Source organism: Magnolia sinica, chromosome 13 (assembly GCF_029962835.1).
Source record: "Magnolia sinica isolate HGM2019 chromosome 13, MsV1, whole genome shotgun sequence".
Classification (NCBI taxonomy): Eukaryota; Viridiplantae; Streptophyta; class Magnoliopsida; order Magnoliales; family Magnoliaceae; genus Magnolia; species Magnolia sinica.
In genome coordinates this window covers 19193877-19482234 of record NC_080585.1, presented here as the reverse complement: position 1 = coordinate 19482234, position 288358 = coordinate 19193877, and the positions used below count along the sequence as shown (strand labels likewise).

Here is a 288358-nt window from a genome sequence, read left to right as displayed (position 1 = left end):
CACTATTCTAATTAATATAGTACTTTGGATTTTGCCTATTATTGTTATTAAAATATCATGGACGGTTTAGATTGTTTTGATTAGTTGTTATTTTTTATTACTTCGTCTCCAATTAATAGGTTGCGCACATTACGCGAGTTTTGGGTATTGAGTTTTATTATAAATAGGCACCCCTTGTAATCTTTTTTATTCATTGAAGATTAATAAAATTTCTGTGTTTTTCTACTCCTTGAATGGCTGATTACCGTGGTGCGAAGTTACACCTATCCCGATTTGCCTCCACCTTCTACCATTTATATTTCTCTTCTCCTACAATCATCTACGCTTTAAATTCATCCTCTATTGCAGTCGTTTTTCTCTTTACAGCAAATTTTCAGAATCTAGCCCTATGGGAGGGTGAAACTTCGGCGGAGCACCATGCACAGACCGTGCATCGGATCAGGTAGAAATTTGGAGGTTTTGTGGTCCACCCCTGACTGAACAGGGCCAAGCTGGCCGTTTTCTGATTCGTGGGCCCTACGCATGTGCGAGACACCTCTAGCGCACGTGTGGCTGGGCCTTCGCCGCTGTCCACACGTGTGACGCTTTTCTAATTCGTCTCTCTCCTCTCTTTCATTTCTTTTTCACCCCAAATCCCTAACCTTAACCCTAAATTACTCGAATCCTCAACTTTATATCCTTTTTTCAACCTTAGGGTTCCTCGAATTGAAATCTGTAAATCTCTTAAATTGGGAAACTATTTCTATCCATGTGTAGATAAATTTACCTTTCTTTAATTATTGTTTGGTTTCTAATTTTGATTGATCCAACCCTATCTTATGTAAACCTGAGCCCGCCTAGATTTCCCTTGATTGAATGCTTAAACTTTTGTATAGGATATAAAATTTCGTGTAATTGTTTCTGAACTAACGTGATCCAAAGCTTGAATATCTTATACATCATATTTGAATTTTATGTCCTGCATTACCCAAGGTCCAGTCGAGGTTCAAATTATAACTTGAACCTATGGCTCAATCAAACTGAGAAGGTTCCTTCAACAAATGACTCTACATTGATTGACCGTTATATGACATGGCACCGGCATTTATGTGTAGAGTCAATGGTAGTTTGAAAAGGTAATGTAAAAGGGTATTCACCAATCATATCCATAATTCAAATCATAAGATATACAAGTGGCACACCCTCAGGGCCACTCCCAGCAACTATTCAAATTCTATATATAAGATATTTGATAGGACCACAAAGAACAAGAAAATATCTCTCAATACTCTCATAATGTCTCCCTCAACCCTCTCCTTCATTTTTTTTAGATTATTTCTTAAAGGTATTTGGGCTGTAAGATACTAGTACATCTATTGTATAATTACAATCTTAAGACTTGGATTGAATTATGCTCAAGGCCAGTGCATTATGTGATTCAAGCTGAGCATTCTAAGGGCTCTCCAACCCATGGCTCATTGTAGACAGATTGCGTTTCAATTGAGGCGATGAGTTTGAGTGGCCATGTGGGGTGTGCGTGTGTTTTAAAATAATAACAATAATAATAATATAACGCACTTATGATCTAGACCATACATAGATGTTCAATATTTGTTTGATCGTTAACCTTCTTTTTTTTTTTCTAACCATCCATTTTTTTTTCCTTCATGCATGCCACCCATCCAAATGTGCCTAATGGTTTGATTTAATAACTTCCATGCCAGGTTATATTCATCATGGCCCCCACCTGAAGAATGGCTTGGATCTCTCACACAATTGCTGCAAACTGCCACTTCAATCTCCCTGCATGAATACTGCCTCATCACCTGCTAATGCTGCCATGTTTGAGGGGAACACCAAATCAGCAGCCAGTAAGTTTGCATGTTAAAAGCTGAAACGAATCCCAGACAAAAACACAGGATAAAAGGAATCAACATTGAACTTTATTTCCTTGAGTTTCCAAGCTTGCAATATGAACCATCAATACCAAAAAGTGTCAAGTTTTGCATTATAGCAATCTGGATTTCTGGAATCCAAAAAAGTTTTTCTGGGGCCACTGATGTGAAAATGGCATCCAATCCATTTATAATGTGTGCCATCTCATGTTCCCCTGCTTCCAATGAGGCTGATTAAAAACTCAGGTGGGCCACACCAGAGGGAACAGTTGGGATGCCCACCACTAAAACCTTCCAGATTATATCTGGGACCCATCTTTTTATACACCATCTAATCCATTCAGAAGATGCATCTGACCAGATGCATGGACACCCAAAAATCAGGTGGGCCACACTAGAGGGAATAGTTTGAAATATTTAACCGTTGGGTTGGATTTGGAATCCTTGGATTTTGTAACCTAGATTTTTGAAAGGAAACAAAAGTGTCTTGAAATCTGGATCTGAAATCCAGCAGAGTTTTAAATCCAAGCAAAAAAGAAGATGCCAAACGTGAGAATTGGGACCTTTTGGATTTGGAATCCAAATCCAGGTTACCAAACGACTCCTTTTATACAAGTCCTTCAGTGTTAGGCCGAGAACAATGGGACAGAAAGGATTGGGATGCCATTTTCACATCAGTGAAAGGAAAAGGTTTGGATGGATTAGATGTCATTTTCACATCAGTGAACAGGTTGGATACCATGGCGGGGTTAGACGGCCCAGTGAATGGGAACAATGGGAAGTGTCAGGCATGGGACAGCCATGGCATCCAACGATGGGACGGATTGGATGCCATGGACGTGCCATCATTCTCGGCCTAACTCTTGTAACAACCTCCATTCCATGGCCATAATGTGTTAGGCCGAGAACAATGGAACCTCGACACTGCTTTTCTGTAGAAAATACAATTGTTAAATGTTAAGAATTGAAAGGAAATGCCAAACACAAAATGCTGCACTTATTTTAAAGAAAGAATCAAGAGAAAGAAGCAGAATCAAAATCACCAAAGCTGTGGAATCCATTGTTTAAAAACTTAAAAATCTCCACTCAACTCGATGTAGAATCCATAGTTTAAAAACTCAAAGGCTGTGGAATCCATAGTTTAAAAACTCAACTCAACAAAGCTGTGGAATCCATAGTTTAAAAACTAAAAAACTCGACTCAACTCGATGTCTAGTCAGGTTGGGTTGACTCGAACACTCGAACAAGTCTTTACTCGACTCCACTCGATATTTCAAAATAGTTATGTACAGATTAAAAATATAAAAACTAACGGATGCAAACACATGGTGCTTGGCTTCTTGGTTAGAGATGCTTGTTCTTGATGCTACAGATCTTGGGTTTGGAACCTCTAACCCGTTTTGAGTTGGGTCGACCAAGTCAGAGAGCTCACTCAACAAGTCAGGCTGAGTCGAGGCCTATGATATGGATCCTTCAGAAAACTGGAGTATCTGAAGTGGATGCTTGGGTAAATGAATAGGGAACGGATTCAACACTAAAGTTTCTTTTCATTAACAATGACGGAAGACCTCCAAGTTTCTTGTCGTTTTTCTGATGCCCAGCTAGAGCATCGCGACAGTCTCCTTCACTGCAATGGGACCCATGAAAAGGAGTCCTCAGAATCTTCAACCCAACAGGTGGCTACTAAAACAATAATAAGCAACAAAAATGGTTAAGAATTAGAAGAAAAATAGATGGATAGGATTGTTAGATAGGCTTGATTTTCAAAACATAAGACATATTTATCAGGGCCCAATAGATGGACAGAGTGGATTGCTAATTCATCCTGCTGTCATGTCCACTGCACATCATGCGGTTCCCTACTAGTTCAACTGAAACAAACTATGCGGATCTGAGGCGTTGATCTCATTGACAATGAAGGAAGACCTCCAAGGTTCTTCTCATTTTCCTGATGCCCAGACTAGTGCATTTTGACAGTCACTGAATGGGAGTCCCCAGAAGATTCAACCCGACCAAAATAGCCCACATTTCCACCTCGTCAATGTGTATTGAAATGTTATGAAGAACCTACTTTCCTGTGTTGATGTAACCTAACATTCATGTATGCAATGTATCTGTAAGGATTGAAGTTTGATGCAGAATTGGGTTTGTTCAAATGAAAATTTGCTCTATAGAAGAATGCATGTCAGTGTTTTAACACTAAAAATACCTCAAAAGTATGCGGCAGATAGATTCCTAAATCATAGAGAAGAGTATAGTGGTTTAGGCCTACATAACAAATTACAGTTATGAGCATAAAATCATTATCATCTAAGCCTTATCCCAACTAATTGGGGTTGGCTACATCTACATGAATCATTTTCCGCCATTCCATTCTATCAAGGCCATAACTTCAGTTAGACCAATCATTAAGGGAAATTTTGGGGTTACCCCCTCTCTTCTTATTTATAGAAATTAAATTAATACAATAGTCCTAGAGACTACAATACAAATCTACCTACACTAACACACCCTTAAGCCGGAGCATAGATATCGACCATGCCTAACTTGCAAACAATTTTATACAATCAAGTTCTAGAAATTGCTTTAATAAAGTCATCAGCAACAGATATTTGGAGGAGAGATGTGGGGTGCAAATAACGCCTGAAGTGAGCTTTCCCCAACAAAGTGACAATCTACTTCCATGTGCTTTGTTCGCTCATGAAAAACTGTATTGGAAGCAATATGGATGGTAGCCTGATTGTCGCAAAACCACGGAACTGGGGCCGATATGCCAAATCCAAGGTCAAAGAGAAGAGAATGCGACCAAATAATCCCGCTAGTTCCATGTCCCACTGACTAGTACTCAGCTTCAATGGAGGAATGGGCGACCATGGACTACTTGCTTTTCCAGGAGATAAGATTGCCGCCAGCAAATGTACAGAAACCCAACGTTGAGTGTCAACCATCAGATGAACTGGCCCAATCAGCATGATCACAATAGGCACGGATGTCAAGATGACCATAAATAGCATAAAGGATACCCTTTCTCGATCCAGACTTAACGTACGAGAGAATGTGAAACACGGCATCAAGGTGGTGGGAGCATGAATTCTTGATGAACTGATTGACCACACTGTCAGTACAAACAATGACAGGTTGAGTCATAGAGAGATATAGTAATTTGCCCACCAAATGTCGACATTGCTCAGGGTCAAAAAGGTACTTAGAATGCTTTGTGAAAAAATTATGATTAACTTCAATAGGAGATTGCAGATCGAGAGTCAATTAAACCAGTGAGTTGCAAGAGGTCAAGCGCACATTGAAGTTGAGAAATGAAAATGCCTTTCGACGAGCAGGCAACCTCAATGCTAAGGAAATAAGAAAGAGAGGTCATACATCTTTGATTTCAAAATTCCATGCTAAAAATGACTTTACCCAAAAAAATGTCACCCTCATCATTTCCTGTGAGAAGTATATCATCCACATATGCTGTAAGGATGGTAGTAGAGGCACCTGGCTGTTTAACAAAACAGAATGATCAAAGGAACACCACAGGAAGCCAATCTGGAGCACAGCATTGTTGAACTACTTGAACCAAGCATGAGCCAACTGCTTGAGGCCATAGAAGGTTTTCTTTATATGGCACACCTTCCCAGGAGAATCCTGGTCTCAAAAAGCAAAAAGACAAACATAGATTTCTTCATGAAGAATTCCATGAAGAAATGCATTTTTGACATCCAACTGATAAAGTAGCAAGTGATGATTAGGCGATTAGCCGCAATAAACAGAAGAACTTGCACCAAATTAAGCTTCACAACTGGAGAAAATGTGTCATGATAATCAACATGAAACTGTTATGTGAATCCCTTAACAACCAAGCATACTTTATAGCGAGCAACAAAACCATCTGGGTTATACTTGATAGTGTAAACCCACTAGCACCCGACAACGTGATGACCATCATGAAGATCGGCCAACTACTAGGTGTTTTGCTTTTCCAGGGCTGCCATCTCCTCAACCATAGTAACTTTCCACTGGGGGTCCTTTAGCACATCTAACCAACACTTGGATAGGCCACTAACCAAAATCCAGATTGATTGGTTGTCCCTTGGACAGCCAAAAGGAGCCATCCAAACGAAGGTGTAAACAAACTGAATCTGAGGAAGTGTCTTGGAGAACCGGTAGGGCTGGATTTGGAGAACTAATGAGAGACCGTATAGGATGGGCTGTAAAGGTGTAGTATCAAGGAAGCGAATTCTGATAAAGCTGAAGCCACTGCTCCTGGAATCCACACTTTTGAATTCTTTCCTTCTGGCATTTTGACTATCAAACTTAACTCTGCACATATTATTTGATGGGTGTTGAAAAAGGAACGCCGACAATTATTAGCGAATATAATGGAGGATATTTCTGAACTTCGCTCGTAAGAAATCTCCACCCAAAATGTGCATCGGAAAGCATCGGAAATCAAAGGCAGAGGCTGATGCTTTTGCAAGCAAGGAATTCTTAGAAAAAGACAAAATGACTCTTGGTCATTCAATTCCCCTAGAGTTGAGAGATTCTTCCTTGTTCTGTTTCCACTTTTCATTTCTCAGGGTTTTTCAAAAGACTTAACCTTTTAAATCAACTTGCAGTTTCACCTACATCCATGAGAATATGACAAAACACATTAAATCCAAATGCCATTGATGTCAGGCATGGTAATATGCATGAGCATGATTAAGAAACTGTGTAGACATTGAAATGGTAGAGACTCCAAGGAGTTTCAGAATTACAGAACTGCTGTGACTGGGTTGATCAGAATCCATGTATCCACTGATAGAAAGAAGTGGATTTTGATATATTCAACTCAACCTGGTTAAGATCAGAGGCCATGTGTGTCATTTTTAGATAAGGAATTTGTTTGAAACTGGGTAATAATAATGAGCATGATTAAGAAGCTATGTAGGCATGGTCCAAAAACAATGGACATGTTAGCCAACACACAAAGGACAAATGCAAGATATGAAAAAAAAATTGGCATGTTAGCCAAAATGGATTTAGCTAAGGTGATCGCCTAGAGACATATACCTGCTTCTCAAGGCCAACAATTTTCTTTCAACCATCTCCACCACAATGTCCTACAAATGTTTAGCTGGCTTACCAACAAGAAGACCAAGGAAAGTAGGTGGAAGTTTACCTGCCTTACATCCAAACAAGAGGCTGGATCATTCATCATATCCCATCTGCCACACTCCTACCAGTTTACATTTATGCAAATTGTGCTTTTGACATGATGATGCTTCATAACATGACATCACGACATCTTTCATACAGAGTTAATTTGGGACTGATCCACATCGTGAAACAAGACAATATCATTGACAAGTCAAAGGTGAGAAACATGAAACTTTGCACTTTTCACCTTGAAGTCTCTCATTAACCCCTCTCCTACTTCAACAAGCATCCTACTTGCTACAATCACCGCAGTGAAATGGGCATAAAGGATCCCCCGGATGAAAACCCCCCAATACTTAAAAAATAATAATAATAATAATAATAATAATAATAAATAATAAATCTAGGTGAACTAACACATTCCATCATCCACTTCATCCAACTCTCTTCAACATGTAGTCTAAAAATTTCCAGTCAACAGGGTCATAGGCTTTTTCGATGTCCAACTTGCAAACAATTCCAAGCCTTCCCTCTCCATACCTTGATTGGATGCATTCATAAACTATTAGAGCTCCATCAAGGATTTGCCTCCCACAAATGGAAGCCCTAAGACTCCAAAATTACACTTGTTGACCTTTCTACGCCTTGTAGGAAGAATCCTGGCCAGAATTTCATAGGGACTCTCAATGAGACCAATAACCACCTTCAGCACCCACACAATAAATGATGCTCCAAAATCTTTACAAAGCTTCTCTCTTTCATAGAATGCAAAATAAAGTCCAGTAAAGATCCACCTCCGCCCAGAAACTTAAAAGAAAGTAACTAGAAACCCATTTGGACCAACCGCTTTATCACTTCCTAATTTTGAAATTGTTTACTTCACCTCTTCCTCCCCAATCAGTCTCTCCAGATCATCCACCACTTCCCAGCAATCTGATCAAACTGCAAATTGTCGAGATTAGACATGCCCCCATTATCACCTTAAGCAAGTTCATATATAAATTAACAATGAAGGCACAGATATCAGAATGGTCTTCATCCTTTCACCCTCCACCAAGTTATGGATCCAGTTACAACTTCTAAGAGCATCAGCAATTCTATGGATGAACTTGGACCCAACTCAAATACCGAGAGTTGAATTTGAGGCCAAAATACAAACTCGTGTAAACCGAGAGGAGCTGAAAGCTTTTGTATATTTGAGACAACCCAAAGGGGTTGAATATATAGAGATTACAGCATCTATACAAAGAAAGAAATAAAATCAGAATCATCTACCTATAAAAACCAACTATATAAGGTATGCTAGCTAGACAAGGCATATTTCAGTCTGTCTAACATCCCCCCTCAAATTAATGCGGGTCATCGACAAGTAATAGTTTGCCAACGAGAAATGAGTGACATGCAGAAGTTAGGGACTTGGTGAGAATGTCTGCAATCTGATCATGGGATACAACATGTGGTAGAGAAATGAGCCCAGACTGAAATTTCTCGCAGATAAAGTGACAGTCAACTTCAATATGCTTCGTCCGTTCATGAAAAACTGGGTTAGAGGTAATCTGAATGGCACTGAGATTATCAACATGGAGTGGAGTAGGATTCTGCACAGGAATGCACAAGTCGGAAAGAAGTCCACGTAACCAAACAAGCTCACTACACGCAGTAGACATCGCCCGATACTCGGCTTCTGTGCTTGATTTGGAAACAGTGGCCCTGCTTCTTACACTTCCAAGAGATGAGAGAAGTGCCGAGAAAAACACAGTAGCCAGTGATAGATCTTCGTGTGAAAGCGCAACCAGCCCAATCAGCATCCGAATAAGCACGAAGGTCCAGAGTCGCCGTGGAGGAGAAGAACAGTGATCGATCTAGAGTTCCACGTAGGTACCGTATGATGCGTAACACCGCAGTCATATGAAGAGTCTAAATAGCAGAAACAAACTGACTGACGACTTGGACAGCGTAGGCAATATCAGGGCGAGTCATAATTAAGTAAACCAGACTCTCAACCAAACGGCGGTATAAGTCGGGCTGTGCTAGTAGATCACCATCGTCGCGGCCATAATGAATGTTAAGTTCTAAGGGAGTCTGAACTGTTTTCTGATCTGTCAATGATGCCAAAGCGAGAAGATCCTTGGCATATTTACGCTGGCTGACCAGGATCCCACGTTTAGAACGTGAAATTTCAAGCCGAAGAAAGTATGTGAGATGACCGAGGTCTTTCATCTTGAAGGAGGATTGCAGAACTTCCTTTAAAGCCGAGATGTCAGTAGCATTGCTACCAGTCAGGAGGAGGTCGTCAACATAGACCAGAACAATGATAATTCCGTGTGCAATAATGTGCAAAAATAAGGATGGGTCATGACCACTTTGAGTAAAGTCAGCACACGTAACAACATTGTGAAAGCGTTGGAACCATGCCCGAGGTGCCTGTTTGAGGCCGTACGGGGCTTTCTTTAGGCGACATACCTTATTGTCAGGGATTAAAGAGCCAGGAGGAGGTTTCAAATACACGGTTTCTTGGAGATCTTCATGAAGAAAGGCATTTTTCACATCCATCTGAGCGAGTGGCCATGAGCGAATAGAAGATATAGCCAAAAGAGTATGAACAGTTTTCATCTTGGCCACGGGAGCGAAAGTCTCATCATAATCAATTCTGTATTCCTGTTTGTATCCCTGAGCGACAAGTCGAGCCTTGTATCGATCCAATGATCCATCAGACTTGAGTTTGACCGAATAAATCCATTTGCTACCAATTAGTTGTTGGTCAGCAGGTCGAGTGACAATGTCCCATGTATGATTATCTTCCAATGCTGCAAGTTCTTCTGCCATAGCCTTCTTCCAACAATCATGAGTGGCTGCCTGAGAGTATGAAGTAGGAATAGAAACGGTATCCAGAGTAGCATTCATGGTAGACATAGAGTATATCAACCGATCAGGCGCTCGATGTTCACGAGCGGAACGACGGATCGAGGTAAGTTCGGGATCGGCAACGGGTACAGTAAGTTCGGGTTGAGTAATAGGTGGTGGATCTGTACGTGGTCGACGTGAGTAAACCTGCAACGGACGAGGGAGAGTACTTGAGGCAAACGAAATTTCTGAAAAGGCAGTTAGACCAGGAGAGTTTGGAGTGTGCGGAGGAGAAAGAGATGAATGAAAAACAATGTGTTCAAGAAAACAACATGTCGTGAAACCCGAACATGACGAGAAACCGGATCATAACATCGAAAACCCTTCTGAGTTTCCCCAAATCCCAAGTACATACATTTGACTGATTTTGGAGATAGTTTGTTACGTTCATGTGAAGCCAGGTAAACATAACAGATACAACCAAAAACACGAAATGTAGAATATGCAGGAGGTAAGCCGGTGAGAACAGAGTAAGGAGATTTACTGTTCAAAACTTTGGTTGGCATCCGGTTAATCAAGTAGACGAAATGTAACATTGCTTCCGCCCAAAAAGAACAAGGAACACTCATAGCTGTCATCAGGGTGTTGGCAGTTTCAACAATATGACGATTTTTTCTTTCAGCCACCCCGTTCTGTTGTGGAGTATCAGAACAGGTGGTCTGATGAATAATCTCATGCCCTTGAAGAAATGTATGAAAATCGGTTGAGAGATATTCCCCCCCTGAGTCAGAGCGGAGAGTTTGAACTGAAACCCGAAATTGAGTCTCCACCATAGAGTGAAATAACTTGAATTTTTCAAAAACCTATGACTTCGATTACAGAAAGTAAATCCAAATGTAACGTGTGAAATCATTAATGAATATAACATAGTATCATAACCCAGAGAGAGACATAATTGGTGATGGACCCCAAACATCCGTATGCACAGGTTCAAATATAGAAGATGATTTTATAGTACTTAGAGAAAAGAGAATACACTTAGTTTTTGAAAGACAACAGGAAGAACAATAATAATCCAAATCATTTTTATTAAGAGAAATATTCCCTAACATGCCAGAAGAAATAAACTGAAGTAACCAATCGGAATGTGGATGACCCAGGCGAAAGTGTCACAGTTTCCACAATTTATTTGCTGAAGAAATTTAAACGAGAAGAAGGAGAAAAAAAACGAGCCAGAGTGACAGATGGATCAAAATCCAGCACGTACAGACGACCATGCCGCCTACCCCTCCCAAGTACCTTCCCCGTCACCAGATCCTGCACAAAACAACAGTTGGGAAGAAATATGACTAAGCAGTTATTTGATGTAAGTTGACCAACTGAAATTAGATTGGAGGAGAGGTTAGGGACATAAAACACATCACGAAGGGTGAACTGGCGATGAGCAGAAGGAGAGAAAGTCAATGATCCAACAGACTGAATAGGTAGTCTAGTGCCATCCGCAGTAGAAATAGCTTGATTGCCGGTGTAGGAACGAATGTCACGAAGATGGGATACAGCACCGGTCATATGATTGGAAGCACCCGAATCGAAAAACCATGTAGAAGATGGGGATATACCTGACATACCGGCGGCAAAAAGGGCCTGAACGATTTGTTGGAGCATTGCAGGAGTCAACGGAGATGAAAGACCTTCAGCAGAAACAGTAGATGTAGAATCACTAACAGTCGGCTCGGAAGAAATAGTGGCAGCAGTAGCAAAAAGAGCACGACTACGGCCACGACCACGACCACCACGTCCACGGCCGGAAGAAGATGCATATGCACGTATACGGCAGTCTTAAATACCATGACCAGTTCGTCGACAATAAGCACACCATTCTTTGCATTGAGCGACAACATGACCCACCTTGTTGCAGCTGCGACAAGTTAAAGGAGAGGAGCCACGTGTTGGTGTAGTGGTAGACACAGCAAGCACCATATCAGATGATCGCGGAGTCGAGGAAGGAAGTGATAGAACTTTCAGTCGTTGTTCCTCAGCCAATAGATCATTAATAACCGAATTCAATAAAGGAGTAGGGCTACGGTTCAAGAGAGCAGTTCGACAATGCTCGAATTCCGGACGCAGTTTCATAAGAAATTGGTGAACTTGCGCACTCTCGCGCATAGTTTGGAAAATCCTAAAGTCATTAGGAAATATTGGATCCATCAAGGCTATCTCAGTCCAAATTGTGACAATTTTAGAATAAAATGATTGAATACTGTCGTCACCCTGAGTAAGGTTAACGAGATCCTGTTCCAGACGATATGACCGGGCCGCATTACTTTGTTGATAAATTTTCTGAAGATGCTCCCACATTGCCTTAGCCATGCAATGAGGTGTGAGGCCAACAGCAATGGACCGATCGACCGAATCGAGAATCCAGGTAATAATCCGTCCATTGTTCATTTCCCAATCAGCCAATTTATTGGCAACCATGGAAGTGGGAATAGTAACAGATCCATCAATTAGTCTCCACAAACCACGACCCTTGAGGAAGTTCTGAAAATGGATGGCCCATAGCGAATAGTTGGTACCATCAAAACTACACCTTGGGGCCTCTGTACGTGATGAGTTCTTGTCCATTAATCGGAATTAATATAAAGCATACAAAGAGTTGCAGCAGAAGAATGTTTTAGGTGTACCGTACAGCAGGAGATGCCCAAGGGGTAGCAGTATCTGGATCTGGTGGAATAGGAACAACAACAGGAGCTCTGGATCTGAAAAATGTAGATCTGAATCTAGCAGAATCGCAACAGCAATAGTGGATCTGGATCTGGATAAGCGAGATCCGGCGACGCAGCAGCAACAGCAACAGATCTGGATGGGAGCAACAGCAACAGATTTTCAACAGATCTGGATAGGAGCAATAGATCTGGATGGGATTGCTGGAACTCGAAGAGAACGAGCAATAGAGGTGACCAGGTGACGCTGGACGAGCAGAGGGGCGATCGGACGAGAAGCAGTGGTCAGACGGGCAGGGGGTGGTCGGATCTTCAACAGGGACGGTCGGACGCGCAGGGGGTGGTCGGATCTACAACAGGGGGCAGTCGGACGAGCAAGGAGTGGCCGGATCTGTAACAGGGGGAGGGTCGGAAGAGCAAGGGGTAGTTGGATCTGCAACAGGGGGCGCGAGACGAGCAACAGAGGGCGCTGGACGAGCAGAGGGATGGTCGGACGACGCAGCAGGGGTGGCCGGACGACGCAGAGGTGGTCGGATCTGACAAGTGGTGCCGGATTTGGATCAATGAAGCTCTTATACCATGTAAACCGAGAGGAGCTGAAAGCTTTTATATATTTGAGACAACCCAAAGGGGTTGAATATATAGAGATTACAGCATCTATACAAGGAAAGAAATAAAATCAGAATCATCTACCTATGGAAACCAACTATAAAAGGTATGCTAGCTATACAAGGCATATTTCAGTCTGTCTAACAACTCGATTATTCAATGGATTTTGTCCAAATTGGCACACGCAAAGCTTGTAGGGGTAGCAAACCACTATAATTATAGTAGACCCATATTAGTACAGAATATCGGGAATATATATATATATATAGGAAAAAAAAAACAGATAATCAATCCATCATCGCCATAGCCTCCCAACTATTTGAGGTTTGCGTGACAGATGGGGCACAACAATTCTAAAAAATGGCATGCCCTTGGTAAATATAAAGTAAGCCACAAGTCACATTTGAACAAGACAATCAAGATCCATTGTGTCGAAACCAACACAATAAGCAGAGAAGATCAAACTAGAAAGAAATATTCTCTTCTTGAAAAAAAAATAATTTTACTTCAATGATCCATGACTTCAACAGATTTCAGACATATAATGCATTTCCCACTGTTAAGAAAGAATCAATGAACTAAAAAGAGAAACTTCCATTGCCAGTTTGTAATTCATTAGAATTTCCGATTGCTGAAGGCAGATGTCTGTCAGTTCTTGTTCTTTAATTCAAAGGTTATATAGTCGATGCAGGTTTATCATTCATTCAGAAATCTCTGGTCATTGAAAACAACTCTGGCAGTAAGAACTCAAAAATAAAAACATGTTTCCTCATACTTTGGAGGACAGGAATAGAAGTGAAGTTGCATTGATAATGCTATCATGATAATATCGCAGAAACATTGCCGCAACACTCATGCAATTAGAGGTGTTTCAATGATTATTTCATGGTTAATGAAACTCTTTTTTTTCATAAACAAATTACCATAAGTAAATAATAATAACCAAATGATCGTTGAGAGCTCCCAGAACCATAAATTAAAATAGCTAACAGAAACAACTATCTTTAGTAATCAATTGAACATGGTAAACCAACAAAGGTATGGTTGATCGTTGATGACTTACAGCATCTGGCCTTCTGGTGACTTCCAACAACTGACCATCATTTTGATGTCCTTCTCTAGTGCAACGGAAGAAGTTTTATGCAGTGATCCATTTGACAGTTTGGCTCTCTCTCCTCATCCAGCTTTGCTTCCTTGGAAGCTCCCTCGTCTCTTCCAACAAAATTGTTAACTGACCCAACTTTTGATTTATCTTCAGAAGTACTGGCAGGAGCCTCAGAAACCTTGTTGTAATCATCATCAGATTCAACTCTTAGCTTCCGCTTGCTATCACCATTCTCCTTGTCAGTTGCTGATGGAGCATAGACATTACACTGCAAGTTTGCAACTCCTAAGAAGCTTTAGCTGAATTATCAGTGACCTTCACTCTCTTGGAAGACCTAATGTCCAGCACATCTGAATCTTTAACAGGTTTCAGTTTCTCTTTTATCTTCAAATTGGCTGACACCTGACAGGAACTTTACTAACCTTACTAATGCAGGAGCATTTTCACACCGGGCTCGAGTGGGGAAGCCTGTGGGATGGAGGGACACACTCGGGGTGGGCAGCCCATGTGAGGCAGGTGGCTCGTGTGAAGCGGTACCCATGTGATTTGGGGCCCACGAGGGAGGTTTGGCCGAGGTCCTAACCCATGAGATGTGGGGCCTAAGCTATGAGGTAAAGGGATTGATTCGCCATGCTCTAACAGTTCGAGCTTTTAGAGCAAGTGATTAATTGTCCTGCATCACTTACCCTTGTCCTTATCAAAATTATCTTTTATTTCTTGTTATGTTTTTGTCATCTGAAAATGGCTCCTTGGAAGTGCCTTCTAGAATTCACGAAAAATTAGGCAATTCCATTACTCAAGCAAGCTGCACCACACATTTTTGTGGTTTTATGCGTGATTTTACATTGTTCCTGATGGTGTGGCACACCTGAGTTCTGGATGCGGCTGATTTTGGGGGCATCCCATTTTCTGGAGGGGGCACTTCTAGTGCACAGTTAGGATGTCAGGTACACATCATAGTGGGCCCCACCCAACTCAAATAGCACAGTCAATACTCCTGGATAAAAACTCTGAAACTAAAATCCACTGACCAAGTTCAAGAGAAAGGAAGGCACAAACAGAAAACCCAGCAATTTTCAGTCATTAAATCAGCAATGTGCAATTTTCCCAACAGGAATCATCTGACCATTTTACAATCCTGTCACACATGAGATTTGCCATGGGGGGTTGGGGGGGTTCCAGGTTTCAAAAAAGGAGCATGGGGATTGGCAGTGCAGAAAGAGATTAGTAAAGCGGGAAAATGTTATGATGGGGGCAGTAGGAACATAGCGCATAGAATTGGGGAGAAGTTTGGAGAGATTATCCAATTCCGAGTAGGAAAGGGAAATAGAATACAGTTTTGGAAAGATGAATCGCTTGATAAGTCATCCCTCAAATCATCGTGGTGGGCATTATTTGAACTAGCCAGTGATAAGGAGGCAAAGATCCAGGATTGCTTTGAGAGGGTTGGGGGAGTAGTAGTATGGAATATCAGGATGAGGAAAATCCTAGATAATGTGGAATCAGAGTTGCTCTCTAATCTCCTTAGGAAGCTAAATGATGTACATGTTGACCTTTCGAATGATGGTAAGAAGGCATGGAAGTGGACAACAAATGGTAAATTCTGCATGAAGCCATTCTTCTTGGTGCTAACTGCAAGGAAAGAGCATCACCGCCATGTGCAAAAGTCTGGAAAGCACCGATCCCACCATTGTAAGTAGTTTGGATTGAATGTCCTCATTGTGAGGTTCCTCTGTTTATATAGAAACTCTAGTCTAATTACAAGGCTGAATTGCAGCCATTAACATCAATCTAGGCTAACAAACAAGGAAATAATAACTGTACAATCAGTAACTGTACTAGATTGACACAATCATGCCATAATTAGAGGACCTAATTATGGCTAAATATATATCCTAATGTTGTCCTAATTATGCTGTCCCTGCTAAATATATGTTGTCCCTACTGTCCCTGCTAAATATATGCTGTCCCCGCTGTCCCTGCTAAATATATGCTGTTGTCCAGATTATGGCTAAATATATGTTGTCCCTGCTAAATATATGTTGTCCTGATTATGTTATCCCTGTTGTCCCTGCTAAATATATGTTGTCCTGATTGACATCCCCCCTCAAATTGATGTTGGTCGATCAAGAAGCATCAATTTGCCTACAAGGAACTGATGGCGTGGTCGTGTCATGGCCTTGGTAAACACGTCAGCTATCTGAAGGTCAGTGGAAACATGAGGAAGAGAAATTATACGAGTGTCTAATGCTTCCCGAATAGAGTGACAATCCACCTCAATGTGCTTTGTTCTTTCATGGAAAACGGGATTAGCAACAATTTGAATGGCACTAGTATTATCAGCATGGAGAGGTGTAGGATCAGACTGGGAAAAACTAAGCTCAGCCAGAAGCCCACGAAGCCAAACAATCTCAGAACAAGCAACAGACATGGCACGGTATTAGGATTCAGTAGAAGATTTAGAAACACGAGGTTGTTTCTTACTCTTCCAAGAGATCAAGGAATCACTAAGAAACATGCACCAACATGTGACAAACCGTCAAGTATCAGGACATCCGGCCCAATCCGCATCACTATATGCAACAAGGCGAAGAGGAGAGCCGGTTGGGAAGAACAACCCATGGCTAGAGGACCCTCGAAGGGGTATCGGATGATACGACGAACAGCGGCCAAATGTAGATGGCGTGGAGTTTGCATGAACTAGCTAACCTGCTGGACAGCGAAGGAAATAGCAGGCCGAGTAATAGTCAAATAGTTCAAACTGCCTTCCAACTGTCGAAACAGAGTAGGATCAGGCAGGAAATCACCCTCCTCACGACGATACTTCGTGTTTACTTCTAGAGGAGTATCCACAGAAGAAGTATCTTGAGACCAGCTAAAGCAATCAAATCCTGTGTGTACTTATGTTGATTCAGAATGATACCAGAAGGATTCGTGTAAACTTCCAACCCCAAGAAGTATGTAAGAGGACTAAGATCCTTCATATGAAACGAGGCCCAAAGATGCTGCTGTAGACAAGTGATCAAGTCTGAATCCGTCCCGGTAATAACAATATCTTCAACATAAACAAGAAGAAGAACAATACCAGCAGAGGTCTTAAAAAGAAACAAAGAGGAGTCATATTGACTCTGCTCAAAGGAAAACTGAAGTAAGGTTGACCGGACCTTATCAAACCATGCCCGGGGAGCTTGTTTCAACTCATACAGAAATCGCTTCAATTTACATACATCAGAAGAAGAGGAGGTCAAGCCAGACGGCAAGGCCATGTAAATTTCCGCTTTGAGATCACCATGAAGAAATGCGTTTTTAACGTCCATTTGATGGAGTGGCCAGCCTTGGGACGCTGCAATAGAAATAATCATCCGCACCGTAGTCATTTTGGCGACTGAAGCAAAGGTCTCCTCATAGTCCACCCCATATTCCTGTTCGTTACCAAGTGCAACCAACCAGGCCTTATAGCGATCCAGAGTACCATCAAAATGCAGCTTAATCGAGTAAACCCATTTACAACCAATGGCTTTAACATTCGCTGAACAAGGAATAACATACCATGTGTGATTGTCCTGAAGAGCCCGAAGTTCTTCGGCCATCGCCTCACACCAACATTCATGCTTAACAGCCTCGGAATAACATGATGGAATTGAAATAGAGGACAAAATAGCATAAAGAGATGTACGAGAAAAGCCATACCGATCAGGAGGACGAGAGACTCTAGTAGACCGGCGAGGAATAATGTCAAAACCCGGATTAGCCGCAGAAGGAACAGGCTGAACAGGCTCAAATGTCGGGTCAGGCTCAGGAAGGGGCAAAGTCGATCGTCGGCGTTCATACATAAATCAAGGTTTGAATCACTCAGGAATAGGAGGCAAGTCATCAAAATGAGGAAGAACATTGATCTCAAGTAAGGATGCAACATGAGTAGAAAAGAAAGACTGATTTTCAAAGAAAACAACATGATGAGAAATATGAAATCTGTTAGAGCATGGATCATAGCAAACATAACCTTTGTATGAATTGATATAACCCATAAAAGCGCATTTAACAGATTAGGCAGAAAGTTTGTGTCGTTCATGTGATGGCAAATGAACAAAACAAACACAACCAAAGGTATGCATATCAAGATAGTTGGGATGCTGATGATGAAGACGATAATAGGGAGTTTCAAAATGCAAGACACTTGAAGGCAATCTATTAATTAAATAAACTGCCGTGGATAAGGCTTCCACCCAAAATTTAGAAGGAACTGAAGATTCAAGCAATAACGTTCGAACAACCTCCAACAGGTGGCGATTCTTACGTTCAGCAACACCATTCTGCTGAGGTGTATAAGGACAAGAACGCTCAGAAACAATTCCTTTCAGCTTGAGAAAGGCATGAAATTCATGAGACATATATTCACCACCCGAATCGGACCTTAACACTTTAATGCCTGAAGAGAATTGAGTTTCAATATAAGCCACAAATTGTTGAAACACAGAAAATACCTCAGATTTAGAACGAAGAAAATAAATCCAGGTATACCTACTATAATCATCAATGAACGTGACAAAATATTTATAATTTGCATGAGATATAACAGGAGTAATACCCCACACATCACTATGGATCAAATCAAAACAGCTTTCAGCACGACTACCATGAGCAGGAAAGGAAAGAGATTTACTCTTACCTAATTTACATGTTGAGCAATCAAAAGAGAGATGAGAGGAAAATTGATCTTTATTACCCAACAAACCAGAGTTTACTAAATGAGATAGAACAATAGAGTTAGGATGACCCAAACGTTTGTGTCATACTTCACCCTTATTGTTTACAGTAGTACAAGCCAAAGAAATGCAAGAAGGAATGGAAAAATGTAGAGGAAACAATCGTCCAACTTTAGGCCCCTTCGCAAGTATCTTCCCCAATACCTGATCCTGCACAATACAACCATCACGAGAAAACCCAACATTACAGTTGTTATCAACCAATTGTCCGACGGAAATGAGACTAGTAGAAAGCTCAGGAGATACAAAAACTTCTTTAACTAATGAATTAATATCCCCAACAGCATGAATAGGTAACTGACTACCATCAGCAATTTGAATGTACAATGAGCCATGATAATGCCGAACATTGGTAATAGTGGTGGAGGAACTAGTCATATGATTAGACGCAGCAGAATCAACAAGCCAAGGTAAAGATGGTAGTGTACTGCTACCATGAAGCCCTAAGGCTGAAAAGGCTAAAATAATCATCTGCTGAACTGTTTCAGGAGTAAGAAGAAAGGTATCACCAGCTATATAGGAATTAGCGGAAGCAGAAGTACCCACCGCAGCTTGATAGGCATTAGTTTGGCAATTCTGGGGGCGAGTCGGACAATCTTTGATAATGTCCCGGCTTCTTGCAATAATTGCAAGATTTCTTGGCACAGTGAGCAGCAATATACTCATATTCCTTGCAGCTGAAGCATTGGACCTTCCGCATATCCCGACCCTTGCCTTTCCCGTGAGCTGCATAAGCGACGTCATTAGAGGTCATGCGGTTCTGCTGAAAAGTAGCCTTTGTTGCAAGACGCTGCTCTTCACAAAGTAATTCCACAAAGCACACATCCAAAGAGGGAGGAGGATCACGATTCATCAAATTGGAGCGAGTTGCCTCAAATTTCACCCGTAACTTCATTAGAAACTGATCTCTCTTGCTCTGTTCATGAACCTCCTGAACAGCAGCGAGAGATGTAGCTGGTATCTTAGCATAAATAATGTCAGCAAATTCACCCCACAAGTTCTGAAACCGAGAAAAATAACCTTGTATGGAGAGATCGCCCTGAGTGTAATTGGCGATCTCATATTCCAACTGAAAGCATCTGGCTGTGTGATCCTGATTGTAAACCTTCTTTAAATACTCCCACATATCTTGTGTCGTCTTATACAGCCTCAGATTTAGGACAATTAGGGGATCAACAGATCCTAAAATCCATGTCATGACTCTAGCATCTTTCACTTTCCACTGACCCAATTTAGACAGTTCAGTAGGAGCTGGATCACTTCCATCTATGTGACCCCATAACTCTTTCCCCAAGACAAATAGGTGAAATTAAAATTCCCAAGCAGAATAATTCTTGCCCGTGAAGCGCACACCAAAAGAATCCGAGTTGCTAGTAGACATGGTGCCCGGAACACAGTAATAAAGACTGATAATACTAAATCCACCTCACCCCTAGTCCAAAAACAAGCCTACAACCAACAAGTCCAAAATAAAAGGAGACCAAAATGAGAGTTTCCAGCAAGAACTGGACACACCTACAGCCACTAATTACCACAAAATGAAAATTTCCAGCAAGAAAGAAACTTCCTACCCTCAACAGAAACTGCGAACAGCAGTTTATAACCCACCAGAATTATCTACACCTTCCTTTGAAGGTATCGACAGCCAAGGAGACCAACAAATTAGTCCCAACCCAACCCAGAAATCTCAGAAAAGGTAATAAAAAGCTCTGATACCATGTAAGTAGTTTGGATTGAATGTCCTCATTGTGAGGTTCCTCTGTTTATATAGAAACTCTAGTCTAATTACAAGGCTGAATTGCAGCCATTAACATCAATCTAGGCTAACAAACAAGGAAATAATAATTGTACAATATATATACAATCAGTAACTGTACAAGATTGACACAATCATGCCATAATTAGAGGACCTAATTATGGCTAAATATATATGCTAATGCTGTCCTGATTATGCTGTCCCTGCTAAATATATGTTGTCCCTGCTGTCCCTGCTAAATATATGTTGTCCCTGCTGTCCCTGCTAAATATATGCTGCTGTCCTGATTATGCTGTCCCTGCTGTTTATGTTGTCCCTGCTAAATATATGCTGTCCCGATTGACCACCATGGGTGAAAGTTTTGGCTCAGGTTGCATTATCCAACAAGATACTCAAACTAGATAATCTGAAGTGGAAGATGGACTTTCCGAAAATTTGCATCATGTGGAGTGAAGTTGAATCCATAAATCATCTCTTCTTCCATTGTGTAACAGCTAGAGGTGTGTGGGCTTTCATTCTATCCTGTTTGGGTGTCACATGGTCTCTCGATAATTGAATTGACGATGCATTGGTGTAATGGTCTGGAGGACTGTTCAAGGACCGGAAGGAATCTATTTGTTTTTTTTTTTTAATTGGGATTCCATGGGGCCTGTGGTTGGAGAGGAATGGAAGAATCTTTGAAGAAAAAATTTCAACGTCAGAAGCTATAAAGAGAGGGATTATCCACATCATTGTCGGGTGGGTCCTTGCAAAACCGGAGTTTCCTGGAATGTCAAAGGCAGATTTATGGGGGGATTGGAGCAAATCTGCAGCCTATATGAGGACATACTTTTCTGATATCTAAGCTTTTTGCTTCTCTATTGATAGGTTCTGGGTCTGAAGTCTTTGCTATTTTTTTCAGCTCATTAGAGATATATGTAAAGGTGGGCCTGCTATCTGAGTGACAAGAGGGTCACTATGTTTTAGGTCCACGCCTATTATATTTTTCGTAAGTACCATATAAAGCTCTTTAGTTCAATGAATATAATTGTCAATTCTCAGAGAGAGAGAGAAAGAAAATCTTTGGCGCATTTATAAAGCTGCTATATTTGCATTGAGTGGAATTGCTATTGGCTCGATATGTCCATCATCCCCATTTCTTCTGTTTGAAGAAAGGAGCTCACTAGTTTGGAGCTGGTTTTGCCAAACTCCAGATCTCTGCTCCACTCAATCCATAATCAAGCTTCTGCACTTTCAAAGGGACCGCTGATTGCAATTTAAAGCCGATGCCATTTGAATAGGCCAATTACAGCTACCCATTGTGCCCTTTCCAAAACAGTGTGTTATTATGTTATTCCATAATCCAAGTCAATTGTTCAAGTTTCAGTTGCCTGATCTGCAACTATTTGAACTTGAACCTCGCAGTTGAAATGAAGAAACAATTGGTAGAGTTTGCACCATGTTAGATATTTTAGTTGCTAATAGTTCAGACGTCAAATCTAACAAGGGAAACAGAAGTTACAGAATGCTCCCAAAGGAAGCAGCATTTTGCAATTCTATCCACATGTACCACAAGTATCTAGTCTTATCACCAGAAGAGGCCTGGGTGAAATGAGGGAGTCAGATACACAATGAATATTTCAGTTGCATGCTTTAGCTTTCCACTTTCCCACCAAACGCTTTCGTCCGAGAGACAATCTCAACCTTGCAGGTCTTTTGCCTTCTTCCTCGCTTTCTTCACTGTCAGACACAATCACAGTTGCAGGGACATCTGGGACTTGTTCCTGTTGCTTGAAGGCAGCATTCGCAAGTTTTCCAGCACAGTCTTGAAGAGAATGTGGTTGTTCAACACAGTTACTGGCCAGCAACAACGGCAGGGACTTCAATGAATCTGCAAAATGATTTGCAGGGACATCTGAAACCTGTTCCTGCAGCTTGATGACAGCATTCACAGGTTTTCCGTTGGAGTCTTGAAGAGAATGTGGTTGTTCATCACAGTTACCAGCCTGTGAAAATGGCAGGGACATCAATGAATCTCCAAAATGCCTTGCAGGGACGTCTGAAACTTGTTCTTGTTGATTGATAATGGCATTCACAGGTTTTCCAGGACAGTGAAGAGAATGTGGTTGTTCAACACAGCTACCAGCCTGCAACAATGGTAGGGACTTCACTGAATCTGCAAAATGTCTTTGGGAGTGTGAGAGTGACAAACGCCGAACTGGCCCCACGTTCTCCTTGTTATCATTTTGGATGGCATCCTCTTTGTTATCACTGTTCTTCCTCTTTAGTGGTACTGATGTTTCCAGTGACAACTTTCCACTGATACCACACAGTTTCTTTCGACGACTCTCGCACTTGTCGATGGCACTTTTGAACCCAGGTTCCACTCCCTCAACTTCCATCTGAGGTTGCAGAAGAAAGAGAGCTAAAACATTAAGCATATACTTTTTGGAAAGAGAAGGAAAGACGAGCATCGCTGCTCAACAAATGTTAAGGTGATTCATGTGGAGGCAGACCAAAGAGGAGATTCTTGGCACACAGTTTGCAAGATCTGGGCAATCATGGGGTGCCACACCCTGTGAACATGCGATGGTAAAAGTTCATGTTGACCGATGTATTGAGTGAGCCACACTGTATGCTGAATATAGATAGCTGGTTTTTTTTTCTAACTGTCCATTTTTTTCTCACATACATGTAGCTCACCTGGTGACTGGATCAGCTTGATTTTTATGCCAGTGCCTTTTTGTGGTTGACCACAAAATATGAATGACATGGATCTCACACACATTTGCCACATTGATGCATGAGCTAACGATTACTCTTCAATCTGCCTTCAGGCAAATCAACTCAGCATTTCTCAAGATGTACATTACCGTGCTTGGGCTTACCAGAAGCCCTCTGCTGCTGCTATCCCCACCAGTCCCAGGCTTAGCATACCTCTCAGTCCAAGACCGTGCCTTCTGGTCGAAAGCTTGCCTATTGTATTTGTACTCCCTGCTCTGCATATCCATCCAAATACTTACAAATTAAGATGCCTCTTATGTACCCCTTATTGCAATGACATTGTTTACAAACATGTACTTACAGCTTCGCACATTAGGCCATCATCTGGGTTGGGCTCACTCAATAACAACCCGATGCTTGTTAGCACTGTCGAAATATTCAGAGATGGTTGCCATGCCCCCTGCAGCATTTTGTCAAATCATCATCTCACCCACAGTTTGAAACGTCAAGTTCAATTGAACTAGACCTATATAAATGAGAAATTTGCAAATTTCTTAGCGAGAGATGGAATGATCAAATGATCAATCATATCCAGCAACACATAGCATATCCCTTGAGTTTGTTCTCTTTCATGCCCTTCCTTTTCTTTCCCTGTGTCCTCCTAGAGAGGTGAACCTACACACATGGCCCCGTATGTGCTGACTGACTGTCCACGACATGATTCTTGGGCAAATCATCCTCAGAATGGTGGGGGCCTCCTAAAGCACAAAGAGATGTTCCACACTTGCCAAATCCGTATTTGTGGCACATGAAGAGGTGCAAGTTGGCTTAGCAAACCTCTAGAGCGAATATAGAAGATAAGTAGAAATGCAGTGAATTTCAATTATATTATTATTGGGGAGTGGAAAGCAAAAGGGGAGGAATCAGTTTCTTATACTAGTAGTAAAGAATGGTATGTGCATGACATACATACAGAAACATATATATACATACTGTAGTATATCCTCAACACACCATACATGCCGTATGCATGGGATAGTGGAAAGCAAAAGGGGAAGAATCTCACGCATGCACTCACACAAAGTTGCAGGCACACACATACATATATACATAATACATAAACACGTACATGCATCATACATATATACATAATACATAAACACGTACATGCATCATATATGTGTGTGTGTGAATGTATGCATGGGAAAGTGGAAAGCGAAGAATATGTTTATTATATGAGTAAAGTATTGACTGTGTGTGACACACATACATATATACATGAATGCATGCATGTATGAGACGCGCGTGCAGCGTGCGCGTGAACACAGAGAGGGAGAGGGATTATCACATACACCCCAAGGGTCCTGTGTCAGTGTCACATGTGTTGGATATCAGAGTTGTGCAAAAGGTGGGCCACAGCATGAAGATCACCTATTGCCAAATTAGGTCATTTTGCTCATTGAGCAGTAGACCACACTGTTGAAATCAATGTCAGTTGATGATTTGACTGAATGTATGAGTGTGCCCACCCACTAAGTGGAGCAATCTAATTTTCATGCCATGTGTCTTCATGACTCACGACGTGGCCCACCTTGTGCATAGTTCATATTTCCAACACATGACATGGTGGAAAGGACGGGTTGCATGTGAACGCTCATATACATCCCATGTGTGTGTGTGTGTGTGTTTGAATTGGGTGGTGACTGATGAGAAGGGATTTGAAGGCTCCTTCACATACCAAGAATAGGACCAAACAAGATTTATAAATCCAACTCCAAAAGGATGGGAAAAGGCTATAGCAATAATAATGATGATACAACAACAAAAAACAAAACAAACATATGCAGTGGACAAGGGTAGCAGAATGCGATGGAGGTCAACAATTGAAGGAGGCATTGAAGTTCAGAAATCATATCTAGGCAAAGAATAGCCCATAGACTCCAAGACAAACGGAAAGAATGAACAAAACAAAAGATAAGATTCATCAAGAAGAAGCATATAGAGCACCGACTAAGAAGAGAAAGAATTTGTACATGATTTTTATATATCTAAGAAAGCATTATGATAGTCCCAAGGGAGGTTATGTAGTGGGTGATGAGAAGGAAAGGAGTCCCCAAGGATATATCCACATCACTAAAGACATGCATGAGTATGACAGTGCCATTACAAGAGCAAGGACTTGTGGTGAGACTAATAAGTTTCCAGTAGCAGTGGGTGTTCATCCAAGTCAGTATTAGGCCCTCACCTTTTTTAATGTGTCATAAATGAATTAATCGCTAGTGGCTAGAATGGAATTTGTTGGTGTATGGTTTTTGTGGCCTGGTGTGGGGTTGATAAGACTAGAGAGGAGGCAAATCTAAATTGAAGGTTCAAGGAAGGCTCAAAAGTCCAGAGGACTAAAAATTAGCAGAACCAAGGCAAAGTATCCGGAATAAAACCTTAGTAGGAATAGTTGTAAAGATGAGTTTTAATTAAAATCGATGGTCAGGAGATTCCACTGAGTAATTCGTTTCATTACCTTGGCTCTATTATTAAAAATGATGGGGAGACCAATGAGGAAGTGTCCTATAGAATTGGCTAATTGGATTAAGTGGAGGTGGTTTTGAAGTGCTGTATGACAGTTGCATGCCAATGAAATTTAAGATAAATTTTGTAAGATAGCTATTACATCAGCAACGCTATACAGCCATAATTTAGGATGTTAGAAGGCAACAACCATAGGCAAATTGAGTGTTGCAGATATGAATACATTGAGATGGATATGTGGAAAGGCTATGAATGATGGAACTAAGTATTAGGTCATCTGAAGCAGCCTAGCGGCCTAGGACTATTCCCATAAGAGAAAATAATGAAGAGTATATTGAGATGCTTTATCTATGTGCAACAAAGACAGGAGATTGATTGGGTATGGACAGAACATTGACTAGGGTTTGATGGGCCTAGAAGGAAAATGAGAAGAAGACACACAAGGACTTGAATTGAGGTGGTCAAAAGGAATAGAACACTTGTTCACTTATCAACAATGGGGCCTTAGATAGTAATGATATGCAAAATAGGATTTGTAAGGCCAACCCTAAATAGCTAGGACACGGCTACGATGATGACGACAATGATGCAAACATGAATGTATGTACATAGCATAGTGCTCAAATAAAATTACTTGGATAACAAAGTTCCATCCAGCTGGTGCATGAGTACCAGCATGTCACATGTGAATGACATCCAACCCGTCAAAAAGGTTAGCCCTGCCATGAAGGTGATTTGGTGCAAAATCAGGCTGATCTGCTCATTATATGAGCCATGCCATTAGCAAACCCCATCTGAAAAATCAGGCTGGTTCACTTATTGGGTGAGTCATGTTTCTGCAATAGAGCTGACAGGTGGAATAAATTGACCACTGGTCTACATAATTTTTAGGCCAGGGCATGTTAATAGCAGGACCTGCTTGATGAAGAGCCCAGATTGTAGCAGGGTGTCAGACATATGAGCATCAAGATATATGCCCAGCCATCAATTTCAGGAATGTTGGAGGATGAAATTACAGGCATGAGAAGCTACCATTATAATTCATTTTAATAATGGAGAGAACTGGATTTTTAAACAACGGAAGCACAGTAGAATAAATACATCAGCACCACAAAAATTAAAGGGCTTGTTTGGAGACCTGTAAATTCTGTAAGTGTTAAATGATTTGCAGGTGTAAATCATTAAGAGTCTGTCATGTTTGGCTTTAAGCCGTAATCTGTTTACAGGTAAATAGTTGTCTGTGTTTAGATAGCCTGTAAATTGTTTTAGAGGGATTTCATTTGCAGCTAAAAGTTCAAAATTATAGCCGTCAGGCTGTAAATGATATGCAGGTAAATGAAATCACAGCTTTTCAGAGGGATTTCATTTGCAGCTAAAAGTTGTAAATGATTTAGGGGCCGTTTGGATGCCTGTAAATGGTTTAAGTGGTAAACGATTTACAAGTGTAAACTATTTACAGCCTGTCTTGTTTGGCTGTAAGCTGTAAGGGCCTGTTTGGCCAGCTGCATTATGGAGGATTACGTGGGATTGAATTAGAAAAATCAATGGTTTGAACTTCATGCATGTTTGGTTATTAGCTTTGGTGGTATTGGTTCAAGACTTTGGAAACTGAATTGGATAGAAAATTGAATTCTCCCAGTCCTGCTGGATTTACAACTACCGGAGTGAATCCTGCACGGATTCAAGAAGATGAAAAAATTGGTATGTTGCACGGTGGTGTATGGGTGTCACCAAGTTTCATAGGGCCCACTATGATATATGTATTATATCCATACCGTCCATCCATTCTGAGAGATCATATTAAGCCATAAACCCAAAAATGAGATAGATACAAAGATCAAGTGGACCACACCACATAAAGTAGCGAGGATAATGATTCCCATCGTTGAAACCTTCCTAAGGCCCATCATGATGTTTATTTGTCATCTAAGATGTTCATAAGGTCACACAGACCTGGGTGAAGGTAAAAAACAAATATAAGACTGATTCTAAACTTATGTGGCCCGCTAGAAGTTTTCAATGGTAGATGTTAAATCTTACTAGTTTATGTGGTGTGGTCATCTTAAGATTCTGATATGCTTCACTTTTGGGCCCGTGCCCGAAAATGATCTCATAAAATGGATAGATGGTGTGGATGTAATACATACATCACTATGGGCCCCATAGAATGTGGTGACGTAAACATAAATGAGGTGTGTCTTCGTCACACTCCACGGCATCTCATCCACCACAGTTGTTGGGTTTTCACCATTGCTAGCCAAACACAATAACCATCATCATCCCGGGATATTCCAACTTATCCAAATATACCGTCAAAAGTGTCCCGGGATATTGCAATACCGTGGAACTCCAACCCATCCACAGGCAACATCGTCATTACCTTAAAACTAGTTCCATCCCTTCTAATAATCCCACCTAATGCAACCGGCCAAACACACCCTAAATGATTTAGAAGTAAATGATTGTTTGTGTTTGGATAGCCTGTAAATTGACCGAGTCCTGTAAATGGAGAGCCAATATTTGAAAATATAGCCGTTAGGCTGTAAATGGAGAGCCTGTAAATGAAATCTCACCTTTTTGCCTGTAAATGAGATGGAGGCGAATGCTGTAAATCATGATTTACAGGCAAAAACGGTCATCCAAACGCAGAGTGCAAATGATTTCCCTGTAAATCATTTACAACTTGCCCCATTTACAGGCATCCAAACAACCCCTTACAGCCTGTAAATGATTTACAGGCATTTTTCATCATCCAAACGCTGCCTGTAAATCATTTACCTGTATTTCATTTACAGCTAGCTCAATTTACAGGCATCTAAACGACCCCTAAGAATGATAATGGTTTCGCATTGCACCTTTGGTGGAAGATTGAGAATATCGAGGCAGATGCGGCCACCGTTGTCGATGTTAGGGTGGTAGATGGGCGTTACGAACGTCACATTGGGAGGCTGGAAAGGATACCTGTAACCGAGGAAAACGAGCACACAACCCGTATGAGAAAATTCCCAAGAGAAACCGACCAGCAGAAATAACAAACAAAATGAGAACTGAAAAAAGCGAAAACCTGTCGGGTATTTGAATCCTGATGTTGAAGATCCCTTTGGCGTAGACGGTTCCTTCGGGCCCTTCGATCCCTGCAATCGGATGGGACGGGAAGGGATGAGGTGGGTCACGTGACGTCGGTGGCAATTCGACAAACAGATAAAGGGTGTGGGAAGAGATGCTTACGGGCGTCGATGGTGGATAGAGAAGAAGAACCGCTGCTGCTTTGGTTGGAGAGGAAGGGAAGGGAGACGCCCGGAGGTGGATCGGTGGCGAGGAGCTTCAGCTCCTTCTGCATTCGCAGATCGAGCCTTGCTGCATGCGCCATCGCGCGCGTGAGGGATTTGGAAACGGTGTCGTTGCCAAGCTGCCTCTGCTTCTGTTTTTTCTTCTTTTTCAATTCAGATAAACTTTGATACTCTAGCAGAGGGTGATGGATGATACGCATGCACTTATAAATTGCATACGTGGCATACAAGTAGTAAAATTAAACCGTCAAAGTGTGGATATACGACGAACCAAAACTTAAGCTTATTTGATTATCTGACTATCAGATTAGTGGACATTTATCGGACAGTTAAAATTTGAAAAATCCAACGGTTCTATTTCCACATACACATGCTCACGAATCATACGTTAAGATTGTGCAAAAAATCTGAATTTGGGAATGGGATCTAGAGACTGTGGGCTGCACAATCTAGTCGGTTTATTTGAGTTTATATATGCCACGTGTACAATATCTGAGTGCCTGATTATCAAGCGTCATACGCAGCCTGCGTACGCAAAACTCCTCTTTTTAATTTCAAACGGGCAGGGAGCGCGCGGAGAGATGAAATGAAATGATGCTTTTGAAAGGCTAAAAGCGGAATTATTTGATACTCCGGCTGCTGTGATGCTTGATGCGCGGCCACTTATAATTGGTACACGTAGCATTCATTAACTCAAATTGAACCAACTAAATCGTTCAAACTGCTGTCTTTGAGTAATATTCTAGATAGGTTAGACAATTCTAATCTTTGATTCTTAACACTTGTTTTTTTAATCCTGATAAGACATTGGATGCTTTTCATTCCAGACTCATTTGGTAGATTTATAGTTAAATTAGAGGGTATTATTCTCGCTTATGCGTACTCATTTGGTAGAGTTATAGGTAAATTAGAGGATCTTATTCTCGTTTATGCCTGATAGGTAAATTAGAAAATTATATCTCCATGTACATTTTGATAATTTAGTTTTAAAGTTACTTATGTTTAAGTATTATATATTTATTTCTACATTATCATTGTTATCATTAGCTATTGATATTTTAAATTGTATGCCTTTTTAAATTATCATAATAAGTATTCTCTGTGTTTTACGCATCTAATGGTCAAAGTGGATATCGCATGCACATAGTTCATTATCATCATCACACGCGTGCACGCGCACACACACACACACACACACATATATATATATAATTTGAAATCTAATTGATACTATTTATCTTTCCACTTGGATGAATAATAACATGAATGAGACACAAGTAACTTGCACGAATTCTATAAGGAAATGTATATCTTTAGTGTAAAGCTCAACTAAATAGATTTCTTACATCTTTTGTTAGTGATTGGAATCATTTCCTTTAATTAGCCCACCTCATTAACAGATTATGTTCATTATTCAGTTCGAAATTTATTAGTTGAGCCCTACACCAAAATATACATTTTCTCATGGAGCTCTTGCAGGTTGCTTGTTTCTACCTCTTCACATTCATTTAAATATGAAGAAAATAGAATCAATTACAATCCAAGTTTAATGATGATGAACTACAATGATCAAAACCTATCACGATAATAAATATATAAGCAGCTTTCTCGTTATTTACAGAGAGTTCAGTAACCAAAAAAAAAAAACTCTTATGCAATGTTTTTTCTTTACAAAATACAATAGCTGCCTGCGGCAGACAACTGCTTTTTTTTTTAATACCAGATTATTTAGCAACGAATTTCATTTTCCGCCATTATAAGTATTGGTGGCGGCGGAAATTAAATTATAATCAATCGTCATATTAATATGTGATTTTGTAAGACCAACAACTGTGGAAATATCCACCCTTATTAAGTTACGTTTATGGCGGATTGTCAAGACCGCTGCTGTATTTTAATGGTATATATTAGCAGATATTTCCACCTCAAGAATTCTACAAAAAAGTGGCAGATAGTAGGAACTCTCTGTATTTTAAATGGGTACATACCGATGAATATTTTGACCACAACGATGAATTGTCCATCTGCTGCAATCAACGACATATACTTCTTTTACCGCTGTTGATTACAACGGCAGATTTTCACATATATATATATATATATATATCCGCAGAATAATCTGCTGCTATAAGACATTGTTGTTGTAGCGATTGCAGCGAGGTTCACCCCAGCCAACAATCCATTTACTAGCATAACTGTGGCGACAGATTGCAGCGGATTGATAATTACATTGATTAAAGAGGTAGCTTTTTCAAAATCTTTTTTAAAAGGGTACCAGAATGTAAATTGCACATTAATTAGGTAGTTTTTTTTTTCTTTTCTTTTTTCTACTTCCCTTTACCAAAATGCATTTACAATGTATTTATGCGTTGGATGTTGGCCTTTGAATTTGGGTCATGCACCCGTGATCCAAACTATTTCTCTACATGGTGCAAAGACAACAAATAAAAGCTCTTAATTGGATTATATCAACCATTGGACCTATTAGGCAGATGCCTAAAATAAGCTTTTTCATTATAATTAACAGAACTATGTACTGGAGATATTGATTAGTAAATTACAGTAAATCTCCAATATATAACTATAATTAACTAAATTGAGATGAACTCACTTTTAGGCATCTACTAATCAGGACATCTGATAATTTTGTTGTTTTTGCTTTGAATATAAATGATTATCATGACCCCGGGATAATCAAAGGGTTGAAATGTTTAGACAAAGTGTTTTTTCTTCGTCTTCCTTTTTCCTTGCCATCCTGTAATCAAGAGGAACCTTGCCAAATAAACTATTTGCATCATTGAAAGGGGCCCGAATCCAGCAACTAGACTCCAACGTACTTTAATGTAATGGGTTGGAATGTATTCAAGGAAACCTCTTTTTGAGGTGTGGTCCATCAATGATCAGAATGGCTTGGACCAGCAACCCATGTGCCTACGTACCACATACAGTATACTTTGGTGCGTGGACAGAGGCCTTCAACTACGCGCATTGGTTTTCAATTATAACTACTAGTCTTATACATTGTTAATCAGACTATTTTTTAGGCTCTAAATTCCTTCCATATCGGAAGGTTGCAGCCAATGATCAGACCATTGTTTAGGCTCATATTGCAAGGTTGCAGCTACTAGTATTAAGACTTCTTTTGGGGTGAGTTTGATATGGTACATCCTCCCTAGTTCCTTCATATCAGGACTGTGGTTCAATGATCCAAACCCTTTATACGATGGGCCTCACAACTGATTGAATAACCTGAAAAGGAGAAAAAATCAGAATGTCATGACCTTTTATCATCTAGTTAATTTCCTTTGAATATAAAATGTCTCCTTCATGACCTTTATTTTGTAGGTCATTGATGAGATCTTCCAATCTTGAACACATCTTTGGGTTTAGCCTAACAAAGTGAGGCACATTCCATCCATTGGGTTGAATATGGACTGTTACTGCATTCATTTTCCTAGCAATTCATTTGCAAGACATGATCAAAAGGCTACCATTCCCCTTCAAAGGTCCTACATTTTTATTGGTGGAAATAATATTTAAGTGTCTTAGATTTCCTCAGTGTGGCCACACTAATCAGATTTGAAAATGCACATATGTTAGGCGGCAAATAGATCCATGGAACATAATTTCTCAAATCTGATAGTCCCTTACTCTGAAAGTTTTTTAACCTATGACTTGAAGAACGTAAATAGTAATGGTGTGTGGGTTATTTCAACTCTTTTCACTGTTTCTTCCATGCGAAACTTATTGAATTGTCTCTTTATATGTACATATCTAAAACTTCTAAGGGTCATTTGATAACACAGATTTGGATTCTAATTCAAGAATCCAAATAGTAGATTTTTAAACATGGAATTTTACATTCTTTTAGTTGCATTTGCTAGGTTTTTACATTAGTCATATACATACGTTCCATGCCACCCGCCACACTTCTTTGAGTCATTTCATCAAACACTTGATAAGCAACATCAATATCAAAGTAACCGAGTCACTGAACTAGTTCGATCCAAGTTGAGTCGAGCCAGGGCCAACTCGAACTTAGCTCAAGCACATTTTCGAGCTCAAGAAATCAGCTCAACTCGGCTCGAACTTAGCTTCGAACCGAGTTGAATCGAGCTTTTTCAAGTTGAGCCGAGCGAGCCAACCGAGCTACCTCGGTTCGTGTACACCCCTACAAATACTTTTTATTATTATTGATTTTTATGTTGCTTAGAAGGTGTTTGATAAAACACCCGTAAAATCATTAATGCTATTTCTACGTATAGTAAAAATTTAAGGGTACCATGTGTTTGTGAAAATGTTGCATAGGCGAAGTTTGTTCAAACTTGGCTCGAATTGGCCTGAGCTATTAATCGAATTTAGACAAGTTGGTCAATCACGCTCAAGGACCAAGCCGAGCCAAGTTCGAGCTGGGGTCAGCTAGTGGCCGAGCCGAGTTCGAGCTGAGGTCAGCTCAACTCAGTTCGACTCAATGTACACCATTAATGGCGAATAAAATATCTTGGTGCACCCTTGGAAGATCAACGGGGGGCATTCAATTCCCCTGCTTTATGTCGTGTGGTCGGATTCCATAAAACAGATGCATCATGGTGGGGCACACAGAGCTAGCCCACGTCGTGCGACAGGGATATCCGTGGGGCGCGTACCAGAAGCAATCGGTTCATATGACAGCTGAGCACGTGGGACCTGTGTGCGATGACAGACGTCGGATCCTAGGCGGCGTCGGATCCTAGGCGGCGTGTGAGGCAAAATGAACCTACCTTTGTTGTGGGAGAGCGTGACGTACGGTGGCATAAAGTAGGAAAGTTCGGTAGAGAATCCTCCACCACGCAGCGGGTAAAATACCCAGATCCGTAGAATCCACTATGTTGTGCGTGTGAAATCCAATCTGTACATCATGTGAGCTTCTCATTTCAACCGTATAGACCAAAAATCAACGAAATCCAGAGGTCAGGTATGGAATATATAAAGAACAATGTAAAATCACGATTAAAGCCACTAAGTCCAAACTCTTTGGCCCCCCTCATTTTCGGATCAAATTGATTTTTTTTTCAACTATAGATTTGTTCATCCCAGTGAGATGCATCTGATAAATGGTTTGGATGGATTGTAAAACCCTGTGGACTCCACAAACAAATCTATGGTTGGGTATCTCTTGCCCATTGTTGTGTGTGGTGTGGCCCACCTGAGTAGTCGATCTGTCTGAATTTAAGCATCGAAGAAATATGTAGAAGTGACGGATCTGATGAACAGAGTGGATTTTACACGCACAGCACAGTGGGCCCCACGTGGCTCGGTTGTTTTACTGTGGAGGACTCCTGTCTCATTATGTTCGCTCTCCTCTCCGTCAGAGAGCATCGAAGTTTGCTAGCACCTCACGTACCTTCACTCGTGGCTGTCTGCAACACGATATATGAGGGAAACGGATTGGCTACTCCCCTGATACCGGCCAATGGCTGGTGGTCGGTGCTATGTGGGCCCACCATGATATATGTGTTTCATCTATGCCGTACATCTATTTTTACAGATCATTTTAAGGTTTGAATCCAAAAATGAGATATATCAAAATCTCAAGTGGACCACATTACAGGAAACAGTGTTGAATGAGGGTCCACCATTAAAAACATTTTGGGGACCATAAAAGTTTTGGATCAAGCTCATCTTTGTTTTTTATCTCACCTAGGACTTTATGACCTAACCAACAGATTGGATGTCAAATAAACAGTATACTGGGCCTTAGGAGGATTCTAATGGTAGATATTCAATCTCTATTGTTTTCATGTGGTGTGGTCCACCTGAGATCTATATTCTTATAATTTTTTGGATGTTCACGTGCAGTCTGCCACATGTGCTTGCTACCTGATTTCTCCATCAGGTCACCTAATTAGTAGGGCCCAACTGATGCCAGCCTCAGACACGGAAGCGGATTGCGTACTGAACGCTTAGAAGGGATTAGGGCGTGTTTGGGCGGTGGGATTAGAAGGGATTAGGTGGGATGAGATTCAAAAAACATAATTATTACCCATGGCAGGGATTGTCCCTGTTGCCATCGGATAAGATTAATGTCATGCTTTGTTGGTAATACGGTGGTACATTGAATGGATATACTCACTACCATTTAAAATTACTAAGAATAATACACGTGTTATATCTAGACCGTTCATTTGTTTTGTAACCTCATTTTATGGCATGGGCCTAAAAATTAGATAGATCCAAAACTTATGTGGCCCCAAAGAAGTTTTCAACGGTAAGTATTCATTCTCCGTTGCTTTCTATGGTGGGGTCCACTTGAGCTTTAGATTTACCTGATTTTTTGGCCCATACTCTAAAATAATCTCAAAAAATGGGTGGACGGTGTGGATATAGCCCACACATTATGGTGGGACCTACACAACCTGCTAACATTGAGTAAAATTGACACAGGACCCAATGTGTTTTCATCTAATCTAATTCCAAAGCTTTTCCACTCTTTCCAAACATGGACTGGAATCGGCACAGGACCAGATGAATCCCATCCCACCCAATCCCTTCTAATCCCACTGCCCGAACACGCCCAGCGTACTGAGTAAACTCTTTCGGTTTACCATGATTTATGTATTTTATCCACTCCGTTCATCCATTTTACTAGAAAATTTTAGTGCTTTAGCTCAAAAATAAAGCATATCCAAAGATCAAATGGACCACACCACAGGAAACAGTGTGAATTGAACTTCTACCGTTGAAAAAATCTTGGGGCCACGTAAGTTTTGGATCAAGCTTATATATGAGTATGACCTTTATCCATGTCTTTATGATCTTATGAGCAGGTTAGATTACAAATAAACATCACTGTGGGGCCTACCAAGGTTACAACGGTGGAAATCATTATTCCCGCTGTTTCCTGTGGTATGACCCCCTAGAGCTTTGGATATGTCTAAATTTTGAGCTCAACCCCTTAAATGAGCTGGAAAAATGGACGGACGGCGTGGATAAACCACATACATTCACGGTGGGCCCAACTGAGTTTACTCAGTGCGATAAGAGCGTGCAGAGTATCTTAGTAGGCAATCCGATTTCGCCTCTGACGTAAAAAAAAAAGTGTGCCAGGCAGGCAGGCAGCCACTCTCCCGGGAGAACGTGCGCTTGGAGATATATTGCAAACCTTATTTGATACTCTTTAAGAGTATGACGCTTGATAAGCGGGGCACTTAGAGATTATAAATATGGCATACACCGTTGCTAAATCACATACCCAAAATCAGGAGATACCTCGTTTAAACACTTGAGGTCTTGGTATCGATCCCTAGTGGGGGTGGCTAACATAGAGTGTGTACTGACATGGGTGTGTACTAACAAGCTAACCCAGAAAAATAAAAATAAAAAAATCACAGTCCCAAAATCAAGTTAATTGGGTAACCCTAACCTCTCGGTGGACACTTGTTTGTGAAATAGGATCTTTGGATATTTCTAATCTTTCACCGTCCGATAAACGTACGCTAATCCAACGGTCAGAATAGAGCACAAGCTTAAAATTTTCTGGGTTCATGATACATCTAAACTGGTACCCATAATCTGGACAGTTTACTTTGGACTGACGTTTACCACGTATGCAATATCTAAGTAATTTCTAAGTGCCTGTGTATCATCCATCAGTCGCTGCCAGAGTATCAAAGGCTTTTGTTTGCAAAAGGTGGATGTGGGCCTGTCATTGTCAAAACCCAACCTATTTAAACACGTATTACTATCCTAAGCCACTTTCATTTGAACTTACTTGCCCCACACGTACCATCCGTGCAGTCTTCGTGGGTGGGCCCACAAAACGCCAAGCTGACAAAGAGTCACAGTCTCCCAGTTGGTGGGACCCATCCCACTGGATGAATCAAAGGAGTAAAATGCTAGGGCAGATATAATATGATACTCAGGCAGCGTATGACGGCTGATACGCCGGTATTCAGACATTGTACACGTGGAATGCATTAACTCTAATTAAACTCACTGTATAGTGGAATCCACCGTTGCGAAGTCACAATACCACGAATAGATTGGCTGAACTATCTTTATCTTTGATTGGTGGACATTAGTCTGTTAAGATAGGACCACTAATTGTTTTTAGCCGTCCAATAAATCTCTACCGCTCCGATAGTCAAGATAATCAAATAAGCTTCATTTTTAGTTTATGATACATCTAAAATGGGATAATTTCGACGGTTTAATTTCACTGACTTGTATGCGGAACATAGGAAGAAGAGGCCCAGTCCAATTCGAAGAGTGGTCCACTGGATCCCACGTGTACAATCTCTGTCAATCCCATTTACGTTGGCCAGGCCCATCTACGGCTATAAATGAGAACATTCGTAAGGCCCACCTCAATTACGTCCGTAAGCGGCGGTCACCATCCGTAGAGCTGACGTAATCGGATGCTTTTTTTGTAGGAAAAGGCAAGTAGTGCAGAAAGCATTACCAATGGGAGAGGAGCACTGAGTGGCAAGAGCCAAGAGCACAGGAGATTGCAAAGGTGTAAAGGAAAAGGAGTGACACGTGGAAGTATGTTTTGGAATGTTGGGTACGTCCGAAAACTGAAGTTGGCCGTTTCCTTGCCCGCCCTACAACACGAGCAGAAAAAGGCGGTCCCAACAGAAATATAATTGCAGCGGGTGGTAATTTGTTATGAGAAGAATCTGGTGGTATGGCCATCAGTCTCTCTTCTCACCACCCATACATCGATTGATTGAAGAAGAAGAAAATCCCGTTACTCTCCATCTCTCCTGGGTTTTGCTTGCTTTGGTTCATATTCGTGAGAGAGAGAGCTTTGCTGGTTTTGCTCTAATTTGGATTTTCCAATGAGAGAAGATCTTTGAGAGAGAGAGAGAGGGAGGGAGAGAGAGAGAGAGAGAGGGAGAGAGTTACTGGATGGTGATTTCTGTTTGAAAGAGGGTCTTGGTTTTTTTTTTTTTTTTTAAGAAAAATCGTAGCCAGAATTTTCTTATATATTTGGAAAGTTTTAGAAAGAGAGCTTTATCTTTTGGGTTAATCTGGTATTTCAGGTTTGTTTTGTTTTTTTTTTTTTGGGGAAACCCTTAAGAGAGACTTTTTTTTGGGGGGGCTCTTGGTTTCTAGATTCAAAGATTATATCTTTTCTGCGTTTTTTGTTTATATATAGTTTTAGAGAGAGAGAGAGAGAGAGAGAGAGAGAGAGAGAGAGTGTATATAGTTTTAGAGAGAGAGAGAGAGAGAGAGAGAGAGAGAGTCTAGCTTCTCACAATTGGATTTCAGAGACATTTGAAAATTTTCCATTGGTTTTACTCATGTATCTGGAATTATAAGAGAAAAACCTTTTTGGGTTCTTAGACTTTGGTTTGGGAGAGATACTAAGGTGGAATCCTTTCTGGGTTGAGAAGGGAAGAGAGCAAGGATTTTGGGATTTCATCATCATCGGGTGACAGTGTTGTGGAATGGGAGTGATTGGTGATGGAGTTCTGGCCAGAATTTCTCGCAGGCAGCTGGGGCAGAGAATTTGTAGCAGGAGGATTTGGCGGCATGGCAGGCGTAATCTCCGGTCATCCGCTCGACACCCTCAGGATCCGCCTCCAACAGCCTTCCAACAACACCTCCGCCTTCAGACTCCTTCACAGTATTGTCACGACTGAAGGCCCTTCTTCTCTCTACAGAGGCATGGGCACTCCCTTGGCTACAGTCGCTTTCCAGGTCACCCACAATGCTTTGAGTTGCTACATAACCTTAAGGCCTGTTTGGATGGATAGCCCCAAAAATCAGGATTGGTTATCCATATGCATTTGGGGTGGCTTAGAAAATAAAAACCACACTAGTGGGTTCATGTTCTCCTTTTTATTCCACCCCAAATTGCAAGCAAGACTGAATAGTTCAGTTCTTAACTTGAGATTTTGGGCAGAGCATTCCCATCGGCCAACTTTTTTTGGAAACCTCCAAATGCTAGCTTAGTCTATTAAACTTCATTCATCTTTCATCAACTATACAAATTTTTATGATTTTTCCATTCCCTGAACTATTTATTAGTTTCCTTTATATGGGTTTATTTCTTCTGTTTATGTCTGCTCCTTTTTTGCTGGTTCTACCAGGTGTTCAATTTTGCTGCTTGATTTGTGGTCTGGGACAGGGAATTGTTAGACTTTTATATGTATTTATATCGATAGTGGATGTAGATTATAGTAGATTCTGAGCAACCATCTTATGATGTTTATATACAAGTATTGTTAGAGGTTGTGTGCATAAGAACATGTGGGCATCTAGATGTTGTTAATGTAGCTTTGGTGCCCCCTCAGGGCTCATATCATATTTTGTTGTGGGTCAAGGTGATGGTGCCAGGCATGTTAAAAGTGCCAGAGCCGCAATCCTATGGGGAAGCTTGTGACATGAATGAATTTGAAAACTCTGTTCGATATGGAACAAAATTCAGTCTAGGGTTTCTTAATAAAATACTCTGTTGTTTTGACCAATTAGCACGGCGATGAAAAGGAAATGTGCAATGATTATAAATTAATTTATCTATCTCTTGACAACATCTGCATTTGACTGCCGGTTCCCGTGTTTGGTTTATCGGCGGTCAAATCGTAATGATGGCATTTTTACATTACTTTAATGTCAAATCCTCACCAAAATTCACTGATGTCGCTGTTTGCATTCGAGATTTTCATGGTAATTCCATGAAAAAGTGCAATGATTATAAATTCTTTTACTTGTCTCCTGAATACATCTACATTTGACTGACGATTCCTGTGTTTGGTTGGGCAGTGGTAAAATCATAAGGATGACACATTTCCTTTAGATTACTGGAGTAATTGGCAAATCAAATAGGCCTGGGGTTAGTATGTGGTTGATGTAATCTTGGTTCTCCCCCAGTACACAATTTCACATTTGGTTAGTCTAGGGTTTATTTAATAATAAAAGAGAGCATATTCCTCTGTAATCTCCTTTCCTTCTTCTCCCCAAAATATTCCCTTCTTCTCTGTTCACTTTTCCTACAAGTATCAAAAAAAAAGAAAATGGTTTTAGTCAAGAAGGAAGCTGCGGTCATGAACAATCAGGAAGTCTTTCAGCATCTGAACAAGACAAATCTTGAATGATGGACGAGCAAGATGCAAGAGACCTGAATATGCAATGCACAAAACCAGAATTCTTCATAGAATTTGCTTAGGGCAATCAAATCAGCCCTGAAATTGCTAACTCAGTTATATTCATCTTTAGTAAAACACCATGCATCAATTACCAGTCGTGCGAAATCCACTCATTGATTAGTGATGATACTGCATCTCCATTTCAGGCAAGAACACTGAAAAGCTTGGTATCTAGGGCTAATGAAGATCCTGTTTTAGCTTGACAAAAAGTAACTAGACGCAGATATCTATCAAAGAGCAGTCCTCAAATTGGAGGATTTGTAACTAACTTTAAAACAGTTCCATGACATGCTTACCTCAGTAGGAATTCACTAGTTGACCTCCATATGCAACTCAACCTCACATGGTATGGTATGGTAATTACATGCTTACCATCCCATCAGAGCAATTAATTATGTCAACGTAGTCTATATGATACAAAAGCAGCGCCATGAATTTACAGTTGGAAACAGTGTTTTCAGTAGCACCTGTAGCGTACGCTACGTGGCATAGCGTAGCTAAAATGCTGCGTGGCATATGCAGGTAGCATAAGTTACAGGGCATGTAGTGTGTAGTGCAGGTAGTGTAAGTTACATGGCATGTAGCGTGTAGAGCAGGTAGCGTAGGTTACAGGGCATGTAGCGTGTAGTGCAGGTAGTGTACACTTCCTGAAATCTCTCTTCTTTTTTAAAGTGCTTTTTATGTGTTAGTTCAACACCTATTTTAAAATGATGGTCACTCTTCCCTATCACACTTGGCACAACACTAGATCAATCCGGATCATCCAAATTGTGGTCTATATCGTGGATTGGGGAATTAGGTCAATCCGGACCATCCATATTGTAGTCCATATCGTGAATTTGTAATGTTTCAATTAATTAATAATAATAGTAATAATGTTCACACTTAGAGATGTTTGAAGCCAAAGAGATGGAGAGATTTTGCATGGAAATATGTGGTTGACGATTTAGATTCACAGTCAACAACTCATAGGAATTATGCATTTTGTAAAATTTTCACGTCTTTCTTTTATTTTAATTAAAAAGTACCGAGTTTTGTGTAGCTTACACTACACACTATAGAGGGCCAAATGCTACGCTATTTAAAACACCAGTTCGGACATGTTAGTGTGGGGAGGGAGGTGGTGTTTGGACAACGATGAGTCATGGAATGTTTGAAATTGGGTCAATTAGCCACAAGTTTTTTTGACAAATGACATCAATCACAGAGTGAAAACAGCTAATGAACTTTCTTAATGCATAGAGCTTTATGATATCAAAATTTAGCAGAATGAAGATGACAAAGTTAGAAGAACTTATATGAGAAGAATGATATAGAAAGAAAAGCATAAGCAGCCACTAATGCAGACATGTTAAGCCTCAACGAGTTTGGATCCCCAACAACCTGGCCCTGTTTGGTAGACACCTAAAAATAAGTTATCTCATTTTACTTAGCAGTAATTATATATTAGAGATCTTGATCTCTAATACATAAATGAGTTCATGTTAACATTAATTGTATAGATGAAGATCTCTGATACATAATTATTGTTAACTAAAATGAGATGAACTCATTTTTAGGCATCTACCAAACAGGACCTAAGGAGCCGGAAGTGCATACATGTGTAGATATGCTGAAAACTGACACATTGGCTTCCAATATTGAATCTATTAGATGATGACAAATGACAATTAATACACTACAGTTGCTATGAAACCATGCTTTAACCCTAGTGAAGGTAGTGACAGTTTACCATTGTTGCATAATTCCAAGCCCATGAAATAGAGCTGAGCCTTTTGGGTTTAGCCATTGCTTCCGGACACTAGCTTAGCAAGTCATGACCCACACACACTGAAGTGGTCCTTGAATCATCCAGTTCAGCAATTCTTGCTTGCCAGCCCTGGTCATGGTAAATTAAAAAATCACTGTTACTCTCCTAATTTGAAGTTTCACTTAAAATAGTTGTAGCCTTGACTTCGCTATAAACATCACATTCAATTCACTCTTACCCATTATTCTTTTAGCTGTCATTTTAGAATGCAAAGTTAATTATCTTGATTATAAAATTGGAATCACTGAGCATGCTAAACACCAAACAGCTTGAAAATTGGAGTTTTCAGTTGGAGAGGTTTTCTTAGTCTGCACATGTTTATAGCCATGCACATGTACATGCCTACGCACATGCTAATGAGGCAAAATGTGCAAGATCCAAGTGGTCCATCAGGTACTCATCTCCCAAAGATCAAGCCAGTTTACTCATCGGGTGGACCACTATGTACGAAGCAAATGGACAGCCAGCCAGCAAATTGTTTCATACACTGGCCCACCTGATGAGTTGACCTGCATATTTTTCGCCAGAGGATTTATGAAGTGTGTCCAAAATGATGGGCCACTTGGATATTGCACCCATTTGCCATATTGGCACATGTGTCGGGATGTTGATGAGCAGGGCTATGCACGTGCTTGGACTTGAATGTGTCGGCATGTTGATGAGCGGGGCAATGCATGTGTTTAGACTTGGTAAACACCTTGGTTGGAATAGGAAATAAACCGAGCCCTTTATCATATAAAAAGGTGGACCATTCCATTTGTGTGGGGATCGAGTAGACATTTTACTGTGAGAATACAAATTGTGATTAGGAAAAGTCAAGTCTCAGTCGACCCTAGTGTTTCTTTTGGGACTGTGCTGCGGCAGATCATGCTGTGATGTCTTCATGGACTCGTTTGTTCTTTCCTCAGCATTTCAGTGGATGTTGCTTACATAGATGCATTTCAAAATGAACCAACATTGACAGTTAGTCATGTTAAAGTATGCATCTTTAATCCAACATGGCATAACAGCTCATTAACTTAGCAAATATAAAGATTTCAACAAATTCAAATGTATGTTGTCACCATATTAGCCAGGGTTTGTATGGTGATCAGTTGTACCAGTCAGAAACCTAACCGTGCAGTAAATTTGTTATTCTATTGTATAGAGAAAACTATTCGTGGATTGTGATTAGGGTTTCATTCTGGTTTTAAGCAGCTATAGAAGTTGTGAATTTCTCAAAATAGCACTTTGCTTATACTGCTGTTTTTTACCCCCTGGTGCAGAATGCTGTGGCCTTCCAGGTGTATGCAGTTCTGTCGCGAGCTTTTGATTCAAGCAATGGCAGCAACCCACCTTCCTATAGAAGCGTTGCACTAGGAGGGGTAGGGACAGGTGCTCTACAGAGCCTTATTCTCAGCCCCGTTGAACTAGTGAAGATACGCCTCCAAATACAGCATCACCGAACTAACGTGGAAGGGCCAGTGAACGTTGTCAAGAACATTATGAGGAAAGAAGGAATCAGGGGAATGTACCGAGGCCTTGCCATCACTGTGCTACGAGATGCTCCTGCTCACGGTGTTTACTTTTGGACGTACGAGTCCACAAGGGAGTGTCTCCACCCTGGCTGCCGAAAGAGTGGCCAAGAGAGCCTTAGGACGATGCTGGTTGCAGGAGGGTTGGCAGGAGTGGCCAGTTGGGTGTGCTGCTACCCTCTGGATGTAGTGAAAACCAGACTCCAGGCCCAATCACAATCGCACAAGGACTGCCCTCCACCCAAGTACTGCGGCATCATCGATTGCTTCCAAAAGAGCGTACAAGAAGAGGGCTACACCGTGCTCTGGCGCGGATTGGGAACTGCCATTGCACGTGCTTTTGTGGTGAATGGAGCCATATTCTCTGCCTATGAGATAGCTCTACGATGCTTGGTTAATAATAACCAAAGTGAAGTGAAGGACAAGAAAGAGTAAATGGAAAATTGAGACCTCCTCGTATTGTTTCAACCTTCCTATTGAAACGATGATGGCGAAAATGGAACCATTACTACACATTTGCAGGGGAGTTTCTGTATGCATGAGAACTTCTATCCCTTGATGCAGCATCTTTCCATTACAAAGATGTGCATTTGATTGCTTCTCCAATGCATTTGTCATTTATGCAAGTTACTAGCTTCCTACCATATCTTTTTTTTTTTCTTCATTCTCTTCTGAAAAAGAAAATCAGTACTCTAGAAGTGGGTTCCCTCGGTACACATGCACAAAGAAATTGTACACAGGACATTGATGAAGCTCATTAAATAGCCTGAATCATGCGTCCTGAGATGGTCATTAACAAAAACGATTGGCCGATTGGTTGGCATATAATGGATGGTTAAAATAGAAAGTAGTCAATGGTCCACATTCCACAAACAAAATATCATTTTGTTATTGGTGAAGTCCATTAATGAGAAAGCGGAAAATGGTCAACAGTCCAAATTCCACAAACATCTATAACTTCTTTTTTTCCAAATGGCAAATGCACACTAATCTGAGGACAGGATTTGTTTAATCTATCTGATTTTGAGGCAATGCCTCTTCTTCAGCAGGCCCAACCATTTGGCAGTTCAATTTGCGGTGCATATATGCCACATGTACAATTTCTTGAGCATATGTATGGAGCTGTTGATTTGAAGATCATATTGAGGGCCACAAACCCATGTTGCTTGGAAAGGGTGTTGGCTGTTAGCGGCTGTGGTTCTTGCCATGTAGTATTGCCACCAGGACAGACATTGGCTTCTTGCTCAGACCAAGCAAACGGATTTTCATCTCAAAGAACAATGGCTTCCACCTCATTACAGTAGTCACAGGTTTCAGAACCAGCAACTAGGAGACATTAGCTTCTTGCTCAGACCAAGCAAACAGATTTTCATATCAAAGAACACTGGCTTCCACCTCATGACAGAAGCCACGGGTTTCAGAACCAGCAAGAGATTGCAGCCTCTTGGTCATGTGGCGTAAGCTATGGGCTTCCACCCTCTGCATGAGGGTACCCACTCTCATAGCTGATAGGGCATTCCAAATTGCAACAAAGCTGCAAATTTCCCATCACTATGGATAAAGAAGACTTACTGTGACAAAATAAGGGCACAATGGTGTCCATATCAGGGAGATGTTTTAACATTGAAAGGATTTCTTCCAGTGACAAAGGACACAACAGTGTCCATGTTAGGGATAATATTCCTTTTGACTATCCAAATCAAAGCCTTTTGGCATTCATCAATGTTCTTCATTTCTGTCAGGGCACCAGCAGGGGCATTCTCACAATCACACCCTTTGAACACGACAGTGTTTGAAGTTTATCAAGGCCTGTTTGGGAGCTTGGAAAGTATTTGGGTGGAAAATACTTTCCAAGAAAATCACATTTTTTTTCCTGATTAGTTCTCTTTTAGGTGGAAAACATTTTTCCAAGAATGTGTTTTCATAAAATTAAAAAAACAAAGAAATCCTAAAAATATTCCCAGCCCACCCCGTTTTTTAGTTTCTCCACAAATGATTTCTTGGAGAGTAACTTTCAAAGAAAATGGCACTTTCTTTCTTTTACCATGCCTCCATAGAACCTAATCATGTGCAAGTTGCTGCACATAATCTGTAGCACTTGAAACCTTACCAAAGGTGCCTACCCTCCACATTCATGAGTATCATCATGCTCCTAGACTGTCCAGAATCCCTTAGAGTGCACTGTCTGCACCCCTTAGTTCTGTTGGATCCTAACAGAGTGCCAACTAAAGCACTTGCTTCCGAGTACTGTGATTAAGAAGGGTCCTATAACAAGTTTTGTTTACATGGGCTAACAGGCCTCTACAAGCCATGAATTCAGGCTACATGGTTCACCACCTCGGTGAGGTTCCTCTCTCATTATTGAAAAGAGGTCAAGACGAAAAACCAGTAGGTCTAGTACTTGGTTCTGGCAATAAGGACCCCAGGCCTCCCCCCCCCCCCCCCCCCCAAAAAAAAAGATTCAACGAACTAATCAGACTGCTTAGGCTATTTCACTCTTACCTCGATCAAGGACGATTGAATTGCAAAAACATGCAATTGAACTGACCGTGTCCCAGCAATTGTGGGCCCCTTAGATTCATTGTCTAATTGTTTTTCCATTGAATTGCAAAAGCTGTAGTTAGAAGATTGAAATTGCCTTGATGGAAACCACGTCAAGATAGTTCACATTTGATGTTATTGTTTATTTCTTTGATTACAGAGATATAGAGCAAGTGTTACTGCTAGTGCAAGAGTGTTAAGATGCAATAACAATTGTAGAAGTTTTGATGTGAAGAACAACCCAAACAGCACAAATAGATTGCCATGAAACAATGACAATGTCAAGCAAAAGCAATGTATATCCTGAGATACTATATAAGGGCTCATATGTTACAACACCCAGTTGAGAAAGCAAGAAATCAGCACATGGAAGACAACAAACAACAATAACAACAACTACAACTACAAAACAGACCATTGCCTTCTTCTGACAGTAAAACAGACTTCACTTGTTAAAACAAACAAAATCCCATTGAGAGACAATCCCACAGAAACACAAAGATTAAAACGAACCTCCGCCCACAAACTGTTCGACCCCGTCCTCACTAAGATTGAGCCCTGCCATTGCATCATTCAGTCGAGTGCTAGTTTCTGCCAGTACGTGTGGATCATTGTAATGGGCCACTGCCCTAACAATTGCGCGAACTCGGCCGTAGGGATTGGCCCCATCAAAAATCTCACGGCCCACAAACACCCCGTCGCATCCCAGTTGCATCATCAGTGCAGCATCAGCCGGTGTAGCAATGCCACCAGATGCAAATAGCACCACGGGTAGCCTGCCCAGCTGCTTGGCCTGTGCCAAAAGATCATAAGGGGCTTCAATTCTCTTTGCGAAAGTAAACACCTCATCGTCGTCCATGTTACTAAGAACCCGAATCTCCCCCATCACCGACCTCAGTTGCCTGACAGCAGCCACAATGTTCCCGTCACCAGAGATATCACCCTCAGTCCTGATCATAGCCGCCCCTTCTCTTATCCTCCGCAGGGCCTCACCAAGGTTCTGGCAGCCGCAGACAAAGGGGACCCGGAAATTGTGCTTGTTGATATGGTGATCTTCATCAGCAACAGCAAGCGCCTCGCTCTCATCAATGTAGTTGATGCCGATCGATTCAAGGATCTGCGCCTCAACAAAATGGCCAACACGGGCCTTGGCAATTACAGGGACGGAGACAGCCCGCTTGATTTCCTTCACGAGCAACGGATCTGCCATACGTGCAATGCCGGCAACAGCACGTTCCGAGACGACAACAGCACACGCACCGGCTTCTTCGGCGATCTTGGCCTGCTCGGCATCAGTAACGGCCAGGATCGCCCCGCCCCGTAGCATCTGCGCGAGGCCGACCTTGATGGAGAAGGTGTTATTCTTCTTGGCGTCGGCGATGGCGGTGTTGCTGTAGACTGCAACGACAGCGTCGTCAGCCATGGTCGACAGGTGTTTGTAGTTTTGTCTAGCCGAAAACAGAGCGCCTGGTAGCTACAACACAACAACTGCGAGTATACTAGAAATGCAGCTGCTGCTGGAAGTAATGGAAGTTTTAGAAAAAGAAGAAGAAGAGCGGATTAATAGAGAGAGAGAGTAGCGCTGCGGATGTTACATACCTTTGCTCGTATGTATAACTTATGGAAGGAGGAAAAGGTAGGCGAACACTCAAAGCTTCCAGAAGTTTCTACTAAAAGCGGGTTGCGGACGGTTAGCTGCTGAGAGAGATTTTGAGAGGGATGTCAGATTCCTCCACACTGGTTTTATGGAGGCCGGACAACAGAATACATTGTGGGGCCCATCGTGGTGTCTGTGTTACATAAACTCCGTCCATCAGTTGCTCCATCTGATGTTAGGATCTGATCCCAAAATTCGATCAGATCCGATGATAGAGTGGGCCGCACCACAGAGGGGATGGGTGCCCACCATTGGATCGTTCCTGGGTTGAACCATAACGTGAGGATGAAGGGTAAATACAAATAGCAGGCTAATCCAAAACTTAGGGGGCTCATGGAAGGTTTCAATGGTAGGCATAATCGCCACCGTTGTTTTCTATGGTGTGGCCCACCAGCGTTTTGAATACTCCTAGTTTTTACGCTCGCGTCGCGTCTTGACATTATCAGTCACAACATATGGGTAGAGTAACGGTGAGCCTTTGTTAAAAGGTCTACTGGGTTTGGTAAAGCATGCGAAGTCAATTGCGTTTTGGATACGCTCCTTTCCAGGCTCGCGGCTTGCAATATCAACCACACCTAGGGGTAAGGGTGTACACGAACCAAGCTAGCTCAGCTCCAAAATACTCAATTCGACTCGGTTCAAAACTGAGTTCGGCCTGTCCCCAACTCGGATTGAATCAGTTCGGTGACTTAGTTACCTTGCTATTGATGTTGCTCACCAAGTGTTTGATGAAATGACTCAACAAAGTATGGCTAGTGGCAATGAAGGTATGTACATAAAATAAATATCTTTTTTTTTTCTTGGTTTTTATGTTGCTTGGAAGGTGTTTGATAAAAATACCTATAAAATCATTGTTTCTGTTTGTAAAACAATGAGATTTTAAAATTACAGTCTAGGTGTCCGTGAAAATGCCTCAATGGCGAACTCGGCCCGAGCTGGCCCGAGCTACTGACTAAACCAATCTAAGCGCCAGTCAGGCTTGAGGACCAAGCCGAGCCAAGTTTGAGTTGAGGTTAGCTAGTGGCCAGCCAAATCGAGCTGAGGCCAGCTTGACTCGGTTGGACTCGATGTACACCCCTAGCCACAACAAATGAGTAGACTGCTGGTGGACCTTTTTCATAGGTCTGCTGGGTGTGGTAAAGCATGTGAAGCCCAATGTCATCTTGACGTGATTAGCTGTAACAAATAGATAGAATATTAGTGGGCCTTTGTTTAGAAGTTTATCAAATATAGTAAAGCATGTGAAGTTAATTTTGGAGCCACCACTGAGTTATATTGGATAACGAGCTTGGTTAGAGATGAGCATGTACAAAGTATGTTTGAAAGTTGTTTAGTTGATTATGTACTTGATTATGCCTTATATATGATAACAGTATACCATCTAATCAAATTGCAACGTAATATTCAATTCATATTAAAATCTATATTGATTTTTCAACATCCAAAAGTATAATATCGTTGGTTGCCGGGTTTGTTTTCAATTATATGGGTGTGCCAGAATTAATATAGCAGCTCAATCCAAATTGATCAACTTTGACCAAAAGTGCTAAAATAAGCAGATATGTCTAATATCAACATATATGATTAGATTATGAGAAAATCAATCATTTACTTAGCCACTCACAGAATTTAATAACAATCGTGTGATAATTAGAATGCAGAGTTCTTCCTTCGAAAATGGGTTACTTTGTACCCTCTATAAAAAAGGACATTCATAATATTAGTACAAATTAAACGAAAAGAAAAACTCATTATCAGCCAGTAAAAGCAACGGCAAGAACATGTCACTTAAAAAAAAAAAATTTACTTAATATTCGATAAAGAACAAGTCTAGTGTTTGGGCGTGAAATTAGATTATAACTAAATATTATAGCTAAGAATTATTGCTACGCATATAATAAGATGAGATAAAAGATAAATTAATAGATTAGATTAATTGTTTTGTTGTTGGTTGGATTGGTTTTGTTGAATTTTTTCCATCACATCTCTCTACTGTTTATATATTCCTATTGTAGCTTATTTTTTCATATCTTTTTTAAATTATTATAACGATTACAATAGTTCAAAAACCTTCTTCCATTAAAGTAATAGTTACATAAGTTTAAAAGCCTTTTTAAATTCTTTTCTTTTCTAAATTGTTTTTGTAATATAGTTCTCTTTATAAAAGCATTACTTTTGAACCCCTCTCAAATCATCCACCATTGTGGAGCTAAACTTATGCAAGCCGTAAGCCTAAAAAGATATTCCGAATCTGGTGTCTTTTGATTTACTTCTTATTTCTGGTATAATATCACATGTCGTTATTTTATTAACTTTTTCAAAATTATTAAAAATACAATACAACAGTAGGATAATCTCCTTAAATTTAAGAATTTGCCTCCAACTTGTCTCTAACCGTGGGACCACAATTACGAAGTATGAAGGGACAGGCGGCTTACTCCACCCGAGAAGATAGTCTGAGCGGGATGAGAAGGTCAGTCGGGAAACATCTGGTGGAGTGTAGAAACTTCGTTTCGTTTTGTACGCCGAACAGCTTCCGCAGCACGTGAAATATCCAAGCCTTGTGGGGTCCGCCACTTGTATTTATAAAATCAACTCCTTACATCAGGTTCTATCTTCGGCTTTAATACCCAAAGAGGAATCGGCCAGATTGCCAACCGCAGGTTTGTCTGTGAGTCATCATCGACTGTATTTTCAATCAAATCCATTAATCTGGTATAAATCACCAGTGAGAAATTAGCCTGATACAACACCGCCTGAACTTAGATGTTTTCAGAGCAATTTTGCATTGTCTCGAATCCCATACTAATTTCTTTTCATGATTATATTTTTATGTACGGTTGAAATAATAACTTCCACATTATCGACGGAGTGGATTTATGTATTCAACATTTTGGCCCCACAAAGCTTGGGTGTACGTAAAACAGTGGTTGTAAACGATTCCGTTCTGATCGTTTTCAATTCCATTTGGCCCTCGGCAAACCGTCGCTTGGGTGTGGCTATTCTCGCGAACATAGATTAGATAGGTGATACCTGTAACAAGTGTCAACAGCAGAGGCATGTAAGAGATCCGGGACATTCATCAGGTGGGTCACATCGGGATATATGGCCTGGACCAAAATCAAGATGATCGTAGCATCATGTGGGCAACACAGCTTATAGTAAAATGGACGGTTAAAAAGAAGGAATGTTTGTATTCAGAAGTGCGGCCACTTGATGAGTGGACCAGAATGGCCTGCTTCTCACGGTTGCCTACGGTGTTGGCACGTGTAACACGAATCACGTCTTAAAATCTCTCATCAACAAATCGCCTGCATTGCCTCCGATTTTTCCTGCGGAAATTGGAGGGTCCTGATGAGGGAGATGCCCATGGTCCGTACAAGCATTGGTCATAGTTCAAGAATCCAGACCATTGACATTAAGGCCCTGCCCTGTATGATGTAGATTCCCCAAAAAAACATCTAAATCTTACAATCTTAGTTGTTGTATCAATAGCCATTGGCTGTGGGGCCCATCTTTAATTGCCATCTCTCTCGACTTGAAGTGGATTGCGTCCCGCCTCGGCTTCCAGGAAGGGGCTATGTGGGGCCCACTTTAATGTGTAGGTTTTATCCACGCCATTCATCCATCTCTCCGTATCTTTTTTAAGGTATGAGGCAGATACAAGGCTTCAATGGACCACACCTTAGGAACAACAGGAATAATGATGCCCACCGTTGAACCTCTGTAGGCCCATTGTGATGTTTATTAGCCATCCAACCTATTCCTAAGGTCACGTAGACTAAGGGAAAACACAATTGTCAGCTTGATCCAAAACTTTTGTAGTTCCCATGAAGTTTTTAACGGCCCACCGTATGGTTCACTTGAGCCTTGGATCTACTTTTTTTGGATTCATACCTAAAATAATATGAAGGAATGGATTAACAGCTTTGATAAAAGCTACATCAAAATGCCCCCACAAAGACTGTTCCTGGACTGATTTTGTCCACTTCCTCTTAAATGACATTATTTGAATGATCATAATCATTTAATTAGTGATTTATAAATGGGTGGTCCTTAATTAAAATGCTAAAGAGGTTTAGGTAATAATGTAGACCATTCATAAAAGGAGGCTCATCTTTAATTCTCCGTCCTTTTTCAAATCACTTTGATTGAATGATCCTAACTACTTGGTTAGGGGTTGTTGTTGGGTCCTTTCGGTATATGAATAACATAATTGCATACAAAACATTTAACTAAAGAATCTCTTTCTAAGAAACATTGGATGCAGTATATATTAGAATTTTAAAGCATATAAAAACATATGGATGGCAGCGATCATACATAGATCCGATTGATCGTGTAAACAATGTCGATGATGTACATCTATTAATGTCGATTTCCTAGGCCAATGAGGGAACCTAAGAAGAGAACATGAATACCTTTAATTAGGGTGAATAAAATGTGACAAATGTCCATTGGGTGAACCATACAACAAAGAGAAGTATAACAATGGTGATGATACAAGGTGGGAAGGGAGATAACCTCTCTCCCTCTCTCTTCTCTCTTGATGGGAAGAGGAAAATGCCTAATAACTCTCTCTCTCTTGTCAGGGTTTTAGGGGTTTTAGCATCATGATTGGCCACCTTACAAACTTTAATATATATTATCATGAAGGAAGCCCTTAAAACCAACTCTAACATGTACACACCTATGATCCAATCCCTCCATTGTTAAGGCCACCCGCTTATGATTCAAATCTCACATTGATTATGAAGTTGGCCATTAGATCCGGGCCATCAGATTTTCATCGAGTGTGATCAAGCAATTTTACCAATTAAAATAAAACTCTATCAAGTGAAAACCATTTGAAAAACGATTAAGACCTTTTAATTGTTAAGCCCAGTGAAAAAAATTTCTTAATGACTTTATGGTCTAATCATATGCAACCCCAAGCAAGTCTCGTGGTAAATTCGTGGATCCCATATTGGCTTATGTGAGAACTAATGAACCTTGATAGGTGTACCCAGCATTAGTCACTTTTAATGGCCTTTAAATAGCTTTGTAAAGTGAGCCAAGTCACCAGGTCATGATCCAAGATTCTCATATATCCTTGGGTATAAAGATTAATCAATTAATGTGCACAATTAAATCCATGATCGTATGACTATAATTCATGTTAATGGACTCCTAGACGATTGACTTGGATCACAATCCACTAATGTGAGTATCCAGGATCCATACCAAGATTCCATATCCATGGTCTGGTTAAACTCCTATATAGGGTAGGGGCAAAAGGCATGACCAACTCTGAGTTTGTTTCCTATGGTGGAAACCTTCCATCATGACCCAAGTCAATCTCCCTATAAATGATGGTTGTACACCTCTCAAATTGATGTCCACAAATGCGTCATAAGCAGATCTGACAATCATGATTCATTTGGATATTGAAATATTTAAAACACAACTCTTCCTAGTTCGCGATCACTGTGTCCAATCTCAAGTTTCCTGTAACTAAAGAATATATCACGTACTCCTCACACAACCTAGTTAATATAAATGAGAGAAAGAATAATGTAACATTAAATATGTTTAAGGTACTTAACACATGTCCATGAATGACCCATAGTTATTAAAATCTGCCTTAACGCATCCACAAGCCCAATATCTTTGGTGTACATCATTTTTTTGGGACACAAACTCTAAAGTTGGGATTGGATAGTTTATATTAAATACACTATGAGAGTCTAAGCATTAATGTGGATTATCCATCGTGTCGAGCCCCCCTTTAGTTGGGTGTTCCTCTCAAATCAATTGGGCAATACTAATCATCCAACAAGCGATTGAAGGAGATGATGATCTATATTGAGTATGTTAGAAACATTTAAGCACTAACATAGGCTATCCATCATGTGAGGTCATCCATCACGTGAGGCTCACTTGTGATTATTCAACCCTTTTAAACTAATGAGTTATATAGATCTAAATAAACGCTGTGTTTATAACCCCAAGTGTAAGGTCACGATGTAGTAATAGGCCGAGGTCAAATCCAAAGGGATTAATCTTGTACGTTTCTAAAAATAACTAGAACTAAAAGAAGAAGACGGTCTCAATTTGAATTCTTGAATAATTGAAAGTGATTGTGAATAAGGTAATTGAAACTTGTGAATTTAAAGGTGGAAACTAGGGTGCCAAGGATCTACCTGTAGCTATGAAGATGTTACCTTGCTTGATTCAAGAGATACAATTGGAATTAGAGTCCTATCTTATCCAATTGGAAGAATAGATGATCAAATCTCTGAACTTTTCATTGAAGTAGCCTCAATGGATGATGATTGTGAAGATTTGGAAGGAATTCCATCATCTTACCATGCCCAGGAGACGATGGTGAACAACAAGATTTACCAATCCCACAATCTCAAATAGGAAAAAAAGATATTCAAAGCTATCGCAGTGTTTGTTGTAATTTGAGTCACAACAACCATAGAAAACTGAAAATATTCCTTAAAATCAACTAGAAATCAATAAAGTTCAATATAAATAAGAATCAAAGCAAGATAAACATATCAATCACGCTATAAGCTTCACCTCTTGGCCCTATCTAAGAGGTTTAGTTAATCATAATTAAACATGATTAAACTAAAATCTCTTAAATAAAACATGAAAATAAACTAAGGAAGAAAAAAAAACTCTTGACCGCAGTTTTCCACCCTTTTGCTCTACTCCTTAAACCGTAAAAGATGCCTAGGAATGTCTTAGGGACTCCTATTTATAGTTGTGAAGCTCCATCTTATACACCAACTTCAAATTTTTGCAATCCAATCGCGAAACTGCCTTGACTTACACAGCCGTGTTACGCTTCAGTCGGACCGAAGTCGTTTCTGAAATTTATATGTAGAGTATTTAGGTCAGACCAAGTCCAACCGAAATCTCGAGCCGAAGTTGGCTTCAGTCGAACCGAAGTTGGTTCAGGTCGGACCAAATTAAGCCTGAAAATCCTAATTTCTTGCTGGACAGTTTTTCGCGATTTCAGTGGGACCGAAGTTGACTCAGGTCAGACCGAATTATAGTATGAAAATCACAATTTTTGTAAGACTGTTTTGTGCACTTTTGGTCGGACCAAACTGTTTGTTTTTTTTTCTGTTTAGCTTGTGCTTTTGCCAGTCTTTCTCAATCCTTTACACTTAGTTTTCTTGGATCTTGAGGTCTTGAAATTTTCAATCTTAATCTCCTAAGATCCACTCCTTGCTTTGGTAATTCTTGAGCATCAAATTCATGTTTTTAACATTCTTTTCAAACCAAGCTCTCAGATTCACCTTGTAACACAAGCATGTATAAAATATACCATTGAGCATTATCATGTTTCTAAAACTAAGATATAATTAGGAAAAAATATGCAATTTTTGACATTCAACACGCTATCCAAATTATTTATACCCATTTTCTATGCCTTGATGTGGACTAACAAAAGGCCACCATGTGTCGACACTGCAAGATTAACACTAGCAAAAATTCTACTCACACTTGGGAGTATCTTCGCTTGATCTTCCTTTGACATTACGCATTTCATTATTAATGGGAAGTCACGAACCTTTACGCATGCTTTTAGAAGATTAAATCATTGGATGACATGTGGCCACGGATTCATGTGCCAGTTAGATAAGGTAGCGTGCCCGCCACATCTATAAAAGACCCGCTAAGAGAGGCATATCTTATTACACATTTGGCTATGATACACTCAGCGAAGCCGTCTCTTACAGTCCTTTCAAAATAAGATATCTTTGCAAAGACATTCTTAAAATCAATGACATTCGAGAAGATTCCTAATATTCAAAGATGGGACCCTTATCCAAGCAAATATGGGTATGGTTTGGACCCAAATCATGAGAGAATGGTCATCGACCAGAATGGGTCCCAAGTCGTACATTAAATGAAATTAAAAGAACAAGAGAATTAAATCTGACCTATCTCCGATAATAGATTGGTATCAGGTGGATCCGGACCGTCCAACACCTAGAGCAGAAGAGACAGAGTTCAACCAGATGAGTGGCCAGGATCAATTTGAGGTTTAAGATCAGCCCCAGAGGTTCTCTTGATAAATCTCGAATTCAATAAGTGGGCCATGAAGATCTCTCATCTAAAGGATCATATACGAGAAGAAGATCCTAGAGGCCAGTAGTTTCAAATACGTCTAGGAGATTTCTTATACAGAATGCAAGTCATAATCGTGAAGGATCCAAGATCAGAAAGGAAACCCAACGAGGGTTTAGACGCCTCAACAAGCTATAAGAGGAACATGCGAAGTAGAGTTTAAGGCCATACGCCAAACACACCTATCTACTTTTTAATTTACATTTCATTTATTGTCTTTATCTTAGCATAGCCTAGCCTAGTTCTAGCACAGATCGCTACTACCTAATGTCTAACGCTATAATATTATAGGATTGGATTAAATGTCCACAACTTTAAGTTGTTGGATCCCGTTCTATTGATTCCTACTTAGGTGATCACAACTATTCGGTCACATCTTGTCAAATATTCACCTCATTTGTCTGTTCTGGTAGACAAATAGTTATTTATTTATTTATTATTTATTTCTCTAGGTTATTTTTAATACTTTGCTGATTATAATGAGTCAAAGATTCAAGTAATGAAATCAGTATTGTTCAGCCATCATTATTTATTTGTTCATTTTCATTCTTTTAAGAAGTATTTTGTAAAAGTACTAGTGAAAGAACAGGTCTTTGAGTTCATTGACACCTGGGAAAAAGAATCCATTCTGAAGGGCTAACTCATACCATTTACAAATTGCCTGACCACTAGTTACAACCATTGGTTAAGAGGATAGCAAGATCTTGCATCCAATCTCAAATCAGTATGACTCAGTGTGGGGGATACTAACAGTTCAATCAAACGTTGAGTTAAGTAGACTCCAGTATACCCATGCATCATAATCACACGCGAAATCTGAATACATACCGTTAATCACACGTGTGATCTTGTTTGATTGAATTAACATAATAAATTGTTGGCATGCCCAGTGGGACTAAAACTTACTTAGCGGCCATAAATATTTATTGTGCACCAATCGTACAAACACAAATGTAATCCAAGGATTCAGAATACAGTTAGTTCTAAATCACCTTAATTGGAAATCTAGGTATTTGAAATCCAATCTCCTAAATGGGTGCTTAGTTTCCCTGGAGCAGAGAACTCCATGAGTTGACATAGATTTTACATGACATTTTAAATGAATTAACGATATTTTAGGAATTTTAAAATATAGAAAGTTCAAATTTCAGGTGCAAAAGTGTTCTTGAGGACCTATACTCTGGGTACCATTAGCATTATGACGAAATTACCCTATGAGGGTATGAGCTTGCTTTCTCAAGGCCCTTTTTGTATTTTTAAAATCCCACCGCGATGACTCTGCTACGGCTATTTGGATTTTTTTTTGTCACCAATCATGCTAAGGGGAGCGGATTAGGTGGGATCCAAACTCACCTAAGATGGTGCGGCCCTTACCCCAGGGCTCACCTCCGGTGTATGTATTATGTAGCCATGCAGTCCATCCGTCTTCCTATATCATTTTAGGGCATTATCTCAAAAAAGAAGCAGATTCAATTACCAGGTGGGTCATACCATAGGAAGCAATAGGAAACAGTAGTAATTGGCCATTAATGGGTGACAAAAGTTTTGGATCTAGCTACTATTTGTTTTTACCCTTCATCTATATTTACCTGAACTTATCAATAGAGTGAATGACAAATAAACAATACCAAAACATTAAGGTGCACCCAAAGAAGTTTTTAATAATAGGACGTTCAATCACCACTGCATCCAATTATCAAGTACACCATGCCATATGAAACTGTGGTGATTGCCATTAATGGGCCACGAAAGTTTTGGATCAAGCTGATGTTTGTTTTTCCATTCATCTAAGTTTATGTGAACTTATCAATAGATTGGAAGGCAAATAAACACCAGGTAAACGTTAAGGTGTGGCCCGAGATGTTTTTAATGGTAGGGCGTTTAATCACCACTATTTATTATGGTGTGGTCTGTTGGTATTTGGATGTGCTTCATCTTTGGAATAATGCCCTAAAATGACCTAGAAAAATGAATGGACAACATGAATGTATAATACATACATCAAGGTGGGCCCTGATGGTAACGGCTGCACTGTCTTGGATGAGGCTTGGGTGTCACCTAACCGGCTTCCACCAACATGCCATCGTTGATGGGGGAGTCACTACAAAATTCATGCGCTCCGTAAGATCTCCTCTTTACATTTTTCTTTCATTCTTTTTATCCCTATTCCCTCTCCATTTTCAAAGGGCACCCTGTCCAACGCACTAATATGGTTTGGGAACTGCTTTTCTCCCCGAAATTGTATCTTAGACGATGATCTTAACCGTTCAAGTTCTTGATTCCAAGCTACATGGTTCATAGGAAGATTTATCTTTTGCATGGATGATTGTGACAAAGATGCATGTGGATAATTGAGTAATAACTTTTTTAAGAGCCCATATTTAAATTTAAGATTCAAAGGTCAGATCATCAACGAAGCATGATTACAACCCATGGCTTCTATGTAGTACGAATAAGAACATGAATGGTTGAGATCAATCTAAGGGTCCTTATTCTTGCCCTATTGGTAAACTCACAAGAGTTTCAACACTAGGTCCAGAGTTCTGAATACCCGTTAGTGGTGAAATCTCATAACGGTGTGTGTGGATGTGGGTGAGGTGTGTGTGCATTTGTGTATATATATATATATATATATTTCTTAGAACATTATCCAAAAAGGATCCAATTTTTAGGTGAACCATGTGTTCCACTTTATTATAGAATATTTTATATTTCTTATCCGAAGTCGGTTCCAATCTTTGATCCCTGTTTCTAGGTTCATCAATATTAAATCAATTAAATGCACTTCTAACACTTGTTTCACTTTTGGATGACCTTCATTATATTAATCAATCTCAATTTTTCATATACAAATGTAACTAATTTATCTCATTCGCTAATGATTTCTCCATGATAGTTATGGATAATTGCTCTTGTAGTGGCCAAATGAGGCTTAGCTAATATTATTACCAATGAGTCGAACTTGACTAAATTTTATGTGTGGTCCATAGTTGAATATACATACATTTTCACAAATAAACTATATAAAGCTAATTATCATGAATGCTTCCTCACAATTACCATGACGCAGAAAGCACCAATTCAAATCGAATGGATTATAAATCCTCCCGTTTTCTACCATTAAATAATATTTAAGTACTTGAAAATGAAAAGTATGCTTTAAATTGTAAGTAGCCAATATTTATTTAACAAAATTTAATTATGAGTTAGTAAATATTAAGATGAATAAAAATTCACAGTTTTAGGTATAGCGAATTCCTAATGAAAATCATGAGGTCTTTTTTAATTGATTCTTTTGTCTCTTGTGAGATTTCTAACAATTGAATGGACCAATTTGACAAAATTAGAAAAGACTGTCTTTCTAAAACTTTTGTGGCCCATTAATGGTCAGTCCCCACTCTTTCTTATAAGCATGGTCCACCTGATAATTTGATATGCATCATTGTTTTGGGATAATGCCCTAAAAGATCTGGAAAAACGGATGGACAGCGTGAACAGAGTACATGCATCAATACATCAGGGTGGGCCCCGCGATTAGGACCGCACGGTCTTGAAAAGCCTTTTTTATCTCTCGCATCTTACCTAGCCATGTAGGTAGATTCGGTGGGTAGATACGTGCGTTGCACGTGACACCTCCTCTAACGGACCCAAACAAAAATACATTTGAGAAGTGTGACCGTCCACACGCATGGGGCAGCCCTGTCACGTGGCATGCAACTATGGACAAATTCACAGTCATATAAGTTGGAAGCAGGACTTGGATTTCCTGCTAAAGCCTTCAGCAGGAAGTTCCTGCACAAGGATGCCGGGTGGGGTCCACATCAATGTCTGTGAGAAATCCACCCCGTCCATCCGTTTTTAGAGCTTAATTTAGAATGTGTGACCGAAAATTAAGTGCATCCAACACTCAAGTGGGCCACATGAGAGAAAACATTGGGATTTCAATAAGAATCATTGAAGCATTCTTATGGATGTAAAACTTTTGTATCAGGCTATATTTTTTGTGTTTTCTCTTTATCACACTATGTATGACGTTGTAAACCGTTTGGATAGCATATAAACATCAAGGTGAAGCCTACGAAGATTTCAACAGTAGGAATTTCTTTTCCCAATTTTCCCTCACGTGTGACCCACTTGAGTTTTGTATTCACCTCATTTTCGGCACGTCCTAAATTGAGCTCTCAGAAAGGATGGACGAAATGGATTTCTAACATACATTTCGGTGGGCCCCACCCAGATCATTACGCAGGACCTTCGTGCAAAAGGCTTCCATGGTAAATCCGCGCCCGTTGGAAGCTCAACTGTGGCACAGCCCAACCAATAGGCGTTAAAGATGAGATCCATAGTGACGGGGATATGAAATTCCTGCTGTAGAACTTAGGCAGGGCCATTGTGATGTTTGTGAGAAATTCACCCCATTTTCTGTTGTGTGAGCTCACTGTTGAATAAAATAAAATAAAATAAAAATGCCAGGATACAAAAAGTTTTCATTCAGGCTAATATTTGTGTTTTCAGTTATTCCCAGTAGAAATGGAGTTACAGTCGGCATGGATGTCATGTAAGCTGTCTGACTTTTAGGAAGTTTCAATGGTAAAAATTCTGCAACTTACCTTTTCTTTTATTGTAGCCTAGTTTAATTTTAGATTCTGCACCGTTTTCTTCTAAAGTTCTAAAGTGATCTTACAAAACTGATAGACAGTGAATTTCTCACAAACATCTTATTGGGCCCCACCTAATTTTCCTAGTATGTCAACAGGCTAGGACTAGGGTGGTCTCGGCCCGACCCATCGGGCCAGACCATTCAAAATATACAAAATTATATTTTTCAGGCCAGATACCGGCCCATTGATACCCCTAGGTCATCCTTATTAGTGGTTCCAATCTTTCACAAGTGTGCTTGTTCCATCCGTGAAGTACGTCGGTGCATTCAATGGAGTTGACTTGACATGTAACTAAAATCATTTATTACATGATGATTGCATGTCTGGACGTATGAGGGTGTTTTTACAATGCAATCCCATGTTTGGGAATTTCGTTTTTCTGGGTCCTTACTCTTGCTGGGTTAGTGGACTCTTTAGGGCGTGTTTGGATTGGGAGAAAGTAGAGGAAAGAAAGTGTAATGTTTGACTTGCAAGGGTTCCTGATGCGAACGGTGTGTTTGCTATTCACCTGTCATGGTTTGGGCGAACGGCTTTGGTTATTGGTTTGTACCCCATAGACACGAGTTTGATTCCCCTCTCTGTGGATAACCTGATGCACGTGGTTGGGAGTTTCAACTTCCGGTCAAGGGTTCGAGTACCCATAGGTGGTGAAATTCCACTGGCGTGGGTGTGTAGGGTGTGTGTGACTTTTAAAAAAATAAAATAAAATAAAATCCCATGTTTGGGATTAAATTATTTATTTTTTTTATTTTTATTTTTTGTAATTACACACCCACTGTCAGTAGACACGGCACTGTTAGCTTGGGATTAAATTCATTCATTGTTAAATATACCATTTCATGTGAAGCTTGCTTGTGGTGGATCATTGAATTATAATCAACTAACAATGTTTCACAGCTCAGTTTGGTCACCTGCATGCACATACAACTTAAATATCACCTATAAAAGGCATGTATGGATGAACGGCATAAATAAAACCCATGCATCAATGTAGGGCCCACAATTATAGTGGATTTTAAAATTCCCTAGAAATCTTACAGTACTCACCGTTGGCATTAAAATATGTAATACAAGATTAATTTCATCCTTCATGTTGTTATCAAACACCCAATGGTATTTATATGGCCAAATGCAGTTCCATACCACTCAATCCAATTTAATACCATGCACCCAACGGATCCCCGGTGGAGTAAGATTATAGTCCTAGGTTCCCAGCATGGGCCGACGGGACATGTTCATCCTTGGCAATGGTACGGCCGTGTAAGTGGACTAATAATCAGGGCAGACCGTTCATTAGGTGGGCCAAACATGGGAAACGGATTGGCTACTCCCCCTGCCACCCGCCAATGGATGATGGTTGGTGCTCTATAGGCCATACCATGATTTATGTGTTTAATCCATGCCGTCCATCTATTTTTATATATCATTTATGCTATGAGACCAAAAATTAGGTATATCCCAATCTCAAGTGGACCATATTACAGGAAACAATGTTGAATGAACATTGACCATTAAAAACTTTTTGGGAGCCATAAAAGTTTTGGATCAAGATGATCTTTGTTTTTTTCTTTTTTGCCTTTCATCTGGGTCTGTATGACCTAATCAACATATTTGATTTCAAATAAACAGTACAATGGGCCTTAGGATGATTTTAATGGGGGATATCCAATCACTATTATTTTCCTGTGGTATGGTCCACATGAGATTTATATCCCTCTAATTTTTGGATAAAACTCCGAAAATGATCTATAAAAATGGATGAATGGAATGGATGAAACGCATACATCATGGTGGGGCCCACAGAGCACCGACCATCAGCCACCCGACTGGTGGCAGGGGGAGTAGCCAATCCGTCCATCCCTTTTTAACTTTTCATGAGTACTACACCGTTCAGCTTTTCAGTCCTCAAAATGAGGCAGGTGCTTGGTATGTGAACCTTTTCTAGGACTGTCATTGGGCCAGGAGCAAAATCAAAATTTTGAATAGGGTCTGTTGGATTTTTTTGTTTACCGTTGTAATTCATTGTTAGAAAAGTTATGATTATATGTGTGTAATTGCAGCAGCGGTCCCCATGTCGACATTGACATGACAGAGTTTATTTGCAAAGCTACGGACTTCATGTAATACATTCCAACGATTTTTTTGCCTCTAAAAATTGTAGGGCCCACTATGATGTATCTTATTCATGCTGTCCATCTGTTCCACTAGCACATTTTAGGGCTTTAATTCAGAAAATGAGGCAAATCTAAAGTTTAAGTAGACCACACCACAAGGAGAAGTGCGAATTGAACGCCTAATGTTGGAAGACTACTTGGGAGACAAAAGTTTTGGAGGAAGCTGATGTTTATTTATTCCCTTGATACATGTATTTGTGACCTTATAAATAGGTTAGATGACAGAGGCATATCTGTGCGGACATTATCACCTAATTTCCTGTGGTCCGGTTCACTTGAGCTTACCAATTGCCTCATTTTGGAGATAGCATGGATCATATATATACATCACTAGAGTTGGGCATTGACTTGACTCGACTCGACTTGACTCGTTCGAACCTGACTCGACTTGAACTGAATGGGTGAGTCGGTCTGAACCGAGTAGGCTTCGCCCAATTCGATTTCAAACCGAGTCGAGTTCGAGTTACCCAGTAACTCAACCCAAAACTCGATTCGATGAAACTCAACTCGATCCGAAACCAACTTGACTCAGATTCAGATATATAGAATAAAATTTTTTAATTTTTAAGTATATCTAACCCTATACACTGCATCCGACCTCGATTCGATGTCAAACCTTCTCTCTCCCTCCCTCATCCTCCTTCTCTTCCAAACCTGACAACCACCCACCACCCTCCTCTCTTTCTCTCCTCTCCACTCCCTCCCTCCCTCCCTCCCTCCTCTTCCAAGCCCAGCAGCCACCCACCACCATCACCACCCTCCTCCTCCTCCTCCTCTCTCTCCTCTCCACTCCCTCCCTCATCTTCCAAGCCTGGCAACCACCCACCACCATCATCACCCTCCTCCTCCTCCTCCTCCTCCTCCTCCTCTCTCTCTCTCTCTCTCTCTCTCTCTCCTCTCCACTCCCTCCCTCCCTCATCTTCCAAGCCTAGCAGCCACCCACCACCCTCCCCCTCTCTCTCTCTCTCTCTCTCTCTCTCTCTCTCTCTCTCTCTCTCTCCTCCTCACTTCCTCCCTCCCTCCCTCATCTCTAGATCTGAATTTGTGCCAACTCAAACCGACTTTGTACTTTTGATCGGGTCGGACTCGGTTCGAATTAGTCTAGGCTAGATCTGGAATCGAATTGGTTCGGGCATACCAGACTCGGTATTGAGTCAAGTCGAGTTCGGGTTAGGCTATTTCAAAACCGGATCGAGTCAAGTCAGCCCTAACTCAGTCCGACTCGACTCGATACCTAGCTCTAACATGATAGATTTTATAGCTCCCCAACCTTATTCCATTTCATGATTTTTTACGTTGATTTTGAGCCACAATTATATAAGTATTTTTATCTCATTGAACTCCTCAAAAGTCATTATTATTTATTTACCATCATTTAAGAGTTGTTTGAATAGTCCCACTTATTTTATACTTACCATTGTTTGCCAAGTATCCTAAACTAGAAGATGGATGATTAATCACACTCTATTTCACTTGATTTGCATGAATGGACAATAACAAATTGGGTTTCTTGAAGATGAACGATTGCACAATTTTCACATCCATGCCTGTAACTCACCCAACAATTTAGTTGATTGACCCACAAGCCACAAGCCAGCTCAACTGAACACTGACTTGTCATTGACATGGGTTACGGGAATGTCAAGCTTTCCTAGAGGTCATGCTCATGTTATATCATTTTGTCCACCTACTTCGCCACCTCATTTTATGTCATGAAACCAAATATAAATGATATGTAGAACTCAAGTGGGCCACATGCATTACAAGAAAACCGTGAATTGAAAACCAGCTGTTGGAACCTTCTTACGGGCTGGGTACGAGCTCTGGATTAAACCCATGCTTGTGTTTTCCCTTGGTAGGAATCACCTTATGAGTTGGATGCCAGAGCATATGAAAACCATTTTGGCTTTAATAAAGTTCCAACAGCTGTGGTTTCGTTCTCACCATTTCTTGTGGCGTGGGTTAATTGAGTTTTGGATATCTATTAAAGTAATATAGTTAAATAAAAGAAGATAGGACAGATATAGTAAAATCATCACCGTGGATAATGCTTGTGGTTGCAAGGGATTCCTGACTACATGTAATTTCAACGGCGCACCCACCTAACTCACGGACCAAACCTACTTTGGATTCCTGAATCATAGACCTTACTGGCAGAATCGCTATCTGCAAACGCACCCAAGCAACGTGCAACACAAGCCACCGTGCACATGATAGCACACACGAATTCCCTTCGGATGTGGTTTGGCTACTCACCCCTGCACCAGCCAGCCAGCTTGCTGGTGTCAAACCTATGCGGGCTCTGTTTTTTATCCACACAATCAATTTGCCTGCTCATTTTAGGGCATGGGTCCAAAAACTAGGCAGATTTAAATCTCATGTGGACCACACTACATAAAACAGTAGGAATTGAATGGTTACCATTAAAAGCTTCCTATGGCCAACCGTAATATCGATTTACCATCCATCAGTAGACATTCAATCCCTGCTGTTTCATGTGGTGCGGTCCACCGAGATTTGGATCATTTTTACCCTCGTGCCTTAAAATGAGCTCTCAAAATGGATGAACAGGCAGATAAAACACATACCATGGTGGTGCTAATACCTGGGCACCAAGTCTGCTGGGACGTGTGTGATATCACTCATCAGCACCCTCCATCAGTTCTCCGGCTCGTGCTAGGGGTGAACTTTTGAGGAGGATCTCAAAAGCAGGTGGGGTGGGCCACATGAAATACTGGGGATGGAAACGCTCATCATTTCAAGCTTCACGGGGCCCACCACGACGTTTCTACGGCGTCAAGCTGTTCACAGGGAGATTCGTACCAGGATGAAGGGAAAATACAAATAAAAGCCTTATCCAGAACTGCTATGCGTCTCTTAAGAAGGTGTCATTGGTGGGTGCTCAATCCCCCACAGTGTCTTGTGGTGTGGCGCACTTAAGAGTTAGATCTCCATCGTTTTTGGGTTAGCATCTGAACAGGAGTTGCTAAAACTGATGGACGGACGGGATTTTACAATTCTATTGTGGTGGGTCGCACAGGATTTGGTTCGCAGCGTCCCAAATCCTATGAAAGTGGAAGACGGATTGGATTGAAGGCTGACCGTGCCAATACGGAAGTCCACCCTGGTCGCTGCTCCGTGGACCTCACCATTCTTTATCTATTTTATCCATACCGTCCATCCATTTTTAAAGCTCATTTTAAAGTACAATATGAAAAATTAAAAGATAAAAGTCTTATGTGGACCACACCACAGGAACACAGTGACGATTGAACGCCTACCATTAACAACTTCTTGGGGCCACAAAAGTTTTGGACCAAGCTGATATTTGTGTTTTCATTTCATCCACGTCTATGTATCCTTATCAACAGGTTGGATGGCAAAGAAACATTATAGTGGGCCCTGGGAAGTTTTTTATGGTGAGCGTTCAATCACTACCGTTTTCCAGTGGTGTGGTCCACCTGAGATTCAGATCCACATCATTTTTGGACCCATTTCATAAAATGAGTTGGAAAAATGGATAGACAGCGTGGATGGAACACATACATCATGACCAGGTCCACATAGCACCAACAAGTGGCTACATCGGTACCGGCAGGGTCAGTATGCAATCCGCGTCCTTGGTGGCCTTAAAGAGCAACGGACCCACCCCATGGATGTCCTCGATCCCTCACATCTGCACTGGCACGTACCACATATTCCACACATCTAAATCCTCAAATCCACGTGTAAAAATCTTCCGTTGGTCGAGGCTACTCAGTACTCACTACACTAGCCATCGTACGTCGTTCCCCAAAGCTGCCCGGTCTTCTTTTTCAAAGTTTTCAACTTTCAAACCCTTTCATTTCTCTTCTTCTTTATTCCTCTTCTTCTTCAGCTCGTCCCTAAAATATCATCTGCATTTAAAACCTCCATTACTCTTTTCTCCCAACAACAAAATAAGAACCAGGTCGTAGAAATCAGATTCTGTCTCTCTCTCTCTCTCTCTCTCTCTCTCTATCTGCATTGTTTCTTTCTCATATAAGCTGGAGATCGACTATAAATCCCTCCAAGGACTTCTATCAAACACCTAATTTCTCCATCTATTACATAAAAGAAATGAATGCCGTTGGGAGACAAATGCAGCAGCGATCTACTACTTCTTCTGCTCATCACCAGCGCCAGTACTCTGACAACTTCCTTGATTCCTCCTCCAACAGCAAATGGCTCCAATCAGCTGGCCTTCAACACCTCCAGTCCTCCAATGCGGCGGTAATCCGTCCCTCGATCTGCTCTTTTTATGCAGAAATCGATCTTCTGCTGCAGTTTCAGATGCTGATCATCGCTTTTTTTTAAAAAAATGTGTAGGATTATTCGAAAATATTCAGGAATGTTCATCGGAACGTTAATGGAGGTGCGGAGCTCTTCTCTGAGCCATCAACCCCGCCCGATTACTCACGGTCGTCGAGCCAGCGGAAGAATGGCGAGGATTCCGTCTCTCCAAATGAACTCAGCCCTGGGATCTTGGATCTGCATTCACTTGACACGGACCTTCTACCGGAAGTAAGAAAAGTCTTCATTTTCCTGTGTATACCGATGATTCTGTACTCATATCTGCTGTTTTGATTTTGAATTTGCAGTCATAGTTCAGTCAACTAGGACTTGATCCGTCATGCTTTCTCTTACCTAGAAAAGCAGTCTTTAATCTCTTTGATGGCATGGATCTCCTTTTTGTCAGGAAATATTGTAGAATTAGAGTTTGCTTCTACTGAAATTTTAGTGTTGGAGCTGTAGCCTGGCCATTGGAATTGGTATTTTTGTTCAAGTTCCGGTAGATCTACAACTGTTTTGCTGATATTTCATCCCATCTTGTCTTTAGGTGCCCGCTCCTGGGTTATATGATGGTCTTCCCTCCTATCATCCTTCTCGGGGCAGAAGCTTCGATGATTCAGAGCCATACTTTGCTACCACCAGACAGACAAACAGAACTCGAGAATTGCCAGAAAATAATCTTTCGAAGAGTTTCGCTGCAGATAGAGAGAAGACTAGTTCTGTCGCTAAGATCAAAGTAGTGGTATGTCTCTGCTGTATTCGGCAAATTCATTCCCTTTCTCTGTTTTATTGCTTGGCAAGCAATTATTTTTTTAATGAGGAACAGAAATTTCATCCCTGAAATTGTTTTGGGTGCTTCTGCTCAAGAAAAATATTAACATGCTTATCTTATATGTTGGGAATGCCTAGTTGATTTCCTTTTTAAATTTTTGTGAAAAATTATGATTTCATTAAGGGGAACAAGAGCTGTTCAAGAAAGAAGAGGTAGATTAAGAGATATGAAAATAATTTCTCAAACAGAGAAGACAGCCTGTAAATTCCCCATCCATGGAATTAGCATCTCCCCAAACATGAGCAAAGGAAATGTTTAGCTTAGATGCGAGGAGGCTAATCTCATCTGAGATAGAGGAGAGCTCCAAGGTTCTTCTCTGCCATTAAGAGCCCAGGAAATAACATTGAGGGGATCTCTTTCAGCAATAGTTGGGCCCCAAAACTTGGCTACATATAGTCATAGGCTTAGCCCTTAGCTTCAGTGCTGAACCCAGCTGCCCCAAAAAGAGAGAATCACCTAACCTTTATCATCTCTCTAACCACTCCCCTAATATCTCTCCACCCTGGATTCCCTATTGACGAAACATCGAAATTGAGCTTCCACCTACCAGTGGCGGGTGGAATATGCATATGGTCTCCAATTTATGGGGTTCATTGTCGATCACCAAAGACAATTCATAGAGAAAATCTGAGGTATGGATCTCCTAGAACTAAGGCGCCAAGGGCCCAGATATTAAGTCACATATTCTCCACCCCAAACGATAGATGGGTGGCTTTATCTTTAAAGATCCAGTTATTCTCTCTCTTGATCTCCCACTTGTGTAATTGATTTCTTGCACTATAATAGATGGTTTCCATAGTGTGTCTTCTAAGCAGTGTAAATTATTTAATTTATTGTCTGTTCAATGCAGGTGCGGAAGAGACCACTTAACAAAAAGGAAATATTGAAGAAAGAGGAAGATGTCGTAACTATAGAACCTAATATGAATTTTCTCACTGTTCATGAGACTAAACTCAAGGTGAGTGTGAGGTCCGTGTGCTTGCATGTTGTGGCTGTTTTAGATTTGCTTATGTTTTCAACCAATGGAATGTTTGCCTATTTACGATCAAGGTGCTCATGTTCCTCTTAGGCCTTTCTTCGTCATCATCAGGATGCGTTTTCAGTTGCTTAGTGGTTTTAGCTAAAAGGGGAAAAAAGAAGAAGCAAGACTGCAATTCTCATGATGACTAGATGCTTTCAACCTCTCGATTGCCCCTCGTAGAAGTTGGAATTGAATTTGGCTGTACAATTGATTGAAATCTGCAACATGGAACGTCTATTTGCTGCTTTTTATGTGTAACCTATTGCACAGTAGATGCTTCTCTTGCCAAGTTACTATTTATAGTTTCATAAGAAACTATCATTGCTGACCTCATCCTACACTCTTTCCATTTATTCTATGGTATGTGCTCAATGAAATTTATCATATATGTTAGTTTTTCCCCCCTTTGACTAACATGATATGGTGAGAAGTATAACTTCTACAAGTATGCCGGAGCATCTACCCAAGCTTATGGTCCTGTTACATCCTTCACTTTTTTAATAAAATGCGGTCTATAACAAGGTGTCATCAAGCAATTATCAATATGCAACATATGATGTTTAGTGATGCAGGACAATTAACCACTTACTCTAGAAGCTCGAATTGTTAGAGCATGACGAATTAATCCCTTTATCTCATAGCCCAGGCCTCAAATCCATGGGTTAGGTCCTCGGCCGAACCCTCCTCGTGGGCCCTAAATCTATGGGTTCCTCCCCCTTGTGGGTCCCAAATCTATGGGCTTCGCCTCACATAAGTCACCCGCCTCACACAGGCCCCAAATCCATGGGTTATGCAAGCCACCCACCCCGAGCGTGCCCCTGCATCCCACGGGCCACCCCACTCGAGCCCGGTGGGAAAATGCCCCCCTATTAATCACCGCTTTTTCAACCTTTCCATGTGAAATGTCATCTACTACTGAACCTCTCCACCGATAACCAATTAGCAGATCTAATGTTAAGATCATTTTCCCAATGCTAATGTTAAAGGCGAATTTATCCCTTTATCTTATAGCTTAGGCCCCACATCCAGTTGGGAAGGGTTGTTTTTTCTCGGGTTTAGCGTGGCCCATCAAATCAAATAAGAAAGAATCTTGCTCCCTCGTAGGCCCCAAATCCATGTGCTTCGCCTCACATGAGTCACACGCCTCACATGGGCCCCAAATCCGTGAGTTATGCGGGCCATCCACCACGAGTATGCCCCTGCATCTCACAGGCCACCCCACTTGAGCCCGGTGTGAAAATGCCCTCGCATCATTTAGTGAGGCGAGAAATTGCAACCACAAAGCCGGACATTAGTGTTTGATGCACAATAGTGCACACTCTGTGAGGATGCACATGAAATGATTCAGGGATGGGGACACTCATTACAAGTGTAGGGTGTCGTATTCGGTATTGCCCTGCCTTTTGTCACCGACGAATTGTCAATTTTGAAGAAACACTCCACTTGAATGTTTGATTATGTGGACTATTTTCGTAAAGGTTGAGGATTTGGCCTGTTGCCATGTGGGTGGATGGTGCACTCATATTCACAATGGTGGATTTGGTATGGTTTCATGCAGTTTGTGTGCCAATGCTCGAAATGCATATGCAAACAGCAGACTTGATTCTTACTTTATTATTTATTTATCAGGATTTTTTATGTGTAAATAACTGCAATACTTTATTCGAGTCTAAAACTTCATTATTTTAATTATTTTAATGGACATGTTAGCAAATTTTACTTTTGTTGTATTTGACATAGGTTGTTTGGGGTAGACAAGTTATCCGTTGTTCGTCTAACTCTATAACCTATTTATGCATGAGAACTGAGAAAAATAAGGTGAGTCTATTCCCAAAAATGGGGGTATCAATGGGGTGGTTCAAGTTAGCTCCTAGAGTTCCCAGAGCCAATCTCATTGGGATCAAGTCTACTATTGTTTGGTCCTCTCCTATCATGTTCGGCTCTTGTCTTTTGAGGATCCAACCTGGATCCAGTGTTTTAGTATTAGTAATTTGGTATCGATGCATGTATCACACCCTTGGGATATGGAAACATATCTGGTATCACATGGGAAAAATTGAATGTATTACGTAATGCGTTGTTGTTTTTAGGAAGCATTGGGAAAATTTGTCGAACTTTTTGGTGAAACTTCAGGAGATGTTAAAAAAGACATTAATACACTTAAAACTTCAAGATCACCAATAAAAAAAAAAACACAATTAGCTTGCTTTGTATAGGGTTCTAAACTATACGTTGTTTGACAAAAGTGATGCAACTATATTCAAAATCAGTTAATATAATTTGTAAATCGTAAAAGAGATGTATGGAAACATAACCTATACATTTAAAAGCCAAATCTTTCCTACAATGTACAATGCATATATTTAAAAAATATTTTTAATATTTTTTTAATATTTTAAAATAAATAAATGAGTGTGGCTAATGTTAAGATCATTGTATGCATAAATACATAAATATAAGGCATAAATAACATCCATTTAATGTATTTTTCCATTTAAAATTTTTTTAAATACTTTTAATTCTTTTTTTTTTTTAATAAATTCCAAAAAATTTCGTCAATATGTAGATTAGCCTCCAAGCATTCTCACATGATTTTCCACACTTTAATTGTAAGCTAAATAGAGGAAATTTTCAAAAATTTCCTGAAATTCCCTAAATTTCCCCAAATTCGAAAAATTGAAGGTCATAATCCATGATTGAACATGCAACACATGGAAAATCATCGATCACTAACTTCATTTCACACATTTTAAGCAATTTAAACAAGAGAAAATAATTTAAATTAGTAAAAACTCATCAATTGGGTTTCTTGTACCACATGCTCTCTGATCTTGACTTATGCACCCAAATTTCCTGTTCTCTCTAAACGAAAATGAATGGTTGAAATTTCCTTTGCAATGTAATTGATTGCTTGCCTCCAAGTGCAGAGGTTCGTAAGTAACATCCTGTGAATACAAGGTCGATCCCACCAGGAGATGATCCTGTGAATACAGGGTCGATCCCACCAGGAGATGGTCTATGAGAATGAAAAAAATCAAAATGCAAAACTAAGTAATGACAACTAAACGGATGATTTGATTTTGAAGGTTTTGAATGTATAAAATTCAATTAATTTGAAAACAACACCCAAGCTTCAAAGTTCCACACATAGGTTAATGTTCCATAAGTCATGATGACTTTGATAACACAATTAGGATCTGAGCACTATGGTTAGCTTAATCGGAAAATAAAATAGTTTAAATATTTTTAATAAATGATATAAAAGATTAGAGAATCATGGATTAACATTATTGATTTATATTCTCAAGTGCTGGTGATTTTAAGCATTCAATATCCATGAGATAATGAAGCAAGGAAATGTAGCAGGATGAGAGCATCTCCCATCTAGGAAATCTAATTGATCTAGGTTAAGCCTATCCATCAATATGGATCTCATATGATGGAAACATATGGATCTCACATGAGGATTAAAAACCTAAACATAGATAATTGATAACATGCATACACCATTCATCTCATCATTAAAAACAACCAATCATTATAATTTATAAAATCATTCAACCAATGTGCTTCCCTTCTAGCTTGGGTTAGAGGGAACTAGAAAAACATAACTAAAATAGAAATAAAAAGCAACAAGAAAGAATAAAAAACTTGTAAAGAAAATGAAATTAAAACTTTGAAACTTTCCAAAAACCCTAGATAAAATTCTCTAAAACCCTAGATCTTGCTTAGGAATGCCTTGGAATGATGCTTAGGAATGCCCTGGGAAGCCCTATTTACAAGTGGAGAACTTCCTTCTTCAAACTGGTTTGAAAAATTCGGAAACTGCCTCAAATTTTCTCACTCCACGTAGGCTCTGCGTCGATGACATCGAACAACCGTCGATGTCATCTAAGACTCATTCGATGTCATGTAAGACTCATTCGATGTCATCGAAGACTGGCTTCGATGACAGCTTCAATGTCATTTAAGCTCAAATCCTGCGAATTTTTGCACTAATTTCTGCACTTTCTTCCTTTTCCACTTGGTTTTCTTGACTCTTAGGGTCTTGAAATCTTCAATCTTGGTCTCCAAAGTCCATTATTTTACTTGGTGATTCTTGAGCATCAAATCCATGCTTTTGACATTCTTTTCAATCCAAGCTCTTAAACTCACCTTGCAATACAAACATGTATAAAATATACCATTAAACAGTATCATGTTCATAAAATCAAGATATAAATGAGGAAAAATATGCAATATTTGCCACTCAACACACTCCCAACCAACATTTTGCTAGTCCCGAGCAAAATAAGCGAAAAAAATAAAAATAAGAATAAAAATTAATTCTAGAAAAATTAAAATGGAAACAAAAATTCTAACTACACCACTTTCGCAGGTAATCTCAATTGCATTTAGCATATGTAACAAGCCTTTAAACCCCTATGTTTCCCCTAGTGGACGAGTTATAGTCTCGTAAGAGTTTCCAGAAATGTTATCCACAAATATTGAAAACATGAAAAATAGTTCAACACTCAGAAATTTATACAATTATGCCTCCATTTATCATATGAATTTCAGAATAAAATAATACTTACCTTAAGTCTGAAGTTAGAATCTTAATTTCCTAATCTATTACATTCTTGAGTTCAGAGATCTAATCAAAATTTAAAATAGTTATGATCCAATATATTTAGGTGCTCAGTGACACTAGTCTAACTTTGAGAAATATGGATGTTCCCTATCCTAATTCCTTTCAATCATCCCAAAAATATGAAATCTCTAGTTATCTCATTCCTGCATGCCCTTTCTTCTTTTATCATTATATCCTCATTATTATAGACCACCTTTAGATGAAGATTCCCACCGGGTTTGCTTCATAACCTAAGGTATCGTAATTGTAACGGTAACAGTAATGGATACTTAGGTATCCTTACTCCGGATTATTGACGATTGTTATGGTCATAAATTTTTTTTTTTTTCCTTTCTATTCTCTGTTTAAAGCATATGTTAATGGTACTAGTTCATTTAACATTGTTTGAATCAAAATTTGTTATTCTAGTTCATATATCATATTCCTCACTTAGTTAGCTAGGGTATATTGTGAATTCAGTACATCAAATTACAACTCACTCTAAAATAGTGATTAGATAATCAAAATCGAGTCTATAATTTTCAGTTATCAGAATTCTGACTACTATCAACCTAGACTAAGTATTAACTCTACCTTTGGAATTCACACAATATCATGTTCACATTCTTGTATATAAAAAAATTTATTTTGAAAATGTTGAAAAAATTTCCCATAAACCTAAAAAATAAACTTAAACCTAAAAAAAACTCACATGGATGACTATCCACACCCCTCAACCTAAAACCTACATTGTCCCCAATGTAATGATACATGTAATGTAGATAACAATAAAAGTAAAAGAAAGGGTGGATAGTACCTGCCATGAATATTATACAAATCCTAAGTGTCACAAAAAAAATGAATATTATACAAATCCAACACAAATGTTCCGTCAAACTAGGAGCATCAATCCGAATATTCTGGCTCATGAAGAGGGACGGACTCCTTTCTCAAATGAAAGTTTTCTACATAAGGCTTCAATCTCTGACCATTAACCTTGTACACATTGCCATTACATGGATTCTCAATGTCAACAGCCCTATGAATATAAACATTCTTCACAATAAAGGGGCCTGTCCATCTTGATCTTAACTTTCCTGGAAAGAATTGGAGACGAGAATTGTACAATAGGACCATTTGCTGAGTTTCAAAATTCTTCCTTAAGATGTTTTTGTCATGAAAAGCTTTGGTCTCCTTTTTGTAGATTTTAGAATTTTCATAGGAGTCTCCACAGCTCTCTAATTCATTCAACTCTAATTTCCTTTGTCTACTTGCTTGGTCCATATCAAAGTTTAACTTCTTTATTGCCCAGTATGCTCTATGTTCCAATTCCACAGGCAAGTGACAAGCCTTCCCATACACCAATCTGTATGGGGACATTCCAATTGGAGTCTTATAAGCAGTCCTATAAGCCCATAAAACGTCAGATAGTCTGAGGGACCAATCCTTCCTATCTGGCCTTATAGTTTTCTCCAAAATGTGCTTGATTTCTCGATTAGAAATCTCAGCTTGTCCACTCGTTTGTGGGTGGTATGGGGTGTTCACTTTATGTTTGATGCCATATTTCTTCATCAAAGCCTCAAATGTCTTATTACAAAAGTGAGACCCGCCATCACTAATGATGGCCTTTGGAGTTCCAAATTTAGAAAAAAATATATTTCTTGAGGAATTGTATGACCACTTTGTTGTTATTGGTCCTACTTGGAACTGCCTCATTCCATTTGGAAACAGTCCACACCAACCAATATATAAAGAAATTCAAAAGAAAATGGAATTGGGCCCATAAAATCAATACTCCAACAATAAAAAATCTCCAATGGTAAAATTGGGGATAAAGGCATTATGTTGCGCTGGGACACTCTTCCCAATCTTTGACATCTATCACAAACAACACAGAAAGCATGTGTGTCTTTAAACATGGTGGGCCAGTAAAAACCACATTACAGGATTTTTGCAGTGGTTTTCTTAGCAGAAAAATGGCCACCACATGCTTTCATGTGGTAAAAGAAAATAACACTCTGAACTTCATCCTCTGGGACATAACGTCTAAAAATTTAATCAGTCCCATATATATATCAATACGGGTTATTCCAGAAGAAGTTCTTAACCTCGTTTTCAAAGCGCTTTCTATCTTGTGACTTCCAATGATATGACATTTTTCCCGTTATAAGATAGTTCACTATATCCACATACCAAGGCAATTTGGAGATCGCAAATAATTGTTCATCAGGGAAAGTGTCCTGGATATGCATCTTCTCAGTGGAATCGTCTAATACTAATCTGGAAAGGTGGTCGGCCACTACATTCTCTACTAATTTATTATCTTTTATCTCTAAGTCAAATTCTTGGAGTAGGATCCATTTCAAAAGTCTTGGCTTTGCATCCTTCATAGATAGCAAATATTTCAAAGCCGAGTGGTCCGTGAAAATGACCACTTTGGATCCCAACAATCCCAACAAGTAGGATTTAAACTTATTCAAAGCAAAAACTATTGCGAGTAATTCCTTTTCAGTTGTTGAGTAGTTCACTTGGGCTGAGTTTAGAGTTCTACTCGCATAATTAATAACATAGGGCCGTTTATCTTTCCTTTGACCCAAAACAACCCCTAGGCATAATCACTTGCATCGCACAGTAGTTCAAAAGGAAGTGTCCAATCTGGATAGGTGCAGTGGTAAGGGATGATTTAATTTTATTAAAGGCACTTGCACACGCATCTGTCCACTTAAATGGGACATCCTTTTGAAAAAGATTTGTCAAGAGTCTAGTAATGTCACTAAAGTCCTTGATGAATCTTCTATAAAAAACCGACGTGCCCTAGAAGTGATCTAAAATCTCTAACAGTTCGGGGAATAGGTAGATTAGCAATAATGCCCAGTTTTGAGCGATCTACCTTGATTTCATTTTTGGAGATAACATGGCCCAGAACAATTTCCTTTTGAACCATGAAATGACATTTCTCCCAATTTAAGACAAGGTGTTTTTCTTCACACCTAGATAAGATGAGATAAATTGTTGAGGCATTCTTCAAAACTACTCCCAAATACAGAGAAGTCGTCCATGAAAACCTCAAAAAACTTCCCAACCATATTTGAAAAATACTTAACATACACCGTTGGAAAGTTGCTGGGGCGTTACACAATTCAAATGACATCCGTTTGAAAGCAAACGTGCCAAATGGACAAGTGAACGTGGCTTTCTCTTGGTCTTTTAGGGCTACCTTTATTTGGTTATATCTGGAATATCCATCAAGAAAACTATAGGAGTGACCTGCTACCCTCTCTAAAACTTGATCAATAAATGGTAGAGGGAAATGGTCCTTCTTTGTGACTTGGTTTAATTTTCTATTATCAATGCAAACATGCCAACCTGTTGACACGTGTTGGTTTGAGTTCATTATTAGAATTTTGCACGATAGTTATTCCGGATTTCTTTGGGACTACTTGAGTTGGACTCACCCAAACACTATCGGATATTGGGTAGATGATTCCCACATCCAACAATTTGATCACTTCATTTTTTACTACTTCCATCATGTTTGGATTAAGACGCCTTTGAGGTTGTCTAATTGGTTTGGCATCCTCATCAAGGTGGATCCGATGGGTGCATATGGAAGGGCTTATACCCTTAATATCAGAAATGGTCCAGCCTAAGGCTCCTTTGTGGCCCCTTAGAACATTCAACAATTTAATCTTTTGATCCTTGTCTAAAAATAAAGAGATCACCACAGGATAAGTTTTATTTTCACCTAAGTATACACACTTAAGCTCATTTGGTAGTGGTTTTAAATTAAGCTTTGGAATATTGGTTGGTGATGGCAGAGGTCGCGAGTCCTTGATAGATAGGATTTGAGTGCGCGGTCTCCATTGGTACATACCAATGTCCTGGGTGGTAGTGCTCTCATTATCATCATAAATTTCAGCAAACACTTTCTAAATTAGAATTTTTCAAGTCCCCAAAGGCTTTAATCAATTCCTTAGATAGGCTAGGTTCTAATTCCTCTTCCTCTATCAAGCAGTCCATAAAATTCAGCTCATGGATCTCATTATTTTCCATGGGCTGCTTACAGAGATTGAAAATATTGAGTTCTAAAGTCATGTTACCAAAAGACAACTTCATCATTCCATTCCTACAATTTATGATTGCATTTGAAGTTGCTAGGAATGGACAACCTAAAATGATGGGAACTTGAGTGCTAGCCAAGGTGTCCCATATTGGTATCGGTTGGCGTAACGGTAACCTCCAAAACCGATGCGGATACGAGGGCGTAACGGCCCGTAACGGCGCAAATTTTTTTTTTTTGCCAAAGAAATATGAAAAAATATGGATTAAATCTGGAATATTCTAAGCATTCCAAATATGCATTCATTTATAAATTGGAACATGTTTATAGTGGTGTAACGGTCCACTCTTTGGTGAGAAGTTGTATCGGACTGTCTGATGAATTTATGAACCAGATAACCTGAATTTGACTACAAAATTCATAGATTTAATTTTCTAACTATCTACTATCAATGATAGATATATTAGAATGAATGTAATATGAAAATATCTTACATTTAGGTGTTTGCAATTATTTTTGAGGGCCAAAATTCATGCGTAAATAGAAAAAAAAATATATAAAAAAAATATAAAATTGCACCCCAAATATGTAAAATGCACATTAACATGTTCTACTATGATTAACACATCATATGACATCATTAAAACAGCAAAAGAATCATTAAAAAATGATTTTTCAAATTTTCAAAAAAAGGGCCGAAATAAATGCGTAAATAGAAAAAAATATAAAAAAAATATAAAATGGCACCCCAAATATGTAAAATGCACATTAACATGTTCTACTATGATTAACACATCATATGGCATCATTAAAACAGCAAAAGAATCATTAAAAAATGATTTTTCGAATTTTCAAAAAATGGCCGAAATAAATGCGTAAATAGAAAAAATATAAAAAAATATATAATGGCACCCCAAATCTGTAAAATGCACATTAACATGTTCTACTATGATTAACACATCAAATGGCATGATTAAAACAACAAAAGAATCATTAAAAATTGATTTTTCGAATTTTAAAAAAAGGGGCCAAAATTCATGCGTAAATAGAAAAAAATATAAAAAATTATTAAATGGCACCCCAAATCTGTAAAATGCACATTAACATGTTCTACTATGATTAACACATCATATGACATGATTAAAGCAACAAAACATATTAAAAAAAGTATAAATACCTATTTATGACGAATTTCTGAAAAATGGCCCACCGAGCTTTGATTCAAAAAAATCTGTAATGTAATGTGTTTTTATCTCAAATATCTAGCCAAGGTTGGTCGAAATTAGTAGTAGGAGTGAGAAACAGTTTGGAAGCAAGAAGTTTCAAAAAAACAGCAAAAGGAGAGCTTAAAATAGGAAAAAAAAAGTTACCGTTATGGGCCCGTAACGGCCCGTTTCGGCCGTTACACCCCGTAACGGGCCCGTATCGGCCGATACGGGTACAAAATCGGGTATCGGCCAATACGACCCCGAAACGCGTAACGGTTTCCACTGTTACCGTTACATATCGGCCGTAACGGCCGATACGTAACCGTTTTGGCACACCTTACTGCTAGCATTCACACATGGTTCAGTGTCTAGTACAATAAAATCCACGGGGAAGTAGAATTGCTCCACTTGGACTAACACGTCCTTTAAGATTCCCCTCGGTACCTTAATGGAGCGGTCAGCGAGTTGGAGTGTAATCGTGGTTGGTTTAAGCTCGCCTAACCCCATTTGTTGGTAAACTGAATAAGGAACTAGTTGACACTTGCACCCAAATCTAGCAAAGCATGCTCATTTTGGAAATTCCCAATAATACATGGAATAGTGGGACTTCCTGGGTCTTTGTATTTGAGTACGACCATTTTTTGAATGATAGCGCTCACTTTCTCAGTGAGGAAGGCCTTCGTGTGCACGTTTGATTTCTACTTTACAGTGCACAAGTCCTTGAGATATTTAGCATATGATGGAATTTGTCTAATGACATCAAGCAGAGAAATATTAAAAGTAACCTTTTGGAGCACATCCAACACCTCTTGATATTTCATGGGGACGGTTGGGTTCCGAAGTCTAGATGGGAACGGAAATGGAGGCTCATGTGACTTAGTCACTTTATCCTTTTGTTGTTGTAGCTCTTGAACCTTAAACGGTTCATCATTCTCTTGAGACAGTGACTCATCCTCCGGTATTTCTACCGGTTGCATTATCTTATTATCGACCTCTTTTCCATTTCTCAAGGTAATGATGACCTTAGCTTGTTCATGATGTAGCTCACTTGGATTTGAGTCTCCAATGAAATGTGTATTTCTAGGCTTTGACACAGGTTGAGAAGGGTGCTTTTTTCCCTAACATTTAATTGAGTCTCAATCCTAGCCACGACCGTCTTTAATTCCTGATTTGATTGGATTAGAGACTGATTCATTTGAGCTTGAGAGTTCATGAATGCAGTCAATGCATCCTCCATAGATGATCGCTTTGGTGGGGCCACATATGGTGCATTGTTAGATGCCCCAAAGAAGTTGTTTTGTGGAGGGCCTTGAGGTGCATTGGGCACATTAATTTGTGGTCCATTCCTCCAACTAAGATTATGATGGTTACGCCAATTTGGATTGTAAGTGTTTCCCATTGGTTGCATAATTGACCTTTAGTAGTTATTTATAGCATTTGCTTGGCCATGCTCATGCGTGATATTTTGTACAACTGGGATTATTGGACAATCCTTTTTGTCATGGTCTGCATCACCACAAATGCTACAAAAATTACCTAAGGAAGTATTTTCTTTAACCATATCAACCTTCCTAATTTCCAAGGCTTTGACCTTTCTAGCCAATGCAGCGAATTTTGCATTAAGGTCGTCTTCCTCTCTTAGGACATACATCCCCGCTTTCTCTCTAGGAATGAGTCTAGTTTGATCTGGTTTAGCAAAGACATCCCATGTCTGAGTATTCTCTGCTAACATGTATAGAAAATCCCAAGCCTCATTATGATCTTTGTCAAGAAAGGTTCCACCGCACATCATCTCTATGAATTGATGGGTATCCATGGTGAGCCCCTTTCGGAACACATCAATCAAGTGCCGCCATGGTTCATAACCATGATGTGGGCAAGTGAGTAGAAGGTCTTTGAAGCGCTCTTAAGCTTGAAAAAAACAGTTCATTCCCCTTTTGGGAGAATGACATGATTTCTTGTTTCAGTGCTTTTGTTTTGTGCTTGGGAAAGAATTTTTTCAAAAACTCTCTACTTAAGGCTTGCCATGTAGTGATGATATGAGGTCTTAGAGAGTTGAGCCATGCTTTGGCCCGATCCTTTAGAGAAAATGAGAATAACCTAAGTTTGAGTACATCCCTGTTGCCATTGTTTACTTGTAATGTTACGATTACTTGCTCAAAGTCCTTGAGGTGCAAGTAGGGGCTTTCAGAATCCAAGTCATGAAATTTAGGAATCAATTGAATCACACCTGGTTTAAAATCAATGTTCCCTGTGTGAGTAGGGAACACTATGCAAGATGGTAAAGTTGATCTCTCAGGGTGTAAATGTTCACGTAAAGTCTGTAGTTGGTGTAACACATTCCTATGAACTTCATTCTCATCCTCAAGAGGAGGATTGCGTTGATTTTCTCTGTTTTGGATTAGAGTTGGATCTGACAAATTTGGATTTGCATTATCAACTGGGTCTGCCATGGAATCCAAGTGGTGTTGATTGCCTTTCCTAAATGAATGATCAAGGCCTGAGACTAGTCCACCTTAGGAAGAGAGTCGATTGTTTTGATCTCTACTCCAACGGGACGTAAACCATCCACACCACACAACAAAAACCACAAATTCAAATAACAAGTATGATACTTAAAATAAAAATAAAAACTTAACCAACAATCCAGGCGGCAGAGCCGACCATGAGGGTTCAATCAACAAAGCAAAATAAATCAACAACATAGGCGGCAGAGCTGACCATGAGGGTTCAATCCACAAAATAAAATAAACAAAAAGAAAGTAAAACTAATGCAAAAAATTAAACTACGCTAATTTGGAAAATAGATTCAGCGGATGATCTTTGTGATCAAACAACAACTGTAGGACAACCATAGCACTTGGGTGACCGAAATCCCAAGTAGGGCAACCTTGTGAGGGTTCAATCCACAAAATAAAATAAACAAAAAGAAAGTAAAACTAATGCAAAAAATTAAACTACGTTAATATGGAAAATATATTCAGCGGATGATCTTTGTGATCAAACAACAACTGTAGGACAACCATAACACTTGGGTGATGAAATCCCAAGCAGAGCAATGTTATGTCACAGTTAGTGCTTGAAAGACCTAATTGAATTTACTTTTAAAATAAAACAAAAAATCTACAGAATTTTTGGAGGGTTTGGAAGAGAACTTACCTTAAATATCTTGCACAGATCTAATCTATGTCCATCTCCCCTCGGCAACGACATCAAAAACTTGATTGCTTACCTCCAAGTGCAGAGGTTCGTAAGTAATATCCTGTGAATACAGGGTCGATCCCACAGGGAGATGATCTATAAGAATGAAAAAAATCAAATGCAAAACTAACTAAGTAATGGAAACTAAACGGATGATTTGATTTTTAAGGTTTTGAATATATGGAATTTAATTAATTTGAAAACAACACCCAAGCTTCAAAGTTCCACACATAGGTTAATGTTCCATAAGTCATGATAACTTTGATAACACAATTAGGATCTGAGCACTATGGTTAGCATAATCGGAAAATAAAACAGTTTAAATATTTTTAATAAATGATATAAAAGAGTAGAGAATCATGGATTAACATCATTGATTTATATTCTCAAGCGCCAGTGATTTTAAGCATTCAATATCCATGAGATAATGAATCAAATAAATGTAGTAGGTTGAGAATATCTCCCATCTAGGAAATCTAATTGATCTAGGTTAAGCCTATCCATCAATATGGATCTCATATGATGGAAACATATGGATCTCACATGAGGATAAAAAACCTAAACCTAAATAATTGATAACATGCATACACCATTCATCTCATCATTAAAAACAATGAATCATTATAATTTATAAAATCATTTAACCAATGTGCTTCCCTTCTAGCTTGGGCTAGAGGGAATTAGAAAAGCATAACTAAAATAGAAATAAAAAGCAACAAGAAAGAATAAAAAGCTTGTAAAGAAAAACAAATTAAAACTATGAAACTTTCCAAAAACCCTATATAAAATTCTCTAAAAACCCTAGATCTTGCTTTGGAATGCCTTGGAATGATGCTTAGGAATGCCTTGGGAAGCCCTATTTATAAGTGGGGAACTCCCTCCTTTAAACTGGTTTGAAAAATCTGGAAACTGCCTTAAATTTTCTCACTCCCCATAGGCTCCGCGTAAACCCTTCGATGACATTGAAGGTTTCGATCTTATCAAAGACTGGCTTCGATGACAGCGTCGATGACAACTTCGATGTCATCTAAGCTCAGATCCTGCGAATTTCTGCACTTCCTTTTCCACTAGGTTTTCTTGATTCTTGGGGTATTGAAATCTTCAATCTTGGTCTCCAAAAGTCCATTCTTTTACTTGGTGATTCTTGAGCATCGAATCCATGCTTTTAATATTCTTTTCAATCCAAGCTCTTAAACTCACCTTGCAACACAAACATGTATAAAATATACCATTAAACAGTATCATGTTTATAAAACCAAGAAATAAATGGGGCAAAATATGCAATATTTGCCACTCAACAGTAATCCTTGCAAAAATTTTAAATAAAAAATCTATTATTTTGTATAGATTTTTGGCGAAAATTTCAAATTTTCTAAAAGGGGACCAACATAAGTGTGATATTGTCAATACGTATTGGCAATATCAGGAAACTTTTATCAACGGTATTTTCATAATATCACAATGTATCGATGATATATATCATTGATACATTGTGATATATTGACTGATACTGGGTAGTTTTCCTACTACAACTCAGTTTTGTATTGGCATTGTGCGATATTGATAGTATCGGCTTATATATCGGTCAATATGATATCGAATTCACTGCATGGATTCCATTGGGTTTGGGTACCCATTGGCTCTTTGAACCTTGGTTTCGAGTCGCGACTACAAATTTACATGCTAGGCCCACTTAATGCATCAAAAGTACCAATATGCCACATGTGTGACCATCAATGTTGAAGCACCTGGCGTCAACAACATCAATCTTCAAATGCCTTACATATGCTACATGTGTCAATGTGCATGTGCATTCATAGTGCTGCATGTGCATTCATTGTGATATATCGACTGATACTGGGTAATTTTCCAATTACAGCTCAATTTTGTATTGGCATTGTGCGGTATTGAACTATTGATAGTATTGGCCTATATATTGGTCGATATGATATCGAATTCACTGCATGGATCTCATCGGGTTTGGGTACCCATTGGCTCTTTGAACGTTGTTTTCGAGTCGCAACTACAAATTTACATGCTAGGCCCATTAATGCATCAAATGTGCCAATATGCCACATGTGCGACCATCAATGTTGAAGCACCTCGTGTGCCACGTGTGTCAGCAACATCAATCTTCAAATGCCTTACATATGCCACATGTGTCAATGTGCATGTGCATTCATAAGTGCTACATGCGCCACCATTCATCTTAAGCTCCTCACATGTGCCACTGTTTATAACAACATGAGTCTTTTGTTCGTGGAGTTAACAGGGGGCATTATAGCATTTCCTATAGCCGTTGGGCATCAGGCGTCTCATATAGCTGGAGGGTGTTATGAACTTGTCCAGAGAGGCAATGGCATCAGATGGTCGTGTAGCCAACAAGGCGTTAGATAGCTAATGTTTGCAGGACCTCTGCGAAGCATGGAGCTTCTAAGCTATGTGCTCTATTGAAGTGTTTATACTCCAATTGTAAGGGTATGCAGGATATGCACTCGAAAGTATGCCATGTCGAGTGGCTTTCATTACTATCTAGGAATAGGTTACATTCCAGGCTGTGGTATGGCACTTGCCCTTAATCATATCCCTTAATTAAAAGGTAAAACCAGAGTGGACTGTTCTATTCTGGAATAACGTTATTAATAATAATCTATGTTCCTTCGTCTTTAGAGTCTCCAGATCCTTGATCAGGTTGGAGATGAGGGGGCTTGTGGTGGTCTTAGCGTATGCAAGAGCTGTTGGTTTGGCAGTGCTGTGGGCCTTATATGCCTGGGATGAGACGAAGTTTACTCTCCAGCACCTACCATCTGGTGACATGACCCTTTGCACGGGCACATATGCCGTGATAGGTTTCCACCGGGCATAGAGAGTCAGGCTTGTGAGAGAGGCTGGTCTCATGCTGATTGTGTCCACAGTCCTTTGACGAGGGCCAAGGAAGTGCTCCACACCTTGGCGCAAATGTTGTGACAAGTCTGCACCATGTGATAGAACCCTATCTTGGATGGCCCAACACATAATGCCACAGTGACACTTGGGAGGCCATGCAGACGGCACAGGACCCTCTTGGAGGGAGTGGAATAGGCAAGTGAGGCTTGCCTTGGCGAGTGTCTGGGCCTGAAGTTTCTTAAGCGTGCAGTCTATCCGAGCGTCAAAGTCTCGAAGATCTCCCCCTAAATTAGAGCCCCTGGGAGCTATCTCTAGGTCTGTGGTGCCTGATTTTCACTTTAGGCAGCGGGTTCGTCAGTTCGGAACCTCTGTGCTTGCCTTACGACCCTTTCCAGTTATGGCTCAGGGGCGTTGCTGGAGGCCTGCTCTCTAGTCACAGAATCTTTCAGCTGCCTTTTGAAGCAAGCCGAATAGTGATGAATCGGGATGACACAATGGTGCTATTGGATGCGTGGGGGCCTACTTGCCTTACTGTAATTTTCTGTGTCAACAACCATGTGTGCCACGGTCCATTTTTACACCCTGTTCTAGGATGTTTGACAAACAACAAACAGAATAGCTAGCTCAAGCTAACATAACTTATCATTAAAAACAATCAATCATTATAATTTATAAAATCATTCAACCAATGTGCTTCCCTTCTAGCTTGGGCTAGAGGGAACTAGAAAAACATAACTAAAATAGAAATAAAAAGCAACAAGAAAGAATAAAAAGCTTGTAAAGAAAAACAAATTAAAACTATGAAACTTTCTAAAAACCCTAGATAAAACTCTCTAAAAACCCTAGATCTTACTTTGGAATGCCTTGGAATGATGCTTAGGAATGCCCTGGGAAGCCCTATTTATAAGTGGGGAACTCCCTCCTTTAAATTGGTTTGAAAAATCTGGAAACTGCCTTAAATTTTCTCACTCCACATAGGCTCCGCGTAAACCCTTCGATGACATTGAAGGTTTTGATCTTATCAAAGATTGGCTTCGATGACAGCTTCGATGACAACTTCGATGTCATCTAAGCTCAGATCCTGCGAATTTCTGCACTTCCTTTTCCACTAGGTTTTCTTGACTCTTAGGGTATTGAAATCTTCAATCTTGGTCTTCAAAAGTCTATTCTTTTACTTGGTGATTCTTGAGCATCGAATCCATGCTTTTAATATTCTTTTCAATCCAAGCTCTTAAACTCACCTTGCAACACAAACATGTATAAAATATACTATTAAACAGTATCATGTTTATAAAACCAAGAAATAAATGGGGGAAAATATGCAATATTTGCCACTCAATAGTAATCCCTGCAAAAATTTTAAATAAAAAATCTATTATTTTGTATAGATTTTTGGCGAAAATTTCAAATTTTCTGAAAGGGGACCAACATAAGTGTGATATTGTCGATACGTATTAGCAATATCAGGAAACTTTTATCAACAGTATTTTCATAATATCACAATGTATCGATGATATATATCATTGATACATTGTGATATATTGACTGATACTGGGTAGTTTTCCTACTAAAACTCAGTTTTGTATTGGCATTGTGCGATATTGATAGTATCGGCCTATATATCGGTCGATATGATATCGAATTCACTGCATGGATCCCATTGGGTTTGGGTACCTTGGTTTCGAGTCGCGACTACAAATTTACATGCTAGGCCCACCTAATGCATCAAATGTACCAATATGCCACATGTGTGACCATCAATGTTGAAGCACCTGGCGTCAACAACATCAATCTTCAAATGCCTTACATATGCTACATGTGTCAATGTGCATGTGCATTCATAGCGCTGCATGTGCATTCATTGTGATATATTGACTGATATTGGGTAATTTTCCAATTACAGCTCAATTTTGTATTGGCATTATGCGGTATTGAACTATTGATAGTATTGGCCTATATATTGGTCAATATGATATCGAATTCACTGCATGGATCTCATCGGGTTTGGGTACCCATTGGCTCTTTGAACGTTGTTTTCGAGTCGCAACTACAAATTTACATGCTAGGCCCACTAATGCATCAAATGTGCCAATATGCCACATGTGCGACCATCAATGTTGAAGCACCCCGCATGCCACGTGTCAGCAACATCAATCTTCAATTGCCTTACATATGCCACATGTGTCAATGTGCATGTGCATTCATAAGTGCTACATGCCACCATTCATCTTAAGCTCCTCACATGTGCCACTGTTTATAACAACATGAGTCTTTTGTTCGTGGAGTTAACAGGGGGCATTATAGCATTTCCTATAGCCGTTGGGCATCGGGCGTCTCATATAGCTGGAGGGTGTTATGGACTTGTCCAGAGAGGCAATGGCATCAGATGGTCGTGTAGCCAACAAGGCGTTAGATAGCTAATGTTTGCAGGACCTCTGCGAAGCATGGAGCTTCTAAGCTATGTGCTCTATTGAAGTGTTTATACTCCAATTGCAAGGGTATGCAGGATATGCACTCGAAAGTATGCCATGTCGAGTGGCTTTCATTACTATCTAGAAATAGGTTACATTCCAGGCTCTGGTATGGCACTTGCCCTTAATCATATCCCTTAATTAAAAGGTAAAACCAGAGTGGACTGTTCTATTCTGGAATAACGTTATTAATAATAATCTATGTTCCTTCGTCTTTAGAATCTCCAGATCCTCGATCAGGTTGGAGATGAGGGGGCTTGTGGTGGTCTTAGTGTATGCAAGAGCTGTTGGTTTGGCAGTGCTGTGGGCCTTATATGCCTGGGATGAGACGAAGTTTACTCTCCAGCACCTACCATCTGGTGACATGATCCTTTGCATGGGCACATATGCCGTGATAGGTTTCCACCGGGCATAGAGAGTCAGGCTTGTGAGAGAGGCTGGTCTCATGCTGATTGTGTCCACAGTCCTTTGACGAGGGCCAAGGAAGTGCTCCGCACCTTGGCGCAAATGTTGTGACAAGTCTGCACCATGTGATAGAACCCTATCTTGGATGGCCCAACACATAATGCCACAGTGACACTTGGGAGGCCATGCAGACGGCACAGGACTTTCTTGGAGGGAGTGGAATAGGCAAGTGAGGCTTGCCTTGGTGAGTGTCTGGGCCTGAAGTTTCTTAAGCGTGCAGTCTATCCGAGCGTCGAAGTCTCGAAGATCTCCCCCTAAATTAGAGCCCCTGGGAGCTATCTCTAGGTCTGTGGTGCCTGATTTTCACTTTAGGCAACGGGCTCGTCAGTTCGGAACCTCTGTGCTTGCCTTACGGCCCTTTCCAGTTATGGCTCAGGGGTGTTGCTGGTGGCCTGCTCTCTAGTCACAGAATCTTTCAGCTGCCTTTTGAAGCAAGCCAAATAGTGATGAATCGGGATGACACAATGGTGCTATTGGATGCGTGGGGGCCTACTTGCCTTACTGTAATTTTCTGTGTCAACAACCATGTGTGCCGCGGTCCATTTTTACACCTTGTTCTAGGATGTTTGACAAACAACAAACAGAATAGCTAGCTCAAGCCAACATAACTTGCCCTATTCAAGGCAGCATGACCCAGACAACCTATTCAAGGCAGCATGCCAGACAGTCTGTCAATTGCATCCAAACAGCAGGCAAGTATCATGCATTGCATGGGCAAGAAGTTCAATGAATTGAGCATTGTTTCAGTGAAGCATCCACGATGCATGGGTATTCTAACCTTATTACATTCCCTAGTTCAAGTTTTTTCCCCTTTTCCAAAATTTTCTCACCTATACTAGTTGCACAATATTAAATCATAATCTTTTTCTTTTATTTCATTTTATATGGCGTACACTTTTATTAGTTATTCACCACTTTTTTTCTGTGACACTCCTGGGAAGATCTATGCCAAACAAGTATTTAAATGCAGCTTAATAATACTCATACCCATGACCCTAACTTCTTTTCCCCCTTTTCCAAAATTTTCTCACCTATACTAATTGCACAATATTAAATCATAATCTTTTTTTATTTTATTTCATTTTATATGGCATACACTTTTATTAGTTATTCACTACTTTTTTCTGTGACACTCCTGGGAAGATCTATGCCGAACAAGTATTTAAATGCAGCTTAATAATACTCATATCCATGACCCTAACTTCTTTTCCATTTTTAGAAGCCTGCAACACAACTGCATTCTTGGAAACTTTTATCAGAAGTATGGGACTTCTGTTAATATGCTTTTTTAAAATCTGTCTGGTGTGGTACTTCTTTTATTTTAGCTAACATAGTTGACGTTAATCAAGACAAAACTTTAGGACACAGACTCCAAGTTGCTTCCACAACTAACTAGGGCAAACAAGTATAGCTTCCAAAGGCATATGTAATAGCAAATGTTACTATAACTGGCCTTTTGCAGATTGTTCTGTTACTCACATCTGTTCAATTTGTCAAGCAATTCTTGCGTCATGGCTTTCAATGGGTCCTGTCTTTCCAATGAGAGTTCCAATGAGAGGAGTTTCTGAACATGCCACAATCATATACAAGATGAAAGTGTTATGTGAATTGTGAATGAGCTGACACTAATAGTAACATTTTTCCTCCAATATCTAATTTTGTTAAACATGCAGGTAGACCTAACAGAGTACGTTGAAAAACATGAATTTGTTTTTGATGCAGTGCTGGGTGAGGAAGTTTCAAATGATGAGGTGAGTCTAAGATGAAATCTTCAGTACTCATGTTTTTCTCCTCACTAGCGATCTCTTGGTTACTTGGCATTTTCTTTTGCTTCCATAGGTTTATCGTGAGACTGTGGAGCCCATTGTCCCAATAATTTTTCAACGGACCAAGGCTACCTGTTTTGCATATGGGCAAACAGGCAAGTAGTTCCTAGTAACATCTTTTATTATGCTCTATTCACCTTTCTATTTAATATATCGAGGTTAATGCATATTGCATAAAACAGAGAAAGGCCCACTCAATTCAAACCACCCGTGCTGATAGGTTTTCAGAATTTACAGTAGATATTCCTGTTTGGTATGCTAGCTGCAGAAAGTTCTGGTATTCCATTGTAGTCTAGTGTGGTATAATATGAAAACTTAAGATACAGTTACAGGCACTCATCGTAGCATGATTATAAAGTTATCTCACCATTGGCAATTTCAACGAAATTCATTAGAAGGCAGCACAGGAGTGTTAATGGGAGGATCATATTTCAAGCATTTTTAAAATCCAAAATATCTGACCATGACATTGTCTTTTTTTATTTTTATTTTTTTACATACTATTAACTGGTTCTGATCCTTTACCTTCATAAAATGAAACTTATTTTTCGTTAGCCCAATTTTACAGGATAATAAGCTCGACTATTGCAATAACATTTCCGGCCATGCTCATCTTTGAGGCATTTGGTGCCTCTCCTGTTTTATATGCATTCAATGTTTTAAGATGTTTAGGTTCCATATAACTTGATATTAATGTGATTCCTTATCTTGCTTTTCATTGATAAATAAGTGAGGAGTTTTGAATTATGCGATTTCAATTTGCATCCACCTACTCTTTTGCCTCCATATTGCCAGCGTAACCATATTTGTATGTAGAGGTGGGCATCGAGTTGAGTCGGACCGGATTGGGTCCAACTCGACTCGGTCCGAAATTTTTAATGCACTGACTTGAACTCGATCCAATCTGGGACCTAGTCCAAGTCTTCTGACTCGATCCAATCCGTTGCACAGCTGGCCTGACCCGAACCGAGTCCAACTTGGTCAGGGAAACCGAGTCGGATCGGGTTGGGTACGGTTTGGATCAATCTTCTGTTTTATTTTTTATTTTTTTGATTTTTTTAAAAATAAAAAAATATGATTTTCAACGTTAAAAAATTCTTAGGGCCCACCATAGCGTTTATTTTCCATCCAATCTGTTAATAAGGTCACAACTACATGGATGAAGAGGAAAAACAAATTTCATATTGATTCGAAACTTCTGTGACTCCTAAAAGAGTTTCAATGGTAGACGTTCAAACCCCACTGCCTTTTGCAATGTGGTCCACTTGATCTTTAGATCTGTCTTATTTTTTGGCTCAAGCCTTAAGACGAGCTCGTCAAATGGATGGACGGTTTGGATATAACACATACCTCATGATGGGACCCACAGAACTCGTGCGTGGATATAACACATACCCCATAACTTGCTGACGTCAATACACCTGCCTCTATCTGTCAGAGCTCGGTGCTTGATGCACCTTGAGCTATGAGCTCTGACTTTGAGAGGACGGATTGGCTACTCCCCTTGCCAGTGGTTGGTGCTTTGTGGACCCCACCATGATGTATTTATTTCATCCATGCCGTCCATATATTTTTCTAGATTATTTTATGGTATTAAACCAAAAATGAGGTATGTCCCAATCTCAAATGGACAACATTAAAGGAAACATTGTTGAACGAACATTGTGCGGATCGGATCGGTCCGGATTGGCCACTGATCCGAACTCGATTCGATGTACGGTCGGATCTGAGTGGGCCTACTCGATCCGACCTGATCCTGGCCTTCGGTTCGGATCGGATTCTGCCCAGCTCTATTTGTATGTGGTACACTTCAATGGCACTTGTACCACCATAGCTGATGGTGGTACGGGGCTATTGTGGGACCCGCATGCATGATGTCCAACCCATCCATCAGATGCATCCCCACAACCAAAAAATTGGGCTGATCCAAAACCCTAGTGGGGCATACAACACCGAACAATTTGAGAGGTGGGCGTGCTGTGCATACGCAATCCATCATGCATCTAAGTTATCTGCCTCAGATGATGGGATAACACAAATATCGGGCCTTTCTGAAACTCAGGTGGGCTCCAGCAGAAATCAACGGTGGGCATCTCCTTCTCAATTGCTCTGCTGTTGCGACCCACCTGAGGTTTGGATTGGCCTGATTTTTGTACCCCTGCCAAATGTAGGAGGACAAATCTGATGGATGGGTCAGATGTCATGCATACATTGCATGGCCCCCACAGCAACCCAGTACCACCATTAGCCAAGGTGGTATGCAAACCACTGCATGCGTCTTAGGACCCCTGGCCAAATGTGGGGGTATGCATCTGATGGATGGGTCGGATGTTGAGCATACATTGCATGACCCCTACAGCAGCCTGGTACCACCATTAGCCACAGTGGTACGCGAACCGCTGCAGTGCACCTTATATTTGCATCCACTTACTCCGTCTCAATATTGGCAGTATACGATCTGAAATTCCAAACACGTTTTTGTTTTCTTCTTTCACACACACGCACACACACTTATATGTTGTTTATATTTCTTTGAAACCCCGTGTTCATGTATTTAATCTTTCCCAAGTTATTGTGGAAATAAGCTTGGATACAATGTCTGTCTATTTTCCAGGAAGTGGAAAAACTTACACTATGCAACCACTGCCCCTTAAAGCGTCCCAGGATATTCTAAAGTTGATGCACCATACCTATCGGAACCAAGGTTTTCAGCTGTTTGTTAGTTTCTTTGAGATATATGGCGGGAAGCTTTTTGATCTATTAAACGATAGGAGGTTTGTCACCATCACATATTCTCTTTAGATCAGAAACGCATGCTGTCTTTACAAGTTCATTTCCTTGACACCAAATTGTCTCCTGCAGAAAGCTTTGCATGAGGGAGGACGGTAAACAGCAAGTATGCATCGTGGGTTTGCAAGAATTCAGAGTGTCAGATGTGGAGACAATCAGGGAGCTCATTGAAAAAGGAAATGCTACTAGGAGTACGGGCACAACTGGTGCCAATGAGGAATCGTCACGTTCTCATGCAATACTTCAACTTTCAATCAAGAGGTCTGTTGATGGCAGTGAATCAAAGCCTGCTCGTGTTGTTGGCAAGCTATCCTTCATAGATCTTGCAGGCAGCGAACGTGGTGCAGACACCACAGATAATGATAAACAGACAAGGTATGATTTTCTTTGATTCCTCTGTCTATGGTGGGAAGCGCCCAAACACATGTTATCTTGTCCGCTCAGTAAACTGGATCTGAATTTATGCTGCAGAATGGAAGGTGCTGAGATCAACAAAAGCTTACTTGCACTGAAGGAATGCATTAGGGCTCTTGACAATGATCAGGGTCATATTCCTTTCAGAGGGAGTAAACTGACTGAAGTTTTAAGGGATTCATTTGTTGGTGATTCACGCACTGTCATGATATCATGCATTTCACCAAATTCGGGCTCGTGTGAACATACTCTCAACACCCTAAGATATGCTGATAGGTAATGGTCCAATTCAATACCAATGCATGTAGAGAGGCAGGTCATGGTTTAAAATATCATGCATATCATGTTGACTTGGCATCGAACCTAGTTGAGACTGTTTGAGGGTTTGATGTGGAAAGGTAGTGGGGACTTGTCCGAGTGGGTGCAACTTGTTTGAGTTCCCTGCAGTATGATTTATATGTGTAGGCAATACGTGCACAGTGACCCATCCATTTCTACCAAGCTGTACACATGCTGTGACCCAAACTGGGCACCAATTCGGGCATTGAAACCACTATTTTAGTTGGGATGGTAAGATGCGCTATGCTATTATGTTGTTTTTGATAGATTTTTGTTACCAGGGTGAAGAGCCTTTCAAAGGGGAACAACTCCAAGAAGGATCTCCAGTCAGCAACCTTAGGTCTAAGAGACTCGACTACTGTTCCCTTATCTTCAGTTCTACCTACAGTCTCCACCTTTGATGGCATTATGGTTGATGTTTCTGGCGAAACCAACAGATTTGGGTGGTCAAAGCAAGTTCAATCAGAAACCTCTCTGCCTTATAATGTGAACCATGGCCTCGGTGGAAGAGATGAGAGGCATTTGGCTTCTGAATACGTAGATTATTCTAAGGAACAGAGGGGTAGGGGTTACACAACTGGAGAGGATTTTGGTTTCTCCCAGGAGTCAGATCAGCAAAACAAACCATCATGGAAGATGGGCAAGCAAGAGCCGCTCCAGATTTCAGCTGCAAATGATAAGACTAGGAAAGTCAACGCTCTGATGAAATGGAAGGACATGGAAGGTTTAGATGCGAATAGCTCTCGTCCAGATGATGATCTGAATGCCCTTTTGAAGGTAAGAGTGTGGTTCATATCAGGTGCTTCTCTTTAATTTAAGGTCGGATTTGTTCACATGTATGGTTGACCTGATTTCAGGAAGAAGAAGATCTAGTGATTGCGCATCGGAAACAAGTGGAGGAGACAATAGATATTGTTCGGGAGGTTAGTGACAAGCAATGGCTTGGGGAGTAACCCAAACCAGCATTTGGTTAGATATTTTGGTGGGGCTTTTGGGGCCATGGTTTTTAGACTCAGAGACTTGGATCAACTCGTTCAATCTTGAGTTGGGGGTTTTATTGGCTTGTGGTGTCAAACTGGATCAGGAAGTGTTGAATCTGAAGTCGTGCCCTACTCGGATGAGTCTTAAAACCATGTTTGGGGCTCCCTGAAAAATATAACCCTAATGAACAGGCTATTGTTTTTCCGCTTTTCTGCCCACATAGTAATTTTTCAGTTTAGTTCGGGAATCAACAGAAGTACTTTTGACAGGAAAGCCCTCAGCCTGCCTCATTTCCCGAGGTACTTGCAGAAGTCAGTATTATCTGTTTTTGTTTGTATGCAGGAAATGAAGCTGTTGGTTGAAGCAGATCAGCCGGGCAATCAGTTGGACGATTACATCTCTAAATTGAACACCATTCTTTCACAGAAGGCTGCAGGAATCTTAAATCTGCAAACACGTTTGTCTGATTTCCAGAGGCGTTTGAATGAACACAATGTTCTAGTATCTTCACTGAGCCATTAGTTTTTATTTTCAACGCTGATGGAAGCTACTGGCTTGCGTTACGGTGTGGTCATACATTATATCGTGCATTATCCGCACATACCATATTTGCAACTGATGATGGATTGGTGGAGCAGCTTGATGAAGGGGCGGCATTGTTCACTGTTGATATTCCGCACCTTGTAGCCGATTCTTAAAGGCAGGGGATTGTGGCTATTGTCATGCTGGTTGATGTGTTGATTCTATTGATGGGTTCTGCTTGGGTAATTGAGTAATCTCGGCTCTGTGAATGAGTTGCAGTATATCGAAGTTTCTTCCCGTTTCCAGTTTTCACTGGTGTTGTTATAGTAAAATATCCTATTCTCATTGTGGCATCATTTTATAAAGCTCACATGTTATGCGAAACTAGCTACTTGGTGAGTCTAATCTAAATTGGATTTGATTTCTGTTTGGTCCCTTTACTATTATGGCTCTGCTTTTCGCCATCAATGCATTTTTACATCTCTGTTGTTGCTCTCAATTAGTCGTTTTGGGGCAGTTTTTGTTCTATTTATTTGGTCTTTGATTTGCAGAAGGAATGGTTTTGAAGCCTGTTTAGAAGTCTGCCATGAGAAATTTTTTGATACTTTGAAGGGATCTGCACTGCAGTGCAGGACAAACCTATGGACCCTTGAGCCTTCACCTCTTTTGAGTCCAAATTCGTGTGATTTGATTCAGATTGGAGAAAGTACCTTTCATTTCGGGCTTTGTACAAGACTTTTTTTTTTGGAACATATGGCTGGTTTTCAATGGACTCTGTCATGGTTGAATATTACATTCCATCCTCCAAAATGCATGATAGCCAGCTTGGATCATCATTTGGAGATGATTCTGGAGAATGGTTGATGGGTTTAGTGACATGAATGATCTGGATTTCAGCTTCAGGTGGACACTACCCTCAAATGAAGATTGCTGACTGATTTTCCACTGCCCATTTGATTGCTGCCAACCAAACAGTTAGGATCATCCCTTTCTGCCTAATTTTTGGTTTCTGTTCCATCCACCATTGGGCCAGCTAATTAAATGGTTTCTTTGGATGGACATAAATGCATGCGACCTACATAGTGGCCACATAATGCATATGATTAATAACACTGGGTTAGATCACTCGGTTGGCAATCATGGTTTGAGGAATCATCCAGGTGGACTAAGACTCGTAAGATCCGAGTTGAGTTGACGGCATGAGTTTTGCAGGTCTATTCTGATGAGTGGCTGTAAAGTAGGCTATATGGCAGGCTGAGTTGACTCCGAGCGGTTCACCCATGTGAAAATGAAAAAGGGACTTGCTCAAAATTTCCAATTTTCACCCAAATCATGGTTATAGCTTATCAAAGGTCTATGACAAAGGTTTAAGATCTTCGAGTGTCATCAAATCAAAGAAAAACCTGACATATTTGCAAATTAGAGTAGGTTTGAAGAAATTTAAGGTTTCTTGAACACTCCTAAAACCAATATAAACCCAAATGAACCCTACATATTTGGGGATCAAAGTGAGTTGAGAAATTTAGATTTTCGAAGATTGAACCGAGTGATTGATGAGTTTCTCACTTAGATTTTATACATCAAATTATCAAGTGAGTCCACTTGCACAAGCTGGCATTCTTGCCAACAAGGATCAAGTTCATGAGATCTGATTTTTACATCAAGTGAGCTATGTTGGGAAAAAAAATATATTTAATAGTGGTTATATCCCATATCAGATGAGGAGAGGAATATAAAAGTGTTTAAATTAAATTCCTCTAATAATTTTATTGGAAACTAAGAGCCCTAGGAGTATTTCGGCACCCGAATAGACCTGGATAAAGGGAAAACACAGATATCAGCATGATCCAAAACGTTTGTAATGGTCAAAAGAGTGGTCTGTTAAAACTTCCTAGTGCTCACTGTAAACCACTTGATAAGGTCACACCGGACACACAAATATCAGCTTGGTTCAAAACTTTTGTGGCCTAAAATGTTTTTAATGGTGGGTGTTAAATTACCACCGGAAACAGTAGTGTGGTCCACCTGAGATTTGGATTTGCCTTATTTTTGGGCTGATGCCATAAAATGATTTGGCAAAATTAATGGACGGATAAAACACATACATCACGGTGGGCCCACAGAACACAATCCACATCCCTCGAATCAAATCATTAGGTGGCCCACACGAATCAAATCAATGGACAACCGTCAGTGTGACTCAACATAAAGCTCAACCCACATGATGAGGAGTCCCCAAATGATTTTTCTTCCAAACAATCTTCATTGTGGGTCCTACCGTTTTCATGGCACGGATGTCCTATAAAGTTGGCCTGTTTGATGAAAGGTCCTAGTTGGACAAAAAGCTAGCGTCCATCTGGCTGTACCTGATCAAGCATATGAAATTGGGAAACGGATTCTGCCACCAGCCAATGGCTGGTGGTCGGTGCTCTGTGGGACCCACCATGATGTATGTGTTTCATCCATGCCGTCCATCTATTTTTACAGATCATTTTATGGTATTATACCAAAAATGATATATATCCCAATCTCAAGTGGCTCACATTACAGGAAACAGTGTTGAATGAGCGTCGACCATTAAAAACCTTTTGGGGGCCATAAAAGTTTTGGATCAAGATGATTTTTATTTATTTTTCCTTAATCTAGGCCTGTATGACCTAATCAACAGATTGGATGTCAAATAAACAGTACAGTGGGCCTTAGAGGATTTTAACGGTGGATATCCAATCACTACTGTTTTCCTGTGGTGTGGTCCACCTGAGATTTATATTCTTATAATTTTTTGGGTTTAAGACCTAAAATGATATGTAAAAATGGAGGAACGGAATGGATGAAACACATACATCATGGAGGGGCCCGCATAGCACCGGCCATCAGCCACCGGGCTGGTGGCAGGGGGAGTAGCCAATCCGTTTCCATGAAATTGGGGCCCGGAGACTACGTACACGATTTCCTCGGCGCTCTTTTGCATTTCAAACGTGGGAAGCGACGGTAACAAACCCTTCAAAATCTCTGTCTGCCTCTCACGACGATGACATCGGGCTCACCTCGAAATCGCATCGATCAGGTCTCTCTCTCTGAGAAATCTTGCTAGTTTCTTACTCTCATCAGATCATGAAATACTCTTTAAAGAATATCAGATTATCAGTTCTTTCAGTTTTCTACAGCGATTTCCTCTGGTTTCCTCTACTTTTCTCTTTGATTGATCTAAATTGAGATTTCATCAGAAAAAAGAACGATCTCTGCTATCTTTATTTTTTATTTTCGTTCTAATCAATCGGAGCTGCGATGACCAACAAGGCTTGTGCTCTTCTTTTGAGGGAACTGCTACCATGACATGCGCACTAGAATCTCTGCTGCCACACATGGCGCTTGCACGGGGTGAGTGGAGCCGTTGATTTGGCGGGAGGCATTGTGGTTGTGCTGTGGTTTGACTGTGTTTACCATCTGATAGAGGTTTTTGCAATGCTCGGGCTGAGAGATTGTGAAGTACGTTCAGGGTTTCAGTTTCTCCAAGTGGGGCCCTGGTTCTGTAGTCCAAAAGGTTGATATGATGGGACTCAGTGTGGATGGTGCGTCTAAACAAATCACCCAGATCGGAAGATCTCAGCTGTAGAGCACTCGGCCTTTCATTGGTTGAATGGGAACGTTTGCTGCATTTTTTTTTTTTTTTTTACTTCACTGCTTTTTTGTTGGCCACATATCGAAAGGTTTAGCAATTTTCTATGTGAGATTTTTGGAGCATGGACGCAGAGTGTGGTCCATGATATCAATGTTTGGATCATTGAACTATGGACCCCACTTGTAAAAATGGAAATCCCAAATGGTATGTATAGTCTCTTGCCCAGAGAATTGTATAATAACTTGGTATGAAAATGCACAGCTGATTCATAACTGAGCAGGTAAATGAGCAATGGCTACATTCAGCAGGAAAACAGTGATAGATTGTATGGTTCAGCTCATCTATTCCCTTTTTTTTTTTGGGATATGGCGGCCCATTGATATAGTAGTTCCTTCAATCATCCAATCACCTTACACATTTGCTCCGTGTATGTTAAGGGCCACACTCTATGCAGCTTGTCTGAAGTGTTACTCCCAGTGGCATTTCTCTTACTATGTTTTGTTTCTGCATCCTGCTGACTTAAAATTGATGATTATTTCATTTGCTTCTTCACTTAAACAATGTGTTTGGATGTACTATTATATCGAATCGCAATTAGGCTACTTTCAAATTAGTCCCAAAAGGAATGTATCTGCAATCTGAGGGCCATTTTGTAGTTATGAGTACGGGGAATTTAATTACAGTACTGTCATTTCCTCTCTACTGAACTAATTATCACAATCCAATTCATTAGCGCACCAAAATGCATCCTAAAACTACACTGACTTCTTGCTTATTTGATTCATGTTCCTGCTATCTGCAGTTTTTCACTTCAAAGAAAAAGAAAACTCTATCACCTGGTCTCAAGGCTGAGAAAACCGATAAAGATGCGAAAATCATATTGGATGGATCTCCTAGTACCAAAAGTACTCTGGACAGCTTTCTTGTGAGTCCCCATCACGATAAAAGTCCGGTTAAACCTTCAAAGTCAGATCATGGTGCCGTGCCAAGGCAAGATCCTGTTAAACGGAATTTGACATTGGAGATTGATTTAGCTTCTGAAGTTGCACATAAACCTGTATCTTTGCTGACCAATTTTAGAAGTCCAGTTCATTGCCAAAAGGCTGATGTGCTAAGAGAACCTCAGAAAGAAGCATCATCTGAAAAATCAGATGGGGACATTGGTTCCAATGAATGGAGTGATGTTGTAAGGGGATCTCGTGGGGCAGGTGAGGTTGCAACCTGTTCGCCTGAAGAGGAGATGATTGCGATTGCATCTGGAAAGGGCAACTTGGAACTCCGACAGTTTGCAGCTGATTTTTTATCTTTATATTGCAGGTGCTGTTTTACATCATTATAGTTCCGTTCTTTTCTTTTGAAAATCAACAAACTTGCATAGTATTGCAATATTTGTACATGGTTCTGTGGTTGAGGATTGCTACTTTAAAGTGACTATCTCGCAAAAGCAAAACACAAGTGCCATTCATCAGGCAGGTCCTGTGGCGAATGTGTGTTAGCCCGAAACTCTGATCCAGTCTTCGTGTGGCAATTTGTGTATGAAGAAATGGATGGTTAGAAAAGGATCAAACAGTCAACATTCAACATATAAGGATAACCAACTGTCCACATTCAAGTAATGTATGTGCCTGATAAATTGATCTTCCTGATTTCTGGACTCGTGCAAATCACTGTGTACGTGCCTGATAAATATCCTGGATCTTGAGCATGATTATCAGATTGACACACATGGACTCTTGCCTTTGGAATTCAGATGGGCCGTTGTGAATAGCTTTCCTCTTTGTGGGTTAGTAAAGCATCGTGTTTATATTGTTTATTCACAACGTGTGTCTTTCTTGGATGTAGTTTATACACACATATTTGCCTTATTCCTAGTTTTTCTTGGTCTCAAACTATTCCCCCTTTATCTCAGTGAAGTTCCAGCAAATGAACAGAAGTTGAACAGGCAAAAGAGAAATGGTAGTCCATCTTTGCTAGCTGTAGACAGCAAAACATCCAAGAAGAAGCACTGCATTTCAGATCATAACCACTCCCAAACGTGTTCTGACAGGGATTATTCTGAACATGTGAAGTCTGGATCGAGCCATTATGAAGAAATTGAAGTAAGAGTCAATTAGCCATTTTTACACTTTCAACTTTACAAAGCCCCGCTGAGTGGTAATTCAAACTTTAAATTTAATGCAGGGAACCGGTTGTAAGCAAGGCAAGGAATATGGTAGCACAAGCGTTGAACTTTATGCTAGCTCGAGAAAATGCAATCCAGCACCTAATTCAAGCGTAATTATGGCAGAATGTGTTACACCTGGTCCATCGACCAATGTCACGTCTAATCATGAAACCCCTAATTGGGCATGTAGGAGCTCCATAATTTCTCCTGGAGATGCATTCTGGAATGAAGCCATCCAAATTGCTGATGGTTTATTTGGCCCATTTGATAAATTTTCTGTTCAAGCTTCCAAAACTAATAAGGTCATTGAGGGCCAACATGAGCGAGGAAGCACATGTGTTATAGAAAGTGGAAGGGGTATTGGAAATTCAGCCAAATTAGCGGAAACTGATACTGAACCCAGACACATGGGACTGAACACTTCCATGGAATTGTCAGAGAAGCTTGCCAAAGATAATGGCAAGTTGCCTGCAGTTGTTTTTCACAAAGTATCCCCATTGCCTGTTAGACATTTTGACTTCTCACATGAGGAGAGAAACTCTGATGAGAATGCTCAGCCTCAATGTTTAGAGGAAAACATGAAGGATGTCACTCCTATAGGGAATGGACTTTCTAATAGTTTAACTCGTTGCACGGCTTTAAGAAGTAAACAAAATAACTCAGAAGGGGAACTCATACCTTCTTTACCCATATCTTTGGACATGGACCAGAAGTTTGCAGCTTTGGCTGGCAATGGAGAAATGTGCCAGATTCTAGATGATGCTTCTGCTTCATCCATAGGAGATGGCAAAGGGGGTCTCCCAAGACAAGAGAATGTTCTGGAGAAAGAAACCAAGAATAGTTCCTTTGCTTACTGCAAATATGATGAAGCCACTACTCCATCAAGTTCAAGAGCACTGAATGTCAGTTTACTGCTTAGCAGTTGGCTTCCTTCTGAAATATGCAGCATTTATATGAAGCGAGGCATTTCAAAACTTTATCCTTGGCAGGTTATTTCTGATCTTGTAATGATTTTCACTTCCCCTTGTCACTGTAGAAGTAGTAAAAAAGAATTAAGTTCAGAAACTTTTTGGTTATAGTTATTGGATAGATGGCATGGTTATTGCCAGCAGTAATTTGACCCCAGTTAGAAGAACCATCAGCCTGCTATGGGAAAAAATATAATTTGTTATATTTCTAGCTGTTTGTCCTAAATTATCTTCACCTGTCATCTTGGGGCTTGATTTTTCCCCTTGTTTCATGTATTTCTTGCCACTAGTATCCAGCTTATATTATTTTATCAAGAAAGAAAAGATTACAGACCAAAAGCAATGCCACCTTTTTTCATTTAGTTGGCTTTAGTCCTTTATCTATGCTACTCTCAATCACCTGATTACGTATATAGTCATAAACCCCTTAGAGAAGAGCCTTTTTTCTCATTCTTGCAAATAGATTGCTAGGTTGATAGGTCCAATCTGATGTCTTTAGTATTGAGCGTGCTGCTTCTTTCTCTCTCATTCTGTTTGCGTACAATTGATGTTATGCCGGCTGAAGTTTCTTCCACATTTCTTCAGTCTGTTATTCCTTGACTTGTTATTAGGCGTATTTTAACATGTGTCACCTGCAGTCATGCATTGGGATGTTGTGTACTCTGCAGAAAGTTGTTTGGCTGGTTGACTGTGTTGTGAGTAATAGTCACCATACTTCAAAGCCATGTCTGTAGCTCCCCTGCTTTTACATCGCTGACATTAAGCCTTATATGATTGAAGTTTCATAAGTTTAGATTATTAACTGCACCTATTCTATCTTAATTCTATTGCATTTGAATATATCCCCTCTCGCTCTTTCACTCTTTCTCTCTCTTTCTGAAAGATGGATATTGTTATTTACGTCGTCCAGTTTGTAGGTTGAATGCCTTCAAGTTGATGGTGTCTTGCAGAAAAGAAATCTTGTGTACTGTGCATCTACAAGGTATTAGTTATGATTTATGAAGAACCTGAAGTTCATTTCGAATGTTGCTCATTCTTTCTTTATTTCATCATGAATTTCAGGCTTGGTAAATGTGTTGCAGTCCTATTTATTCCATCATTGTAGTAAATAACCTATACACGTTTAGAAGTGTTGAAATTTTGAGCCCTCAACAAACCCAGATCAATCCTAGGTATTAGAAATTCGGATCTAATACCACCGTTAATTTGTGCACTTTATGGAAGCACGTTTAATGAAGATAGAACGATCAAATAAAGTAGAATAACCAAACAATAAAGCAAGCAACCACAAAACACAAGATATTTTATGTGGAAAACCCTTGCAGGAAAAAACCACAGCACAAAGCGACAAAAATACACAATAATCAAAGCCTTAGAGATTACACTACTCACCTTTTTTGATTACAGACGAAACCTGGATCTCTCCTTGCGATGTGCACTTAGGAAACCCTAGCCCCTTGAGAAAATTCCTTCCCAATCCCTTACAAGCATTTAGAACCCTCTCACCCCGCAAAACCCTTGCCCTTAGAGAAAAAACACTCATATTCTCAAGCCCTAATCGTGATCGGACTTAAATACCCTGATTTGGGCCAATCTGCGTACCCTGTTCGGCCGGCCGGATGTAACCTTCGGTCAGGCCAAACCAAATTGACTGCACTTTTCGGTCGAACCAAAAACATGCAAATCTTCATAGTGTGAATACGAGAAAAATTGCAGAGCATGTTCTTGAGAATTTATATCTTTATTTGAATACATCTCCAATGGTAGTTGTGTCTTGTGTGTTATAGATAACAATATACTATTGTTGAATTTTATATAACTTGCATGAGGAAAACCTGCTCTTTGTTCGCCTTGTACACAATGTATGTGTGTGTGTTTTAATGTGGGAAGCAATGTGAGAAATGTCTCAATTTTACAGCTTCTACAACAACACTAAAAGAAAATTCATGAAATGGACTTTTAGAACCAGGAAATGAGAATGTTAGGCATTATTTTAGCAAAAAAGAGTGTTTGTTACTATTGAGTGGTGATCCTTGCAAAAATGGGCCACAATCTCAAATCATTATTACCGCACATGTGGCCTAGTTGTGTAGCAACACACCAACTTCGACGTCTAAGAACTCAACGCTCTGATCTCCATTGTGGTTGAGTGACCACTCGTTTCCAAGGTCTTGACGGGTACTTCGAGATTAATGGTTTACATCTGTGATTAGACCTCATAAGGTGGCCCAATCAAGTGTTGTTTTTTTTTTGAGAAGAGGAAGGGCATTGTTGTCATTTTAAATTACTGTAGGAGTGAAATCACTCACTGCATTCCGCGATAAGTGATAAGTTAAGAGAATGGAGCTGAAAAAAACCCCTTTTTTTAGTGGATATTGAAATTAAGCATTTAATTATGCGGATTAACAAACGCCTTGAATAAGGGAAAATCATTGAAAATACCAAAATTCAGTGATAAGTGCTGAAAATTAAGTTTGATCAAACAGGCCCTTAGATGGTTTGACCACGTGCAATGGAGATTGAGAATTGCAGTAGTTAGGACCTAGGAGTGAGTTGGTTCGAGTTTAAGGCTCTAAAAGGTCAAGGGGAAGGCTCAAAAGGACGTGGATAGAGGTAGTAAGCTTGAAGACCTGGGTCCCTACTCATGGCTAAGGTAGACCCTGTGGGTTTCAACACTAACGTCATGGGTTCGAGTATCCATGTGGCATGTGTGGGTGCGTGTGTAAAAAAAAAGGGGAAAAAAAGCTTGGGGACCTACGGTTTAACTAAGTATATGGGCCACTGAAGATTTATTGAGGTTTTACATATGCATTGGGGTACCATTGCCACTCTCGTTATATGAATTTATTGATATGTTTGTATTTTATTAAGAATTTTCTTACTTGCAAAGAAGTGCTTCATTATGTGAATTAGCCATGCTTGAATGAAAATCTTAGTATCATGATTGTCTGGCACTGCACCCCCTTCTGATCTTTCTTTAAACTTGCATCCCTGCTTTGAATCATGCTTTGGACTTGCACTCCAGCTCCATATCACTCTTGTGCTTCCTATCTGTTTTTACTTGCTAACATTTTGAAACAGAAGCTTCTCTAGTGTCACACCCAAAGCTCTTGCCACTTTCCTTAATGTTTTGCGCAATGCCTCATCTGAAAAGTCTCTAAGCAATTTGATTATGAGATTTTCCTTTGAAGTGGCTGCTTCTAATCTAATGAATACCTGGTAATTATAAACAAGGAGCACTGGTTAGAGCCTGTATCTTGATGTGTAACTAAGGCAATCTTTTATTTTTCTAAACTTTTTATGTTTTTGCTCTCTTACAAGATAATACTGTTTTCTGCTATTCTGCCATGGCATGGTTAATGTTATATTGAGATATTTCTGATGAATAATGTTATACTACTGAAATTTCTCACTTAAAAGTCATATATTTCCATTATATCATCTTCTGCACTTTTCATCTCTGTCAAGTCTCAATTGATAACCTAAGAACCCAGTGTTAGTTCTGCACCGGTTTTATCTGAAGAGCTGCTAGTGATGTCATGATAAGATTTAATTTATAATCTATCATTGCCATTCTTATCATAAATATAGCTTTCTCCAAGCAATTTGAGGCCTTATCAGGCAACTGTACTATTACTTCCAGGGAACTACCTGGCTAGAACAAGACTGAAACAAGAATTTTCATGATTGCTTGGCAAAGATTTCATGACTGATTACCCAACCAATGTCAATCCTCTTTTAACAGGGCTTGGGGCTGGCTGTTTGTTTGCTTCTAGACAGAATCATTGGAAGCTCTAAATTCATCAAAAGCTAAATCTTTACCTTCTTAGTTTTTATCTTTTTATCTAATTTGAAAACCAACTTTGTCAAAAATAAATTCCTATTTTTGTGTAAAGAAATGCCTAAGTTGTTTCTCAAGAAATGGGGGAAAAAAAACTTTCTAAAGTAGCCTCAGAGTGGATGATGCCCAGTGGTTTCGATTTTCTTTAAAAAACTCGATGTTCTTTGTTGCTCTAGCAAGATAACTTTCTGGGTGCAAGTTAGGCTGGGATGGCCATCTGCATTTCCAAAAGAGAAATGCTAATTTACAGCTCTTGTGATAGTTCTATGAATCTCCCTCCTCATGGTCAACATGGCAAACATTTGGTGATCAAGACTGTTGATCTGGGTGCCACCATGTTGACAGCCATATCCAAAAAGAAAGGGGATTTGAATGTGGTAGCTATCCGATCATTGGCCAGCAAAGGTACATAGAGCAACGGTCCATATTCAACCAGCAAAGCTCACAGCCATTCAATGATCAGAGTTGTCCAAGCATTGGAATTATTTGGCCTCTAGCACATCCAACCAGTGGCGCTCTTGCTCTATGGTCTTGATCAGCAGGGCCCTTAGCCATGTGTAATGTGAGGACAGAGCTGTGTAGAATTTCAAGCATGAGCTGCATACTAGCATCTCTCTTTTCGAAAACAACATGAGAAAAAAATTTAGTTTTCTTTGGAATGAAGCAGTGATAAGCTGTATTTTGCAGAGAGCAAAATGATTGGCATAATAATTAGCCTCAACATTTGTAGTGTATGTGATGCATATATGTATGTTAGCCTCAACATTAGTTGTGATTGGTGATGTATCATGTATGGATGCATGCATGCATGTGGGTTTGTGTGTGTGTGTGTCTATATATATATATATATATTTATCTGTATAGGGGAATTCTAACATCCCCACATTTCCCCAAATCTTTTGAGTGACAGTGGCATGTCCCATAATTGATTTGTATCATTCATTCACTCATACCATTAGTGGTAAGCCATGTTGAAAAAATCATGCCAATTTGATGATCCTAACCATCTGACCATGAAAATTGGACAGTTGATATCGAGTGGAGAAACGAAATGGTTCTGATCATCATCGAGAGACTTCTATTCAATGGGCCCGACCATGAACTGCTTATGATTCCAATGAAGCAGTTTGGTTTGATGATACTAACCATCTGATCTATGGCTTGTAAAAGATAGATGATTGTATGAAGTGGCCCACATAGAAAGGTTAGGCTCATTCAATCAGCATGATTTTTTCACACACAGATTTCCCCCAATGATATGAATGAATCAATGGTATAGATCAATGAATGGCCATGCGACATGTCACTCAAAAGCTCTAGGGATGTTTTTTTTTTTGAAAGATGAGAATTTTATTGAGCCAAAGGCAAAGAAGAGAGGAAAACAAAAAGAGAAGAAAAAAGAACCTAACAGAAGGCAGAAAAATGAAACCACCTAAGAAAACTAGAGAAAGAAAAACAAAATAACACATACAACAACACAGCCAGCTACAAAATGGGGGCTAAGCCAAAAGAAACCAGAAAATGAGAACAGTCAAGGATCCCTATCCCTAAAAAGAAGAAGAACCCTATTGAACACTCTGGCCACTGATATGCTCTGTGGATGTTGCTATTGTCCCCATGATGGTTGAAAATAATTGCAAAAATTGAATACAGATATTGACAGGAGGGTAACTCATTGTATTGGCTGTTGTGGCTTTGTTTTCTCTTGCAGTTTCGCTAGAGAATCCTGTAATGTTTCCAAAAAAGAAGAAAAAAAAGAAATTCAAAATTAGATAATGAATTAAAAGAAAAAAAACCTCCATGTGAACATATGCACATATCTAAGCTTCCTATCATACTATAGCAACATTGAAGGAACCCTAAAACAACCAGTGTTTCCTTCTTGCCTTGTGTTGAAATTGGCAATGCTCTGTTTATATTAGAGCCTATATTCTCAGGCATTCAGTAAAGCTTTGAGGTTTGTCTATCTGATTGTTTTAATTTGCCTTGCTGTCTGACAGTGCTGGTAAAAGTTTTGTTGCTGAGATACTGATGTTGCGGCGAGTCATATCAACTGGAAAAATGGCATTGCTTGTCCTGCCATATGTATCTATTTGTGCAGAAAAGGTCTTTTTATTTTCTTCTTGAGACCAATGGCTAGGTCTGTCAATGGGCCGGGTTCTGCTGTACAGAAGCCCCTTTCTATGTCAGGTCTGAGCTCCCGGGCACAGCCTGAGGGCATGAAGATAAGGCCTCAGAATGACCATGAAATCCATAAATGGGCCTGGATCTGTGCTTGGTCAGCACACAATAGAAAACACTGTCAAAGCTGGGAGAGTGCCCGCCGATTACTTTGTTGGGCAGAAAAAACAAACTGAGGCGCAGCCTGTGGTCTTAAGTATGCGATCCAAGACTTCCATGTGGGTGGGCTGGTCATACCCACCCAATCCATTGACAGCCCCATTAGCAACTTTTATATTTAGTTCTTTTTTATTTATTTAATGACTGCAGCTGACTTCCATTTGCTGCAGGCTGAACATCTGGAAGGAATTCTTGAGCCACTTGGCAAGCATGTTCGAAGTTTTTATGGCAACCAGGGTGGTGGAACACTTCCTAAAGACACTTCTGTAGCTGTCTGTACAATAGAGAAGGCAAACTCTCTTGTTAATAGATTGCTGGAAGACGGGCGTCTTTCAGAGGTTGGAATTATTGTGATAGATGAACTTCATATGGTAAGCTATGTCTCCATCTTTGTTTTTGGTAGTCCGTCTTCTCGTACTTCCAGCATTTCTTTATACTTCAGCTCTTGCTGTCCTCTCATGATCTCTTGTTGATCGAGCCTATTCTACTTTTTAAGTTGTTTATCTGGAATCATCATGCAACTTCAATTCCAATTATGTAGGCAGCTGAATCTCCCATCTGTTCTGTATTTTGATGTTTGAGAACTGTGCAAAGCCTCTTTCCATGCCTTGTTTAACATTTGCTAGTTCTTGGGATAGTTTTATTCCCTGTAATCTATGGTTTTTCAGGGTTGGTCTTGTCATTCAACTGATTTGAAGTGGTCTCTTATTGTGGTTGGTTTCCTAGTAAGTTACCAGCTTACAACTAGGTTTAGAGTTTATAATCTATATAATATTTGCTTTAGAGTCTTGTAATGGAGTCCTTTGGTAGTTCCCTTTTGAGTCGAGGGCTGGTTGTTTCTTGAGCCGTTCAGAACACTTTAAACTATTATTTGCTGTCACTCTTCACTCTTCATGAACCAATGGAAGTTCTCAGCTCAATTAATGGTCTGTGCACTTTCTCTGGCCCTTGTGCACTTGCTGGTTCACTGCTTTACTTCTATGTTTTGGTTTTTGTGCAGAATCTTATGCATTTTTCTTTTTTGAGTTTTCGCTTAGTTGTCTTGCATCTATTCACCATGCTTTGCTATTTTGCATTATAGACTAGCATAACTTTCTGGTACTTACTAATGTTGTCATTGTGTTATGAAGACAAAGTGGAGCGTAAATCAGTCCTAGTTTGTTCTGATGAGAAGGTCAAACCAAAAGTAATTAGAGTTATTAAACTCCCATGTAATTTTACACGCCTCTCGAAGAATGGAAACGATTCTCACTGTTCAGAAAATGAGATGTATACATCCTCTTGCATCTATGATGTACTTTTTTCCTCCCAATGACACCTCTTTCCTATTAGCTTTTTTTTTTGAAGATCGATTAATATCAAAAGTGCATATTTTCCGTCTGTATCATGTTTTCTTGTTTCTATATTAGCTAGTGTGTTTTTGTAGAGATGGCTGTGGTGCTCAAACATCAGCACCATCTTAGTTTTTCTCCCAGCAATTTGGGTTGGCTTTTATAGAATTTGTGGTGCTCAAACATACAATTGTCTGCTGCCTTGATAGGTTGGTGATCAGAACAGGGGCTATCTTTTGGAACTTATGCTGACAAAGCTTCGGTATGCAGCCGGTGAAGGCAATACAGAATCATCTAGTGGAGATAGCTCAGGTACAAGCAGTGGGAAAGCTGATCCTGCTCATGGTTTGCAAATTGTTGGGATGAGTGCAACCATGCCAAATGTAGCAGCTGTAGCTGATTGGCTTCAAGTGAGTGTAAAGTTAACCCTATCCTCGTTTCTTCACAAGGATGTCTCTAGATTTTGAGAAGTAAATCTCTTTATTTTACTCAAATTCTTGGTTCCATCTCTATAAACCACCAGTTGGACTTAAATGAAGCACCTTCGACACTCTTCTCTTATTTGTCAGTCATAATCCATGTTAAACTGTGCTTTGAAACTGATGCCGCAATTTGTTGACGTATGTGACCAGAATGAACAAACCTAATAAATTTTTTTCCTTCTAGAAATTTGTAGTTTATATTTTATCCAAGCTTGTGTTGTTTATGGAGTCTTATCCTAAAATGTGGAGATTATCATGCCACAAAAGCTGCATGTCCCACATCTGGCTACATGTTTCATAAATCCTGCTACTTCTAATAATGAATGCAGGCAGCATTATATCAGACGGATTTCCGACCTGTTCCATTGGAGGAATATTTTAAAGTTGGAAATGCCATTTATAACAAAAAGATGGAACTTGTTCGAACAATTCCAAAAAATGCTGATCTAGGAGGTAAAGATCCAGACAACATTGTGGAATTATGCAATGAGGTAGGAACTGATTCGGTTTTATTCATTTTTCTAGTAAATATTGCTGATTTTAACAGAAGAATCATGTTGTATATATTTTTGGGGTAAATTTGGATACCTGATGCAGGTTGTTCAAGAAGGTCATTCAGTGCTTATATTCTGTTCCAGTCGAAAAGGATGTGAATCAACTGCAAAGCATGTGGCAAAGTTCCTTAAAGAATTCTCTGTCAGCACTCGTGAAGGTGTTTGTGAATTTAGTGATTCTTCTTCAGCTATTGAAGCCTTGCGGAAATGTCCTGCTGGATTGGACCCCATATTAGAGGAAACTCTTCATTCTGGTGTTGCCTACCACCATGCTGGCCTCACGGTAAGCAGATACCTGGTCAACTGGAGTTAAAATTTCCTATCTGGTAACTGGAACTTTCTTTTTATGGTTGCAGGCATTATATCACTTTATTTAGTTTGAACATATGTGGTAATTTAGTTCATTCTGAAAATATTTGGGACTATTCAGTTTGAGTTGCTTCATTATTTTTAATTATTGGGGAGGTTGTTTTGCATTTGAAACAGGTTGAGGAAAGGGAGATTGTTGAAACTTGTTACCGTAGAGGACTTGTACGTGTCTTAACTGCTACATCAACCTTAGCTGCTGGTGTTAACCTGCCTGCTAGGAGGGTCATATTCCGACAACCCAGGATTGGCCGTGATTTCATTGATGGCACAAGATACAAACAAATGGCTGGTCGTGCTGGTCGGACTGGAATAGACACAAGAGGCGAAAGTGTATGTTCTGTTCATATTGCATGTTTTACACCTTTCATTTGATGTTCTTGGTTGCTGGTAGTCTGGTACTCACTAAAATCAAAGAAGTACAATGCTGGTCTCTTTCACTGCTAGAGTATGTTTTGGGCCTGTTGATTTAAATTTTGTTGCAATAATATGTTAATTTTCTTAGTATTTAATGTAAATTTCCTGATAGCAACACGCAGCTATGCACATCTTTCACAAAAAGATAGAGACTTCAGCTAACATCAGATTGATTTGGTTTTCTGTATTTGTTTCAACCAGATACTGATATGCAAGCCAGAAGAAGTTAAAAGAATTGCAGCTGTGCTTAACGACAATTGCCCACCATTGCAGTCTTGCTTGTCTGAAGATAAAAATGGAATGACTCATGCAATCTTAGAAGTTGTCGCTGGTGGAATTGTTCAGACTGCAAATGACATTCATCGATATGTTAGGTGTACGCTTCTCAATTCGACGAAACCATTTCAAGACGTAGTAAAATCTGCTCAGGATTCTCTTCGCTGGCTGTGCCATAGGAAGTTTCTTGAATGGAATGAAGAAACTAAGTTGTACAGCACCACACCTCTTGGGCGTGCATCTTTTGGCAGTTCTCTCTGCCCTGAAGAATCACTTGTAAAGATTCATAATTTAACTTCTTTGTTGTGTTTTGAAGCCAGAGTTTCTCTTTGAGATCATTCTTCTTCTTATTGTTATCTTTGTTGCTGCTGCTGCTATTTCTGTGGTTGTTTTTATTATTCTTCTGCTTGATTGAGCAGAAGGTTTTCTTTATTTCGTAGGTCGTTCTGGATGATCTTTCAAGGGCAAGAGAAGGATTCGTTCTCTCATCTGATCTGCATTTAGTTTACTTGGTCACGCCCATTAATGTTGATGTTGAACCAGATTGGGAATTGTATTATGAAAAGTTCATGCAGCTGTCTGTGCTTGACCAGGTAAAATTTTGCTTCTCATGTGCTCATAGCTTGGTCTGTATTTTTAAGTCAGTTGTTTATTAGTAGGGATCTTGCCAGTTTCGTCTTTTATTCATTGTTGTGAACTATGAGTCTATGACAACATCATTGTGCACCTTTTCTTTCATATGGATGTGGATTGAAATGATTTGATTTACCTTCTACAAATTGCATTCTCATAGTTACCTTAAAAAAATCATCATAGTTCAAAATGACATTTTTCGCATTTAGGTTTCTGTCTCAGCCAAGCAATACTTGAACTGGGTTCAGTGATGACATCTTGGCATACATGATGGAATTCTAATCCTATACGTACTTGAAAGTTTAGATCCCCATTCATATAATCAGAGAGTGGGGAGCATTCAGTCATGGTTCATATTTTATTAGAATTATCATTTCAATTTTGTACAGACTACCATTGCTATATGAAGATGTCACATTTGCCAAATATGTAGATTTAGTTTGTGTGCCCGATTAACTTGGTGAGCTGATATACTGGCTGAGGTTTACTGTCCACTTATCTTGCGTGTTTTGTAAACTTTGTTGAAATGTTGCTTGCCTTTCTGTGTCAACTGTCAACACAACTAGGTACATTCTTAAAAGTTTCGGTGTGTTGTGAATTATGTTCAAATCACATTTTTGACGGAAATATTTTGCACCCCCCTGCAATTGGAAAGTTGTGGAAAGTTGAATCCGCATTGATCGGAGCATCCCTTTCTCCCTTCTCCCCCCAAATCAATATTCTGCCCATTTCATAAAGGACACAGAAAGTGGGTTGTTTGTTTTGAGTAAGAATCAATGGAACCCAACTGCATTCTTATGTCACCCAAGCACAATCTTCAATCGTCCTTCGCTTCCTAGTTCCTACTGGATAGCAAAATAGGTATGGTATTCCTGAAACACTCAAATGAACTTTTCCTGGTAGGGATATTGCTTATGTTCCCAGTATCTGTCTTATGATTTTGTTTCCATTTGAAGTCACATCTAGCATTTCCTAAGCTCATTTTTGGTAATGGACTGACCGTAGTTATCTTGCACTCTTTTGTTTCTTGTTTCAAGGAATGACTCTTTTCTGTCTCAAACGTGTAAAGATTCTGGGTTATACGTTGGTGCAATAATATTGTAGATCTCTAATGAGATATATGCATTTGGCTGCCTTCTTTACCTGGTAGCATTTTTTGCAATAATATTGTAGATCTCTGATGAGATATATGCATTTGTCAGCCTCCTTTCCGTGGTAGTATTTTATTGATCATGCATGTTATTTTGCCATGTACTTTGTTGCTGTTGATCACTTATGGTTTTTCTGTTATGAGATGCAGTCTGTTGGCAACCGAATTGGGGTAGGAGAACCTTTCTTGATGCGCATGGCACATGGTGCACCTGTGCACATTCAGGATAAATCAAGAGGGAATAAGAAAGGGGAACGTGGTAGACCTCAAAGCGTAATTGTTGCTACTTACAACTCTACGCTTTCAGATGAACAAACCATTCGTGTGTGTAAAAGGTTTTACGTGGCGCTCATGTTGTCAAGACTTGTGCAGGTGACCTTTTCATTTTATAGGCATTGAGTGTCTCTCAGAAGTCTGGTTTCATATGTTTTCTGTATTCATTGTGGTATCTCAAAGAAGCCACAATGAATTTCTTTTGTGGCATAAGGGCGGATGCTCTTGTTTGACAGTCAATCCGGTCTTTTAATAGGTTATGTTGTTATGTGATCAATGCTTCAATTGGTGATATTTAATGTTCAACTTGTCAGAATGTTTAATTATTTTCTGGTCGGTGTAGTATGGAAGCTCAAAAACATTTATGATTCTTCATCAGTTGATCCTTTAAAGGCTTCTTCATTATTGGCTGGCTTATTTATACTTCAATGTTTAGTTCCCCTTTCTCTTTTGCCTTCTTTTTTTCAATATCAAGTTGCTGTTTTTCTGTGCTACACTCAACACATATCATGTACCATGGATAATGCATGAATGAGTCACTTTTTAACCTTTTGCATTTAAAGAACTTGAGGGTAATTGAACCAAGTTGTTAAAATATGTGACATTGTTTACCTGACTTTGTCTCTTCCAGTAGAAAGGGCATTCAAGTTTTGGGGATGGCGCAAGTATGGAAACTTGATTCATCCAGGCCACATGTCCATCAGAGTGTTCCCAGATGGTCCCACAAGCTGGCTGATTGAAGGCCAGGTGCTTCCAAGGTTCCTGATCAACGATCTGACAGATGCAACTGTCCAAATTTAAAATCTGGACCACATCAGTGGTCTAGATTTGCCTAATTGAGGATCTGGACCAGGCCAAGGGTCTATGGGCACAAATTAATGATCTGATTGGACTATGGGATCCACAGGTTCCATCTGGTGATGACTTTTGGCCTCAATCAGTTGTGTTATTAACACACACGTGCAACAGTACAACATAAATACTGCAATACGCTTGTAAACAAGCGTCATATGGTTCATACATGAAGATTCGAACTGGTTTGGAGTCTCTAGCTGGCATGAAATGATATCTGGTGGCATTAAATTGTATTAATAGCTGTGAACCATAGCCTCTCACATATTTTAAGTATTATATGCAACAATAGGGTGTACAGTCTATAAACAACCCCGTACGGCTGGTGCTTTGGAGACAGATTAGAGTTGGGCTCTTTAGTTGCTGTTTTTAACGTGTTCTTATTGAAGAACACTTCAAGTAGATTAGAAAAGGTCACTTTTGTCGACCAATATGGTTTTATTTATGGTTTTTCATTAATTATGTTACCATTGGGATTCTTCCCTTGGCCTTTTGGCATTAATTTAGAAAGATCACGTGATTATTACTATGAAAGAGGCCAAACTTATGGACTTGGAAGGATGGTTACTGATATTTTGAAAATGAAATAAGTTTACTTTTCCTTGGTTAAAGATATTTTGAAAATGAAACGAGTTTATTTTTCCTTAGTTTCCAACAATGGGATTCTGGTTTCTAAAGTTGAGATGCATTTAGAAGCCTTTGGTGTGATGCCTTAGGCTAGTTGGGCTGGAGCGATTCTGTGCAATTTCCAATTTATTACTGCCTAGTTTTGGATTCTATTGAAGCAATATTTTAGTTCTTCATGTGGTTGCATCAAAACCATATCCCGATCACTCAATGACGTCTTCTTTTTCCCTGGTATGACATTTCTAGAATGTGTATTTGAGCAAAATTACAGAAAATGGATAGCCATCTCTACAGAATGAGTTTTTTAGCATTCTTAGATAACAGTCTGGTGTATGAATTGGATTGCTTGCAACAGTTAACGCTTAACTAATCACTTGAGGGTAAATAAATTAGGCTGTTAAAATATTTAACTTTGTTGACCAGATCTGTTAGCTCCTCTGTTAAAATATGTAACCTTTCGTCTTTTTCTTGGGTATATGACATTCATAGAATGTGAATTTGAGAAACATTACAGAAAATGGATGTCTTCAGGATGATCCTTGTAACATTCTTTAAATTTCTATTGCCCTTCTTGTTTTTGTTTCAAACATTTCATATTTTTTTGAAAGGTGAACGATTTTATTAAGGCCGGAACGATTTTATTAAGGCCGAAGATGAAAGAATTGCAAATCAGACCTAGAATGGGGGAAAAAACTCTCACCTAAACCTTTAAGGCTAAGGCTCACCCCATTACATTCAATTTAGCTCTGCTTAAAATCTCTGTCACCTGCCAACTACGGTTCCTAAAACAATGATTGTTCATTTCCCCCCAAAAGAACCAAGTGCCAGCCAACAATGAAAGACTCCATATTGTTCATCAATTGGTCAATGGCTGAACAGAAGAAGAGCCGTCACTACTATAGATAAAGACTAGGACCCAGCAAGCAACGGTTTTGAAGCCAGCAAGCAACGGCTTCAAAGCCGTTGTGCGCATTGGCGCTCAGTAGTTTTGAAGCTGACAAACGTATGTGTGCTAGCACATTTTACCTCAGTAATAAGCTTTGAAGCCAGCTGAAAAATTTATGAGCACGCTTCTTGCATCAATGACTCAAATAGCTATAGAAACTTTGTTTGTACTTATTGCTCTTCTACCTTACCAAGCGACCTCTAATAATTGCAACCTTGGATCTTGCACACCTCGTTGTCCCTTTTAAAGACTTCTCTTCTTTTTTATTCCTAAATCGCTGATGTAAAGGTTGATTCTTTTGGTGCTTGGTGCCATTTACCCAATAAGTTCTCTCCATGTATGATGTCATTCATGCCATTACCTGTTTCATTGGTTGTTCTGCTTGTCCGTCTCAATTTACATGTTCTTGAATCTTCTTTTTTCTACCTACTGCTTGCAGTTCTCAGACTGAATGTAGAACTTGTAGGTGCAGTTTATCACTGATGTTCAATTCTGTTAATCCAATTGAATTTGTTCACATAGTTACGTTTACTGAACAAACGAGAAGTCTATTTTTTTCTGGTTTTGAAATTGTTGAAGATTCATTCTGTGCATGAGGTGTGCAGGAGGTATCTGTGGTTGACGTTTGTGAAGCCTTCAAAGTGTCCAGAGGCATGGTTCAGGCCTTACAAGAGAATGCTGGCAGGTTCGCTTTGATGGTTTCTTTGTTTTGTGAAAGACTTGGGTGGAATGATCTGGAAGGCTTGGTTGCAAAGTTCCAAAATCGGGTTTCATTTGGAGTCAGAGCGGAGATTGTAGAACTCACTAATATTCCATATGTTAAGGTAAATTTGTTTTCTGGCAAATATTCCTGTAAAGGACTGATATCCATGCATGTGTAATTGATTTACCACTTCCATTGTTCTTTTTTTGGAATGTCTGAAGCTGTCTGCATCATGCATTTCATTTTTATTGTAGGGTTCTCGTGCCCGGGCACTCTACAAAGCTGGCTTGCGCACCCCACTCGCTATTGCTGAAGCATCACTTTCGGAAATAGTCAAAGCTCTTTTTGAATCTTCTTCATGGGCTTCCCAAGGTGAGATGTAGGAAAATCATGAGAATATCAAGATATGAATTCTTCCATTTTAAGTTGTTATTAACTATTGATGCATGATATTATCATGTCAATTCCCAATTTCAATAGTGTTTAGGAATTGTGAGTAGGCATATTTGGTTCTTATAGAAAAGGTTTAAGTCGCATATAGTTTTGCTCTAGAGTAAAACTAGATATATAGAATCATGTGGTAGCTAAGCTGACAGTAATTTCTTTTTTCATTTGTGACTTATATGGTAAAAAATGAGGCCAATTGTTTTACCTGTGTCATGGTGGGCCACATTCGAGAGAGCGAGGCACATGCTATATGAGTTTTTGTATTTTTGGAAACAATATGATAAAGGGAGAATAGTATAACTAGGATAAATTGCACTGTCATAAAAAAAAGGAAATATATTATGTGGATTCCATTTGACCATTCTTTCTTGGCTTAATAATTTGAGCATAGATATCCGTTTTGGCAAGTGGCCTATACATTTGTGGTTAACATTTTGGAAAAGTGCCTTTGATTGTTCTAAGGGTCTATTTTGCATTGCTTCTAGGAAGTGCAGAATTGATTCACATAGATAATTCATTGGAATTGTTTATGGAGAATTGCTTAGGTGAAAAGACTCATGTTTGGTAGACATGCATGGAAAAAATTTCTTATAGTAATTTGCTTTTTCAAAAAGGAAAAAAAGTTTAATTACAACTTGAAATTGTCGCAAGTGCACCCCACATCAAAACTCCATGTGGGTCCTGGTTCACACTTCACATGGCACACTGCATGCATATCAGAGATCCATGTCATCAAGGCAATGCTCACTGCGAGCATGTATTTGGGTTTACTATGCCCACATGCATGTATAAAGAAGCTCATGTATGTGGCAACACATTTGCAAGCATGGGACATAGGTATGACATCCAATCCATCCATCATGTATGTGCAGCCACTATGTTGATGCATTCTCAAGATTCAGGTCAGTAAATGATGTAGCTAACGGAAGAAAATTGGCAACCACATGCAGTTGTATCAAACCCTAGGACCAAATTATGCCCCAAACACACCCAATCTAAGATAGAGTTTCTTCTACTACCAACGAAAGGAAAAAATATGTAAAACCAGCGAATAATTGAAGCTCTCACCAATTTTGATGACCTGGATCATACGCCCCACGCGTGCAAATGTTCAATTGCACAAACCCTAGCCCAAGGCTTGTAGAAAAGATAAGAAAATGTCCCAAAACATGTTGGACAAATTTTATTACTGAGTTTTATATGAAAGGGAACAAAAGAAAAGCTCTAAAACTAATCTGGGCCTTACATCAAAGCATAACCATGGGTTGGATGTTATAATCTCAACTTGACAATTTTATTTTCAAGGAAAAAGACTAAATTACCCCTATTTACTTGAGTGAGATTATAAGCAAAGCAAGACAAATTAAAATTCGTCTAAAAATAAAGAAAAAATGTGACTTAAGAAAAATGCCACCAAAAAGCATTTTTGTGGACTTGAAAGTGTACTATGGGTACCATAATGTATGGTTCATTGATTGGTCTATGGGTTTGGCCCATTATGGAAATATGTGGGCCCATTTCCACCCTCGAATCCATGCTAAAACTCATTGGCAAGTAAATCATCCTGATCCGTCAATATTAAGTCGTCCATGTCCTCATCAGTAAACTAATCAGGTGGGTAACTATTTAGGAAACAGTTTACCACTTCAAAAAACTTGTTTGAAGTTTTTTAGACATCCACTTGTTTCTGACATCATGGCCCACCTGATGAGTGCACCAGCCTTGATTATTGGGTGAGAGCATCTTGATAGACCCACATAATGGGTGGCTTTGATGTTGCATGTCGGGCACAATAGCACATGCGATGCCATGTAGACGGTATATGCCATGGACATGCTTGGCTGTAGCACAACTATAGGAGAGCTTTGCCATATCATATCTGAGATTGGATTTGGAAAGATCCTTCGAAGTTGCTTTGTATCTATAATATTCCTACAAACGGGGGCATGTGATATGTATTGTAGCTATTTGCTAGTTTATAATGTCATGGTTCACTTAGTGTACATGCCTGATTTTTGGGCGAGAACATGTTGACGGGTGGGTCAATAATTTATAACATCGGAGAGATTGAGAAGGATGCTCATAGAATTAGAGCTAGGTGGATGAAGTGGAGATGAGCTTCTACAGTTTCGTGTGATCACCCGCATACCAATTAAATTGAATGGGATATTTTATAGGACAGCTATGAGACCAACCATGCTTATGGGACAAAATGTTTTGCAGTTAACAAATATCATGTTCATAGAATGAGTGTGGCTGAAATGAGGATGTCGAGATGTATTAGCGTCAAGACGAGCAAGTATAGAATTAAAATGAACACATTCGAGGGAATCTACTAGTAGCTCGAATTAGTATTAAGATGAGAGAAAGTAAACTTAGATGGTTTGGCCATTTGTCTTAGAGATCAAGAATGTACCCGTTAATGATGAGTTGGTTCAAGTTGATGGCTATATAAGGGGAAGGCCCAAAATGATGTGGGTGGAGGTAGTAAGAAATGATTGGTGACTTGTGGTTTAATTGAGGATAGGGTCCTTGATGGAGTGGAATCGCATAACGAGATTCATTTAGCTGACCCCAATTTAGGACTTGGGATAAGGCTTAGATGACAATGATGATGATGATCATGTTGATAGGTGGGCCCACCTGATGGATGGTTCTGATAATGCATTTGTTTTCACCTTGGCATATGTGATGGTGTGTAGATGATCATGTAAATAGCAGTAATTTTGATGCCTCTTTTTAAAGAGGGAGTTTATTTGATATTTTGGTAGAGTATGATGCTTGAACATAGGGACTCATAAATGGTACATGTGGGATACATATCGCAAGTTAAACTGACCAAATTGTTGAACCCATTGTGAATAACTCACAATCCCAATAAACAATCCCAACCTTTTGACTTGTGGACGCTTGTTGAAATAGAATGTTTTGATTTTTTTTCAACTGTCCCATAGATCTCCACTGATTGGATAATCAGATCATCAAATAGGGCGCAGTTTTTGTTCAAGATGCATCATGCATAAAAAATGGAACCCATACTTTTGGTAAGTTCAATTTGAATTACTTGTATGTGACATGCAATTTCTAGGCGCCCACACATCATCCATCACACTATGCTAGAGTATCAAAGTTTTCCTCTTTTTATAGTCACGATTTAATGAGGGATGTTGTGGGGCGGAACTTGTGTCATAAATCCAGGCAGACAGCATATGCTTTCGTGACCTGGGCCATTCATCAGGTGTACACTGTAATCATGCCATGGGCCAAAATTAATAGTGGTTGCTGATCAGACAGGTCAAACTTGTATGAGAAAAAGGGCAGTGGGAAACGGAGTCCAACAATCCAGATTCAGTGTCCATGCGTGGCTCACCTGATGAGTGTGCTACCCTGACAGTGTGCTTTGCGTGATGAATGGCCCAGATCTCTAACAAATGTGCCGGACGCATAGTTCTCTGACACATGTTCCTCCTCTCGAATGACCATCTGCCTGTTTAGTGCAAAAGGCCTCTTGGAAATATGTCCTTACATTTGTCTCCTATACACAACTTACTCATTATATTAGTTTTAGATGTTGCCAAACCATTCTGGTTGCACCATGCTGCCATGCCTATACCTTGATGACGTACATACTTATCTTTTGCTTTTGTTGTGTTTCTGCGTATTTCATGCACACCTCTTGTTGAGATTGGATTCTATTTCAGTCCTTTTCATGTGGGCTATTGGGGTTTCCTACTTTCATTTTCAGTCTATTTCCTTTTCTGTTTTCATATACTCTGTGTAATCTTTTAAGGACTATTAATTTTTCATTTATCATTTTTCATCTGCTAGTTTTGATTATACCATATTTGACTACTGAATGTTTAGAAGGTTCCACAATGCGACGCGTACAATTGGGAGTTGCCAAGAAGATTAAGAATGGTGCACGCAAAATTGTTCTTGACCAAGCTGAAGAAGCAAGAGTAGCAGCTTTTTCAGCTTTCAAATCGCTTGGGGTTCTTGTTCCTCAGCTTTCCCAGCCCTTACTGCCCACTGCCATTGGGAACTCCATCATGCAAGAAGGCGTTAACTCCATCATGCAAGAGGGCGGTAACTCCATCATGCAAGAGGGCGGCATGGTTTCTTCTAGCGAAGGCACTACTAGTGGCTTTGGTAATAAACAACCTAACGAAGATGTTCAACTTGCACCTAGTATATCTGAAGCGGAAGGAAATAAGAAACTTTGCGATTTAGCTCAAGACCATAGAATTATTGAGTTAATTTGTGAATCAAATACTAGCATGGGCATTGCAGGGGAAGTAAACTCCATTGGTGCCATGCAATATAACTGTAAAGATGGTGCCAGTGGAACATCGATTGAAGTGCCTGCTCTATATCACGGTCCTGAGTTCAAAGCAATTATCAACAACACCAAAAATTCGGAGTCGTCCTTCTGTCAGAGGTTGGGAAATCATTGCAACAGTAACAGGACACCTAATGGGCATCTTGACAATGAAGAGCATGAAGGGAACAGAGAAAAAGATCTATCGAACTGTATGAACGGCAGTATTACTGAGAAAGGTCCTGTTAATGCAAATAATGTGCCTGGTGGGTTTGACTCTTTCTTGGATCTGTGGGAAACAATCAGCGAGTTCTATTTTGATGTTCACTTCACCAAGAGATCTGAGCAGAACACTTCTGTCCAGTTTGAAATTCATGGCATAGCCATCTGCTGGGAAAACTCACCTGTCTACTACGTCAGCCTTTCCAAGGATCTGATATCTTCTGACAAGCTAAATTTAACTGGCAGTTGCAATGATTCTTGTGGGACTGCAGCTGAGGATAATACAGAACTTTTAGCTCCAAGTTATTTGTGGGAAAGAGCTAAACACAGATGGAGTAGGATAGCTAAGATTATGGAATGTGTTGATGTTAGAAAAGTCACTTGGAACTTGAAAGCTCAGATTCAGGTCTTCAAGAACCCTGGTGTTTCCATTCATAAATTTGGTAGGCTAAGCCTTGAAGAAAAAGAGAGGATTGGTATCAAGCTGAGAGCCAATTCCTATTTGTGGCTACCTTCCATTTCAGTGAAAGATGCAGTCGATATGTGCGTTGTGGTGTGGATCCTATGGCCTGATGAGGAAAGCAGCTCCACTCCAAATCTTGAGAAGGTAGCTCTGAACGTCAGCCCGTGAATTGATCTTTATACCTATTTAATTTGGGAAAATCTACCCAAGAACAATCCAGAAACTTATCTGGTGCACCACACTAAAATTGGACCATGGCACCAAGGTCTGTGATCTACACTGTTGATCAGGGGTAGGGGATCACATGGTGGATGGGCCACTGTGTAAATCCCTGGGGATGATCCTACAAATCCGATTGGTGGACTTTTCCCATTCAATGCTGACCTTTATCAATATTCTTTTCGATTGCATTTGGAGGTTACTATGCAAACGAGATATTGCGCAATCAGTGAAGTTTCCTACCATGAGAAGTCCTTGGCCTGACCCACCTGATGAACTCTCTGCATCATGGACCATTGTGCTACTTTTCCAATTTTTGGTGGAGCTCAAAATAAGGAGCACCCATGCGCCGAGTAGATAACTTCGAAGTTATTTGATAGTCAATCTATACTAAGTTCTATATTTGGTGATTAATAACCAGAAAAGATTTCTCTTTCATGAAGTAGCCGGTCCTTTATTTTCTCTCGAGTATTAACAGAGATGACATTTCCAGACCCCACACTATTGAGGAATTTTGCGTAGATTTGTCATCACTCTGACTGCACGTGAATAATGAAACATGTTGCAGGAAGTTAAAAAACGGCTATCTGGTGAAGCTGCTGCTGCCGCTAATCGGGATGGTAGGTGGAGAAATCAGATGCGAAGAGCTGCGCATAATGGCTGTTGCCGTCGTGCTGCGCAAACACGGGCTTTGGGTTCTGTTTTATGGAAATTACTAATTTCTGAAAACCTTGTTGAAGCAGTCACTAGAATTGAGAGCCCACTAGTAAGTATTCCTAGGATTCTAGTAGGAATTTCTGGTGAATTATGGTAGTAATAATTCAGAGTTTTTGGATTCTGTTGTAGGTTTATAGTCAGATGCTTGAAATTCTTGGCGTGCACTAGGGTGCATTTGAAAACTGCCAAATCATGTTGGTGTGATTTCTGACTGACACTTACGCTTGTGGTTTTGGGGAAACAGATTGGCTACTCCCCCTGACACCAGCCAATGGCTGGTGGTCGGTGCTCTGTGGGGCCCACTATGATGTATGTGTTTCATCCATGCAGTCCATCTATTTTTACAGATCATTTTAAGGTATGAGACCAAAAATGAGATATATCCCAATCTCAATTGGACCACATTACAGGAAACAGTGTTTAATGAGCGTCGACCATTAAAAACATTTTGGGGGCCATAAAAGTTTTGGATCAAGCTGATTTTTGTTTTTTTCCTTCATCTGGGCCTGTATGACCTAATCAACAGATTGGATGTCAAATAAACAGTACAGTGGGCCTTAGGAGGATATTAATGGTGGATATCCAATCACTATTGTTTTCATGTGGTGTGGTCCACCTGAGGTTTATATATCTCTCATTTTTGGGATCAAGCCCTAAAATGATATTTTAAAATGGATGAAACACATACATCATGGTGGAGCCCACAGAGCACAGACCACCAGCCCTGGGGCTGGTGTCGGGGGGAGTAGCCAATCCGTTTCCTGGTTTTGGGTAGCATGGGAAACAGAATCAACATTAAATTTGTTCCTTTCTCTTCCTTTTTCCATCCCAATCACAAGTGAGATGTGCGCGGGAAGGTCCCAGACATCTTACTTTCAATTTGGCACTTGCCTCTCTTGTCAGCCTCAGGAACTGTGAACTTCGAAAAGTCGTCTAAATGTTTATGATTACATTGTAGGTTGAAGTTCTTGCAGACATGGAGCTTTGGGGCATAGGTGTGGACATGGATGCATGTTTTCGTGCAAGGCATATATTAGGGAAAAAGCTAAAGCAGCTTGAGAAAGAAGCTTACAGCCTCGCTGGGATGACTTTCTCACTGTATACATCTGCAGATATTGCAAATGTACTATTCAGGCACTTAAAATTGCCCATATCTGAGGGCCACAGTAAAGGAAAAAAGCATCCAAGCACAGATAAACATTCCCTAGATCTGCTGAGGTACTGTAATGTTCAATTTTTTCTTTTGCTCCTTGTTCCCCATGGCTCAAACTTCAACTGAAAATACTTTTTATCTTGTCATTTTTTTGGGTGAATTTCTTGAATACTGCATTAGATCTGAAGAGTCTAAACTCTATATCATGTAAAGTGAGAGAATGAGCTACCAAGGCTAGAATAACTGGAGTTGGATACCTCTACTTGTTTTTAACCATATAGAGTCCTTAGACATGACCTGTTATTTATTCTCAGTATACCGATATTGAAAGCTAGACGCCATACCGATACCTGATACTTGTAGGATACTTTTGAATATTGTATTAGATTTTTTTATTTTTATTTTTGGGATGTAACAATTTCCTCATATTTTCCGTTAAAATATTGTGAAATGAATTTTAATTGTGAATCCAATCGCAATGACCATGAATGCTAGTAGCAGCTTTAAAATTTCATACTCAAAGACTAATAGTCATAGTCCATCTAATAAAATTAGACACTAATACGACTGGTAGAACTTTTGCAAAAAGAGTCATAAGACCTACTACGAATATCCATTCCTTTATGCTCCTGTATCCACAAACTTTGTCACTTACCACGAAAAGAAGGACAGTCTTATGTTTCTAGTTCTTAACTGCTAGGATTCGGGCAGTATCTGGTGCCATGAGTTTGTACTGATCATCATTGGAATTATCTGGATAGCTTTGTCCCAGCTATTTGGGGTCAGCTCTCTTAGCCTTGAATTTGCACTGATCTGTGCCAATCCACTTTTATGTGGGTTGCTAAAATCTGGTTTTAATAATTGATTCTGTTAAGCTTTTGTTATTCTTAGATCCAGGCAGCAACCAGATCTGTGCTGATCACTTGGTGATCTTAGATCCATTTGTCATCCATGTTCGATATTTTAGCAGTAGACTTGAAAAATACCATCTTTTCAGGAGGCTTCTCACTAAATACCCGATGATGACACTGGTTCCTCAGAATTTTAACCCGAGTTAATTCCCGATTTCATGTCCAATGGTGTTTGAACATTTAGGCTATTGGAAGCTACATATTCCCGTCAAGGTATCTCAAAACGATTATGTGCCGTTGCATAACGGTAACAGTGGTAACCGTTACTCATTATGGGATCATAACAGCTGTAATCGCTGTTACATAAAAGAAGAAGAGGACCTGTAATGGCCCTGTAATGGTCCCCTAACCGAAATAAGTAAAAGAAAAAAGCAGTTACGGCCCGTATTGTAACGGTAACAGCAGTGGCCATTACGTCCACCATTACTGTTATGGAATAACTTGATTCCCATGTGCCCCTGGGCACTGCCTTTTTGATTTAATGTGGTAACTTATGTGTGAGAAAACTGTCAAACATCAAACCCTTTCTGAATTTTACTTTATGTGAGGTGCTAACTGCTAACACTTCTCTATAAATATAAAGATTGGAGGTGTTTCTGATCCACTGTTTGGTGGTGTCTGAGCAGATGTTCATTACAATGTTATGTTAGTTAGGCCTTATGGATTCATGTAAACTTTTCTCTCTTCAGGCATCAACATCCTATCATTTCCGTAATCAGAGAGCACAGGACATTGGCGAAGCTCTTAAACAGTACACTGGGATCAATGTGTTCACGGGCTAAGCTTTGTGTGCAGTCGCAAAAATATACAGTACATGGCCATTGGCTTCAAACCTCAACAGCCACTGGACGGCTTTCAATGGAGGAACCTAATCTGCAGGTTTTGATTTTTCCCCCCTTTTTAGTTGTTTTTTTGTTGTTGTTGTTGTTGTTGTTGTTGTTGTATGTGATTCAATCAGAGTATTTTACATACAATTCTTTGTGATGTTTCTAGTGTGTTGAACACATGGTTGACTTCAAAGTCCATCAAAATGATAAAAATAGCTCAAGTTCCTCAGATGCTGTTCATCATCAAATCAATCCTCGTGATTTCTTTATTCCCACCCAGGTAATTAAATGCCAGAAGCAATACATTTTTGCCTCCTTAGGTGCAATTTCATATATTTCCTGGGACTTCCATGGCAGGACGACTGGTTGCTGCTTACGGCAGATTACTCTCAGATTGAACTGCGGCTGATGGCTCATTTCTCCCAGGACTCTTCATTGATTGAACTTCTTAGCAGGCCAGATGGTGATGTTTTCACAATGATGGCTGCAAGATGGACAGGGCAGCAAGAATCTACACTAAGTTCCAGGGCGAGAGATCAGACGAAACGGTTAGTCTACGGCATCCTCTATGGCATGGGTGCCAATACCCTTGCAGAACAACTGGAATGCAGTTCAGATGAGGCTGCAGAAAAGATAAGAAGTTTCAAAAGTTCTTTCCCGGGTGTTTCTGCCTGGCTCCATTATGCTGTTATGTTTTGCCGTCAAAAAGGGTGAGTTTGATTTTCATTCATCACATCAATATTTTAAAAATGTGTATCGTGCAATGTATTGTTCACCACTGGTACGGCCCGATATCATCCCTGTACTGGGCTGTTTTGGGCTGATACAGCTGTATGGGCGATACCAGTATGTATGAGGCAGTTTCAGATGAAACTTTAAACTTTGCTTCAGACACAAACTCACAGATTCATAGAAGATCTTATTTGTCATAAATGGGCTGCAATGCAGATATATTGAGACCCTTATGGGGCGGAAACGTTTCTTGTCTAAAATAAAGTTAGGGAACAACAAAGAGAAAGCTAAAGCTCAAAGACAAGCTGTAAATTCTATTTGTCAGGTAGCAACAAAAACATTTCTAATTGGTAACACATTGAGGTTGCCTTGTTATTGATGAGTTGCACGAATTTGTTGCAGGGGTCGGCCGCTGATATAATTAAGATTGCGATGATAAATATTCACTCTATTGTTGTCAAGGGATGTGAGGCACAGAATTCAAGCACAGCATGGGGAACCAAATTTTCTGTTCTTAGAGGCCGTTGCCGAATTCTTTTGCAGGTTGCTGCCTTTTAAGGGCTATCGGCACTGCTTTTGTACTCTCTTTTACAAGAAATGCGTAGGGTACTTGTGTGAGTAGGATTTTGGATCCTGCTCTCTTCACATGTGCCAAAGCAGCACTTGGTGAAGGATCTGGGCCTTTTCATCAGGTGGCCTCCACTTTGTCATGACCCAAAAATAGGCTGGCCTGGTGTTCAGGTAGGCTGCTCATGTAATAAAAATGGGCTGCCTAAAATGCAGTGACCAATGGTCCACATTTGACATGCATTTATGACCCGCCTGACAACAAAATGGGTCTGATTATCATACAACAGAATGGGCCTGATTATCATGCTTAGGCTCGTACATGGTGGGTCCTATCTGATGAATGACCTGGATCTCACACACGCCACATTGGGATGTAGGATTCGTGATTTACTCCCATTCGGTCTAAGCAGGGCTATTTTCCCAATGAAAAGGGTTGCTGCTTTCCCAGGAAACAGGGAAGGGAAAGATAGCGATACTGGAAACTCTAAATTTTAGTGCCGAGCATCTTATTTTTTGTTTGATTTCTTATTTCTGAAAGATATGGGACCCCTTTTTAAGTTTTCAGATAAAATACATGTTATTGACCATTTAGTGATAAAATTGGCATTTGCACTTCAGGTGCACGACGAACTAGTACTGGAAGTGGATCCTTCATTAGTAAGGGAGGCTGGATTACTGCTGAAAACGGCAATGGAAAGTGCTGCTTCACTTCTGGGTATATATAAGATCAAACTAACTTTTATAGGCATGCCTCTTGTCTTAATTAAATTGATACGAGTTTATTCAATGTCTGCCTATTTTCTTGTTTTAGTTCCTTTGCGTGTTAAACTGAAGGTTGGGAGAACCTGGGGCTCTTTGGAGCCTTTTGAAGCAGACCTTACTAAAGAACAAGTCCTGGTGCAGTGTTCTTAAATTTCTAAAGGAAGTGCTTGTGATGCTTGCACATTTGCCTTCATTCTCGTGTACGTTCACACCTGTGCTACAGCTATATACAATGGTATTGAGCGATGCAATTCTAAATTTGCATTCTTGTAGTAGACTGTGTTTAGAGTCACTGTGGAATTGAATTGCAGTAATTAGTTCATAGACCAAATTGCAGTTGCCTTCCTCAGTATTCATATCGAGGGACTAATCACCAAAATTGCTGTAGGTCACTTTCAAGTATAGTGGCAATCTGAGAGATAGTTCCCTCAGGGCTGTTCGATTGCATGCCAAATTCTCCCCTGGACAGTCTGTCCGGGGCAGAAAACATGTTCCTACTGTGTCAACTAAGTTTTCACGCAAGAACTAAGAATATGGATAGCTTCCTCCCATCCATCTACTTTTCTTAAGCATAGCTTGTCCTGGCAAAAAAAGGTGTAAAACTTAGCAAAAAAGATGTAAAACTTGTTTTCCCGCTGGAATGTGAAATACCTTACACATGTGCCAGATGGGTTGCATGTGTGACTGTCCATCTCCAAATTCTCCACTTGTGCCACATGTGACCATCAATCATCAATTACCCCATATGTGCTGTTGTGCATATGCACGAAGTTCGATACATGTGCCAATGTCCATCTTCAAGCTCTCAATGTGAGCTGCATGTGCCATTTTCTATTTTGTGTTCCTTATTCCTGGTGTTTGATATACAGGTCTAGGATAACACTACCATGACAAATTGTCCAGGACATAACTATGCTTGCGACCAAAGAGGCCCTAAGGTAGTTATAATTTGGTGAGTTCCTTTTTCTATGACAGATTATTACAAGTTGATTCGTCATTGCATCCAAACACATCCTTGTATCTGGTTCTTGTTAACTTTTCTTAGTATATGATGTTTTATGGATGCTCTGCTGTTCAAAATGTCTTATAGATGCATTTGGAACCAACAACATTCAGACAAGTTACTGGAGTTTGGGATGTTATAAGAGTCCTCAGGATAGTTAACCTGTTTGGGTTATCAATGTGGCAACAACTCCAGCATAATATTCAAGCAGTTGAGGTGAGCCGAAGTGTATTTTCTGCAACCCTGTTTCGCTAAAGGGATTGGATCATGCAACCCAACTTGCATGTGGAAAAATGTAATCAGAAGATACTGACCCAGGCTCCCAGCCCTTCAAGGTATCCGCTTGCTAGATCTCAAAAGTTCACTGTATAAGATGCGGGTTTTTTGAGGCCATTCAACAGGACTTATTTGAGTGTGAAAGCAGAGCCCTATTGAGGCCGTGATGACAAGCAGACGATTGAAGACCTTAACATTATGAGCTATATGGTTAGACCAATGGCTGGATCAGCTTCTTGGATGAATCCCAAGGAATGGATGATCCCACACGAGCAGTGGAAACGTGATCCTACTTTGTGAGCCGTCAGAGAGGTAAGGTAACTGCAACTCACACATCTATTCAGTCATCATTATTGGCCACTGTAACCATATGGCGTGGTACAATCAGCAGCGCACCATGTCACTCTAAGCCTTGTAAGTCATAACCTCTCACTCCCACCTTGCCCATGCTACAGATGCCGCTGTTGGTGGCCAGTCTCATTAATTGTGTATGGTAAGATACTCAAATGATCTGCTGTACAGCAAAAGCTACAAAGTGAAGAATTTTCTCCAAGACCCTGGAAAGTTGATTGGAAGATGTAGTTGGCGCAATGAATGCTACAACTAATTGGTTCCTTGAAAGCTGATGGAAATGTATATACCTAACTTCAGTAGGAAAAATTGATTTGGCTGAAACCACCATAATATCCAATGCTTCTAGAGTTTCTCAATACGGGTTTGTGCATTATCCTTGTAAATATCTATTTGTTTAATCTTTTACTCGGTATAAACATATGAGGTCTACAGTTCCAAAAAGAAATGACTACTTTGGTTAATGTAATAACATCATTGATGGTGAGAGATATTGAATGGACAGCTTCCTGTTTCTTTGGTGTATTGTCACTTTTTAAGTACAATCCAACCATAAAATCCATCTCCATCAGGGAAACTGATGCCCTGTTCACTAGATTTTAAGCCAAGTTCCTCTATACTTTTACAGGTTGAGTCCACATCAGATAGATTATGACATATCAATGGGCCAATTGAATCAGAATCTTTAGGTTTGTTGTTACAGCTTTTATGGGAAGAATGGCTAATGAACTCGCCACATGGCATGATTGGATCCACATATCAAGTCATCTTTGTGTTGATGCTTTGTTTAAAAGCCAGGCCAATCAGATTGTTGTGTAGGCCACCCATGTAAATTGCATATGGACTGTTGATCCATTTCTCTGGACCTGATTTTGGAAAGGAAGCATCTATACAGTGGGGACCACATGATGAGTAGATCCAATCATGCAAACGTATGAATGGCCTTGTTGTCACGTATGAGGTGAGTTGGTTTCAGTATATGAACCTGTTCTCTTAACATTTTCACCTTTTATGATCGTTGTTTACTTTCATCTCTGTTCATTGAGGCCATCATGGGTTTTGTTCTAATTCACCGATGTCTTCGTTTCTATTGGATGAACCATCGCCAATAAATGGAACTTTTGATATTGATAGCAAAGAGCAAATTGCGAAAAGAAAACCTCGGAGAAGAAAATAAGAACTTGCCAATGTACGGTGTATTCATTGTGGAACTCTCATGGATAAATTTCGATATTCGTTTTCGTTATGGAACTCCCATGGACAAATTCCTGTGTTAAGGATGTCACTATTCAATCTCAGCATTGTTTGATTGATGGACGCTGATCGAGTTGAATTGAGTCAATCAATTGATCGGGTAGATCGATTGATTGAAATTTGGATTTAGATGAAAAGCTTGCGGGACAATTTTTACTCAGTTTGATTGATTGATCGATCGGCACAAATTCAAATCTAAGGGTTCTAGTTTCTGGATGTTTTGCGCCATTCCGATTGATTGATCGACGGAATGTCGAAATCTGCTCGTTTTTTAGTTTTTGTTTCTTTATTTGTTTAAATTTTTCTAATTGTGTTTTAGGGTTTGTTTAAGAGTATTTAAGCATGCAAACTTGTTTATTTGGATAGCTTTTAATAAAATTTCTCAAAATTTCTCTCATGGATTTGAGAATCTTTTCTTGCAGATTCAAAAGAGTCTTGTGTATTCAAGATTTTTATTGTTCAAGGAAGATGGTGATCATCCTCATCCCGTCCTTCTCCGCATTAGTTTGGTATTAGAGCAATGTTTTTTCTCTGATTGATGACTTCTAATGACGGATGGGGCAACAATCCCATGGACGATGGTCCATGGAATTATCCTTTAATAGCGGCGGCTTTCAAGGTAGCACAACAGGAGAATCGACAAGTCATGCAAGGGCTACAAGCTATTCTCGATCATGTGACGGATGCCTTAGGGCAACTATGTGTTCGTGGCGATGATCCACATCTAGTAAGTGTTGGAATTCACAATCGTGCTTATTGTAGGGCGATGTCGACATAATGATGTGGGATCCAATAATGAGGAGATAGATGACATGATCTTCCAACACCCCGGAGGAGGTGTTGATCGGGAAGATCGGATGGATCGGGAATTCATGATGAAAGTCGATGTTCCTAGCTTCAACTGCCAACTCTACATCAAGGACTTGCTCGATTGACTGCTTGAAGTCAAGCGCTTATTTGACTACATGGACATCCCTGAAAAGAAGAAAATTAAACTTGTGGCTTACAAGTTGAAGGACATAGCTTCGGCTTGGTAGGAACAACTTCAGCTCATGAGGACGAGATAAATGAAGGCACCATTCCACATGTGCCAATGGATGAAACAACTGATGTGCACACTATAACTATCTAACGATTACGTTCAGGTATTGTTCTAACAATATAAAAATTATCGGCATAGTAGTTGAGCGGTGAGGGATTACGCAAATGAATTCTACCGTTTGATAGCACAAAACGATTTATTTGAGATTGAATCACAACAAGTTGCCTGATTCAACGGTGGTTTGTGTATTGCGATATATGATCGAATTCAGATGCAGCCCATTTTGACAATGAATGAAACAATCAAGTTAACCACCTGAGCGGAAGCGTAGCTTAAACGGTCCAACACACAAGCCTACCCTGCCAATACGGTAGCCACTGTGGTCCTTCGTAGGGAGCACCACATGCCAATGAGAAAGAACCTATAGGGGGTGTCCTCAACCTCTTACACCTGCGAATTGAGAGTTGGAAAACAAATAAGTGAGACCCCAAATACCCGTGACCATTGTTGTCGGCCCGAGTAGGATCCAAAACTCTTATCGTCGGCCAAGGCAAGACCATTGTTACTAATGTGCCAACTAAGTCACTTATCAAACACATATCTTCAGCGACAAGTGGCTAACTTCTCTATTAATGATGAAAGTGTTGAAAATATAGAGGAAGACATGAAAATTGATGAAGCGGAACACATCGCGAATGACAAAGTGAACGAAGTAAATTGGGTTCCACAAGATCAATGTGAATCCCCAATAGTGAGATGACTATTGTATACGCGAAAGAAGGAGGTACATCCACAACAACATAACATCTTTCGAATAAGTTGCATAATGAATCAGAAAGTATGTGATGTGATTATAAACAGTGGGAGTAGCGAGAATATTGTCTCCAAATTTATGGTGGAGAAGTTGTAGCTGATGATGGAAAGACATCATTTTCCATACATAATCGGCTGGATTAAGAAAGTCAGGAAGACAAAGGTAATTGAATAATGCACTATCTCTGTCTTAATTGGTAAACATTATAAGGACCGAATAGTATGTAGCGTAGTTGACCTGGAGGCTTGTCATATATTATTCGGTCGGCTGTGACAATCAGATCATGACGCCACTCGTAGAGGACGAGGTATAATATATAAATTTTTGTCAAGGATGGCCGAAAAACCATACTCGCCCCTATACACCCGGATGAGCAGCCAGAAACTTCAAAAGTGGAGGGGCATTCTCTCCTAGTCATACACGACTTTGTGGAGGAATATAAAGAAACAAAACAAGTTTATGGATTAGTTGTGAAAGGTGAAGATGCAGAGCCTACGATTATTTTTGAAAAACTAAAATCATTGTTGCAAGAATTGAAGAAAAATCTAGCCTGATGACTTTCTCGATGGGTTGCCTCCCATGCAAGATATTCATATTCAGCACCATATCGACATTATCTAGGGGCTACCCTACCCAATCACCCTCATTATCAGATGAGTCCAAAAGAGTGTGATATTTTACAATGATAAGTAGAGGAATTGATTCGTAAGGGTTTAGTACGAGAGAGCATGATTCCATGTGCCGTGCCAGTTCTATTGACACCTAAGAAGGATGTGAGTTAATGCATGTGTATCGACAGACATAATTCACGTTCAACATTATGCAAAATCATTCCACCGGCAAGTCTCCATTTGAAGTTGTGTAGGGACGAGTACCTAAACATACTCTTGATTTGCTTCCATTGCCAAAGTTGATAGGCGTGAGCGTTGTTGCAAAACATATGGCGGACCAAATCATAAGTGTATAAGGAAAAGGGCTAAATTGTAAGCATCAAATGAAAAGTATAAGGAAAGGGTTGACACATATTGGTGGCTGAAGGTGTTCAATATGAATAACAACGTTATGGTTCTGTGGATACTGAGTTCCCGAGTCTGAATCGAATCGAGACAGCTTTTCCATGGGTTGCCTCTTTCGAGGGCTTTGCGTTGTGATTGATTGACTATATTTGACTAGAGTTACCACTAGCCAATTTCTTCGTCTTTATAGTCGGATAGACCCTATAAAAACGTTAGGGTGGGGATCCGAAAATTTCTTGCCGTAAGATGACTATTCGGTTGTGTATTTAGAGATTTTGAGTAAGAGACTATGGTTACACAGAGAAAAGGTGTTAGGCACACACTCTGCCCATACAGATGTACGATATCTACTCCACATGACCTGACTATTCTAGAGAGTTAGAAGTTAGCTCTTGTATATGAAAGTATGCAATGCTTGTGATAACATGTGAAGTAATTGACAAGTTTTCTGTTGGGCAGGATCCGTTTAAATCAGCAAGCCTTAGAGCATACTTCAGAACCAATTTAGTGAAAAGTGTGTTGAATGATAAGATGAATGTTATGCTGTGCAAATGCTATGGCAAGATGAAGGTTTGATTGAAAACAGTTGGGTGGACAGTAGTGTCAGAAAGATCGTATTGAGTGGCTTTGATTGAACTTGGGTCGGCTTAAGAGGCTAGTGTTAGGACTGGACTTAGGCTAGACTCTATTCCTCACTCTTACTCTCCTTGGTGGGGGATGACTAAGGGGGTTTAGGATGCTTATGGAGTGGTAAGGAACAATAAGGGATGATTTGAAATGTGAAGGGAATGGGGTATTTATAGCCATATAGCTTGGTTTTCTGGTAATTCTTGCGAAGCTTGAGGTTAAAAATGGCTTGGATGGTTCGGATTTGAGATTGCCATGTGAAAAACCTTATGTGTTGGTTTGGATGGCATAAAATATAATTTTGGCTCAAGGGAGAGGCATCGGAGTAATTCCAAAGTTTTGTGCATGCATGAAATAGGCAGGGAGGGCAACTGACCAAAATACGGCTAGTGCCATGTGGTGAGCGTCACTATGGGTGCTGCTTGTCTCTCACTTTTGCTCTAGGTTTGGAGGGAGGCTCCTCCTGTACACATGGATAACTTTGGTCCTCCGAAGTTGCTTTGCTGTCTCATCTTCCCTCCGATTTAGGCTTTGGGATGGGCTTGGGTAAAAATGGATTTATGGACTTGGCTTGATAATGTGAGTTGACTGGGTAGGCTAGGTGGGCTGACCAGGTGAGTTGACCGAAGGGTTAACTCTATGGGTTATGTTTTTTCTAAATTTTAGGTTCAGAACCAGTCTAAGATTTTTCTCAAGTTATTGCGACTAGGTTAATTGGGTTTGGTTGGTTAATCCTAGGGTTGGATGTGGATTTAATGTCAGGATAAGGGTTTAGGGTTTGGATTCGGGTTAAGCTTAGGGTTAAGGGTATGTATTAGGGTTTAGGGTTAAGGTTATGGATGTGATCTATTCAATTGAGCTTATCGGCCTCAGGTGAGGTGTCTATAGGTTTGCCTGCTCAAGGAGAGATTTCTGACCCAAACATACCACAAGCTAAGTTGAAGAATAAGAAGATCGAACCGGTGCCTATATTCCGTAAGATTAATGACAACACATATGTCGTTGATCTTCCTGAAGACATGGAGATCTCATGCACGTTCAATGTGGCAGACCTGTACGAGTATTGTAAACCAGAGTTAGAGGATAACTCAAGGATGATTTTTTTTTTTTCAAGTGGAGGGGATCGAATGTAGGACGTGGAGCAAGCACGTGCCTATCACAAATGGACTGGAAGAATACCAAAATGAAATCAATAAAGTTTCAACATAGTTTGATCGATCGAGGTCAATCAGGTCAATCAATCGATCGGGTCGATTGATCGATTGAAGTTCGGATTTAGATGAAAAGCTAGTTGGAAAATTTTTACTCAGTTTGATCAATCAATCGATTGGGTCGATCAATCGGTGCAAATTCAATTCTATGGGTTTTAGTCTTTGGACCTTTTGAGCCATCCGGATCGATCGATCAATTGACGAAATGCAAAAATTTGCTCATTTTTCAGTTTTTATTTTCTTATTTATTAAAATTTTTTCTAACTATGTTTGAAGATTTGTTCAAGAGTATTTAAGCAGGTAAAGTCAAATTTATTTGGATAGTTTTTAATAAAATTTCTCAAAAATTTTCTTATTTCTCTCATAGATTCGAAAAACTTCTCTTGTAAATTCAAGAAAACTTGTGAATTAATTAAAGGTGTTTATTGTTCGATGAATACGGTGATCATCCTCATCACACCATTCCATTGATAATACATATTAGCCAATCGAAGGCATATTTGTTGTATGATGACCGTTTTCTTGTGCGACACTCTTACAAAAAAATGCCAAATGATTCATGGCATACTATGAGTCAATACAACATGGATTGAACGTAGTAAAATCTCTAATTTGAAAGTGTTGGATACGGGTAAAAGAGGTACTGTAGCTGGGGCCACCGTAATGTTTTTGAGAAATTCACCCTCTCCATCCGTTTTGCCAACTCATGTTTAAGAATAAGCCAAAAATGAAGCAGATCCAAAACTCAAGTGGGCCACGTGATAGAAAACAATGGGGATTAAACACCAACCGTTGAATCACTCGTGGGGCCAAAAAAAAAAGTTTTAAATCAGGCTAATGTTTGTGTTTTCAGTTCATCCCAGTGGGAATGACATTTTATGAACTGTTTGGATGGTATATACATCACAGTTGAATTATGAACTGTTTGGATGGCATATACATCACAGTTGAATCCAAGCACGTTTCAAAAGTGGGTTTTCAATCTTCACTCTTTCTTGTCCTGTGGCCCACTTAAGTATTGTATCTACTTCTTTTTTGGTCTCATGTCCTAACATGAGCTGGCAAAGCAGATGAAGGGGTGGATTTCTCACAAACATTATGGGCCCATCTAGATTCCCACAAACTGATCTGACCAACGGGAATCCTTAGTATTAAATACAATCTAAGCCACGTGATTTGACTGATTGTAGCATTACGTGGTTTCAAACACACAAACAAACATGTCGATTACAACATATTTCATGCCATATGTAAATGAAATTACAATAATTATGCTTTTCCATTGCTTTATTATGTAATGCTCCAATCCAAAGAAGCCCTTTATTCAACTAGTTACGAGTCTCATAACGACATATTTTCTGTAATATGGATTGCTTGTATATAAGCAACATATCTCTCGCAGATTAAACACCATAAGAGAGATTTACATGCTATTATTCATCCATCACTAAAGTCTTACAAGCATACACTGAGATCTCTCTCATAAAAAAAGAAGAAAAAACTGAAAATAAACATATAAATCGGTACATAATCACCAACTACATATTCAACTATAGGTATATATATATATATATATATGTATTACTAAAGTAAAAAAAAGACAAACTTCCTACTTTTGTACCCAAACAATATGATCCTGAGGGATGAAGTGACAGATAGGAACAGACCCTGGTTTCACCTTCAGTACCTGAAATGATAAGTGTTTAGGGTTCCATGACGAAGTATCCTTATGACAAACCGCAACTGCCTTTACCTTTGAACCATCCATTCCAACCAACGGAACAACGTAAGCGGTCGTAGCGACAGTCTCATGACAGTAATACACTGGATACACGTATGTTTGAGCGTGGCACGCTACCGATTTTGGTCCACTCATCTTTTGAACTCCTGGTGCAATGGTGTACAGCTGGTTCGATGATTCCTTATCTACAGTCGTAGATAATGCTTGTACATTCGTTCCAATCTTCGATACTGTAAAGTCGATCATGGATTCTACAGAAGTAGCGCAATACCTGTCTTCACCTTCATTTGCAGGCTCAGTACATGTTTGGAGAGTTTCCTTAATTGCTTCAGCTTCTGAAGACTTGGGTTCGATGGAGAATTGGTTAAGAATCTCAGGCAGCTTCTTTCCGTCGAGCGACGGACCGGATACTGACCCATGAGGGAGTTTGGATACAGAAATAGCCTTTGAGAAGATTAAATTCATTTTAGCACCTGTATGCAAGTCCTTCTCAAGGAAGAAGAGTGTAAGCGTTGGATCGTGGAGCTGCTCGGTTGACGCAGCGTAATTGTAATTGAATGGTGATTTGCCGCCGGGTTTGACGTTAACGACTACGGGCTTTCCTTTGTGGCCTGTGTTGACATTGACTCCGCCCTTTCCTACACCTACGGTGGTGCCGTCCTTCGGTTGGCCTTTTCCGGTGTTTACATTGACACCGCCCTTTCCTACACCTACGGTGGTGCCGCCCTTGGGCTGGCCTTTTCCGGTGTTTACGTCGACACCTCCTTTTCCTACGTCGACGGTGGTGCCACCCTTCGTTTTGCCTGTGTCCACGTGGACCCCACCTTTTCCTACGTCGACGTTGGTGCCTGTCTTCTCGTCGATCAGATCTAGAGTCCATGCAATGGCAGTAAGAGTAAGTTATTGTCGTAGGATGGAAGATTTAAAACTCGAGAGTTGACTAGAGTTAGAAGATTCAAAACTCAGTGAGTTAATGAGAAGAAGTTGAGTTGGGATTCAAATTCTTGTCGTGTTATGGGAAGGAATTTTATCATGGGTCATGCGTTTCATGGAGATTCTTGGAATCGTGAGTGATCAGAACCGTTTATTTGATTGGTCATCGTATGGAAGGGTTAGACTGCGAAAATCAACCCAACAGCCATCCTACTAATGGCTGAAGATGGACAGTTTACACAAATTCGAGCAATGGTCCATCATTGAGAGAAAATACATAATAAAAGATCGAGACCGTACAATCACTTAAAATTCCAAATAAATGGTGCCCCCCCAAATAAACGTTCTGAATCATCAAACCAATATGTAGAGAGTGGGCCGCACTTGGCAACAACATCTCTGTGATAAAATAGACTGACCTCAGTTGTGAGAAAAGTCCAGAATACTGAAAAACAAGGACTGATTCCCAGACTCACCCAGGTTGAAGAATTCTCGGATAGAGTCCGGCATGTGAGTGTTTGGCAGCACCTTCTGCCAGTAATCCTCAGATGAGGACGTTGCATGGCTACCAACTGCAGCAGCTGCAAGCTGTTACATTAAAAAAAGAAGCTGATTAGCCCATACAACAACAAAACACAAACAACACTAAGTAAGAAAAAGAAGAAAATCAAAGTAGAAAATAAGGAGTTGTTATTACCAGAAAAGCTAGCCCAGCGGAGAAGAAGAAAGACAGAGATCGTTCCATGTTGTGAGAAAGAATTCAATGTGTTTGACAGAATAGAAAGATGGGTCTGATTTATAAGGCCCCCACCTAGAAATACGACTTGATTAATGCACCCAACTGCCATCTTCTCATACCATTAATTCAATGCGGTCGGTCTTGGACATCACGCACAGGTGTACGGGTCCAAAACGCCGACTGCATACGTGGATACGATTCAGGTGGCTGATAGGTGGGCCCCACTGTGAATTCACCTTCATCATATGAGGAGCAGGTGTATAAAAATGAACGGGGGCCTGGAACAGTCTTTAGGTGGATGAACATCTATGCTGGTGCCCAACATATCAACGGTCGGGATCTTGAATACATACACGTGTGGATCCAAGGTTCAACATACAGAAACTGAGGAGTTTTCAAAGGCTTTGATTGCTTGGACTTCAGATCAACTACCGAATTTAATGGCAGTTAGGAGAGTGAGAATGGCATATACTTGTTTCATTAGTGTTATGACCACGTATTTCTGATCTACTACCTACACTCCTTTTTTTAGTTGGGAAGTGTCATAGTTGAAAAGTTAGATGGTTCGCGGACTACTGGAATGAAATGGTAATACCACGGTTGGGCCATGTGAATGGTGTAGGTCCCACTTCAACTGGGAGGGCCCATGACTGACAGGCCATTGAAAGCCCTATTTTTTTTGTTTTATTTTTGTAAAAAATGAGACTAATATTCAAAAAATGGACTTGAATATAAACGGTTGAAAATTTCGTAATTTCAACTGTCTGTTTTTAATGGGGAGGGTTGTTTTTGGTAATCTACAGTTTGATCATGGTCTATCCATGGTTGGAATCACCTCTTTAACGGTTCGGATTACCTGTACGCGTGGTCCACTTGGTGGATTAGGAATTCATTTCAGTAGTCTGTGGATTACTTACACCGTCGAAAACAGAGCCGTGGGCTCATGTGTAGTGGCTTTTGTAGATAGATACACCGTCCAATTTGGTTTATCGCAATGGTTTGGCGTCGGTTGATTTCAGCCTCACCGCTTTTAGCATGGTTACTTGTTAGTGAATCCAGATCGTACATCTGGTTGCCCCCATGAAGATGATGTGTGGTAGAAAAGCCACACCACGGGCATCTTAGCCGTCCCACCGATGACCATGGACGAAAAATGAGATGGCAGTCAGTAGTTCACGCCCAAATGGGAAAATTCCATCAATCGGAAGGTTAGGATAATCCAATCTGTGAGGATCTTCTGCAGTGGACCATCCAATACTAAGTGCGTCGAGTGGACGGTTCAGATTCCCTTATCTTGCAGCTAAAAGCATGGTGGTGGATGGAAATTGCAAGCTCAGTTAAAAGGGAGGCAAAGAACAAATTAAGATGGTCCCATGGATATAACATGAAATTTCCATTCGGTGGGTCCCACTGATCAGGTATTGACCACATTGAAAAGATCTCACGGGTAGGATGATTCTCTCTTGCTCATCAACACAGTTTTGACCGTTGAATGTGGACCATCGCATGCATTGCTTCTAAATGGATCACAGGGTTTGAGTAGAAGAACTATCAGGAAAAGTACCCAATGCCAAGCACACAGTCTTTTTATTTATTTATTTTAATAAAACCTCTCACACGTATTCGAACCCATAACCTCTGCGTTGAAACCCACGGGGTCTACCAGTGAGGCATGTGTAGAGACCCATGCAAGTACACAGTCTTCCATACGTGGCTCTCATATGCACAAGATCGAGATTGAGACCTTTCATCTATTGCTCCATGGTATGGATGAACTACAGCTAGAAAACACACCATTAGGAGGATTATTTCTTTTCGGTCCTCCAATCAACGATTAGGGACAATGGATCCTTGCTTTTGCTCGGGTGGTAGACTCTCGGGAGTTTCAACACCCGGTCAAAGGTTCGAGTATCCATAGGTGGTGAAAGCCCACTACGGCGTGAGTGTGTGCGTGTGTTAAAAAAAAAAAGGAAAAAAGAAAAAACCGATTAGGGACACTGATTCAGTTCATTTAGAGAACCATTGAGGTTAGTGGATCCATGACTGTGGCCCCACCTTGATCTATCTGTTTTATATCCATGCTCTCCATCCTTTTTCCAGCTCATTTTAGGGCTTTGAGCAAATCCAAATTTTGAGTTCCCCATTCATGCTCAGTAGTAATAGACTCACAACAGTTTCAACACAAAGGTTAAGGGTATGATAGTGACCAATACAAAGTGTGAGGGTGAAAAAAGAAGAAGTAAAAAATAAAATAAAATTCAATCTCAACTTTGATTAAAAACGTCATGGGGCTCTCTAGTAATGTTTATTTGACATCCAACCTATTGATAAAGGCACACTGACCTAGATGAATGGTAAATACAAGATGATATCATTGATCCAAAAGTTTTTGTACCCCATTAGGGGGCGTTTGGTGAAGGGCATTAAATGGGATTAAGTGGGATAGAATTGCATTTAGTCCCTTGCAATTCCATGACATTTGGAAAGGAAGGGAAAGGTTGGGATTAGGTGGGATGGAATTGCATTTAGTCCCGTGGATTTGCATTTGGTCCCATGTAGTATTTCCATAGATTTTGAAATCCGCTGCACATGTGAGCCCCACATTGATGCATGCTTATCCATACCATCCATCCATATACACTGTTTACATGTGACATTATAGTTATATATGTGTACAAGTGAACGACATCCATTTTGAATTTGGTCCATTGATTACAATTCCATGCTCCACCAAACATGATTTTTCCTTAATCCTATTTTTTCTGATAGCAAAATTTTTATTCCAAACATAAGATTGGATGGCTACAATACCTTGTATTTCCAATATGCAATCATTGTACAATAATGATGTTAATCTTATCTAATACAATTCAATACCATTCAATTCCAAGGACCAAACATGCGGTGTTAAATGGTGGCTTTCAATCACTACTGTTTCCTGTAGTGTCGTCCACATGAGATTCGGATATGCTTCATTTTTGGGTTTAAGCTCTTAAATGAGCTGAAAAAATCACCACTGTTTATTGTACTGTCATTCACTTTAAATTTGGATCTGCTTCATTTTTGGTCCTATACGTACCCTTAAACAAGTTAAAAAAATCACACCGATAGGGATATAAATCGCATATATCATGGTGGGTCCTATACAATCGCTGTTTTCCCGATCAACAGAATCCGCATCCAAAGGGTGTGATTTCTAATTAGTTACCCTAGAGGGGACCAATGGATGCGTATAGCTATAGTTGCGTGAACTTCACGGAAATCACATGAAAATCGCCACCACATAAAAAAATTCCCGACGTGAGAGGAGGAGAAATGAGATTCTCGTGAAGATTGCATACCCACCGCATATATTATAATATTATAATAGGGTGCGCGCCGGTGGTACCCGTGCAACTGTAAGCTTATGGAGTGCTGGACGGAAGTAGGGCCCATGTATTCATGACATCTTACCATCCATCCTACATGTTATCTCATGTTATCCCTAGGCCCTAAAAATCAGCCCAACCAACAGCTCAGGTGCAGACAAGTCGAGAGGAGATCCCCACCCTTGATTTGCGTGGGGTTCCATCATATTGTTTACATGGAATTCAGATGATCCAGGCCTTTCATTTTCCATGGACCAAGGTTTAGTACAAAAATTAAGGTGTCCTGCAACTCAGGTGGCCCAGGTGAGAATCGACGGTGGGCATCCTCTCCCACATTTTTCCTTATGCTGTGGCACACCAGAGTATTAGATCAAGCTGATTTTGATAGCTAGTAACCTGAGGTTGGTTGTGATACATACTTACATGACACGAAAACGCAAATCAAAACAATTCCTATCATTACACAAACTTCACCGACAAGATGGTTCATCACTATCTTACTCAGCAATTATACATTACTTGATTTGAATCTCCGGTGACTCTTTACTCATCATGTCGGGTTACCCTCTAAACATACAAAGCTTCTTAATTAAGATAATCGATTCGGTTTACTCTTCTTTATTCATTCACAGAAGATAATGTCGCCTATTCACACATTTGCTCATATAAAATGATTCACGACTTCGATATGTTTCGTTCTAGCATGAAATACTGAATTCTTAAGTACTTTTATTACTAAAATGTAGCTTGGTAAGGTAATCAATGCTGAATATGGTTCATGATCATCAGTCACATTAGTCATTTGTACTCTTGCGCACTTAGATTCAGTAGTCAATAAATGCATTATTGGTATCCATCTATTCCAAAAGTAATATTATAGTCTGTAGGATCACTCAATACAGTATCCTCACTCTAAACAACTCGGCTTGATATTTAGTTGGGTTGGGTGGACTCGAAGGGTGTACCTCATAACTCGACTTGATATTTAATAATTATAAATTAAAAATAAGAGTTTAGAATAGAATTTAAAATAGTTAAAAGATGGACAAGGAATATGAAATGCAAAGCTAAGCGGGAGCATGTTGTTGGGTTTGAGTCCTTACCTCAGTGGTAGAATCTGAGGAGTTTCAACACAAGGTCTTGGGTTCGAGACCCATAGGTGGTGAAATCTCACTATGGTGTGTGTGGGTGTGTGTGTGTTAAAAAAAAGAAGATAAAAGGAAGCATATATGTTGGATAGCATGCTTGTTTTGGGCGTCTCGCCTTCAAGTGGAAGTTGCAATTCTAAATCCCTTCTTCTACCTTTGGGACAAAGTCGGTAGCCTGGTTCGTGTTACCTTGAGTTGCCTAGGGTCCACTGAGTGGTTAGGTCGACACGATGAGTTGGTGACGCAGGGAAGGATGTGATGAGGTCGATCACCATCTTCCTCAAGGATATAACTACTCTGAATCCACGGAGCTCTCTAGATTCCTCACACAGTTTCCTCAAATCCACGAGGAATAAAATAGAAATAATTTTTAATAAATTTAAAACTAAATTGATAAATGATAAAAATAAAATTACAATCCTTTAAATAATGAGTTCAAACTTAGGACAGAGTTTTAAACTCAAACTTTGGCTAACCATGTTATTCTCCTAATTTTTCTATGCCTTTTTTTTTTTAAAAAAAGAAAAATTTTAATGTTGGGCACGACTCCTAAAACTCAAGGGATTAAAAGTTATGATCGAATTAAAACTTACTATTTATAGTAATAAATAAAATAAAATGGACTTTTGACTGTGGATCTGATGAAATCTCGCAAATCTGATGTGGGAAACCCAACATAGCAGGGTTGGTTGGCTAAAGTAGCTTCTCCTATTCAAAATCATATGTGATATGTCGAAAAACTCATTCCAATTTGCGAGATACAACTGTTTTAAGGTTCCGATGGTCTTGATCAATTCCGCTTCCGATCGGGCCTTCTCTGGTCCTTCGCCATGAAAGTGTCCATGACCTGCTCTACTTTAGTTGGGATTGAGTCACAGCTGGAATTAAGTTTCATGGAGACTCGGCTCGAGATCTCACAGTGTTGGCTCGGCTGAGTTTTGAGTCCATTCAGTGGGTTTCAGAACTATGATTATTGGTTGTCTCAGCTTTAGTAGAAAATTCAACTACCTCACATACAAAATCCTTCAAAATGAGGCTTGATTGGACTTTGCTCATAGCTCCAATTGCATGTGCAATATCTGGATTTGTAAGAATCAGATAGTTAATACTCAACCAGCTATCACTATATATGGCACTATCCTCTGATGGAAGAACACTCTCTTATAACAATGGTCTACTTCATGACTTAAATGAGGGGGACCTAAGGCAGCTCTAGTTCAACTGAATTAAGATAAGTAATTCAAGTGGTGTTAAGCTGGCCCATTGTGGATGATAACCACACCCAAAGATCAGGTTGGTTCACTCACCAGAAAGGCACCCTTCTCCACAGCCAAAGATCAGGGTGGTCCACTCTCTAGAAGTGCTATACCATTTACAAGGATTATGGACAGTTACATCCCTTAGAGATTTGCATTCCCAACTCTAGCCTTTGAATCTGGGTCATCTTCCAACAATCCAAATTGTTTATCTATATACAATGTTTTTGACTATATATTGTGGATAGAAAACAAATAAAAGCTCTTAATTGGATTATGTAATCTACCTCTTTTTCTTTGAATATGAAGGGTCGCGGTAACCTTTATATGATTAAAGGGTTGAAATATTCAATCAAAGGGGTTTTTGGGAATCCGCTATGCCAGAGAAGAGCCCTATCACATAATCAATTTGGGTTATTGAAAAAATGCCCAAATTGAGAGGCTACAGTCCATGTGTATTTTATTGGAATTGTCGGGATTTTTCTAGGAAACCTCTTCATGACTATATACAAGGCAGGTAGCCATGGACAATCATACCATGCATGCAATTATTCTTTTAGGAGTCCTGAATTATGAGTTTTAAAGAACATTAAAAGGGATTTCAAACACAATGATTTTTTTTTTTATAGTTAATATGAATATCTTCGCATACTTGTTTAGTAATGTTTAGATTTTACATGCTCAATCCTCTTGACTGGTGCGGATTTTAGTGTAGAGGCACTTCTACCGTTTTAAAATTTTAATATGACTAGGCCAGGCTAAGTAGGCTGCACTCTCTCTCTTTGCTTGCATGTATGTATGTGGTCAACACTCTTTTCGTGTGTAGTCCGCATTCTTTTTCTCTCTTTCAAGTCCTATAAATCACTTCCTTTCACGCCACATGCATTGCATGCGCCATACCAACTTATATATATAAAGTGAAAAAAAAATAAAATGAAAATGAAAAGGGAAGGATGTCTTTGTTTATTTATTTATTTTGGTTAACAAGTAAATTATATTATTCATTCAGCAGATCCTCTGCTAGATGAAAGTATGTTTTCATAGTAGTATAAATAAGGTACTAATGCATCAGATCATGAATATTGCGGTGATGCTTCTTCAGGGGTAAGGAGTGGTGAGTCCGGACTGGAAATGCGCAGCCTAACACATAGCACGGACGTTATTAGTACTGAGCTACTGGAAAAACACTGTGGGCCCCACCACGATGTATGTGTTTTATTGACGCTGTCCATCCATTTTCCCACAGGCAGATCCAAATCTCAGGCGGGCCACACCACAGAAAATATTGTTGATTGAATGCCCACCATTAAAATCTTATTGAGAGTTGGATGGAAAATAAACATTACAGCGGGCCGTAGGAAGTTTTTAATGGTGAGCGTTCAATCAACATTGTTTACTGTAGTGTGGTCCACCTGAGATTTGGATCTACCTCATTTTCACCTTATTCCCTAAAATGAGATGGAAAAATGGATGGACAGAGTGGTTAAAACATATGCATCATGGTGGGTCTGTCTCATAGAGCTTTTCCAGTAGCACACAATAAGGTCGATGGATTGAATTTCACGGAGACTTGGCCCGAGATGTCGTCGAGTAGTGTCGACTCCACTGAGCTTTGAGTTGAGTCAGTGGGTTTTAGAACTGTGATTATTGGTTGTCTCAGTTTTAGTAGAAAATTCAACTACATCACATACAACTCCTTTGTCATAAATAATTCAAAAGCTAACTACATATCCTCCTAATCTACCTTAACATGCACCCATCGAACTGCTTCAAAATGAGGCTTGATTGGAGTCTGCATGAAAATGTTCATAACTCTAATTGCATGTGCAATATCTGGTCTTATAAGACTAAGATAATACTCTCAGCCACCTATCACTGCATGACATGACTGTCCATTGTTGGAAGAGGCTTTCTTCTGATTACAATGGTCTACTTCAAGACTCCTATGAGGGACTTAAGGGCGTGCATATTTGAATTGAATTAAGGTAGGTAATCCAAGTGGTGCCAAGCTGGCCCATTGTGATGATGGTCCACTCATCAGAAAGGCCACCTTTCTCCATAGCCAAAGATCAGGGTGGTCCAATCACCAGAAGTGCCACTAATTACAAGGATTGCACAAAGTTCTACATCCCTTAGATTGTGAATTTACTATACAGAACTTAGAGGTTTGCACTCCGGACTGTAGCCTTTGAATCAGGGTCATCTTATTAGGATCCTTACTCTTGCTCTGGTGGTAGACTCTCAGGAGTTTCAACACTCGGTCAAGGGTTCAAGTATCCATAGGTGGTGAAATCCCACTATGGCGTGAGTGTGTGGGGTTGTGTGCGTGTGTTAAAAAAAAAGGGTCATCTTATTAGGAGAGGAGCCCTATAACATAATCAATTTGGATCTCAAATTGAGAGGATAGAGTACCGGTGTATCTTATTAGAGAACTTCAGGATGTTTTCTAGAAAACCTCTCCATACTATATACAAGGCAAGTAGCCATGGAGGATCATACCATGCCTGCAATTACTCTTTTAAGAGACTTGAACTATATATGAGTTTTAAAAGGATTGTAAGGGACTTCAAACAAAGCGAAAAATGTTTAGGTAATTTGGATGTCTTTATTTGTTTATTAAGCAATGATTTAGATTTTACTCTCAATTTCATGAATGGTGTGGATTTTAGAATAAAGACATTTTATTATTTTAAAATTTTGATACAAGTAGCTTACAAGTAACTGGTTTTAGTTGCTCTCTCTCTCACTCTCTCTCTCTCTCCGTCCGTGTAGCCCGTGTTCTCTTTTGTTTGCTCTTGGTTGATTTTGTGGCGGGAACAATCTAAAGTCTGTCATCCTTTGGGCTGACCAAAGGACCCATTGGTTGGGCTTAAGCTCAATAAGTAATGAGACGTTGTTTGCATCTGGGTAAAGGCCCTAGCCTGGGCCAGCCCAGACCAAGCCCAATTCCTTAGTAGAATCGACCATCTATTTGATGTTCACAATGATATCAGATAAGGGCGTGTTTGGATGCCAAGAAATCAAAAGAAAAAATATATGAAAAATGCAGTTATTATGTAATGATTATCTTATAGGTCCAGTTTGGTAGCAAGAAGAATTTTATATTTATATTAGATAATAGTCACCTAGTTTCTTGCGCTAGAAAATCTCCACTCCACGTGGACTTCATGTATCCTGAGTATGACTCATCGAAGTGCTTCACACGAACATTTTTGAAGTTGACCTGGTGTTATTCCACATGTACAATTTATGAGTGGATGTGTATTAACCATCACACTCTTCAAGAGCACTGAAAGCTTTTCTCATCTCAATCATAGGTTGTTTGTGAATTTAGTGGTAATGGGCCAGTTTGAGCTGGGCTGTGGGAGCTAGATAGGTGACGAAATTGGCTAAAATCATGTTTTTAAGACTCACCAGACTCTTCGTAGTGCTTAAATCCCTTCTTCTCTTGCATCAATCCTTATGTTATTGTCACGTCCTACTCTAAGTCTTCTTACCGCCATTAAAGAGGAAAACTAAGAGATGAAATTAGTTCAGGAGCTTAGCTCAACTGTGATATCAAAATAATGAGGGAAGAAAGATAGCAAAGGAAAGTGTAAAAGACAAATGCAAAGAGAGGGAAGATGGCTGTGATATAGTATAATAAAAGGAAGTAAAATTTTCAACCAATATACAAGAATTTGCCAAATTAGAAAAAGTGATAGATAGCCCTTAGATCACTCTCTCAATACATATTTTATAATGTATTATGTTACATTAAAGTCTCTAAGCATTAATGCTTTGAAAATGACAATTAAAAACTACACATATGAATATTTTTTGAACCAGAGCAAGTAAAATGACACGGAAAATGATACATCTTAATGACAGTCCAATTAACTTTAAATGAAAAAGCAAGAGGCTTGGGCTTCTTGATTGGGCTTTCATGTACTGCATCAACAGGTGGACATGCATGATGGGGTCCAAAATGCTACTCATGACTCCACCTACGCTCAGGTTGATATGATTCAGGTGCTACACAGGGTGGGCCCCACAAAAAATTAACCTTTAACAGGTCAGCGGCACATGTGGAAAATGAAAGGGCGATCGATCGGCTTTTAACATGCATGTAATGTGTGTTCAATGTGGTGAAAGGACTTGGTTCAATCTTTGGGTGGATCAAAATCCATGGTGGTGCTGACCGGATCAACGGCCCTGATCTTGAATAAATATATGTGTGGCCCTAAAGTTCCACATAGAGGAATTGAAGGGTTTTCAAAGGCTTTGATTGCTTGGGCTTTTGATCAACTACCAAACTTAAATATTGTAGTTAAGAGAGTGAGAGTGGCATATACTTGTTTCATTAATGACATGACATGATCGCATGTGTGATCTACTACCTAGTAACTACATCTATTTTTAGTTGTTAGCGTCCAAAGTTGAAAAGTCTAGGTAGGCTGCACCTACTGAAATGAATTAGTACTAGGAAGTTGGGCCATGTGAATTTTTTCTTTTTCTTTATATTATGAAAAACGATCCTAATCATTCGAAAAATGGACTTAATGTTGATCGTGATTCCAACCGTCTGTCGGTCGAATGGCAGGGTCATTAGTGGTAACCTCACATTTAGATCATGGTCTATCTGTGGTTGGAACCACCTCTTTAAGTGTTTGGACGTGTATTACTATACTGGGCATCATTGTCCAAGACAAGGCTAGGACTCATGTGTTTGTGAACGGAGACACGGGGCACGACCCTCACTACCTCATGTTAGACTCATCGGGTTATGTGGTTATTTGTTAGGTTTATGGTTGACTTAGATGAAAAGATTTTATTATTATTATTATTTATTTTTTTGACTTAAGAGTCTCCACCAGCCAAAATGTAGTTTCGGAAAATATACATGAGCTAAAAAGGGTACAAAATTGCCCAGAGTACGGGAAATCATGAGATTTCTTAACGCGAGTAATTCCTATGATTGGTTTGCATAATAAATTCTAAGGCTTCAGCTACAAAAAAGGAAATGGTTAGATATATTTTTTTGCCTATGCGAGTATCTACTTTACGAGGTTTTACGTTTTTTAGAAGGGTTCAAGCAAACTTGAATGCTATTGCATTAAGTTTTACTGTGTTGGGTTTTAGGACCTTGGGTGGGTGAAAAAAAAGGGTTTTAGGACCTTGGGTGGGTGAAAAAAAACAGAGAAAAAAATTAAATGAGTAGAAAAGTATATTGAAGATGTGTATGAAAAAGTTGTTGGTGTTCTTTGAATGGTTGGAGTGCAATATGATTTGATTCAAAATGTGAAAAGAGAAAGGAGAGACTAGACACATTTTGTAATTAAGAGTGTGTGGGGAAAATGAGATATTTTCAATTTCAACCATATTTGTTGACTTTAGTATTTTCTTCGACTTGAGATGTTTCTTGCCTTAGTTGGACATAGTGGCATTGTATTGAAACCATGTTGGGGATGACAGATGATCAAGTAGGTTTAAGCACTTGTGGTTTTAAGTAGGTGAGGGTGCGCCGCAGTCATAACTAAGCTCGAGAATCAGCTCCTGAGGAATTCTCCAGCAAAGGTTAAACCTATCCACGGCCTTTGCTTCTCTCTCGCTGTGTCCTCTTGGCCTGTTTGCAGCTGTGGATCTTAAATATGTTGAAGAGGCCTAATTACAGCCTTCATGGGCTATTTTTGGGTCCATTCTTTTTTGCTTTACATGTGAGTTGCAAAGCCTCTTGCAAAAGGTGTTATAAAATTGAGTTACTTTCTAAAAACGACCCATGAAAGATCATTTTTTTGATAAACCCTTTTTTCTAGTAGACCTTTTGAAGTGATATAGAGTTGTGGTATTCCCTTTGGTCCCGTTGCCTGCCTTTTCCATCTCCGGTTGCCTGCCTTTTCCATCTCGGGATTCTTAGTTGGATTTTTATAAGATGTCGGTACCATTGGAGTCAGGGATATGCAATTCGGTTGGTTGATGGCTTATTGACATCTTTGGATGAGCGGCCAAGATTAAACTAAATGGGAAACGATCTCATCGATCTGTGCCGTTAACCATTTTTGGGTCGTGTTAACGGGCTTCTCGGGCTTTCCCTTTAGGCATTTTGGGATTTTATGGTCAGCCCAGAATTAGCTTTATTAGAATGTTGCATGTTTGACTATCCTGAAAATCTAGATGATTGTTCAAGAAAACAGATTGATAGGCCACCCAATCGGCTAATTTGGCGCATTGATTTCCTCTGAAACCCATCATAAGCTGTACCCTGTCCAACGTGCATGGCCGTAAGTAGAAAAGTCCATTAATCGGAATGCTAGGATCACTCAAAATGGGAGGATTTTCTGCAGTGGAGCATATCCAATGCTAGGTGAATCAAGTGGACGGTCCATATTCCCTGATCTTGCACCTAAATGCAAGGTGGTTGATGAAAATGGCAAGTTCATTTAAAAGAGAGGCAACGAACAAATTAACATGGCGACATGGATGTAACATGAATTTTCCATTCAGTGGGTCCCACTGAGCGGAAAAGATCTCACGGGTAGGATGATTCCATCTTTCTAACCAACACAATTTTGACTGTTGAATGTGGACCATCACCTGCATTGCTTCTAAATGAAAGAATGACTCGGATTACTTGATCGCTGCCTTTGTGAGTTCCATTGCTAGTAGCATCGTGTAATACGAAGAACTAAGTTATAGAAAAGGCACCCAATGCCATGTACACAGTCTTCTACACGTGGCTCATATGTGCAACATCGAGACCGTTCATCTATTGCCAAGTAGGATGGATGAGCTACGACCAGATAACACACCATTAGGATGAGTCTGGTCAGGTGGAAGATTACTTCTTTTCAGTCCTCCAATCTATGGTTAGGATTTCCTCAAAGCAGAAGTTATTTCTGAGTTACACTAATGGGCCCAATGGATTTGTAGCTTTTGTTGTGTGAATGGAAATCATTGTCAAATAAAAAATTCTCGACGTGAGAGAGGAGAAATGAGATTCTCGTGGAGACTGCACATCTCACAACATTATAATACGATAATAGGGTGCACTCCTGTGCAACCGGTACAACTGCAAGCTTGTGGTGTACTGGAAAGAAGTTGGGCCCACATCTGATCGGTTCATCCTATCATTTACCTCACACATTAGCCCTACCCATCAAAATCAGCCCAAACAGAGACTCAGGTGGGCTAAAACAAAGAGGGCAAGTTGAGAGGCGATGCCCACTCTTGATTTGCGTGGGGTCCATCATATTGTTTATATGGGATCCAGGCCATCTAGGCCCTTTATTTTCCATGGACGAAGGGTCAATACAAAAATTAAGGTGTTCCGCAACTCAGGTGGCCCAGGTGAGAATTCGCTCCACTTTGTTCCTTCTGCTGTGATCCACTAGAGTTTTAAAACGGTTGCTTTTCAGGACCTACAGTTAGAGTAACCTAAGGCCTAGGTGATGCATCCAATGTGATACATACACCACGTGCAGCGCACCACTATTATAATGGTGTGTCGGACGCAGTTTGGCGAGTGACGCTGCCACTAGCCAAGTGGTTAGTGGTCGGTGATCTGTGTGTCCTACCATGATCTATGTGGTTTATCCACACCGTCCATCCATTTTAACGCATCATTTTAATATTTCATGTAATAAATGAGGCAGATCAAAAGCTCAGTTGGATCACACCATGGGAAAACATTAGTGATTGAATGTCTACCATTAAAAATCTCCCATGGGCTACTGTAATTTTTATTTAACATCCAACCTGTATATTAGGGCGCCATACAGACCTGGATGAAGAGGTAAAAAAAAAAATTAGCTTGATCCAAAACTTTTGTAGCCTTAAGAAGTTTTTAATGGTGAGAGTTCAATCAATATTGTGTGGCCCGCTTGAGATTTTGATCTACCACAGTTTCGAGTTCATGCCACAAAATTATCTGGAAAAATGGATGGACAACATGGATGAGACATTGTTGTTTCCTGTAATGTGGTCCCCTTGAGATTGGGATAAACCTTATTTTTGGTCTCATACTATAAAATGATCTAAAAAAATAGATGGACGGCATGGATGAAACACATACATCATGGTGGGGCCCACAGAGCACCGACCATCAGCCATTGGCTGATGGCAGGGGAGTAGCCAATCCGTTTGCCAAATCACCCTAACAGTGCCTATCACTACACAAACGTCATTGAATCTTATGTAACTCTCTGCCTATTATGTCAAGTTACCCTCTCAACGTAAAAAGCTTAAGAAAGGATAACTTGTTAATTAAGATATTGACGGTTTGATCGTCTATGTTAACTTCTTAATTAAGATATTGACAGTTTGATTGTCTATGTTCAATATTTGTAGAAGATCAACATCACTGGCAGAAAGCAACCGGCCAGCATCATTCAATACAATGGTATAAACACCGTGTCATGGCAGACGTATGGAAACATATATAGTAGCTAAAAAATCTTTAAGTTAGATACAATATGGGTTCACAATCAATAACATCTTCACCATTAGAGGTAGATAGACACTAAAGTACTGATGTGCACCGTGCACCTAAATATATCTTCACCATTAGAGGTAGATATACACTAAAGTACTGATGTGCACCGTGCACCTAAATATAGATATAGTAATGTTCATCTCTTACAAAAGAATGAGTCATTCATAAATATTATCATGAGGTCTTTAATGATCCACTAAAATACTCTAATTTTCACTTTACAAAGATCAAGATTAAATAAATGTTCATTCTCTTTCTAGTCACACTTTCTCCCTGATGAGGTGATGGTGCACTTTAACATCTTTCGTTCGTCCTTAAAATGTTGAATTCTTACGCATTCAGGTTGTTAAAGTCAATAGTGTATTTGCCACTGAATATTGTTAATCAGTCACATAAGTCATTTATAGTCTTCTGAACTTGGTTTCGGTTGTCAGTGCATGCATTATTGGTATACCCATCTTTCTATTTATATTAATAAAATATTCCAAAAATAATAAGATAGTCGGTTGGATCACTCAATACAGTAGCCTCAATCCAACCGTATGATTCAAAAAACTCAACTTGGCTTGATGTTCAGTGGTGTCGGGTGGACTAAAACACACTGAACTTGATTCGACTTGATATTTTGAATAGCATGCTGGTTAAGGGCTTCTAACACTTAGGCAGAGGTTGCAATTTTGAATCCCTTCTCTCTTTTCATTTTACAAGTAATACATATGGGACAAACAGGGTAGCTCGGTTCAAGTTACTTGGAGTTGCCTCGAGTTAACCTAGTGGTTGGGTCTACTTGAATAGTTGGGATTGAGTTATTGAGTTTCATAGAGACTTGGATCAAGATCTTGCGGAGTATTATTGACAAGATCGGCTGAGTTTTGAGTAATGCCAGTGGCTTTTAGAACTATGATTATTGGTTGTCTCAGCTTTAGTAAAAATTTAACTACATCATATACAACTCCTTTATCAAAGATAGTTGATCAAAAGTTAACTATGGCCCTAATCTACCTTAATTAGATGTATTGACGCGCTTTGAAATGATGCTTGACTGGACTCTGCATCATGAAAATGCTGATGATTCCAATTGCATGTGTAATATCGGGTCTTGTAAGAATTAGATAGATAATACTCTCAACCAGCTATCACTACATGGAAGAACGCTTTTTTTTTTTTGGTTAGCTTGTTAGTCCATCCTACTGTCAGTTTACACTTCACCGTTAGCCAACCCCACCAGGGAATCGATACCAAGACCTTAGTGTTACAATGGTCTACTTCAAGACTTCAATGAGAAACTTAACGTCTCTACTACGCTCTCTCTCTCTCTCTCTCTCTCTCTCTCTCTCTCTCTCTTTTCTTCTTCTTTTTTATTTTTTATTTTTTTAAAAAATTTATTTTAAATTATAGAGGAAAACTCTCTTAATACAATGGTCTACTTCAAGACTTCAATGAGGGACCAACATAAAAAGTGCTTAGAATGATTAGGAGAATAACGTGGTTAAGCCACATAGGACACTTAGCATAAAAAGTAAATTTATTATTTATAGTAAGTTACAAATTTAGGGAGTTTTATTTATAGTTTAATCATAAAATTTCTTCCAAGGCTTGTTATCCCTATTTAAAGGGTTTGTAAATTCGTTTTTAATCATCTATTGATGTAGAGTGGGTCGCGGACAGTTACATGGTCAAGATGGATTAAAAAAGGCCTGGTCGACAACAGAAGTGATCCGGACCGTCGGACCTTAAATCGGGCGTTTCTCACAATCCGGAATGAGTTATCAGATGTAAAATATATGATTTGGGGTAGAATGAGCTACTTTAGCCAACTAACCCCTCTAGATCGACGGTTGTTTCCCCATTTTAATGCTATTTTTACTATAAATGGTAAGTTTTAGTTTGATTATAACTCTTCATCCGTTGGGCATAAGGAGTTGTGTCCAACGCGAAAAGAGCTTAGAAAAATTAGGAGAACAGCTTGGTAAAGCCAAATAGGACACTTACTATTTTTGGCCGAAAACAACTTGCACACTAGTAGACATCAAGATCGTCTATAAATAGTAAGTCTACTATTTATAGTAAGTTGCGAATTCTAAGAGTTTTAGACGTAGTTTGATTCTAATTTCTTTTCCATTGCTTGGTACCCCTATTTAAAGGGTTGTGAATTCGTTTTTATTTATTCATCAATCAATTTCAAATTTTATATATAATTTATTTTTTATTTTGCTTGCTTTCTTTCTTGTGGATTCGAGAAATCTTTGTGAGGAGTCCAAAGAAGTTCCAAGGATTCAGAACAATTATTCCCTTGAGGAAGACGGTGCTCGACCTCACGTCCTCCCTTGCGTCATCTATCAATCAATTAACGAATTTTCATGAATATTATTTCTATTTTCTTGCTTTTCCTTGTGGATTCGAGAAGTCTTTGTGGGGAGTCCAAATAAGTTCCGTAGGAAGACGATGATTGACCTTATCACTTTTCATCCCGTCACCACCTTTCTCCATGTACAAAGGTGGTCCAATCACTACAAGTGCCACAATTTACAAGGATTTGGAAAGTTAGTACGCATCCATTAGACTGTGAATTTAGTGAACCGCCCTTAGAGGTTCGCACTCCAGTCTTTAGCCTTTGAATTTAAGTCATCTTCCAATAATCTAATCCGTTTATACCATCTGTCTGACTTTGTATTGAGGATAGAAAACTATTAAATGTTCTCAATTGGATTATGGAATTTGGCTCTTTTGCTTTGAATACGAAGGGTCACCATAACCTTTGTATGATCAAAGGGTTGAAAAGTGCTTTTCAGGAATCTGCTGTATAAGAGAGGAGCTCTATCACATAATTAGTTTGGGTAATTGAAAAATACCCAAAAATATTGAGAGGCTAGAGTTCCGATGATTCTTATTGGAAAAACGTCGGCATGTTTTCCAGCAAACCTCTCCATTAGTATATACAAACAAGGCAGGTAGCCATTGACGCTTATACTATGCAATTAGTTTTTCACGAGTATTGAATTATGAGTTTTAAAAGGACATTGAAAGGTATTTTAAATAAAATGAAAAATGTTTAGATAATTTGGAAATCTTTGCATACTTGTTAAGTAATGGTTTATTTTTTACATGCTTAATTTCATGACTAGTGTAGATTTTAGTATAGATGCAGTTTTACGTTTTAAAATTTTGATATAAGTAGGCCTAGGAATGCTCACTTGCGTGCCAGTTCCCATGTGGGTTCAAAATCTGAACAGTCCATGTGATGCAGCACCCCATGAAACTCCGACAACCCTACTTTTACACTTATCCAAAACTTTTGTGGGCCGTAGCAAAAGAGAGACAAATCAAGAGAGGAAATTGTTTCGTTTTTCCATGGCCCACCAACGTTTTATATCAGAGTGAAAGTCGGCCCTGAGGTTCCATGGGGTGCTACATCACATGGATTGTTCAAATTCCAGGCTCACGTCACATGTGATGAGTTTCAAAATAGCTCTCACGAGAAGTTCTCGTGAGAACTGGGGTGCAGGCTAGGTGAGCACACGCCTAAGTAGACCATTGACAACTACATATAACCACACCCTCTTTTCCCTCAATTAGCCATCACTTTCTCTTTATTTGCATGTATGCCTGCATGGTCAACACTTTCTTATTTGGTGTGTAGTCTCCCACCCCCCCCCCCCACACACACACACACACTCACACACTCTCTCTCTCTCTCTCTCTCTCTCTCTCTCTCTCTCTCTCTCTCTCTTTTCAATCCTACGAATTGCTTCCTTCCACACCACCACTCCACATGCATTGCACATGCAATACCCACTTGATACAAAGTTAAATAATTAGAAATGAAAAGGGAAGGAAGCCTTTTTTTTTTTTTCCATAAATTATTTAGTCATTAAAGTCACTTTAAAAAATGCTTTCAAGAGAAAATTCAAAGGCCACCAATTCCACTCCATGTGCACGTCCAAAATCTCAGGGCCCACGCAATTCGTGACTTCCAAGTGCCAAAACAGTTCAGCAGATCCACCCCTGAATGAAAATATGTTTTCATATTAGAATAGATAAGGTGTTAGTGCATCCGATCATGAATATTGTTTTGATGCTGGGTCAGGGGTAAGGAGTGGCATGTCCAATGTGGCACACGTGTCAAAGATCCAGGTCATTCATAGGGTGGTTTGAAAAGTGAAGTAGGGCGGGTCGCGGACAGTTTCATGGCTAAGGTGGATTAGAAAAGGCCTAATTGGAAGTGGAGGTGATCCAGACCGTCAGAACTTAAAAACGGACATACCTCGCAAACCGGAATGAACTATCGGACGTACCATATATGATTTTGGGGTAGGACGAGCTAGTTTAGCCACCCTATGCCAGGTTACACACGTCAAATTTGCAAAATACCATCAGATCAACGGTCACAATCCTTGTTTTAATTTCATTTTTACTATTTATAGAAAGTTTTAATTTGAATATAACTCTTCATCATTGAGCTTTAGGAGTTGTGCCCAACATGAAAAGTTCTTAGAATAATTAGGAGAATATCATGGTTTGACCAAATAGGATACTTACTATTTTTGGCCGAAAACCATGGGCACTAATAGGAATCACAACTATCTATAAATAATAAGTTGCGAATTTTAGGAGTTTTAGTTGTAGTTTAATTCCAAAACTTCTTCCATGGCTTAGTATCCCTATTTAAAGGGGGTGTAAGCTCGTTTTTTCATTAATAAATCAATTTATGAATTTTATAGAATCTTTTTTCTATTTTCCTTGCTTTTTCCTTGCAGATTTGAGAAGTCTTTGTGAGGAGTCCAGAAAAGTTCCGTGGATTCGGAGTAGTTATCCTTGAGGAAGACTGCGATGGGCCTCATCAGGTTCATCCCTGCATCAGAAAAACTTAAGCTAACATTGTGGTCCACTAAGGGAGTATGATTTTTGGAGAAGGGGATCTAATATAAAACTGAAAATAAAAATGAACTAAAGAGTAAAATTGTAAAATTGAAAAGTGGAATGGGCCCGAAAGATCCTCTTTAGCTCAACTCCTGTGTTAGTTTTAAATCATTTTAAAAGGAAAAAGGTCGGAAGTCCAACCGGTTGGACTATTTGTTAGGGTCCACCCAGAAATAACATCCAATGTTTCATGTCAGTGTGACATCCAACCTGTCTGACAAGTTGGTCCCATCACGAAGATAACCTTGTGCAAAATTCAGCCACACACTCATTGAGTGGACCACATTTGTATTTTTATATACATCAATGACTAGAAATTGTTTTCTACTGTGTCCCTCACCTGATCAGTAGATCGGCTAGTTAATCCTCGTGGTGGGGCTAACCTCTAGGAAGGGTTGGATTTCACATACACATAGCAAGTTATAAAGAGGGTGGACTATGACTTGTGGTCCAAAGCAGAGATTTCCACTTTTAAATCTTCAACGGTGGACATTTGTAAGCCAATTCATTTCAGATCGTCCAAATAGGTGATGGACCATATCTCTGAAATCACAACGCTCAAGTAATCCTAACCATCTAATTAATAGTTATCAAATGAATGGTTAAGTGTGAAATGATGATTGGTCCAAACGTCAAATTAAAAATACCAAATGGTTGAGATCTCAGTGAAATGTTTGGTTATCCGGGATCCACAATTCGGTCAGTGATTTGGAGGGTCTGGATTGCTGCACAACTGCGCCGTCCATAAGGGTGAAGAGTCACCCCATTTAAAAACTAACATAGGTACCGCTTAGAAGGAATTATTTCCATCAAATGACAATAACCATCCGTCCATCCCATCCATTACATTGGCAAACCTACCGTTATAAAAAGAAAGTACAACATCGGAAGCTTAGCATCCTCCAGTCAACATGAACTTGTCACCGTAGCTAATCAAAAGTGAGTTGAACCTAATGGACGGTGCAGATCGATGATTAGACCATCAGCATGTCTAAAAAGCACCTAAGTGAACTAGTACCATTGGTGGGCTCGATGGAACCAAATACTAGTACTGAACCTTTCATGGTCTTGCCATGCTTATTCTGTGCTGATAATAACCCAGCCCATTATCCCTTATACACATTAAAAAATAATGAGCCGAATTTCAACGGCTGAACCATCTCCTAGTGGATTCGGGTCTTATTTGATGGCCCATTCCAAGTCTTTGGTTCAATGTATTAGGCCCATAAAAAACTGGGCCCTAAAAGCTAGCTCTGACGGACAGAAAGGCCTCAAAAGGCCACTAAACTCATACAACGGCAAGATTCTAATTTGATTATTACTACTATTTACAAATGGGCTGAGATGGGATGATGTCTGACCAATGATCGTGGGACCTTGGATCTAAAGCTGGATCTGGGGTTGTCAATGGGTCAGGTTCATGTCATGTCACAGTCAGCTCAGGTAACTAAATGAGCTTGGAATTCAAACATCGGCTCAACCCAAAGCCATTGAAATACAATTCAAGCCCAAAGGTTTCTATTGTTTCAATTACTAGTTATGGGCTTCTTATGAGTGGCTGGCTTTTAGAAAGGTTAGAGTCAGCCCAGGCCTGGTTCATTTATGTGGCCAAAGTAACAACCCAAAAAATAGCCCGGCCCATCTAATAAGTGGGCGGGCCCAAGTTCGGCCCATAGTCATATGAGGAAGGTCCCATATCAATGCCCCTAAACCACTGCCTTGACCCCTGAGAGGGGAGAGAAACTATGCATTTGGGCCCATGGATCAGTAATTCAAACCGCTTGTATGATGGGTCTCACTGAAGTTGGAGCTTAGGGTGAAAATCTTTCCTAAAACATTGATTAATAGATAAGGAGATAATACAGCAGTGGTCCATATTCACCGAAAAATATATCATTACTAATTTAGAAAAAAAAAAAAAAAGCAGAAAATATTCTCACAATGAAAGGGTGAGGATCTTCCTATCATGTTGGAACATATAACCATTTGGATATCACCGGATCATTACCCACAAATTTACCTAATCTGGCGCATTGGTAATCTGTACCATTACCAATAAACAGGGCCTCAAAATTGACTTTGGCCACTCAGACTGATGTAGAGCGTGCTTACACTTTCATAGCCAAGATGGAGTAGAGAAGTTCCCATCAGAGGCCGGAAGTGATCAGGACGGTTAGAACTTTAAAATAACCGTACGTATCTCGCAAACCAAACTGGAATTAGTTTTTCGACTTACTATATATGATTTTGGGTAGGAGAAGCTACTTCATCTCTTTTTATTTTCATTTTATTTGAAGGTCGGTCACCCGAATTTCTGCATCAACAGATTTCTCACAAACATCGAGGTGGTCCCACCTATATTGTAACTGCAAAACTTATATGAGCGTATGAGTCGTTAGTGTTAAATACCATCTAAGCCATGTAATTTGAATTATTTGAGGGGGTTTGAAATATAAGGTAAAGCTTGGATTACATCTAAAATCCTTTGGAGAGTTGCATGTGTGCCACTGGACTATCTATCTATTGGTCACATGGCTCACTGATAATATCCCAAAACAATTAGATTATCAATTTTATCACTATAATTACTTTAATACGATGATATGTGCCGTAACAGAAGGATTTCAAATCCAGGGGTTCCGAATCAACACTCCCAAACAGGCCCTTACGTGGTTTCAAAACACAGAAACAAACGTATGGCCATTATGGCTGATTTCATGCCACCGGTAAATGAAACTTTAATAATTATACTTTTTTAATGCGGTACCGTAGAATATACTGCAATCCAAGCAGGCCCGTAATTTGATTAGTTAGTGATAAGGATACACTGAGACCACACGTGTGGAGAGAAGTCTTCCATACATGATCAGCATACCAAACATATGGAGAGTTCTTCATCTTATCTCTCTCTAACTCTTCTTTTACTCTCCTTCTCCTACTTCAACACTTCTTCTCTTGTAAAATCACTATAAATAAACAATAGATTGAAAAGGGCTGACACGATTTTGGGTGAAAGCCTCTCTCTCTCTCTCTCTCTCTCTCTCTCTCGTGATGTTTCTGGATTTCTTCAGTTAGCTAGGAGTCTTAGATAGATGTTTCGACTGTAACATGGATTGCTTGTATACAAGAGACAGATCTCTCATAGATTAAACACCATAAGAGAGATTTACATGCTATTACAAGCGCCTTACAAGCATACTGAAATCTCTCTCATATCATATTCATGAAAAAGAAAAAAAAAAGAAAAAAAAAAAACAGCAAATGAGCACACAAAGCATGATATAAACCACAACATTCACCAACTACATATTCAACCTAAAGGTATATGTAATCCTAGATTGAAAAAGGACTTGTTATTTTTGGACCCAAACTATGTTATCCTGAGGGAGGAAATGACAGATAGGAACAGACCCTGGTTTCACCTTCAGTAGTTGGAATGACATGTGTTTGGGGTTCCATGACGAAGTGTCCTCGTGACACAATGCAACTGCCTTGACCTTTGAACCGTCCGTCCCAACCAACGGGACAACGTAAGCACTCGTGGCGAGCGTCTCATGGCAGTAATACACCGGGTACACATATATTTGGGGGTGGCAAGCTACTGACTTTGGGCTACTTATCTTCTGAACCCCTTGTGCAATGGTGTACACTTGGATCGATGTGTCCTTTTCCACGGTCGTCACCAACACCTGGACATCTGTTCCGATCTTCGATACTGTAAAGTCGATCATGGATTCTATTGACGTCGTGCAATATCTGTCTTCACCCTTGATTGCGGGCTCGGTGCATGCTTGGAGGGTTTCCTTGAGCTCTTTAGCTTCTGGCGATTTGGGTTCGATGGAGAATTTGTTTAGGATCTCAGGAAGCTTTTTTCCATCAAGCGGCGGGCCGCTTAGTGACCCACGAGGGAGTGTGGACCCAGTAATGGCCTGGGGGAAGATTAAGTTCATCTTAGCACCTGTGTGCAAGTCCTTCTTAAAGAAGTAGGGTGTGACATTTTGATCACGGAGCTGAGCAGCTGCATCTGTAAAGCCTTGAGGACGGTAGTAGTAAAAGGGTTTGGCGGCAAGGATGATCAGCGCCTTTCCCTTGTGGCTTGTGTTCACATTGACTCCACCCTTGGGTTTGACCTTCCCTACGTCAATGGTGGTGCCTGTCTTCTCGTTGATTAAATCTGCAGTCCATGTAATAAGAGCAAGAGTAAGTTGTGGTCATAACAGGATTATCATTAGAGAATTTGGCTGAGTCGACTCAGAACACATCTGCCGAGTTTATTAAACTCGAGAAGCTGATTCGTATCATAAGACTCACAACTCACTGAGTCAATGAGAACCAGTTGAGTTTCTCGGGATCCAAATGATCTTGTCCTGTGAATTGTGATGGAAAACAATTTTATCATGACCTATGTGCTTCATTGAGATCCTTGGAATTGTGCAGCAAAACATGTTGCGTGCAGCAATCAGAACCGTTTATTTCACTAGCCATCGCATGGAATGGTCAGACTGCAAAAATCCAGCCGATAAACCATCCTATTGATGGCTGCAGATGGACAACTTGGACAAATTCGAGTAATGGTCCATCACTGAGAGGAAAGACATGACAAAAGATCAAGACCGTCCAACCACTTTAAATTCCAACCATCTAGCCAACCACACGGTGCCCCACCAAATAAACGCTCCAAATCATCAAAACATAATTACAGAGTGGCCCACACTTCATTAAACTTCCATTCTGAAAACCCATGAGATTTAAAAACAAGGATTGATTCCTGACTCACCCAGGTTGAAGAAATCTCGTATAGCACTTGGCATTGGAGTGTTTGGCAGCACCTTCTGCCAATAAGCCTCGGATGGTGACGTCGCATGGCTTCCAACTGCAGCCGCTGTGAGCTGTTACATTAAAAATGCGCATTAGCCAGCCATCAACGAAATCGGATTTACTCGGTATGCTAAGCTTAGCATACCGAGTTACTCATTACGCAATCAGATTCTGCAATGAACACAATCCAAATAACACCAAGTAAGAAAGCGAAAAAATCTATAAGTTGAAAATAAGGAGCTGTTATTACCAGATAAGCTAGTCCAGCAAAGGAGAAGAAAGACAGGCATCTATCCATGTTGTGAGAGAAAGATGGACAGTTGATGTGGTTCATAGAATGGAGAGGTGGGCTTGATTTATAAGATTTGGAAGTGGATTGGCTGGTGTACCTCACACCAGCTTCATGGCTGCTGTATGTACGTGTCGTGCGAAGACGAGCACTGACGCTCCTCGAGCTCCGAGTTGTACGGACGGTTCAAAGGAGATCAAAGTTACATGGCCCCACAGTGATGTATTTTTTATATCTACACCGTTCATCTATTTTTAGAAATCATTTTAAAGTATTATTCAAAAAATGAATCATATCCAAAGATCATCTGGACCACACCACCAATAGCATCAGAGATAGTGCTTTTCACCGTTAAACAGTTCGTAGGCCCTAACGTTTTGTTTCCATCCAATCTATCCATAATGTTACAAAGACTTAAATGTGGAGGAAAAATAAATTGCATATTAATCCAAAACTTCCGCGACCTTTGAAAGGGTTTCAATGATAGATGTTCAATCTCCCGGTGCTTTTTGCAGTCTGGTCCACGTGGTAGTTATATCTGTCTTATTTTTTGTCTGAAGATTTAAGAAGAGCTATACGAATGGACGTACGGTTTGGATATAACACATACTCCTCGTTATCAAACCCGCATGACTTGCTGACGCCAATATAACAGCCATATGGCTGGTGTGAGGTACACTAGCCAATCCGCTTCCGATTTATAAAGCCCACAGGGCAGCCGCCAACTCGCCAAGTACGACATGATTAATACACCATGATGGGTCCGAAATGCCGCTGCACACATCGATACGATTTAGGTGGTGCATAGGGTATGCCCCACCGTGAATTCACCTTCATCGTGTGAGCGTCATGTGTATGAAAATGAACAGAGTGATCCGTTGATGGAGGTTTAACATGCATGTGTGGCCACGAAGTGAACTGCCTTGGATCAATCTTCAGATGGATGAACATTTGTGGTGGTGCCCAGCAGATCAATGTTCCAGATCTGCTGGACAATTGATCTGAATTTCTCTTGGTGGCCAATGCAGACGTGCATAATTGTTTATACCGTTAATATATTGGCAATAGGACGGTCGAGTGTCTAAAAGCACCATGGTGCACTTAAAGCTTTCCGGTGCCCACATGTACATGAGAGTTCTTCTATTTTGATCGCATCCAAGGGCTGTTTCATATGATCGGTATCACGAAAATTACACAAAATTACACATATTCCAATTGTAATTCTACTAGAGGCTATAGATATGAGTGTAATTGAGATTAAGGTGTATCTCAGAGTTTTCTAATTCATTTATAGAATATTCAAAAGGCTTATAAGGAAGATTTAATGATTGTTCAAATTAGATATTCTCTCGGAATCTTTACTCTTGCTCCAGTGGTAGACGCTTAGGAGTTGTAACACCCGGTCAAGGGTTAAGTATCCATAGGTGGTGAAATTCCACTACAGTGTGAGTGTGTAGGAGCATGTGTGTTAAAAAAATAATAAAAATAAAATAAAATAAAATCAAATATTCTCTATCTCTTGTGATTTCTACTTTCATGGTGCTCTACTATCACTTTGTGTCGTGATTTTTTTTCCGAAAGGGTTTCTTCAAGTTAAATTTGAAGTCATCGCAATGGAAGATAGGAGATATGTTGGGATTTTCGGTGGATTTCGAAATCTACTACATATGTGGGCCTCAAGTTGATGCACGTGTTTTGTCCATGCTGTCCATCCATATACGCCATTTGTACACCATAATCAAATTACATATGTATATAGGTGACTGGCATCAATCGTGAAATCTAGTCCGTTAATTACAATTCCAAGGTCCGCCAAATACAGATCTTACTTAATACAATGTTTATCCAAAAGGAAGAATTTAATCTCAAACAGGGGATTGGAGGGTCAAAATTCCATGGTATTTCTAGACATATAATAATGTTAATTCCACTTAAATGTACTTTCATATCATTTAATTATGCGTTCCTACCGGTTCCTCAAGGAGTCTCAGAAGAAAGCTGACGCAGGGATGAACGTGATGAGGATAATTACTCTGAATCCACGGAGCTTCTCTAGACTCCTCATAGAGACTTCTCGAATTCTAAGAAATTCGAAATTAATTAATTGATGACTAAAAACGAGTTCACAACCCTTTAAATAGGGGTACCAAGCAATGGGAAAGAAATCAGAATCAAACTACAACTAAAACTCCTAGAATCCGCGACTTACTATAAATAGTAAACTTACTATTTATAGACGGCCGTGATGTCTGCTAGTGCGCAAGGTTTTCGGCCAAAAATAGTAAGTGTCCTATTTTGCTTCACCAAACCGTTCCCCTAATTATTCTAAGCTCTTTTCACATTGGACGCATCTCCTAAAGCCCGACGGGTGAAGAGTTATAATCAAATTAAAACTTACTATTTATAGTAAAAACGAAATTAAAGCAGGAAAACGATCGTTGATCCAGGAGTTTTTTACAATTTCGGGCTACGCAACCCAGCGTAGTGGGGTTGGTTGGCTAAAGTAGCTTGTTCTACCCCCAAATCATATATTTTACGTCAGGTAACTCATTCCAGATTGCGAGATATGCCTGATCTAAGGTCCAACGGTCCGGATCACTTCTGTGGTCGACCGGGCCTTTTCTGATCCATCTTGGGCATGAAACTATCCGCGACCCGCTCTACATCATCCTCTCCACTTCAAAAGAACTCGTCCTCCAGTTCTCATCCTGCGCTGGTTCATGACACTCGGTCAAATCTATGACGTTGAAAGTCTGTGAGATCGCCATGTCATCTGGAAGATCAACAACATAAGCGTTGTCATTAATCTTTCGAATGATTGGAACGGGTCCAATCTTCTTATTTTTCAACTTGGTGTACATTCTAGTCGAAAATCTCTCTTTACGCAGATGGACCATAACGCAGTCGCTCACCTCGAACCCTTTTTTCCACCGGTGCTTGTTCGCTTATTCCTTATACTTCTTGTTTGAGGCATGTAGCTTGGTCTGCATTTCTGCATGAATGCCCATTATCTTGTCTGCCATATGTTTTGCTGCAATGCTCGTGCTTAGGTATTTGGGCAGAGGGACCAAGTCAAGCGTATGGCAAGACACTCGTCCATAGATAATCTGGAACGGTGATTTCCCTGTCGAGTAGTTCACCATGTTATTGAATGCAAACTCTGCTCGAGATAAGATCAAATCCCACTACTTTGGTTTTTCTCTTGAAATACAGTGAAGGAGATTTCTCAACATGCGATTCACAACTTCGGTCTGCCCATCAGTCTGTGGGTGGTAAGCACTGCTGAATTGAAGTCGTGTATCGAATCGAGTCCATAAAGTCCGCCAAAAGTGACTAATGAACTTCATGTTACGATAAGAAGTAATGGTCTTAGAGACCCCGTGTAGCCGTACGACCTCCCTGAAGAATAGATTCACCACGTGTGTTACATTAAGGGTCTTCTTACATGGGATAAAGTGTGCCATCTTAGAGAAACGATCTACCACCACGAACACCAAATCCATACCGCGTTGTGTTTGTGGGAGACTAAGCACGAAGTCCATTGATAAATCCTTCCAAGGACCATCAGGCACAGGTAACGGGGTGTAGAGGTCCGTATTCTGAGATTGTCCCTTGGAGGTCTAACAAACATGACAACGTTGTATGGCTTTTTCCACATCACGTACTAATTGCGGCTAGTAATACCGCTCTTCCACAAGAGCTCGAGTCTTGTCTCGCCCAAGGTGTCCACTGAGGCCACCTCCATATAGCTCCTAAATAATCTGCTCCCTCAGAGAACTTTGTGGGATGCACAATCGATTCCCTCTGAAGAGAAAATCGTCCTGTATATGAAAGTCACTGGGGTGACCTCCTAGGCACTTCACCCAAGAATCTTTAAAGTCCTCATCCTCGGCATATAGCTCTTTGAGACAGTCAAAGCCGACCACCTTGTTGCTCATCATAACAAGTAGTGATGCACGATGGCTAAGTGCATCAACCACCTTGTTCTGCTGCCCTGACTTGTGCTTCAGAACGAACATAAATTTCTGTAAAAACGCAACCCATCTAGCATGCACACGATTCACGTTAGTCTGACTATTAATAAACTTTAATGCTTGATGGTCAGTGTACATGACAAACTCTCTTTGAATCAGATAATGCCGCCAATGTCGCAGCGCCTGAACAACCACGTACAACTCAAGCTCATAAGTCGACTACTTCTTTCAGGCTTCGCTGAGCTTCTCGCTGTAGAAGGCTACCGGCCTGCCTTCCTATGATAATACTCCCCCAATTCTGATGTATGAAGCGTCACACTCAACCTCAAAAAATTTGTCGAAATTAGGAAGCACCAAGGCCGGTGTTATAGGCAAACGATGCTTGATCTCATGAAAGCTCTTGTCAGCTTTATCGGTCCACTGGAACGGTCTTTTTTTCATGCAATCTGTTATAGGCGCGACTGTGGTGCTAAAATCTCACACAAATCGATGATAGAAGGTCGCTAACCCGTGAAAACTCCTCACCTCATGAATGTTTGTCGGGATCGGCCATTCCCTAATAGCTCGCACCTTATCATCGTCTACAAGAATGCCTGTAAACATTACAACAAATCGTAAAAACAATAGGCTGTTAGTGAAAAAACTACACTTCTTCAAGTTGAGGTATAACTTGTTAATTTGTAGGACTGCAGCACTTGCCTGAGATGTTTCCTGTGCTCCGCCTCATCCTGGCCATATATCAATATGTCATCAAAATATGCTACCACAAATCGGCTAGTGAACGGTTTTAGAACTTGATTTATTAGACGCATAAAAGTACTTGGTGCATTCGATAGGTCGAATGACATGACTAGCCACTCATACAACCCTTGGTCTTGAATGCCGTTTTCCACTCATCACCGGGTCGGATACGAATCTGATGGTACCTGCTTCTTAGATTTAGTTTAGAGAACACTTTAGCCCCTTTTAGTATATTAACGTCAAACCGTGGTATTGGGAACCGATACTTGATGGTAATTTTGTTAATTGCCTGACTGTCGACACACATGCGCCAACTTCCATTTTTTTAACGTTAATAATGCTGGTACAGCACATGGGCTCATGCTCTCTTTCAAGAGACTCTTACAGATCAATTCCTCCACTTGCCCCTGAAGTATCTGACACTCCTTCGGACTCATCCGATAATAAGAGCGGTTAGGTAGGCTAGCCCCAGGGATGAGGTCTATGTGATGTTGAATGTCCCTCATGGGGAGCAATCCATCAGGTAGATCCTCAAGCCAGACTTCTTTCAGTTCGTTTAGCAATAGCCTTAAACTTGAAGGGATGTTTGAGGGTTCTTCTTCCTCGGCCTTCACCACTACGGCGTATACCTCGTCGGTTTCCTTGGATTCCTCCATGAAATCCCAATGGTCAAGAGGAAACTCCCCTCCACTTTAGAAGCTTTAGGGTGGTTCTCTGGTGCCATAGGGGTAAGGATTATTTTTCGACTATCCTTGACGAATATGTAGACATTATCTCATCCCCGATGGGTTGCATTACGGTCCGACTGCCAGGGTCGACTGAGTAGTATATGACAAGCTTCCATGTCGACCATGTCATAAAGTATTTGATCATTATAATTTTTACCAATTGAAAATGAGATATTATATTGTTTTTTGGTCTCATTCACCTTTTTTATCCAGCCAAATGAGTACGGGGAAGGATGCTTTGTCGTTGGTAGCTGCAACTTTCCACCATCACTCTTGAGATGATGTTCTCGCTACTACCACTGTCTATGATTACATCACAGACCTTTCCGTTGACAGTGCACCGAGTACGAAATATATTGTGTCGTTGTGGATGTAATTCATTTCGTGGGGCATATAGTAATCGCCTTACAATTAAAAATTCGCCACGATCCTCGCCCGTCACTTCATCGTCACCTGCTATTTCTTCAGTGGTTTGTTCATGTTCATTAAAGCTATATAGTCTTCTTCTGCGGCACCGAGTACGAAATATATAGTCTTCTTCTGCGGCTTCATCTTCAGTGCCCCCTTCGTTTAGAATCAAGTATGCTGCGGGACGTTGAGGACAAGTGTTTGATAAGTGACCTGGTTGGCCATAGCGGTAACAATTGTTCGACCTTAGCCGAGCATAAGGATTTAGAATCCTACTCGGACCCGTTGTTATGGGTGGTGCACATTGAGGTCTGAATGAGCCACTCCCTGTATCACGGTTTGCTGTTGTAGGAGGTTGATGACGTTCTTCTACTGGATCTTTTCCTTACGCAAGCACTGGATCTTACGTGGGACTCGTCATGGGGGGGTCGAGTTGAAGGATATGGACAAGCAGGAGCTCTTGCAAGTTGTGTTTCTGCCCTACCCACTAATTGAGCTGCTTCATTCACGGTCCCGACTGGGTACATCTGAATTCGGTCCTGCATTGTCGGTAGCAATCCACCTATAAATCGTGCCACCTTCTGTGACTCAGATTTTGACAGATTGTTTCGTGTAGCCAACCGTTGAAGTTCTTAAGTGTGATCTGTGACGGTTCGATTTTCTTGTCGGTAATTTTGATATTGCTGGAATAATATCTGTTCATAATCACTGGAGAGAAATCGTGATTGAAGAAAACATCTCATCATTGACCATAATGAGATGGGCGCCTTGTTCAGGCGGGCTCGTGAGAGTTTTAATTGTTTCCACCATGCAGAAGCACCAGATTTTAATTTAAACGTTACCAATTTTATCCTTTTATGATCTGGCATATCCATATAATCAAAATATCTCTCTACTTCGGCTAGCAAATCGAGAAAATCTTATATACGTAATAAGCCGTTAAAACTAGGAAGTTCAGCCTTACCTCGATAGTCTCTTTCAGCACGATCTAGATGATCACCTCCATAGATTGGTTGTCGGGCAAAATCCTCATTAAGATCATCGTCGCTAGAACTTGAATCACCTGGTGTAGCCCTGCGGTTTGCCACTAGTAATGCTTTACGAAAATCGGGGTTGCGTCGTACAACAACCATGGGTGGTGGAGCAACTAAAGGTGGTGGAGCACCGCATAGGGCTCGGGGCGGAAGTAGAGCATCCGCAAGACGGTCGAGAGTTGCTTGCAACCCTTACATGGTCAACTGACTCTCCCGGTGGAAAGCTTCCATTCTTTCTGAAAGATAACGAATCCCTGGATCACCGTCCACAGGATTTTGATTCATATTTTCGTTGCTTGCCATCGTCCTGAGGGGAATCCTCTCTTTGATACCAATTGACGCAGGGATGAACGTGATGGGGATAATTAATCCGAATCTACGGAGCTTCTCTGGACTCTTCACAGAGACTTATCAAATCCACGAGGAAAGAAAATAGAAAATAGAAATAAATTCTAAGAAATTCGAAATTGATTAATTGATGACTAAAAACGAGTTCACAACCCTTTAAATAGGGGTACCAAGCAATGGGAAAGAAATCAGAATCAAACTACAATTAAAACTCCTAGAATCCGCGACTTACTATAAATAGTAAACTTACTATTTATATACGGTCGTGATGTCTACTAGTGCGCAAGGTTTTTGGCCAAAAATGGTAAGTGTCCTATTTGGCTTCACCAAACCATTCCCCTAATTATTCTAAGCTCTTTTCACGTTGGATGCAACTCCTGAAGCCGGACGGGTGAAGAGTTATAATTAAACTAAAATTTACTATTTATAGTAAAAATGAAATTAAAGCAGGGAAACGACCGTCGATCCAGGGGTTGTTCGCAATTCCGGACTGCGCAACCTAGCGTAGCAGGGTTGGTTGGCTAAAGTAGCTCGTTCTGCCCTAAAATCATATATTTTACGTCAGGTAACTCATTCCGAATTACGAGATACACCTGATCTAAGGTCCGATGGTCCGGATCACTTTTGTCGTCGACCGGGCCTTTTCTGATCCATCTTGGCCATGAAATTGTCCGTGACCCGCTCACATCAAAAGCTCTGACGAGACTATAAAGGAATCTTGGAAGAAAATTCTGATGGGACAATGGACTCTTGGAAGAAAACTCTGAACAGGAATCTCATACGAGAGGCTTTTGAATTTTCAAAAGACCACGTACCCAGGCCTGCATGTGCATGGAGGATTGATCCAAGTACAACCTCAGGATCTTTTTCCTCAATGGCTGCAAATGGACTGGGCCAGGCCTATAGGCATTTATTGTACATGTACACATTGTTGAATTTGGTTTGTGGCGATGGACATGATGTATAGCGTTTCCTGTGTGGATGGAAATCACTAGGAAATCACCAACGATGACATCAAAAAATCTCAATGGCTGCAAATGGACTGGGCCAGGCCCATCGGCATTCATTGTACACGTACAAAAAATCACTGGGAAATCACCGTCACGTCTAGAAATCTCCCACGTCGACCATAGAATTAATGCGTGTCCCACTGAAATCACTGGGAAATCACCGTCACGTCAAAAAATCTCCCACGTAGACCAAAGAATTAATGCGTGTCCCACTGTGTTATGATATTACAATGAAGTGAGCTCTAGTGGTACCAGTGCAACCCTGAGGAGTACTGGGCTGAAGTGGGATCCACCTGATATATTCGAGACATCTGAGCCCTTCACCTCACGATACACCTTAAGGGCCTAAAAATCAGTTAAATAGAAACTCAGTTGGGCTAAAAGGGGACACTCACCCTTGATAATCTGCGTGGGGATCCATTGTATTGTTTGTATGGAATCCAGACAATCCAGGCCCCCCATTTGCTATGGACAATCACTAGGAAATCACCATCGATGACGTCAAAAAATCTCAATGGCTGCAAATGGACTGGGCCAGGCCCATCGCCATTCATTGTACGAGTACAGGCTGTTGACTTTGGCTTGTAGCGAAGGACATGATGTATAGCTTTTCCTGTGTGGATGGAAATCACTGGGAAATCACTGTCACGTCTGGTGGTACCAGTGCAACCATGAGGAGTATTGGGCTGAAGTGGGATCCACCTGGTATATTCGAGACATCTGAGCCCTTCACCTCACGATACACCTAAAGGGCCTAAAAATCAGTTAAATAGAAACTCAGTTGGGCTAAAAGGGGACACTCACCCTTGATAATCTGCCTGGGGTTCCATCGTATTGTTTGTATGGAATCCAGACAATCCAGGCCCCCCATTTGCTATGGACAATCACTAGGAAATCACCATCGATGACGTCAAAAAATCTCAATGGCTGCAAATGGACTGGGCCAGGCCCATCGACATTCATTGTACACGTACAGGCTGTTGACTTTGGCTTGTAGCGAAGGACATGATGTATAGCTTTTCCTGTGTGGATGGAAATCACTGGGAAATCACCGTCACGTCTGGTGGTACCAGTGCAACCATGAGGAGTATTGGGCTGAAGTGGGATCCACCTGATATATTCGAGACATCTGAGCCCTTCACCTCACGATACACCTTAAGGGCCTAAAAATCAGTTAAATAGAAACTCAGTTGGGCTAAAAGGGGACACTCACCCTTGATAATCTGCCTGGGGTTCCATCGTATTATTTATATGGAATCCAGACAATCCAGGCCCCCCATTTGCTATGGACGAAGAATCAGTGGTAAAATCAAGGTCCTCTGCAACTGAGGTGGCCCAAGTGAGAATCAACGGTGGGTTTCCTCTCACCTTCTTCCCTGTGCGTTGGTCCGCTAGAGTTCTAGATCGAGCTGATTTTCAGGACATGATCGCCTAAGGTGACGCATCCCTTCAACATATTTCAATCGTGCCCGAAAGACTGAAATTTTGTGCACTTTTGTTACAAAAGTATAACTCAACAGAGTAATCAGTGCTGAATATTGTTCATCAGTCATCACATCAGTGATCTATGCTCTGGACTTAGCTTGATATTCTGCTTAGGTCAGGAGGCCTCAAAAGAAAAATGGCACCAATAAATCCTGCAATCAATGGAGGAAATTTGGACTTCGATGGCATCGAAGCTTGCTTGATGGCATCGAAGTAGTAGTCATCAGCCAAACTCTTGATTTTACGTATTCAAGACATCTATAAACAACACCTAACTCAACTTGATATTCAATAATTATAAATTAAAAATAAGTGATTAGAAAAGAATTAAAAATATTTAAAAGATGAATAAGGAATATAAAATACAAAATTAAGTAGGAACTTGTTGGATAGCATCTTAGTTTAAGGATGTATGTCTAGCTCTAGATGGAGGTTACGATTCTAATCCCTTCTTCTCCATTTTCGTTTTACAAGTAATTCCTTGGTGACAAACCAGGTAGCCAGCTTGGTTCGAGTTACCTTGAGGCGCCTTGAGTAGCTTAGATTGTGAATTTACTAAACAGCCCTTAGATGTTTGCACTCCGGACTCTTGCCTTTGAATCTGAGTCATCTTTCAACAATCTAAACAGTTTATATAATGTGCCTGACTTGTATTGTGGATAGAAAACAAATAGCTCTAAATTGGGTTTTGTGATTCAGCTCTTTTACTTTGAATTTGAAGGGTTCCTATAAACTTTGTATGATCAAAGGGTTGAAATATTCAATCAAAGGGGTTCACAGAATCCACCATGCGAGAGAGGAGCACCATCACATAATCAATTTGGGTCATTGGAAAAAGCCCAAATGGAGTGGCTATAATCCTGGCATGTTTCATTAGAAAACATTGGGAGGTAAGGCAAGTATCCATGGACAATTATATTATGCAATTAGTTTTTCATGATATATAGTCTTGAATTATGAGTTTTAAAAGACATTAAAAGGAATTTCAAACGCAATATAAAATGTTGAGGAAATTTAGATATCTTTGCATGCATGTTAAGTAATGGTTTAAATTTTATATGCTCAATTCCAAGAGTGGTGTACATTTTGGTACAGAGGCACTTCTACTATTTTAAAATTTTGACATGAGTAGGCTACTACAAGCAACTATGCATGGCCATGTATCAGCCACCCTCTTTCTCCATGATTAGCCGTTGCTCTCTTTGTTTGCATGTATGCGTGTGTGGCCGACATTCTCTTCTTGTGCGGTCTCCACTCTTTCTCTGTTTCTAGTCTTTTCTCTATTTCTAATCCTACCAACTACTCCACCACATGCGACAGATCCACCACCACACGCTGGAGACGCTTGTAGGACAACATGTACCCACACTAGCTAGGTTGATGGTGCAGTGCACCAGCCAATCTGCTTCCCAATGTTATTGAGTCTCTTAATTACAATGGGAAACGGATTGGCTACTCTCCCTGCGACCAGCCAATGGCTGGCGGTGGGTGCTCCGTGGACTCTATCATGATATGTGTTTCATCAATGCCATTCATCTATTTTTCCATATCATTTATGGTATAAGACCAAAAATAAGGAATATCTCAATATCAAGTGGACCACATTACTGGAAATAGTATTGAATGAGCGTCCACCATTAAAAACTTTTTAGAGGCCATAAAAGTTTTGGATCAAGCTGATATTTGTTCTTTCCCTTCATTTGGGCCTGGAATCAACTAATTGGATGTCAAATAAAAAATATTGGATGTCCACTAAAAAGTATAATGGGCCTTAGGAGGATTTTAATGGTGGATATCCAATTACTATTATTTTCCTGTGGTGTGGTCTACCTGATATTTACATCCGGGTGGGGATTTCCTGCCAAAGCCTTTCGTAGGAAGTTAACTGCGCTGAAAACTTAGGTGGGGGTGAGGTGATGTTTTTGAGAAATTCACTCCATACATCTGTTTTTGTGAGCTCATTTTAGGATGTAAGGCCAAAAATGAGCCGTATCCAATACTCAGATGGGCAAAAACGTAAGTATTGAACATCAACAGTTGAAATATTCGTGTGGCCACCATAGCTTTGAATCGGGATAATATTTGTGTTTTCATTTCATCCCAATATGAACGACGTTATAAACGGTATAGATGTCTTATAAACATCACTGTTGATGCCAGGAACGTTTCAACAGTGGGAATTTTCCTGCACACATTTTCCTTTAGTGCGGCCTACTTGAGTTTTGGATCCTGCTCAATTTTACTTTCAACTCCTAAAATGATCTCAAAAATTGGATGAACGGTGTGAATTTCTCACAAGCATCACGGTAGGCCCTACCTAAGTTTCCAAGGGAACTTCCCGCCAAAGGCTTTATTAGCAGGAAATCCGCGTCAATTTATATCCCTCTCATTGTTGGGATGAAGCCATGAAATGATTTGTATCCGTTTCCCTTGTAATGCCCGTCTATATTTATTACGGTAGTAATGACATCATTACTAATGACGCGGGCATATACCGAAAAGCTCACGGGCTCTACTGTAGCTACGTTTGGGCTGTTTGATTTTTCATGCATCAGGGAAATCCACGTCAGTGTTTCCTTTTGATAAATCGAAAGCTATCCTTATCCTTACCTTGTGTGGATAGCTTTCGTCCACGTCCACGTCCTCGCACCATCAGAGCTTTCTTCCAAGAGTCCTTATACATAGTTTCTGATGATAGTTTCTGTTGCAGATGTTAACTGCTTAACTTTCAAGCGCGAAATAAGGATGGTGGCCAAATGAATGTAGGGTTCACTGTGATGTATGTGGCTTATCCACGTCATTCATTCTTTATGTCAGCCTCATTTAGGGCATGAATAGAAAAATGAGGTAAATCCAAATATCTAATCGACTAGGGAACAGTGGAAATTGAATGCTTACTGTATAAACATTTGTGTGGCCCTCGAAAGTTTTAGATGAAGTCGATATTTGTGTTTATCCTTTACCAATGTTTTTATGACTTCATAAACAGGTTAGATGACAAATAAACATCAATGTAGGCCCAATGAACAAAATAACTTTCAATGGTAGACATTTAAGGCTATTGTTTCGTGTGGTATGGACCACTTGAGCGTTGCATCAATCTAAAATTTGGACTTAGACTTTAAAATCTTCTGATAAAATAGATGGACGGTGTGGATATGTTATGCACATCATAGTGGGGTCCACAAATTTAAGTCAACTTTTTAGACCAATTCTCGATATGAAAATAAGCTTGAAATTTCAGAGTTAATTGTAGATCTGAAACTTCTTCCGTGTCTTACTATCCTTAAATTAATTATGAATTTTATAGAATTTATTTTCTATTTTTCATACTTTTTTCTTCATGAGTTTGAGAAGTCTTTGTGAGGAGCTTGAGGAAGCTCCATGGATTCGGAGCAGTTATCCTTGAGGAAGACGACAATTGACCTCATTATGTTCGTCCCTATGTCACGAAAAACTTAAGCTAACATTGTGGTCCAATAAAGGAGTATGATTTTTGTGGTCCAGTAAAAGAGTATGATTTTTGGAGAAGGGGAAGTAATATAAAACTGAAAATAAATATGAACTAAATAGTAAAATTGTAAAATCGAAAAGTGGAAAGGGCCTGAAAGATTCCTCTTTGGCTCAACTCCTGCGTTAGTTTTAAATCATTTTAAAAAGAAAAAGGTCCGAAGTCCAATCGGTTGGACTATTTGTTAGGGTCCACCCAGAGATTAACTTCCAATGTTTCATGTCAGTGTGACATCCAACCTGTCTAATAAGTTGATCCCATCATGAAGATAACCTTATGCAAAATTCAGCCATATCCGCTCATTGAGTGGACCACATTTGTATTTTTCTATACATCAATGTCTAGTAATTGTTTTCTATTATGTGCCCACCTGATGAATAGATGGGCTAGTTAATCCTCGTGGTGGGGCCAACCTCTATGAAGGGTTGGATTTCACATACACATAGCAAGTTATAAAGAGGGAGGGACTATAACTTGTGGTCCAAAGCAGAGATTTCCTCTTTTAAATCTGCAACGGTGGACATTTGTAAGCCAATTCATTTCAGATCGTCCAAATAAGTGAGCCAACTTCTGATGGATCATATCTCTAAAATCAGAACGCTCAAGTAATCCTAATCATCTAATTAATGGTTATCAAATGAATGGTTAAATGTGAAATAATGATTGGTCCAAACTTTAAATTAAAAATATCAAATGGCTGAGATCTCAGTGAAATGTTTGGTTATGTGGGATCCACAATTCGGTCAGTGATTTGGACGGTCTAGATTGCTGCACAACTGCGCTGTCCATACGGGTGAAGAGTCACCCCATTTAAAAACTAACATAGGCACAGCTTAGAAGGAATTATTTCCATCTAATGAAAATAACCATTCCATCCATAACCTTGGCAAACCTACCGTTATAAAAGAAAGTACAACATCAGCAGCTTAGCACCCTCCAGTCAACATGAGCTTGTGACTATAGCTAATCAAAAGTTAGTTGAACCTAATGGACGGTGCAGATCGATGATTAGACCATCAACATGTCTAAAAAGCACCCGAGTGAACTAGGACCATTGGTTGGCCGGATGGAACCGAATACTAGCACTGAACCTTTCACGGTCTTGCCATGGTTATTCTGTTCTGATAATAACCCAGCCCATTATCCCTTATATACATTAAAAAATAAGCCGAATTTCAACGGCAGAACCATCTCCTAGTGGATTCGGGCCTTATTTGATGGCCCATTTCAAGTATTTAGTTCCATGTATTAGGCCCATAAAAAACTGGGCCTTAGAAGCAAGCGTTAAAGTCCACTAAACTCAGAAAACTGCAAGATTCTAATTTAATTATTATTATTATTATTATTTATAGATGGGCTGAGATGGGATGAGGTCTGACCAATGATCTTAGGACCTCGGATCTAAAGCTAGATCTAGGGTTGTTAACGGGTCAGGTTCATGTCATGTCAGAGTCAGATCTGGTAACTAAATAAGCTTGGAATTCAAGTTCGGCCCATCTAATTAGTGGGTGGGCCCACTTAGGCCCATATGAGGAAGGTCCCAGATCAATGACGCAAAACAACTGCCTCAAGAGGGGAGAGAAACTATAGGGTCATTCCACATGCAAGGTTCCGTAGATTTGGGCCCATGGATCAGTAATCCAAACCGCTTGTATGATGGGTCTCACTGAAATTGGAGATTATGGTGAAAATCTTTCCTAAAACATTGATTAATAAATAAGGAGATAATACAGCAGTGGTCCATATTCACTGAAAATATATCATTGCTAATTTAGAAAAAAAAAAAAAAGCAGAAAATATTATCACGATCAACGGGTGAGGATCTTCCTATCATGTTGTACCATATAACCATTTGGATATCACCAGATAATTACCCTCAAATTTACCGAATCTTGCGCATTGGTAATCTGTACCATTACCAATAAACAGGGCTTCAAAATTGACTTTGGTCACTCAGACTAGATAAGTCCCGATCAGAGGCCGGAAGTAATCAGGACTGTCAGAACTTTAAAATAACATAATCTCACAATCCAAACCGGAATCAGAGTCCCTATCATGTTTATCTCTTTTTTATTTTCATTTTATTTGAAAGTCCAGGGAAGGTCACCCAATTTCTGCATCAACAGATTTCTCACAAACATCAAGGTGGGTCCCACCTAGATTGTAACTGCAAAACTCATACGAGCGTATGAGTCCTTAGTGTTAAATACCATCCAAGCCATGTACTTTGAATTATTTGAGGGGGTTAGAAATCTAAGGTAAAAGCTTGGATAATCCTTTGAAGAGTTGCATGTGTAACATGCGTGTCACTGAACTATCTATCTGTTGGGCACATGCCCCACTGATAATATCCCAAAACAATTAGATTATCAATTTTATTACTATAATTACTTTAATATGATGATCTGTGCCGTCCAAATATTGTACATATAAATCAACGGTTAAAAATCATTGGTTAGTCACTCAAATGTGATCTTGTGTTTGCGGCCCATCCGATACTTGAAATTTCATCATTTTCGAGCAAAGTATATATTTCAACCAGCTCATGACAATCATTGTGTCAAACATTACATACTTATACTAATTAGAGATATTAAAGTTAACATTACATACTTATACTAATTAGAGATATCAATGTTGATTTAGTAATTAAACTCAAACTACTTTTGAGTTACATGGAATTCTGAATCCAGGATACCAAACATAACAGAAAGATTTCTAATCAGGGGTTCCGAATCCACACTCCCAAACAGGCCCTTACGTGGTTTCAAAACACGGAAACAAACGTATGGCCATTATGGCTGATTTCATGCCACCGGTAAATGAAACTTTAATAAATATACTTTTTTAATGCGGTACCGTAGAATATACTCCAATCCAAGCAGGCCCGTAATTTGATTAGTTAGTGATAAGGATACACTGAGCCCACACGTGTGGAGAGAAGTCTTCCATACCTGATCAGGATACCAAACATATGGAGAGTTCTTCATCTTATCTATCTCTCTAACTCTTCCTTTACTCTCCTTCTCCTACTTCAACACTTCCTTCTCTTGTAAAATCACCATAAATAAACAATAGATTGAAAAGGGCTGACACGATTTTGGGTGACAGCCTCTCTCTCTCTCTCTCTCTCTCTCTCTCTCTCTCTCTCGTTATGTTTCTGGATTTCTTCAGTTAGCTGGGAGTCTTAGAATGGATTGCTTGTATACAAGAGACAGATCTCTCATAGATTAAACACTATAAGAGAGATTTACATGCTATTATTCATCAATCACAACAGCCTTACAAGCATACTGAAATCTCTCTCATATCATATTCATGAAAAAGAAAAAAGAAAAAAGAAAATAAAAGCAGCAAATGAGCACACAAAGCATGATATAAACCACAACATTCACCAACTACATATTCAACCTAAAGGTATATGTAATCCTAGATTGAAAAAGGACTTGCTAGTTTTGGACCCAAACTATGTGATCCTGAGGGAGGAAATGACAGATAGGAACAGACCCTGGTTTCACCTTCAGTAGTTGGAATGATATGTGTTTGGGGTTCCATGACGAAGTGTCCTCATGACACACCGCAAGTGCCTTGACCTTTGAACCGTCCGTCCCTATGGTCGGGACAATGTAAGCGCTCGTAGAGAGCGTCTCATGGCAGTAGTACACTGGGTACACATATGTTTTGGGGTGGCGAGTCATGGATTTTGAGCCTCTCATCTTTTGAACCCCTGGTTCAATGGTCTATAGTTGGTTCGACGTGTCCTTTTCCATGGTCGTCACCAACACCTGGACATTAGTTCCCATCTTCGATACTGTAAAGTCGATCATGGATTCTATTGATGTCGCGCAATATCTGTCTTCATCCTTAGTTGCGGGCTCAGTGCATGCTTGGAGGGTTTCCTTGATCGCTTTAGCTTCTGTCGATTTGGGTTTGATGGAGAAATTGTTTAAGACCTCAGGCAACTTTTTTCCATCAAGTGGTGGGCCGCTTAGTGGCCTGTGTTCATATTGACTTCCGGATTTCCCTTGTGGCCTGTGTTCATATTGACTCCAACCTTCGGTTTGCCTGTCTTCTCGTTGATAAAATCTTCAGTCAATGTAATAACAGCAAGAGTTAGTTGTGGTCATAGCATGATTAATATTATTAGAGAATTTTTGCTGAGTCGACTCAGAACACATCTGCCGGGTTTATTAAACTGGAGAGAGCTGATTCGTATCATAAGACTCCACAAATCACTGAGTCAAGGAGAACCTATTGAGTTTCGAGGGATCTGAGATGGAAAGTAATTTTTATCATGACCCATCTGCTTCATGGTGATCCTTGGAATCGTGCAACAAAACATGTTGCGTGCAGCAATCAGAACCGTTTATTTGACCAGCCATTGCATGGAAGGGTCAGACTGCAAAAATCCAGCCGATAAACCATCCCATTGGTCGCTGCAGATGGACAACTAAGACAAATTCGATCGAGTAATGGTCCATCACTGAGAGGAAAGACATGACAAAAGATCAAGACGGTCCAACCACTTTAAATTCCAACCATCTAACCAACCACACGGTGCCCCACCAAATAAAAGCTCCAAATCATCAAAACATAATTACAGAGTGGCCTACACTTCATTAAACTTCCATTCTGACAATAGCATCTATGTGATAAAATGGGCCGAGACCCGTTGTGGGAAAAACCCATAAGATTTAAAAACAAGGATTGATTCCTGACTCACCCAGGTTGAAGAAATCTCGTATAGCGCTTGGCATTGGAGTGTTTGGCAGCACCTTCTGCCAATAAGCCTCAAATGGTGACGTCGCATGGCTTCCAACTGCAGCCTCTGTGAGCTGTTACATTAAAAATGCTCATTAGCCCGCCAACAACGAAATCGGATTTACTCGGTATGCTAAGCTTAGCATACTGAGTTACTCATTATGCAATCAGCTTCTGCAATGAACACAATGCAAATAACACCAAGTAAGAAAACAAAAAAATCTTAGTTGAAAATAAGGAGCTGTTATTACCAGATAAGCTGGTCCAGCAAAGGAGAAGAAACAGAGGCATCTATCCATGTTGTGAGAGAAAGAGGGACAGTTGATGTGGTTCATAGAATAGAACGGTGAGCCTGATTTATAAAGCCCATGGCGCAGCGGTCAAATTCGACTTTTTTTTAAACCTCTGTGTATTCATTGAATAAACAATACAAAACAGAACAAGGCTATTCGGGCAGGACCAGCTACAAAAATAGAAGGCTGGCCTACCTATCATATCCTGTACAAGAAAACACTATCAATGCTCTCTAATAGAGGTAGCCGTAACCTTCTTATCTAAAAAATACAGGCCCTTAACAAGTCGGGGTAAGCTAGCGGCCTCCCGGAAAGTTCGGTCTGTTAGATACGGTGATATTTGCAAATCCAAAAACAGTGTGCAACAAGCTGTTAGATTAGATTCTTTTTCTTCTAAGATTAGATTGCTAGCTATGTAGATTTCTTTCTAGATTTCTTTGAATTATTTTTTCTTTATTTAGCTACCCCTAGGATGAATCTAGACAGGGATAGTTTAGTAATTTCACACAATAAGAAAGCCTATAAATAGGCAGCAGTGTAATACGATTTTCTCATTCCAAAAAAGTCAGTTGCTGTTCTCTCTTCTTCTTATTCCAAAAAGTTGCTGATTTTTTGTTTCATGGTGGCTGCAGCCACACGTCAGCAGGAAGCTGGGTTTTAGACCCAACAAAGTGGTATCAGAGCTACTAATCCTTGGGCCTCATCAGAAAAAAGCAGGTCCTGCACTACCAGTTTTTGGGTCTGCAAATACCCAACAACAAATCAGCCGTGAGGAGGCTGAACTGCATTCCTTCTTCATCTTTGTTTTTTCTGTCTAGATTGTGTTTGAAACGTTGGTTGTGGTGGGCCCATAACCCACAGGTCCCAGTTTTTTTTCTAGAAAAAGTTTCCAGCAAAAATCTGTTTTTAAAAAAATCAGATTGAAAAAAAATCAGATTGTAGCAAAAATCTGTTTTAAAAAAAAATCAGATTGAAAAAAATCTGCTTTTTCAAAAAAATCAGATTGCAGCAAAAAAAAAAAAAAAATCAGATTTTAGCCAAAAAAAATCTGTTTTTATAAAAAAAATAATCAGATTTCTATTTCATCCATCTCCTTTCATTTTTTTCAAAAAAGAAAAACAGTCATTCCTTTAAAAAATAAAAAAATGGCTAGCACAATCCAGCCGCAGGTTCCTAAGTTGTCGAAGGACAACTATGAAAAATGGTGCATCCAAATGAAGGCATTGTTCGGATCGCAAGAATTATGGGAAATCATCACGGATGGGTATGAAGAACCCACTATGGAAGAAGAAGCCGTCTTCACCAATGAAGAAAAGATCACTCTAAAAAATCAGAGGAAGAGAGACAATAAAGCTTTGTTTCTCCTCTATCAAGGGTTGGATGAATCCACCTTCGAAAAGATTGCCGAAGCAATATCAAGCAAGCAAGCATGAGATACCCTTGGCACCATCTTCAAGGGTGTAGATCGAGTGAAGCGGATTCGCCTTCAAACATTAAGAGCCGAGTTTGAAGCAACTCACATGAAGGAAGGTGAGAATTTACTGATTATTTTTCACGTTTGCTTGTAATTGTCAATAATTTGAAAAGAAATGGTGAAAAGATTGAAGATGTCCGAGTTATTGAAAAGATACTTCGATCCCTCACAACCAAGTTTGAGCATGTGGTTGTGGCGATCGAAGAATCAAAAGATATTGAGAAACTCTCCATTGAGGAGTTGATGGGATCGTTGCAAGTTCATGAGCAACGAATGCAGAAGAATGTTAGTTCCATGCCGATGGAACAAGCTTTAGAGTCAAGATTGACTCTGAATAATAACAATGGTGGACGTGGAAGTTCACAACGTGGTGGACGTTTTGCTAACAATCGCGCAAGAGGCAGAGGGCGCGGATACCAACAAAGCTATGGCCAAAACCAGCAGAAAAATACCAATTTCCGTGGAAGAGGAAATGGTAGAGGTAGATCTATGCATGGACGAGGAAGTACAAAGAACATCCAATGCTACAATTGCAACAAGCTTGGCCACTATGCATCTGATTGCTGGAGCAAGCCGGTGACTCAAGACGAGCTATCCAACTATGCCGAAGCATCAAGCCATGAACAAGAAAGCTCCACACTTCTCCTTGCACAAGAGAAAGGTAATGATCAGCATGATGTATGGTATCTCGACACGGGTGCAAGTAATCACATGTGCGGCGACAAGAAACTCTTTGTGGAACTCACAGAAGGAGTTCATGGCGATGTAACGTTTGGAGACTCATCAAAAACACCTGTGAAAGGTAAAGGTAAAATTCAAATCTTTCAGAAGAATGGTGTTCCAAACTATATCTCCAATGTGTACTATGTGCCTAACATGAAAAGTAACATACTGAGTCTCGGACAACTCCTCGAAAAAAGGTATGTCATACACATGGAGAACTCTTCTCTTTCCATTAGAGATATGCATGGACGTTTGATTGTAAAAGTCTAGATGGCGAAGAACCGTATGTTTCCTCTCCATATAAATACAATGCTTGAGAAGTGTTTTTATGGAAAAGTAAAGAATGATTCCTGGATATGGCATCTTCGCTTTGGCCATCTAAATTTCAGTGGCCTGAAACTTCTGTCCTCATCAAGCATGGTGCATGGTTTGCCTACTATTGAAGCTTCAGAACATGTGTGTGAGGCGTGCACACTTGGGAAACAACAAAGGAACTCCTTTCCGAGTGGAGTATCCCGAAGAGCAAGAGAACCGTTGCAGTTGGTTCACACTGACATCTGTGGACCATTAGATCCAATCTCTCTTGGAGGTAATAAATACTTTATTACCTTCATTGATGATTTCAGTAGAAAATTATGGGTGTATGTAATCAAAGAGAAGTCTGCTGCTTTTACTATTTTTAAAAATTTTAAGGCCCTTGTTGAAAAAGAAAGTGGTCTTAAAATCAAAACTCTTTGATCTGACAGAGGTGGGGAGTGCACCTCAAATGTTTTTCGAGAATATTGTAGGGAACATGGCATTAAGCAACAACATACTACAGCGTACACACCACAACAAAATGGAATTGCAGAACGGAAGAACCGCAATATCCTCGATATGACGAGGACCATGCTAAAGGAGAAAAGTCTGCCAAAGAATTTCTGGGCAGAGGCAGTTGCATGTACTGCCTATTTGCTCAATAGGTGTCCGACTAAGAGTGTCAGATTTCAGACACCGCAAGAAGCATGGAGTGGATACAAGCCGAGCGTGGCACACCTTAAGATCTATGGGTGTGTTGTCTACGCTCAAGTTCCAGAAGCAAGAAGGAAAAAGCTTAATGATCGTGGCAAGAAGTGCATCTTCATCGGCTACAATGAAGAGTCAAAGGCATATAAGCTCTACAACCAACTAACCAATAAGCTGGTGGTGAGTGGAGATGTGGTATTTTGTGAGGAAGAAGCATGGAAATGGAACGAGGGAAACTCAGCCAAAGAAAAGCAAGTCGAGGTCGAAGAATATGAAGAAGAGAGACATGAGAAGCAAGAGCAGACACCCACATCACCCCCTTCGGATCACAGAAGTCCAGGAGTACGCTCCATCTCTCCTGGAAGTACTTCATCAAATCAGAATTCATCCAGCACATCTTCATCCGATTCTCCTTCACCCTTGGCTCCCATTAAAATGAAAAGCCTCAACGACATCTATGCAGAAACTGAGGAAGTGAATTTACTCTGCCTGTATGCGGACCATGAGCCTCTCACATTCGAGGAGGCTGTGAATGAAGAATGTTGGAGAAAGGCTATGGAAGAAGAGATTCATGCCATCGAGAAGAATCGAACATGGGAGTTGACCTCACTCCCCAAAAGCCAGAAGACCATTGGTCTCAAATGGGTGTACAAAATCAAGCGGAATGCCGATGGTAAGATCGAACGATATAAGGCAAGGCTCGTAGCAAAAGGCTACAAACAGAAATATGGGGTAGACTATGAAGAAGTTTTCGCCCCAGTTGCTCGCCTTGACACTGTAAGAATGATTATCTCCCTTGCAGCTCATCACAGTTGGATGATCTACCAACTGGATGTGAAATCTGCATTCCTAAATGGGGTACTCGAAGAAGAAGTCTATGATGACCAGCCTGAAGGCTTTGTCATGCAAGGGGAGGAACATAAGGTGTATCGGCTAAAGAAAGCTCTATATGGGTTGAAGCAAGCTCCCCGTGCTTGGAATGCACGGATTGACGGTTATCTTCAAGAGAATGGCTTCGTCAAATGTCCGTATGAGCATGCAGTCTACACAAAGAAGAATGCCCGTGGTGATATCCTTATCGCTTGTTTATATGTTGATGATCTGCTGTTCACTGGGAACAGCCAGGTGATGTTTGAAGAATTCAAGCAGGCTATGTTCAAAGAGTTTGAGATGACTGATGGTGGATTGATGTCTTTCTTCTTGGGCATTGAAGTGAAGCAACAAGTCGACGGCATTTACATATCCCAGAAGAAGTACACAAAGGAACTTCTTGAGAAGTTTCAGATGGTCAATTGTAAAGCCGTAAATACACCTGTAACAACAGGCCTGAAGCTCACAAGAGATGGAGAAGGAAGAAACGTCGACTCAACCCTATTTAAGAGCCTAATCGGAAGCTTAAGGTACCTCACAATCACTAGGCCAGATATAGTCTACAGTGTTGGGATTCTAAGCCGGTATATGGAAGCCCCAAAAGAGTCACACTGGCTAGCTGCAAAACGAGTACTGAGGTATATCAAAGGGACTATTGAATTCGGTCTCTTTTATCCATACGATGATAAAGCGATGTTGTATGGATACTCTGATAGTGATTGGGGTGGTGACCAAGATGAAAGAAAAAGTACCACAGGCTATGCTTTCTATCTTGGGTCGACAGCATTTACATGGAATTCAAAGAAGCAGAGTGTGGTCGCCCTGTCCACATGTGAAGCTGAGTACGTAGCAGCTTCATCCATTGTATGTGAGGCGATCTGGCTAAGGAATCTGCTAAAGGAGCTGAAGCATCTACAGGAGGAATCCACTGTTATATATGTGGACAACAAGTCGGCAATCGAACTTGCCAAAAATCCAGTTCAGCATGGAAGGAGCAAGCACATCGACACAAGATATCACTTTCTTAGAGATCAAGTAAAGCAGAAATTGGTAAAGCTGGAATACTGTCACACCACTGAGCAAGTGGCAGATATCTTCACCAAAGCATTGCCAACTGACACATTCAGGAGACTTAGATCAATGCTTGGAATGAAGCCGGTTTTGGTTTGAAGGGGAGTGTTAGATACGGTGATATTTGCAAATCCAAAAACAGTGTGCAGCAAGCTGTTAGATTAGATTCTTTTTCTTCTAAGATTAGATTGCTAGCTATGTAGATTTCTTTCTAGATTTCTTTGAATTATTTTTTCTTTATTTAGCTACCCCTAGGATGAATCTAGACAGGGATAGTTTAGTAATTTCACACAATAAGAAAGCCTATAAATAGGCAGCAGTGTAATACGATTTTCTCATTCCAAAAAAGTCAGTTGCTGTTCTCTCTTCTTCTTATTCCAAAAAGTTGCTGATTTTTTGTTTCATGGTGGCTGCAGCCACACGTCAGCAGGAAGCTGGGTTTTAGACCCAACACGGTCCACCTGACTCCCACTCCCTTCTTTGGCCAACCTGTCTGCTGGGCCATTCCCTTCTCTCGAAATAAGGGAGACCTCGAAAGTGCCCTGCTCCCATGGTCTCTAATTCGGCTCTGCCAGTACTTCCATTTCCAGGAGCAGCTGGACCTCTCATGGAGTGAATCCACCACCCATCTAGAGTTGAATTCAAATACGACTGGATTAATACACCATGAATACACCAAATTGACATATTCTCATGCCATCAAATGCAATACATCACGCATGAGTGGATACACATAATAGGGTCAAAAATGCAGCCAGCACACACTTTGATATATGCGATTTAGGTGGTGCATAGGGTAGGCCCCACCGTGAATTCACCTTCATCGTGTGAGCGTCATGTGTATAAAAATGAACAAAGTGATCCGTCGATGGACGTTTAACATGCATGTGTGGCCACCAAGTGAACTGCCTTGGATCAATCTTCAGGTGGATGAACATCTGTGGTGGTGCCCAGCAGATCAATGTTCCAGATCTATTGGACCATTGATCCGAATTTCTCTTGGTGGCCCTTTCAGACGTGCAAGATTGTTTATACCTTTAATATTGGCAATAGGATGGTAGTGTGTCTAAAAACGCCATGGTGGAGTTAATGCTTCCCCGAGCCCATGTGTACATAAGCATTCTTCTATTTTGATTGCATAAAGGGCTGCTCAATGCTAGTTGGAAAACATTTTGATGTTTAGTTCAATGACACTGAAGTGGTTCGATGTCATCGATAGTCTATCGATGCCATTGAAGTATTGCACATAGTTACGTAAAATTGCACTTATTCCAATTGTGATTCTCCTAGAGGTTATAAATATGAGTGTAATTGAGATTAATGTGTATCTTAGAATTTTTTAATTTATTCGTAGAGTATTCAAGATGCTTGTTCAAGTCAGATATTCTCTATCTCCTGTGATTTCTACTTTCATAGTGCATTATTATCACTTTGTGCTATGATTTTTTCTGGAAAAGGTTTTTCCACGTTAAATTCAGAGTCATCGCAATAAAAGATAGGAGATGATTTCCAATAAATTTCGAAATCTACTTCATATGTGGACCTCAAGTTGATCATGTGTTTTGTCCATGCTGTCCATCCATATATGCCATTTGTACACTATAATCGAATTACATATGTATATAGGTGACCAACATCAATCGTGAAATCTGGTCCGTTGATTACAATTCCAAGGTCCAATTACAAATTTTACTTAATACAATGTTTATCTTAGAGGAAGAATTTAATCCCAAACATGGGATTGGAGGGTCAAAATTCTATGATATTTCCAAACATATAATAATGTTAATTCCACCTAAATGCACTTTCATACCATTTAATTATGCGTTCCTACCGGGTCGTAAAAGACTCTCGGAAGAAAGCTCTGATGAGACTATAAAGGAATCTTGGAAGAAAGCTCTGAACAGGAATCTTATGGGAGAGGCTTTTGAATTTTCAAAAGACCACATACAAGCAGTGGCTAACAAATAATGCAATTCTACACATCAGGTGGGCCATTGCACGAATCAGATTAATTAATAGCCAGAGAAACTTTGGTTAGACAAAAAGGGCTGGGTTTAGCCTAGGTCTGGCTTCAGTCCAGCCTACTTTTGACTGGGTTCAGTGACCTTAGATATGTCAAGACCCAGACCTGCATTTGCATGGAGGATTTTTTAATTTAATTATTTTATTTTATTTTTTTCAAAATAGGAAAATATCATTGTTTAGGAAAATTCTTACAAGTTTGGGGCAGGCTCCTGAAGAAAATAACGCCCGAGCCTCCCCAAATTTACAAAGCATTCACATGCAAGCTGGCCCTGACCAAAAGGGACCCACCTATCATACCTATATATAAATAAAATTTTAAGAAATTTGAACTACGCCTAAACCTGTCCTATCAGGAACTAACTCCCAACGTCAGAAATAGGGGAGGTTAGAGACGCTCAAAAATTCTAGTTCTGCTGATATGAACTACCCCAGTGGGCCAGACTGTCAGATCCAAGTACAATCTCAATGTCTTTTTTCTCAATGGTTGCAAATGGACTGGGCCGGCCTATCGACATTCATCGTACATGTACACGTTGTTGACTTTGGTTTGTAGCCATGGACATGATGATAGCTTTTCTTGAGTGGAATGGAATTCACCATCACGTGAAAAGATATTCTCCCACGACCAGAGAAAGAAACTTGAGGTTCTTGTGGTGGTTGCGTGTCCCACTGCATCCCGATGCCTTATATATATATATATATATATATATAAAAGCATGCTCACCTGTGTACCTATGCACGTGCACACCCTTGCACACATATCATGGGCATGTAATTTGAACGGGCATGTAATTTGAACGGTCCACGTGATGCAGCACCCCATGAAACTCCAAAGGATTAACTTTCACGCTGATTTAAAACTTTAGTAGGTCATAGCAAAGAGAGATGTAAATCAAGGGAGAAATTTTTTTTTGTTTTTCATGGCTCACTGAAGTTTTGGATCAAAGTAAAAGTCAGGCCTTAGGGTTTCATGGGTTCTGTATCACGTGGACCGTTCAGATATTAGACTCATATATATATATATATATATGAAATGAAATGAAAACATGTATCGCTGTCAAAATTGGCAAACAGCAAGGCTTGTATCCATCACCCTACACGAATTCATAAAAATTACGTATAATTAAAATCATACCTTAACAATAATTATTTGTAGATACCTCACCCAGGCTAGCAACTTGATCAGACATGGATGACCCTTAGGAACATAACCTAAACCTCAATTGCAACTATTCCCCAAGCCTAACCCAAACTCTAACCGAGCCTGAACCATCACATTACTATAAAACCCTAACTCGAGCCATTATCCAAGCTACAGTATGCCCAAAATCGATCCACTTCCAAGCTATTTCTAAATCAATTTCGAACCATTTTGAGCAAATTACCCAAAAACAGGCTTCAGGCCAACCCGAGGGCCCAAAATAGGCCCACTAGCCAAGCCCCGAGAGAAATCACATCCGAGTGGTACTCTGACTATCGCCGGCGGCAATCGGATTACCGCCTTCTATCGACAGGTGTCTCCTCTGAGCACATAGCTGTCTCCCTTCTAAAAGTCAACTTCTTACAGAATTACCCCAAGGTTTACTCTATTTACCATCCTACCAAACCCAAAGAGCCTATAAAAGCATGCCACATGACACTCCTCTCCCCTCAACCAATTATAAGCTACTGTGTCCGCATTTACTCTCCATAAACCCTAAAATTACCAAAATGTCATCCTAAAAGGCTATAAATAGCCTTCGCCTCTCTTCATTTCACGCACCCAAGACCCAGCAAAAAAAACAACAATCATCCACCAAATCCCGAGAGAGAGAGAGAGAGAGAGAGAGAGAGAGAGAGAGAGAGAGAGAGAGAGAGAGAAATGGAGCATTTGAGTCCCCAATCCCTATCTTTAGCCTTCCCCTAGCCTCCTCTAAGCCATCCTTAACTCTTATGATCCTACCTAAGTCGATCCTCTCTGACCATAGTGCATCCTACATCCTAGCTACTTCAAGTGCAAGCCAAAGATCATTCCAGCATCATCATTTGCATTCATCGCATCATTATCTCGTTTCTCAACCCCCTTGCTTCTCTAAGTTGCCATTGAATGTATGCTCAGTGACTTGCCAAACACCGGATCCTGTCACATCAGAAACTCATGGTAGCCTAGTCATCTTTTAATACTATTTTAGCATCATTACATTTGTTTCAAAAAGCCCTTCTAAACATTCTTGGACATATGCTCTATGGCTTGCCGGAATCCTGGATCTTGCTACATCAGGAATTTGAGTTTGCCTAGTCATATTTCAACTTCATTATCCTATCCCTTAAGATTATTTTACCACACGGAGTAGAGACTATATATCTGTACAGGCAGAGAGGGCGCATATCACCTTCACTCTTTGTAACCGAGGTCTCTCACTCAAAATCTCTAAAATCGCAGATTAAGAGTCAATTTAAAGCAAGAGAGTCTTCGGATTCTCTGGCTTTACATATTCAGAAGGTTCTAGCCGATTGTGTGATTTTGAATTAAGTAGCTAGTGGCGACTTTAAGACTATTACATCAACAATCCAAGTTAGCCTGATCACCCATGTCATTCACCAAATCACCAAAACCCAGCATGGGCGCCTATTTTCCAGCGTTCACAGAATGACGACTCCACTGGGGATTGCTAGAGCACACTAGCCAAGACCCGACTAAAAAATGTGTGGTACTCTAATCTTAAGAGATATTCTTCAAACATTTGCATCTAAAAAAAAAATCAATCTTTGTCTTACACTTGCTTGAGCATCAATCCCAGCTATGACTACCTGATCTTATGCAGCAATGGCTAGCCAAGGAGAAGAGCTAGCAGCTTTGCTAGCTCATAGATTCATCAGCTACTATGACTATGAACGAGATGTCTCAAAATCTCAAGGTAATGCAAGAACTACTACTTCACCTGGTACCAAGAATCATACCAAGCATGCAGGCACCACAACCTAATGCTCAAAATAGTTCAATCCCACAACTTCCTCTCGCTTTCTCCCTTTCTCCATCAGTAAATTCCATTTTATCTTTTCCTAATGAATCAGCACAAGATCACCAACATCCTCCCACAAACGAGAACAACCTTTCCACACATATTCCAACACATCTTCCAGTACATTTTTCAGCACATCTCGCCGGAAATGAGAATCCTATGATCAGGGTGATCACGAGTCTCGACAATTGGTGGTGGAGGATTACCATCAGGAACACGGAGTTGCCCTAGAGCCTTCGCTATGCGATCCACTAAATGATCTGCCATGCGATCGATGGAAGCCTGCAGCCCTTGCATGGCTTACTGATTCTCTCACCACGCTGTTTCGAAAGCGGTTAAAAGCTGATTCCATGGAGCACAGTCCATGGGATTCTTGCCTGACCCGTCGTTAAAAGCCATCGATTCGAGAAAAAATTTTGCTTTGATACCAAACTGACGTAGGGGAGGACGTGAGGTTGAGCATCGTCTTCCTTAAGAGGATAACTGTTCTGAATCCACGGAACCTCTCTGGACTCCTCATAGAGACTTCTCGAATCCACGAGGAAAGAAAGCAGGAAAATAGAAATAAATTCTAATAAATTTGAAATTGATTGATGAATGAAAAAAATGAGTCCACACCCCTTTAAATAAGGATACCAAGCAATGGGAAAGAAATCAGAATCAAACTATATATGATTAAAACTCCTAGAATTTGCGACTTACTATAAATGGTAGAAGGTCGTTATATCTACTAGTGCGCAAGGTTTTTGGCCAAAAATAGTAAGTGTCCTGTCTGGCTTCACCAAGCTGTTCTCCTAATTTTCCTAAGCTCTTTTCGCGTTGGGTTCGGCTCCTAAGGCCCAACGGATGAAGAGTTATAATCAAATTGAAACTTATTATTTATAGTAAAAACGGAATTAAAATAGGGAAATTACCATCGATCTGGCGGTATTTCAAAAATATGGCTTAAGTAACCAAGCATAGCAGGCTTGGGTGGCTAAAGTAGCTCGTTCTACCCCAAAATCATATATTTTACGTCCAATAACTCATTTTAGATTGCGAGATACGCCTGATTTAAGGTCCGGCGGTTCGGATCACTTCAGTCTTTAACCGAGCCTTTTTTGATCCATCTTGGCCATATAACTGTCTGCGACCCTCTCTACATCACATTTGTAAGCCAATTCATTTTGAGAAGACAGGAGCAAAGGTGGTTGGGCACGTGGATCCAGATCCGGCAGGCATGTTCACCTAGATCATTTATGTAGAGAAGTTTCAAGTTCTGTGCAACTTTTCTGGGCTTGGCGATAGCACAAAAGAAGGACAGAGTGTGCACGAGAAACGTTGATTAAAGCTATGATATGATGCAGAGATGAGAGAAGAGGGTAGCAAGATACACGGTTGAAAATTGAAGGCATGGTGGAGATTGTTGTCAGATGCCTTTAATCTGATATATTTGTGCTGCTCGACTAGTCGAGAGCCTGGCTCGATCGGTCAAGTGAGCTGCTCGAGTCAAAGTCCAGCGTGATATTATTTTTGGTGTCCGGGCTGCTCGACCAGTCGAGGGGATGACTCGACCGATCGAGGGGGTCCCTCGACCAGTCGAGGTCTCGGCTCGACCAGTCGAGGTTATGCAGATCCTACGCGGACTACGTAAATTTGAGGTGGTTTCCGGACTTTTCCAAAGGAGGTGCGTAAGTGGAGTTTCCTAAACTATAAATAGGGGTCCTTAGGGCTATTTTAAAGTATTCTAAGGATTTCTAAAAGTTTTTTAAGAGTTCCTAAAAGGATTTTAGGGTTATCAAAGGGTATAGCAAGGGTGAGATTTGAGGTTGTTCGAATTGGGTAAGTCATCTCTCTTGTAATTTCTATTTCATATGGATTTCTGTCACTTTGTGCCGTGATTTTTTCCTACAAGGGTTTTCCATGTTAAATCTTTATGTTCTCTTGTGAATGCTTGACGTTATTGGATTGCTATCCTAGATCTAGATCTATGTGATTCCACAACAAAAATCCTCAACATTCTTCTCTTATTGATCAGGTCAGTAGAAAAAAACAGTCGCTTGTTCTTTGAATGGTCCAGTTACATGGTGAATCCAAAGTGGGCAATGCTTGGATTTGTGGGTCGCACCATCCAAATTAATCAATTAAAGACTGTGCTGGCCCCTTATTTGCTCGAGTATGATCAGTGTTTTTATTTTTATTTTTATTTTTTAATGCAACATACTCTATTTAAAAAAGGCCGAATCATTGCATACCATAAGTTGATAATACCAATCTCAAGATAAAATCTTTCAAATCGGCCATCTTATTCACCGTTCATTTCACATATATAAGAGGATTGTGAAATAAGTGGGGCCAACTGTGATGTTTACGAGAAGTCTACCTTGTCCGCCCATTTTGCTGGTTTATGTTAGGATTTGAGCCTAAAAGTGAGGCAAAACAACAGAAAACAATAGGGATTAAACGCCTACCATAGAAACATTCGTGGGTCATGGAAGTTTTGAATAAGGCTAATATATGTGTTTTCAGTTCGACATTATGGAAAATTTGGATGTCATATAAATATCACCATGGAATCCAAGAATGTTTCAGTGGTGGACATTTAATCTTCACTATTTCTTGTCATGTGGCCCACATGAGTTTTCTTTCTTATTTTTGGGCTCATGTCTTGATTAATGTAAGCTGACAAAACACATTGAGAGATTGGATTTTGTTGTGGGAAAAATATATTGACCAATAAGATAAGGTTAGGTCGGCCGATAACCAATGCAATCAAAGACTCTATTCCTAGTCTTGACTCGAGTTGGAAGCCAAGTCATACTCGATTTCCTGACCGCCCTTAAGAGCAGGTCGGAGGACCCACTAATAAACTCGATGCTAGAAAGGGCTCAACCATGATTGACCTAGAGGAGTCAGGTTGGTGCACCCCCAAGTCGGCTGCTTCTGCTAATTCTGACCTGGTCCCAACAGTGTCTACCTGAGGTTCCAGTCGAGGATCTAGGATGACAGCTGCGATATGGACCCGCCTAAGATCTTATCCGATGATCTTAGGGGATGCTCACCACACATACGAGATCTGAATTCCTCTAAAACACATCCCTAGCTACCAAATAAAGAAATCTCCTCTACGTTACCGCCTTTCCTCCACTATAAATAGGAGCATTTCTAATAGGGAAAGGTACGCACAATCTAAAGCATAAAACCATGTTTACAACTAGACCTAGATTTCCTACTTGACTTAAGCATCGGAGGGGCCCCTGTGGCAGCCAGGGTCTCCTTTTGTTCGTTCATTGTGCAGGTATTTGAAGGTCCAGGGAAGGTCACCTGAATTTTTGCATCAACAGATTTCTCTCACAAACACCAAGGTGGGTCCCACCTATATTGTAACTGCAAAACTTATATGAGCTCATATGAGTCCTTAGTGTTAAATACCATCTAAGCCTTGTAATTTGATTTATTTGAAGGGGTTTGAAATCTAAGGTAAAAGCTTGGATTACATCTAAAATCCTTTGGAGAGTCACGTGTATAGTATATAAGTGTGCCACTGGACTATCTATCTATTGGGCACATGGCCCACTATTGATATGTCAAAACAATTAGGTTATCAATTAATTATCACTATAATTACTTTAATATGATGATCTGTGCTGTCCAAATATTGTCCATGTAAATCAATGGTTAAAAATTGTTGGTTAGTGACTCAGATGTGATATTGTGTTTATGGCCCATCCGATACTTGAAATTTCATCATTTTCGGGCAAAGTATATATTTCAACCGGCCCATGACAATCATTGTGTCAAACATTACATACTTATACTAATTAGAAATATTAAAGTTGATTTAGTAATTAAACTCAAACTACTTTTGAATTACAAGGAATTCTGAATCCAGGATACCAAACGTAACAGAAGGATTTCAAATCCAGGGGTTCCGAATCAACACTCCCAAGCAGGCCCTTACGTGGTTTCAAAACACAGAAACAAACGTATGGCCATTATGATTTCATGCCACCGGTAAATGAAACTTTAATAATTTTACTTTTTTAATGCGGTACCGTAGAATATACTCCAATCCAAGCAGGCCCGTAATTTGATTAGTTAGTGATAAGGATACACTGAGACCACACGTGTGGAGAGAAGTCTTCCATACATGATCAGCATACCAAACATATGGAGAGTTCTTCATCTTATCTCTCTCTAACTCTTCTTTTACTCTCCTTCTCCTACTTCAACACTTCTTCTCTTGTAAAATCACTATAAATAAACAATAGATTGAAAAGGGCTGACACGATTTTGGGTGAAAGCCTCTCTCTCTCTCTCTCTCTCTCTCTCTCTCTCGTGATGTTTCTGGATTTCTTCAGTTAGCTAGGAGTCTTAGAAAGATGTTTCGACTGTAACATGGATTGCTTGTATGCAAGAGACAGATCTCTCATAGATTAAACACCATAAGAGAGATTTACATGCTATTATTCATCATTCACAACAGCCTTACAAGTATGCTGAAATCTCTCTCATATCATATTCATGAAAAAGAAAAAAAAAAAAAAAAAACCAGCAAACGAGCACACAAAGCATGATATTAACCACAACATTCACCAACTAAATATTCAACCTAAAGGTATATGTAATCTTAGATTGAAAAGGGACTTGTTAGTTTTGGACCCAAACTATGTGATCCCGAGGGAGGAAATGACATATAGGAACAGACCCCGGTTTCACCTTCAGTAGTTGGAATGATATGTGTTTAGGGTTCCACGACGAAGTGTCCTCGTGACACACCGCGATTGCATTGACCTTTGAACCGTCCGTCCCGACCAACGGGACAACGTAAGCACTCGTGGCGAACTCATGGCAGTAATACACCGGGTACACATATGCTTGGGGGTGGCAAGCTACTAACTTTGGGCTCCTCATCTTTTGAACCCCTGGTGCAATGGTGTACACTTGGTTCGATGTGTCCTTTTCCACCGTTGTCACCAACACCTGGACATCTGTTCCGATCTTCGATACTGTAAAGTCGATCATGGATTCTATTGAAGTTGTGCAATATCTGTCTTCACCCTTGCCTGCGGGCTCGGTGCATGCTTGGAGGGTGTCCTTGATCTCTTTAGCTTCTGGCGATTTGGGTCCGATGGAGAACTTGTTTAGGATCTCAGGAAGCTTTTTTACATCAAGTGGTGGGCCGCTTAGCGGCCCACAAGGGACTGTGGACCCAGTAATGGCCTTGGGGAAGATTAAGTTCATCTTAGCACCTGTGTGCAAGTCCTTCTTAAGGAAGTAGACTATGCCCTTTTGATCACGGAGCTGATCAGCTGTAAAGTTTTTATTACAAAGGTAGGGGAGAGCCGGGGAATTGTGGCACCTATTTTCACATTGACTCCACCCTTGGGTTTGACCTTCCCTACGTCAATGGTGGTGCCTGTCTTCTCGTCCATCAAATCTGCAATCCATGTAATAACAGCAAGAGTTAGTTGTAGTCACAGCATGGTTATTATTAGAGAATTTTTTCTGAGTCGACTCAGAACACATCTGCCGAGTTTGTTAAACTCGAGAGAGCTAATTCGTATCATAAGACTTACAACTCACTGAGTCAATGAGAACCAGTTGAGTTTCTAGGGATCCAAATGATCTTGTCCTGTGAATTGTGATGGAAAGCAATTTTATCATGACCTATGTGCTTCATTGAGATCCCTGGAATTGTGCAACAAAACATGTTGCGTGCAGCATTCAGAACCGTTTATTTGACTAGCCATCGCTTGGAAGGGTCAGACTGCAAAAATCCAGCCGATAAACCATCCTATTGATGGCTGCAGATGGACAACTTAGACAAATTCGAGTAATGGTCCATCACTGAGAGGAAAGACATGACAAAAGATCGGGACCGTCCAACCACTTTAAATTCCAACCATCTAACCAACCACACGGTGCCCCACCAAATAAACGCTCCAAATCATCAAAACATAATTACAGAGTGGCCCGCACTTCATTAAACTTCCATTCTGACAATAGCATCTATGTGATAATTAAAATGGGCCGAGACCCGTTGTGGGAAAAACCCATAAGATTTAAAAACAAGGATTGATTCCTGACTCACCCAGGTTGAAGAAATCTCGTATAGCGCTTGGCATTGGAGTGTTTGGCAGTACCTTCTGCCAATAAGCCTCGGATGGTGACGTCGCTTACATTAAAAATGCACACTAGCCTGCCATCAACGAAATCGGATCGCGTACTGAGTTACTCATATGCTTTTATGGTACTTAGTAAATTCTGTTGGGCCCACTGTAAATGCATGTTATTTATCTATGCCATTCATCCGTTTTTCCAGCTCATTTTAGATGATGAGTCCAAAATGAAGAATATACAAAGCTTAAGTGGATCACACCATAGGAAACAGTTGGAATAATGATTTCCATCGTTGAAACCTTTCTAAGGCCCATGGTGATTTTTATCTGTCATCCAACATGTTCATAAAATCACAAAAACATAAATAAAAGGAAATCACAAATATCAGCTTGATCCAAAATTTTTGTGGCCCCCAATTATAAGTTTTCAATGGTAGGTGTTCAATTCAAACTGTTTCCTGTGTTGTGATCCAATTTAGATTTGGATATACTTCATTTTTAAGCTTAACCCTTAAAATTATATGTTAAATTTTATGGATGGAGTGGATAAAATATATAAATCACGATGGACCTCACAGAGTTTACTCAGTATGCTAAGCTTGGCATACTGAGTTACTCATTACGCAGTCAGCTTCTGCAATGAACACAATGCAAATAACACCAAGTAAGAAAACGAAAAAATCTAAGTTGACAATAAGGAGCTGTTATTACCAGATAAGCTAGTCCAGCAAAGGAGAAGAAAGACAGGCATCTATCCATGTTGTGAGAGAAAGAGGGACAGTTGGTGTGGTTCATAGAATGGAACGGTGAGCCTGATTTATAATGCCCATGGCGCAGCAGTCAAGTTCGACGTTTTTTTTTCCGAAACCTCTACGTATAATAAACAATACCAAACAGACGAAGGCTATTCAGGCAGGACCAGCTACAAAGAAAGAAGGCTGGCGTACCTATCATATCCTGTACAAGAAAACACTATCAATGCTCTCTAATAGAGCCGAACCTTCTTACCAAGAAGATACTGTTGGAATATTTGGTTGAATTAAATAGACTATTAAAAATCGAGAACTAAAAATAAAATAAAATTTTGAGAAAGAAGAACTTATTGAATTGAGTCGAGGCCTGACTGAGTCACTCGGCTTGAAATCGAATTTGCTCCCCTTGGACAGCGTCCCAAGTGCAACAGGTTTCCAGAGCAATCGACCTCCAGGATACAACGACTATGACCCGGTCCTAGCGGTGCACTCACTGTACACGGGCTCGAACCACTTGCAGTTTAATCCGAAAGTGCTGAGTTGACTCAGCGATGAACTCAGTAGAAAATGCTTAAAACTGAATATCAGAGAGCATTTTATAAGAGATGAATTTTTCGTATATTTGAAACTGGAATCGGTTATCTTTACATAGACTCCGAAGTGGTGCATAAGCACCCTTTATAAAAGGTTAGGTCCGTTGGGTTTAAACCCAACAGGGTCGACCAACTGGAAGGGACGCATCTCTCTGGTTTAAAACGAAAAAGCGCAAATGCGAGTACACTCCCGCACATACAGTCCTGCGAGTACCCATACACACACCCACGCGAGTACACATACACCGCACCCGCACCCGCGCCCATGCCCAGCCCGTCCCGTCCTCCATACACATACACCCACGCGAGTACACTCACACCGCACCCGCGCCCACGCCCACGCCCAGCCCGTCCCGTCACGTCACTCGAACTCGACTCAGCTCGCCACCTGCGCGCGTGTATGGTCAATGGCATATATTAGAGCCCCCCCCCCCACAGGACCAAATTTACATGCCCCCTGAAAGGAGCTCAAGCCCTAGGCAAAAAGACTATCTTATATACAAGATAGTTTACTATGTCAAATCCGATGTGGGATAAAATTCACAACTCAAAAGTACTACAATTTTTAAAAAATGGAGGGAAATTATCAAAAATTTAAAAATTCAAATTTTAATACTATTTTAAAATAAAATATAATAATCTCCCACATGTTTTAAAATAAAACCCTTTCGGATTAAAGCGCAATAGTTGTGCAATGGTGTCGGTGTCACCATAGACTTGAACCGACATTAGAGTAAGCAAGACAGGTCTACAGGAATCAGGTGACACCATAGTCTTGAACCTGAATCCTTTTAATGTAGATCGCAAGTACATGCCACTCACACAACTCTTCCTCTGCAAGTGATTCTGCGGTTCGGTGCGTTTCGGCCATACACCATTACCTGAATTTCATGAGTGCTCTAGAGAATTCGCCTAGATTCTCATAGGAAGCGGCCTCCACCTCCACACCCATATAGGTGAATTCCATCAAGTGTATGCAGCAACTGTATACACCACCAAATATATGACTATGGATTCATTAAGAGTTCTAACAACTCATCCTTCTGCGTTGCTGCTTGCACTGTACACCATAGAAGGGGCTCATACAACTCAGTGCAATCGTCTACCTCGTGTCTTGTTGTTTACCCATTGAACCTATCTCATGGGATCTCCACTTGTATAGGTTGGGTTACCGACACTGGCAGCTCATATATTAGGCTCAGCCTCATTCCCTTCGATGTATCATTGACTAACCTTTTAGATAGTCCTTTGGTCAGAGGATCTGCTAGATTCTTTTCTGACCTCACAAAGTCAATAGATATGACTCCATCACGTAACATATGTTTCACTATGTTGTGTTTGAGTCTAATATGCCTGGTCTTTCCATTATATATTTTACTCTTTGCTTTCGCTATAGCTGCTTGACAGTCACAATGAATAGATACGGCCGATACAGGCTTTGGCTACAATGGTATATCAGTTAAGAGATTTCTAAGCCACTCGGCTTCTGTTCTAGCCTTTTCTAAGGCAATAAACTCGGATTCCATAGTAGACCGAGCGATACATGTCTGCTTGGTAGACTTCCAAGAGACTGCTCCTCCACCTAAAGTGAAGACATATCCACTCGTGGATTTTGTCTCATCTGAATCACTAATCCAGTTAGCATCACTGTATCCTTCTAATACAGTAGGAAAACCATTATAATGTAAACCATAGGCTATACTGCCTTTTAGGTATCTCAAAATCCTAGACAAAGCATTCCAATGCTCTTTTCCAGGGTTATGTGTATATCTACTTAGTCTACCTACTGCAAAAGCAATGTCTGGTCTAGTGCAGTTTGTTAGATACATAAAGCTACAAATTATTCTGGAATACTCCGACACACTATTTTCTGTATTCTTCATGAGAGTCACATTATAATCATAAGGAGTACTGACAGGTAAACAGTCAAAATGATTAAACTTTCTCAATATCTTCTCAATGTAATGAGATTGAGATAATATAATAACACAATTTTTTCTGGTTACTTCAATACCCAAGATTACACTAGCCTCTCCTAAGTCTTTCATGTCTAACTTAGATGATAAGAATTTCTTAGTTATATTAACTAATTTAATATTAGTTCCAAAAATAAGCATGTCATCAACATAAAGGCATATAATAACATAATCATTTTCAGAAATTTTACTATATACACATCTATCTACATCATTTATATAATAACCATTTGATTTTAAAATACCATCAAATTTTTCATGCCATTGTTTAGGAGCCTGTTTTAAACCATATAATGATTTAATTAGTCTACATACTTTATTTTCTTTTCCTGATATCTGATAACCCTTAAGTTGTTCCATATATATTTCTTCTTCTAAGTCTCCATTTAGGAAAGCCGTCTTAACGTCCATCTGGTGTACCACCAGTTTATATATGGAGACTATCGCTATTAAGACCCTGATAGTTGTAATTCTAGTTACAGGAGAGTATGTATCAAAGTAATCTATTCCTTCTTTTTGTTTAAAGCCTTTCGCTACCAACCTAGCCTTAAACTTATCAATAGTCCCATCTAGTTTTAGTTTCTTTTTAAACACCCATTTACAACCTATTGGTTTATTTTCAGGTGGTAGGTCTACAATTTTTCAAGTATTATTAGATATAATAGATTCTAACTCATCATTTATTGCTTCCTTCTAAAAGGTTGCATTTGGAGAGTTAATTGCTTCTATATAGGTTGTAGGATCATCTTCTACTAAGAAAGTGAAAAAACCATCTCCTAGGTTAGTTTCTCTTCTAACCCTAGTACTTTTTCTTGGTTGTATCTCTTCTACTACTTTCTCGTATGCATTTTTACTAGTAGATGCAATATTTGATTCATTGACTTCCTCTATTCCTATAGATTTAAATTTCATAGGGAATACATTCTCAAATAACTCTACATCCCTAGTTTTTATAATTGTATTAGGATCTAGAATATTATTCTTAGTTTTTAAAACTAGAAACCTGTACGCTGCACTGTTTTGTGCGTAACCTATAAATATACAGTCGGTCATTTTAGGACCTAACTTTCTTTTCTTAGTTTCAGGTAATCCTACTTTAGCAAGACACCCCCGCACTTTAATATATTTGTAACTAGGAACATGATTCTTCCAAAGTTCATATGGTGTTTATTTAGAACATTTAGAAGGAATCCTATTTAAAATATAACAAGCAGATAGAATTGCTTCTCCCCACATATTTGAGGGTAAGCCTGAACTATTTAACATAGCATTCATCATCTCTTTTAGAGTTCTATTCTTACGTTCTGCTATTCCATTCTGTTCTGGTGTATAAGGAGCTGTAGTTTCGTGAACTATTCCATTCTTTTCACATAATTCTCTAAATTGAGAAGATTCATATTCACCTCCTCTATCTGTTCTAAGTCTTTTAATTTTTATATTTAACTGATTTTCAACTTCAATTTTGTATTTAGAAAAAACATCTAAAGCTTCATCTTTGTCCCTTAACAGATAGACTCTAGTGAACCTAGAGTAATCATCTACAAAAGTTATATAATATCTTTTTCCACCTCTAGACATGTGATTTTTAAAATCACCTATGTCACTGTGTATTAACTCTAACAGAACAAATGATCTTTCTATTTGTTTAAAGGTTTTCTAATGAATTTTGATTCGACACATGTTTCACATTTGTCAAATTCTTTATTAGATATATTAGGTAATAAACCTAATTTTTTCATTTTCTTCAAAGATGTTATATTCACATGACCTAATCTACTATGTTATAGATAAAAAGGTTCAACAATATAAACAGAACTGAATGTCTTCTTATTATTATCATTGGATACATTTATAATGAATAAACCATCGCTACAGTACCCCTTACTAACAAAGGTTCCATTTTTAGTCATTACAAGCTTATCTGAATCAAATACTAACTTAACACCAGCCTTATTGAGGAGTGAACCGGAGACCAAGTTTCTTCTAATGTCAGGCACATGTAAGACATCATTCAACATTAGAGTCTTTCCAGAAGTGAGTTTCAGAAGTACTTTCCCTTTCCCTACAACTGGAGACGTTCTAGCATTACCCATGAATACCTGTTCATCATCTCCTGATACTTGGTAGGAGGTAAACATGCTACGATCTTTGCACACGTGCTTAGTTGCACCAGTGTCTAGTACCCACTCCAAGTTGTTTACAAGGAAGACTTCTGACACCACAGCTATTATCATGTTAGACTCATTGCCTGTTTCTGTAAGATTAGCTTGCAGCTTATCTTTGTTTTTCTTAAGCCTACAGGTTTTGACATGATGTCCAGGCTTTCCATAGTTGTAGCAGTTTCCCTTTTTCTTAAATTGATTGTTTGCATTCTTCTTTTTGAGCCTGCATTCATTTGCATAATGTCCAGGTTTGCCACAGTTATGACAGTTGCCCTTTTTCTTATTATTTGCCCGACTTGATTCCATAAGATTCGCCTTTGAATCTATCTCATTTTTATTTTCTTTTTGGTCCCTGATTCTATTGGCCTCCTCTATTCGTATGTGTACGATAGTGGTTTCCAAAGAAACACCGTTCTTTTTATGTTTCATTCTATTCTTATATTCTTTCCAGGAGGGCGGTAACTTTTCTATTAGTGCTCCTGAAAGAAACACTTCATCCAACTTAATTCCTTCTGTCGATAGTTCGTGAACTAGACTTTGAAAATCGTGAATCTGATTTGTGACAGGTATATCGTCTGTCATTTCATAATGAAGGAAATTAGCAATTGCATGTTTCTTAGCGCCTGCATCTTCTAATATGTATTTCTTTTCCAAAGCAGTCCATATGTCTTTAGCAGACATGTAAAAAGCATACACGTCATATAGTTCGTTGGATAAAGAGTTTAGAATATAATTTTTACAATTATTTTCATCTGTTACTTCAGTTTGATTTGCTGGATTTATAGTAAATGATTCAGATAAAATGTATGAAACTTTCAGGGTGGTCAGAGTGAACATCAGTTTCTATTTCCATCGTTTAAATGCTTGTCCAGCGAACGGTTCGATTTTGGCTAACTCAGCAGAAGCATTTACTGTTACTGTAGCCATAGTCTATGTAATTCAACAATTCGATTTCAAGATTGTTGGAATATTTGGTTGAATTAAATAGACTATTAAAAATCGAGAACCAAAAAAAAAAATTGAGAAAGAAGAACTTATTGAATTGAGTCGAGGCGTGACTGAGTCACTCGGCTTGAAATCGAATTTGCTCCCCTTGGACAGCGTCCCAAGTGCAACAGGTTTCCAGAGCAATCGACCTCTAGGATACAACGACTATGACCCGGTCCCAGCGGTGCACTCACTGTACATGGGCTTGAACCACTTACAGTTTAATCCGAAAGTGCAAGTTGACTCAGCGATGAACTTAGTAGAAAATGCTTAAAACCGAATATCAGAGAGCGTTTTATAAGAGATGAATTTTTCGTATATTTGAAACTGGAATCGGTTGTCTTTATATAGACTCCGAAGTGGTGCATAAACACCCTTTATAAAAGCGCAAATGCGAGTACACTCCCGCACATACAGTCCTGCGAGTATCCATACACACACCCACGCGAGTACACATACACCGCACCCGCACCCGCGCCCACGCCTAGCCCAGCCCAGCCCGTCTCGTCCCGTTGCATCGCGTCGCACACGCACACCCACACGGACACGGACTCGGACTCGGCTCGGCTCAGCTCGGCGCGCGCGCGCGTGTGTGGTCAATGGCATAGATTGGAGCTATTGGCATAGCCCCCTCACAGGACCAAATTCACATGCCCACTGAAAGGGGCTTAAGCCCTAGGCAAAAAGACTATCTTATATACAAGATAGTTTACTATGTCAAATCCGATGTGGGATAAAATCCACAACTCAAAAGTACTACAACTTTTAAAAAATGGAGGGAAATTACCGAAAATTTGAAAATTCAAATTTTAATACTATTTTAAAACAAAATATAACAGATACTGACTCTTAACAAGTCGGGGTAAGCTAGCCGCCTCCTGGAAAGTTCGGTCCACATGACTCCCACTCCCTTCTTTGGCCAACCCGTCTGCTGGGCCATTCCCTTCTCTTGAAATAAGGGAGACCTCCAAAGTTCCCCTGCTTCCGTGGTCTCTAATTCGGCTCAGCCAGTACTTCCATTTCCCGGAGCAGCTGGACCTCTCATGGAGTGAAACCACCACCCATCTAGAGTTGGATTCAAATACAACTTGATTAATATACCAAATTGACATATTCTCGTGCCATCAAATGCAGTCGGTCCGGACATCACACATGAGTGGATACACATAATGGGGTCCAAAATGCAGCCAACACACACTTTAATATATACGATTTAGGTGGTGCATAGGGTATGCCCCACCGTGAATTCACCTTCATTGTGTGAACGTCATGTGTATAAAATTGAACAGAGTGATCTGTTGATGGACGTTTAACATGCATGTGTGGCCACCAAGTGAACTGCCTTAGATCAATCTTCAGGTGGATGAACATCTGTGGTGGTGCCCAGCAGATCAATGTTCCAGATCTGCTGGACCATTGATCTGAATTTCTATTAGTGGCCCATGCAGACGTGCAAGATTGTTTATACCGTTAATATTGGCAATAGGACGGTCGTGTGTCTAAAAACACCATGGTGGACTTAAAGCTTCCCTACGCCCATGCGTACATGAGCATTCTTCTATTTTGATTGCATCCAAGGGCTGCTCAATGCTAGTTGGAAAATGTTTTGATGTTTAGTTCAATGACATTGTAGTAGTTCAATGTCATCGACAGTCTATTAATGCCATTGAAGTATCACATATAGTTACACAAAATTGCACTTATTCCAATTGTAATTCTCCTAAAGGCTATAAATATGAGTGTAATTAAGATTAGAGTGTATATCAGAGTTTTCTAATTCATTCGTAGGGTATTCAAGGGTTTATAAGAAAGATTCGATGCTTGTTCGAATAAGATATTCTTAATCTAATGTAATTTCTACTTTCATAGTGAATTACTATCACTTTGTGCCATGATTTTTTCTTGAAAGGGTTTCTCCATGTTAAATTCGAAGTCATCGCAATAGAAGGTAGGAGATACGGTGAGATTTCCAGTGGATTTCAAAATCTACTACATATGTGGCCCTCAAGTTGATGCATGTGTTTTGTCCATGCTTTTCATCCATATGTGCCATTTGTACACCATAATCAAGTTACATATGTATATAGGTGACCGGCATCAATCATGAAATCTAGTCCGTTGATTACAATTCCAAGGTCCACCAAATATAGATTTTACTTAATACAATGTTTATCCTTAAGGAAGAATTTAATCCCAAACATGGGATTGGAGGTTCAAAATTCCATGGTATTTCAAAACATATAATAATGTTAAGGGAGTTTGACCGTACTGACCTCGAAGTTTGGTCAAATTACCTAACACCTTTCAAATATCCCAAGAGTGGCCTTCTGACAAGCTTCCGTAAATCACTTGGACCAAAATGCCCTTGTCCTTGTTTCAGTAGTGTACAGTTTTTTAGGGAATAAGAAGTTACATCGTATTTGATGCCAAGAAAGTGATGTGTACGTGTTCACTCCCCAAGTATAGGGTTGTAATGTAGTAATAAACTTGGTGAGACCGAGGTCCCAAGGGACCGATACCTGTACGTTACCTGAAACTAACTAGAAATAGGACTAGCCTAAGATGAAATCTAAATCCAATATAAAGTGATGAATAATGGTGAGAGATTAATTTAAAACTTAAGGAATTCAGAGGAAGGAAACTAGGGATTTAGGGGATCCACTTGTAGAGATCAGGGAGATCTTATGCCTGCATCAAGAATCATGGAAATCAAACTGAACTTACTTGATTTGGTCTTCACGAGGTGAAAGGTATGTGAATTAGAATGGATTCCATCATCAAACCATGCCCAGGAGACAAAGCAAACAACAGAATTAAACTAATTACCAACTAATCAACAATGCATAAAAGTTAGGAAGGATACCGCCATCCGACCATGCCCATGAGACGATGGTGAACAACAGGGCTTCCTGACGTCATAAACATCAAAAGGAGGAAGAAATACTCAAAACCATCGCAGATCTATTGTAATTTCAGTCACAACAAACCATTAAAAATAACTAAAAGCATTCCTTTTAAGTTGAACAAAAATCAACATCAGTTGGTCTAAATAATAGGCACGAGCAAGGTCTCTCCCATCAGACTACAAGCTTCACCTCTTAGCCTTAACTAAGAGGTTTAGCCCAACATGATTAGACTAGATCTCATAATAATAAAGAAAAAAATAAATAAAAATCTTTAAAAAAAACAATACTCTATTTTCTTGTTAACTGCTGCCTCCAAGCTCACGTGTAGCCACCCTTGGTTGATGATAATCCCCCACTTTCTCTCTCTCTCTCTCTCTCTCTTTATAGAACTGTAGTCGGAGTAGAGCAGGAGAGGCCTGGCTGGAGTCGTCCTTCCTGGAGTTTACGCACTCCTTGGGCAGAAAAAAAACGCAGCAGAACGCAGCTGATCTGCGTTTGAAGTTGAAGTTCTGGCAACAGGAGCTCCACGTGCAAAATCCGATCCATCTAGCCTTCATATCTCTGGTCGGTTGGCCAAGGGAAGACTTTTGAATGGCCAGGATCGTCGGACTGATCCTAGCCACGTCTGCAAAATGGCCTGCGGCGTCCGGGTCTCGGACGCGCTGTGAACAGAGCATGCGCAAGCCTTGCGTGGTGCCGACAGTGGGACCTACTTCTTTGTCATTTGAGAAATCCAAGCTGTCCATTGGATTCAGGACGAAGAACTGTTCGAGAAGGGACAATTTCGGTTTGATTTCGGTGTGGCCCACAAGCTGGTTCAGTCCACTATCCATCTTCCGTTTGGCCAGCTGGATTGTGACCCTTACTATCATCTGTATTTATGCCACCTAGGCAAGGGTAATACCCCCTCCCTGAACACCTTGGACGGTCCAGATGGATGATCTGGATGATGAATGGGCCCCACTGCACGAAACCGGTGGACCTCGTGCATCCGCTGGTCGTCCGTGCTAGAGAAGGAGAAGGAGACGGGTCTCCTTTATTGACTGGGGGATCCTGGTCCAGTGCACGTCAAGTGCACTGGTGCTACCAGTGGGGTCCACTCATTATGTATATATAAAATCCGCTCCGTCCATCCGTTCTGTTACGCGGTTTAAGGGGTTGAGACCAAAATTGAAGTATATCAGATATCAGGTGGGCTCCACATAACGATTCAAGGGGCTGATTTGTCCGTTGGGCCACTTCTAGAGGGATCTGAGGGTTGAAATTTGACGTGTACGGTTAATTTATAGTCCTCAGGCCATGTATGAAGTTTTGAGCTGAACGGACGGTGGGAACCCCTTGATCTTGCATTCTGGCCGACTTTTAGGCCGTTTGAGTTTCAGTTTCTCGATTTTCGCGGATCCCTGGTGTGTAATTTCGTCGATCTTGGTCCCCTGGAGTCCGTCCCTTACCTTGGTGCATTGTGAACGTTAAATTCGTGCTTTTAGCATCATTTTCCATTCAAGCTCGTAAACACACCCTGCATTACAAACACGATTAATTTAGGACGTTAAGCAATATCATAATCGTAAATCCATGCAAACAATGGGGTCTAATATGCAATATTTGACCCTCAACACAACCCCTAACCAGCATTTTACTAGTCCCGAGCAAACTATGCGAAAATAAGTTGAGAATTCCAGGACAATTCGTATGAACTCGAATGACTTTTTCAAAATAATTCAGATACGAGACTGTTACGTTGCATGAATGTTGGGCCTTACTCTCTCCTAGACTCAAACACACAGTAAATTTCATAATCAATTTCAAAGTATTAGTCTCTCAATTAGAACAATCCTAAACACTGAGTTCCACAGGTATATAGTGTAATCTCGGCTTTCAACATTAATACGAAACTCTCTGTTTCAGGATATCATTGGTAACCAGCAAGAGAGTCCATGATAACCAAAACTTGCCCCGAAGATCATCTTTTCATTCCTTCAGCTTTTGATTTATTTTTTTAAAAGAGTAATACCAAAACAAATCCTCACCTATAAGGAGCAAACCTATGGTGAAGACTGCATACTCAAACCTTTTTACGTATAATCCGTAGGGAATGAAATCACACATATAGGGAGCAAACCTATAGTGAAGAGTCCTTGCCTAACCTCTTTCAACGGTATTTTTTCCTTTCAATTGATCATGACGGGCAATTTTTCAAGATGGTTCCTTCCATGCTTACTGATCACCAAATTAACCCTTCAGTATCAAACTGAAATCGTAATGTATAAGTGAAATGTGACATGTGAAATTATGACTCAATCAATGTTTAAAACCTCTAACCATGGACTACCAATTTAAATTTAACTGTGAAATCTAATAGATAACTGAATCCAAGAGTCATAAAGTACCAACATCATGCATCTTGAAATTCTAAGTGCCCTAGATGGCCGTCAAAATCACTTCGAATTCATCAGAAATCCTAGAAATTTTTTTAAAAGACCAAGAAAGGTCACCTGATCTCCCACCCCCAACTTAAAATCTACATTGTCCTCAATGTAAAAGATATGAGCATATAATGCACTTAGGACATCGAAAAGTAAATATGAAGTGATGGGAAGATAGTACCTGGATGATGAATCAAGAGACACTTTTCAAGAGATCGCAGCATGGGCGTCGGTCAACACGAGAGAGAAGGCAATACAAAAATAAAAAATAAAAAATAAAATCCTACCTATACCACTTTCGTAGGTGCTCTCGATTGCATTTACCGTATGCAACAAGCCTTTAAACCCCTAGGTTACCCCTAGTGGACGAGTTGTAGTCTCGTGAGGGTTTGCAGTAATGTTACCCACAAACATTGAACTAACTAATGATAAAAATGAAATGAAATGAAGAGCTGGGTTGCCTCCCAGGAGCGCTAAGTTTACCGTATTCAGCCAGACAAATAAAGCAACTACCCTAGTCCTATGAAAGCGATAAACCTACCTATACCTCCATTAGACTAGGAGATCAATCCTGGTAAACAGGAGCAGTCAGGGGCATGAACATGTCCTCTGAATCAAATTTCTCGACAAATGGTTTCAATCGATGTCCATTGACTCTAAACTCCTTACCATTGTCGAGATCTCTTATCTCAACGGCCCCATAAGGAAAAACAGTAACAACAATGTAAGGGCCAGTCCAACGAGATCGAAGCTTACCCAGAAAGAGATGTAATCGAGAATTATACAAAAGGACCTTCTGACCAGGCGTGAATGATTTTCACAAAATATGTTGGTCATGAAATGCTTTCATCTTGTCCTTGTAAATTCTTGAATTATCGTATGCATCATTCTGGATTTCCTCAAGTTCATTCAATTGAAGTTTGCGTAATGAGCCAGCGTTGTCCAGATTGAAATTAAGATTTTTGATCGCCCAGTATGCTTTATGTTCCAGCTCCACAGCCAAGTGACAAGCTTTCCCATAGACAAGTCTAAAGGGAGACATTCCAATAGGGGTTTTAAAGGCAGTACGGTATGCCCATAAGGCATCGGTCAATCGGATTGACCAATCCTTACAATAAGGGTTAACCGTTTTCTCCAAAATGTGTTTAATTTCCCTATTAGAAATCTCAGCTTGCCCACTTGTCTGTGGGTGGTACGGGGTGCTCACCTTATGAGAGACATCGTATTTCTTTATTAAGCTCTCAAATGGTTTATTACAAAAATGTGAGCCCCCATCACTAATGATGGCTCGAGGCGTTCCGAATCGAGAAATGATATTTTCTTTTAGGAATTTAATGACCATGCGATGGTCATTAGTTTGACACAGAATCGCTTCGACCCATTTAGTGACATAATCCATGGTGAGCAAAATATATAGATTTTCAAACGATTGGGGGAATGGTCCCATGAAATCGATGCCCCAGCAATCAAATGCTTCAATGATAAGGATGGGATTCAAAGGCATCATATTTCGACGGGACAATGCTCCTAATTTCTGACAACGCTCACAAGCTTTGCAAAACTTATGAGTGTCCCTAAACATAGTGGGCCAGTAAAAGCCACACTGCAGAATCTTCGCCGTGGTCTTTTTAACAGAAAAGTGAGCACCATAGGCCTGTGAGTGACAGAAGGAGATGACACTCTGATGCTCATCGTCTGGCACACATCTCCTTAGGATCTGGTCTGGGCAATATTTAAACAAATATGGATCGTCCCAGAAAAAGTTGCACACCTTGGTGAAAAATTTCTTCTTATCTTACGCAGTCCAATGTGTCGGTATGGAACCTGTGGCAAGATAATTAGCAATATCAGCGAACTAAGGTGAATGGGAGACTCTGAACAGTTGTTCATCAGGGAACATATCATTGATATGAGTCGCCTCAAGGGAATCAGAGGTATTAAGGCGAGACAGATGATCGACCACTACGTTCTCTACTCCCTTTTTATCTTTAATTTTCAAATCAAATTCTTGGAGTAGAAGGATCCATCGTATCAGGCGGGGCTTAGAATCATTCTTAGAAAGAAGATACTTAAGTGCCGCATGATCTGTGTAGATAATGATCTTGGATCCGATTAAGTAGGACCTAAATTTATCCAAAGCGAACACTACGGCTAGGAGTTCCTTTTCCGTAGTCGAGTAGTTCACTTGGGCAGAATTTAAAGTTCTACTTGCGTAATGAATGATGTAGGGCCTCTTATCTTTTCTCTGGCCTAGAACCGCCCAAGAGCATAATCAGAAGCGTCGCACATAAGCTCAAAAGGAAGGCTCCAATCGGGTGGCTGCATGATGGGTGCAGTGGTTAACATGCCCTTAAGCTTGGTGAAAGCTTCTTGTCATTGTTCAGTCCACTCGTATGGTGCATCATTTTGCAAAAGATTACATAAGGATGAGAGAGGAGACTAAAGTACTTTATGAATCGTCTATAAAATCCTACGTGTCCTAAGGAGGATCGCACATCTCTGATGTTCTTGGGCGGAGGTAGGTTAGAGATAAGATCGATTTTTGCCTTATCCACCTCGATTCCTTTGGACGAGATAATATGTCCAAGGACAATTCCCTTATGAACCATGAAATGACACTTCTCCCAATTAAGTACCAAGTTCTTTTCTTCACATCTTTTTAGCACACATTTAAGACTTTCCAAGCACTTGCTGAAAGATGGACCGTAAACAGAGAAATCGTCCATGAAGACCTCCAGATATTGCCCCACCATATCAGAAAAGATACTAAGCATACATCGCTGAAAGGTGGCAGGGGCATTACATAGTCCGAATGGCATCCTTCGGTAGGCAAAGGTGCCGCAGGGGCATGTAAATGTGGTCTTTTCCTGGTCTTCAGGGGCTATCCCTATCTGGTTGTAGCTCGAATACCTGTCAAGGAAACGGTAATAGGAATGACCAGCTAACCTTTCCAGGATCTGATTAATGAATGGTAAAGGAAAGTGGTCTTTCCTCGTGATGGTATTCAACTTCCTATAGTCAATGCACATTCTCCAACCAGTAGTGACTCTAGTTGGCATGAGTTCATTATTAGCATTGGCTACGATGGTGATTCCGGACTTCTTAGGGACTACTTGAGTTGGACTCACCCATTGACTATCAGATATAGGGTATATGATACCCACGTCCAATAGTTTAAGAACCTCGGCCTTAACCACTTCCTTCATGTTTGGATTTAGTCTACGTTGTGGTTGCCGAGTGGTTTTTACATTATCCTCAAGATATATGCGGTGAGTACAAATCAATGGATCGATTCCCTTGAGGTCCGCTATCGTCCATCCCAGGGCTCCTTTATGCTCAATGAGAGTAGATATGAGCATACTCTCCTGTTCTTTCTCCAGGTGGGCAGAGATCATCACCGGGTATGTCTCATCTTGACCTAAATAGGCATATTTCAAATCAGAGGGCAAAGGTTTTAGGTCAAGCTTCGGCGGCTTGAGGTTAGATGGTAGAGGCACTACATCGGTTTGTGGCAATTCTTCAAATTGTGGCCTCCACCGGTTAACTTCAAGTACCGGTACAGTATCAAGTAAGGTGCACGTCTCCCTAATCATGTCATCATCAAAATCATGGGAGTGGGCCAAGCATGTCTCTAGATGGTCGGAGGATAAGGTCAGAGGTGTCATATCTTTCACGAAAGAGTCAATCATATTAATGTCGTGAAAATCGTCATCATCTTCTGAGTTGCTGCCGTTATTGAAAAAGATGTTTGACTCCAATGTTAAATTTCCAAAAGACATGTCGTGACACCATTCTTGCAATTGATAATTGCATTTGACGTGGCAAGGAATGGACGACCAAGAATGACGAGAATCTGAGTGCTCATGTTATTGATGGGTTCGGTGTCTAGGATGATAAAATCTACAGGGTAGTAAAATCTATCGACCTGAACTAACACATCCTCAATTATCCCTCTTGGTATACGAACAGAGCGATCAGCAAGTTGTAGTGTGGTCAGGGTGGGTTTTATCTCACCCAAATCTAACTGTTTGTATACTGAGTAGGGAATCAGATTTACGCTCGCTCCTAAGTCAAGAAGTGCGTGATCAATTCGATGGTTCCCGATTACACATGATATGGTTGGGCTACCGGGATCCTTGAATTTCTGCGGCACATCTTGCTTCAGGATGACACTCACTTTCTCAATCAAGAAGATTTTCTTTTGAATAATTTGCCGTCTTTTGGTCGTGCATAAGTCTTTCAGAAATTTGGCATATGAAGGAATCTGTTTTACGACATCAAGTAGAGGAATATTAACTTTCACTTGTTTCAACACCTCCAGAATATCTTGAGAGTTAGAAAGATGTTTTGGTGTAACCAACCGTTGGGGGAACGGAGTAACTGGCTTCTCTAGAAGTTTCGGTTCTAATTTTTGTGGGGCATTACTAGATCCATCATTGTTATCCTCTTCTGTTTCTTGAGGCTTTTCGGGCCTAACCGGAAGAGTTTTATCAATGATCTTTCCACTCCTAAGAGTGGTGATGGATTTAGCGTGCCCCATCTGATTTGAAGAGCTGGGATCACTAATCTCGTACTGCGGTTTAGGGTTGGGGAGAGGTTGTGCAGGAAGCATCCCCTTTTCTATAACCGTCATACGAGAATCTATCTTTTGCATAAAATCTGTAATTCCCCACATTGCCTGAGCCAGCTCTTGTATGAAATTTTGAACCGGTTCCTCTTGAGATTTCACTTGATTTGGATTTTGATTGAAGAAACCTTGAGAGGTAGCCGTTTGTTCATTCCTCCAACTAAAGTTTGGATGATTTTTTCAACCAGGATTATACGTATTGGAGTTAGGTCCAGTAAAAGGTCTTTGATAGTTGTTTACGACATTAGCTTGTTCATTCAACACTCCTTGAAAGGCGGGTATTGTACGACAATTTTCAGTTGTATGAATGTTGCAATCACAAATGCCGCAAATAATTTCATTAACCTTATCCTTCTTTCCTTCCATGGCCTCAACTTTTCTTATGAGCGTAGTCACTTTACACTTGAGATCATCCTCTTCTTTCAAGAGATATAATCCACCTTTCTCCTTTAATTGAGTTGGCCTAGACGTGGTGTTTGATTTTGGGTAATAGTCCCAAGATTGTGTTTTTTCAGCCAGACTGTCGAGGTAGTCCCATACCTCATCGACATCTTTATTAATGAACTCTCCATTACACATTGTCTCGACCATTTGGCGCATGGAAGATGTCAGTCCATCGTAGAAGAAATTTGTAATGCGCCACGTTTCAAATCCATGTTGTGGGCATGAACTGACCAAATCTTTGAACCTTTCCCAATATTGGAAGAATGTTTCATCTTCCTTTTGGGCAAAATTCATGATTGTTTTTCTGAGGGTAATCATTTTATGATGTGGGAAGAATTTTTTTATGAATTCCCTTTGTATGTCGTTCCATGTGCCAATGGATCTAGGACGCAGTGAGTGTAACCACGTCTTAGCCTTCTCTTTTAAGGAAAAAGGAAAGAGTTTCAGCCTGATTGTATCCTCAGATACATTAGGAAAATATAATGTAGCTATAATCTCATCGAACTCTTTCAAATGTAAATATGGACTTTCTGATTCAAGTCCATGGAATTTGGGAAGGAGTTGGATAACTCCTGGCTTGATGTCCATTTGTTCTGTGTTTTCAGAAAAAATCATGCATGAGGGCGTACTCACTCCCGCCGGTTGTAGATAATCTCATAAAGTACGAGGCGGGGGTGTCTGATGCACCTCATTCTCATCTTGGGTATCCTCCACCCTGGGTGGAAGTAGAGGAGGTTGGTCTTCAGCCATAACTTCAATTAACTCAGGGGATTTCGAGTGGTGTCTAGTCCTGCGATGGATAGTCAACCCCTCAACCAATCCTCCTTCAGTCAAGAGACGTCGAGTGTTGTCATGGGCCCACTTGGGCATGAAACACTCGCAACCCTCAATCAAATTCAAACGAAAAGAAAATCTAGAAAGAAAGAGAGAGTTGGAAAGAAATTACCAACTTGAAGTCCCTAAGTTAAAGACCTGCAAAAGAAAACAAACAAGTCAGTTTCTAAAAGAAGAAAAGTCTAAACTAGAAAGTAAATTACTAAAAGAGAACTGAAAAATAGATAGTAGAGAGAAAGCTTACCAAATTAGAAATTTCTACCTTAAAAGCTTACATAATAAGAAAGTTAGTTTCTAAAAAGGAAAGTACCAGAATTAGACAGTTTCTAAAAATGAAGGAAAGATGAGTTAGTTTCTAAAATTAGAAAGAATCTCTAAAGAGGGAAATAACTAACCTCGTTTCTAGAAACAAAAGAGGAAAGTTTCTAAAAATAAACTAGTTCCTAAAAATAGAAAAATACTAGAAAATAGAAAATTTCTAAAATTAAAAGAAAGCTTAGAATAAGAAAATTTCTAAAACTCAAACAATAATTCTAAAAATAGAAAAAGTAGAGGAATTAGAAAGGGATTACCAATTTAGAAGTTATTTCAGGATCCTACAAAACAGGAAAACAGGTTAGTTTCTAAAAATAAAATAAAAACCTTTAACCTAAAGTTAGTAAAATCCTAATCTTAACCTAATTCTAAAACTAATTAATTTTAGAAAAATGTAGCCGTCAGTCCTCGGCAACGACGCCAAAAACTTGTTCACTCCCCAAGTATAGGGTTGTGATGTAGTAATAAACTCGGTGAGACCGAGGTCGAATCCCAAGGGACTGATACCTGTACGTTACCTGAAACTAACTAGAAATAGGACTAGCCTAAGATGAAATCTAAATCCAATATAAAGTGATGAATAATGGTGAGAAATTAATTTAAAACTTAAGGAATTCAGAGGAAGGAAACTAGGGATTCAGGGGATCCACTTGTAGAGATCAGGGAGATCTTATGCCTGCATCAAGAATCATGGACATCAAACTGAACTTACTTGATTTGGTCTTGTTGAGGGTCAAATATTGCATATCAGACCCAATTATTGCCTGGATTTACAAGCATGATACCGTTCAATGGCCCGATTTAATCGTGTTTGTGATGCAGAGTGTATTTACGAGCATGAACTGAAAAAGGGTGCTTAAACCATGGATTTAACGCTCTGATGACACCCAAGGCAAGGGACGGACTCCAGGGGACCAAGATCGATGGAATTACACGCCAGAGATCCGAGAAAATCGAGAAACTGAAGCTCAAGTGGCCCGAAAATCATTCAGAATGCAAGATCATGGGGTTCCCACCATCCATTCGGCTCAAAACTTTATACATGGCCTGATGACCATAAATTAACCGTACATATCAAATTTCAGCCCTCGGATCACTATGTAAGTGCCCCAACTGACAGATTAGCATATAAACCGTTGATTCTGGGCCTACTTGATATCTGGAACTGCCTCAAATCTGGTCTCAACGCCTTAAATAGAGATACTAATTGAATGAATGGACTGGATTTGGCAAGAACATCACAGAAGATCATGTACATGTAGCGTGTGCATGGAGCATGCACACGCCCGCGCCGCACCGGAATCAAGAGACGGGTCATCAGGCGCTGACCCGACCTTCTTCTCAAAAAAGGAAACTCCGGTTTCCACAGACGGACGCTGTCCGTTTTGCGGACTCTAGTGGGCCCCACACATTGTCCCAGTGGACAATCCAAACCGTCCATTATATTTCCAAGCTCCATGTTACCAAGGCCTAGGTGACAATATTTGATGAAACAAAGAGGATGGGATTATAACCATTCAAATACAAAACGGACGGTGGCTTTAAAGATTACGTGGACCGCATCAAAGCATAGCCAAAAATACTCTTTCCTGACTGGTTTTTCGAGGGGAGTTTAATGAGCGGCTTGGATTTGTCAAAATAACACTAAAATGGGCCCCACCAACGTCATAGCGGAAGCTTCCGCGTCTCTATTTCGCAACTGGCGAGAGTCCGTTTTGCGGAAGTTTGTGGGCCCACCCATGGCCTGTCCGACCAATCTGATCCGTTCATTGTGTAGAACGCCTCGAATACTACAAAACCTTGCTGAAATTTTACACCCATGCGTGCACATGTGTGCGAAACAGAGGCCACAAACAGGCGGTCCTGCGACGTTTAAAATGATTTTTGGCGTGATTTCTTCTTTGGGCCTCGTCAATGGACGTTCAAAATCACCCATTCTTGACTAAAATTTCGTCCTGAATCCAATGGACGGGGTGGATTTCTCCGAAAATACCTCTGTGGGGCCCACCGATCACGACAGCGAAGAGGTGCGGAAGCTTTCGCACATTCGCAAAAATTCGAATTTTCATACGGTTGTGGCCCACCATCTTTCATCATATGGTAAATCTGAACCATCCATCATGTAGAGCACTCAAAAACGTCCTAAGGGACAGTGTTTCTTTGAAAATTGAGCGAGGAAAGTGGCAAGTTTGAAGGCTCCGAAGTTTGCTGCGAAAAAGCTTTCGTTGCGCGTGTGTAGCTGCTGCGACAGCTTCTCCACCACCCCTAGTAGCTATAAAAACGTCCTAGGAGAGCTGGAGAAAGGGGAGTTTTGGGGGAACAGTTAGGACGTGAAGCACAGGAAAGAGAGTTTGTTGTTTTTCCTATTTCTTATTTGTTTTCTTCTTCTTCTTTTCTTTTCTTTTTGAGATTTAGCCTAATCATGTTTATGTGTGGCTAAACCTCTTAGCTAAGGCTAAGAGGTGAAGCTTGTAGCGTGATGGAAGAACTATTTGCTTGTGCCTTTTGTTTAGATTGAATGGATTTTTGATTTAATTTTATTATGGGAATATTTTTAGTTTTTAATGGCCTGTTGTGACTGAAATTACAATGGGTTTGCAATGGCTTTGAGTATTTCTTTTTCCTTATTTTGATTATGATGTCAGGAAGCCCTGTTGTTCGCCATCGTCTCATGGGCATGGTTGGATGTCGGTACCCTTCCTAACCTTCATAATCATCTGATTGGTTGGTAATTAGTTTAATTCTGTTGTTGACTTTGTCTCCTGGGCATGGTTTGGTGATGGAATCTATTCTAATTCATATGCCTTTCATCTCTTTAAAATTATATCAGAGAAAGTTCAGTTTAATTTTCATGATTTTTGAAGCAGGCATAAGATCTCCCTGATCTCTACAAGTGGATCCTCTGAATCCATAGTTTCTTATCTCTGATTTCTCTTAAGTTTTAGATTAATCTCTCATCATTATTCATCACTTTATATTGGATTTAGATTTTATCTTAGGCTAGTTCTATTTCTACTTAGTTTTAGATAACGTACAGGTATCAGTCCCTTGGGATTCGACCTCGGTCTTACCGAGTTTATTACTACATCACAACCCTATACTTGGGGAGTGAACAAGTTTTTGGCGCCGTTGCCGGGGATTGACGGCTATGTTTTTCTGAAATTAATTAGTTTTAGAATTAGGTTAAGATTAGGATTTTACTAACTTTAGGTTAAAGGTTTTTATTTTATTTTATTTTTCGAAACTAACCTATTTTCCTGTTTTGTAGGATCCTGAAATAACTTCTAAATTGGTAATCCCTTTCTAATCCCTCTACTTTTTCTATTTTTAGAATTAGGGTTTGAGTTTTGAAAATTTTCTATTTTCTAGTATTTTTCTATTTTTAGGAACTAGTTTATTTTTAGAAACTTTCATCTTTTGTTTTTAGAAACTAGGTTAGTTATTTCCTTTTTTAGAAATTCTTTCTAATTTTAGAAACTAACTCATCTTTCATTTATTTTATTTTTAGGCTTAGATTTTCTATTTTAGTAACTTTCTAATTCTAGGTCTTCTTTTTAGAAACTAACTTAGCTTTTAGGTTTAGGGAACTTTCCTTTTTAGAAACTAACTTTCTATTCCAATTGTAGGAACTTTCTAACTTTAGACTTTTTATTTTAGAAACTAATCTCTTTTGTTTTCTTTTACAGGATCTTAACATAGGAACTTCTCATTTGGTACCTTCCTTCTAACTTCTCCTCCTCTTACTTTATACATTGCTGTAGGATCTATTCTTCTGTTTTTCTTAGGATTAAAATCAGATTAAGGGTTTCATCATGTATATACACGAGTTGGAACGTCAGTATGCTGAGAAGAATAACCTATTTTGGGATGATAAAGATATAAATCAACATATGTCTCAAAACTTTTCTGAAACTATCAGTGAGAACCGATCAGAATATAAAGATCCACCTGCTAAGAAGTCCTTACGTGATTATATGCAGGAGAACAATTACACCCTACGGATTAACAAAACAGTATGTGAGTGTTGGGGTTATCATAATTATGGTTGTGAGAATTACTATCACCCATCTGATAAAAAGAAAATAATGCGTGATTATATCATGAGTGATAATAAGTATTACCAACTAGTAGATTCTCCCACCTATGATCAGTATGACTATAACCGGTGGGAACATTAAAATTGGGTAAATGAACCATCAACATGTTATGATAATTCTCTTGGATCCCATACCTTTGAAATCCAACCAGAAACGACCCAAGAGGATTCACTTCAACATGACATAGCCTGTCTTGCGGAAATTAGAAAAGCAATGGAAACACTCACTTCTTGCCTCGAAAGGATAGAGGAAGCTTTCTTATCCCAACCACAACCCAATCCAAAAATACAATGTGAGGAAAGTGATCCTCACTCACTTTTGAAGGAATCTGGAATTTGGAATGAGGAGTTGGATTCCATTAATGAGCATGCGGTTCAATCTCCTGATGGTGAAGATACATGGGTGTTTTTTAAATATAGTGATGATTACACACCTTCCTTACATGACACACAGGATTTCAATGATGAGGTAAATGTTAGTTTATTTGAACCTCAACCGAATTTAGGAATAGAATGTGAGGAAGGCGATCCCATCCCAAATGTGCACTGCACTGAACTAGAATATGATGAATATTGGGACGGCGATCCTGAATGTGCAGCCACAGTTCTCTTGAAATCTATCTCAAGTTTGGTCCAGGTCAATGATCAAGATGTACACAAAGTGGTCGGTCATAATGAGTCACTCCTTTCACCTGACATGTCTGATTTAAAGGTGGAGGATGAGCTCCTTACAACCGACCCTTCTAACTCTTGTGAAACATGTTTGGACCACGCCTCTGAATCGAATGATGACGTGATTCAGGAGAAGGACGAGTTGCTCGCTACAACCCTGGAATTTGAAACCACTCAATTGAGGCCACCATCTGAGCTGTACACATTTAACAATTCAACACCTCGATTGAGTAGTCTCAATGAACAAAGTGATTATATCGATGCTTACCCTCTTGATTTTCAATCTGTCTATGCAGGATTGGAGGAAGAAAGCGTACATCTGGCTATTTTCAAGGATGATGGTTTCCTTAGGCAGATTATTGCAAGCTACAATGTGAAAAATAAGTCACGCTCAGCTGAACTTCCTAACTCTTTGGATGATTGCTTGGCATACTTTACAGATTCAAACGATCCCATGTCAAAAGATAAAGTGGATGCCTTGCAAGATGACATCTCGGTAGTCATCACTGACCGAGAGAGCCCTTATTCTGAAGCCCCTTCTTCCCCTGATCCTAAACGTCTACCAGTAAAGGAAGAGGAGCTGAAAATTGAACCGAAGTTTGAAACTTCGGAATGTGTTGAGACTACATCACTTCTTAAGGAGTTTTCTAAACTTTATTTACTTGTTGTCTTTCATTCACCATAGGATACTAACGTTGAAACTTCTTCTGTCACAGGTGAATCGTATATACTCTGGATACCTCAAGCAATTCAATGAAAAATTTCTTATGAGGTACATAAGTTTCTCTGGAAAGTCATGCTCCAGAGCGTCCAAGCCTATTGCAAAAAGGGCTTTTGGATGATCCTGTTGAGGAACTTACTAAGAAACTTATCAAGATATTGGCCGGAAGAGGAACCTTGTGGTATGATCGAGTAGTTTTTCCCTACTTTCATAGGACTAGGGTAGTTTGTTTTATACTGCTTTAGGATAAATGATAAACTTAGCACTCCTAGGAGCCAACCCAGCTTTTCATTCCATTTCATTTCCCTAGTTAGTTAGTTCAATGTTTGTGGGTAACATTGCTGCAAACCCTCACAAGACTGCAACTCGTCCACTAGGGGCAACCTAGGGGTTTAAAGGCTTGTTGCATACGCTAAATGCAATCGAGAGCACCTGCGAAAGTGGTGTAGGTAGGATTTTATTTTTGTTATTTTTATTTTACTTCTGTTGGTTTTTCTCTTGTGCTGACCCGCTCTTACGTAGATATCCTTGGAAAGCCTCTTGATTCTTTCGTCTAGGTACTATCTTTCCATCACTCCTCTTATATTTTCGTTGTCCCGTGGGCATTGCATGCTTATTTCTTTTACATTGAGGACAATATAGATTTTAGGTTGGGGGTGGGAGATTAGGTTTCCTAATCAGTGTTTTCTTGGTCTTGAGAAAAAATTGTGAAATTTTTTAAAAATTTTTCTGACATTTTTGTGAATTCAAAGTGATTTTGACAACCATCTTGGATTTAGAATTACAAGATGAGTGATGTTGGTAATTTATGACTCTTAGATTCAGTTATCTATTACATTAGATTTCATAGTAAGTTTGAAGTGTTAATCTCTGATTAGAAGTTTTAAACATTGATTGAGTTATGATTTCACATGTCACATCTCGCTTTCACATTAAGATTTCAGTTTGATATTGAAGGGTTAACTTGGTAATCACTAAGATTGTAAGGAACCAGCTTGGAAAATTTGCCCGTCATGATCAATCGAAAAAAAAAAAAAACAGATGCCTTTGGAAAGGGTTGGGCAAATAATCTTCACCATAGGTTTGCTCCCTATAGGTGTAGATTTAATTCCCCATGGACATATGTGAAAAGGGTTGGGTGTACAGCCTTCACCATAGGTTTACTCCCTATAGGTAAGTACTTGATTCCCCTCCTTGGTGCTCTTTTTAATAGAAAAATCAAAGGCTAAAAGAAAGAAAAAGAATGATCTATGAGGCACGTTTTAGTTTAGGTTTTGGGTGTCCTGAATGCTCTTGTGGTTACCTATGATATCATGAAATAATGAATTGAATCTTAATATTGATAAGTCGAGACTAGATTATATACTCAGGGATCCTAAGTTTAGAATTTTTTCTAATTGATGGATTACTACTTTAAGTTGACGGTGAAATTACTGTGGACTTGAGTTCAGGATAATGCCCAACATTCATGAATCTTAGATTTCTTGTATCTGAATCGCTTTTCAAAATATCACTCGAGTACATAGAAATTATCCTGTATTTTTTAACTTATCTTTCGCATACTTTGCTCGGGACTAGCAAAATGCTGGTTGGGGGTTGTGTTGAGGGTCAAATATTGCATATCAGACCCAATTATTGCCTGGATTTACAAGCATGATACCGTTCAATGGCCCGATTTAATCGTGTTTGTGATGCAGAGTGTATTTACGAGCATGAACTGAAAAAGGGTGCTTCAACCATGGATTTAACGCTCTGATGACACCCAAGGCAAGGGACGGACTCCAGGGGACCAAGATCGATGGAATTACACGCCAGAGATCCGAGAAAATCGAGAAACTGAAGCTCAAGTGGCCCGAAAATCATTCAGAATGCAAGATCATGGGGTTCCCACCATCCATTCGGCTCAAAACTTTATACATGGCCTGATGACCATAAATTAACCGTACATATCAAATTTCAGCCCTCGGATCACTATGGAAGTGCCCCAACTGACAAATCAGCCTATAAACCGTTGATTCTGGGCCTACCTGATATCTGGAACTGCCTCAAATCTGGTCTCAACGCCTTAAATAGAGATACTAATTGAATGAATGGACTGGATTTGGCAAGAACATCACAGAAGATCATGTACATGCAGCATGTGCATGGAGCGTGCACACGCCTGCGCCGCACCGGAATCAAGAGACGGGTCAGCAGACGCTGACCCGACCTTCTTCTCAAAAAAGGAAACTCCCGTTTCCACGGACGGACGCTGTCCATTTTGCGGACGCTAGTGGGCCCCACACATTGTCCCAGTGGACAATCCAAACCGTCCATTATATTTCCAAGCTCCATGTTACCAAGGCCTAGGTGACAATATTTGATGAAACAAAGAGGATGAGATTATAACCATTCAAACACAAAACGGACGGTGGCTTTAAAGATTACGTGGGCCGCATCAAAGTATAGCCAAAAATACTCTTTCCTAACTGGTTTTTCGAGGGGAGTTTAATGAGCGGCTTGGATTTGTCAAAATAACACTAAAATGGGCCCCACCAACGTCACAGCGGAAGCTTCCACGTCCCTATTTCGCAACCGGCGAGAGTCCGTTTTGCGGAAGTTTGTGGGCCCCACCCATGGCCTGTCCGACCAATCTGATCCGTTCATCGTGTAGAACGCCTCGAATACTACAAAACCTTGCTAAAATTTTACACCGATGCGTGCACATGTGGGCGATATAGAGGCCATAAACAGGCAGTCCTGCGACGTTCAAAATGATTTTTGGCGTGATTTCTTCTCTCGGCCTCGTCAATGGACGTTCAAAACCACCCATTCTTGACTGAAATTTCGTCATGAATCCAATGGACGGGGTGGATTTCTCCAAAAATACCTCTGTGGGGCCCACCGATCACGACAGCGAAGAGGTGCGGAAGCTTTCGCACATCTGCAAAAATCCAGATTTTCATGCGGTTGTGGCCCACCATCTTTCATCATATGGTAAATCTGAACCATCCATCATGTAGAGCACTCAAAAACGTCCTAAGGGACGGTGTTTCTTTGAAAATTGAGCGAGGAAAGTGGCAAGTTTGAAGGCTCCGAAGTTTGCTGCGAAAAAGCTTTCATTGCGCGTGTGTAGCTGCTGCGACAGCTTCTCCACCACCCCTAGTAGCTATAAAAACGTCCTAGGAGAGCTGGAGAAAGGAGAGTTTTGGGGGAACAGTTAGGACGTGAAGCACAGGAAAGAGAGTTTGTTGTTTTTCCTATTTCTTGTTTGTTTTCTTCTTCTTCTTTTCTTTTCTTTTTGAGATTTAGCCTAATCATGTTTATGTGTGACTAAACCTCTTAGCTAAGGCTAAGAGGTGAAGCTTGTAGCGTGATGGAAGAACTATTTGCTTGTGCCTTTTGTTTAGATTGAATGGATTTTTGATTTAATTTTATTATGGGAATATTTTTAGTTTTTAATGGCATGTTGTGACTGAAATTACAATGAGTTTGCAATGGCTTTGAGTATTTCTTTTTCCTTACTTTGATTATGATGTCAGGAAGCCCTGTTATTCGCCATCGTCTCATGGGCATGGTTGGATGTCGGTATCCTTCCTAACCTTCATAATCATCTGATTGGTTGGTAATTAGTTTAATTCTATTGTTGACTTTGTCTCCTGGGCATGGTTTGGTGATGGAATCTACTTTAATTCATATACCTTTCATCTCTTTAAAATTATATCAGAGGAAGTTCAGTTTAATTTTCATGATTTTTGAAGCAGGCATAAGATTTCCCTGATCTCTACAAGTGGATCCTCTGAATCCATAGTTTCTTATCTCTGATTTCTCTTAAGTTTTAGATTAATCTCTCATCATTATTCATCACTTTATATTGGATTTAGATTTCATCTTAGGCTAGTTCTATTTCTACTTAGTTTCAGATAATGTACAGGTATCAGTCCCTTGGGATTCGACCTCAGTCTTACCAAGTTTATTACTACATCACAACCCTATACTTGGGGAGTGAACAGGTCTTCACGAGGTGAAAGGTATGTGAATTAGAATGGATTCCATCATCAAATCATGCCCAGGAGACAAAGCAAACAACAAAATTAAACTAATTACCAACCAATCAACAATGCATAAAAGTTAGGAAGGATACCGCCATCCGACCATGCCCATGAGACGATGGTGAACAACGGGGCTTCCTGACGTCATAAACATCAAAAGGAGGAAGAAATACTCAAAACCATCGCAGATCTATTGTAATTTCAGTCACAACAAACCATTAAAAATAACTGAAAGTATTCCTTTTAAGTTGAACAAAAATCAACATCAGTCGGTCTAAACAATAGGCACGAGCAAGGTCTCTCCCATCAGACTACAAGCTTCACCTCTTAGCCCTAGCTAAGAGGTTTAGCCCAACATGATTGGATTAGATCTCATAATAATAAAGAAAAAAATAAAAAAAAACCTTAAAAAAAAACAATACTCTATTTTCTTGTTAACGACTACCTTCAAGCTCACGTGTAGCCACCCCCGGTTGATGATAATCCCCCACTCTCTCTCTCTCTCTCTCTCTTTATAGAACTGTAGTCGGAGCAGAGCAGGAGAGGCCTGGCTGGAGTCGTCCTTCCTGGAGTTTACGCACTCCTTGGGCAGAAAAAAACGCTGCAGAACGCAGCCGATCTGCATTTGAAGTTGAAGTTCTGGCAACAGGAGCTCCCCGCGCAAAATCCGATCCATCTAGCCTTCATATCTCTAGTCGGTTGGCCCAGGGAAGACTTTTGAACGGCTAGGATCGTTGGACCGATCCTAGCCATGTCTGCAAAATGGCAATGAAAATTTTGTGACGAAAACGTGGCTTTAGTGACGAAAATTTTCGTCGGTAAAAGTGGGTTTTCTTCTATTAACATTGAAATGAGTTTTAAATACAATGAAAAATGTTTAGATAATTTGGATATCTTTGCATACTTGTTAAGTAATTGTTTATTTTTTACATGCTTAATTTCATGACTAGTGTAGATTTTAGCATAGATGCATTTTTACCATTTTAAAATTTTGATATAAGTAGACCTATGAATGCTCACCTGCGCACCAGTTCTCATGTGGGTTCGAAATCTGAACCGTCCATGTGATGCAGCATCCCATGAAACTCCGGCGACCCTACTTTTACAGTTATCCAAAACTTTGGCGGGCCACAGCAAAAGAGAGACAAATCAAGAGAGGTTTCATAGGGTGCTACGTTATGGGGATTGTTCAAATTCCAGGCTCACATCAATACAAAGTTAAATAATTAGAAATGAAAAGGGAAGGAAGCCTTTTTTTTTTTTCCATAAATTATTTAGTCATTAAAGTCACTTTAAAAAAATGCTTTCAAGAGAGAATTCAAAGGCCACCAATTCCACTCCATGTGCACGTCCAAAATCTCAGGGCCCACGCAATTCGTGCCTTCCAACTGCCAAAACAGTTCAGCAGATCCACCCCTGAATGAAAATATGTTTTCATATTAGAATAGGTAAGGTGATAGTGCATCGGATCATGAATATTGTTGTGATGCTGGATCAGGGTAAGGAGTGGCATGTCCAATGTGGCACACGTGTCAGAGATCCAGGCCATTCATAGGGTGGTTTGGAAAATGATGTAGGGCGTGTTGCGGATAGTTTCATGGCTAAGATGGATCAGAAAAGGCCTGATTGGAAATGGAGGTGATCCGGCTAGTCAAAACTTAAAAACGGACATATCTCGCAAACTAGAATGAGCTATCGGACGTACTATATATGATTTTGGAGTAGGACGAGCTAGTTAGCCACTCTATGCCAGGTTGCACATGTCGAATTTGTGAAATACCATCAGATCGACCATCAAATTACTGTTTTAATTTCATTTTTACTATTTACCATAAGTTTTAGTTTGAGTATAACTCTTCACCATTGGACTTTAGGAGTTGTGCCCAGCATGAAAAGTTCTTAGAATAATTAGGAGAACATCATGGTTTGACCAAATAGGATACTTACTATTTTTGGCCAAAAACCTTGCACACTAGTAGGAATCATGGCGGTCTATAAATAATAAGTTTACTATCTATAGTAAGGTGCGAATTCTAGGAGTTTTTGTTGTAGTTTAATTCCGAAACTTCTTCCATGGCTACGTATTCCTATTAAAAGGGTGTAAACTCGTTTTTTAATTAATAAATCAAATTATGAATTTTATAGAATCTATTTTTTATTTTCCTTGCTTTTTCGTTGTGGATTTGAGAAGTCTCCGTGAGGAGTCCAAAGAAGCTCAGTAGATTCAGAGTAGTTATCCTTGAGGAAGACTGCGATGGGCCTTATCACGTTCATCCCTGCATCAAAAAAACTAAGCTAACATTGTGGTCCACTAAGGGAGTATGATTTTTGGAGAAGCGGATCTAATATAAAATTGAAAATAAAAATGAACTAAAGAGTAAAATTGTAAAATTGAAAAGCGGAAAGGACATGAAAGATCCTCTTTAACTCCACTCCTGTGTTAGTTTAAATAATTTTAAAAGGAAAAAGGTCTGAAGTCCAACCGGTTGGACTATTTGTTAGGGTCCACCCAGAAATAACATCCAATGTTTCATGTCAGTGTGACATCCAACCTGTCTAATAAGTTGGTCCCATCACGAAGATAACCTTGTGCAAAATTCAGCCACACGCTCATTGAGTGGACCACATTTGTATTTTTATATACATCAATGACTAGAAATTGTTTTCTACTGTGTCCCCCACCTGATGAGTAGATCGGCTAGTTAATCCTCGTGGTGGGGCCAACCTCTAGGAAGGGTTGGATTTCACATACACATAGCAAGTTATAAAGAGGGTGGACTATGACTTGTGGTCCAAAGCAGAGATTTCCATTTTTAAATCTTCAACGGTGGACATTTGTAAGCCAATTCATTTCAGATCGTCCAAATAGGTAAGCCAACTTCTGATGGACCATATCTCTAAAATCACAACGCTCAAGTAATCCTAACCATCTAATTAATAGTTATCAAATGAATGGTTAAGTGTGAAATGATGATTGGTCCAAACTTTAAATTAAAAATACCAAATGGTTGAGATCTCAGTGAAATGTTTGGTTATGCGGGATCCACAATTCGGTCAGTGATTTGGACGGTCTGGATTGCTGCACAACTGCGCTGTCCATAAGGGTGAAGAGTCACCCCATTTAAAAACTAACATAGGTACCGCTCAGAAGGAATTATTTCCATCAAATGACAATAACCATCCGTCCATCCCATCCATTACATTGGCAAACCTACCGTTATAAAAAGAAAGTACAACTTCGGAAGCTTAGTATCCTCCAGTCAACATGAACTTGTCACCGTAGCTAATCAAAAGTGAGTTGAACCTAATGGACGGTGCAGATCGATGATTAGACACATCAACATGTCTAAAAAGCACCTAAGTGAACTAGGACCATTGGTGGGCTGGATGGAACCAAATACTAGTACTGAACCTTTCATGGTCTTGCCATGGTTATTCTGTGCTGATAATAACCCAGCCCATTATCCCCTATACACATTAAAAAATAATGAGCCGAATTTCAACGGCTGAACCATCTCCTAGTGGATTCGGGCCTTATTTGATGGCCCATTTCAAGTCTTTGGTTCAATGTATTAGGCCCATAAAAAACTGGGCCCTAAAAGCTAGCTCTGACGGACAGAAAGGCCTCAAAAGTCCACTAAACTCATACAACGGCAAGATTCTAATTTGATTATTACTAATATTTATAAATGGGCTGAGATGGGATGAGGTCTGACCAATGATCGTGGGACCTTGGATCTAAAGCTGGATCTAGGGTTGTCAATGGGTCAGAGTCAGCTCAGGTAACTAAATGAGCTTGGAATTCAAACATCGGCTCAACCCAAAGCCATTGAAATACAACTCAAGCCCAAAGGTTTCTATTGTTTCAATTACTAGTTATGCGCTTCTTATGAGTGGCTGGGTTTTAGAAAGTTTAGATCAGCCCAGGCCTGGTTCATTTATGTGGCCAACTTAACAACCCAAAAAATAGCCCGGCCCATCTAATAAGTGGGTGGGGCCCAAGTTCGGCCCATAGTCATATGAGGAAGGTCCCATATCAATGCCCCTAAACCACTGCCTTGACCCTTGAGAGGGGAGAGAAACTATAGGGTCATTCCACACGCAAGGTTCTGTGCATTTGGGCCCATGGATCAGTAATCCAAACCGCTTGTATGATGGGTCTCACTGAAGTTGGAGCTTAGGGTGAAAATCTTTCCTAAAACATTGATTAATAGATAAGGAGATAATACAGCAGTGGTTCATATTCACCGAAAAATATATCATTACTAATTTAGAAAAAAAAAAAAAAAAGCAGAAAATATTCTCACAATGAAAGGGTGAGGATCTTCCTATCATGTTGTAACATATAACCATTTGGATATCACCGGATCATTACCCACAAATTTACCTAATCTGGCGCATTGGTAATCCGTACCATTACCAATAAACAGGGCCTCAAAATTGACTTTGGCCACTCAGACTGATGTAGAGCGTGCTTACACTTTCATAGCCAAGATGGACTAGAGAAGTCCCCATAAGAGGCCGGAAGTGATCAGGACGGTTAGAACTTTAAAATAACCCTATCTCGCAAACCAAACTGGAATTAGTTTTTCGACTTACTATATATGATTTTGAGCAGGAGAAGCTACTTCATCTCTTTTTTATTTTCATTTTATTTGAAGGTCAGGGAACGTCACCCAAATTTCAGCATTAACAGATTTCTCACAAACATCAAGGTGGTCCCACCTATATTGTAACTGAAAACTTATATGAGCGTATGAGTCGTTAGTGTTAAATACCATCTAAGCCATGTAATTTGAATTATTTGAGGGGGTTTGAAATATAAGGTAAAAACTTGGATTACATCTAAAATTCTTTGGAGAGTTGCATGTGTGCCTCTAGACCATCTATCTATTGGTCACATGGCTCACTGATAATATCCCAAAACAATTAAATTATCAATTTTATCACTATAATTACTTTAATGCGATGATATGTGTCATCCAAATATTGTACATGTAAATCAATGGTTAAAAATCGCTGGTTAGTCACTTAGATGTGATCTTGTGTTTGTGGCCCATCCGGTACTTGAAATTTCATCATTTTTGGGCAAAGTATATATTTCAACCGGCTCATGACAATCATTGTGTCAAACATTACATACTTATACTAATTAGAGATGTTAAAGCTGATTTAGTAATTAAACTCAAACTACTTTTGAATTACAAGGAATTCAGAATCCAGGATACCAAACATAACAGAAGGATTTCTAATCACGGGTTCCGAAACCACACTCCCAAACAGGCCCTTGCGTGGTTTCAAAACACAGAAACAAACGTATGGCCATTATGGCTGATTTCATGCCACCGGTAAATGAAACTTTAATAATTATACTTTTTTAATGCGGTACCGTAGAATATACTGCAATCCAAGCAGGCCCGTAATTTGATTAGTTAGTGATAAGGATACACTGAGCCCACACGTGTGGAGAGAAGTCTTCCATACATGATCAGGATACCAAACTTATGGAGAGTTCTTCATCTTATCTCTCTCTAACTCTTCTTTTACTCTCCTTCTCCTACTTCAACACTTCTTCTCGATTTTGGTGAAAGCCTCTCTCTCTCTCTCTCTCTCTCTCTCTCTCTCTCTCTCTCTCTCTCGTGATATTTCTGGATTTCTTCAGTTAGCTAGGAGGCTTAGATAGATGTTTCGCTTGTAACATGGATTGCTTGTATACAAGAGAGAGATCTCTCATAGATTAAACACCATAAGAGAGATTTACATGCTATTATTCATTAATCACAACAACCTTACAAGCATACTGAAATCTCTCTCATATCATATTCATGAAAAAAAAAAAAACAGCAAATGAGCACACAAAGCATGACATAAACCACAACATTCACCAACTACATATTCAACCTAAAGGTATATGTAATCCTAGATTGAAAAAGGACTTGTTATTTTTGGACCCAAACTATGTTATCCTGAGAGAGGAAATGACATATAGGAACAGACCCTGGTTTCACCTTCAGTAGTTGGAATGATATGTGTTTGGGGTTCCATGACGAAGTGTCCTCGTGACACATCGCGACTGCCTTGACCTTTGAACCATCCGTCCCGACCAACGGGACAACGTAAGCACTCGTGGCGTGCGTCTCATGGCAGTAATACACCGGGTACACATATATTTGGGGGTGGCAAGCTACTGACTTTGGGCTCCTCATCTTTTGAACCCCTGGTGCAATGGTGTACATTTGGTTCGATGTGTCCTTTCCCACGGTCGTCGCCAACACCTGGACATCTGTTCCGATATTCGATACTGTAAAGTCGATCATGGATTCTATTGACGTCGTGCAATATCTGTCTTCACCCTTGATTGCGGGCTCGGTGCATGCTTGGAGGGTTTTCTTGATCGCTTTAGCTTCTGGCGATTTGGGTTCGATGGAGAATTTGTTTATAATCTCAGGAAGCTTTTTTCCATCAAGCGGCGGGCCGCTTAGTGACCCACGAAGGAGTGTGGACCCAGTAATGGCCTTGGGGAAGATTAAATTCATCCTAGCACCTGTGTGCAAGTCCTTCTTAAGGAAGAAGACTGCGACCTTTTGATCACGGAGCTGATCAGCTGCATCTGTTGGGGCTGCAAAACGGTAGTTATTGTGGTTTACGTTCACATTGACTCCACCCTTGGGTTTGACCTTCCCTACGTCAATGGTGGTGCCTGTCTTCTCGTTGATTAAATCTGCAGTCCATGTAATAAGAGCAGGAGTAAGTTGTGGTCATAACATGATTATCATTAGAGAATTTGGCTGAGTCGACTCAGAACACATCTGCCGAGTTTATTAAACTCGAGAAGCTGATTCGTATCATAAGACTCACAACTCACTGAGTCAATGAGAACCAGTTGAGTTTCTCGGGATCCAAATGATCTTGTCCTGTGAATTGTGATGGAAAACAATTTTATCATGACCTATGTGCTTCATTGAGATCCTTGGAATTGTGCAGTAAAACATGCTGCGTGCAGCAATCAGAACCGTTTATTTGACTAGCCATCGCATGGAAGGGTCAGACTGCAAAAATCCAGCCGATAAACCATCCTATTGATGGCTGCAGATGACAACTTAGACAAATTCGAGTAATGGTCCATCACTGAGAGGAAAGACATGACAAAAGATCAGGACCGTCCAACCACTTTAAATTCCAACCATCTAGCCAACCACACGGTGCCAACGCTCCAAATCATTAAAACATAATTACAGAGTGGCCCGCACTTCATTAAACTTCCATTCTGACAGTAGCATCTATGTGATAAAATGGGCCGAGACCCGTTGTGGGAAAAACCCATAAGATTTAAAAACAAGGATTGATTCCTGACTCACCCAGGTTGAAGAAATCTCGTATAGCGCTTGGCATTGGAGTGTTTGGCAGCACCTTCTGCCAATAAGCCTCGGATGGTGACGTCTCATGGCTTCCAACTGCAGCCGCTGTGAGCTGTTACATTAAAAATGCGCATTAGCCAGCCATCAACGAAATCGGATTTGTTCGGTATGCTAAGATTAGCATACTGAGTTACTCATTACGCAATCAGATTCTGCAATGAACACAATCCAAATAACACCAAAGTAAGAAAACGAAAAAAATCTGTAAGTTGAAAATAAGGAGCTGTTATTACCAGATAAGCTAGTCCAGCAAAGGAGAAGAAAGACAGACATCTATCCATGTTGTGAGAGAAAGATGGAAAGTTGATGTGGTTCATAGAATAGAAAGGTGAGCTTGATTTATAAGATTTGGAAGGGGATTGGCTGGTGTACCTCACACCAGCTTTATAGCTGCTGTATGTACGTGTGGTGACGAGCTCTGACACTCCTCGAGCTCCGAGTTGTACTAACAGTTCAAAGGAGATCAAAGCCACATGGCCTTACAGTGATGTATTTATTATATTTATACTTTTCATCTATTTTTAGAAATCATTTTAGAGTATTATCCAAAAAAAATGAATCATATCCAAAAATCATCCCGACAAAACTACGAATAACAGCGGAGATAATGCTTTTCATGGTTAAACAATTCGTAGGCCCTATAACGTTTAGTTTCCATCTAATTAGTTCATAATGTCACAAAGACCTAAAGAGGAAAAACAAATTTCATATTGATCCAAAACTTCTGTGACCCTAGAAATGGTTTCAATGATAGAAGTTCAATCTCCCAATGCTTTTTGCAGTCTAGTCCACTTGGTAGTTAGATGTCTTATTTTTTGTCTGAAGATTTAAGAAGAGCTATACAAATGGACGTACGGTTTGAATATAACACATACCTCATTATCAAACCTGTAGAACTTGCTAACGTCAATATAGCAGCTATATATAGAGCTGGGCATTTCATACCTGAACCGGTGGATCCGGCCCGATCAGACCTGATCCGACTTGATTCGATCAGAACCGATGGTCAAGATCGGTCAGGATCGGATAGAGTAATCCAGATCCAAATTATTTTCAAGTCGAATTTGGATAGTCCCTGTTCCGAACCGACTCGATCCGAAACCCGATTCGATTGGATCCGATTCGGACCGACCTGATCCGGACCGCATATATTGTGTGTGTGTGTGTGTGTGTGTGTGTGTGTGTATATATATATATATATATATTTCATTTTTACTTTTACCGCCTAAGCTTTCGCCTCGGCGCCAAAAAATCCCGCCCAATATACACTTGAGCTCGTCCCTATTACTCTATCTCTCTCCATCTTTCTATATCATAGATTCTCTCTCTATATTTGCTTCTCTATTTCGGTTGAAGAAGAAGGCGAGAAGGAGGTTTTGGAGCCTGCACTTAGTTGCTGGAGAGAGATATACTGAGAAAGTTAGCAAGAAAAAGGCGAGAAGCGGACAGACTCAGGTAACGTTAGCAAGTTTTGTGGATTTGATCACGAGGTATGTGTTATATCCAAACCGTCCATCCAGTTGGCAAGCTCATTTTAATGCTTGAGATAAAAAATAAAGCAGATCTAACCATCAACTAGACTACCCTGCAAAAACTAGAGGGAGATTGAACGTCTACCATTGAAACGCTTTTTAGGGTCATTAGAATATGAAATTTTGTTTTTTCTCTTCAATCATGTACTTGTGGCCTTATGAAATATGTTTTTTCAGGTACTTGCGACCTTATGAACAGATTGGATGTAAAATAAACGTTATGGTGGGCCTTACAAATTTTTTAACGGTGAAAATCATAATATCTGCTGCTATTTATGGTGTGGTCCAGGTGATCTTTGGATATGATTCATTTTTTGGATAATGCTCCGAAATGATCTCTAAAAATAGATGAACGGTGTAGATATAGTAAACACATCACTGTGGGGTCATGTAACGTGGATCTCCTTTGAATCGTTTGTACAACTTGGAGCTTGAGGCACGTCAATGCTCGTCTTCGCACGACACGTACCTAGATCAGCTAGGTAGGCTAGCTGGTGATAGCTATAGAGCAAGTACACGGTACACCCGCCTGTGGCTGATGGTCGGTGCTCTGTGGGCCCCACCATGATGTATGTGTTTCATCCATTCCGTTCAACCATTTTTACAGATCATTTCAAGGCTTGATAAAAAACGTATAGGATATAAATCTTACGTGGGCCACACCACAACAAAACAATAATGAATAGATATTCACCATTAAAATCCTCCGAAGGCCCACTGTACTGTTTATTTGAAATCTAATCGGCTGATTTGGTCATAAAGACCCAGATGAAGGGAAATAATAAATATAAGCTTGATCCAAAACTTTTATTGCCCCTAAAAAGTTTTTAATGGTCAAAATTCATTCAACACTGTTTCCTGTAATGTGGTCCGCTTAAGATTGAGATATAGTTCATTTTTTTCTCATATCATAAAATGATATATAAAAATAGATGGACGGCATGGATGACACACATACATCATGTTGGGCCCCACAGAACACCGAACATTATACTTGGGAGTTACGAAACTTCTCCAAGAAGCCTCTGTGGCGTAAAGCTTCTTCAAGAAGCTATCTGGGGTAAAGCTTCTTCAAGAAGCCAAGCGTCTGTTTTTTCCTACTGAGTTAATTATGTGGGGCCCATTTTAAGTTTTTTTTTGGTTTATCCACACCATCCATCAGTTTTTAATCCAAACGTTACTCAATCCGATCCGACTTGGTTTTCCTGACCGAGTCTGAGTCGGATCGATTTAGGCCAGCAATAGTTAGGATCTGTTCGAGTTAAATGACTCGGATCCGGTCCCGAATCTGATCGGGTTCGGGTCAAGACCTACAAATTTCGAACCTGATCGGGTTGGACCAAATCCGATCCGACTTGGTCTGATGCCCAACTCTAGCTATATAACAGGTGTGAGGTACACTAGCCAATCCACTTCCGAAAGCCCATGGCGCAGCCGTCAAGTACGACATGATTAATACACCATAATGGGGTCCAAAATGCCGCTGCACACATTGATATGATTTAGGTGGTGCATAGGGTATGCCCCACCGTGAATTCACCTTCATCGTGTGAGCGTCATGTGTATGAAAATGATCAAAGAGATCCGTTGATGGACGTTTAACATGCATGTGTGGCCACGAAGTGAACTGCCTTGGATCAATATTCAGGTGGATGATCATCTGTGGTGGTGCCCAGCATATCAATGTTCCAGATCTACTGGACAATTGATATGAATTTCTCTTGGTGGCCAATGTAGACTTGCATAATTGTTTATACCGTTAATATATTGGCAATAGGACGGTCGTGTGTCTAAAAGCACCATGGTGCACCTAAAGCTTTCCGGTGCCCATATGTACATGAGAATTCTTCTATTTTGATAGCATCCAAGGGCTGTTTCATATCACCAGTAGAACGTTTTATGTTTAGTTCGATGACATTAAAGTAGTTCGATGCAATTGATAGTCTATCAATGCAATTGAAGTATCGCACGAAATTACACAAAATTATACTTATTCCAATTGTAATTCTACTAGAGGCTATAAATATGAGTGTAATTGAGATTAAGGTGTATCTCAGAGTTTTCTAATTTATTCATTGAGTATTCAAAGGCTTATAAGGAAGATTTAATGATTGTTCAAATTAGATATTCTCTCAGAATCTTTACTCTTGCTCCAGTGGTAGACTCTTAGGAGTTTCAACACCCGGTCAAGGGTTGGGTATCCATAGGTGGTGAAATTCCACTACAGTGTGAGTGTGTGGGAGCGTGTGTAAAAAAAATAAAAATAGAAATAAAATAAAATCAGATATTCTCCATCTCTTGTGATTTCTACTTTCATGGTGCTATACTATCACTTTGTGTCGTGATTTTTTTTTCCGAAAGGATTTCTTCAAGTTAAATTTGAAGTCATCGCAATAGAAGATAGTAGATATGGTGGGATTTCCGGTGGATTTCGAAATCTACTACATATGTGGGCCTCAAGTTGATGTATGTGTTTTGTCCATGCTGTCCATCCATATATGCCATTTGCACACCATAATTGAATTACATATGTATATAGGTGACCGGCATCAATCGTGAAATCTGGTCCGTTAATTACAATTCCAAGGTCCACCAAATATAGATCTTACTTAATACAATGTTCATCCAAAAGGAAGAATTTAATCTCAAACATGGGATTGGAGGGTCAAAATTCCATGGTATTTCCGGACATATAATAATGTTAATTCCACTTAAATGTACTTTCATATCATTTAATTATGCGTTCCTACTGGGTCCTCAAGGAGTCTCAGAAGAAAGCTCTGACGAGACTTAAAGGAATCTTGGAAGAAAATTCTGATGGGACAATGGACTCTTGGAAGAAAGCTCTGAACAGGAATCTTAAAAGAGAGGCTTTTGAATTTTCAAAAGACCACGTACCCAGGCCTGCATGTCCATGGAGGATTGATCCAAGTACAACCTCAAGATCTTTTTTCTCAATGGCTGCAAATGGACTGGGCCAGGCCTATAGACATTTACTGTACATGTACACGTTGTTGAATTTGGTTTGTAGCGATGGACATGATGTATAGCTTTTCCTGTGTGGATGGAAATCACAAGGAAATCACCATCACGTCAAAAAATCTCAATGGCTGCAAATGGACTGGGCCAGGCCTATCGACATTCATTGTACATGAACACGCTGTTGAATTTGGTTTGTAGCGATGGACATGATGTATAGCTTTTCCTGTGTGGATGGAAATCACGAGGAAATCACTGTCACGTCAAAAAATCTCCCACGTCGACCAAAGAATGCGTGTCCCACTGCATTATGATATTACAATGAAGTGAGCTCTAGTGGTACCAGTGCAACCATGAGCTTAGGAGTACTGGGCTGATGGGATCCACCTGATATATTCGAGACATCTGAGCCCTTCACCTCACGATACACCTTAAGGGCCTAAAAATCAGTTAAATAGAAACTCAGTTGGGCTAAAACAGAGGGGACACTCACCCTTGATAATTTGCGTGGGGTTCCATCGTATTGTTTATATGGAATCCAGACAATCCAGGTCCCCCATTTGCTATGGACTAAGAATCTGTAGTAAAATCAAGGTCCTCTGCAACTGAGGTGGCCCAAGTGAGAATCAACGGTGGGTCTCCTCTCACCTTCTTCCGCTGATTTTCAGGACATGATCACCTAAGGTGACGCATCCCTTCAACATATTTCAATCGTGCCCGAAAGACTGAAATCTTGTGCACTTTTGTTACAAAAGTATAACTCAACAGAGTAATCAGTGCTGAATATTGTTCATCAGTCATCACATCAGTCATCTATGCTCTGGACTTAGCTTGATATTCTGCTTAGGTCAGGAGGCCTCAAAAGAAAAATGGCACCAATAAATCCAGTAATCAATGGAGGAAATTTGGACTTCAATGGCGCCATCGAAGCTTGCTTGATGGCATTGAACTAGTAGTCATTGACAAACTCTTGATTTTACATATTCAAGACATCTATCAACAGCACCTAACTCAACTTGATATTCGATAATTATAATTTAAAAATAAGTGATTAGAAAAGAATTAAAAATATTTAAAAGATGAATAAGGAATATAAAATACAAAACTAAGTAGAAACTTGTTGGATAGCATCTTAGTTTAAGGATATATGTCTAGCTCTAGATGGAGGTTACGATTCTAATCCCTTCTTCTCCATTTTCGTTTTACAAGTAATTCCTTAGTGACAAACCAGGTAGCCAGCTTGGTTCGAGTTACCTTGAGGTGCCTTGAGTGGCTTAGATTGTGAATTTACTAAACAGCCCTTAGATGTTTGCACTCCAGACTCTAGCCTTTGAATCTAAGTCATCTTTCCACAATCTAAACAGTTCATGTAATGTGCCTGACTTGTATTGTGGATAGAAAACAAGTAGAAGCTCTCAATTGGGTTTTGTGATCCTACTTTGAATTTGAAGGGTTTCTATAAACTTTGTATGATCAAAGGGTTAAAATATTCAATCAAAAGGGTTCACGGAATCCACTATGCGAGAGAGGAGCACTATCACATAATCAATTTGGGTCATTGGAAAAAGCCCCAATGGAGTGGCTATAATCCTGGCATGTTTCATTAGAAAACATTAGGAGGTAAGGCAAGTATCCATGGACAATTATATTATGCAATTAGTTTTTCATGATATATAGTCTTGAATTATGAGTTTTAAAGGACATTAAAAGGAATTTCATACGCAATATAAAATGGTGAAGAAATTTAGATATCTTTGCGTGCTCGTTAAGTAATAGTTTAGATTTTACATGCTCAATTCCATGAGTGGTGTACATTTTAGTGAGGAGGCACTTCTACTATTTTAAAATTTTGACATGAGTAGGCTACTACAAGCAACTATGTATGGCCATGTATCAGCCACCCTCTTTCTCCATGATTAGCCGTTACTCTCTTTGTTTGCATGTATGCGTGTGTGGCCGACATTCTCTTCTTCAGCAGTCTCCACTCTTTCTCTGTTTCTAGACTTTTCTTTATTTCTAATCCTACCAACTACTCCACCACATGCGACAGATCCACCACCACACACTGGAGGCGCTTGTAGGACGACAGGTACCCACACTAGCTAGGTGGATGGTGCAGTGCACCAGCCAATCTGCTTCCCATTGTTGTTGAGTCTCTTAATTACAATGGGAAACGGATTGGCTACTCTCCCTGCGACTAGCCAATGGCTGGTGGTGGGTGCTCCATGGACCTACCATGATGTGCTTCATCAATGCCATCTATCTATTTTTCCATATCATTTATGGTATAAGACCAAAAATAAGGTATATCTCAATATCAAGTAGACCACATTACTGGAAACCGTATTGAATGAGCGTCCACCATTAAAAACTTTCTAGAGGCCATAAAAGTTTTGGATCAAGCTGATATTTGTTTTTTCCCTTCATTTGGGCCTGTAATCAACTAATTGGATGTCAAATAAGAAATATTAGATGTCCAATAAAAAGTATAACGGGCCTTAGAAAGATTTTAATGGTGGATATCCAATTACTATTGTTTTCCTGTGGTGTGGTCTACCTGATATTTATATCCCGACAGGGATTCCCTGCGAAAGCCTTCCCCAGGAAGTTCCTTCGCTGGGAACTTAGGTGGGTGCGAGGTGTTGTTTTTAAGAAATTCACTCCATTCATCTGTTTTTGTGAGCTCATTTTAGGATGTAAGGCCAAAAATGAGCCGTGTCCAATACTCAGTTGGGCAAAAACGTGAGTATTGAACGTCAACAGTTGAAATATTCGTGTGGCCATAGTAGCTTTGAATCGGGATAATATTTGTGTTTTCATTTCATCCCAATATGAACGACGTTATAAATGGTATAGATGTCTTATAAACATCACTGTTGACACCAGGAACGTTTCAACGGTGGGAATTTCCCTGCACACATTTTCCTTTAGTGCGGCCCACTTGAGTTTTGGATCCTGCTCAATTTTGCTTTCAACTCTTAAAATGATCTCAAAAATTGGATGGACGGTGTGGATTTCTCACAAGCATCACAGTAGGCCCTACCTAAGTTTCCTGGGAACTTCCCGCCAAAGGGTTTAGCAGGAAATCCGCGTCAATTTATATCCCTCTCATTGTTGGGATGAAGCCATAAAATGATTCGTATCCGTTTCCCTTGTAATGCCTGTCTATATTTATTACGGTAGTGATGTCATCATTACTAATGACGCGGGCATATACCGAAAAGCTCACGGGCTCTACTGTAGCTACGTTTGGGCTATTTGATTTTTCATGCATCAGGGAAATCAACGTCAGTGTTTCCTTTTGGTAATTCGAAAGCTATCCTTATCCTTACCTTGTGTGGATAGCTTTCGTCCACGTCCACGTCCTCGCACCATCATAGCTTTCTTCCCAGAGTCCTTATACATAGTTTCTGTTGCAGATGTTAACCGCTTAACTCTCAAGCGCCAGAATTGAGGATGGTGGCCAAATGAATGTAGGGTTCACTGTGATGTACGTGGCTTAGCCACATCATTCATTCTATATGTCAACCTCATTTAGGGCATGAATAAAAAAATGAGATAGATCCATATCTCTAATGGACTAGGAAACAGTGGAAATTGAATGCTTAGTGTATAAACATATGTGTGGCCCTCAAAAGTTTTAGATGAAGTCGATATTTGTGTTTATCCTTTACCAATGTTTTTATGACTTCATGAACAAGTTAGATGACAAATAAACATCAATGTGGGCCCAATGAACAAAATAACTTTCAATGGTAGACATTTAAGGCCATTGTTTCGTGTGGTATGGATCACTTGAGCGTTGCATCAATCTAAAATTTGGACTTAGACCTTAAAATCTTCTAATAAAATAGATGGACAGAGTGGATATGTTATGCACATCACAGTGGGATCCACAAATTTAGGTCAACTTTTTAGACCAATTCTCAATATGAAAATAAGCCTGAAATTTCAGAGTTAATTGTAGATCCAAAACTTCTTCCGTGTCTTACTATCCTTAAATTAATTATGAATTTTATAGAATTTATTTTCTATTTTTCATACTTTTTTCTTCATGAGTTCGAGAAGTCTTTGTGAGGAGCTCAAGGAAGCTCCGTGGATTCGGAGCAGTTATCCTTGAGGAAGACGGCAATTGACCTCATCATGTTCTTCCGTATGTCACGAAAACTTAAGCTAACATTGTGGTCCAATGATGGAGTATGATTTTTGGAGAAGGGGATCTAATATAAAACTGAAAATAAATATGGACAAAATTGTAAAATTGTAAAATCGAAAAGTGGAATGGGCCTGAAAGATTCCTCTTTGGCTCAATTCCTGCGTTAGTTTTAAATCATTTTAAAAAGAAAAAGGTCCGAAGTCCACTCGGTTGGACTATTTGTTAGGGTCCACCCAGAGATAACTTCCAATGTTTCATCTAAGTGTGACATCCAACCTGTCTAATAAGTTGATCCCATCATGAAGATAACCTTGTGCAAAATTCAGCCACATCCGCTCATTGAGTGGATCACATTTGTATTTTTCTATACATCAATGTCTAGAAATTGTTTCCTATTGTGTGCCCACCTGATGAATAGATGGGCTAGTTAATCCTCGTGGTGGGGCCAACCTCTATGAAGGGTTGGATTTCACATACACATAGCAAGTTATAAAGAGGGAGGACTATAGCTTGTGGTCCAAAGCAGAGATTTCCTCATTTAAATCTTCAACGGTGGACATTTGTAGGCCAATTCATTTCAGATCGTCCAAATAAGTGAGCCAACTTCTGATGGATCATATCTCTAAAATCAGAACGCTCAAGTAATCCTAGCCATCTAATTAATGGTTATCAAATGAATGGTTAAATGTGAAATAATGATTGGTCCAAACTTTAAATTAAAAATATCAAATGGCTGAGATCTCAGTGAAATGTTTGGTTATGTGGGATCGACAATTCGGTCAGTGATTTGGACGGTCTAGATTGCTGCACAACTTGGCTGTCCATACGGGTGAAGAGTCACCCCATTTAAAAACTAACATCGGTACAGCTTAGAAGGAATTATTTCCATCTAATGAAAATAACCATTCCATCCATAACCTTGGCAAACCTACCGTTATAAAAGAAAGTACAACATCAGCAGCTTAGCACCCTCCAGTCAACATGAACTTGTGACTATAGCTAATCAAAAGTTAGTTGAACCTAATGGACGGTGCAGATCGATGATTAGACCATCAACATGTCTAAAAAGCACCCGAGTGAACTAGGACCATTGGTTGGCCGGATGGAACCGAATACTAGCACTGAACCTTTCACGGTCTTGCCATGGTTATTCTGTTCTGATTATAACCCAGCCCATTATCCCTTATATACATTAAAAAAAAAAGCCGAATTTCAACGCCAGAACCATCTCCTAGTGGATTCGGGCCTTATTTGATGGCCCATTTCAAGTGTTTAGTTCCATGTTTTAGGCCCATAAAAAACTGGGCCTTAGAAGCAAGCGTTAAAATCCACTAAACTCAGAAAACTGCAAGATTCTAATTTTATTATTATTATTATTATTATTATTATTATTATTATTTATAGATGGGCTGAGATGGGATGAGGTCTGACCAATGATCTTAAGACCTCGGATCTAAAGCTAGATCTAGGGTTGTCAACGGGTCAGGTTCATGTCATGTCAGAGTCAGATCTGGTAACTAAATGAGCTTGGAATTCAAGTTCGGCCCATCTAATTAGTGGGTGGGGCCCAGTTAGGCCCATACGAGGCAGGTCCCAGATCAATGACGCAAAACAACTGCCTCAAGAGGGGAGAGAAACTATAGGGTCATTCCACATGCAAGGTTCCGTAGATTTGGGCCCATGGATCAGTAATCCAAACCGCTTGTATGATGGGTCTCACTGAAATTGGAGATTATGGTGAAAATCTTTCCTAAAACATTGATTAATAAATAAGGAGATAATACAGCAGTGGTCCATATTCACTGAAAATATATCATTGCTAATTTAGAAAAAAAAAAAAAAAAAGGCAGAAAATATTATCACGATCAACGGGTGAGGATCTTCCTATCATGTTGTACCATATAACCATTTGAATATCACCAGATAATTACCCTCAAATTTACCGAATCTTGCGCATTGGTAATCTGTTCCATTATCAATAAACAGGGCCTCTAAATTGACTTTGGCCACTCAGACTGATGTAGGGCGTCGCTTACACTTTCATAGCCAAGATGGACTAGATAAGTCCCGATCAGAGGCCGGAAGTAATCAGGACTGTCAGAACTTTAAAATAACAGATTCTCACAAGCCAAACCGGAATTAGTTTTTTATGATTTAGAGTAGGAGAAGCTACTTTATTTCTTTTTTTATTTTCATTTTATTTGAAAGTCCAGGGAAGGTCACCCAAATTTCTGCATCAACAGATTTCTCACGAACATCAAGGTGGGTCCCACCTATATTGTAACTGCAAAACTTAAACGAGCGTATGAGTCCTTAGTGTTAAATACATCTAGGCCATGTAATTTGAATTCTTTGAGGGGGTTTGAAATCTAAGGTAAAAGGTTAGATTACATCTAAAATCCTTTGAAGAGTTGCATGTGTAACGTGTGTCACTGGACTATCTATCCATTGGGCACATGCCCCACTGATAATATCCCAAAACAATTAGATTATCAATTGTATCACTATAATTACTTTAATATGATGATCTGCGCCGTCCAAATATTGTACATATAAATCAACGGTTAAAAATCATTGGTTAGTCACTCAAATGTGACCTTGTGTTTGGGGCCCATCCAATACTTGAAATTTCATCATTTTCGGGGAAAGTATATATTTCAACCAGCTCATGACAATCATTGTGTCAAACATTACATGCTTATACTAATTAGAGATATTAAAGTTAACATTACATACTTATACTAATTAGAGATATCAAAGTTGATTTAGTAATTAAACTCAAACTACTTTTGAATTACAAGGAATTCTGAATCCAAGATACCAAACATAACAGAAAGATTTCCAATCAGGGGTTCCGAATCCACACTCCCAAACAGGCCCTTCCGTGGTTTCAAAACACCGCAACAAACGTATGGCCATTATGGCTGATTTCATGCCACCGGTAAATGAAACTTTAATAAATATACTTTTTTAATGCGGTACCGTAGAATATACTCCAATCCAAGCAGGCCCGTAATTTGATTAGTTAGTGATAAGGATACACTGAGCCCACACGTGTGGAGAGAAGTCTTCCATACCCGATCAGGATACCAAATATATGGAGAGTTCTTCATCTTATCTATCTCTCTAACTCTTCCTTTACTCTCCTTCTACTTCAACACTTCTTCTCTTGTAAAATCACCATAAATAAACAATAGATTGAAAAGGGCTGACACGATTTTGGGTGACAGCCTCTCTCTCTCTCTCTCTCTCTCTCTCTCGTTATGTTTCTGGATTTCTTCAGTTAGGTAGGAGTCTTAGAATGGATTGCTTGTATACAAGAGACTGATCTCTCATAGATTAAACACCATAAGAGAGATTTACATGCTATTATTCATCAATCACAACAGCCTTACAAGCATACGGAAATCTCTCTCATATCATATTCATGAAAATGAAAAAAGAAAAAAGAAAATAAAAACAGCAAATGAGCACACAAAGCATGATATAAACCACAACATTCACCAACTACATATTCAACCTAAAGGTATATGTAATCCTAGATTGAAAAAGGACTTGCTAGTTTTGGACCCAAACGATGTGATCCTGAGGGAGGAAATGACAGATAGGAACAGACCCTGGTTTCACCTTCAGTAGTTGGAATGATATGTGTCTGGGGTTCCATGACGAAGTGTCCTCATGACACACCGCAAGTGCCTTGACCTTTGAACCGTCCGTCCCTATGGTCGGGACAATGTAAGCGCTCGTAGAGAGCGTCTCATGGCGGTAGTACACTGGGTACACATGTTTTGGGGTGGCAAGTCATGGATTTTGGGCCTCTCATCTTTTGAACCCCTGGTTCAATGGTGTATAGTTGGTTCGACGTGTCCTTTTCCATGGTCGTCACCAACACCTGGGCATTAGTTCCCATCTTCGATACCGTAAAGTCGATCATGGATTCTATTGATGTCGCGCAATATCTGTCTTCATCCTTAGTTGCGGGCTCAGTGCATGCTTGGAGGGTTTCCTTGATCGCTTTAGCTTCTGTCGATTTGGGTTTGATGGAGAAATTGTTTAAGACCTCAGGCAACTTTTTTCCATCAAGTGGTGGGCCGCTTAGTGGCCTGTGTTCATATTGACTTCTGGATTTCCCTTGTGGCCTGTGTTCATATTGACTCCAACCTTCGGTTTGCCTGTCTTCTCGTTGATAAAATCTTCAGTCAATGTAATAACAGCAAGAGTTAGCATGATTAATATTATTAGAGAATTTTTGCTGAGTCGACTCAGAACACATCTGCCGGGTTGATTAAACTGGAGAGAGCTGATTCGTATCATAAGACTCCACAATTCACTGACTCAAGGAGAACCTATTGAGTTTCGAGGGATCTGAGATGGAAAGTAATTTTTATCACGACCCATCTGCTTCATGGTGATCCTTGGAATCGTGCAACAAAACATGTTGCGTGCAGCAATCAGAACCGTTTATTTGACCAGCCATTGCATGGAAGGGTCAGACTGCAAAAATCCAGCCGATAAACCATCCTATTGGTCGCTGCAGATGGACAACTAAGACAAATTCGATCGAGTAATGGTCCATCACTGAGAGGAAAGACATGACAAAAGATCAAGACGGTCCAACCACTTTAAATTCCAACCATCTAACCAACCACACGGTGCCCCACCAAATAAACGCTCCAAATCATCAAAACATAATTACAGAGTGGCCCACACTTCATTAAACTTCCATTCTGACAATAGCATCTATGTGATAAAATGGGCCGAGACCCGTTGTGGGAAAAACCCATGAGATTTAAAAACAAGGATTGATTCCTGACTCACCCAGGTTGAAGAAATCTCGTATAGCACTTGGCATTGGAGTGTTTGGCAGCACCTTCTGCCAATAAGCCTCGGATGGTGACGTCGCATGGCTTCCAACTGCAGCCGCAGTGAGCTGTTACATTAAAAATGCTCATTAGCCAGCCATCAACGAAATCGGATTTACTCGGTATGCTAAGCTTAGCATACCGAGTTACTCATTACGCAATCAGATTCTGCAATGAACACAATCCAAATAACACCAAGTAAGAAAGCGAAAAAATCTATAAGTTGAAAATAAGGAGCTGTTATTACCAGATAAGCTAGTCCAGCAAAGGAGAAGAAACACAGGCATCTATCCATGTTGTGAGAGAGGACAGTTGATGTGGTTCATAGAATAGAACGGTGAGCCTGATTTATAAAGCCCATGGCGCAGCAGTCAAATTCGACTTTTTTTTGAAACCTCTGTGTATAATAAACAATACAAAACAGACAAAGGGTATTCGGGCAGGACCTGATACAAAAATAGAAGGCTGGCCTATCTATCATATCCTATCATATCCTGTACATGAAAACACTATCAATGCTCTCTAATAGAGCCGAACCTTCTTATCTAAAAAATACAGGCCCTTAACAAGTCGGGGTAAGCTAGCAGCCTCCCGGAAAGTTCGGTCCACCTGACTCCCACTCCCTTCTTTGGCCAACCTGTCTGCTGGGCCATTCCCTTCTCTCGAAATAAGGGAGACCTCGAAAGTACCCTGCTCCCATGGTCTCTAATTCGGCTCAGCCAGTAGTTCCATTTCCAGGAGCAGCTGGACCTCTCATATGGAGTGAATCCACCACCCATCTAGAGTTGGATTCAAATACGACTGGATTAATACACCATGAATACACCAAATTGACATATTCTCATGCCATCAAATGCAATACATCACGCATGAGTGGATACACATAATGGGGTCAAAAATGCAGCCAGCACACACTTTGATATATGCGATTTAGGTGGTGCATAGGGTAGGCCCCACCGTGAATTCACCTTCATCGTGTGAGCGTCATTTGTATAAAAATGAACAAAGTGATCCGTCGATGGACGTTTAACATGCATGTGTGGCCACCAAGTGAACTGCCTTGGATCAATCTTCAGGTGGATGAACATCTATGGTGGTGCCCAGCAGATCAATGTTCCAGATCTATTGGACCATTGATCCGAATTTCCCTTGGTGGCCCTTTCAGACGTGCAAGATTGTTTATACCTTTAATATTGGCAATAGGACGGTAGTGTGTCTAAAAACGCCATGGTGGACTTAATGCTTCCCCGAGCCCATGTGTACATAAGCATTCTTCTATTTTGATTGCATAAAGGGTTGCTCAATGCTAGTTGGAAAACAATTTGATGTTTAGTTCAATGACACTGAAGTGGTTCGATGTCATCGACAGTCTATCGATGCCATTGAAGTATCGCACATAGTTACGTAAAATTGCACTTATTCCAATTGCGATTCTCCTAGAGGCTATAAATATGAGTGTAATTGAGATTAAGGTGTATCTTAGAATTTTTTAATTCATTCGTAGAGTATTCAAGATGCTTGTTCAAGTCAGATATTCTCTATCTCTTGTGATTTCTACTTTCATAGTGCATTATTATCACTTTGTGCTATGATTTTTTCTGAAAAAGGTTTTTCCACGTTAAATTCAGAGTCATCGCAGTAAAAAAAATAGGAGATGATTTCTAGTAGATTTCGAAATCTACTACATATGTGGACCTCAAGTTGATCATGTGTTTTGTCCATGCTGTCCATCCATATACGCCATTTGTACACCATAATCGAATTACATATGTATATAGGTGACCAGCATCAATCGTGAAATCTGGTTCGTTAATTACAATTCCAAGGTCCAATTACAGATTTTACTTAATACAATGTTTATCTTAGAGGAAGAATTTAATCCCAAACATGGGATTGGAGGGTCAAAATTCCATGGTATTTCCAAACATATAATAATGTTAATTCCACCTAAATGCACTTTCATACCATTTAATTATGCGTTCCTACGGGGCCGTAAAAGACACTCGGAAGAAAGCTCTGATGAGACCATAAATGAATCTTGGAAGAAAGCTCTGAACAGGAATCTTATAGGAGAGGCTTTTGAATTTTCAAAAGACCACATACAAGCAGTGGCTAACAAATAATGCAATTCTACACATCAGGTGGGCCATTGCACGACTCAGATTAATTAATAGCCAGAGAATCTTTGGTTAGACAAAAAGGGCTGGGTTTAGCCTAGGTCTGGCTTCAGTCCAGCCTACTTTTGACTGGGTTCAGTGACCGTAGATATGTCAAGACCCAGGCCTGCATTTGCATGGAGGATTCTTTAATTTTATTTTTTTATTTTTTTCAAAATAGGAAAATATCATTGTTAAGGAAAATTCTTACAAGTTTGGGGCAGGCTCCTGCAGAAAATAACGCCCGAGCCTCCCCAGATTTACAAAGCATTCACATGCAAACTGGCCGTGACCAAAAGGGACCCACCTATCATATCTATATATAAATAAAATTTTAAGAAATTTGAACTACGCCTAAACCTGTCCTATCAGGAACCAACTCCCAACGTGAGAAATAGGGGAGGTTAGAGACGCTCAGAAAATTCTAGTTCTGCTGATATGAACTACCCTAGTGGGCTAGACTGTCAGATCCAAGTAAAATCTCAATGTCTTTTTTCTCAATGGTTGCAAATGGACTGGGCCGGCCTCTCGACATTCATCGTACATGTACACGTTGTTGACTTTGGTTTGTAGCCATGGACATGATGTATAGCTTTTCTTGAGTGGAATGGAAATCACCATCATGTGAAAAATTCTCCCACGACCAGAGAAAGAAACTTGAGGTTCTTGTGGTGGTTGCGTGTCCCACTGCATCCCGATGCCTTATATATATATATATATATATATATATATATATATATATATATATATATATATATATATATATATAAAAGCATGCTCACCTGTGTACCTATGCACGTGCACACCCTTGCACACATATCACGGGCGTGTAATTTGAACAGTCCACATGATGCAACACCCCATGAAACTCCAAAGGATTAATTTTCACGCTGATTTAAAACTTTAGTAGGTCATAGCAAAGAGAGATGTAAATCAAGGGAGAAATTTTTTTATGTTTTTCATGGCTCACCGAAGTTTTGGATCAAAGTAAAGGAGCTCGTACTTAAGCATCGTGCGGCACAGGGCGCAGGAGACTAGGACTCATATATATATATATATATATATATATATATATATATATATATATATATATATATATATATATATGAAATGAAATGAAAACATGTATCGCTGTCAAAATTGGCAAACAGCAAGGCTTGTATCCATCACCCTACACGAATTCATAAAAATTACGTATAATTAAAATCATACCTTAACAATAATTATTTGTAGATACCTCACCCAGGCTAGCAACTTGATCAGACATGGATGACCCTTAGGAACATAACCTAAACCTCAATTGCAACTATTCCCCAAGCCTAACCCAAACTCTAACCGAGCCTGAACCATCACATTACTATAAAACCCTAACTCGAGCCATCATTCAAGCTAGAGTATGCCCAAAATCGATCCACTTCGAAGTTATTTCCAAATCAATTTCGAACCATTTTGAGCAAAATACCCAAAAACAGGCTTCGGGCCAACCCGAGGGTCCAAAAAAGGCCCACTAGCCAAGCGCTGAGAGAAATCACATCCGAGCGGTACTCTGACTACCGCCGGCAGCAATCGGATTACCGCCTTCTATCGACAGGTGTCTCCTCTGAGCACATAGCTGTCTCCCTTCCAAAAGTCAACTTCCTACAGAATTACCCCAAGGTTTACTCTATTTACCATCCTACCAAACCCAAAGAGCCTATAAAAGCATGCCACATGACACTCCTCTCCCCTCAACCAATTATAAGCTACTGTGTCCGCATTTACTCTCCATAAACCCTAAAATTACCAAAATGTCATCCTAAAAGGCTATAAATAGCCTTCGCCTCTCTTCATTTCACGCACCCAAGACCCAGCAAAAAAAACAACAATCATCCACCAAATCCCGAGAGAGAGAGAGAGAGAGAGAGAGAGAGAGAGAGAGAGAGAGAAATGGAGCATTTGAGTCCCCAATCCCTATCTTTAGCCTTCCCCTAGCCTCCTCCAAGCCATCCTCAACTCTTATGATCCTACCTAAGTCGATCCTCTCCGACCATAGTGCATCCTACATCCTAGCTACTTCAAGTGCAAGCCAAAGATCATTCCAGCAACATCATTTGCATTCATCGCATCATTATCTCGTTTCTCAACCCCCCTGCTTCTCTAAGTTGCCATTGAATGTATGCTCAGTGACTTGCCAAACACCAGATCCTGTCACATCAAAAACTCATGGTAGCCTAGTCATCTTTTAATACTATTTTAACATCATTACATTTGTTTCAAAAAGCCCTTCTAAACATTCTTGGACATATGCTCTGTGGCTTGCCGGAATCCTGGATCTTGCTACATCAGGAATCTGAGTTTGCCTAGTCATATTTCAACTTCATCATCCTATCTCTTAAGATTATTTTACCATACGGAGTAGAGACTATATATCTGTACAGGCAGAGAGGGTGCATAACACCTTCACTCTTTGTAATCGAGGTCTCTCACTCAAAATCTCTAAAATCGCAGATTAGGAGTCAATTTAAAGCAAGAGAGTTTTTGGATTCTCTGGCTTTACATATTCAGCAGGTTCTAGCCGATTGTGTGATTTTGAATTAAGTAGCTAGTGGCGACTTTAAGACTATTACATTAACAATCCAAGTTAGCCTGATCACCCATGTCATTCACCAAATCACCAAAACCCAACATAGGCGCATATTTCCCAGCGTTCACAGAATGGCGACTCCACTGGGGATTGTTAGAGCACACTAGCCAAGACCCAACTAAAAAATGTGTGGTACTCTAATCTTAAGAGATATTCTTCAAACATTTGCATCTAAAAAAAATCAATCTTTGTCTTACACTTGCTTGAGCATCAATCCTAGCTATGACTACCCGATCTCATGCAGCAATGGCTAGCCAAGAAGAAGAGCTAGCAGCTTTGCTAGCTCACAGATTCATCAGCTACTATGACTATGAACGAGATGTCTCAAAATCTCAAGGTAATGCAAGAACTACTACTTCACCTAGTACCAAGAATCATACCAAGCATGTAAGCACCACAACCTAATGCTCAAAATAATTCAATCCCACAACTTCCTCTCGCTTTCTCCCTTTCTCCACCAGTAAATTCCATTTTATCTTTTCCTAATGAATCAATACATGATCACCAACATCCTCCCACAAACGAGAACAACCTTTCCACACATATTCCAACACATCTTCCAGTACATTTTTCAGCACATCTCGCCGGAAATGAGAATCTTGTGATCAGGGTGATCACGAGTCTCGACAATTGGTGGTGGAGGATTACCATTAGGAACACGGAGCTGCCCTAGGGCCTCCGCTATGCGATCCACTAAATGATCTGTCATGCGATCGATGGAAGCCTGCAGCCCTTGCATGGCTTACTGATTCTCTCACCATGCTGTTTCGAAAGCGGTTAAAAGTTGATTCCATGAAGCACCGTCCATGGGATTCTTGCCCGACCCGTCGTTAGAAGCCATCGATCCAAGAAAAAATTTTGCTTTAATACCAAACTGACCCAGGGGAGGACGTGAGGTCGAGCATCGTCTTCCTCAAGAGGATAACTGTTCTGAATCCACGGAACCTCTCTGGACTCCTCATAGAGACTTCTCGAATCCACGAGGAAAGAAAGCAAGAAAATAGAAATAAATTCTAATAAATCTGAAATTGATTGATGAACGAAAAAAAATGAGTTCACACCCCTTTAAATAGGGATACCAAGCAATGGGAAAGAAATCAGAATCAAACTATATATGATTAAAACTCCTAGAATTTGCAACTTACTATAAGTGGTAGAAGGTCGTTATATCTACTAGTGCGCAAGGTTTTTGGCCAAAAATAGTAAGTGTCCTATCTGGCTTCACCAAGCTGTTCTCCTAATTTTCCTAAGCTCTTTTCGCGTTGGGTTCGACTCCTAAGGCCCAACGGATGAAGAGTTATAATCAAATTGAAACTTATTATTTATAATAAAAACGGAATTAAAATAGGAAAATTACCATCGATCTGGCGGTATTTCAAAAATATGGCTTAGGCAACCAAACATAGCAGGCTTGGGTGGCTAAAGTAGCTCGTTCTACCCCAAAATCATATATTTTACGTCCAATAACTCATTTCAGATTGCGAGATACGCCTGATTTAAGGTCCGACGGTTTGGATCACTTCAGTCTTTAACCGAGCCTTTTTTGATCCATCTTGGCCATATAACTGTCTGCGACCCTCTCTACATCACATTTGTAAGCCAATTCATTTTGAAAAGACAGGAGCAAAGGTGGTTGGGCACGTGGATCCAGATCCGGCAGGCATGTTCACCTAGATCGTTCCTGTAGAGAAGTTCAAGTTCTGTGTAACTTCTCTGGGCTTGGCGATGGCGTAAAAGAAAGATAGAGTGTGCATGAGAAGCGTTGATTGAAGCTATGATATGATATAGAGATAAGAGAAGAGGGCAGAAAGATATACGGTTGAAGATTGAAGGCATGGTAGAGATTGTTGTCAGATGCCTTTAAATTTGACATATTTGCGCTGCTCGACAGGTCGAGAGCCTGGCTCGACCAGTCGAGTAAGCTGCTCGAGTCAAAGTCCAGCGTGCTATTATTTTTGGTGTCCAGGCTGCTCGACCAGTCGAGGGGATGACTCGACCGATCGAGGGGGTCCCTCGACCAGTCGAGGTCTCGGCTCGACCAGTCGAGGTTATGCAAATCCTACGCGGACTGCGTAAATTTGAGGTGGTTTCCGGACTTTTCAAAAGGAGGTGCGTAAGTGGAGTTTCCTAAACTATAAATAGGGGTCCTTAGGGCTATTTTAAAGTATTCTAAGGATTTCTAAAAGTTTTTCAAGGGTTCCTAAAAAGGTTTTAGGGTTATCAAAGGGTGTAGCAAGGGTGAGATTTGAGGTTGTTCGAATCGGGTAAGTCATCTCTCTTGTAATTTCTATTTCATATGGATTTCTATCGCTTTGTGCCGTGATTTTTTCCTATAAGGGTTTTCCATGTTAAATCTTTATGTTCTCTTGTGAATGCTTGACGTTATTGGATTGCTATCCTAGATCTAGATCTATGTGATTCCACAACAAAAATCCCCAACATTCTTCTCTTATTCAGGTCAGTAGAAAAAAACAGTCGCTTGTTCTTTGAATGGTCTAGTTACATGGTGAATCCAAAGTGGGCAATGCTTGGATATGTGGGTCGCACCATCCAAATTAATCAATTAAAGACTGTGCTGGCCCCTTATTTGCTCGAGTATGATCAGTGCTTTTATTTTTATTTTTATTTTTTAATGCAACATACTCTATTTAAAAAAGGCCGAATCATTGCATACCATAAGTTGATAATACCAATCTCAAGATAAAATCTTTCAAATCGGCCATCTTATTCACTGTTCATTTTACATATATAAGAGGATTGTGAAGTAAGTGGGGCCAACTGTGATGTTTACGAGAAGTCTACCTTGTCCGCCCATTTTGCTGGTTTATGTTAGGATTTGAGCCTAAAAGTGAGGCAAAACAACAGAAAACAATAGGGATTAAACGCCTACCATAGAAACATTCGTGGGTCAAGGAAGTTTTGAATAAGGCTAATATATGTGTTTTCAGTTCGACATTATGGAAAATTTGGATGTCATATAAATATCACCATGGAATCCAAGAATGTTTCAGTGGTGGACATTTAATCATCACTATTTCTTGTCATGTGGCCCACATGAGTTTTCTTACTTATTTTTGGGCTCATGTCTTGATTAATGTAAGCTAACAAAACACATTGAGAGATTGGATTTTGTTGTGGGAAAAATATATTGACCAATAAGATAAGGTTAGGTCGGCCGATAACCAATGCAATCAAAGACTCTATTCCTAGTCTTGACTCGAGTTGGAAGCCAAGTCATACTCGATTTCCTGACCGCCCTCAAGAGCAGGTCGGAGGACCCACTAATAAACTCGATGCTAGAAAGGGCTCAACCATGATTGACCTAGAGGAGTCAGGTTGGTGCACCCCCAAGTCGGCTGCTTCTGCTAATTCTGACCTGGTCTCAACAGTGTCTACCTGAGGTTCCAGTCGAAGATCTACGATACAGCTGCGATATGGACCCGCCTAAGATCTTATCCGATGATCTTAGGGGATGCTCACCACACATACGAGATCTGAATTCCTCTAAAACACATCCCTAGCTACCAAATAAAGAAATCTCCTTTACGTTACCGCCTTTCCTCCACTATAAATAGGAGCATTTCTAATAGGGAAAGGTACGCACAATCTAAAGCATAAAACCATGTTTACAACTAGACCTAGATTTCCTACTTGACTTAAGCATCGGAGGGGCCCCTGTGGCAGCCAGGGTCTCCTTTTGTTTGTTCATTATGCAGGTATTTGAAGGTCCAGGGAAGGTCACCTGAATTTTTGCATCAACAGATTTCTCTCACAAACACCAAGGTGGGTCCCACCTATATTGTAACTGCAAAACTTATATGAGCTCATATGAGTCCTTAGTGTTAAATACCATCTAAGCCATGTAATTTGAATTATTTGAAGGGGTTTGAAATCTAAGGTGAAAGCTTGGATTACATCTAAAATCCTTTGGAGAGTCACATGTATAGTATATAAGTGTGACACTGGACTATCTATCTATTGGGCACATGGCCCACTATTGATATCTCAAAACAATTAGGTTATCAATTAATTATCACTATAATTACTTTAATATAATGATCTGTGCTATCCAAATATTGTCCATGTAAATCAATGGTTAAAAATCGTTGGTTAGTGACTCAGATGTGATATTGTGTTTATGGCCCATCCGATACTTGAAATTTCATCATTTTCGGGCAAAGTATATATTTCAACCGGCCCATGACAATCATTGTGTCAAACATTACATACTTATACTAATTAGAAATATTAAAGTTGATTTAGTAATTAAACTCAAACTACTTTTGAATTACAAGGAATTCTGAATCCAGGATACCAAACGTAACAGAAGGATTTCAAATCCGGGGGTTCCGAATCAACACTCCCAAACAGGCCCTTACGTGGTTTCAAAACACAGAAACAAACGTATGGCCATTATGGCTGATTTCATGCCACCGGTAAATGAAACTTTAATAATTATACTTTTTTAATGCGGTACCGTAGAATATACTCCAATCCAAGCAGGCCCGTAATTTGATTAGTTAGTGATAAGGATATACTGAGACCACACGTGTGGAGAGAAGTCTTCCATGCATGATCAGCATACCAAACATATGGAGAGTTCTTCATCTTATCTCTCTCTAACTCTTCTTTTACTCTCCTTCTCCTACTTCAACACTTCTTCTCTTGTAAAATCACTATAAATAAACAATAGATTGAAAAGGGCTGACACGATTTTGGGTGAAAGCCTCTCTCTCTCTCGTGATGTTTCTGGATTTCTTCAGTTAGCTAGGAGTCTTAGAAAGATGTTTCGACTGTAACATGGATTGCTTGTATGCAAGAGACAGATCTCTCATAGATTAAACACCATAAGAGAGATTTACATGCTATTATTCATCATTCACAACAGCCTTACAAGTATGCTGAAATCTCTCTCATATCATATTCATGAAAAAGAAAAAAAAAAAAAAAAAAAAAACCAGCAAACGAGCACACAAAGCATGATATTAACCACAACATTCACCAACTAAATATGCAACCTAAAGGTATATGTAATCTTAGATTGAAAAAGGACTTGTTAGTTTTGGACCCAAACTATGTGATCCCGAGGGAGGAAATGACATATAGGAACAGACCCTGGTTTCACCTTCAGTAGTTGGAATGATATGTGTTTAGGGTTCCACGACGAAGTGTCCTCGTGACACACCGCGATTGCCTTGACCTTTGAACCGTCCGTCCCGACCAACGGGACAACGTAAGCACTCGTGTCGAACTCATGGCAGTAATACACCGGGTACACATATGCTTGGGGGTGGCAAGCTACTAACTTTGGGCTCCTCATCTTTTGAACCCCTGGTGCAATGGTGTACACTTGGTTCGATGTGTCCTTTTCCACCGTTGTCACCAACACCTGGACATCTGTTCCGATCTTCGATACTGTAAAGTCGATCATGGATTCTATTGAAGTCGTGCAATATCTGTCTTCACCCTTGCCTGCGGGCTCGGTGCATGCTTGGAGGGTTTCCTTGATCTCTTTAGCTTCTGGCGATTTGGGTTCAATGGAGAACTTGTTTAGGATCTCAGGAAGCTTTTTTACATCAAGCGGTGGGCCGCTTAGTGGCCCGCGAGGGACTGTGGACCCAGTAATGGCCTTGGAGAAGATTAAGTTCATCTTAGCACCTGTGTGCAAATCCTTCTTAAGGAAGTAGGCTATGCCCTTTTGATCACGGAGCTGATCAGCTGCATCGGTAAAGTTTTTATTACAAAGGTAGGGGGAGAGCCGGGGAATTATGGCACCTATGTTCACATTGACTCCACCCTTGGGTTTGACCCTCCCTACGTCAATGGTGGTGCCTGTCTTCTCGTCCATCAAATCTGCAATCCATGTAATAACAGCAAGAGTTAGTTGTAGTCACAGCATGGTTATTATTAGAGAATTTTTTCTGAGTCGACTCAGAACACATCTGCCGAGTTTGTTAAACTCGAGAGAGCTAATTCGTATCATAAGACTTACAACTCACTGAGTCAATGAGAACCAGTTGAGTTTCTAGGGATCCAAATGATCTTGTCCTGTGAATTGTGATGGAAAGCAATTTTATCATGACCTATGTGCTTCATTGAGATCCCTGGAATTGTGCAACAAAACATGTTGCGTGCAGCATTCAGAACCGTTTATTTGACTAGCCATCGCATGGAAGGGTCAGACTGCAAAAATCCAGCCGATAAACCATCCTATTGATGGCTGCAGATGGACAACTTAGACAAATTCGAGTAATGGTCCATCACTGAGAGGAAAGACATGACAAAAGATCAGGACCGTCCAACCACTTTAAATTCCAACCATCTAGCCAACCACACGGTGCCCCACCAAATAAACGCTCCAAATCATCAAAACATAATTACTGAGTGGCCCGCACTTCATTAAACTTCCATTCTGACAATAGCATCTATGTGATAATTAAAATGGGCCGAGACCCGTTGTGGGAAAAACCCATAAGATTTAAAAACAAGGATTGATTCCTGACTCACCCAGGTTGAAGAAATCTCGTATAGCGCTTGGCATTGGAGTGTTTGGCAGCACCTTCTGCCAATAAGCCTCGGATGGTGACGTCGCATGGCTTCCAACTGCAGCCGCTGTAAGCTGTTACATTAAAAATGCACATTAGCCCGCCATCAACGAAATCGGATCGCGTACTGAGTTACTCATATGCTTTTATGGTACTAAGTAAATTCTGTTGGCCCACTGTAAATGCATGTTGTTTATCTATGCCATTCATCCGTTTTTCCAGCTCATTTTAGATGATGAGTCCAAAATGAAGAGTATACAAAGCTTAAGTGGATCACACCATAGGAAACAGTTGGAATAATGATTTCCATCGTTGAAACCTTTCTAAGGCCCATGGTGATTTTTATCTGTCATCCAACCTGTTCTTAAAATCACAAAAACATAAATAAAAGGAAATCACAAATATCAGCTTGATCCAAAATTTTTGTGGTCCCCAATTATAAGTTTTCAATGGTAGATGTTCAATTCAAACTGTTTCCTGTGTTGTGATCCAATTTAGATTTGGATATACTTCATTTTTAAGCTTAAGCCTTAAAATTATATGTTAAATTTTATGGACGGAGTGGATAAAATATATAAATCAAGGTGGACCTCACAGAGTTTACTCAGTATATATGCTAAGCTTGGCATACTGAGTTACTCATTACGCAGTCAGCTTCTGCAATGAACACAATGCAAATAACACCAAGTAAGAAAACGAAAAAATCTAAGTTGACAATAAGGAGCTGTTATTACCAGATAAGCTAGTCCAGCAAAGGAGAAGAAAGACAGGCATCTATCCATGTTGTGAGAGAAAGAGGGACAGTTGGTGTGGTTCATAGAATGGAACGGTGAGCCTCATTTATAAAGCCCATGGCGCAGCAGTCAAGTTCGACTTTTTTTTTTTTTTTCGAAACCTCTACGTATAATAAACAATACAAAACAGACGAAGGCTATTCGGGCAGGACCAGCTACAAAAAAAGAAGGCTGGCGTACCTATCATATCCTGTACAAGAAAACCCTATCAATGCCCTCTAATAGAGCCGAACCTTCTTACCTGGAAGATACAGACTCTTAACAAGTCGGGGTAAGCTAGCTGCCTCCTGGAAAGTTCGGTCCACATGACTCCCACTCTCTTCTTTGGCTAACCCGTCTGCTGGGCCATTCCCTTCTCTCGAAATAAGGGAGACCTCCAAAGCACCCCTGCTTCCGTGGTCTCTAATTCGGCTCAGCCAGTACTTCCATTTCCCGGAGCAGCTGGACCTCTCATGGAGTGAAACCACCACCCATCTAGAGTTGGATTCAAATACAACTTGATTAATATACCAAATTGACATATTCTCGTGCCATCAAATGCAGTCGGTCCGGATATCACACATGAGTGGATACACATAATGGGGTCCAAAATGCAGCCAACACACATTTTAATATATACGATTTAGGTGGTGCATAGGGTATGCCCCACCGTGAATTCACCTTCATTGTGTGAGCATCATGTGTATAAAAATGAACAGAGTGGTCCGTTGATGGACGTTTAACATGCATGTGTGGCCACCAAGTGAACTGCCTTAGATCAATCTTCAGGTGGATGAACATCTGTGGTGGTGCCCAGCAGATCAATGTTCCAGATCTGCTGGACCATTGATCTGAATTTCTCTTGGTGGCCCATGCAGACGTGCAAGATTGTTTATACCGTTAATATTGGTAATAGGACGGTCGTGTGTCTAAAAACACTGTGGTGGACTTAAAGCTACCCTGCGCCCATGCGTACATGAGCATTCTTCTATTTTGAATGCATCCAAGGGCTGCTCAATGCTAGTTGGAAAATGTTTTGATGTTTAGTTCAATGACATTGTAGTGGTTCAATGTCATCGGCAGTCTATTAATGCCATTGAAGTATCGCATATAGTTACACAAAATTGCACTTATTCCAATTGTAATTCTCCTAGAGGCTATAAATATGAGTGTAATTAAGATTAGAGTGTATATCAGAGTTTTCTAATTCATTCGTAGGGTATTCAAGGGTTTATAAGAAAGATTCGATGCTTGTTCGAATAAGATATTCTTAATCTAATGTAATTTCTACTTTCATAGTGAATTACTATCACTTTGTGCCGTGATTTTTTCCTGAAAGGGTTTCTCTATATTAAATTCAAAGTCATCGCAATAGATGATAGGAGATATGGTGAGATTTATGGTGGATTTCAAAATCTGCTACATATGTCGCCCTTAAGTTGATGCATGTGTTTTGTCCATGCTTTTCATCCATATGTGCCATTTGTACACCATAATCAAGTTACATATGTATATAGGTGACCGGTATCAATCATGAAATCTAGTCCGTTGATTACAATTCCAAGGTCCACCAAATATAGATTTTACTTAATACAATGTTTATCCTTAAGGAAGAATTTAATCCCAAACATGGGATTGGAGGTTCAAAATTCCATGGTATTTCCAAACATATAATAATGTTAAGGGAGTTTGACCGTACTAACCTCGAAGTTTGGTCAAATTACCTAACGAGATACAACCTTTCAAATATCCCAAGAGTGGCCTTCTGACAAGCTTTCATAAATCACATGGACCAAAATGCCCTCGTCCTTGTTTCAATAGTGTACAGTTTTTTAGGAAATAAGAAGTTACATCGTATTTGATGCTAAGAAAGTGATGTGTACGGAACCTTTTTTTGCACGTGGGCAAGGACCAAATTTTTGGGGCTTACATTAATGTATGTGTATAATCCATGCCGCCCATCCTTTTTGCCATGTCATTTTAGGGCTAGGGCCCAAATATTAGCCTTATCCAGAGCTCGTGTGGCCCATATAATAGAAAATAATGGGGACAATGGAACCAACTATTGAAACTTTCTAGGCCCACTGTGATGTTTGTTAGAAGTGGACACTGCCCAAGTCACGACTTTTGGTGCCACGGCGAGCAGGCCGACAAGTGGACGAAATGGATTACCCCATTGTGGGTCTTAGGCCGTGTCATTTTAGGGGTAAGGCCCAAATATCAGCCTAATCCAGTGCTCATGTGGGCCAGAAAATAGAAAATAATGGTGGAGCCACATTGATGTACGTGTATAATCTATGTCGCCTATCCTTTTTTGGGCCCACGGCGAGCTGACAGACAAGGTGGATGGAACAGATCACCCCATTGTGGGCCTTAGGCTATTGTACCAATGACTATCCTTTCATTTAGTAGTAAAGGAAGTGAACATGTAACAACTACGACCCATATAACATGATAACCACGACCTATATAACATGATAATTACGATCCATGACAACTACAACCTATATAACATGACAACCATGACCCATATAACATGATAAGTACGATCCATGACAACCACGACCCATATAACATGACAACCACGACTCATATAACATGACAACCACAACCCATGCAAACCACTACCCATATGGGACCCATATGCAACTACGACCCATATGGCTACTCCATGGAAAACCACAACCCATATAACAGGACAACCACAACTCATATAACATAACAACCACGACCCATATAACATGGCAACTACGACCCGTGCAAACCACGACTCATATGGGACCCATATGGCAACTACGACCCATATGACTATTCCACGGGAAACCATGACCCATATAACAGGACAACCACGACCTACATAACATGATAACTACGACTTATGAAAACCACAACTCATATAACATGACAACCACGACCCATGACAATTACAACTTATGACAACTACGACCTTTACCACATTACAACCACGACCCTTACTGCATTACAACCACGACCTATGCTATTATACATATATCATTTACATAACTATGGCGTGACTTGCACTAACTTGGTGACATGCCCATACGCACGACTATGGCGTGACTTGCACATAAGATTCTTACCATCCATCAAAGTTAGAAAAGTAAAGTGACAAACACAACCTATATAACATGACAACCACAACCCATGACAACTATGACCCATGAAGTTTCATCTGATGGACGGTAAGGATCTTATGTATGTTTATCCCATGTAGTCACCAAGTTAGTGCAAGTCACGCTTTAGTCGTGCAAACGATATCTGTATAGTTGCATAGGTCGCATCAGGTGGTTGTAATGTTCTAAGGGTCGTAGTTGTCATGGGTCGTGTCATGTTATATGGGTCGTGGTTGTCATGTTTTATGGGTCGCGGGTGTAATGGGTCATAATTGTCATGGATCCTAGTTATCATGTTGTATGGGCCGTGGTTGTCATGTTATATGGGTCGTGGTTCTCATTTTATGGCCAAGGCCTATAAAATGAAGACTACGACCCATATTGCATGACAACCACGACCCTTACCTCATGACAACGACTAACTATGACAACTACGACTCTTACCACAATACAACCACGACCCTTACCGCATTACACTAACTTGGTGACATGCCCATTCGCATGACTATGGCGTAACTTGCATATAAAACCTTACCGTCCATCAAAGTTAGAAAAATAACGTGTCCATCCGTATGAAAACTAACCTAGCATTTTTCGAATATGAGATAACTATTGATAGACTACAGGAGCAGGAAATGCAGGTTATATGAGTCCTGGTTGTCATGTTATATGGGTCGTGGTTGTTACGTTATATGTGTCGTAGTTGCCATATGGGTCCCATATAGGTCGTGGTTTACATGGGTTGTAGTTGCCATGTTATATCGGCCATGGTTGTCATGTTGCTTGGATTGTGATTATGATTTTCAATGTGTTCACTTCCTTTTCTACCAAACCATTGGTACCATAACCTAAGGCCCACAATGGGGTGATTTGATCCATCCACCTTGTTGACTAGCTCGTTGTGGGCCCCAAAAGTCTTGACTTGGGCAATATCCACTTTAATCCACCTTGTCAACTGATATTTGGGCCTTACCCCTAAAATGACATGGCAAAAAGGATGGGTGGCATGGATTATGGACGGCATGGATGCCTTACCCCTAAAATGACATGGCATAGATTATGAACGGCATAAATGCCTTACCCCTAAAATGACACATGTGACTATAAAAATGTCCATCATGCTTTCTCGATGTATTAATGTATACATGACGTGCATGCAGAGACATTCTTTTCACCATAAGTACGCTACTTGCTTTATTAAGTTTAGAAATTATATCAATCGATAATGGGGTATGTGTTATATCCAAACTATCCATTCATTTCAGGACGAGCCTGCCTTAAGGCTTGAGACTAAAATTAGACAAATCTAACTATCAAGTGGACCACACGAATGGTTTAACAGTGAAAATCATTCTCTACTGCTATTTGTGGTGTGGTCTAGATGATCTTTGGATATTATTCATTTTTTGAATAATGCTCTATAACGATCTCTAAAAATATATGAACGGCGTAGATATAATAAATACATCACTGTGGGGTCATATATCTTTGAACCGTCCGTACAGTACGGAGCTCGAGGAGCACCTGCAGCTCGAGAGGGCAGACGTAGTACAGCTGTACTCTGTACTGGAAGTCTGGAAATGGACTGGCTACTCCCCTTGCCACCGAACGTCCGTGCTCAGTGAGCCCCACCATGATGTATGTATTTCATCCATGCCGTCCATCTATTTTTATAGATTATTTTATATCACTAAAAAAAAATGAGGTATATTGAAGTCTCAAGTGGACCACATTACAGAAAACAGTGTTGAATGAACGTTGACCATTAAAAACGTTTTGGGTCATAAAAGTTTTCGATCAAGCTGATATTTAGTCGTGCAAACGATATCTGTATAGTTGCATAGGTCGCATCAGGTGGTTGTAATGTTCTAAGGGTCATATTGTCATGGGTCGTGTCATGTTATATGAGTCGTGGTTGTCATGTTATATGGGTCGCGGGTGTAATGGGTTGTAATTGTCATGGATCATAGTTATCATGTTGTATCTCTTGGGATATTTGAAAGGTTGTATCTCGTTATCAGATCAGGAAATCACAACCCAATCAGGCCCGATCTTGGCCGTCGGTTCTGTTCGGATCGGGTCAGATCAGGTCGGATCTGCCGGATCGGGTCACAAATGCACACCTCTATGTATGGGTCGTAGTTGCCATGTTATATGGGTCGTGGTTGTCATGTTGCCTGGATCATGGTTGTGGTTTTCAACGAGTTCACTTCCTTTTCTATCAAACCATTAATACTATAACTTAAGCCCCATAATGGGGTGTTCCAATCCATCCACCTTGTTGGATAGCTCGCTGTGGGCCCAAAAAGTCCTGACTTGGGCAGTATCCACTTCTATCTACCTTGTCGGTTCATATATTGGACCTTACCCCTAAAATGACAAGGCAAAAAGGATGGGTGGCATGGATGCCTTACCCCTAAAATGACATGACAAAAAGGATGAGCGACATGGATTATGGACGATGTGGATTATGGACGGCATGGATGAAACACATACATCATGGTTGGGCCCACAGAGCACCAAGCACCAGCCATTGGCTGGTGGCGAGAGAGAGTAGCCAATCCGCAACTTTCTCGGGGTTGCAAAAAGAAGGTAACTTCTTATCCACTGCATAGCTGTACGACTTCTGAACCAAGGACAGAGGCATTTTCATCCAAAACAATATCTAAAGCTTGTCAAAAGGCAACTCTTGGGATATTTGAAAGTTGAATCTTATTAGGTAATTTGACCAAACTTCAAGGTTAGTATTCCCTAATGTTAATTCTACTTAAATGCACTTTCATACCATTTAATTATGCATTCTAAACTGGTACGTGTGGGTTGTAAAGGACTCTGGGAACAAAGCTCTAATGAGACAAGAGAAGAATCTTTTAAGGATGCTGGGAAGAAAGCTTTGATGAGACAAGAAAGGAATCTTTTAAGGATGCTGGGAAGAAAACTTTGATGGGACTACGGAGTCTTGGAAGAAAGCGCTGAACAGGAATCTTGGGGTCATGTGGCACTATGGATTTGAGGGGATTGATGGGTTTTCAAATCCCTTGCTTGTTTGGTAGCATAAAGTAACTGGAGGTTTTAAATCCAGGGGTTTCCAATCTCATCTTGGGGGTTTGCAATCCATGGTGAGAGCTTGAATTACACATAAAATCATTTCAATAGTTGCAAGTGTAACATGTGTGTCATTATACACTATCATTCTATTGGGCACATGGCCCACTAATGATGATCAGCACCATCCAAACATTGTCCATGTAAATCAATGATTAAAAATCGTTGGTTAGTCACTTATACATGATCTTGTGCTTGTGGCCCATCAAAGACTTCGAATTTCATCATTTTCGGGCAAAGCATATATTTCAGTGGGCTTATCACAACCATTGTGTCAAAAATTACATATCTCACTAATTAGAGACATTAAAGTTGATTTAGTGATTAAATTCAAACCCCTGTAAATATACCATGGATAGGTACTTTTGGATTAAAGTTGATTCACACTCCAGGGTGCCAAACACACTGGGAGGATTGCTAATCCAGGGGGTTTGCAATCCTGGGGTTCCGAATCCAGGGGGTTCCAAATCCACGCTCCCAAACAGGCCCATAGGAGAGGCTTTTGAATTTTCAAAAGACCACATACAAGCAATGGCTAAAAAATAATGCAATTCTACACATCAGGTGGGCCAGAGAAAGGGCTGGGTTTAGCCTAGGTCTGGCTTCAGTCCAGCCTACTTTTGACTGGGTTCGGTGACCTTAGATATGTGAGGACCCAGGCCTGCATCTGCATGGAGGATTGATCCAAGTACAACCTCAGCGTCTTTTTTCTCAATGGCTGCAAATGGACTGGGCCAGGCCAAGCTAATTAAAGAATGTCCAATCCAAGCTATGAGTTAAGGAAAGAGAAATATTGCTATCAATTTGATAAAGACCTATTAAAATTCATGGTACATGTACACGTTGTTGAATTTGGTTTGTAGCGATGGATATTATGTATAGCTTTTTCTGAGTGGATGGAAATCACAAGGAAATCACCATCACGTGAAAAAATCTCCCACGACCAAATAATGCGTGTTCCACTGCATTATGATATTATAATGAAGTGAGCTCTAGTTTTACCAGTGCAACCATAAGCTTAGGAGTACTGGGTTGAAGTTGGATCCACCTGATATATTGGAGACGTCTGAGCCGTTCACCTCACGATACCCCTTAAGGGCCCAAAAATCAGTTAAATAGAAACTCAGTTGGGCTAAAACAAAGGGGACAAGTTTAGCTGGGACACTCACCCTTGATAATTTGCGTGGGGTTCCACCGTATTGTTTATATGGAATCCAGACAATCCAGGCCCTCTATTTGCCATGGACGAAGAATCAGTAGTACTAAAATCAAGGTGTTCTGCAACTGTGGTGGCCCAAGTGAGAATCAACAGTGGGTCTCCTCTCACCTTCTTCCTTGTGCGTTGGTCCACTAGAGTTCTAGATCGAACTGATTTTCAGGACATGATCACCTAAGGTGAGGCATCCCTTCAACATATTTCAATCAGTGCTGAACATTGTTCATCAGACACATCAGTCATCTATGCTCATTAGCCCTTAGGTTTGATGGTCAATAAATTCATTCTTGATATTTATCTATTCCAAAAATAATATGATAATCTGCAGGCTGGATAGCTTAACGCACTACCCTCACTCTAAGAGTAGGATTTGAAAACGGGATTCAGCTTGATGTTCTGCTAGCTCAGGTGGCCTCGGAAAAAAAATAAAAATAAAAAATGGCACCAATATATTCTGCAATTAACAGAGGAAATTTAGACTTTAATAGCGTCGAAGCTTGCTCAATGACATCGAATCTGTCGTCACAAACTCTTGATTTTACATATTTAAGACATTTATCAACAACACCTAACTCAACTTGATATTCAATAGTTATAAATTAAAAACAAGTGATTAGAAAAGAATTAAAAATATTTAAAAGATGAATAAGGAATATAAAATACAAAACTAAATAGGAACTTGTTGGATAGTATCCTGGTTAAGGATATCTAGCTCTAGATGGAGGTTACGATTGTAATCCCTTCTTCTCCATTTTCGTTTTACTAGTAATTCCTTAGTGCCAAACCAGGTAGCTAGCTTGGTTCGAGGTACCTTGTGGCGCTTTGAGTAGCTTAGATTATGAATTTACTAAACAGCCCTTAGATGTTTGTACTCCAAACTTTAGTCTTTGAATATGAGTCATCTTTCAACAATCTAAACAGTTTATACAATGTGTCTAACTTGTATTGGGGATAGAAAACAAATAGAAGCTCTCAATTGGGTTTTGTGATCCAGCTCTTTTGCTTTGAATTTGAAGGGTTCCTATAAACTTTGTATGATCAACGGGTTGAAATATTCAATCCAAATGGTTTACGGAATCCACTATGTGAGAGAGGAGCACTATCTCATAATCAATTTTGGGTCATTGGAAAAAGCCTAAATGGAGTGGCTACAATCCTGGCATATATATTTCATTAAAAAACATTGGGATGTAAGGCAAGTATCCATGGTTGACAAATATACTATGCAATTAGTTTTTTGGAGTCTTGAATTATGAGTTTTAAAAGGACATTAAAAGGGATTTCAAACACAATAAAAAAATGTTAAGGAAATTTAGATATCTTTGCATGCTTGTTAAGCAATAATTTAGATTTTACATGCTCAATTCCATGAGTGGTGTACGTTTTAGTACAGAAGCACCTTTACTATTTTAAAATTTTAACATGAGTAGGCTACTACAAGCAACTATGTATAATCACGTATCTTCCACCCTCTTTCTGAATGATTAGAACGTGATCTCTTTGTTTGCATGCATGCGTTTTTGGCCGACATTCCTCTTTTTGTGTGGTCCCACTCTTTCTTTATTTCTAATCCTACCGACTATCTCCTTTCACAATAAAGTGTCTCGATGCCTTTTATATATATATATATATATATATATATATATATAAAAGCATGGTCACCTGTGTACCTATGCACGTGCACCCCCTTGCACATGTGTCATGGGCGTGTAATTTGAATGGTCCACGTGATGCAGCATCCCATGATACTCCAAAGGATTAGTTTTCACCCTCATTTAAAACTTTGGTGGGCCATAGTAAAGAGAGATGTAAATCAAGGGAGAAAACTATTTTCGTTTTTCATGGCCCACTAAAGTTTTAGATCAAAGTAAAAGTTTAGCATTAGGGATTTCATGGGGTTCTGTATCACGTGAACCGTTGAGATTTTGGACTCACGTCATGTATAACAAGTTATAAAAAGTTCGCATGAGTTCCGTATGAACTGGTGCACACCTGAACATATGTGTGTGTGTATGTATATCTGTGTCTGTGTGACTACACAAATTTATAAGTTTCAGTAGTGAAGTTGGCTGGACCTTTTATCTTCCTACGAATGGCTTCTAATTCTGCTGAGTGGCTGCTAGAAAACTTGGAAGGAGAAAAGATATGAAAATAAGAATATATATATATATATATATATATATATATATATATATATATATATATATATATATATATATATAAACCTAAAATGAAATTCCTTTCCCTCTCATTACTTTAGCGTTAAATATAAATCCTAGGTATATCTCGATATAGAAAGATTTCTACAATCCTAGGTATGTCTCGATATAAAATGGCTCCCACATGAACCATGATGTCACTTGAGGAAGATGAAGACAACACACCCGTAGAGAAAAAATATAAAAGAGAAGGATGTACATCTAATATTGTATGTCTCTCTTTCTCTTTCCCTTTTCATGAATGAATGAATGAACGAACGGTGTAAGTATGATAAATACATAATTGCATAGCCAATGTAACTTTGATCCTCTTTGAACCATATGACTCAGAGCGCAACACATACCCTCACCAGCTAGGTTGATGGTGTGTGGTACGTATCCTAGCCAATCCGCTCCCCAATGTTATTGAGACTTTGATCATGCACGGCGCGAATTAGGCACTTCCCCCGCCTGTTCGGAGCTGGGGATAGGTAGAGGCTTTGAAGGCCGCTGAGGGTCCACCATGATGTTTTCATTTTATCTAAACCGTCCATCCATTTTTCCATATCATTTTAGAGTAGTACATAAAAAATGGAGAGGATCAAAGACTTAAAGGGACCACAAGGTGGGGATTAGATACCTACCTTTGAAAAATTCTCGGGGACCACAGAAGTTTTGGATCAAGATGGTATTTGTTTTTTCAAATCACCCAGGTGTATATTATCGTATCAACAGGTTAGATGGAAAGTAAAAAATATGGTGGACCCTAAGAAGGTTTCAACAGTGGGCATCCTTAGCACTGCTTCTTCTTGTGGTGTGGTCCAATTGAGCTTTGGATCTGTCTTATTTCTTATATTATACTTTGAAATGATATGGAAAGATAGATGGACGGTTTGGATAAAATTAAAACATCAACGGTGTACTATCAGTGGCCCTCAGAGCCTCCGCCTGTCCCGAGCTCCGAACAGGCAGGGGAAGTACCGAATCCGCGCCCGATCATGCATTGTAGTAATGACGTGATTACTGATGACATGGGCAAATACCGAAATGCTGACGGAGTACTCAACTGTAGCTACGTTTAGCTCGTCAGTAAACGGGAAGAAAGACAGTTTGAAAATGGCTAACACCCATTTTCAAATACGCCATCTCCACGTGGGTCTTTATAAGAACCACTTCAGATCGCTATGATGTTTGGGATGACTGACGGTGGGGCTCATGCCATATATCCTCACGCTCCATCCATTTTGTAAAAGCATATATATTACGATGGACGATGGACGGTTAATAAGAAATCTTACTTATCCAAATCAAAATCACTAGGATGTGGTCCATACAAGTCCACTAGGTTGTTGAGATAATGTAGGTTCAGATGGGATGGAAGACATGAAATGAAGATTCAAAAATGAAAGTGGGCCTACAGTGATGCAATCAATCCATGTAAGTAGGTTTGCTGATAGTCGGAAGTCATCAGTTTCAAGTTCATGGCCACATCATGTTGGAAGCGTTAAGAAAAACAAACTGTGGAAAGCTACTATGATCACATATTTCACTAAAATTTGAAAATTTTCAAAGGATTTGAAAGTCGTGATGATGAAGTGTGACATTTTATTAGTAAATGTTATTTATATTTCATTTGCTGGGAAATTTTAAAAAACAAACCAGCCCAAAGGAATGCATTAGGACTCTTGAAGAAAGCTCTGATGGTGCAAAGGTATGTGCGAGGATGTGGACTTGGACGAAAGCTATCCACACAAGGCAAGGATAATGATAGCTTTTGCATTATTAAAGGAACCACAGAATCAGTGGGATGCGGATTTCCTGCTAAAGGCTGTCGGAGAAAGTTTCTGTGCAGGGACGCTGGGTGGGGCCCACTGATGGCATCGAACTAGTTGTCATTGACAAACTCTTGATTTTACATATTCAAGATATCTATCAACAACAACTAACTCAACTTGATGTTCAATAATTAAAAATTAAAAATAAGTGATTAGAAAAGAATTAAAAATATTTAAAAGATGAATAAGGAATATAAAATACAAAACTAAGTAGAAACTTGTTGGATAGCATCTTAGTTTAAGGATACATGTCTAGCTCGAGATGGAGGTTACGATTCTAAACCCTTCTTCTCCATTTTAGTTTTACAAGTAATTCCTTAGTGACAAACCAGGTAGCCAGCTTGGTTCGAGTTACCTTGAGGCGCCTTGAGTAGCTTAGATTGTGAATTTACTAAACAGCCCTTAGATGTTTGCACTCCGGACTCTAGCCTTTGAATCTGAGTCATCTTTCAACAATCTAAACAGTTTATATAATGTGCCTGACTTATATTGTGGATAGAAAAGAAATAGCTCTCAATTGGGTTTTGTGATCCAGCTCTTTTACTTTGAATTTGAAGGGTTCCTATAAACTTTGTATGATCAAAGGGTTGAAATATTCAATCAAAGGGGTTCACGGAATCCACTATGCGAGAGAGGAGCACCATCACATAATCAATTTGGGTCATTGGAAAAAGCCCAAATGGAGTGGCTATAATCCTGGCATGTTTCATTAGAAAACATTGGGAGGTAAGGCAAGTATCCATGGACAATTATATTATGCAATTAGTTTTTCATGATATATAGTCTTGAATTATGAATTTTAAAGGACATTAAAAGGAATTTCAAACGCAATTTAAAATGTTGAGGAAATTTAGATATCTTTGCATGCTTGTTAAGTAATGGTTTAGGTTTTACGTGCTCAATTCCAAGAGTGGTGTACATTTTAGTACAGAGGCACTTCTACTGTTTTAAAATTTTGACATGAGTAGGCTACTACAAGCAACTATGCATGGCCACGTATCAGCCACCCTCTTTCTCCATGATTAGCCGTTGCGCTCTTTGTTTGCATGCATACGTATGCGGCCGACATTATCTTCTTGTGCGGTCTTCACTCTTTCTCTGTTTCTAGTCTTTTCTCTATTTCTAATCCTACCAACTACTCCACCACGTGCGACAGATCCACCACCACACGCTGGAGATGCTTGTAGGACGACAGGTACCCACACCAGCTAGGTTGATGGTGCAGTGCACTAGCCAATCCACTTCCCAATGTTATTGAGTCTCTTACAATTGGAAACGGATTGGCTACTCTCCGTGCCACCAGCCAATGGCTGGTGGTGGGTGCTCTGTGAACCCCACCATGATGTTTGTGTTTCATCAATGTCATCCATCTATTTTTCCAAAATAAGACCAAAATTTTTTTCCCTTCATCTGGGCCTGTATGACATAATCAACTGATTGGATGTCAAATAAAAAATATTGGATGTCCAATAAAAAGTATAGTGGGCCTTAGGAGGATTTTAATGGTAGATTTCCAATCACTATTGTTTTCTTGGGGTGTGGTCCACCTGAGATTTATATCCCTCTCATTTTTGGGATGAAGCCATAAAATGATTTGTAAAATGGATGAAACACATACATCATGGTGGATCCCACGGATCACCGACCACCAGCCACGGGACTGGTGGCAGGGGGAGTAGCCAATCTGTTTTCCTTATAATGCCAGTCTATATTTATTATGGTAGTAATGACATCATTACTAATGACATGGGCATATACCGAAAAGCTCACGGGGCTCTATTGTAGCTACGTTTGGGCTGTTTGATTTTTCATGCATCAGGGAAATCCACGTCAGTGTTTCCTTTTGATAATTCGAAAGCTATCCTTATCCTTGCCTTGTGTGGATAGCTTTTCCTTTTAATAATTTGAAAGCTATCCTTATCCTTGCCTTGTGTGGATAGCTTTCGTCCACGTCCACGTCCTCGCACATACCTTTGCACCATCATAGATTTCTTTCAAGAGTCCTTATGCATTCTCGGTAATTACCGCATAGCTTCTAATGATAGTTTTTGTTGTAGATGTTGACTGCTTAACTTTTAAGCGCTAGGACATAAAGTAATCACAACACATAATGAAAGATGTATGAGTAATATAATCCAGTCATGCATTAATCCATGCGCATACCATGCACTCATGTGAGACAATCTCCGCCTACCAGGGAGTCTCATAATAACCTACCCAATGACATATGCAATGGTCAACCATATCTTATAACAAACATGCAGATGATGTGTATGGGCATATATCATAATACTATGCTGTCACATACTCTAATGGAGCTTGGATGATTGCTTCATGAAGGGGTTGCTTGGAAGAAATGAGAGAGAGATGATGGGATGTTAGGAGAGAGAGGGATGGGTGTGAGTGAGTGATGGAGTGATGGAGAGTCATGGGTGTACTTGACTAGGTATGGGTACAGAGAGAGAGAGAGAGAGAGAGAGAGAGAGAGAGATGACTTTGGGTTGCTTGTACTTCTGTCACGACCCAAACTCGAAAACCGGGTTCACAAAATTTTCGATCACCGAATCCGGTATCGACAGCTTCCGTAGTACCTCATTCTCGGCTTCCAACGTCCATACACCAGATTCCGATCCTTGTAGGATGGTGGCCAAATGAATGTAGGGTTCACTGTGATGTATTTGGCTTATCCACACCGTTCATTCTATACGTCAACGTCATTTAGGACATGAATCAAAAAATGAGGTAGATCCACAGCTCTAATGGACCACGCCACAGGAAACAGTGGAAATTGAATGCTTACCTAATAAACATTTGTGTGGCTCTCAAAAGTTTTAGATGAAGCCGATATTTGTGTTTACCCTTTACCAATGTTTTTATACCTTCATGAACAGGTTAGATGACAAATAAACATCAATGTCGGCCCAATGAACAAAATAACTTTCAATGGTAGACATTTAAGACCATTTTTTTGTGTGGTATGGACCACTTGAGCGTTGCATCGATCTAAAATTTGGACTTAACCCTAAAATCTTCTAATAAAATAGATGGACGGTATAGATATGTTATGCACATCACAGTGGGGTCTACAAATTTAAGTCAACTTTTTTAGACCAATTCTCGATATGAAAATAAGCTTGAAATTTCAGAGTTAATTGTAGATCCGAAACTTCTTCCGTGTCTTAGTATCCTTAAGTTATAAATTTTATAGTATTTATTTTCTATTTTCCTTGCTTTTTCTTCATGGGTTTGAGAAGTCTTTGCGAGGAGTTCAAGGAAGCTCTATGGATTCGGAGTAGTTATCCTTGAGGAAGGCGACAGTTGACCTTAACATGTTCGTCCCTATGTCAGAGGTCCACTAAAGGAGTATGATTTTTGGAGAAGGGGATCCAATATAAAACTGAAAATAAATATGAACTAAATAGTAAAATTGTAAAATCGAAAAGCGGAAAGGGCCTGAAAGATCCTCTTTGGCTCAACTCCTGCGTTAGTTTTAAATCATTTTAAAAAGAAAATGGTCCGAAGTCCAATCGGTTGGACTATTTGTTAGGGTCCACCCAGAGATAACTTCCAATGTTTCATGTCAGTGTGACATCCAACCTGTCTAATAAGTTGATCCCATCATGAAGATAACCTTGTGCAAAATTCAGCCACATCGGCTCATTGAGTGGACCACATTTGTATTTTTCTATACATCAATGTCTAGAAATTGTTTTCTATTGTGTGCCCACCTGATGAATAGATGGGCTAGTTAATCCTCGTGGTGGGGCCAACCTCTATGAAGAGTTGGATTTCACATACACATAGCAAGTTATAAAGAGGGAGGACTATAACTTGTGGTCCAAAGCAGAGATTTCCTCTTTTAAATCTTCAACGGTGGGCATTTGTAAGCCAATTCATTTCAGATCGTCCAAATAGGTGAGCCAACTTCTGATGGATCATATCTCTAAAATCAGAACGCTCAAGTAATCCTAACCATCTAATTAATGGTTATCAAATGAATGGTTAAATGTGAAATAATGATTGGTCCAAACTTTAAATTAAAAATACCAAATGGCTGAGATCACAGTGAAATGTTTGGTCATGCGGGATACAGAATTCGGTCAGTGATTTGGACGGTCTGGATTGCTGCACAACTGCGCTGTCCATAAGGGTGATAAGGGTGAAGAGTCACCCCATTTAAAAACTAACAAAGGTACCGCTTAGAAGGAATTATTTCCATCTAATGACAATAACCATTCCATCCATAACCTTGGCAAACCTACCGTTATAAAAGAAAGTACAACATCAGAAGCTTGCCATTCTCTAGTCAACATGAACTTGTCACTATAGCTAATCAAAAGTGAGTTGAACCTAATGAACGGTGCAGATCGATGATTAGACCATCAACATGTCTAAAAAGCACCCGACTGAACTAGGACCATTGGTGGGCTGGATGGAACCGAATACTAGTACTGAACCTTTCATGGTCTTGCCATGGTTATTCTTTGCTGATAATAACCCAGCCCTTTATCCCTTATACACATTAAAAAATAAGCCGAATTTCAACGGCTGAACCATCTCCTAGTGGATTCGGGCCTTATTTGATGGCCCATTTCAAGTATTTAGTTCAATGTATTAGGCCCATAAAAAACTGGGCCTTAGAAGCAAGCTCGAAGGGACAGAAAGGCCTCAAAGTCCACTAAACTCAGAAAACTGCAAGATTCTAATTTGATTATTATTATTATTTATAAATCGGCTGAGATGGGATGAGGTCTGACCAATGATCTTGGGACCTCGGATCTAAAGCTAGATCTAGGGTTTTCAAGGGGTCAACTTCATGTCATGTGAGAGTCAGATCGGGTAACTAAATGAGCTTGGAAATCAAGTTCTGCCCATCTAATTAGTCGGTGGGACCCAGTTAGACCCATATGAGGAAGGTCCCAGATCAATGACCCAAAACAACTGCCTCAAGAGGGGAGAGAAACTATAGGGTCATTCCACATGCAAGGTTCCGTGCATTTGGGCCCATGGATCAGTAATCCAAACCGCTCGTATGATGGGTCTCACTGAAATGTGAAAATCTTTCCTAAAACATTGATTAATAGCTAAGGAGATAATACAACAGTGGTCCATTTTCACCGAAAATATATCATTACTAATTTAGAAAAAAAAAAAAAAAAAAAAGCAGAAAATATTCTCACGATCAAAGGGTGAGGATCTTCCTATTTTGTTGTACCATATAACCGTTTGGATATCACCGGATCATTACCCTCAAATTTACCAAATCTTGGGCATTGGTAATCTGTTCCGTTACCAATAAACAGGGCCTCCAAATTGACTTTGGCCACTCAAAGTGATGTAGAGCCTCGCTGACACTTTCATAGCCAAGATGGACTAGAGAAAACCTGATCACAGGCCAGAAGTAATCAGGACTGTCGGGAACTTTAAAATAACCATATCTTCATAGGCTAGAAGTAATCAGGGCCATCAGAACTTTAAAATAACCATATCTCCCGAGCCAAATTGGATTGAGCTTTTCGACTTACCATATATGATTTTGGGCAAGAGAAGCTACTTTATCCAACCAACCAGGTTACGTGGTTCTGGGTAGGAGAAGCTACTCTATCCAACCAACCCGGTTGCCTATGCAGGGTTTGCGAGATTCAAACAAGTGTTAAAAGAAGTTTTTATTTTCAATTTTACTATAAATAATAAATTTTAATTCAATTATAACTTTTGATCCTTTGAGTTTTAATAGTTATGCCAAACATGAAAAGGGTTTAACAAAATTAAGACAATAATATGGTTATGCCAAATTAGACACTTACTATTTTTGACCAAAAGCCATAACTGTATATAAATAGTAAGTCACGTCTTTGTCTGAAGTTTGAGTTCACTATTTAAAGAATTGTAAATTTATTTATTTTTTATTGTCAATTAATTAATTTTAAATTATTAGAAATTATTCTTATTTTCTTTTCTCATGAATTAGAAGAATCTCTCTAAGGAGTAGATGCTCAATGCATTCGCAGTAGTCATCCCTGTGGAAGACGGTGATCGACCTCGTCACATCCCTGCGTCAGCGTCACAGACCAAATCACCTGGTTCTGACTTCTGAGTTGAAAATTGGCCGAGTCACCATTTATTCTCAACCTCGACTCACCACAAGGCCTACCTTGGTTAGACCTGTAGCTTCGTCAACCACCCTCAAGCCATGAGCATAACAAGCCGTTCCGTTCATCAACTGTCTCTGTGTCCTAGAACCTGCAGGATGGTCCACTGCTAACTGTGGCTCAAAATCTTATAACTTTCGAAGTCTTTCATACGAAATCTGCTGGACTACCTAGGGATTTTGGTCAATATGGATCCAGCTTTATACACACCTGTCACCATGCGACTATCTATAAGCCTTAGCGTGACAAATGGCCGCTTCTGAAGTTGCTGCATGGCTGTCTTTGGTGGACCGTGATGCCTGTCCACTTGCATTTATAGAGGAAATGAGAAAATGCACATCAACAAGAATATTTTTATGAAATGCCAAGTTACAAGTCTTGTGTAGGCTGGTTGAGCAAACCCTAATAATGCATTTCTTTAATATTGGGCATGGACTCAGTCGACCAATCAGATTACTTAATTTTATACTAATCACTTTTTTGGGTCTATGATATCTCAGTCAACCAATCAGACTCCTTAATTGCACTAATTGCTTTGTTGGTATAAGCCATAGAAGGGACTTTATGTTTCCAAACCTTTTTCTCTGGCTACAACCTGGGATTTAATGATTGATCTCCATACTGCAACATTGAACAATATCTAATCAAGCTACAGGTTGCAAGTGTTCGTAGGCTTATGTAAACGCTTAATAAGAAATAAGAAGCTGTTTGGATGCATTGTAGAATATACAAATATAAATTGGCAATAAATGAAACTTTGATATTGATAGCAAAGAGTTGGAAAATAATTTAAAAAAATAAAAAAGGAAACTGAAGGATCAAGTGGACCACGCCAGAGGAAGATTGAATTCCTATTATTGAAAACTTCTTAAGTTGATCGTGATGTTTATTTTCCATCCAACTTGTTTATAAGGTCACGTGGACCTTTATGAAGGAAAAACATAAATATCTGCTTGATCCAAAACTTTTTAGCCCTAAGAAGTTTTCAATGGTGAGCTTCCAATTCCCACTGCTTCTTATGGTGTGGTCCACTTAAGCATTTAATCTGCCTCCTCTTTAGACTCATGAGCTCAAATGATATGTCAAAATCAATGGACAGCATGGGTAAAACATATACATCATGATTGGTCCCACGGAGCCCCTAACAGGACCATTCGTCTCTATCTTGGTCGGGCAGCAGTAGCACCCAATCCACGACACTTTCCGGAGAGCAGGGGGCCCCTGATACTGATTTCCTGGACGGTGCTATTTGAGCCCTATAATGATGTAGGTATTTTGTTCACACCGTCCATCCACTTTGGATCATTATCTTAAGGGCATGAGCCCAAAAATGAGGCAGTTTCAAATCTCAAGTGGACCACATCATAGGAAAACATCGGTGATTGAATGTGTAGACACTGAAAATTTGGCGCCTACGCTGATTTGATTATTATGGATTTGGTGGTGGGGGTGATTAGGCTGACTTATGGATGTTAGAGTCGCCACTAGCCAATTAATCTCAGAATCCCACAGTCGGTTAGAACCCACGAAATACGTAAGGTTGGGAAATCCGAAGACTCTCCTACCTTAGATTGACTCCTGGTTTGTGATCTAGGACTCCGGGTAAGGGACCTTGGTTACAAAAAGGGTAGGTGTTAGGCACCCTCTCTACCCGTACAAATGTACGGTCTCTACTTAGTGTGATAAAACAATCTCAAGGGATGATGGATACTGTGGTCGAGATGGGACTAGACATACATAGATTTCTGATGTAGCAAGATCCGAGGTTTCGGCAAGCCACAGAGCATACGTCCGGGAATGTGTCTATAAGGCGGATGTAATGATGCTCATGTTAAAAAAATAAAACGGATTAGATTGCTAGGAATTTTTGATGTGACAGGATCCGATGTACGTCAAGTCACAGAGCATACATTTACTAGAGATCTAAATAAGAAATGGGGGATGAGAAGGGAATAAATGTCATGATGAATGCCTGAATGAATGGATCTTTGGCTTGATCTTGAGTAGGTTAAAATATGGACTGGGCCATGATCAATCCAGGCTAGTTTTGGAGATTAGGGATGGTTGAGAAGGTAGGGAGTAGACTAAGGGGATGGCTGGAAAAATGTAGATTTTGGAGGCTTCAGAGCTTCTCCTCACTCTCACTCTCTTCCTCTCTCTCTTCCTCCCTCTCTCTCACTTAGCTTTTGAAATGAGAAGTGGATGCTTGAAATGTGAAGAGGAGAGGGCTATTTATAGCCTTCTCCAATAGTCTTATGGTAATTGTAGGGTTTAGGAGGGATAAAAGATGAGGTGGCAAGTTATGGTTGGTTAAGGAGAGGGGAGTGCCATGTGGCGCTCTCTGTCTTTTGGTGTTGGTAAAATGGTAAATAGTGAAGGTTGGAGGGGTAATTTCTTGAGAAAGTTAACATTTGAAAGTTGTGACAGCTGTCCACACGCGGGCCGCGAGCGGTGGTAATTGGAGTACCGTCGGTGGTAGTTCAACTACCGCCCTGGCCGCACTCGGGCCGGGCTCGAGCGTGTGGGCTTTGCTTGATGCGTTGATTCGTCCGATGGTCTCTTTATTTGATTTTTGGTTCATCCGAGTGTATTTCTAGGTTGACTCGTCTTGAATAGGTCCTAGGTTTGGGACTTTAGGTTGGGTTTGGGAGGTTCTAATGGTTTAGATTAGGTTTTTGGGTTCGGGTACGGTTCGAATTAGGGTTTTGGGTTCGGGTAAGGTTCGAATTAGGGTTTCGGGTTCGGGTAAGGTTCGGATTTGGGTTTCGAGTTCGGGTGAGGTTCGGATTAGGGTTTCGGGTTCAGGTAAGGTTCGGATTAGGGTTTGGTTCAAGATATGATCATGGTTCTTGGACTGTCTTAGCCTTCTCAAGAGGTTAGCCTGAGTGGGGTGTTTACAGATGCCCCTCTTTGGCCGAGGTTGCGAGCAACCGAAGGCTAAAGCAAGTGGACACCCCACCCTTCTGGTCAGAAAGGATAGTGATTCAAATTTGTTGCCTACCATTATATCATTGTCAGTTGAATGTTTAGAAAAGAGATTACTTGCACATGTCATGAGGGTTGAGGAAAGCGTTGTGATTGTCCCCTGCGCATTCGTCGCGGCTTTACGGGTCACCAATCACAACTGTTTCACGTCAAATTGTTAATAGCATTGGAGGGTGAGTCTGAAAACTAAGGCCTCTATGCTTTGGTGCGGTTTTATGAAGATTCCCATTTTGTTTGGTCTGTCGTTTTCTTTGCTATATAATCACCCTGGTAGTATTCGGTCTGTTTGATTGTCAAAGTGGTTAGCTGCCCTGCGCGTTGGTGCGGCCTTATGGGGAACTCACTACGCTGACTTGAACTCAATCAAATTTTTCGAACATCCCAGACTAGGTATGTGCAGGTATTCCTTTGCCATACAGTTTGCTGATTCTGATACTTTGGTTACAACGGATTGTTGTCACTTTGAATTTGATTCTTCATTCCAGATATAGATTCACTTACTTTTACTAGCATTCGTACAACTGTCCAGTTATAGAGATTGGGCCAATCGTACATGAATCATGTATGGATTCGATCATCCTTCGGGGAAACCGAGAGATCGGATCTTATTTAGCTATTTGCACTGATCGCAAGTGGAGAATATGGAAGATTACTTAGTGTACTGCACGCCGCGTGCGTTTTTTATTTTTTATTTTTGAAAACTATCCTCTTTGGAGCTAGACTCCTTAAGGATTTTATTTGAAGATATTTTTGGGTTTTGAAAAATATCTGTTCGATCTCACGGGTGGGCGTCATCGTTTGGTTTTTATTTATAGTAAAGTCAAATGGCCTCCACAAATAATTTAATGGGGCTAATGGTTTTTATTGTTATTATTATTTTTGTTCTTTTATAGTAATTATTTACTTTTATATATATATATATATATATATATATATATATATATACACACACACACACATTTTTCTTTTCATTTTTCATTCATTTTTTTATTGTATATATTATATTTTTTTGTCTTTGGCCTCTACTAGTAAATTAGTGAGCTAATTGTTCAAATTATGTATATATATAGATATTTGGAAATATTCATCCAACCTATGGATGATCATGATCGTCTGGTTTTTATTAACTGATGGGGCTGATTATTAAATATTTTCTTTTTCCCTTCTTTTGTATCTTTTTTTTTTTTTTTTTGTGTTTTTGCATTTTTCAGCAATATTCAAGATATGCTTTATTGAGATGATCAATTTCTCGCGAGAATTTGAACTTGTCATGAGTTTTTAAGGAGCATCTTTTTTTTATATTATTATTTTTATCTTTTTTTTTTGTCTTTTTATGGGGTTATTATCCAATGGACAGAAGGGAAAACCAGTTGCTCCAACCCACCCCAAGGGGACAAGCTCGCTGCCTTAAGCCACTTTTAGTCGGGCGATAGTCCGACTACCGCCCGCAGGCAGCAGTCCGACTTTCACCGGTCCACTGTTTAGTCCAATGGTCCGAGCTGTGCGCTGGTCCGACCGATGACACCTCTTTCCCTATTTGAATTCATCACTTGGGACATCCAGGGACTCCATTGTGGTCCCTGAAAGCTATTTTGAAGGATTTTTCATAGATTTTTTGCTTGTATTTTTCTTGCCTTTTCTTCTTTTCCCATTTTCAGGTAATCTTGATCAGGGGGCTCTTGCTAGATTTTGGGTGGACCACTTATTTAAAGAGCTTTTGACGGGTTGGATTTCTTCATGGGTTTGGGGAGGGCCATGATCAAGGCTGTTGATTTATTCTGACTAGATCTCAACCGTTGGATCTTGTTGGATTTTTTTTTTTTTTTGTTTGGCCCAAATGGCTGGCTGTATATTTTTTTCTTTTTTGTGTTTTATGTTTTGATGGAGTGGGGTGTGATAAGAAAAGGGGCCCCACCCTTTTATTTGGAATTTTGTTTATTTATTCTTTTTTTTATATTTATATTTTTATTTTATTTTGGGTGATCTGGATCGTTGGATGGATGATTTGGGGCCTACTTGAGAGCCTTCACGGCTTGGATCTTGATGATTGGTCATTATGGTGGACGATGGATGGATGAGATTTTTCAAGTAGGCCCCACATCATGATCTTGATGTGGCCAAATACATTTATTTGAATATGTGGCCTAAAAATGGATTTGTGAAGATGAGCCTAAATTATGGACATGTGGGCATGAGGGTGGGCCTTGAAAAATGGGCTTTGAAAATGGACCTTTGAAATGGGTCTTGGAATGGGCTTTGAAAAGGGCCTTTGAAAAGGGCCATGGAAATGGACCTTTGAATGGGCTTTTGAATGGGCTTTGGAATGGGCCTTTGAAATGGGCCTTTGAATGGGCCTTTGAATTTTGACTTGGACTTTGACTTTTGACCGTTGACTTGGGCTTTTGACCTTTGACCATTGGTTTGGGCTTTTGACATTATGGTGAGAAGGGTACTTACCTGTGAGCCTTGTTGGTGCAGTATGCCACGTCGTGGTAGAAATGAGGCTGGTCCTTCCCATCAGTCGACTGATCCGTGCCATGTGCCGCAAGAGGGCTGACACCTTTTCGATATAGCCCGGGATGGCGGTGCGCCTTCGATCATGAGGGGACGAGGGGTCAGGACACATTGGCTTGATTGGTTCTATGATCCGCAGCCATTGTTCTTCGAGGTGTTGGAGCGTACTCCATTTGCTCACCTATTTCGGATTCGCCTGAGCAAGACGAACATGTCCCTCTTGTTTGCTTTGGCTCAATGATGGCACCCTGAGACCCATACCTTCCAGTTACCTTTTGGGGAGTGGGGCATTACTCTTTATGACATATACATGCAGCTGGGTCTCCGATATGACGGAGGATCCATCCCTTTCGAGGATGATCTTCCGGTACCTTCTGAGGATGACTGAATGGAATTGTTAGGGATGATGCTAGATGTCACAGATTTCTCCGGTCATCGATTCAAGCTGCTTTGGCTGTCGTCAAATTATAGTGGGCCCTATATAAGTCAATAACTATGTTCATATAAATATTTTTTTATAAGTAAACTCTATTTACAGTTGAAAAAGTTCTATCAGCAAAGTGATGGGTACTAGACAAGGTGACTGGATTGCCGAATAACGTGATGAAGTTCCACTAGACAAAGTGACAGGGTTACCGAACAAGGTGACAAGATTCATTAGATAAAGTGACGGGATTCTGCAAAATAAATTGACGAGGTTGCTGGACAAAATGACGGGATTTTACTAGATAAAGTGACGAGGTTACACTAGACAAAGTGACAGGATTATGAAATAAAGTGATGGGGTTCTACTAGATAAAGGTACGAAGTTTCTTGACAAAGTAACGTGGTTCCACTAGATAAAATGATGGAATCTTACTTCACAAAGTGACATGATTCATTAGACAAAGTGATGGGGTTGCTTGATAGCTACAAGATTCTACTAGACCAAAGTGATGGGGCTGTGAGATAAAGTGGTGTAGTTGTAGTAAACAAAGTAACAGGTTTTATTAGAGAAAGTGGTCAGGTTGCCTGATAAAGTGGTCAGGTTCTACTAAGTAAAGTGGCGGGGTTGCCGAAAAAAGTGTGATATATAGTTTCATAAGACAAAGTGACAAGGTTGTGGAATAAAGTGATTTGACAAGACAAAGTGATGATATTACCATACATAGTGATGAGTTCCACTAGATAAAGTGATGGAATTGTTAGACATAGTGACAAGTTCCAGTAGACAAGATGATGGAATTGCTAGACAAAGTGTTGTTACACTAGCCAAAGTAACGGGGTTATCTTGTAACACTCTGGGCCTACTATGATGTATGTGTATTATTCATACCATTCATCCATTTTTATAGATCATTGTAGTGCATGAGCACAAACTCAATGTTGATCTAGATCTCAGGTAGACCACACCACAAGAAATTGGTGATTGGATGCCCACCATAAAAAACTTGGTGGCTACAAAAGTTTTGGACCAAGCTCATGTTGGTATTTTCCCTACCTTCATGACTTTGTGACTTTATCAAGAGGTTGGATGGCAAATACATATTACAGTGGTCCCTAGGAAGTTTTTAATAGTGAGCTTTCAATTACTAAATGGTGTGATCCACTTGAGATTTGGATCTACCTTTTTTTTGTGCTCATGCCCTGATATGATGTGTGAAAAATGGATGGACATCATGGATAAGACACATCTATCATGGTGGCCCCATGGAGATTGTTTACTAGCACACAATACCGACATGGGTTGCTGCTTGCTAAACTATGCAATCTGGTTTTGAAAAGGTAATGCAACTTTGTTGCAACCTCATATCCTAGGATGTGAGTGAAACCTGAGCAAGGGGCACACTTTGATGTATGTATTATATATTTACACCGTTTATTTGTTTTGCTAGTTCATTTTAAGGGAAAAAAACAAACCGAAATTGATGCAAATCTCAGGTTGACCACACCACAAGAAATAATAGTCACTTACTATTGAAGATTTTTCTCGGGCCACAAAGGATCTAGATCTAGCTGATATTTGTATTTTCCCTTCACGTGATCTATGTGACCTCATCAGCAACAGGTTGGATAATAAAAAAATATAGCCGTGGACACTAGGAAGTTTTCGATGGCTGCCGTTCGGTGACCAATGTTTCCCGAGATGTGGTCCTCCTAAGATTTGTATCTTCTTCGTCTTTTGGAAAAAGAAGACTTTGAAAAAAAAAAAAAAAAAGAGTGCGTGGATATATAAAGGTGGGCCATGGTCAAGTCCCGTCAACGTCACCTATCCAGGGTGGCAGCTACGTGCCATTGAATCGGACAAGGATTAGCTACTGAGAGGTTAAGTAGGGAGAGTCGCTAGGAAGTGATGTCACCAAGTTACGTGGGCCTAGCATGATGTATGTTTTGTATCACACCGTCCGTACATTTGAGAGATCATTTTAGGGCATGATACAAAGAATGAGGCAAATCAAGTCAGGAGTGTACCCCACAGAAAACAGTGGAGAGAGTGATGCCCACCGTTTAAACCTTCCGAAGGTCCACCATGATGTTTATTTGAGATCCAACCTGTTCATGTGTTAAAGAAGACATGAAAGAAGGGAAAACACAAATATCAGCTTGATCAAAAACTTTCTGGCCCTTAGAACTTTTTAGTGGTGGGCTTTACTCTCCCCACTGTTTTCTGTGGTGGGGTCCACTTGAGCTTTAGATCTGACTCATTCTTTGGATTATACCCTAATATGATCTCTTAAAATGGATGGACGGTGTGGATACAAAACATACATGATGGTGGGGCCCACAGAAGTTGATGACGTCACTTCAGTAGCAGTCTCACTACCTAACCTGTCAGTATCTAATCCGCGTCCGTTGAATCCGCTGCTGGAAACTTAACCTTTCTTCCTAATAAAGCGGAGTTTTGTAAACTGCTGTTTATTTTATTAAAGTTCTGCGCTGATATCAGCATAAATGACGTGGAGCAATTAAATTCCAGAACACGGGGAGCCACCGATGCGCTGCAAACAGAGGATCCGCACTCGTACAATATACTCCAATCCAAGCAGGCCCGTAATTTGATTAGTTACTGATAAGGATACACCGAGCCCACACGTGTGGAGAGAAGTCTTCCATACATGATCAGGATACCAAACATATGGAGAGTTCTTCATCTTATCTATCTCTCTAACTCTTGCTTTACTCTCCTTCTACTACTCCAACACTTCTTCTCTTGTAAAATCACTATAAATAAACAATAGATTGAAAAGGGCTGACACGATTTTGGGTGAAAACCTCTCTCTCCCTCTCTCTCTCTCTCTCTCTCTCTCGTGATGTTTCTGGATTTCTTCAGTTAGCTAGGAGTCTTAGAAAGATGTTTCGATTGTAACATGGGTTGCTTGTACACAAGAGACAGATCTCTCATAGATTAAACACCATAAGAGAGATTTATACATGCTATTATTCATTAATCACAACAGCCTTACAAGCATACTGAAATCTCTCTCATATCATATTCATGAAAAAAAAAAAACCAGCAAATGAGCACACAAAGCATGATATAAACCACAACATTCACCAACTACATATTCAACCTAAAGGTATATGTAATCATAGATTGAAAAAGGACTAGTTATTTTTGGACCCAAACTATGTTATCCTGAGGGAGGAAATGACAGATAGGAACAGACCCTGGTTTCACCTTCAGTAGTTGGAATGACATGTGTTTAGGGTTCCATGACGAAGTGTCCTCGTGACACATCGCGACTGCCTTGACCTTTGAACCATCCGTCCCGACCAACGGGACAACGTAAGCGCTCGTGGCTAGCGTCTCATGGCAGTAATACACCGGGTACACATATGTTTGAGGGTGGCAAGCTACTGCCTTTGGGCTCCTCATGTTTTGAACCCCTGGTGCAATGGTGTACACTTGGTTCGATGTGTCCTTTCCCACGGTCGTCACCAACACCTGGACATCTGTTCCGATATTCGATACTGTAAAGTCGATCATGGATTCTATTGACGTCGTGCAATATCTGTCTTCACCCTTGCTTGCGGGCTCGGTGCATGCTTGGAGGGTTTCCTTGATCTCTTTAGCTTCTGGAGATTTGGGTTCGATGGAGAATTTGTTTAGGATCTCAGGAAGCTTTTTTCCATCAAGCGGCGGGCCGCTTAGTGACCCACGAGGGAGTGTGGACCGAGTGTTAATGGCCTTAGGGAAGATTAAGTTCATCTTAGCACCTGTGTGCAAGTCCTTCTTAAAGAAGTAGAGTGTGACATTTTGATCACGGAGTTGATCGACTGCATATGCATCGGCTGCATACATGTAGGCGAGGAGCTTGGGATTTATGGCATGGATGACCACCGGCTTTCCCTTGTGGCCTGTGTTCTCATTGACTCCACCCTTGTGTTTGACCTTGCCTACGTCAATGGTGGTGCCTGTCTTCTCGTCCATCAAGTCTGCAGTCCATGTAATAACAGCAAGAGTTAGTTGTAGTCACAGCATGGTTATTATTAGAGAATTTCTTCTGAGTCGACTCAGAACACACTCACCGAGTTTATTAAAATGATTTTGTCCTCTGATGCAAAGCAATTTTATCATGACCTATGTGCTTCATGGAGATCCTTGGAATCGTGCAACAAAACACGTTGCGTGCAGCAATCAGAACCGTTTATTTGACCAGCCGTCGCATGGAAGGGTCAGACTGCAAAAGTCCAGCCGATAAACCATCCTATTGATGGCTGCGGATGGACAACTTAGACAAATTCGAATAATGGTCCGTCACTGAGAGGAACGACATGGCAAAAGATCAGGACCGTCCAACCACTTTAAATTCCAACCATCTAGCCAACTCACGGTACCCCCACCAAATAAACGCTCCAAATCATCAAAACATAATTACAGAGTGGCCCGCACTCCATTAAACTTCCATTCTGACAATAGCATCTATGTGATAAAATGGGCCGAGACCCGTTGTGGGAAAAACCCATGAGATTTAAAAACAAGGATTGATTCCTGACTCACCCAGGTTGAAGAAATCTCGTACAGCGCTTGGCATTGGAGTGTTTGGCAGCACCTTCTGCCAATAAGCCTCGGATGGTGACGTCGCATGGCTTCCAACTGCAGCCGCTGTGAGCTGTTACATTAAAAATGCACATTAGCCCGCCATCAACGAAATCGGATTGCGTACTGAGTTACTCATATGCTTTTATGGTACTTAGTAAACTCTGTTGGGCCCACTGTAAATGCATGTTGTTTATCTACGCCATTCATCCGTTTTTCCAGCTCAATTTAGATGATGAGTCCAAAAATGAAGAATATACAAAGCTTAAATGGATCACACCATAGGAAACAGTTGGAATAATGATTTCCATCGTTGAAACCTTTCTAAGGCCCATGGTGATTTAAATCTGTCATCCAACCTGTTCATAAAAAAAAAAAAAAAAACATAAATAAAAGGAAATCACAAATATCAGCTTGATCCAAAACTTTTGTGGCCCCCAATAAGCTTTCAACGGTAGATGTTCAATTCAAACTGTTTCCTGTGGTGTGACCCAATTTAGATTTGGATATACTTCATTGTTAAGGGATATACTTCATTTTTAAGCTTAAGCCTTAAAATTATATGTTAAATTTTATGAACGGAGTGGATAAAATATATAAATCACGATGGACTCCACAGAGTTTACTCAGTATGCTAAGCTTGGCATACTGAGTTACTCATTACGCAGTCAGCTTCTGCAATGAACAGAATGCAAATAACACCAGGTAAGAAAACGAAAAAATCTAAGTTGACAATAAGGAGCTGTTATTACCAGATAAGCTAGTCCAGCAAAGGAGAAGAAAGACAGGCATCTATCCATGTTGTGAGAGAAAGAGGGACAGTTGACGTGGTTCATAGAATGGAACGGTGAGCCTTGTTTATAAAGCCTAAGGCGCAGCAGTCAAATTCGACTTCTTTTTTTTTTTTTTCGAAGCCTCTACGTATAATAAACAATACAAAACAGACATAGGCTATTCGGGCAGGACCAGCTAAAAAAAAAAAAGAAGGCTGGCCTACCTATCATATCCTTTACAAGAAAATACTATGCACTATAAGAAAAGGGGGCGTTAGCCTTCACTCAAAACTGTAGCTAAAAAGGTAAAAACTGAGGCTAAAGCCTTTAGCTTCAGTTTTACCTCAATTATCTAAACTGAGGTTGAAATCCCCATGGCTAAAGGCTTTAACCTCATTTTTAACAACCGAGGCTAAAATGACTTTTATAGCCTCAGTTCTTCAAGTGAAACTAAAAGAACTTTTTTAGCTTCAGTTTTTTCAAAATGAGGCTAAATTAAAATTTTAGCCTCCATTGTTTCCAACTGAAACTAAATCCAAATTTAGCCTTGGTAGCCTCCAATCGAAGCTAAAACTATTTTTCACCTCAGTTCTCAACAACCGAGGCTAAAGCCTTAAGCTACGGGAGTTGTAGTCTCAGTTTATGTAACCAAGGCAAAACTGAGACTAAAGATGGATTTAGCCTCTTTTAGCATCAACCTAGGCTAAATTCGATTTTTGACCTCATTTCTCTATCAACCAAAGCTAACAATATCATAATCAACAAATAATTGAACTTGTGCACATTTCACCCATTTAACATTCATCAAGACAACAATCAGCATAATATCAACAAAATAATTAATGGTCTATTTAACATTTTCAAAACAAACTACAAATATCTTCCTTTCCTAGCCTTCCACATGAACTGTTTCAGTAAGGTCCCCATCTGGACAGATTAGATTTCTTCCTTTCCTAGCCACATCTTCTGACAAGATGTCTACAACACCAACCTCACTGGCCATGATCATGTGTCCATTATGTGTGATGTAAAAGCTAGCGACTGGGGCGCAATCTAATCCGGTCCAATGTTGCTCTTAGCATAGCGGCCATCAATAACTGCATTTATACAATAAATATAAGTTCAAATACTCATGTCACATGCAGAATCATTAAAGCGTGAAGTAGTTCCAGCATAAACTTCACATGATATAAGTGCAGGTCCATCCCATGGCTCCAT

At 40.0% G+C, this 288358-nt stretch overlaps 9 protein-coding genes, 2 long non-coding RNA genes, 1 other non-coding gene and 1 pseudogene across 34 annotated transcripts; 4 read left to right on the top strand and 9 right to left on the bottom strand.

Moving 5' to 3' along the window:
• Positions 1–22220: 22220 nt before the first annotated feature.
• Positions 22221–29555, bottom strand: LOC131223105 (probable ubiquitin-conjugating enzyme E2 37). The gene is made up of 6 exons (XM_058218412.1): positions 29274–29555; positions 29110–29179; positions 28901–29006; positions 23881–23979; positions 23669–23794; positions 22221–23197 (listed from the first exon to the last, which is right to left on the bottom strand). The coding sequence occupies exons 1-6, from the start codon at positions 29533–29535 to the stop codon at positions 22436–22438; spliced, it is 1425 nt and encodes a 474-aa protein (XP_058074395.1). The 5' UTR covers positions 29536–29555; the 3' UTR covers positions 22221–22435.
• Positions 29556–38782: 9227 nt separating this feature from the next.
• On the top strand, positions 38783–44417 carry LOC131223104 (mitochondrial arginine transporter BAC2-like). The gene is made up of 2 exons (XM_058218411.1): positions 38783–39019; positions 43543–44417. The coding sequence occupies exons 1-2, from the start codon at positions 38783–38785 to the stop codon at positions 44224–44226; spliced, it is 921 nt and encodes a 306-aa protein (XP_058074394.1). The 3' UTR covers positions 44227–44417.
• On the bottom strand, positions 40088–47932 carry LOC131223103 (pyridoxal 5'-phosphate synthase-like subunit PDX1.2). Of its 3 annotated transcripts, XR_009160292.1 has the most exons (3): positions 46846–47928; positions 42200–42346; positions 40088–40311 (listed from the first exon to the last, which is right to left on the bottom strand). XR_009160292.1 is itself a non-coding variant. In XM_058218409.1 (2 exons), exons 1-2 carry the CDS (start codon positions 47753–47755, stop codon positions 40217–40219), a joined length of 1005 nt encoding a protein of 334 aa, XP_058074392.1. In that variant the 5' UTR covers positions 47756–47932; the 3' UTR covers positions 40088–40216. The 3 variants fall into 3 exon arrangements, 2 of the variants coding, with proteins under 2 accessions (XP_058074392.1, XP_058074393.1); XM_058218409.1 differs by lacking the exon at positions 42200–42346 and having other exon boundaries at positions 46846–47932; XM_058218410.1 differs by lacking the exon at positions 40088–40311 and having other exon boundaries at positions 41338–42346.
• An 18792-nt stretch (positions 47933–66724) lies between these two features.
• Positions 66725–95318, top strand: LOC131223102 (kinesin-like protein KIN-13B). Of its 2 annotated transcripts, none has more exons than XM_058218408.1 (12): positions 66725–67205; positions 67302–67496; positions 67813–68007; positions 68948–69055; positions 89695–89772; positions 89861–89942; positions 92462–92621; positions 92710–93012; positions 93109–93327; positions 93672–94167; positions 94248–94313; positions 94714–95318. In XM_058218408.1, the coding sequence occupies exons 1-12, from the start codon at positions 67053–67055 to the stop codon at positions 94891–94893; spliced, it is 2235 nt and encodes a 744-aa protein (XP_058074391.1). In that variant the 5' UTR covers positions 66725–67052; the 3' UTR covers positions 94894–95318. The 2 variants fall into 2 exon arrangements, with proteins under 2 accessions (XP_058074391.1, XP_058074390.1); XM_058218407.1 differs by having other exon boundaries at positions 66727–67205; positions 89861–89946; positions 92466–92621.
• Positions 95319–97824: 2506 nt separating this feature from the next.
• Positions 97825–129923, top strand: LOC131223099 (helicase and polymerase-containing protein TEBICHI). Of its 18 annotated transcripts, none has more exons than XM_058218397.1 (29): positions 97910–97960; positions 99318–99832; positions 100425–100614; positions 100697–101668; positions 102565–102629; positions 107489–107594; positions 107999–108199; positions 109369–109569; positions 109971–110132; positions 110239–110478; positions 110682–110894; positions 111180–111530; positions 111695–111847; positions 113188–113409; positions 116341–116559; positions 116693–116810; positions 120750–122032; positions 122676–122873; positions 123783–124042; positions 125578–125767; positions 125882–125995; positions 126073–126425; positions 126664–126772; positions 126850–126990; positions 127636–127732; positions 127829–127979; positions 128649–128731; positions 128870–129370; positions 129581–129923. In XM_058218397.1, exons 1-26 carry the CDS (start codon positions 97925–97927, stop codon positions 127927–127929), a joined length of 6810 nt encoding a protein of 2269 aa, XP_058074380.1. In that variant the 5' UTR covers positions 97910–97924; the 3' UTR covers positions 127930–127979; positions 128649–128731; positions 128870–129370; positions 129581–129923. The 18 variants fall into 18 exon arrangements, with proteins under 18 accessions (XP_058074371.1, XP_058074380.1, XP_058074378.1 ...); XM_058218395.1 differs by having other exon boundaries at positions 129514–129923; XM_058218398.1 differs by having other exon boundaries at positions 128870–129375.
• A 6804-nt stretch (positions 129924–136727) lies between these two features.
• LOC131223093 (BURP domain protein RD22-like) lies at positions 136728–163079 on the bottom strand. Of its 2 annotated transcripts, none has more exons than XM_058218383.1 (3): positions 163017–163079; positions 138524–138635; positions 136728–137983 (listed from the first exon to the last, which is right to left on the bottom strand). In XM_058218383.1, the coding sequence occupies exons 1-3, from the start codon at positions 163062–163064 to the stop codon at positions 136983–136985; spliced, it is 1161 nt and encodes a 386-aa protein (XP_058074366.1). In that variant the 5' UTR covers positions 163065–163079; the 3' UTR covers positions 136728–136982. The 2 variants fall into 2 exon arrangements, with proteins under 2 accessions (XP_058074366.1, XP_058074367.1); XM_058218384.1 differs by lacking the exon at positions 163017–163079 and adding an exon at positions 138745–138899.
• Positions 161213–162928, bottom strand: LOC131223096 (BURP domain protein RD22-like). Its single transcript, XM_058218387.1, has 3 exons — positions 162912–162928; positions 162726–162837; positions 161213–162122 (listed from the first exon to the last, which is right to left on the bottom strand). Exons 1-3 carry the CDS (start codon positions 162921–162923, stop codon positions 161302–161304), a joined length of 945 nt encoding a protein of 314 aa, XP_058074370.1. The 5' UTR covers positions 162924–162928; the 3' UTR covers positions 161213–161301.
• A 16416-nt stretch (positions 163080–179495) lies between the features above and the next one.
• On the bottom strand, positions 179496–180286 carry LOC131224142 (BURP domain-containing protein 3-like; annotated as a pseudogene).
• Positions 180287–180288: 2 nt separating this feature from the next.
• On the bottom strand, positions 180289–181446 carry LOC131224141 (BURP domain-containing protein 3-like; the record flags this gene model as incomplete). The annotated part of the gene is made up of 3 exons (XM_058219688.1): positions 181307–181446; positions 181018–181129; positions 180289–180380 (listed from the first exon to the last, which is right to left on the bottom strand). Coding segments are annotated over exons 1-3 (288 nt in total), but the record flags the coding sequence as incomplete, so codon positions are not given.
• A 33254-nt stretch (positions 181447–214700) lies between these two features.
• On the top strand, positions 214701–214807 carry LOC131224468 (small nucleolar RNA R71). Its single transcript, XR_009160950.1, has one exon. It is a non-coding gene; the product is annotated as a small nucleolar RNA R71 (small nucleolar RNA).
• A 16065-nt stretch (positions 214808–230872) lies between these two features.
• LOC131223094 (BURP domain-containing protein 3-like) lies at positions 230873–287255 on the bottom strand. 2 transcript variants are annotated; one of them, XM_058218385.1, is made up of 4 exons: positions 287120–287255; positions 286329–286440; positions 285642–285763; positions 230873–231796 (listed from the first exon to the last, which is right to left on the bottom strand). In XM_058218385.1, the coding sequence occupies exons 1-4, from the start codon at positions 287201–287203 to the stop codon at positions 231104–231106; spliced, it is 1011 nt and encodes a 336-aa protein (XP_058074368.1). In that variant the 5' UTR covers positions 287204–287255; the 3' UTR covers positions 230873–231103. The 2 variants fall into 2 exon arrangements, with proteins under 2 accessions (XP_058074368.1, XP_058074369.1); XM_058218386.1 differs by having other exon boundaries at positions 286329–286442; positions 287137–287196.
• LOC131223097 (uncharacterized) lies at positions 231800–232760 on the bottom strand. Its single transcript, XR_009160287.1, has 3 exons — positions 232709–232760; positions 232523–232634; positions 231800–231885 (listed from the first exon to the last, which is right to left on the bottom strand). It is a non-coding gene; the product is annotated as an uncharacterized LOC131223097 (long non-coding RNA).
• Positions 245386–258342, bottom strand: LOC131223098 (uncharacterized). Its single transcript, XR_009160288.1, has 3 exons — positions 258075–258342; positions 246068–246260; positions 245386–245442 (listed from the first exon to the last, which is right to left on the bottom strand). It is a non-coding gene; the product is annotated as an uncharacterized LOC131223098 (long non-coding RNA).
• Positions 287256–288358: the final 1103 nt, after the last annotated feature.

What these genes read in the sequence shown, in the direction of transcription:
- LOC131223105 (XM_058218412.1), bottom strand. Translation starts at nt 29,535, where the DNA reads ATGCGTATCATCCATCACCCTCTGCTAGAGTATCAAAGTTTATCTGAA. An exon ending in TCTATCCACCATCGACGCCC is followed by an intron (nt 29,180 to 29,273) that starts GTAAGCATCTCT and finishes ATCCGATTGCAG; the next exon opens with GGATCGAAGGGCCCGAAGGA. An exon ending in TTCTCAATCTTCCACCAAAG is followed by an intron (nt 23,980 to 28,900) that starts GTGCAATGCGAA and finishes AAAATGCTGCAG; the next exon opens with GGGGCATGGCAACCATCTCT.
- LOC131223104 (XM_058218411.1), top strand. Translation starts at nt 38,783, where the DNA reads ATGGAGTTCTGGCCAGAATTTCTCGCAGGCAGCTGGGGCAGAGAATTT. An exon ending in TGGCTACAGTCGCTTTCCAG is followed by an intron (nt 39,020 to 43,542) that starts GTCACCCACAAT and finishes CCCCTGGTGCAG; the next exon opens with AATGCTGTGGCCTTCCAGGT.
- LOC131223103 (XM_058218409.1), bottom strand. Translation starts at nt 47,755, where the DNA reads ATGGCTGACGACGCTGTCGTTGCAGTCTACAGCAACACCGCCATCGCC. An exon ending in CGAACAGTTTGTGGGCGGAG is followed by an intron (nt 40,312 to 46,845) that starts GTTCGTTTTAAT and finishes TGATACTTGTAG; the next exon opens with GAAAAGTGAACAGAGAAGAA.
- LOC131223102 (XM_058218408.1), top strand. Translation starts at nt 67,053, where the DNA reads ATGAATGCCGTTGGGAGACAAATGCAGCAGCGATCTACTACTTCTTCT. An exon ending in ACACGGACCTTCTACCGGAA is followed by an intron (nt 67,497 to 67,812) that starts GTAAGAAAAGTC and finishes TCTTGTCTTTAG; the next exon opens with GTGCCCGCTCCTGGGTTATA. An exon ending in TCGCTAAGATCAAAGTAGTG is followed by an intron (nt 68,008 to 68,947) that starts GTATGTCTCTGC and finishes TGTTCAATGCAG; the next exon opens with GTGCGGAAGAGACCACTTAA.
- LOC131223099 (XM_058218388.1), top strand. Translation starts at nt 97,925, where the DNA reads ATGACATCGGGCTCACCTCGAAATCGCATCGATCAG. An exon ending in TAGACACAAGAGGCGAAAGT is followed by an intron (nt 110,895 to 111,179) that starts GTATGTTCTGTT and finishes TGTTTCAACCAG; the next exon opens with ATACTGATATGCAAGCCAGA. An exon ending in CATTCCCTAGATCTGCTGAG is followed by an intron (nt 124,043 to 125,577) that starts GTACTGTAATGT and finishes TTCTCTCTTCAG; the next exon opens with GCATCAACATCCTATCATTT.
- LOC131223096 (XM_058218387.1), bottom strand. An exon ending in ACGAGATTTCTTCAACCTGG is followed by an intron (nt 162,123 to 162,725) that starts GTGAGTCAGGAA and finishes CATGGACTGCAG; the next exon opens with ATTTAATCAACGAGAAGACA.
- LOC131223093 (XM_058218383.1), bottom strand. Translation starts at nt 163,064, where the DNA reads ATGGATAGATGCCTGTCTTTCTTCTCCTTTGCTGGACTAGCTTATCTG. An exon ending in TTGCTGGACTAGCTTATCTG is followed by an intron (nt 138,636 to 163,016) that starts GTAATAACAGCT and finishes TTAATGTAACAG; the next exon opens with CTTGCAGCTGCTGCAGTTGG. An exon ending in CCGAGAATTCTTCAACCTGG is followed by an intron (nt 137,984 to 138,523) that starts GTGAGTCTGGGA and finishes CATGGACTCTAG; the next exon opens with ATCTGATCGACGAGAAGACA.
- LOC131223094 (XM_058218385.1), bottom strand. Translation starts at nt 287,203, where the DNA reads ATGAACCACGTCAACTGTCCCTCTTTCTCTCACAACATGGATAGATGC. An exon ending in TTGCTGGACTAGCTTATCTG is followed by an intron (nt 286,441 to 287,119) that starts GTAATAACAGCT and finishes TTAATGTAACAG; the next exon opens with CTCACAGCGGCTGCAGTTGG. An exon ending in ACGAGATTTCTTCAACCTGG is followed by an intron (nt 285,764 to 286,328) that starts GTGAGTCAGGAA and finishes CATGGACTGCAG; the next exon opens with ACTTGATGGACGAGAAGACA.